General features: G+C 44.9%; 6 protein-coding genes across 16 annotated transcripts; 3 read left to right on the top strand and 3 right to left on the bottom strand.

Moving 5' to 3' along the window:
• Window positions 1-2,490: 2,490 nt before the first annotated feature.
• LOC129344960 (uncharacterized) lies at window positions 2,491-30,358 on the bottom strand. The gene is made up of 11 exons (XM_055001885.1): window positions 30,288-30,358; window positions 28,221-28,333; window positions 27,154-27,319; window positions 22,715-22,943; window positions 17,125-17,248; window positions 13,017-13,185; window positions 10,907-11,085; window positions 9,178-9,321; window positions 6,434-6,595; window positions 4,048-4,163; window positions 2,491-3,091 (listed from the first exon to the last, which is right to left on the bottom strand). The coding sequence occupies exons 2-11, from the start codon at window positions 28,317-28,319 to the stop codon at window positions 3,049-3,051; spliced, it is 1,431 nt and encodes a 476-aa protein (XP_054857860.1). The 5' UTR covers window positions 28,320-28,333; window positions 30,288-30,358; the 3' UTR covers window positions 2,491-3,048.
• A 9,928-nt stretch (window positions 30,359-40,286) lies between these two features.
• RNFT1 (ring finger protein, transmembrane 1) lies at window positions 40,287-57,297 on the top strand. 2 transcript variants are annotated; one of them, XM_055001851.1, is made up of 9 exons: window positions 40,287-40,409; window positions 42,879-43,303; window positions 45,492-45,568; window positions 47,931-48,031; window positions 49,869-50,022; window positions 51,261-51,419; window positions 53,287-53,352; window positions 55,246-55,347; window positions 56,589-57,297. In XM_055001851.1, the coding sequence occupies exons 1-9, from the start codon at window positions 40,384-40,386 to the stop codon at window positions 56,721-56,723; spliced, it is 1,245 nt and encodes a 414-aa protein (XP_054857826.1). In that variant the 5' UTR covers window positions 40,287-40,383; the 3' UTR covers window positions 56,724-57,297. The 2 variants fall into 2 exon arrangements, with proteins under 2 accessions (XP_054857826.1, XP_054857828.1); XM_055001853.1 differs by lacking the exon at window positions 56,589-57,297 and adding an exon at window positions 55,641-56,582.
• A 720-nt stretch (window positions 57,298-58,017) lies between these two features.
• RPS6KB1 (ribosomal protein S6 kinase B1) lies at window positions 58,018-92,407 on the bottom strand. 2 transcript variants are annotated; one of them, XM_055001109.1, is made up of 15 exons: window positions 92,179-92,407; window positions 86,372-86,421; window positions 84,667-84,787; window positions 84,064-84,132; window positions 82,467-82,614; window positions 82,134-82,191; window positions 79,838-79,938; window positions 71,304-71,394; window positions 70,641-70,731; window positions 69,437-69,544; window positions 68,386-68,448; window positions 67,053-67,130; window positions 65,968-66,075; window positions 64,649-64,761; window positions 58,018-63,308 (listed from the first exon to the last, which is right to left on the bottom strand). In XM_055001109.1, exons 1-15 carry the CDS (start codon window positions 92,248-92,250, stop codon window positions 63,071-63,073), a joined length of 1,509 nt encoding a protein of 502 aa, XP_054857084.1. In that variant the 5' UTR covers window positions 92,251-92,407; the 3' UTR covers window positions 58,018-63,070. The 2 variants fall into 2 exon arrangements, with proteins under 2 accessions (XP_054857084.1, XP_054857085.1); XM_055001110.1 differs by having other exon boundaries at window positions 84,667-84,784.
• A 372-nt stretch (window positions 92,408-92,779) lies between these two features.
• On the top strand, window positions 92,780-106,149 carry TUBD1 (tubulin delta 1). 2 transcript variants are annotated; one of them, XM_055002083.1, is made up of 9 exons: window positions 92,780-92,855; window positions 94,660-94,861; window positions 96,190-96,337; window positions 97,282-97,498; window positions 98,470-98,650; window positions 99,215-99,379; window positions 102,829-102,969; window positions 104,536-104,719; window positions 105,585-106,149. In XM_055002083.1, the coding sequence occupies exons 2-9, from the start codon at window positions 94,690-94,692 to the stop codon at window positions 105,685-105,687; spliced, it is 1,311 nt and encodes a 436-aa protein (XP_054858058.1). In that variant the 5' UTR covers window positions 92,780-92,855; window positions 94,660-94,689; the 3' UTR covers window positions 105,688-106,149. The 2 variants fall into 2 exon arrangements, with proteins under 2 accessions (XP_054858058.1, XP_054858057.1); XM_055002082.1 differs by having other exon boundaries at window positions 98,419-98,650.
• Window positions 106,150-133,041: 26,892 nt separating this feature from the next.
• On the bottom strand, window positions 133,042-276,945 carry VMP1 (vacuole membrane protein 1). Of its 4 annotated transcripts, XM_055001390.1 has the most exons (13): window positions 276,823-276,945; window positions 267,105-267,210; window positions 245,642-245,743; window positions 243,382-243,517; window positions 239,160-239,250; window positions 236,887-236,997; window positions 217,318-217,485; window positions 208,555-208,686; window positions 180,347-180,427; window positions 169,868-169,984; window positions 159,407-159,468; window positions 135,767-135,866; window positions 133,043-134,285 (listed from the first exon to the last, which is right to left on the bottom strand). In XM_055001390.1, the coding sequence occupies exons 3-13, from the start codon at window positions 245,715-245,717 to the stop codon at window positions 134,142-134,144; spliced, it is 1,218 nt and encodes a 405-aa protein (XP_054857365.1). In that variant the 5' UTR covers window positions 245,718-245,743; window positions 267,105-267,210; window positions 276,823-276,945; the 3' UTR covers window positions 133,043-134,141. The 4 variants fall into 4 exon arrangements, with proteins under 4 accessions (XP_054857367.1, XP_054857365.1, XP_054857366.1 ...); XM_055001391.1 differs by lacking the exons at window positions 267,105-267,210; window positions 276,823-276,945 and adding an exon at window positions 263,639-263,655; XM_055001389.1 differs by lacking the exon at window positions 267,105-267,210 and having other exon boundaries at window positions 133,044-134,285.
• Window positions 276,946-277,107: 162 nt separating this feature from the next.
• PTRH2 (peptidyl-tRNA hydrolase 2) lies at window positions 277,108-280,665 on the top strand. 5 transcript variants are annotated; one of them, XM_055001462.1, is made up of 2 exons: window positions 277,108-277,231; window positions 280,035-280,665. In XM_055001462.1, exon 2 carries the CDS (start codon window positions 280,049-280,051, stop codon window positions 280,565-280,567), a length of 519 nt encoding a protein of 172 aa, XP_054857437.1. In that variant the 5' UTR covers window positions 277,108-277,231; window positions 280,035-280,048; the 3' UTR covers window positions 280,568-280,665. The 5 variants fall into 5 exon arrangements, with proteins under 5 accessions (XP_054857437.1, XP_054857438.1, XP_054857435.1 ...); XM_055001463.1 differs by having other exon boundaries at window positions 277,108-277,236; XM_055001460.1 differs by lacking the exon at window positions 277,108-277,231 and adding an exon at window positions 277,302-277,382.
• The last annotated feature ends 4,562 nt before the right edge of the window (window positions 280,666-285,227 follow it).

Raw genomic sequence — 285,227 nt, 5'->3', positions numbered from 1 at the left:
ATCAAGGAAACTTGCACACATGGTATAAACACACCAAGCAACCTTATGCTGATCCATCAAAATTGCTATTGTCTACTCAGACAGGAAGTGGGTTTCCAAGTTTCAGGAAGTCTTCCACGTTACCTGCTATCTGGTCCTTGCAACTGAGGATTCTGGGGGTTGAATCTGGGACCTTCTGCATGCAAAGCAGATACTCTACCACTGAGCCATGGGCCCTCTCCTTTAAAGAGTTCCTCCCAGTTAAGATTTCAGACTCCTTCCGATAGCCTATCCGCTAACAGCAAGTCATGTTTTTCATGCTTCCAAGCTACATTGTGATCCCACAGGGATTTTTTTTTAACCTTTACAGTTTCCTCTTGATGCTTTGCAATATTAGCATCAACCCAGAAAAAAAAAGTTACGCTGCCTTCACATGAGCTGTGCCTTGGAGACAGATCCACAAACAGCCTGCTCATGCAAATAGCATTAATTAGTGGGTTTTCATAATTTAAGTTCCTCCATTCTCAGTGCATGGGGGGGAGCAGTAAGCAACAATCAGAGCTAAATTCTCATTTTAATTACTTTTGTTCATTAAAGTTATCTTGCAGCCTGCTATGAGGAAACAACACTGCAACACAGAAATATGTAGAAGCAACAGACCTAGGCACTTCCGTTTTTTTTAAGCCGTTTCTGCAGAGAGCACAGAAAAGGCACACATAATTTCCCAATATAAAATATTCATTATAGCTGAAGGATTTAGAATTGCTCTCCTTAATTTATAAGTCAAATGAGATACAGTTGCAAATGCAAACAGCCCTCTTCAGTGCAATGAGGAAGACATACAGTAAAATCCTAAGAAGAGTTACTCCAGTCTAAACCCATTGATTTCAATGGGCTTAGACTGGAGTAACTCTGCCTAGGATTTCACTGATAGTGGACAAAGACAATAGCATAGTTTACATGTCACAGCAGACTACGGTTAGCTGGTATGTGAACGAACTGGAATGATTCTCGAGATCACCTTGCTCCTTGTCCTCTTCCCTCATATACAGGCAGCCTCATCAGCATATGAAAGAAACGGCAAGGAACCTGGTTGTTCACCTTACTTCTCTTTTATCTTCATGGTAGTCTTAAGGACCATCTGACATTGCGTTAGGAATCATTGGTGATCCCCATATCACAGTTCATTAAATCACTGGTTTAATACTAACTAAATGTCAAATAATCCAAATGGCAAGAACAAGACAGCCTTGTTGACGAAGCACCCTTCCCTTTGAGAGTTAGTATGGTATAACGGAGAATTAACACAGGTTCAAATCCCTGTGCTGCCATGCAAGCTTGCTGAGTGACCTTCGGCCAGTCACAAGCACTCAGCCTAACCTACCTCACAGGGTCGTTGTCAGGATAAAGCAGAAGAGAGGAGGATATAAGCTGATCTGGGTCCCCACTAAGGAAAAAAGTGGAGTATAAATGTGGAGTACAAATAAATTAATATTCCCCTTCCACAAAACTGATCTTGCCTGAGGGAAAGGTTCTTCCTAACCTCAATGGCCACATGGCTCCACCATTGCTTCTAAACCATTAGTTTCTTGCAATTAAGTCACTTCTTGTACACATACATCTATTTTAAAAAACTCCTAGCAAACTGTATTTTAGGGTGTTTATATTGCACATTCAGGAAAGCTCCAAAAGGTGGTTGGAAGCACTCCCTAGTGAAACAGGCACACATTCCAACTGATCGTTAAGCAACACTTTAATGCATTATAGGATATTTGCAAATATATGTAAGAAGAAACATTGGAACAAACTTTTATAAAGTTGCGTGTGCTTTACGCTGATTAGATATTGAATGTGAGTGGCTTGAAAAGTATATTTTCTATTATTCCATAGTTTTGGGAGGCACTTTTAATGTCTGAGGAAGTGCAATATAAATTACCAAACAGTACATAAAGTAAAATAAATGACAAGGCCAAGAACATGGATTAGTATGCGCTCTCCATAGAAGCCAGGAGATGGCCTTAGGTAAGCCCCTCCTCTCAGCCCCAGCTCCCCAGCTGTATTGTGGAGATAATAACAACACTGATTTTATTCACAGCTCTGAGTTGGGCACTAATTTGTCTAGAAGAGCGGTATATAAGCACACTGTTGTTGTTATAAATGGCAACTTGAGATCTGCCTTCAGCGGGCTATTGGAGAGGTGGTGTTTAAATTTCCTTAATAAATAAACAAATACAGTCAATGGATGGTGCCATCTCACCTATAAGACTGAAGGGGGTAAGGAGCAGAACTCTTTCAAGAAATGCACCAACCCTTTATCAGGGTGGATAAACACGCCCTTGTTTCTTTCTGTACGGTGTCAAAATCAGCCCTTTGTTTTGTACATCTTTGTTGCTGCTGGTGGTTCATTTGCTTCTTCTAAGGCATTTTTATGCTGTTTCTCAATGACGTCCCACACAAAAATAATGTTAAGAATTGCATTTATTTAATGGGGGGAAATTTCAGCTTGAGGAAACAGAAAATAATTGAAAACAACTCTCTGGCTTGATTCACAAAGAAGAAAATTGGGAAGGGGGGAATCTTCAAGAGGTGGGGCTGTGAAATTTCATAGCATCCCTACACTTCATGTAACTATCTCCAAAAGAATTTAAGGGCAGTAAATCCTCTTCTGAGCTTTCATAGTGATTGCAAAACATTCTCCTTTCACTTGGCATTCCACCAATGATCTTGGTAGTTTGATAAACGAGATGTTTTACTGGGCTGTTTTAATTGATATACAAATCTGTCATTCAACTGAATTTTTTATTTATTGACCAAAATCCGATGGCCACCTTGACTGTAAGAAAGGTGGGATATAAATCAATTGAACAACTAAACATTAATATAATGGTGACAATAAGAAAGGAATCAAATATAAACTTTGTGCCAGTCAAAACCTTACAATGGTGTTGGATGGCTTTCTTTTTTCACTTGACGGTTGACCTTCAAGATAGCAATCTCTCTAGTTTTTCTTTTCCTCCGTATAGGTCAGCCACCAGCTACAGAAGGAGCTCTCACTTCTTTGAGCCAAGATTATATTCCTTGGGTGTCTTCTAGAATGCCATCAACTCTATCCCTAAAATTAGACAAAAGAGATATGACAGAGACCTTGTTGATGGTTTAGACAGTTGGTTAAAGTTTAAAATCAGATGGAATCACGTTTTTGATTTAAACTCTATTGTCACAATGGTGTAGATTCTTCATCTACTCCACATGGTTACAGAGCATCAACGGGGGAAGGAAATCAGGACTGCAAGTTGCTTGCTGTTTCTTCTTTTGCATCATTCCACATCCCTAAACTAAGCCCAGAATTCCTCTCCAGTCTGCATAAGGTACAGAAATCCAGGCTCCTTTGTGTCAGGCTATGGATGACAGGCTAGGGCAGATAGAGCCCTGTACCATTGCAGCAAGAATCCAGGCTCTTGGTTAAATGGTTTTATTCAGAAATCAAATCATTTCCACAGGTATGTGCATAGGATTACTCAGAAGCAAGGTTAGCAACTAAGCGGTGAGAAACAGGATGACAGGAATGGCAACACGTGGGAAAACCCTTTCTCTTAACTCACACATTTACTCATTCCCCCTCCCATCAGCAAAACAGGACTTTTGGCAGTGTATGGGAGTGAGCAGTGTACAAGGTCAAATGCACTGACAGCTTCTACAGTCTGTTAGGTAAGACACCTGCAACTTCAATAAGCTTGTGAAAGCAAACCATTTATGGCACTGGCAATATGACATCAAATTATAGCATGAAACATTGGTTCAGAACAACAGGTCAGCATCAAGCATGGCATGGATGAGGCACAGACATGACACTTTGGGTCCCTCCAAGCACTGCTCTTGTGATGTCCTCTTGCACACTCTGCCTTTCTTACAAGGGGGGATCAGCCCATGGCGGTTTTCTCAGTTACAGCTTGCTTCTGTGTCACCCCCACTTGGCAAGAGCTGGGCCCAGCACCTTCCAGCCTCAAACAACGTGCACTGGCTGTCAAAACTTGTTTGCTTAAAAATAAAATCATGCAAGGCCTCTACCTTTGACTCAGACTGTTAAACCCTGGAATGTCAGCGGGCAAGCCCCCTTGCTGCAGGTGAATCCAGGCCTTCTGAATATCAGCTGTGAGAAGACCAGAAGGATGCAACAGAAACACCTGGGAGGAGGAACAGGGAGAAGGATTTGAATACTTGGCACAATACGAATCTAATATTAAAGGTCTCATAAATTTGAAGAGTGCTTCATAGCTGGACAGTGAAAGCTTTTAATCTCACAAGAGTGCTGCTGGATCAGATCAGTGGTCCATTTAGTCCAGCGTCCTGTTTTACCCGGTGGCCAATCAGTTGCCCCAGGGAGCCATCAAACATGGTATAGAGACACTGATATTGCCTCTCAGCACTGAGATTCAGAGGTTTATGGCCTCCGAGTGCGGAAGGTCCCTTTAGTCACCATGGCTAGTAGCTACTGGCAGACCTTTACCTAAAAGGGCCCCTTAAAATAAGCATTTTGTGTCACTGCAACCTGGGTTCTTTTCCCAATGCTTTTCTCAGTGCTGCAAAGCTAAACTGTTATTTTCTTATTGATTTCTTTCATTTTGTTTACATATATAAAGTGTAATGATGACATTATTGTCGCCGTTATTTATATAGCCCGCATCAATGTACACGGCACTTTCAAGTAACACAAGGAGCCCGCAGCCAAAGAAATGGCTCATGAGTTCCAATCAATAAGTGAAACTCAGCCGCCTTCTCCTTCCCTCTGGCTCATCTTGGCCCTCATTGTCCCCTTGGGAAGGCCAACTTGGCTGAAGAAGCCATTACTGAGAGAATTCCTGTTCTTCACAATTCTTAAAAGGAACAGCTGTGACTCTAGAGCTACCAAACCTCTGCAACCCCCTTGCCCCCGCTCTCTGGTCACAGTTCCCACCCCTCTAAATGTCCCTCCCTTACCCGCTTTCTTCCAGCCTCAAACTCACTTTTCCCTTTGGCCCCTGCTTTACTCGTTTCCACATCCCCAGCTCCTATTTCTCCAGGTTCTGCTTGTCAGCCTTCTTCCTACTCTGGGCCACTTCCTTTAACAACGACATCTCTTGACACGGTCCTCCTTAGAGGTCTTGCTGGCTCCTCCCTCCTGCCCCATTGAAATGCTTGTAAACATTCTGCGTTATCACACCCACTTAGCCAATCAGTGCAAGATGCTTAAGTGTGGCAAGTTCAATCCTCCCTCTTTGCTTTAGGGCAGTAAAAAGGGGAAGGAAGGAAGAGCACACTGTCTGGCAAGGGACCATCCCACTCAGCAGTCAGGAGAGGGAGCCTGGGCAAAAGGTAGGTTTGCCAGGTCCCCCCTGCCAACTAGTGGGAGGGGTAGCAGAAACTCATCAGAGGGGTTTGTGTGGGTGCATAATCCTTATTGCCATGTGATGATGTTACTCAGGGCTTTTTTTCAGCTGGAATGCGGTGGAACAGAGTTCCGGAACCTCTTGAAAATGGTCACATGGCTGGTGGCCCCGCCCCCTGATCTCCGGACAGAGGGGAGTTGAGATTGCCCTCTGCGCCGCTTGGAGGTGCGGAGGGCAATCTAAACTCCCCTCTGTCTGGAGATCAGGGGGCGGGGCCACCAGCCATGTGACCATTTTCTCCTAGGGCAACCCATTGAGTTCCACCACCTCTTTTCCCAGAAAAAAAGCCCTGATGTTACTTATTGCACGATTCAGAAGTGACAGTGTAACACTAGGGCCAGTTCTTTTAACATTCAGCTGAAAACATAGTGTTTTTGGTGCAAAGTGCTATGTTTTGGGTCAAGTGATAAAGAATTGGCCCTGGTGTGGCACCATCCCTCCCGGGTTATGCTGAAAGTGATGTCATCGCATGGCAATGAGGACTGCATTTCCTCCCATTTCACCAGCCTGCCTCCTTCTGCTGATCAGCTGAGGACCAGCAGGAAGCAGCTTTAATTGCTGGGAATTTGCCTGCTATAAGTGGGCACCTGGCAAGCCTAGAGGAAGGGGATGGGGAAAACCAGAAGGGCTCACTGAAGACTGGGTTTGGGGTAAGATACCAAATCAGAGTGTTGCATTCCCAAATTAATTATATTTTATCATTCCTTGTAAGCTGATTTAGGGATTCTTCTGGACTGAAAGGTGTAGAAATCTAAATAAATAAATATACACACAACTTTAAAAGAGGAGAGAAAGTCTAGGTCTCTGGTCCGAGGAACTTACAGTCCTAACTTTCAACAGTGTGAAGAGACCTGGAAAGAAAACTAACAAGGAGAAACTATAAGTAAACATTTCAAAGGATGAAGCGCTGCTCCTGGCCATCTTTATTTGCAGCCTCCATATGGAAAGAAGCTGCTCTTATTTGCTTTAATAACAACAACAAACACAAAAACCACCCCTGAACGAAACTGCAACATGGTTCCATGCACCTCTCTAATTGCAGGATAGTCTTCAGCTGCCATGAATGAATCCTTTAACAACAGAAGGATTGAGGCACAAAAGCTCTGCATCGTATTTATGTTCCAGTCTTGCATGAAGAACTGATCCCAGACCAACATCACAGCAGGTAAGGTCAGCACACCAACAAACCCCTGTGTAAGAGAGGAAGCCACCAAGTTTACCCCAGTGTCTACAAAACAACTGATAGCCAAGTGCCGCCCCTTTTCTGAATTAAAATCGGTAACACAATTCGCTCTTACAACTCACAAAAAGGTTTGTCTTGGAGCCAAACTACACAAGACATTTGAACACAAGTCATAAGAACGTAAGAAGATAAGAGCAGCCTTGCTGGATCACACCATCACAACAGTAGGTCATCTGTTCCAGCATCCTGTCTTGCACAACAAACAGGGCAAAGAGGCAAAAGCCTTCTGGTGTTCAAAGATTAACGGCCTCTGAACGTGGAGACTCCATTTAGTCACACTAGCTAATAAGCACGGGCAGCACTCTCCTCCGTGAATTTGTCTAACCTCGTTTTAAAACTGTCTATGCTTGCAGTCATCACTACATCCTCCAGCAGCGAATTCCCCATTTTAATCACTCATTGAGTAAAGAAGTACTTCCTTTTGTATGTTCCGAATTTATTGCCCATCAACTTCATAAAGGTGGCCTAAAGTTTTAGTGTTTTGAGAGAGGGAGAAAATGTTCTCTTGGGTCAGGTTTCTCTTGACCTCTGCAGGCATACAGCAACTGCAGGGGAACTTAAGCCTTCTCTGCTAGGTCACTTAGCCACTGCCTAATGCACGGGCACAGCAAAATTGCCAGAACGGTAGGTCATACAGAGAAGCAACGGGCAGCCTCTTCCATAGATGGTATGTTGAGGAACTTTAAATGTTCAATTATTCTTTTGTGATGCAACAACAGATCTCTCACAGCACATAGCTTGGGAATTTGACGCCTGACACAGGTTGGACACTTGTCAGCTTCCCTCAAGTTTTGATGGGAAATGTAGGCATCCTGGTCTTGCAGCTGTAATGGAGAGCCAAGCTGTAAAACCAGGACGCCTACATTTCCCATCAAAACTTGAAGTAAACTGAGAAGTGTCCAACCTGTGTTAGGCGTCACTTGTAGCTTGGTTCTAATTTGTAATCCAGAGTAGGAACAGAAAGTGTGGATTTGGTAGAATGGCTGTAGCTACAACAGTGCCTCCTTGTGGCTCTACGCAGCTATAGCTGATTATTTCACAATTTAAACCATATCTCATGTTGTATTGTGCTTCCAGAAATCCCAGCTTTCCCTGCATGAGATCCTGGAGAGCTGCTGCCAGTCCTGAGCTTGATGAACTAACGTGCTGTGTCGGGATCCGGCAACTTTGGAAGCCTCTCCTGATCAACATAGCAATGCTTTCATTAGGAGAGCCATTCTGAGAATCTGGAATAAACTGAGATTAGCACAGAAGACACCGCTACGGATTTCAACACAGGAAGCGTTTTATAGAAGGGAGATGATTTCAAAACAGGGATGGTTGACTTATGGAGACTTATTAGAATTCTCACAAGGAGACTGCAAACTGAAGACAAGGGAGGATTTAATAGCTAAAGGTTATAAATGTCAATGGTTTTTCTATGCTCAACTTCTAGAAAAGTTCAAATTAGACAAAAACCTATGGGGCTTTGATTATGAAAAGACTGAGTATGAAAAAGAGCTTTGTTCCAATGATGAACGTGTTATTTCCAAAATGTATTAGCTGTTACTGGAATTTGAAACAGAAGAAGAATCTGTGAAAGATTGTATGGTAAAATGGGCTAAAAATTTTGGGTGTAACATACTGATGGATCAGTGGGAAAATACATGGGTAAAGGGGCTCAAATTCACTTTGACTTCCAGACTTAAAGAGAATTTTTATAAAATGATGTATCAGTAGTATATGTCTCTGGACAAATTTAGCAAAAATGAGTAAAGGTATGTCAAACAAATGTTGGAAATGTGAGAAACAAGAAGGAATATTTTATCATTTTTGGTTGACTTGCTATAAAGCTAAAAAAAATTGGTCTCAAATTCATATGATAATACAAAAAAATGTTGAAGACTACTATACAATTTAAGACAGAAGCCTTTTTGCTGGGATTAATGGACAAATAGTTGGAAAATCAGCTAGGCTTTTGTATGCGCAAAAATGGAAAAGTACAGAATTGCCTTCAATCAAGGACTGGATTATGAAAATGACAGAGTCAGCGGAGATGGCTAAACTTACAGCTTTGATCAGAGATAAAATATTGTCTATTTTTATGGCTAACTGGAAACCAATTGTCTTTCTGTGTGAAACAAGGAAAAATGATTTGATTTGTGGTTTTGATTTTTAAGAAGATAAATTTGGGAAAAAATAAATAGAAGGGGGGCAGTACTAGAAAAAGGAAGCTTGGGAGATATTAAAATTTAAAGTATGATGCTTGTTAAAATAAGATAGGTGTTGTAGAGAAAAATGGTAAATGAAACATGTATTATTGTTTTTGCTATTCCTAATTTCTGTCTTTCTTTTTCTTTTTTGTATGCTTTCATTATTTCTTTCTTTCATTTCTTTGCCCTTTTTATTGAGCATTTAACTCTATTAATAAAATAGAGTTAAAAGCCCAACTCTATTAATAAAATTAAAATTTCTACTTTCAGTCACAAAAGTGACCAGCCAACAAGTAGTATTTGTCGTTTTCGCCACTAAACCAGACCATCTTTTTACCTCACCCATCCACTTCCTAAGGAAAAAGACCGGGCTTGCCAGCAACTCCTTGGCTAAGCTTAAGGGTGGTTGATCTCGCTTCTCGGATGCCAAGATCTTCTGAGCACTGTCTTGTTCCTGAAGTATCAGATTCACTAAGAACTCCTACCAAAGAAAGGACGGACATCCTATTGTGAAATGACATACAGGTCTTAATCCAACCCAGTGGTTTCCCCACCAACACTTGATTTTGTGAAAGAAAAAACAGCAGAGCAATAGAGAGACAATAGTAAAAAATATTAAGCCTGTTTCAATTTGCTAGTTTACACAATGCATTTTGGGGCTCGGCAGGGCTTTTTTTCTGGGAAAAGGGGTGGTGGAACTCAGTGGGTTGCCCTCGGAGAAAATGGCCACATGGCTGGTGGCCCCGCCCCCTGATCTCCAGACAGAGGGGAGCTTAGATTGCTCTCAGCGGAGGGCAATCTCAACTCCCCTCTGTCTGGAGATCAGGGGGCGGGGCCACCAGCCATTTTCAAGATGATTGGCTGATGACTGAGAATGTGGGTGGAGCTGAGAAGTGTGACTTGAGTGAAATCTGATTGGACAGTAGCAGCGCTCTAGGGGTGGAGTGGGCTGCAGATTTTAGTTACTGAGTGGAGAAAACCAGAGGCATTCTGGTTTAGATAGGCAAGCTGTGTGCAGCCTGAGAGTGTCCATGTATTTCGGAGAGAAAGGCAACCTGTGTGGAAGCCTGAACTCTAAGTGTCATTCTGTCTGAAGCAGGTAAACTGTGTGTGCGCCTGACAGAGAACATCCGTGCAACTGAGCCTATGTAAGGAACTTTATGAACCAATAACTATCTCTGAAACCATCAGTCTTAAGTAGTAGTGTGAAACTAATACGCTTCTTGTAAAAATAAAAGTTTATTTTTTTTCTATCCCATTCCTTTCCTCAGGGCCTCATAGTCCCATGAAGGAGCCTGACGTCTGGGCATACTGTTAAAGGGAGAAATTTACATTAACTATTTTGGGATACAATTTCTGGTGGCAGCAATCTACCCAGAGGGTGTAAAAAGAGTGTTAAAGGCAAAATCTAACTACAGGAGAGAAAGGAGGTAATAACAGGGGTTTAGATCCCCCCCCTCAAAAAACTCAGAGAAACAAGCACAGACAGCACACCTCCATTGGCCCAGGCTCATCCATGCTGGGCAGGTGGCCGGAGGAAAGTGAGCGGGAACCATGCAAGCCACGGAGGGGCAGGCGGGGAAGGAGCTGCACAGCCCTCCCTACTGCTGCATGAAAAGGGCAGATGAAGGAGGTGGCAGTGGTGGTGACTGGCTGGCAGGGAGACAGACAGGCAGACCAGCTGGGGAGGAGTGGGAGCTGCCACCCCTGCCCTGTGAGCTGCAGAGGGGCAGGTAGGGGAGGAAGGAGGTGCCACTGCCCCCACCACCACCACTGTGTGAGCCATGGAGGCAGCAGTGATGCTGGCTGGCTGGTGGGCGAATGGGGGCACGCGAGGGGTGGGGGAGAATGGGATTCCCCACCCCCACCTGCTAGTGTCACAGGTTCCCCCCTTTATCAGAGGTAGCCATTACATCCAGGGGGTGGTGAGATCAAGCATTTGCCAGGGCTCCAAGACCAGGTAAGGTCCCGCCACCCATTTTCACTTTGTGAAGACTCCTGTGATGCCCAGCCAGCCACAAAGCCTACTCCTGGTAATGATTTCAGTTAGTTAAACAGACATTCACTTTAGGATCAATGGTGATATTCTTTCTGAAAGAACTTTGGAGGTGAGTGAAGAATGTGGCATCTTCTCTCTCCAGAAGGCTCATCACCGAGTCCGCCACCGCTTGGATTTTCGCCCAGCTCGGGAACAGGTTTTGGTGTAGGGAATGCAGGTACATGGCTAAGTCATAGAAGTGTTCGTCTAAAATAAAACAATCACATTTATATCATAGGAATGGACATCCGATAACAATGGAATAGGATTAGGGTTGCAGAAATTAAAAATTAAAACCTAGTAAAAATCTAGAACAAAACTGAAATAAGGCACAAGTATTAACATGGTATATTAACCAATGCAGACATTAAATGATAGGATATACATAAAGCAACAGACAGGGCAAACTATGTGCAGTAGTATAGTCCACAGTCTTTTTGTCTTTATTACATCACTCTTTCCAAATCATTCTGTTATAATAATGCTTTTTCGTTTGTAAAAATGTCCTACTGCTTGCATTCACTTACATGGTTTAATCTGCCCTGAGTTTCAGAGTCTCTCCACATGGGACACCTCAGCAGGTGTTCGTCAAGTGTAAGGAGACACAATGTTAGCTGGGAAGGGTAGTTTAAAAAGACAGAGTTGGCGGAGATCACTCCTCAGAGCAATTCATCTTCTCCCCAAAGGCTCTGTCAATTTCACCTCTCCAGTCTAAAACTGTGTGAGATCACAACCAGAGGGCAACGAGGAATGGAAATGGGCTGGAGCTGCCTTCCAGAGCTGGGCTTGGACCTGGAGAAGTTATCATGGGCTGAAGTTTCCCTTCTGGCATTTCACAGCCCCTCCACACAGCTCCAGTGTATAGCAAAGCCTTTGCCCTGCCGCCAGCTCTGTCTTTTTAAACTACCCTTCCCAGCTACCATTGCATCTCCCGACACGTGTTCTTCATGTGCCAGATGTCTCATGTAGAGAGACTCTAAGTGAGGAAAGTGAACTATGAATAATGTAAATTAGAATAAAATAAATATCATCATCAGTCACTCTAAGTACTCTGAGACATTATTCAGTCATGAAATTAGTTCAGCTCTGATGAACCAGCTAACATGGTCCCATTTTTTTGTTCTTGGGAGCCAATTTATCCTCCAAACACAAAAAGATAAAAAGACCAGAGGAGTATTTTGCCACACTAACCAACTCCTTTCAGTGGTACTCAGGCTCTATAGTAGTGTATAAGAGGGGTTATAGGTCAGTGATTTGAGAACATGCACACTGGGGCAAGCTCGTTTCCAGTTAAAGGGATCCCAAGTACCAGAGCTGGGCAAAACTCCTGCTAATGCTTCTAGAGCAGAGGTTCTTAACCCGAGGGCTCTATGGACAGATTTCAGGGGTTCATGAACTTGAATGGGAAAAAATTACATCTTTATTTTCACTAATTTAAATGAAATTATGTATCTTATTTTATGCTTTTAAAGACATTCTGAGAAGAGGTCCATGGCACAAAAAAGGTTAAGAACCCCTGCTCTAGAGAGTCGCTGGTGATCTGATTGGTCCATCAAGCCCAGCACATTCACAGTCCAACTCCATACAAGGCAGCTCCAGGGCTGTGGAATACATGGGGGCATTACATACAACCCTCCAAAAGAATCATGGGATACCTCTAACCAGGGCTTTTTTGGGGGGGGAAGGGGTGGTGGAACTCAAGACTGCACAATGACGTCACTTTGGGTCAGCTGGAACAAAGGGGGAGTTTTTTAAAGTTTAAATCGCCCTCGACAAAAATGGTCACGTGGCTGGTGGCCCCACCCCCTGATCTCCAGACAGAGGGGAGTTTAGATTGCCCTTTGTGCTGCTTGGTGGCACAGAGGGCAATCTCAACTCCCCTCTGCCTGGAGATCAGGGGGCGGGGCCACCAGCCATGTGACCATTTTTAAGAGGTGCCGGAACTCCGTTCCACTGCGTTCCCGCTGAAAAAATGCCCTGCCTCTAACTACTTACAAGTTATTTAGTTATTTAAATAGGTATATCAATAGTACATTCTGACCAATTCAAGTTAGAGTGCCTAAGGTTCTCTCCCAGGGGAGGAAGGAGAAAAGGAAGAGGAAAAAGTCAGCAGTTGTGTTTCGCTATAAATTACCTACCTGCTGGCATTATTTGCTGAAATGCCATTTGCAGAGGAAAGAGCCAGTAGATAAGATATGGCTCGTAGGTACCATTGAAAACATACAAGACATTTAAGGTTTTGCTTGACTCTAAAATCATCTGTTCATTCACAGAAAAAGGATTCATGCAGGGGACGTTTCTGTATTTCTGCCAGAAGAAAGGTGGGGAAACAATTATTTTTTGGTACATGTCAGTGAGAACAGGTCAGAAGTGACAGTGCAATCCTAAGCAGACTTACACCCTTCTGTCCAGCGTACCATGAAAATACTTTGCTGCTTAAATTAACGCAACAGCAAACATGGTTTACATTGGCAAAAGCATTCTGTATTTTAATACCACCTTCCAAATAGGCCCCCAAAAGTAAATAGTCCTCAAAATTGCATTACTTCTGCCCCTGCTGATGAGCCCCCATATGACTGAACCATTCGTGCATCTAATGAGGCAAGAACCACCTTGTTTAATGCTTCCACATCTGTCAGCTACAGAGGATTCTTCATTGCCGATGGTGACCAGCTTTTTACAAGCTAGACTTACGTTTTCAATACAAACGTCGTTAATACTTGCCTCTAGCTGCCATTCAAGCAAAAAACCCCTATAAGTCAAAAAGTAGACATGGCAGCCATGGGATGGTAGTGAGAGTGATGCTGACTAGGTGAGGGGGGATTAACACTTTTTGTCCCTGACTTCAACCAGCCCCTCACAGTTATTTACCCACCAGGTGTACCACACGCAGGCCCTGTATGCTCAGAGCAACTCCAGCAGACTGATAGAGGCCAGGAAAATGGTGCACAAGGAGTATTAACCCCCTTCCTTGCTCCATGTGGTGGATCCAATTGGACACCACTAACCCATGGCAGCTGTTTCCACTTCTAATAAGCATAAGAGAACCTGTTCACGTCATTGGATCTATTTTGTCTCTTTTCCCGTGAATATCATTAGTTTTAATAGGTTGATCAATTACAGCTGCACAAAATGAATATAAAATAAAGCAATAGTTCTGAAGCAAAGTTGCTTCTTCCATTTTTTTTTGTATGATATAAGCAGGTGTCACAGTGGACTCACTCCCAGGCAAGGTACTCCCTCCCATGTGAGAGACCGACAGTAGCATGCCTCTGCTCTTATGTACCATCTCAGTCACCAGAGAACAGAAGTTGATTTTTGCTGTATCGCCTCCTCTGTGGGCTACACTGTCTTCAACAATCAACTGTGCATTCTCTGTTGTTGCTCTGTTTATGTAATTCATTTCCAGTTGAAATATGCTGGTTGGAAAGCTTGGCACATTTAGATGAGCTGTTTTTTTTCCTTTTAAGCCTGCATTGATGTCTAATTTACTATTGCTAAAATAATGTTTTATTTTTAATTAAAAATTGTATTTATTAGAGCAAAAAAAAAGCCGGCAACAAAATCAAAAACATGACTGGCAAACCTATAAACCTGCTTCTCCTAAAAGGTTTCCAAATATGTAAAAATACATCCATACACAATTGCTGTCTATACGCAATACATTCAAATCTTGTTTATAAGGTCTTCAATCCAATTTGTTACAGGAAATGGGCTTTTGTCTTTCCTGTATTGTAGTATAAGTTTTTAGACACTGTAAAGGCATAGAGGATCCATTTCCATTGATCATCAATTAGGTTTCAAGAGACAGGCAAATACTTTAAAAGTATATTAACATCCTCAAAAATAAATGAGTATTCTAATACAAAATTAATATGAGTAGTGATGACTTCCTCCCAAAAGTGCCGAATGTCCAAAGCATATGCTTAAGAGATGTATCTTGTAAGTTACACCGCCAACAATTAAACACTGTACTTAATCCTTTAGTAAAAAAGTGCTGTGATGTTCAATAAACTCGAAACAATTTTTTGTTGTTGAATAAGAGCTAAGCTACAAGAGAGAATTACATGAGGACAAGCATGTGAGTTTTAAAGAGATCGGAAGGTTTTGTCAATTTCCCCTCTCTACAGAGCCAGGGAGATCCCAGCTCAAAGGGTTTGTTAATTTCCTCTTTGCCTCCCCAAGGCTCTGTCCATTTCACCTCCTCTTCTAGGAGGCAAAGAGGAAATAAACAAACCCTCTGAGCAGAGATCTCCCTGGCTCTGTAGAGAGGGGAAATTGATAAAGCCTTCCAATCTCTAAAAAACTCAGCTTCCCAGCTAACACTGCGACTCCCTTCACATGCTTGTCCTCATGTAATTTGTCTCTTGTAGCTTAACTCTAAGTCACAACTTAAGATTCATAGCAGCAACGATCCTGTCCACCTGCTGAGATTCTCTCTGGAGGACTTTCTCAGGTAGTGACCAGAGAGAGGGTTTTTTTCCCCTGAATGTGTGCCATCTATGGAAAGCAGAGATCAGTTCTTCCCCCTGTAATATCCTCCTCCCCATTCCAGCTACTTTTAGAAATGGTGGGGGGATGTATAATGCTTGCTGTCCCTCCCTCCCCATTGAAGCTGAAAGCAATCCAGTGGGGTCAGTTTTAATTGCCAAAATGCCTCCCCCCGCTATCCATACTGTACTCCCCATGTTGAGGGATTCATGAATCCCCCATTTGCAAAAACAGGCAAAATCTGCTCAATTTTCTTGCAATGGAAACTTTTTGTGTTTAACGTTTCTCTCCCCTTTCTTTCCTGTTGTCATCCACCCCTTGGCAACGTGGCTGCTGGGCTACTCTAGCCTGACTGTAAGCACCTTTTCAGTTTTGTGTATTTGCAGTTTGCTTTTTAAATATTTTATTACACGGTAAGCTGCTTGAGATCCAATGTCAGAAGGCCAGCACCGATTTTTTTTTTTAAAAAAAGCAGAGTTGAAAAGCCAATCACCAATCCTCAAATCATTAAAAGAAATAATAAAATGGTATGAGACACATATGGAATAAAAATTTTAGTTGATTTCTATGAAACATTATGTAGTTTTCATTGCTTTGTTCGTTGTATGTGCCATAACACTTTCACTGCATTGTTCTCCAGTTTTGCAATCTAACTTTGTTGCATTGTTTGTTGTATGTATTATCTCTTCTATTGTATGCATTGTACTGTTGTTAGTGTTTTGCTCGGTGATTTTGTAATACAATATTATTCCAGCGTTGGTTGCATGTCTTATATTGTTCCTATTGCCTTGTTCTTAATTTGCATAATCCATCTTACATCTAAATGAGAATGGTGGACTATAAAGGAAATAAGTAACTGGTAGTTTACATTAAAATTAACAATGAAAAAAACTGCTCCGTGATTAATCAAAAATGTGTAGGGGTTTTCCACATGGGTTGTTTGCCCCATTTTGGATACTACTAAGAAGCAGGTTTTTTTACCATGCTTCCCCATAGCATTGTTGTACTTCTGTGCCAGGATGGACTAGCTGCTGGGGCTTTAACTTGTGGGCCAATGGCTACCCCTCTGGGCCTGGCCAGCCCAGTGGCTAGAAGGGCAGCACTAGACAGTATCCAATGAAGGCAGTGCACCTACCCAGTTACATCTGGCACAGGACTGACTGGATAGGTGGCAAGGCAGTCCGGCTCTTTCTCACTCCCTCACTCCCTTCGGTGGGGGGGGGCGAGGTGGGGCTAGACCAGGACCTTTTTTCAGGGCTGTTTTTTGCTCCCAATCCACCCATTCCATACACTTCCTAGGTTTTTCCCATCTTTCCTGCAATCTTTCTGAAATCTTCTTTGTCATGACCTTTTTTTTTGGCTCCAAACAACTCCAAAACAACTGTGGTGCAGACGACACCCTCAACGAAAGCTTTAACATTCATCAAGTTGATCGGCTAAATGGCACAAAAAGCCTCAAATAAGGATACAAGTTCAACTGCTATGACTGAAATGGAATATGAAGCATTTTTTAGGAAACAAGAACTTAAAGGAAGGGACCAGAGTCAACACATGTATTTCCTGGGGCTCAAGAAGATGTGGCAAAGATCGCACAAAGCTCTTTTAAAATGCTGATTGCCAAGGCAGAAGAACCTGGTACAAAGACCAAAACAGAGTGGAAGTTAGCCATGTACCCATTCTGGGCTCTGCATAGCCCCCAGGCAAACAAAGCCTGTACTCTAACCCTTAGCTTTTATATAGAGTCTTACAACTCACCTCCACAACTGCATTTTCAATAAGACCTGAAACTGGTGACCGAGTGGCAGTCCGCAGCTTCAGTTCAGCAATCCTCCATGCTACTGTGTGCCCAAAGCTCACTTTGGCTTCTCTCTCAGTAGATCTGAGAAGATTAACAAACCATTTATGCCTTTAAAAGAAGATTCGTGAAGGAAAGGCCAGCTAATGACTCTTAGCCATGATTCAGAGGCAGAACACCTTCGAATAACCACTTGTTTGGAGGCAACAACCGAGAAAGGCTTTGGCCTCTGTGCTACGCCTTGCAGGCCTTCATCTGGGGGCATATGGTTGGCCAAGGACAAAGATGCACGACTAGGTGGACCATGGCTTGACCTAACAGGGGTCTGCTTTTGTGTTATCATCATAAAATATATTTTGAGGCACCTGAAAAGAATTATTCAGTCAAAATGGCTGAAAGCATCTGTGATAAATAAATCGTATGTTGGCCCCAGAAACCTAATTAAAGGATTCCATGTTTGGGTCGTTAGCAGAGTTTATCGTTTAGTAGTGGAAGCATGATTATAGGTGGTTGTGAGCTGGTTCTGCTGGCTGGTGTGTGTGCAGGAGAGAAAATAACAAAGCATACACTTGTTTATATTTAGAAAGGAAATAAGAGTTCTTTATTGTAGAAACTCCATACTCTGATCGGAAAGGAGGAGAGACAGATTCTATCTACCTATCTAGTGTAAGGATGAGCATGGATGCTAGGACAAATCCTGCATCCATGATTCCAAGATGGAGGGAGGGAGGAGAGATGGTGTCTGGAACAAAGCCAGGAAAAGAAAGGAGAGAAGGAGGATGTGGAGGAGGAAGTCCTAAGAATAGCAATCTGCACATCAAAGGGACAATTAGAGCAGTAAACATTAAACAGGTGCCCTGACCTCTCTCTCTTTCTAACTCTTTGGTTTGTCCTCCTCTGAAACCTGAGGAAAGGGACAGCACTTGTTTATTTATTTTTATTTACTTTAGATTTTTATTCTGCTCTCCCCGCAAAGCAGACCCAGGGCAGATTACACTGAGTAAAAGCATTCCATATAATTTACATCCTAAAAACAATTTAAAACAGCAGTATCAAAACAGCACAGTAGAAGTACAAAACAGTTTGTATACAAGATAGCAGCGATCAAATTCGCTAGTTGGAGGCAATCAGTCCGCCAACTGGAAAAACGAGATGGTGGACGACTCTAATAGGGAGGGCTCAGATCTTCACTTATTCTCTACCAGGCCAGGAGAGGCCTAGCCTAACCTCCACCATACGCCAGCCGGAACATCTCTGTTTTACACGCCCGGCAGAAAGATAGTAAGTCCTGCTGAGCCCTGGTCTCACTAGACAGAAAGTGAACAATCTGCAATGAAGGATTCCAACAACATTTTATGCACATTTTACAGATTTCAAAAGGAGAGCTAAGCATGGGTTCAAAAGTGCTCTGGGGTTGTGCCTCCAGATCTTACTGAGGCTAGTTTCAACCTTTAAAGCTCTATAACAGGATGAGAGCCAGTGCACTGAAGTAGTTGAAAGTGTCTAACATGTCACGTAAAATGCCTACTCTGCCATGAAACTCACTGGATGATCTTAAAGCAGTCATTCTCTCTCCCTCACCTAACTGTTGTTATCATAAAATGGAGGAGGGGAGAACTTTATTGTAGCATAAGCTTTCGAGAGACACATGCATCTGGAGAGCTGTGGCTCTCGAAAGCTTATGCTACAATAAAGATGGTTAGTCTTAAAGGTGCTACTAGACTCTTTACTGTTTTCCTGAGAACAGCATGGGACTTACCTCCAACAACTTGCTTAGGATTACTCCCCAAGTACCTGAAGGGCTGCTTCTACTCATATCAACCTGCTTTAGGTTCAAGAGCCCAGTGGCAGGCTGTGGAAGCCTGCCATAATAACCCTATGGCATTGTTTATGAAATTGTCCTTGATACTGACTGTATTGATCTCACACTGTGTAATCCGCCTTGAGTCTCAGCGAGAAATGCAGACTATAAATGACATAAATTAAATTCTCTTAGGTTCACTCACGGGAAGGCCTTTACAGCTCTAGCCCTCAAGTTGTGGAACCCTCCATCCTTGCACGAGGCGAGATTCGCCCTGATGCTACAAGCCTTTCATTTTTTTATTCCAGACAGCCTCTGAACGAATAATGGGTATTATTATTATCATTGTTTTCATGAGACCATTTTGAATGTATTTATTCAGAAAAATTGCTGCTTTTGTAGAGTCACTTGAGGTGACTCGTCGTGTCAAAAGAAATACAATTAAAACCATTTAAAAGATAACATTATCAACATTAAAACAAAACAAGCCATAAAAACAGCATAAAGCTGCCTAAAATATTACAGCTTGAAAACTTACTGTCTTGTATGATTTTTAAAAAAATTGTTAGCCACCTTGAAGGCCTTGTGGAGACAGGAAGATAGCACACAATTAATGAAATATGCAAACAATAGGGTTGCATTTGGGATATAATATACCGTTTCAGTTATCCCATCTCAAAAGGGATACCACAGAACTGGAAAAACAAGCAGAGATGCAGCTATCGCAAGGACCAAGGAGTTGGAGCTCGTTTCATAGAAGGCTGAAGATTTTGGGACTTTTGTTTAGACAGAAAAAGATGACTAAGGGGAACATGACAGAGGTATATAAAATGAGATTTAAAAAAACAGACACAACTTTTCTCCCTCTCCCAAAATATGGGGCTGGGGGGGAGGGGTTTCGCCCAATTACACTCATTAGCAGGACAGACAAAAAGAAAAGAGACAACATATAATAATCTTATAGAATCCATTGCCAGGAGATTTATGAAGGAAGCTAACTTGACGGCTTTACAATGGCTACGTTAATAAAAATTAGGTCTATTAACAGCCACAATGGCTAAGTGGAACTTCCATGTTTCCAGGCAGCATACCTTGGAACCAGTAACAAAAGAGGGAAGCCTTCATGCCGGCTTCTGGGCTTCTGAGAGAGGTGTCTGACTTGTGGCTGAGGCAACCCAGATTCTGGACTAGATGAGCTTTCGGACAGATCAAGCCAGGCTCCTCTGTGGTTCTTATTCCCAACACTAGATTGGTGCTAGTCTCAACTTCAGCACCAACAATTATCATCACATTCCTGCCTAAAGCACGAGGTTGGGGGGGGGGCAGCATTTTTAATACTATTTTTTAAAGGAGATGCACACTCTCAACACTAGAGAAGAGGAACACACAGCTCCTAAACAAACAAACAAACAAACAAACAAACAAACAAACAAACAAACAAACAAACAAACAAACAAACAAACAAACAAACAAACAAACAAACAAACAAACAAAAAATAGAGTTCCACAACTTGAGGGCTAGAGTTGTAAAGGCCTTCCTGTGAGTGAACCAAAAAGAAATAGCCTTTCTTTCTTTCTTTCTTTCTTTCTTTCTTTCTTTCTTTCTTTCTTTCTTTCTTTCTTTCTTTCTTTCTTTCTTTCTTTCTTTCTTTCTTTCTTTCTTTCTTTCTTTCTTTTTCTTTCTGCAAACACCCCTTAGCTCAATTGGCAAAGACAAGCATTCAGATCCCAAAAAACAGAAAGGTAACAAAATGGTGGCATAACAGGGCAGTGCCAGTAATGTGCCATTACATTATTTATCTACAGTTATTTCTGCCTTCTGACTTGCCTTTGGCCACCAGTGCCACTGCATAAGAAGCAGCCAGGTACTGCAGCAACAGCACAGAAGGACTCTGAAACCTTGCCCAGTATTTTCTCCTCTGACTGGGAGCTTCTCTCCAGAACCTCTGGCAGAGAAAAATCTTTCCTAATACTGGCTACCTTCTTTTAACGGGAGGTGTGGTCAGTCCTAGGGTGTCAGTCCCTGGCAATTAGATCCCCAAATCCCCCACAGCAAGCAGGCAGGTGCATTGGCTGAAGGATTTTATTAGAGATCCACACAGTTCAGGTGTTCACTCATAGGTAGCAGTTGACAGAAGTAACTAGGCAAACAATAGGACAACTGATATAGAGGGACGTTCTCCTGCCCCTTTGCATTTAGGCGCGGAAGCCTAAAAAGTTACATGGGAACAAAGAGCACTGAGAGATCTCTGTCTTTTGGTGCTACACCTCTGAAGATGCCAGCCACAGCTGCTGGCGAAACGTCAGGAACTACAATGCCAAGACCACGGCAATACAGCCCGGAAAACCCACAACAACCATCGTTCTCCGGCCGTGAAAGCCTTCGACAATACAAAGAGCAGTTTAGTCTGAGATAAGGTACACAATGGACTCTTCCCTCCTGTGAAACAGATACATGTTAGTACCCAGCTGCAAGCTCTCAGTCAAGGCCACACAAAAATGAAAGTGCATATTTCTTAGAGATAAGAGAGAGCTTGCCAGCTTCTTTGGCAATTAATATTAGCAGTTTGGACACCTCCAGGAGTCTTCTCAGAAGATGCATAAGATACAGTACTATAATACTGTATGGGACACCACTGGCAATTTTGCCAGTGGTGAAGAGTCTGGGCGTGCTCCTGGATGCCTCCCTATCGATGGAGGCCCAGGTCACGGCGGTTGCAGTCTGCATTTTTCCACCTTCGTCAGATCAGGCAACTTGCCCCCTACCTGACGCCCCAGGACCTGGCTACAGTGACCCATGCAACGGTCACCTCCAGGCTAGATTACTGTAACTCACTTTATGCTGGGCTACCCCTGGGCCTGATCCGGAAACTACAATTGGTCCAGAATGCGGCAGCGCGGGTCCTGACTGGTATATCTTACCGGTCACACTGCACTGGTTTCCGGTTGCACTGCACTGGCACTGGCTTCCAGTTGAATTTCGAATCAGGTTCAAGGTGTTGGTTCTTACCTTTAAAGCCCTGAGCGGGTTGGGACCAGCGTATTTTCGGGACCGCCTCTCCCTGTACGTTCCCCAGAGACTGCTTCGATCAGCGGATCAATGTTTACTGGTGGTCCCCGGCCCTAAGGAAGCCCGCCTCGCTTCAACCAGGGCCAGGGCCTTTTCAGTCCTGGCCCCAGCCTGGTGGAACGCTCTGTCAATGGACACCCGGGCCCAGTGGGACATATTATCGTTCCGCCGGGCCTGTAAGACAGAGCTGTCCCGCCAGGCGTTCGGTGGTTGAAGGGGGCGGTGCCATGTCGGCCTCCCACCTTTGGGGTGGGGGAGGGTTCTCCCCACCACTGCACTTGGTTAATTTATTTCATTATTGTTTTGTATATTGATTTTAGTATTGTTTTTTGTTTTTATCGATTTTAAACTGTTCACCGCCCAGAGCCCCTGGGATGGGCGGTATATAAATTGAAATATAAATAAATCAATAAAATATAACATGCAGTGTAAAATGCAGGAGACCACAATGGTAGAATCGTCTACATCACTCTTAGTATAAAAATCAGGATACAGTGATGGCATACACAATACAACAATGGCACGGATGCGTGGCATACATGACAGGTGTCGGGGACCAAAACCCCACAACACTATGCATGTAAAGCATGCATTCCATGTTGTGGCAAACCCTTCCTCCTCAACGGCAACCTCACAGGGAGAGGAGCGGTCAGGAACTTTCAGTCCTGTCAATACTTACGCTAGTGTCTCGGCCCTGTGACTTTTCGAGGCTGCCCTCAGGAGTTTACTGAGCCAAACAAATTGTCGAAGCCTCTTGGGAAGCAGTTTCCCGCTGAGCCTTTCACACACTGTTGATAAATTCTCTGATCCTTGTGAGATTATGGCACACAGCAAATCCCCCAATAAGTCACTCTCTGGGCAACTGAGAACAGCAGGATCTATTACAGGTCTGATACACAAGCGCGCATCTGTAAGGAAAGCAAACAAATATTTACAAAGTGACTTCTTAGAATAGGAAGTGAAAATGTTGTTAGTTTTTACCCCAACTTTTAAAAAAAGCCAGTGGCAACAACCCCCCAAAGAACAATGAATCTGTGAAACAGAACAATTAAATTTATATCAAACAAGAACAAAGGACTGATGGACCAGCATTAATTTTGGACTGGAGCCAAAACACTGAACACTGAAGTAAATAAAATTCATGCCAGTCAACTTTAAATATGTATTTGTTAAGGACAACTGAGTGTCATTTGACAGATTTTGACTTTACCCAAAGGTGCTCCTGCCGCCCTGATGAGGGCCGAAACAAGACTCCCCTCCCTTAGGGCGCGGGTACACCTTGCAGTTTTAAAATACTGGAAAAGGATCAAACTTTCCAGTTCTGACTCCTTAAGTTGCCAATCAGTAAATTACTTACTATCCAAAGACCCCCACATGCCCTGGCTTTCTATCCACCATTTGCCAAAGGTATACCATCCCGGATGACCTGTTAGGCCAAAAACCTCCCACTTAAGGAGTGGATCTATAAGTCAGTGATGGATCGGCTATCAATATTAAAATCCAAGGCAGCTCCTTGGTATAAACTAATCAAATTTGACCATTCAAGATCTCCCTGCCGTGCCAGTATTTCTCATTACCACTTCAGCATGTCTTTCACTTATCTGCGCTTTCAGATGATGCAGGCAGCTCTTTTGGCGGGGCGTTATTCTCACACCCCCATAGAACATCGCACCTGCATTTGTAGATTACCTACAGTGGAGAACCTTTCCCACTACCTACTCTATTGTCCATTATATAGTGTACCCAGAGCTAAACTTTTGGCCAGAATCCCATCAGTGACAAACACATACTCTGAAATGGAGAAGATTGTGTTTTTGTTATCTGACACTGATAATCATGTGTTCTATAGAGTCTCTCAGTTTGCACTCGCAGCCAAAAAGATAAGATCTAAGGGGGTACTGAAGGAGGCTGTTTCGTGACTCCTGGGATAGTTTGGCATACTGTATTGTTTTAATTAATTTTAGTAGCCTATACAAACTGTGATCATGGTTTTAATGGTTTATTAGTCGATGTTTGGTGAATTGTGACGGCCTATGGCTATAGACAATAAACTCTTTTGACTGATTGATTGATTTGACACTTTGAATTCACTTTTTAAAAGATTTATTTTATCATACTTCTGTCAAGTGCACAGCTTCAGCAATAACAGCTTTGAAAGTTGTCTAAAGGCTGTCAATCAGTTTAGTCAAAGGTTTACCAAACCTTGACAGCCGTCATTTTTCTCATGTTACGTATGACAGTATCTCCAGCAGTTTTTACATACTGAGATGTTGTGAGAGAAAACTGTTGGTCTCAATACCAAACTAGACTTTAATTTTTTTCCCTTTCCAAGTCAGTTCTCAGCTCCCCTGACCCATCTCTCATTCCCCCTCCATTGGCTGCTGGGAACTAAGCTCCCATGCACTTCAGGGGCCTGATATGGATTGGGACTGCAAGGGAGGGCTTCACTCCTCCCCACACACACTTATACCATTTTCCTGACCTGAAACAGCCTGAGGCAGGAGTTGTTAATGATAAAATATACATGAGCCAGGACCCAAAAGACTCTGTGAACTTTTGAGAGCTCTGGCGATGGATTTCCCAAACAATGATCTCCCCTATGTTATGTGGTTCACCAGTCTGGAAGTTTGTGGGGTGTATGAAAAATACGGTTGGAAATATGTTGAAAATCCCACTGGGCATATATGGACTGTCCGGCACGTCTGAAGTGGCTCTCAAGATCTCAGACAATACTTAATGTTTCCTTTCAAAGGATATTTTTCTGAAATGAAGTCTCTGGGACTTTCAGGAGAGTCTTACATTTCCGTAAATGGTTTCAAGCTACCTGTTCTCTATTTTCTTCCCTTCCTCACATTTTTGCACAATTTGCATTTACTTAAAAATCCTTAAAATGACGTAAGAAGCATTTGGCTTCTGATTCAAAATGTTTAAAACAGTCCAGAAGCATGCAGCCAAAAAACCCCTCACAATTAAAGCACTCGATACAAACAGGCAGAACTGCATTAATTTCAGAAAGTGATGCATATTCCATGGTAAATGAAAACCTAACTTACAAGGTGTTTGGCAGCACGAGCTAGTCTTGTCACTTGTGTACCCAACTGCTTTAAGCCTAAACGGATATATGATGGCAGGCCTTATCAGCTGGGGTGGGGAAGGAGAGACTCTGGGCCAAGCTACAAGTGACGCATTACACTTGCCTGGCAAGTGAACAGACTCACGTGTATTCCTCCCTGTTCACTTGCGCTCCACTTGCCCTCCACTTGATCTACGTGATCAAGTGGAGGGCAAGTGGAGCGCAAGTGAACAGGGAGGAATACACGTGAGTCTGTTCACTTGCCAGGCAAGTGTAATTTGTCACCTGTAGCTTGGCTCTCTATTAGCTCCCACTGCTGTGAAGGAAAGCACTCGAAGCGGAGGACTTTTTTCGTTCTTGTAATGGAGACACACGAACCCTTCAAAGAGGGGCTGGCATTTCTTTAGGGAAATACGGACCCCCAAAAGGGCAGCACCTGCACTGTAGGTTCATCAGTCATCTCTGATTAAAAGCTGATCCACAGAGTGCATTTTTCGGTATATCCTTCAGAGTTTACACCATGGAAGAGTGCTTGAGATGTGGGGAGGGCTGCACCATAGGAAACCTTGCCCAAAACTGAGAGCCGGCCTTTATGCTTTGCACAAGTACATCTCCATATTACTGTTTTATTTACTTAATTTATACCTCCCCTTTCTCCCCAATGAGGACACCTTCACTTTATCCTCACAACAACCCTTCGAGGTAAGTGATCTTTCTCAAATTAATTTGAACATGAGATAAACCATTGTCTTGACTACTCTGAAAAGGATCTCTGGAAATGGGACTACAACCTGATTCCCGTCGTAGTCACAGATGGACTAGGGTCTTCCTCATGTGATTCCTGGATTATTTCTTATATAACAGGACTTTGCAAATGTTTTTTTGAAACTTATGAAGGAACTCACTGGCATTAGCATTTTAAATGAAGCAAAATTTCCTGCTAGAGTATATACAGGCTTGAGATTCTCTGCTATTCAGCATTTACTATTTTCTACTGTAAATGAGGCTTGTGGAATTGTGACTTATGAAATTATTGTACAAGAAATATAAACATTTATTTAAATCAATTACATTTATTCTTTCTTGCACTTAACCAAAAATATATGCACTGATAGAAATATTTTTGACAATGCCTTGATCGTTTGTAGTTAGCTTTCATGGTGCTCTGTTAACTATAGTTCCGTGATATTCCCAGTATAATCAAGGCTGTATTAAAAATAAGGACTCTACCCTAACATAACACAAAATTCATGTCAGCAGTTTCAACCCAATTTCTCTGCCAAGAAACTCTGGCACACCTGCGGCAGAATTCATGCATGCTGCAGTGTGATGCTTCATAATAAGGCAGAACGCTCAAAGTACCAGCCAGGTCCCTGTTACCTCACACAAACTCAGAGCCAAGCTACAAGTGACGAATTACACTTGCCTGGCAAGTGAACAGATTCACGTGTATTCCTCCCTGTTCACTTGCCATTCACTTGCTCTCCACTTGATCAAGTGGACTGCAAGTGAATGGCAAGTGAACAGGGAGGAATACACGCGAGTCTGTTCACTTGCCAGGCAAGTGTAATTCGTCACTTGTAGCTTGGCTCTCAGAGTACTTCAGAATGTGCCCGATGCTTCTATGGAGCTGAGCAGCACAGGAGAAAGTTTAGTACCAGTGGAGGACTGTGTTTGGGGTAGGGTGTTCAACATGATTTTTCTTCCTGTGAAGAACTACTGATAAGTTTCTAAGGATAAACAATTTCAAAACCAATGCTCATAAACAAGAAAAGCCAAACCAAGAGGCCAGAAAATATTGTGCAAAATGAAGTAAATGTTCTCAGATTTATTGGGAGGGCAGCAATAAAGATGTGTTTAACACCGCCAACAAATCTAAGAGCAAACAACAGAACCCTAAGTTAGAGATGATGAAGGATCATCTCTAGGAAACGGACAAAGAGCAGCTTGAAACACACCCAAGATAATTTTTTGAATTAAGTATGCTAGCCAAAATATACAGGTCTGAGGCCAACATTTTAGTCTTCTGAATATGTTGCAAGTACCTTCTCCATTTAGATGAGAAGGTGGTCTTTTCCATAAGGCTAGACGGATGTCTACACTTTCGATGGATTTGGGCCTCTTGAAAACCATGGAAGGTGGTAGGTGGTTTCTTGCCAGAGACAGCTGGGACGCTTGGAAGTAAGTTTCACAATCTTGGTCACTTTTCTCCTATAAAGGCAGATGCTATGAATTAAATGGCAGGCTTAGGTTGGTGAGGGTGCTCAGAAGACTGTGTACTTATTAGATTCTTTTATCCTACTCCTTATGCCAGAAGCTGAGCGCAATACATCCGCCTTCCCCCGGCTCAATCTTCAATGGCTGCGGTTAACAAGGACAAAGAGCAGGAATAGCCCTTACTCCAACGGAACCCACGAGCACACCTTCTTCTCCTCCATAGAAGTGAATACTTCCTCTTACAGAAGTGAGCGGTTGTTACACACTACTTATAGGGAAGAATAAAGTGTAGTTCTGGCCATTACTTTAGATGGTTTAAAGGGGGATTAGACAAATTTATGGAGCAGAGGTCCAGTAATGGCCGTTAGCCATGATAACTAAAGGGAACATCCATGTTCAGAGGCAGTAATCCAGGTAATGCAAGCATGGTGGGGTAGGGGAGAGACAACAACAGGGGGAGGACTTGACTCCATGCCCTGTTTGTAGGTCTCCTTGAAGCATCTGGCAGGCCACTGTATGAAACAGGATGCTGGCTGATAAGAGCATGCTTGCTCTTAGGTAATGTTGAAAACGTGTCTGTCACCCCGTCACCGTGTAGCTCGTTCCCAAGAAGAACCCCACAACATACGAGTCTCTCATTTTGCTGGAAATCAAACAGTAAAATCCAGATCCAGAGGACTTAGCCATATTAGTCTGTAGTTGCAATCAGTAAGGAATCCAGTAGCACCTTTAAGACTAACCAACTTTAGTGTAGCATAAGCTTTCGAGAACCACAGCTCTCTTTGTCAGATATATCTGCTTATGCTACACTGAAGTTGGTTAGTCTTAAAGGTGCTACTGGACTCTTTACTATTAGTAAAATCCAAGTGATTGGCAAAATGAGAGACTGGAGTACCTTGCGCCGAATTTCACAGGTGGCCAACAGCAGTTCCATCTCTGATACAACAACATTGTAGATGTCATTAAGAAAACGAACCATTTCAGGAGCCAGCATGGGCACTTCAGCATCTATTGTACAGAAAGTGAAAGTTTGCTTTGTAACAAAAGTGCTCTTGTGCTGTAACAGATTATTTTATTTTATGTCATTTATAGTCCGCCTTTCTCAGAGAACATTTGTAAGTATTGCTTGCTAATGAACATTCCTAGAACCTGGAGAAGATGCCTTTCTTTTGGATAAATTTAGTTGCAGAGTAGAGAATTTGCACAGCAGATAAAGAATCACAGACACAGGCGTGTTCAGCTTCTAAAATAAATGTTTACTACATATAGGGAAAAATAATAAAGGGTACATCGGAGATAAAATAAAGAAGAGCTAACTTAGATCTTACATCCTTATCTCCTGGAGATAACAGTCTAACTAACTGGAGAGCAATGGTGTCCTGAGTAAAGGAAAGAATGGCAATTGCCCCCTCCCCAATAAACCTGGTCAGCCAATAATCAATCCTAGATCTGTTCATTAAGCATGCAACTCCCCTTTACCCTGGCGGGAAGAACAACTGGACATCTCACTGGTCTTATGCTAACTAGTTGTCTCTAACTAAACACAAACAGATGAACTCTTTCATGACTGAAGAGAATGACACTTGTAAAAATCCCAACACTTCCTAATGGCCAGTGGCTACTAGCCGCAAGAGTTCATGACACAACCCAACTGCATGAGTGAGGGTTAGAGAGAAACAGCTTGGCAATTCTGAATGCAGCCAACACAGGCTTAGGTAAGAAGGGTCCATATTTGTGGAGGTGGTCAAAGAGCACCTGTTTAGAAGGAGAGGGGGGGAGACTGCTTAAGAGAACAGCCCTATGTGGATCCATGCCTTCTTTCTCAACTTGTACTTTTGTAAATCCATGGGTTTCGTAAAAGAACAATCCCATAAACCACCTTTATTCTCTTCTTCCAAAGAAAACAGCCCTATTGCACATTCCCCCGAACTTCTACTGCTCAAGCAAGTGATGAGCAGAAGAACAAATTTACAATTTGTAAATTTACAATGCTGGTATCGAATCATAAATGCTCCCAATCTTCTTCCCGCACCTCTCCATAAATGCAAGTGGGGACTTGGTGTGTCAGGAATACAGAACTGATCGCCATTTAACTTTGGGAAAGTGATTTTCCCTGGTTTCTTTTCAAAGAGTGATATTATTAACATGAAGAAAAACAGATGTCTTTTTCACATGCAAACTAATCTGAGGCAGTGCACAGAAAGAAAAAAAATCAGGCTGTAATAGCTTAATTGGGAGGGGGTTCTAGCAGAACAATATTTTTTCCAAGTTTCCTACAATGCAGAGTCAATTTGGAATCAGCAGGACTTTTTCTAATTCAAACTGTAATTACCTCAAAGCTCATGCAGAGATTTCTCCCCTTCCATTTTTCATTCTATTTGCCCATTTGTTTTTAATTAAACCCACAATAAAATCATTATGAAAAAAAATCAACCACAGGAGGACAGCAAACATTACAGGTCAGGCTCAAAAATCCTCGCTCAGATAGAACATTCACTTGATGGCCCTATGCAAGTCACTATGAAAAAATAAACACACTATAACTCATTCTATGCCTTAGCAACAGAGATGAGAACATCTCGATTGACACAAGCATGAATGCGCAACTGCCTCAATCCAACTATGGGGCATGAGGGCAGAGAAGCCGGATCCCACACATACACCCCCCAGCAGGCGACAAACTGTACACACAGCTGTAGCTGGCACCGAAGCAAGTCTAGAAACCCAGTTTATAGAGAGGAAACAAATTCCAATGTGTGCAGGCACCTGCGTTTGGACGTCAGAGTAAACTGAGCAAAAGCTCTGCAAACTCGGAAGGCTTCGATCTCGGCAACACGTTACGGGAGGAAGTGTGTGAGCAAGCAAGTTGTGTTCATGCCCATGTGGACTGAGGTTGGGCTGTGCTGCGGGTGATGATTAAGACTGATAAAAACAATTTGTGCTTGCCTCAGAGGCAACTCACCAAGGCTGAGCTGACAGTGAATGTGTTCCGCTGCTTTAAAGCACCGATTCTGAAGCCAGGCCTTTGCGGCTTCTTCCAGTTTGCTTATCTCCCTTGTGTCCACACAAGACTAGTAGCAGAAAGTTATTTTTAGTTAGCATGTTTACACATACGAGTACTGTTCATGATAAAAAGGATTGTTAGCTTGAAACTCACTGCACATTATGTTGAGAATCTCAGTTTTGAGCTTTTTTCCTAGGAAGTACTTCGTTGTAAGTTATCTGAGTAATAATCTGCAGCTGTCTTGATAGATCATTTGCTTCTTCAGATGTTAATAGAAAAGTCTGGCTTTGCACTATACAAAGGAGCCCTGTAGTCACATACTCACTCCTCCCACTGCCCGCCCACCCCCTCCCGGAGAAAGCAAAGCAGTTAGCGATTCTAAATTAACTGCCTGTTTATCATCATCATCATCATTTATATCCTGCCCTCCCCGCAAGCGGGCTCAGGGCAGGTCACAACAGAAGATAAAATATACAAAGATAAAATCACAATCAATTAACACAGCTTTCTAATAAAACACCTGCTCACCGTATAAAAACCATATCACATCTGATGGAGTTGGAGGTGCGGCTTAACCATGCGTGGTCACTCATATATGGGGGGTAGATGGTCAATACCCCCTACAGACATAGAGACCGGGAGAGAGGCTCATTTGGTGGAAACCCTGATGGCCTCAACCATACGCCTGGTGGAACATCTCCGTCTTACAGGCCCGCCTAAGGGAGACAAGATCTTGGCGGGCCCGGGTGTCCTCAGACAGAGAATTCCACCAGGTTGGGGACAGGACTGAAAAGGTCCTGGCCCTGGCCCTGGTTGAGGCCAATCGAGCCTCCCTGGGGCCATGGACCACCAGTAGGTGCTTACCAGCTGATCTCAGCACCCTCTGGGGAGTATATGGGAAGACACGGTCCTTCAAGTATGCTGGTCCCAGTCCGTTTAGGGCTCTATAGGTTAATATCCTATGACCTAAGTACAGGACATCCGTCTTCAAGGGATTTAACTTCAGTCTGCTCTGCTTCACCCAACCAGACACGGCATCCAAAGCTTTAATCAGGGCTTCTGGAGCCGAGCCAGGCTGGCCATCCAACAACAGATACAAATGAGTGTCATAAGCATACTGGTGATAACCCAGTCCAAAACTCCGTGCCAGCTGGGTGAGGGGGCGCATATACAGATTGAACTACAATGGGGAGAGAATCACCCCCGCATACCAATGGTTGGTGTGCAGACACCCTCTCCCCTAGCACCACCCTCTGTCCCCGACCGTGGAGAAAAGAGACAAGCCACTTTAAGGCAGTCCCTCATATCCCCACATCAGCAAGGCGGTGGGTCAACAATTCATAGTCGACCGTGTTGAACACTGACAAAAGATCCAATAACACCAGCAGTGCCAACCCGTTTCGATCCAGATATCTACAGAGATCGTCTATGAGGGAGACCAACACAGTCCCATGGCCTGGGCGGAAGCCAGACTGGAATGGGTCCAGGACCGATGCAACTTCCAAGAAAGCCTGCAGCTGCTCCACCACTGCCCATTCAATCACCTTACCCAGAAACGGGAGGTTCGAGACTGGGCGGTAACTGGACGGGTTGGTGGGGTCCAAAGTTGTTTTTTTCAGGAGAGGCTTCACCACGGCTTCCTTTAACGCCCAGGAAAAACCCCCAGAACTCAAAGATAAGTTGATAATGGCCTCCAGTGAGGCCCTCAGCCCATCCACGCTGGCTTTCACCAGCTACGAAGGGCAAGGTTCCAAGGAGCATGCAGTGGGCCTCACCCGCTGCAGGATCCTGCCAACATCCTCCTGGGAGACCAGACTGAAGTGATCTAAGATCGGCCCAGAGGATGGCCAATGGGTTTCCAGTTCCCTTACTGTATCAACCATGGCAGGCAGGTTGCGGCGGAGAGACGAGACTTTATCTGCATAAAAGCTCCCAAAAGCCTCACAGCTAATAACCGAATTATCAATTTGACGGTCTCCGTCTGAGAGGGATACCAAGGACCTAACTACTTGAAACAATTTTGTCGGGCGTGAGCTTGCAGACGCTATGGAGGTGGCGTAGTAATCTTTCTTTGCAACCTTCACAGCCACCTCATAGGCTTTCATAAACACTCTATAAGATGATCTTGCTTCTTCGTCACAGCTTCACAGCCACCCTCGCTCAAGCCGTCTCAGCTCCCACTTCATCTGTCATAGCTCCTCCATATACCAAGGAACTAGTCTGGTGCGGGGGTGGAGAGGGCGACGGGGACCGATTTTGTCAACGGCTTCAGAGAGACGGCCATGCCAGTCCTCTACCAGCTGATCTAATGAACTGCCAGGGGACACTGGATCCCACAGAGCATTCTGGAACCCAATTGGATCCATTAGTCTCCATGGGCAAGCATAAAGTCGCTTGCCGCCTTTGCGGGGGGGGGGGGGGGAGAGCTGGTATTCCCAGATGAGCCTTCAGGACAGAGTGGTCTGACCACGGCACTGCTTTGATAGCATCAAGGTCCACATGAATTCCCATTCCAAAAATCAAATCCAGCGTGTGGCCCGCATTATGCGTGGGGGCTGAAACAACTTGGGAAAGTCCTAGTGCTGCCCTGGAAGACACTAGGTCCGCAGCTTGCGAGGAGGCGACATCATCGACATGGATGTTGAAGTCACCCAGGACCAACAGCCTAGGGTGCTCCAAGGCCCATCCCACCTCCACCTCCAATAAGCTTGGCAGGGTAGCTGCTGGTGTGCTAGGCGGTCGGTACACCACGCAGATAGCCAAACTTTCCTCAGCTTCCCATGTCAGTCCAACACAATCAATGCCAGTGATCTTTGGTGCGGGGAGTGGCTTGAAGAAGAAAGACTGTTGAATGAGAATAGCTCCCAACCCCCACCCCGACCATCCGTCCAGGACTGATGAAGGACTGAGAAACCTGGGGAGGGCAGCTTTTTCAAGGCGACTGTTTTGCCATCCCTCACCCAGGTCTCAGTCACACACACACCAGGTCCACATTTTCTGCTGCAAAGAGATCCTGCAGCATTTTGGTCTTGTTATTAATGGACCTGGCATTACACAACAGCAGTGCCGGAGGGAGGTGATTCATTTTCCTAGCCCCATAACTAGCATGCCTCGGGATGGGATGCAGGTTGAAAGTACATCAAGCTCTACCATGTCTCTGTGGCCTTCCATTCCTGGCCTGCATCCTACCGCCATACCTCCCCCTCCAGACCACTGAGATCCCCAACTCCCCTCCGGTCTCCTCCCTCGCAACCCCTTCACAACCTCCACCCCATATCACTGCCCACAACAATACAACACAACTGACCCAGCTGCCCTTAGTTAATCTCAATATAAAATTTCAATTCAGTCATGCTCATCTCCCTTGGGTCCACACAAAACTAGTGGCAGAAAGTTATTTTAATTAGTACGTTTACATGTATGAGTACTGTTCGTGATAAAAAGGATTGTTAGCTTGAAACTCACTGCACATCATATTGAGAATCTCAGTTTCTGAGCTTTTTTCCTAGGAAGCACCTCGTTGTAAATTATCGGAATAATAATCTGCAGCTGTCTTGATAGAGTTTAGCTGCGAGGGCAAATTATGGATCATGGTAAACTGAAAGTTGCTAATAGTATCATTCTAAGCAGTTACTCTTATAAGTCTATTGAAGCCAATGGGTTTAGAAGGGTGCTTAGAACTGCAGACTTGTAGGTATTTGATGAAAATAAAGGGGGAGGGATGGTGTATGCAAGCAAGCAAAAGGCCCCTTCTCACTGTCCTAGACCATGGCTTGGCAGTACCTCTGAACAAAGAAGACTCCTTTTGGTCACTTGTTCACGAAGCATTAGAATGAAGTTGGCAACTGCCTCAACCAGTCCCCCAAAAGCTTACAGCACTCACTGAAAGGGGGGAATGGGCTAGAGGTTACATAAGCACTCCATCTCCACACTGTCTGGCAGATCCTCCCTGCATACAGACTGTCTAATTGCAGGATTTTATGTTTTGCTTTGGCTGAAGGAACGTACAATCCTGGAAAGCAGTATTGTGTAGTGGTTAGTGTTGGGCTAGAATCTGGGAACCCCAGGTTCAAATCTCCACTCTGCCACGGAAGCTTGCTGGGTGACCTTGAGTCAGTCATACACTCTCAGCCTAATCTACCTTACAGGATGGTTGTGAGGATAAAATGGAGGAGCAGAGAACCACGTAAACTGCTGGGGATCCCCATTCGTGAGAAAAGTAAATAAAGAAATTCGGGGATAGGTCCTTGCCTCCAGACTACAACAAAGTGGTCAGAGCCTCCATGAGCGAGGGGAATAAAATGTATTATGGCTATGAGAACTCTATATGAGAACTCTATAAGCATGAAAGATCCAGCCCCACGAGTGCCTCGGCCGCTTCTCCTGCCCTGCCAGAGCCTATGGGAAAGCATCACTGGATTTCCACTTGTCAGCAATTAAATGAATAGGTACAAACAAAATACCAGGCCCAAGCAAGCCAGACTTCCTAACTACCATTAATTTCGATAGGATATCCAGAAACTTGCATCAGAGTTCTTAACAGAGGCTGGATCACCTGTGCTCAGAGCATACTCACTAGCAAACTGGAACCAACGGAACTGCCGAAATATCGTTTGACAAAACTCTGGCCAAGGAGATGGAAAACTATTTCTCTTTGCGCTGAATCCTTTAGCTGGTGCTTCACTTCAGCAGCCAGAGCAGCTTCCAGTCTATCTAAAACCTAAAGGAGTCGTAAATTACAATAAACATCACACACACAGGAATTGCTCACTTTCTACTTTCTTTTCCATTTGTCTAGAAAAAAACAGAGCAAAGGACAGGGGGAACGGTCCCATACTCCAAAGCAAAGGCACACTAAGCACACGCCAAAAGACCGCTGCTGCAATCCAAAGCTTTATTCATAAATGCCGAGGGTCAAATCAAAAGGATGGGGGAGTGCCCACTCTCTCCGGCTGCTCCCAGCAGGAGATTGCCAATGGGTTTGCCTGGCTAAATTGTCCCGTTTCGCAAGGCTCACAGCTTCATCAAAAGCCACAAATAAATTCTTGGTGTAAAGCGTATTCCTTTACTACAAAGTAACCTGCTGGACAAGAGTCAAGTTTCTTCTTAGTTTTAGTTCAACATCCTTTTGATTTGACCCTCGGCATTTATGAATAAAGCTTTGGATTGCAGCAGCGGTCTTTTGGCGTGTGCTTAGTGTGCCTTTGCTTTAGGAAAAAACAGAGCCAGACCAAAAGGCAGTACTTATTTTACCCTATTTCTATACCTCTTTTTCCTGGGGCTCAAAATGAGTTACAATAAAATCAAATTCAAAGGCTTCCATAAGGTGGCATATGAAATTAATAACATGCTTTAAACCAACTCAGAAAAAAACCCAGCTAAGCAATGATGGAACATGCAACTCAGCATGCCTCGGACATTGGGAGGTGCTGCATGTCTCTCTGTGTGTATGCATAACTCTCTTGATAGTAAAATAGATTGGTCCAGTAGCACCTTTAAGACTAACCAACTTTACTGTAGCATAAACTTTCGAGAACCACAGTTCTCTTCGTCAGATGCATAAGCATTCGAGAACTGTGGTTCTCGGAAGCTTATGCTACAGTAAAGTTGGTTAGTCTTAAAGGTGCTACTGGACTCTTTTCTATTTTGCTACTAGACCAACACGGCTCTCTGGATCTCTTGATAGTAAGCTGCTTCTCTTTGTCTAACATGAAAATACCTCCTGACTCCTCTTCTGTCTCTGTGTCTCTTAGGAGATTTTTCTTCTTGTTTTTCTGAGAGCTCTTACCATGAAGGCCTCCTCTGCTTACCCACTTGCAGCCTCGAGGCTGGAGAGTTGGTCGTGTTATATAAGAAAAATGACTCTTTAGACTAAGACTCTTTCTTTCTACTCCAAGGTATTGCCGTAAATGGAATATACCTCAATAAACTGTAAGTTCTACAATTTGATTTCCTGAAGATTAAATACTGCGTGTTCGGGAAAATGCTTCTAAGTTATTCTGCTACCAAACAACAGCCTTACACTGCCATCTGAATTTAATAAGAAAAAAGGCAGCCCTTCTCCTGCTGTGGTTCTTTTCTGCTCACTGGACAGGAATGGGGCAGTCACAGATCTCACCTCCTTTAAGAAAGGGAGAGAGAGCAAACTTAAGGTCTGTCTGGGCTCACACACAGAGGTAACTTCTTTGGGCATCAGCATTTAAGAGGTGCCAGGTAGCCTGGAAAATGCTTGAGAGGGAAAACTAACTGCCTTCCCTCACCCTGCCTTCGCCCTTGAGTCAACTGCTTGAAACAGGGGGCAGCTGCATCACCCCAGCCCATCCTTGCAGTTCCTTCTCTCCTTCCCATTTACCAGGGGTGGGGTGGGGGAGCTGCCAGTGATAAAATGCTGTAATATAAACTATGCTAGGCCAGCACAAACCCTGACTGTGATAGCTTCTCTGTGTGGAAGTGTTCCCAGGAACACAAGCAAGACACACCAGAAGAGCCCCTATCATGTCTTGGGTGACAGGAATGGCCCCTGCCTGAGGCTCTTCTCTGCCCTCCAGGGACACAGTCTGAGCACAGGTTGCATATGGCTCATGGGGTCAGATGCACTATGCTGTAAGGACTTTTTGCAAGCACGGCCTGTGAGAAGACTGGGAGGTTCCTGGAAACCACTTCTGCAGACAGTCCCAACTCATACCCAGTTCGACGGGGGAGATGGAGCAGCAAAGGCCAATTCCCAACAGCTGGACATTTAATGGAAATTGGCATTTGGTGGGCAGGAATAGGGTCAGGTATGGCAAGATGGAGCTTAACCAATGTTAACTTGACGATTAATATATTGTTATTTGCCATCAGTCCTTGAGATGGGATGTAAGCGGAAATCCTGACCCACTAAACTTTTGCAGTTCTTTGGATTAACAAGCAGAAGGATACAAGTGATCCGGCAGATGTTTTATATTCATGCTTCCAAAAACTTTTGACCAGGTCCATCACCAAAGACTTTCAGAATAAACTTAACAGTCATGGGATGACTGGATTCAAAACTGGTTAAACAGGATGAAGCAAGTAGAAGGAAACCTCATACACAAAAGAAGCAAGCAGCTGGGTCCCACAAGGATCAGTCAGTACTAGTTACTGGTGTTGTTAGTTTATAAATGGTCTGGAATTAGGGGTGAGCAAGTTTGGAGATGATACCAAAACCAGAGCAGGTTGTGACAAACTCCAAGTGGATCTCTTCAAATTTGGTGAGTAGGCAAAAACAGGGCAAGTGAAGTTTAGTGTATGTAACTAAAAGATGAAGCACGCTGGAATAAAAAATCCTGACTGTAAATATATGCTGATAAGGTCTGAACTGGCAGTACCCAAGAAGGAAAGAGATCTCAGGATTCTGGAGAAAGCCTCGCTAAAGTGTTCACTTGGTGCGCAGTAGTGATGGGGAATAAAGCAAACCCCATGCTTAGGAGCATTAGCGAAAGGAATGAAAATTAAACAGTCAATATCATAGAACCCTTGTATAATGCAGCCATATTTGGAATATTGGAATGTGGTTAAGTGGTTGGGCTGTGAATCAGCACTTTGCTGGTTTGAATCCCGTTACTACTATGAGCTCAGCAGGTGGCTTTGGGTAAGCCAATGCTCTCAGCCCCAGCTCCCAGATGTAATAATAACACTGACTTTGTTCACCTGTCTGAGCAGAGCACTAATCTGTCTAGAAGAGCTGTATATAAGTACATTGTTATTATATTGTGTACAGTTCTGGTCACTGAACCTCAAAAAAATTGCAGAGCTGGAAAAAGTGCAGAGCAGGGCTCTCAAAGATACTTAAGGGGTGAGCAAGTTTGGAGATGATACCAAAACCAGAGCAGATTGTGACAATCGGTTAGCCACTATGAGCAACAGGATGCTAGACTAGACAGAATGCGGGTCCGATCTAGTAGAGCATATCCAAGAGGTGTCTCTGAGATGTTCTGAACATTCCAAGATAACAGTATATATGCCTAACAACATTATTATTAGGATCCTGGAGAAGAGGTGGAGTAGAGGTTAGAGCAGGAGTAAGGCAACTCCTACTATGCATGCCCACAGCAGCATACCAGACCACTTTGCTTGGTACCCAAGGCCAGATCTCTGCCCAAGCAACCAAAACACTGGCAGCACTGCTGGGGACAGCAGGGTAGGAAAAGGCAACAGGCATAGTTTAATCCCACCATTGGCTCCCAGACAGCACAGCCACCAATTGAGTCCAAGGTGAATCCTCAAAATGTTGCAGTGCTACTGGGGCTTTGTTTGCTACAAGAGTGTCTGGCCACGTACAATCTCCCCCCACCCTTGTCTGTCAGCACACCACCATCAGGTAAGTAGTGATCTTTTGGGGTGGGGAGATTTTGTGTTGAAAAAGTTGCCTACATCTGAGTTAGAACATGGAATAGAAAAAGAGGAAATTTCATACTTTACAACTAGACCTTGCTTCATTACCTTATGCCATGGCTTTCCAGGTAATAACGTCTCCTGTAAGCAGGAATTTAACCAAGAAGCACCAAAAGCCTGATCGTTGTTATGGAATCCTGTTCGTGGGAATTCATTTTTTTCTCCAGCTTGTTTTTCCATTTTGTGCAATGTTTTTAAAAAGATGGAGACAGCAATCCCTTCTCAAGTTTCTCATGAAAACATCTTTGCTATGGGACACCTATAAGAAAAGATCCCACAGAGATGAAGGGACAGACCTTCAGGTTACTGCAAACCCAACCCCTGGCACTAAATGATACAACCACAAGCACTCTATCCTATTGAAGTATCCTATGGCAGAAATAGGTTTGACTTGAGGCCATCAATGCAATTTTATGGAAGAATCAGACCTGTGACAAATTTTTTAAAATGTAACAGAAATAGTAAACATTAACAAAATATTAATAATACAATAACACACTATTAGCTGTATTATGCTGTGACCTGGATAGCCCAGGTGAGCCTGATCTCATCAGATCTCAGAAGCTAAGCAGGGTCGGCCTTGGTTAGTAATTGGATAGGAGACCTCCAATGAAGACCACAGTTGCATAGGCAGGCAATGGCAAACCACCTGTTAGTTTCTTGCCATGAAAATCCCACCGGGGTTGCCATAAGTCAACTCTGACTTGAGGGCACTCTCCACCACCAACTGTATTATAGATCAAGATGAGTAGCTGTGTTAGTCTGTCCGTAGCAAAGACAGCAAGGGTCCAGTAGTGAGCTGTGACTCATGAAAGCTCCTACCCTACCACAAATTTTGTTAGTCTTATAGGTGCTACTGGAGTCTTGCTCTTTTCAGCTGTATTATAATAAAACAGATCCAGAGGAGTTAGCTGTGTTAGTCTGTAGTTGCAAAATAGTAAAGTGTCCAGTAGCACCTTTAAGATGAACCAACTTTATTGTAGCATAAGCTTTCAAGAACCACAGCTTTCTTCGTCAGATGCATTGTCAGACGAAGAGAGCTGTGGTTCTCGAAAGCTTATGCTACAATAAAGTTGGTTCGTCTTAAAGGTGCTACTGGACTTTTTACTATTATAATAAAATACCACACATGAAAACACGTTAACCCAATTTAAACTAAAACGTTAATCATTTAACTTATTCATATTAAAATAACATTTAACCCACACTATAAAAAAGACCATAAAGTAACAATCCCCAATAATTAAAATAAAACAATAGCACGTTACCAATCCCATTTAAAAACCTATGCCAACAAAGTTAAAGCAATAACGCTCCTGTAGTTAGCCAAAGAAAACGTTATATTAGACAAACGAACAAATGTAAGCAACAAAAATAAAATAAAAAAGTAAAGCGACGATACTAATTTAAAAAAAAGCAGAGTTCGGTGGAAGAGCCGCCCTTTCCCCTCAGAGCAGGCCCGAGGCGCCTCGCGTTGCCATGGCGCTCCAAGCCGCCTCGCCTCCGCCTCCCTCGGCCTCGCCACACCTCTTCCTCCCCGAGGCCGCCAGTTGGCGCTGGGCGGCCTGCTCGGCCTCTTTCGGAGCCTGTTTGTCTACCCGCTGCCGGGGATGGAAGTGCAGGGAAGCCGCGGCCGGCCATGAAACCGCGGCCGCGCTATGAGAGGTGGGTGGCGGGGGTCGGGGTGGCTGAGGGGAGCGGCTCGGCCGCTCGAAAAGGCCGCAACGAGGAGGCCCCGGCCAGGGCGCGTCAGGGGCGCCGGGCCCCGCCGTCCGCTTCCCTCCTCCTCCGGAGCGCTTCCATTTCTCACAGGGCTCGGCGTGGGGTAGGCCAGGGAGGGCGCGAAGGCACTCTGTGCCCGCTCAGAGGCACCGCTTGCCTGCTGTAGGGCCTTCCGCAGAGGTTGAGCCAAAGATGACGGCAGGACGAGGAGCGGCGGCGGCTGCCTTCGTTCTGCCTCCTTTCCACCAGGAGAAGAGGTGCCGGGGCCCAGGCTGCCCTGCCGCCACCCTCCTCCCGAGCACTAGCCGTGGCAGTCTCGGCTGCAGAAAGACCCCGGGGCTGTGGTCGCGGAGGGCTCCTTCGAGGATCCCGGGACTGACATTCAGCGCGAAGGCCCTCCTGGGGCTCCCGGCGGGTTGCCGAGGATGAACAGGGCAGGCCTCCATTCCTTTAAAGAGGATAAAGGTGTGATCCTCCGTACATGGTTATCAGAAGCTGAAGCCAGTAATAGGTCAAGATGGGTAGCCGTGTTAGTCTCTCTGTGGCAGTAGAAAAGAGCAAGAGGCCGGGGGCACCTAGAAGACTGACAACATTTGTGGTAGGGGATGAACTTTTGTGAGTCACAGCTCACTTCTTCAGATATCACCATAGCACCTGTAAGACTGACAAAATTTGTGGTAGGGGATGAGCTTTCATGAGACACAGCTCAGTTCTTTGGATATCACAGTAAGACTCACAAAATTTGTGTTGGGGTATGAACTTTTGTGAGAGACAGCTCGCTTCTTCAAATATCACAGTAGCACCTATAAGATTGACAGAATTTGTGGTAGGGGATGAACTTTCTTTCATGAGAGACAGCTCAGTTCTTTGGATATCACCGTAGCACCTGTAAGACTAACAACATTTGTGTTGGGGTATGAGCTTTCATGAGTCACCGCTCACTTCTTCAGATATCCCAGTAGCATCTTTAAGACTGACAAAATTTGTGGTAGGGGATGAGCTTTTGTGAATCACAGCATCTGAAGAAGTGAGCTGTGATTTACGAAAGCTCATTACCTTATCACAAATTTTGTTAGTCTTATAGGTGCTACTGGACTCTTGCTCTTTTCTACTGAAACTAGTAATGTGAGCTTGGGGGCAAATTAAGATTCTTCTCTCCTAGCAGTAGACAGCTGTATGCAAAATTGTTTAGTTACAATATTTATATTTTATAATCTCAGTTTTTTTTTAAAAAAAGGAGTTGACCCAGTATGATGTGGTAAATAGAAGGTCAGATTCTGTGAATCCCAGGCGTGAATCCCCATGCCACCGTGGATATTTACTTGCTGAATGACTTTAGACAAGTCGTGCGTACACTGTCTAACCTACCTCACAGGGCTGTTGTGAAGATAAAATGGAGGAGAGAACAATGTCCCCATTGGGAAAAAGGCAAGGTATAAATGAAGTAAAATAAACCAAACTTTTAAACAATCCAAGTCACACTGTTAAGATCTGACAATATTAACAGCAGCAATACGCAACTTTGTTTCTGGGTGATGTGGAAACTAAAAGGGGCTCTGTCCTTTTCCTTCTGCAGGCAGGTGAGGGATGGGGCCTCATAGGGAGAGACTGAGTGACAACTGATAGAAGGGTTTTTTTTCTTTCTCCTTATTGGCACTGATTGAACTTCTCTCCACTTTGCTAACTTGTGCTGGAGAGATTTCAGGTTTTCCCCATTGGGTGGGCAGGGAATAATGGCAGAATATCATTTGCCTCCTCCCTTAATGTCTGTTCCTTTAGGTGTGTCAGTACTCACCTCCCCCAAAAGAGTGCACCTGGGCCCAGAAACCCTTCTCCCCTTTAGCAGACACTGTTTGCCCAGGGATTTCTGTTAATAAAAGGGCCCCCATTTAAACTTGAATAAATTACAGGATATGAGCTTAGAGTCTGCGATGGGCAAGTGGAAACTTGTTCAATATTTGTTACAACACACACACACGCACACACACTATAGTGTTCAGAAATTGGCTGCACATCTTGTGCAAGTGGAAATTCAAGGGGGGATGCAGTAAGTTTGACAGTGCAAGAGACTAGCACCGTCTTCGTCTTGTGTTTCTGCTTGTGCAAAAGCTCTAGCACAAGTGGAAATTTTGCACTGGATCCAACCCACTACATGTTATTTAACTTGTTCAGTGTCCAGAATTTGGTTTCCAGATGGTTCAGAGATTATAACAGGAGGGTTTTGATGTAAGGAGCACCCTTATGCCTGTCTTCCGGAGAGGACCAGCAATTGCACATCCCCAGTATCTAAGAAGAGCTCGGGGATGTCAGGAAGCACACCAGCCTATGTTATGCTCACAGAATATTAGAGCAGAGACCTCACACCCTGACCACAGAGCTGTGCCTTTTAAAATTGTCTCCTTTTTCTTTTAGGAAGCATCACGCCAAAAGCCAGGCATTTGGAACATACCACAATCCGCCAACCACCATGCAAGCCCACTCTAATAATCGCCACAGTGCCCCAGGAAATAGCGATGCCCCCCAGGGTGCACACGCAGCAAGGTTGCCAGGAGAAGGATTATGCCAGCGGGGAGGGGATGTTCACATCCAGTTAAACACTGCTGTGGTGGAGGTTGGAGAAGATTCTGGATCCAGGCAGCATCCACATTCTGGACCCCATAGTCGCTCCCATGCTCACTCTCATGGTGACGTGAGGGGGCCTGAAGACGGCAACACGGATTCAGAGGAGCAAAGCACAAGTTCTCTCTCGGAGCTCAGATATCTCCTCCAGTGGCTACACAAGAGTCTCCCGTACATCTTGATCCTGTCTGTCAACCTCCTCTTACAACATGTCATTGGTACAGTGCAAGAAACCATGGCGCTTCAGAAAACAGCCCTCTTTTAGAATAAAGGTTGAAAGGGAAGCAACAGGTCAAACCTATTCAATTCTGTGGCCCAAGGCCAGGGAATAAGTGGTGGTGGGGAAGCAACTTCTAGGCTCTGTATAAATTATGCACATTGAGCATCATATATTTTGCATTTAAGACAAAACTGTTTGGGGGTTCCTTCATTTTGGGAGTTGGAAGGGTTGTGCAAACTAACTGCAGCACCATCTCCTAGCCACTGGGAATCTTACTGAGCCACCCTCAGGCTCCGGAGATTTCCGTAGGCATTGCTCACCTACTTCCAGATTTGCCTTTGCAATCATGAGGGCCAGAAATTTACTTTTTTTTTAAAAAAGCTGAAATTTTCCAGAAGTTTTAATTTTGATTCCAGTATCCCACATACTCTTGGAACTGTGTAAACACGTTTCCTGTCTTTGGTGGGAAGAACAAAATATTTCCCCTCTCCTTTTCAAACGTAGTTTGAAATTGAAGTTCAATAACATATCATTTCCCCCAGCTCTAAACCAACAAGTTTCTTCATCCTTATAATTCCTCTCTGAACGGTTTATATATTCTGCTGTCCAGGGCTTTTTTTCTGGGAAAAGAGGTGGTGGAACTCAGTGGGTTGCCCTCAGAGAAAATGGTCACATGGCTGGTGGCCCCGCCCCCTGATCTCCAGACAGAGGGGAGTTGAGATTGCCCTCCGCGCCACTGGAGCAGTGTGGAGGGCAATCTCAACTCCCCTGAGTCTGGAGATCAGGGGGCGGGGCCACCAGCCATGTGACCATTTTCAAGAGGTTCCGGAACTCCGTTCCCCCGCGTTTCCCCTGAAAAAAAGCCCTGCTGCTGTCCTTTTTGAGCTGTGATATCCAGAACTGAGTACAGAACAGAACCAGTGCTTCTGAGATTTTGAAAACTGGTGGCATTTGCAAAAATACCCCATTGTTTATTCTCAGTTACCTTCTCCTAAGTAAATCAAATTTATTTTCTTTTAACTATGTTTTCATTTAAATTTCTCCACTGAGGAAATGCTACCACATGTTTTACTTGACTTCTCCCTTTGTTGGTGTAATAAAGGACTGTTCATTTGCAGCAGGCAAAAGCCCTGCAGCCTGAAAAGCAAATTCACAGTAGGCATAATGAATTATTTTGCTCTGTACCTAAAAATGCTAAGAGATAAAACAATTCAAAAGTACAAATCAGCTTTACGAGTCTGCAGAAGTTATTGGCCCACAGGAATTACTAGTTTGGCTTTCACTGCATTAACAATAGTCATTGGGGATACTGAATGTGAAAGAGAGAGAAGGAAGCCAACTTCCTTCCTGTTTACAGTTTGTCCTGGTTGATCACCTGGAGGCAATTTTTATTCACAGGTTTTAAGGCAAGTGGGTATAAGCCTTGTGCAACTATATATAAGCTTGATTAATAAAATGGGGAAAGTAGCACTGCCACATTGTATGGATTAAAGACCAATGCAAAGGTGGTTTATTTTATCTGATAATTTCAGCATCCTCTGTTAGACACAAATTCTCCGGAACCTCAGCCAATATGGAAATCACTCGTTTAAGGCTTTGTCATCCATCCTGTCTTAATTGCACAATAGCACAACAGGAAAGAGAGATGTAATATTGGTGGGCTGTAGATGGGCAGGGCAAGAAAGACCAGATTCCCCAGGGAGGTAGCGCCATGTATGATGCAAGCAACATAGGACCAGTCAATGGAATTCTAAGGGGCAATCCTAAGCAGGTCTACTCAGAAGTAAGTCCAATTTGATTCAGGGGAGCTTACTCCCAAGGAATGTATGCTTAGGATTGCAGCCTTAGAATCCCTCAAATCTCAGCCTTCAGCAGATACTGCTTTCACATGTTTACCTCTTTCTCGAACAGTGAGGTCTAGAAACATGCACTTCATTATTTAAATGTAAATTGGAATTCTCATAGAATGCAGTCATGATCATGCAGCACACTAGTTTCGCACATTCATATACTGGCTTGTCATTTTTGTTTTGCCATCTGAATAATTACAATACACCTTACGAGTATTATTGCATGCAATGCACATTTAATTTTTATTTTGCCACATTTTTAAAGAATTCTGTTTGATGCATGTTTTTTCTTTCTTTTTCTCTTTTGCTTTGTAATCGACCCTTTTTTCCTAATAGGCATTTCTCTGGGAATTGGGATGCTAACAACTTTTATGTATGCAAACAAAAGCATTGTAAATCAGGTTTTCCTACGAGTAAGTATTGACCTCTCCCAAGAGGTGGTAATTTTTTTAAAGTTTTGATGAAATTGATAAATTCTTGAACAGAAAGGGAAGGCCCCAGTTTGAATGCACCCCCCCCCCCCATGGCAAATTTGAAATGCAGACTGGAGGCTCCCCAGATCAGCATTTTGCAAATGTCTGAAATTAAATGCAGGCAAACTCAAGTTATTTAAAACTCATATTTACCTAGAATTTGCATGCCAAGTTTTAGATTTTTCTCACAAAATTGCAGGGGCGGGGGAGAGACTTGTGCCAGCCACCTTGGAATGATTACAAAGAGTACATTTTACATTTTTGTACTAGTAACACCTTCGAGTTATGCTTCTGGCCAAAAAACTCTTGGTGTTCTGTCAGTTGAAAGCCAAACTGCACATGATGCGGGAGGTGCTTGGTGGTAATTATTCCCCTTACGCCATTTCTCCATTTGAAAATCCACTCTCTTGCGCCCTGGTTGCTTTAAGCCCCAGAAAGGAGAAAAGACGGGCACTATCTCCGCACTGTGCTTAATTAACATTACTACCCCTCTTAATTGCCTCTTCTCTGAACTGAATAGCTATGAACTCTGTAGTTCAGTGGTCGCTAACCTGTTCTTCAATGAGAACTATTGTTGAATAATGAAAAATATCCAGAATTCATCTCTCCCACCCACCATGGCAACTCACCAGAATTATTTGTTCTGTATAAACAGAATATGGACTAGGCGGAGCATCAGAAATCGAGCCATCAGCTAAATATCACAAAGAAAAATCTTAAGGGATAAGTTGGATCTTTCTGTGTTCTTTGCCTGGGCGTGCTGGAGAATGCACAAGCTACTCTGTGGCCGCCAGTACGCTGGTGATCCCTTTTCCTAGCTTTTTCTTGTAGGGAAGGTTTTCCAGCTCCCTTAATCAGTTTCCAGCTCCCCAGCACCCTTTTTGAGAAGTCATGGCTATCTTCAATATGGCTGAACCTTGTTAAGACTTTTTTCCCTGTTTGATTAAGACTTTTTAAGGCTTTTAGTTAAACAAGTAGCTGATTTCATCTTTTCCTTCCTGTCATTTATATGTTACTTACGACTTTATTTTGCTACTATTAAATTTTAATTTTATTGCCATTGTCTTGATTGCTTTAAGAGCCAGAACCTTATGAAAAGCATCTAAATTATGTACACAAATGCCCCATAAAATGGATATGGGAAGCTGGTTCCTTTAACCGGTGTGTTGTTTTTATCTTATTAATGGATTCCCCTGTTGTTGTTGTTTTGTGATCCTGTTGCTTTGTTAGCTGCCTTGAAGCTTAAGGAGATACGACAGGATATAAATATTTTAATTAATAAACATTACAGAGATTTGAGGACATTGGAATGGAAGAGATTGTTTTCCATACCAACGAGTGAAGCATAAATGTTAAGTTTCGTTTGTAATTTAGATCAAGATGGGATGAATGTTCTCTTTTCTTCAGATGGTTGTATTGGGGCCCGGAGTGGTCGGCTACATAATAACGTTGGGACTAAACAACAGAGTTAGTTTTATAGTTATAGACAGGTTCAGGGAAAATATTTACATAGCATTAAGCGTATTTACAGATCATTTACAAAATCTAGGACAGAGATGGGTTATTAAAGTATAGGACTTCTCTCTGTATTATAGTTTTCTAAGATAGTTGCATGGACCATCAGGTGCTTCAGAGGACAAGCTACCCACTAGGTTTTAAAAAAGACCGTAGTCAAACTGTTTGAGGGGAGGTAACATATTTATTCACCTGCCTTTCTCCCAAGCATTTTGGGCTTTAAGGTATGTAACAGTATTTAAAAAATGATAAAACGTTAGAACAACAGAAATAAAAATTAATTATGCCCCCCCCACCCCACCAGCAGGGTGTTTCCCCATTTGCCCAGGCTTTCACTACCCTCAAAGTTCTCCAGAATAACCTTATCTTATGGCCAGGAGGGAGAGAAGCACCCCTGACCTCTTCTGGAAGGCTGTTCAACATGCAGCGGACAGCCACTGAGAAAGCCCATAACGTGCCTTAGACAAAGGGGTTACCGACAAGAGGCCCTTGCTAGTAAAAACAAAGGTGCCCCAGGAGGATTGTGCAGGGAGAGGCAATCCCTTCATTGATTTTTGTAACTTTTTAAATTCAATCCAAATCTTACTCTTTTATAGCAGATAGCCAAATAATTTTTTTAAAAACTACTTCTGAGCATTGATAATTATGTGAAGTTTCCTGTAGCCTTTAGACTGCTGAGTTTTACGTGAATCGGTTTTGAAGAATCAGCAGCAGAGCAGTGATATTAGGGTCTCATCTTTGTAACTCAAATTGTCAACTAATGCATTTTAAATCTCTTACCTTTCAGGAAAGGTGTTCCAGGCTGCACTCTGCTTGGTTACTCTTGTTCCTAACAGGATCATCTGTCCTTCTGTATTATACCTTCTACAACCAATCACTTCATTACAGGTAATTAATTCATGATGGTTTATCTACAGTGTGAGTTGCTCATAATTATTTTCCTTGTATGTGTATCGTTTCAAAACAAAGAAAATGTTTTAGTTTTTGGATGGTTATAAAGAGAGAAAGACTCCACTAAACAGTGACGTGGGAGGGTTACAAATTTATGCCGTGTGTGGAAAAAGTGGGTCGGAGCCTACCAGTTTTACTGCTCAGTTCTCATCAGGCATAGCTTTTGTCTGTGTGTGCTCCCAGTGATCTCCAGCATATCCTTTCCAGTGGTCAAAAGGGGCCTCTCCTAATTCTTTCACCAGCAAAAAGGCTAGTACATTCCAATCAAATAAGCCGAGAGAACTTGTCCTCCCTCCCTGTCACAGTGATCAAACTCCAGTTCACCTGAATGAAGTTGGCAGGGGATTCAGGGCAGACAAAGAAAGTAAATTCATGGATGATAGATTTATTAACAGCTATGAGCTGCAGAGGGGGGAGGGAGGGAGGGTGGCATGGTATAGCCTGATCTCATCAGCTCTTGGAAGCTAAGCAGAGTTAGTACTTGTATAGGGGACCACCAAAGAAGACTCTGCAGATGAAGGCAGCAAAGCTTTTTTAAAGAGATTGCTCTGACTGCAAGAACCTTGTTTTGGTTTCCCTTGTCTCCCCCATGTATTACCAAGTCTTTGCAATAGTCTCTTATTTTATCCCTAGCAAACAGCATGTCAGCCATTTTCACTGGGCAGAATTGCACGTGAGAAAGAGCTGCAGGGCTGCTGCTCAAAATGGCAGCCCTGTGTTAAGTCTGCATTTCCCCCCTCCTATCCCTCCGATTTGTAGAGTTTGGTGTCCTGTCATCTTTACAACATATGTTCCCCTGCTCCAAGTCCACATCATTGGCAGGTGATGATGAGGAAATGCACATCATAATGATGTCATTATGTGGGCAGTTTCAACTAGTCATCACATAGGAGGGTACTCAACACAGGTCTGCCATTTTTGACAGCAACCCACCATTCTTCTCAAAACTTATTTCTTAAGAATTGAAGCCTTGAAGCTCATTTAGTGATTAGATCTTCATGTGCTAGCTGACAGGTATCTCTTTACCTGAGAGTTCTGTAAAAAGTATTCATGTCAACGGCAATCCTTGTAGAGAGCCCCTTTGGGAGGAGGGCTATGAGAACCGTGGCAAGCATCTAGCAATCCTGTTAGACATCATGAGAAATGAGTAAATATATGGAAAGCAAGATTCCATTGAGAGTCTTTATACACGAGACATCTTACATGAGGATGCTCAAGTGAAGAGAGATGCAGTGTTAGCCAGGAAATGTGGGAGACAGAGCAGAAGGCTTCCTCACTTTCACCTCTTTCTACAAAGAGCTGGGAGATTGTTCCTCAGAGGGTTTGTTTATTTCATCTCGGCCTCCCTGCTGGGAGGTGAAATTAACATAGCCTTCAGGGAGGGGAAAGGGGAAAGGGAAATTGACAAACCCTCCAAGGAGCCATCTCCCAGCTCTTTGTAGAGAGGTGAGACTCCTCCGTTTAGAGAGGTGTAAACCTATGTTTCCTGGCTAACATTATGTCTCTCTCCACTTGAGCATCCTCATGTAAGATATCTTATTTAGAGAGACTCTGAAGCAGAGGGCCTTACAGATCAGTGGGTTTTAGTGCATACTCAAATGTTGTTGTTGTTATACCAGAAGATCTTTTCTGCCCAGTATTCACCAATGGAGAGCAATAAACCAACTTTTGCTTATTTGTAGCTTGCTTAAAATGAAAATGTACGTTAAGTGAAATGGTTCTCTAATATTTAGCAAAGAAAACTGTCCCTTTAATTTGTTTTTCTTCTTTCAAGCTTGATTCTTTTAAGTCCAACTGTGGATTTCACAAACTTTTGGGAGGCGCTTTGGATCGTGGGGATCACAGACTTCAGCCTGAAGTTCCTCTTCATGAGCTTCAAATGCATCATTCTCTTGTTGCCTTTTTTAATAATGTCTTTTAAGGCCAAGGTAAGGCAGTGACTCTTTTAATGCCAACTGTAAGCATCCAGTTGCAGCGTTCCAACATGAGTGTTTGAAAGCGGGGATGCTAAAACACATCAGAGCTTGTGCACTGGGAAAGAGAAGACCTTAGCATTGACACTTCCTTGAACAGGGCCCAGCAGAGGTCATTTCGTAGAAAAAGAACTCATTAGCATAACTCATTAGCATAACCCATGAACATGTGCCACACCCCTTGCCATCACCAGAAGTGTGTCATTAGCATAACTGATTTGCATATGCCACACCCCCTGACATCACCTATCCTGGCTGTTTTGGACCCAATCCTGGCCATTCAGGGCCAAAATTGGGCCCAAAATGGCAAAAAGGGGCTGAAAATGGCTGAAAAGGGGCCCAAAATGGTCAGGATCGGGCTGTTGCTGAGTGGGAGAGTTAACCACCACCCGTCAGAGGCCCGATCCGGGCTGTTTCGGCCCCAATCCAGGCTGAAACGAGCCCAAAATGGCTGAGAGTCAGGTGGGCAGGGGCACCTGACGTGACCTCTTTGGGGAACTGCCAGAACTGCGTTCCTGCGCGTTCCCCCTTGAAATGAGTCCTGGGGACCAGACATGTAAAATTTCCAAAAAATTGGGGAAAAATTGAGTTTGGGGAAGATTGGGGAAAAATTGCTATACTTTCTTATCAATTCTAAACTTATTTTGCTGCTTGGACACTAAATATATTATTTATAACTTCTAAATACATCATTTATAACTTAGTTAACATTTTAAAATTGTAGTTTTTGTTATGTTTATGAAATTTTAGAAGTGCTTTAAGGCTGTTTAAGGTGCTTGTGTAACGGCTTGGCACTGTTAGTTTTCATCATCTAAGAGGTAGGAAAAAAATTAAAGCTGAAACTACAAGACAAATTTATTATTTGTAAAGAGACAGTAGGACTAGCAGCACATTTAGATATAAAGTTAAATATAACAGCATTGGAAACGTTGAACGTTTCAATAGTGTATTATTATCACACATTATTTTGTGGATAAAATTAGTCCTACTTAAACAATAAAAATCATTGCTACTTTCAGAGGCAGGAAGTCAATATGAAGGGATTGTAGTTTGGAGTCAATGAAGTCACAGCAGAGAACTCAGAATACACAAAGAGTAGATTGCTCGAGAAAGTGAGCTGGTTTTATGTAGTTGAGGAATTTCGCATCTGGAAAATTCAGCACATAACCGGGAGAATTTTTTTCCTTCTGTAGGGTTACTGGTATATGCTGTTGGAAGAGATCTGCCAGTTTTACCGTAGAATTGTCCCTATACCTGTCTGGTTCCGCTATTTTGTTGGCTTGAGGGAGCAGGAAAGCGCCTTCGGATGGAGTCTTGGGATCTTGCTGGCTCTGCTCTATCTTATCCTAAAGGTAAACTCTCGTCCTTTGTGCGAGAACTTGTGAAATTGTCTGCTGCTGAATTTCTGCACCAGCACACCGAACAGACCTCGTGGCATTTTCTTCCATATTATTTTAATTTTTCTGCCTACAAAACAATACTTTTGAAGTATTTTTGTAAACCGTCGTCTCATTCTAGGCATATGCTCAAGGTACAAAACCCATAATAATCCATAAAATCAGTGAAACACATGAAAACCAGATACATTTACAGGGATAACAGAGCCATGCACTGTCCTTAATCTAAGTCAAATTTTCTGAAAGCCTTTGGAAGGCTTGGAGGGACAGCACCCACCAGCGAGGTAAACAGTTCCATAAGCCAGGGGCAGTGGCTGAAAGGCCCTCTGGCAGGTTCCGGCTGGCCTGTCTTCGGCACCTACTGGTCCCTGCAGGACAGTGCCATTTGATTATTCCAACGCCTGTGCAAGTTGATAAGGGTAGACCTTCAGGTACTCAGGAGCCTACACAGTTTAGGGGTTCAAAGGTCAATAGCAGCACATCAGATGGAGGAAAATGCCACCACATCGCAGCCAACTTATGGGAACTCCTCTTGGAGTTTTCAAGGCAAGAGGTAAGCAAAGGTGGTGTCATTACCTGCCTCTGCACAGCAACCTTGGACTTGCTTGGTGGACTTTCGGTCAAGTACCAACCAGGGCCAGCCCCGCTTAGCTTTTGAGATCTGATAAGATCAGGTCAGCCTGGGCCATTGAGGGCAGTGGGGTGGAGAGTAGAGAAACAGGAAGCAGCGTAGCTAGCACTGGCTTTGCGTTACGTTTACTGCAAGCCTCAAGACCTTCAGTTCTGTGCTTTGGGCCAGTTGAAATTTCCAAACGGTCTTCAAGGAGCACATTACAGCAATGGATGTCACCAAGGTACATGTGATTAAGATGAGGCCTGTTTTCTCCAGCAATGGTCTGCAGGTAGTTGAACAGCCTTGTTGGTAAAAGGCAGCGTGGGCAGAACATGAATATAGGGGGAGCAGGCTGTACGCCACAATTCCCCAAGAAACATCATAAAATAATCAAAAAGTATCTTGATGACTCTGACAAGCAGAAACTTGGGAATATCCATTGTTATTGTTGGTAACACGGAGTCAGAGCTGAAGTGAGCAATTTTATTTACAAAGAGCCTAGCAGGGTGGCCATGGGTAAACATCAGGAGTTCCATCCAGATGTGACATGCCTCTTCTCATACTAAACAGTGTCACCAAATGAGACTATTCAGACACAGTGGCTGCAGAGAAGCATTTCTCCTTTGCTGCCATCCTTACGGCGGAGGAGGCTCTCAGATGGTCTCTCGTGTTCTCCTGGATTCAGCCCAAATGTTGCTCACCCTGGTACTTCAACTCTTGCAGCTCTGCAAAACAAGAGCCAAAACTTGAAGCAGCTTGGGAAAAACTGAGTCGCGTATTTATCAAACAGGCTTTGACTCTGGTTTGGATCCAACCAGCTTTTCCATTAGTGAAAAAGGGAAGAGGTGGTTTCCTTTCCTGGCACTGGCTGCTCAAGACCCTTTTCATTGAAGACGCCAGAGACCCAACCTGCAAAGCAGGCACTCCTCCACTGACCTGCATCTTTATCCCGGTGCCAGGCACTCTAGTCTAATGAAGGGATCTCTACAGGCTCTAGAGAGAGCTGAAGGACAAAGCGAAAACACAAACCCTTCAAATCAGCCCTAATGTGCCAGAAAATACCAATGTGAACCCAGTCATTGTAATCTTTAAAAATCAGTATAAATTGCCCCTTTAATTGGAAAGACGGCAAGATTCAAAAATATTTTTTCTAACAAAACCCTAAAATAAGTGTTATTGTCCCCCCCCCTTTTTTTTTTTACTTTTCAGCTTTTGAGCTTTTTTGCACACCTGAAACACTTCAGACGAGTTTTGAGGATGTTTTATTCTCAGCCGGTGAGTATGAGAAAACAGATTCTAGAACCCAAGGCAGAAGAAGGGGACAGTTGCCATCATCCATTTAGCATGAATTTGCAGCTTTAGAAAACAATCTTTTATTCAAAGCTGCATTTTCAGAGAGCAGTTGATGTAGGTATGGTTGTGGGATCCAAGAGGGAGAGTCTGCAGTGGCTCAACAAAGATTGCCATCTGAAGCCTGCCCCCACCCAGGTAGCACTCCTTCCCTCCTTAGCTTGCAAGAGTTTGGGAAGCCCTACAGGTCATGTGTAGGCGTGTGCAGGAGGGGGTTGATTTGGGTTTCCGGGTTTACCCAAAGCGGGGAAAAATTTCGGAAATAGCTTAATTCTGAAGCAGAATTAAGGTACTTTACTCTCTTCGGTATGCTCCGTAAATATTCGGAGCATACTGAAGCGAGGGGGGCAACTCCCCCACTCCTACCCTCTACCCCCCGGGGCAACCCTTCCACCCTCCACCCACTTACCTTACCTGGCGAGAGGGTCAGCTGTGTTGTGGGCCGCTGCTGCTGCCGCCGTGGCAGCGGCACAAGGCTGCGATGGCCTGGAGGCTCCAGGCCGTTGCAGCAGCCTCATGCTGCTGCTGCTGTGGCAATGGTGGCGGCACAAGGCTGCTGCGATGGCCTGGTCAGTCCAGGCCATCGCAGCCTCATGCTGCCGCCGCGCCACCACCTGAGCCTCCGGGGCGTTGGGGAAGGCTGGAGCTGCCTCCTCCAGCCCTTCTTTCCCCTCAAATGGCTGCTGCGATGCCGGCGCACCGCTGCCATTTGAGGGGCAGGAAGGGCTGGAGGAGGCAACTCCAGCCTTCCCCAACACCCCACAGGTTCAGGCGGTGGCGGTGGCTGCCACCAACAAGGTTAGGTGGGGGTGGGGGTGGGATGATGTTTAAAGGGCCCCACCGCTGCTTGCAAGCAGCGGCTGGGCCTTTTAAACTCAGCCCCAAAGCTTTCCGAAAGTTTCAGAAAGCTTTGATTCGGGATTTCCGAATCGATTCGGATATCCAGAATCTTTCTGGATCAGCTCCGCTTCGGGTATTTTTACCCAAAGTGAATACCGAAGCGCACAGCCCTAGTCATGTGTGGCTTGCTGTGTTGTGTTTAAAGACTTCTGGGGAACTAAGAAGAAAAGAATCTTAAATACTCCATTGTACCCCTTCCCACATCCAACACTGCAACCATGGGAATAGCGCCCAGTGACTGAGCTCTGAGCGACAACAACTAAGACCTCCTGTGATTAGCTGTGCCACATTTAGTTAATTCTGTATCCCAAGTACACGGAGACCTGGGTGGCGGTGCACACTACCAATGTGTGAGCACAAAGGGGAGAGCAACTTGCATCCTGAGACTTCCCAAATAAGAATTGGTCAGAAAGGAAAGGTAACAGTCAATATTCAGGCACACATGGGGCTTTAAGTCCTCCTGAGCAAAGGAATGGGTTGTCCAAAATGGGAAGTCTTCGCAAAAAGCAAGACTGATGTTTGGCTTCATAGTAGTGGGGAAATCAGCAAAGTGAGACAGGATCTGCTGCTGTTCAGCACTTTGAAGTAGCGCTGAGCAACCTGCACCCTCCATTGAAAAATGGCTCAGTCCTTTGAGAGCTAGTGTAGTGTACTGGTGAAGGTGGGAGAAGTTCAAATGTCAGGCTTGTTCTAGGCTAATATCATCCACCCCACAGGGCTGTTTGTAGCAATAATGCTGTTGCTATTGCTGCTGCCAGTTAATCTCTCACACCTCCACCTCTCCAAGTTCGCAGTGGCCAAAACAAAATGTGTCTAACCTAAGTTGTGCTAATACGGACTTCCGTTCATCTTTCTCCAGTTCCCACGAAGTATTTTTGATAGCATCCTCCTTAATGTCTCCCTTTTGCCATTTTGCAGAGCTATGGTGTGGCTGCCAGCAAGAGGCAGTGTGCTGACACGGATGACATTTGCTCTATCTGCCAAGCTGAGTTCCAGAAGCCCATTCTTCTCATCTGCCAGGTAATGCTCAGTAATCTTCTGCCAGTTCAGAAATGGACTCCAATATGGGGAACCATCCATAGGGCGTTGATGTTAAACAGTTGAAGTTGGCAAAGGAACGAATTATTTCAAGGGAGCAGGCTCATAAGCCCTGCAGATATTATTGCAGTTTTTCATCTCTAGCACTGGAGATGCTTTAAACATGCTGCACACTCAAGACTGTGGTTGTATTGGACAGACAGGAAGTTCGGGCTTACCATGACTAGTAGACAGAGGGAACTGTGATGAGGGTTACTCTCCCACTTTCTTCACAGGTTAGACTCGTGCAAATGTATTACTGTTTTAATTGTATTCGTATCCCACCTCATGGACATAAAGACTGCTTACCTAGAGCTCCCAGGTAGTCTCACATCCAGGCTCTGGCCAGTTCCTGGATCTGCAAGGCAAGTTGGGCAGTCACTGCAAGGATGATGTTTCCTTCTCATGGGCTGAGTCATGGTGAGGGGGGAGAACGCCACTTTCAGGAGTGTACTGTATCCTTTGGGAGTTATTAGGTCTGTAAATTTTGCTACCTGATGAAATTCTAACCTGCTACGCTTGCTGGTAGAGTGATTAAAGTGTTGGACTAGCAACGGGGGGATCCATTTTTGAATCTCTACTCCTCCTTGGGACAGATGCACAATCTAACCTACCTCACCGGGTGGTTGTGAGGATGAAGTGTAGGAGAAAACTGGGGAGAAAGGTAGGGTGTAAATGAAGCAAAATAAAAGATTTTTCACCAGAGTGAAAAGAAACATGGCTCACGTGCCTAGTCATTTCTTCCTCCTCTTCCCATTCCAGTTCTGACAATCAGCCTTTTTATCCTCTTCAGAATTTAACGTTGTTGTTTAAATATTCCAATTGTCAGGTATTAATTCCATCTTTAAGTCACATTGAGTAGTTTTAGAGCAAGGAGGGATATAATCTTCCCTGACAAATAACTTGTTTTCCTAACTGCACACCTTTCGCACTGCAGTCATGGAAAAGAGGTAGGCCTGTTTTTGGCTGGGCACTTTGGGCAGGTGGGGCAGCAGCCCCAGAATCTTCTGTAATTGAGTGAATCCTTTGGCAGGCAGGTCAGTGGGGAAAAGGAGGGCTGAAACGGAGTTTAGAGAATGGTGGCGCTTCACCAGTTTGATTAGAGGCACAGATTTAAACTAAGCAACATATATTCAGACCACATTTTCTATGCTCTAATGAAAAATTGGTTCTTTTTGTTGCAGCACATATTTTGTGAAGAATGCATAGCTCTGTGGTTCAACAGAGAGAAAAGCTGCCCCTTGTGTAGAACAATCATCTCGGATCACATTAACAAGTGGAAAGATGGAGCAACTTCTGTGCAATTACAGATCTATTAAAAGCACTCAGCTTCTTGCTTTATGGCTTCAACTTACTTGAATTCTGGGCTTGCGGTTTAAGGTGGAGTGAGTATTCGACGCTGTGCCCTCCAGAATGTTTCTCTGATCTGGTTTTATCATAGCTGTCTGACATTTTCTGGTCTTCAGCTAATCAATTTGCGTGCATCAAGTCTTCAGCAACACATGTTCTACTGCAACTGATTCAAGTCAGCATTTTATGCTCAAGAGCTGGCTGGCTTCTAGAGCAGCAACAGGATACCCTGATTATTGTCCTGAAGGTATTAAGAATCCCATTCATGTCCATTGTAATGGGATTCAGCAGCATTTTGCAGGATTCAAAGTTGCTTCCTACTCATGCACCTTCCCCCCTTTCTACTTTTACTGCCAAGTTACTTCAATTATGTAAACATGGGTATTTTCCCCTAAAGTCTATTTTAAAAGAACTATGCAATGCTATATTTTAACAAGGAGCAAAGTGAAAAACAGGGAAATATATCTAAGTTGTAATACTTTTTTAAAAAAAAAGTTGTAACAGACCTGAAGGTTGGCAAAAATAAATGTAGTTTTAAATTTATGGAACATTTCCTCTTACCTGTGTATTGTGTCCATTTTCCAACCACAGGAAACTTCAACGTACCTTTAGCATGACTGATAAATTTGCCGGTCAGCCGTGATAAACACACAAGGTGCTACTGCAAACTGTATATGCAGAACATTATGTTCAAGGCATGTGCCTTGGACACAAAAGCAAGCATATGGCATTTGCAAATACACAGTTTTGCAGCCTTAGTAGTGCTACTCCATGGTCTGCTTGTAACTGTCACATCTGCGAGCACCGGAGTTGCACCTCCAAATCTTCATGCTCGAGAGAACTATTTTAAGTGAGCTGCAGCAGGCACTGTACAGACCTGCCTGAAAATGAAGTCAGATGGTTGTTGCTCCATCTTGCCTACACCCTTCCCACTTGATGTTGCTGTTGCTAGGGGAGGAGGGGGGGTCAAGCAAAGGTCTTTCACAGCCCTTTTTACCTGCAGCCTATTTTAAGTGGAGGTGCCAACCCCTCTACTTCCTCTTTTCACTGCCACGTTAAAAACAAGCTTCCTTAGAAGTGCAGTACAACAAGCAGTGTACTAATGCCAAGGAAACAAGTTGCACCAAAAAAGCAGTAATTTTTAATACAGGTTTCGTTTAAGAGGTCCCAAAAGTTGCCCCCGAGCCCACAAAGACTCATATGGAAGGTCAGCTTGGGACGCACAAGCATAAAGGTAGGGAAAAAAAGTCACTCTCCATAAAATTTGTTCAAAGTTGCATTTAATTGCTATTTACATCCATTCGTTCTGAAATCAAGTATATTTCATTACAGTAAATAGTACAGAATGAAATGCAGAAAAGGGCAATTTGCCCTCAATACCATTCCCAATAAGGCAGCTGTAGAGCAATTCTTACAGATGGTTACAAAAACCAGCTCAAGTCTGGCAGAAGGAACACTTCCTTTTTAAAAAAAGGTACAGATGAGAACCTCCCATGCATTCACACCCCCTTTTCCAGCCCCCTCCCTTTTACCCTTCCCCAAACGATCAGACACTGATGCAGAAGTGTTATTTTCCAAAGATACTTGCACTGTTCACGATAAAGTATAGGCTTGAGATGAAACCCAAACCCGTGTTTTCCCTGCTTACCCCTGAATGTACACTAAAGAAGAAGGTGCGTATGCTGGTTTTAATACAAGTTCACAGATGATCACTCATGAGCACCACAAAAGCCCAACTTCCATTCTTTTCAATGGGGCTTCCAAAGGGAGGTTCCCCTTGAGTGAATGGATGCTTGGGATTGTCACCAAGGACAAGGTCATCATGACAGCTGGCTCAGATTCAGAGCAGTTTGCTCTCCCCGATGTCCGCAGCCAGAACATCAGACAGACCTCTGGGAAAAACAGAACCCACTCATATGTAAGCCCAAACAATGGTCCTAGCCATCCTTCCCAAACCCACCCCCTGTTGATGGTCTATAGTACCCACAGCACCTCACATGTGAAGGAAAGAATCGAGATCATGTTACGCCACTTTCCCATGATAAACATACCCAAAACAGCTCCCAAAAGATAAAAGCAAATATATAACCATAAACTCACAATAATGAGATGCACAAGTTTGCTTCAGGGTGCCAACAGGATTCCTGGCCAGGCGAGTATATGAAACCAGCCCACAGGCCACTACAAAATGCCACCCCCTCATCCCCACAAAGGTGACTCCACAGATCTTCAGCCACTGCTTCTGCTGTTCCTCCACTATATCTTTGCAACCTCCATTTCATGAAGACGTACGACTGTTAGGAGAGTGGAAGGTAGAATAGGTGGGAGGGGGATAGCCCCTCTGGCCTGGTTTAGCCCACCTGACACTATAGACACGAACTTGTTCACCACAAACTCTGTTAAAAATGGAGAGTTTGTGACAAGTAGTAATACCCCAATGAAGTCTAGTAGGTTGGGCCTGGTTCACACATGCAGGGAAATGAGATGGTAGAATGGACTGCACCTCTTCAGACTACAAGCGGTGGATCATATTTTTGGAATGCTCTTCTGCTCCCAGTTCCGCAACTGCTGGCAGGCAAGGGTAGAACCATTCACCCTACTGTGCACTGGGCTGCCGTTTCTTTCAGCGAGGGGTCATTCAAAGCTGGAATCCATTCCAAATCCAAAGCTGGAATCTATTCTATCACCTCATTTTGCATGTGAGGACCAGGCCTTCAGATGGCACATAAAGATAGCCTAGAGAGGAATTTGCCCAACATAGTTCAGTAAGATCAACGGCATCAGTTGTTCTACAGAGGGTGATTGAGCACCTCCCAACCCTACCCCGCGTCTATGTCAAAGGGTGGGAAAGATCCCAGCCCAGCTGATCTATGTACTTCCTCACTCCTCAAAGTGAACTGCAGAATTATGACTACTTTCAACATTATGGAACTGGCTATATAAAACAGGATTCAAGTTAATCAAGTTTTAATACTTAATATGTGGTTAGCTTTAGCAAGTATTACTCCCGGTTATTTTATTTAATATTACAGTACAAAAATCTATAAAAATCAAATTATAGCAAAAATCCCAAGATTATAATTTAAAAAGCACAGCTTGTACAAAATAAATCTTAAATCGCTATACCCCGCCCCCCCCCAGGAAAATTAAGACTTTTTTTTTTCAAAGAAAGCACTTCAGTTGTCCAGTATCTGTTGTATTCCATAGGCTAGCATTCTGATATAGCTGTGCAAGAGAGGACTCCACTCCTTTTGAAATTCGGTAGCTAGTACATATTGTCAACTAATAGTTATATACACAAAAATCATGGTTTTGAATATTTTTCTTTTATACAAATAAATACAGGATAACCCATATTGCATAGTGTGTGCTTGCCATCCCGAGTTGCATTTTCAAAAAAGGATTCACAGCTAAGAGGATGAAACTATAACATGAAACTAACATATATTGAAACGGTCAAACTGGATACAGCAGTGAATTCAAACTACCACACATGGCCACATTTTCTGCCAGCTATATTATATACAGCCAGTCCCTCTGGAAAAATTCTACTCAGCCAGGACAGAATAAGTACCGTTTCTCCACAACCACAAACTCGCGGAGTCTTCGGCAGCAGAGGGCCTTATCAGATTCAGGGATCTCACCGTTATGGAAGCACCAGCCGTCACGACTACACTGCTTCTATGAGGGTTAAGCTGAAGGCAACTGCCACTTCCGAGTGTATTAAAATGCCGAAGAGGGGAAAATATCTGTGCCATGTCTTCTGACGGCTAGAGTCAAAGCACCTTTCAGGCTACCCTGCTTTGAGGAACTGAGATTGAAAAGCCAGCAAGCCCCAAAACACTAGCGAGAGAGACACATTCAACCACACACTATCCAGCCATGACCCAGGTGTGGGCGAGATGCGGGCAGGAAATCTGTGTACCCCTTCCCCGAGAATGTCGTACGGGATGCAAATGCTCCTGCAATTCAGGTGATTCTTCCTCAGAGAGGAGGAGGAGTTGCAGCCATTAGGCTAGTGCGCATATAGACCCGACAAGGAGCTCTCTCACACACACACCATGAAAAAACTGCTACTACCTGTCTGAATCAGGCCTCAGGATCAATGTAAGCCTTCCTGAGAGATTTGGGATTGCCCCACTGCAAGATCGCTCACAATTCCAGTATCTCCCGTTATGTCAAAATCTGATCATTCCACTTCTGCCAGCAGCAGTAGCCTCTCAAGGTCGTGGAGGAGCCGCTCTAGTGAGCACAACGCCAATACAATTCCCCTCTCCCATATGATTCAGACATACGAGCATTACTGGGGTGGCGTGACTTCTGTGCCATGAGGGAAAGCAGTCCCTACACTGCAAAGGCCGCTTTATTTGGAGATAAAGCCCACTGAAACCACGGGGATTTGTCGCAATTCAGCCCCTTGGCGGTTGCTCTCGATGGGATTTTGCCGCAACCGCTTTTACCAAAACGCCAACTTAAGATTTCACTGCATGGAAGAACAAAAATAACATGTTCCTAGGTGATACAACAAAGTTTCGCATCTGTAGTATTTCACTGCATGCTACTTTGTGGCATGAAGCCTCTAACGACCATTTTTGTTTTTAAGAAGAGTTATGGCTTGGATCCTATGGCTCAGGAGGAAGAAAAACAAATTATCCCTACAATAGTAGAACGTGCACAGACAGAAGAACCTAGCAAGGAGGACGAAGCAGCACCAGGGAGTTTATGCAGCTGCACAATTACTCAAAGGCCCCCCCACACTCACGCTGCCCTAGCATAAAGCTCTGAAGACTCTTAACTCCTTTCACCAGCTACATCCACGGAAATTCTTTAAGGCAGGAAGTATTTTAAGATAAGGTAAAGATACCTTTATTTAATTCTTTGTACCTGTAAAGTCACGTGTACACATTGTTTTTTGTTTTCCAACAACAATCGCAGAAACATAAATAGTAAATCTTTTGACTGTTTCCTAAAATTAAAGTTGCAAAAAGTTCTCTGGAAGACATTCATTGAAGGCCATCTTAATACTTGTTTAGTTTTCAAATACAATCAGCAGATGGATAGCCCCACCGCAGAAAAACAGTTATTGTTAATTTATCATGGAGATGCACAATGGAGCAGAGACGTGGTAAATAAACCATCTCTCCAAGCGTTGCCACTTACTTATGAGACTACCATAATTGTTTCTTACTAAATCGATACACTGTGATGTTCATGCTCCTCCCCCTTTCCAATGTGTTTACATCTTTTCCCCCAATGGCTTAATAAATCTAAGTATGTTCTGGAATCTTGAGAAAATTATTAACCAGCATAACGTTGAGAGGTTTTACCAGCGAAGTTTCTGCTTAGGATGATGAATTTCATGACGGTACGATAAAAGCTCACAGCAATCAAAAGCTCCAAGGGACTCTTGATGTATGCACAGAGCTCTGTGTCAGCAGAGGGGGACTCCTGCTTATAAGGAATACCACATGAACACCAGAGGTATTAGACTGGAGCGCATGGCTTCCACGTCAGCTTAGGTTTTAGCATAGACAATGACCTGATCCCGTTTCTTGTAGCAAGGGGTAGGCAAGTTAACTCCCCCCCCCAAATCCCAACAACATAATTAACAGTGCTTTTTTTTAAAAAAAAAGCCACTTCATTGTTACAGTAGCAAAACAAATTTAAGTCTGTTTTGTGCATCGAACCAATAATTCTGCGTTTTCCAAGGTTGGGATATTTTCCATAATGAGCCAATGTGAAAAAAGGAAAAAAAATCTATTTGAAAAATATACTTTTATATAAAAAGATTCATTTAGATTGTTTTTTGCACGTGGAATACCAATGGTTGAATTTATCCTGGATCTTCAATTCCACACCACTGCAGGAAGCCCACATGCAAATCAATCCTCAGAGGCAAGTACCAGAGGCGGCGTTGTGTGTGCTTGCCCATAATAACTGGGCTACCCCTTTGACAGGACGATGCCACAGCAACGTCCTACCCTCAACACTGTCAGCTGCAAGCTATCACCCTTGAAAGACTGCAGATCTCTGAACTGCTGCACCTACAGCTTTACAATACCATTTTGCTCAAGGTCCTCTCTTTTTATGCACCACTGATTCAGAGAAGGAAAAAAGAAAAGAAGAAGATCCATGGGGTTTTGCTTCTCTTTCCCAGTCAACTCTGTGCCATGACTGGCTTCGACACTGCTACTCCGAGAAAGAAGCCACAAGAGCCCTCCTGTTTCACCCTGATGGGAGGGGTCTGCCGGTGAAGGTCTGTCATCTCATCTTCCACTGCCCAAGCAAGTTTGGAAATGATTTGCCATTGGTTTTGTCATAGATTCATGCGCAAGTGCTCTGGTCGTTTGGAAAGCATGGGGAAGGCTTGTTTTTTATATGGCCCGGTGTTGGTTTGCCGGATCGGAAGCGGAGCTGAAGCCTCTCCACATACTGTCACGTCCATTTGTTCAATCCCACCTGTCTCCATTGGATATTCCGCAGGTGTCTGAGGGTTTGCCACGCTGGTGGAAGTACCTCGTCCCCAGAAGTCACCGGGAGAGAATTTTACAGGGCTTCAAAGAAAAGAAATTTCTGTTATGGAGTTTTACGTAACATGCTAAGCTGCCTTGCTTTCAAACGCTAAACAGAAGTATCAAATGTGACTCCTGTTTGTCTTTTTTAGAGCTAGCTATAACCAAAAGCTGTTAACAGACGACCTCAAACACAAACAACGAGAACTGGGGTCAAACCCTTATTTAATCATCAAGTCATTCCTAGCCTTGGTTCCCCATTTTTTTTAAAACTGGAACCTATCTCACTGGGGAAATTATGATACTGCATGAGTTCATTCCTGAAAATAATTCCACATACAATTTACACAGAACTTTAGACTGTCCAAAGGCTGACGTGTATTCTTAAGAGTTGCTTACACACGGAGCAGAATGAGGGAGCTAAACAGACTGCACCCCTCCATTGTGGAAAGGGGGCGGGGAGACACAAATAAAGGAGTCTTCAAAATCTGCCTCATCATTAGATAAGGAGTCTGTCATCCTTATAACCTAACTGCCAAGGCAGATGAAAATGGCAGGCATTGGACAACATTAATTGACCAGAAGGCAGACTGATCTTGGGGCTCTGGAGCAGCAAGTAGGATTTACAAGGTTATGATTTGAAAAAATTCATTCTGTGAAACTCTGAATGACTAATGCTGAGGGCAAGGAAAGCTCAATATTCCTATTCTCTTTGGCAGGTACTCTTGTGTTGGAAAGTCAACAGAATCCGTGTTGGTCCTTGGCAGGTAGAACCCACAAGTTCTCCACAGCAAACACGCAGGTGTATTGGTTGAAGTAACTTTATTAGAGATCCATCAAGTTCAAGGTGCTCAGACAGCTGAATTGGCAGAAGTGACGTAAATGGGGCTGGTGATGTTAGTTATAGGGAAAGTTCCCACTATCAGCATAAGGACCGTTAAAGGTTTGGGGCGCGAAAGAGCCAGGGGGGTGGAAGCTAGGTTTAGGCTAGACAGAATAAAGAATGAAATCATCTCAGTTCCCAAGAAAGATACATTTTGAGCTGGCCGCAGCCAGCCTTCAAGGACACTTGCTCTTCATTCTGGTGCCTTCGCACCAGGAAAGAGAAAGTAAATACTTGTGAGATAACCTACTGTCTTCACATCAATAAGAAACTTCTCATGCCCTCAGAGGACTAGTACCTAACACAGAATACATTCATGGCAGATATGCAGACAGGCATATATGACAATCCCAAGAAGAAAGCATTGAGACATTCTAAGTAATGGTGGCATAAAAACACTAATTTCTTTTGGACAACTTATGTTTTGCAAAGGCAAGGAGCATCTACCAGAAATGAACAGCAGAACATCAGGGTGCATGGGTGGGGGGGGGGGGAATACCTGATCGGTGTCCGTGGGCTGCCAATAAATCTGCGAGGTGATCGGATTTTTGGTTCAAAGGAAAACTTTTCTTTTACGCTTTCAAGTACGGATGGAGCCACGTACGTAAAACCCTAGAAAAAAAGGAAAACTGTTGGAACGCCCACCAGAAAGAACCTGAAATGAAGAACCAACTCTCATTGCCCCCAGCCCCCCCCATATCAAACTACACACAGAGAAAGGGACAAATCCATCCCTCGTTACCAAGAGGAGCAAATGCACGCCCAACTGCCTAATACCTAGTTAGTATGGTTAGGTGAACTGAAGTCTGTCTATAACTGGTAGCAGCTCACCAAGGACATGGGCAGAAGGGCCTTTACGGCAGGAGATGCCACAGACTGAACCTGCAACCTGCTGCAATACAGAACACTTCCTCTACTGCTGAGATATGGGCCTTAAGAAAAACCCACCAGAAGACACTAGGCTGGATCCAGCTCCATTTTCTCTGCTCGTGAAAAAAGGAGGGATCACCTTTGACCACCCAGCACTGCTCTGCCGAGAATAACGGGAACTGTGCGTACAAACCCATGTGGAATCGGTGCTATATAGCAGGGAAGGAAACTGGGCAAGACTGAGTGAAAAAGCTGGATGGATCCAAGCCATTGGAACCCCTTAACTTCTTATTTGGCTGAACTAAAAGCAACGCCCCCCCCCCCCATCAATATTATAACCTTTGTTTTTCCGTAGACTGCCAGCAATCCTAGCACAACAGACTGACGGCATACCTTTGCAGGTGGAAAATCCCCACCTTCAATCCTGATCACCTCAAGTTAGTAGATTTCAGGCAAAAGGTACTTGGGAAAAATTTGTCTCTGTCCGAGATGCTGGCTGGATCAATGGCTTCATTCGATAGAAGGCAGCCCCGTACATAGTTATACAAATATATGCACACACAGACCAGACCGTAGGCACAGCTGATTACTACAGCTATGAGGTTTGGGCAGCTTATTCTTCTGGGAGGGCTGCCTCTCCACTTCTCTCCAAGTGGCCTTCCTAGAAAACTAGTTGCTGATCAGTTATGTAATGCCTAGGCAGCAACCTAACTAAAATTAGGGAGATTTAAAGCACAGAGAGTTGGAGCTTCTAGAAACTTACTTGATTAATGGTCTGCTTATTTCACATGGCCTCCAGGAAAAAAACAAGTTTTAGGAAACAGTCTCTCTCTCACACACACAGGGTAATTCACAAGCTTGTACCTAACAGGGCTATTCTGCAGGTACTGCAGCTGCGGATCCTGCCAACTCGCGGCATACCAGGACTAGTGTCCATGGCTCACTTACCAGGAAGACCTGGTTGGCACTTTCACTGAGAGTCGAGTCATCAGGGCTGTCGACGGGAGTCTGACGGGTGAACTTTGCGTCAAACTGGCTCACGTCCTCTTCGGATTGCTTTGCAAAGACAAAAACGGATTAAAAGTTTTTATACACTACAGATGATCAACACAGAACAGCTCTGATAGCAGGGCAGTGAGGACACCCAGACAGAGAGATGTTCAGCAGTGGGAATCCCTTTAGAGCAGTGCTAGAGTCCTGCTGCCATCAGGGAAAGCTCACGATGCCCAACTGCACCGAGAAATAAAGGCCAGGGAGGGGGGGAATCAGGTCAAAACAAAAGGAACCTAGTTAAATTAGTACCCTATGGACACAAGAGAGAGAGAGACTTTCAAAAGTATGTTTCCCCATCAAGTCAGAATACTTGATAACATCACCCAATACTGCCCTCAAACTGAGAAATAAAGCAGAGTAAGACCCTGTGCAGGGCAGTTCAAACTCGTAGAAAACACTCCAAATCCTCCACTCTTATTTACAGGCCGACTCATAGCTGAGCTCCCCAGCCGTCAGCAAAACTGCTCTAATATCACAGAAAACTTGTAAGTGGCCTGCTTTGCACTTTTATGATGAATTTCCTTTTTCTCTGTATCCAAGAGAGGCAAGCTTGCATAGAGACAGCTGAGCAGCACCTGTGCTTTTTTCAGGAATGGAACACTCAACCAGTCTGATGCAGTAGTGAGAGTCCCAGACTACAACCAGGGAAACCCAGGTTCAAATCTCCACTCTGGCATGAAGTTCACTGGGTAACCCTGGGCCAATGACACACACTCTCTCTCAACTTAGCCATCCTCACAGGGCCGTGGTAAGGATAAAACAGGGATATTGCATATTGCCCAGTGCTCCCGGATAAAAATAAAAGTAAACATGCACAAAATTACATTTAAAAATAATGGCATCTGAGCTGACACAAAAACCACAGGATGTGACAAAAAATCTGCCCACACTTGATCCAGGCAAGACACTGTTACACAACTGTTAAAATTATATGGCAAGTCTGTGATCTGAAACTGGAATGAAGGGGGAGTGGTACATACCAATAAGGGCTTAAATGGGGGCTCCACCTTCCGAGCCAGCAGCTCTTCCCAGTTAATGTGTCTGAAGAAAGGATGAGCCTAAGAAACATTATCGGAACAGTCAAGACCCCAGACCAGGTAAACAACTCTCTTACAGCTGAAACGTGTCAAGTTATATTTACTGAGCTGAGTGAAGAGGGTTTAGAATATAAAGCAACTGAAGAAATAAAAAAAGAAAATGCAAGATGTAATTTTTAATTCTGTTTAAGGCTGTGATTCTGGCACGCTTTAACTGGGAGCAAGACTGATGAAATCTACAGGACTTGATTCTAATTAAATGTGCTTAACACTTGGGGAGGGGTGTGTGGGCAAGCTACAAGCAGGTTTACACTGCCATCATCCTGTTTCCCTACCCTGAAAAACAGCTCTGTGAGAGGGCCAGGCAGCTCTCCATACAGACACAGTTAGGGATTCTGGCCAATGGTCAAGCTGCTAAAGGAACGAAGAGTCACAGCATGTCCTGGACAGAACTGCCATCGTCCCTACCCACACTGAAAAAGCAAGTTTGTACTTGTTGCTCTCCCCTATGGCACCTTTTATCTGCTTCAGCTGATACACCACCTAAGGCTATTCCTTGAAAGGCACAATTTGGCCATGCTCTGATCACATCCAGTTTAGATTACTGTAATGGGTTCACTTGGGGCACCCGCTGATGACTGCCCAGGCTCTTCAATTAGTTCAAAACGTGGTGGCCAGCTTGCTGTTGAGGCCTGGATAAGGGGGACCATCTCATCCCTTTGCTAAAAGAGCTGCACTGCTGCCTATCAGCTACAATTCAAAATGCTGGTGGTTACCTTTGAGGCCTTAAGCAGTTCCAGACCAGGGTGCCTGAAGGACCATCTCCTCTCATTCCCTGCAGCATGCCAAGTAAGGAGCTGCTCCTGGTTGCCCCTCACCCCAGAAGTGAGGTGGGTGCAACCACAGATGGGACCTTCCCAGGGTGCCACTTGTGGAATGCTCTCCTGCTTGACGCTTGCTTGGCACCTGCATTACTGACTTTTAAGCTGCCAGATCAAAATCGTTTGGCTCACCTGGGCTTTTAATGGAATCTTGCCTCATTTCCCTGTCTTCTTCCTACCTGCTCTTATGCTGACTTTACTGGTTGCTGTTTTAAAAATATCGATGTTTGGTTTTATTGCTGCCATTTTAGTTTGCTTAGTTTACTGAACTATTTTGTTATTTTTTTTAAAAAACCTGTATTTTAATTGTTTTTATTTTATGTTGTCAGCCAACTTAGGCAGATTCTGAAAAATGCTCACATCCAGTTCTAACGCTATTAGAAAGCAAAGTATACCTGAACTTCTCCAGCATCTCCAGGACCAGCTCCTAGGCGTGAGGCAGCATTTCTCTTTAGCAGCTTAGAAGAGAGAAAAGACAGTCCAGAGGAGTTAAAGACAGGAAGGTAAAAGGAGGAGACAGACTACGGGTTCCTCTAGGCCAATGCCATCTACTCTGATTGGCAACTGTTTTCTAGGGTGTCTGGCCAAAATATTCCCAGCCTGACCAAGAAGATTTGCCAGACTGTGCCAGGGACATTCTCCTCCTAGTCATGTGCTTTAACTCTGGCATTTGGGTGTGGGTTTTTTAAAAAAGCATTTTATTTTCACAAACGTGTAAGAAGTCTAGAACTGATGTTACAGTGCAGCTAAGTTTCCCATCAACTATGCTTAGACCAATTACTATGATATTCATTTGGCATTTTAGAAGCAAAAGAACAAGACAGATAAAGACATAAGCAGAGTCAGAGGAGGGGATGCTGTGTTGGTAGTTATATTTTTGTCTAGCTTTTTAAGCTTCAATCAAGGTTATCCTAATTCTCATTAAAAAAAAACTTGTACGAAGGAGCTAAATGTTTCGGATCAGGTCCACATGCTATAGTCTTCCTTCTCAGAATTAGCTCCCCATAAGGCCAGTTTCCACTGGTGGCTCTCAGCATTAACCAACTAAAACTACTGGAGGCATTGCGGTCCGCTACATTTTTTGAAGGACATAAGGAAGCATCACACAGCTCACTTGGGGCCCCTGGTCCAATTCAAAATAAGCATCCAGGCACAAACAACTGTATTTCTGTTCTAATAAAACTAGTAAAAAAAACCCTTACACAGTTCCAAGAGATTTCTTATTTTGTGCAAATTAGAGCATGAGACCTCTGGAAATGGTACCATGGCCGTTTCCCCACATCTTAAAAATAGTGCCCCACTCAGAACGCTGGCAGCTCTTTTGCGCAATTGCTGACATCACCGTTTCCAAAACGGAGGCAGGCAGTTATGATTCCATTTTCTGATACACGGGAAATGGCCCATGTATCAGAATTAATGAAAAGCAACCAATTCAAGGGTGGTTACCTTTTTAAGCAGATCTCTGGCTTCTTGTGTGAGGTAGGGAGGCAAGTTGAGTTTACACTTGAGAATTTTGTCAATTGTTTTCTTTCGGTTCTCCCCAGTGAACGGGGGCTAGAGAAAACCAGTGGAATGCAGGGGGAGGGGGGAGAAAGTTGTAAGAAAACTTGCATAATAAAAAAATCCAATTATTACATCAATACAGCTCAACATTTTAATGCGCACACAGAGACATCACAGCCTTATAAGTGCATTTTCTAGTTATTTATATAACGTACAACCTTGGAAGCAGGAGGAGGCATTTTTAGTTCAGTTCCTAGGCTTTGGGACACATGGACCTACTGCTACAGCTGCACATCATGGACAAGTGTTTAAATGGACTTTCAGCTGCAGAGCTCATACAGCTGCTGTGGACAACTCATTTCTCTGCCACACAATTAGGCTAGCCAATAAAATAGAACAGAAAACTCCGGAGTTGGTGACATTGAACATTTGTTTAATAACTGAAGAACAGAGGAGACAGATGCAGGACATTAATTTCTGGCAGCAGCCTACAATGTGTAGCTGCGTTTCCTCTGGAAGGGTAAGAACTGCAAACGAGTCTGCATTCACAATTATAGCTGAGTTGCAATTCCTCACTATGCAGCTGGACTTTTACAAGCTCCTAGGCATGAAACCTAAAGGCCTTCCCCACAAGACGAGATCATAGTGCTCAAGGTGCTTCTATCTCCCTTAAATCCATTCAATCTGGGCCATCACAGGAGATACAATGGAGGATTATATAACAGGAGGAGCTGTGGCTCAATGTTTATGGGCAGAAAGCCCTGAGTTGGATCTCTAGCATATAATGAGGTTATGTTAATGAGGTAATGTTAATGAGGTTGGGGAAGAGCTTTCTCTGCTTGAGACCTTGGGAGAAGAGGAACCAATACTGTATTAGATGGAATAGTGATCTGCTCCAGAGAAAGGCAGGCCCAGGTCTATCAACACCGTTCATTTGATGGCTTTCATGGCTCTGCTCAATGGGCCTTCTACATCCTCCAGGCTGCCAGCCCAAGTCTTGCCCGTTACTGGTGGTGGCCACGTATCCCCAGCAACTTTTATCATTGCCCCAAGACAGAGAGTCCCACACAGGCAAGCTGGTTTCTAAAACAACCCGCTCTAGTAGCATGAAATAAAAGTGCATGCAGTTTTTTAAGCGTGCACCTACTGCTCCAGTCAGCATGTCGTACATTAACGCCCCCAAGCTCCACCAGTCCACAGCACGATTGTGTCCACTCCTCATTAAAATTTCAGGGGCCCTGGAATGACAAACACAGAAAGGATGGAAGCATTCGGCACAGCTGGTAACATCTAACATTCGTTCATTCAATACGAAGTACGTTCATTCAATGAGAAAATACTACCAACTATCTAATACTACCAAAATACTACCAATACTATCAACAAGTAAGAGCAAATTTTTCACTAAGACGGGCTTGTGAATAGATACTGCCTGATTGCCCTGCAGTGAATAAGCATCTCCTCCACACAACAACACAAGAAACGCTTTTGCAAACTGACGGGCTACAAATGACTGTCAGGATAAGCTGCAGTCAGGCAGGCTAGGAATTAGCTCGTGAATTTATTCACAGAAGCTCCTCTGACGTAGTCTCTCTCCAACCACTATCAAATACAGGCAGACAACTGTTACCAAACCCTGTGCCTCAGGGATCCTCTCCGAAGTGTAAAACTGTAATTATTTGTGCAGTTTTCCCTAAAGACAGGCAAGGCTGAAACTCTGAATACCAAGCCATCAAGTTTCAAAAAGGTAAAGTTTAGCCATTACCCCCAGACCAGAGTAATACTTTTCTGTTTCATCATGCGGGCTCACATGTATTCTATTGTTCCACAGAATGTATGTGTGACGGTTCCATCATGAATGGACTCTTTACACAGTCCAAAATCAGTGAGTTTAACGTGACCTAAAAGCCAACAAAAAGAGGGAGGGGAGGGCAGAAGGACACAAACAGGTTATTCCAACAGCGCAGGAAGCTTCTGAGAGCCAAACACCACCAAACAAATACACTGGATATTTAGTGATTTCATTTCTAACCCTCTTTTCAACTCAAGTACTCCCAAAGCAGCTAATAATGTACAGCTAAATAAGAAGACCACTCTCCTAATACAACTGTACACTTAAAAAGGACATTCCTAAGAAGAATATAAGAGGTGCCAGGCTCAGTCACAGCCACCGTTCATCTAGTCCCGCACCCTGCTTCCAAGAGTGGCCATTCAGATGCCATAGGGAAGCCCAAAGAAGCGCTGGCTGCAACAGCCCTCACCTGCTGACAGCTTCCCAGCATACAATAATCAGGCGTCCTGCCTCTGAGCCTGGAGGCCACATCAGCTATAAAGGCTAATAGCCAACAGACTAATTCTCCAATGCCCTTTAAGCACATCTAACACCACAGCCATTACATTTCATCTCACAGCATGGCATTCCCCACATCTACTACTCGTTGTGTGAAATCGTACATCTTTCTGCTTGCCTTGAATTTACTGCCTGTTCCATAGAAGGATCCCAACTTCTAGAATAATGGGAAAAAACAGGGTTTCTCACCTGTAACTGTTGATCGTCGAGTCTCTTCTGTGCAGACACACATTGGGACTGCGCAGGCGCAGGCCAGCCGCGGAGAAGATTCTTTTAGCTTCTAGAAATGTGACGGGGACGTTCGGGCCCACCGCGCATGCGCGCCGGTGTTCCCGCCAATTTTGAAGTACAAGTACCCGAACGTCCCCGGCATTCCCTCAGTTCACCTGAGCCGCCGGAGAAACAATGGAGTAAACCAAGCACTCACAGCGGGGCAGGCGGGAGGGAATGTGTGTCTGCACAGAAGAGACTCGACGATCAACAGTTACAGGTGAGAAACCCTGTTTATCGTCGTCGTCCTTCTGTGCAGCCCCACATTGGGAGAATAGCTAGCATCTCACCAATGGGGGCGGGTGTGAGTGTCTATGTGAACAAAGAATGCAGAACAGCCGTGCCAACAGCGGATTCACGGCGTGCATTCACGTCTACAGAATAATGTTTAATGAAAGTGTCAGCGGTAGACCACGTTGCAGCTTGACAGACGTCCTGGAGTGGCACTCCTCGCAGGAAGGCAGCAGAGGCAGCTTGTGCTCGAGTAGAATGAGCAGTAACCGACAACGGGCACCGGACTCCAGCATGTTGGTAACAAAGTTTAATTGCAGACACAATCCAGCGAGAGATGGACTGGGCAGAAGCTGGCGAGCCCTTGCGAGGGCCAGAGTAACATAAAAACAAGGCAGGAGACTTCCTGAAACACTTGGTGCGATGTAAATAAAACAATAAAGCACGTTTCACATCCAATGTGTGTAAAGTACGTTCCTCTGGGGAAGAGGGTGTAGGAAAAAAGGAAGGAAGGACCACCTTTTGACGCAGGTGAAATTTTGAAACCACCTTGGGCAGGAACTGCATACTAGTGTGGAGCATGACCGTACCGGGGAAAAATTGCAGGAAGGGGGGGTCACACCTCAGAGCAGACAACTCCCCAACCCGCCTGGAGGAAGTCACTGCAACCAAAAAGGCCACCTTCTGTGTGAGCAGAGGCAAGGGACAGGTAGACAAGGGCTCAAAAGGGGAGAGCATCAGACGGGAGAGCACCAGGGTCAGGCTCCACTGAGGAATAGGATGGGCCCTAGGAGGAAAGGACTTTAGTAGGCCCTTCAGGAACTGTTTGGACAGCCAATGTGCAAACACAGTCCTCCCATCAATCTGCTCATGGAAGGCAGAGATAGCAGCCATGTGCACCTTAACACTGGAGAATGCCAGGCCCTGGGAGCACAGGTCCAGGAGGTACTCCAGAATGACAGGCAGCGGGCAAGTGAAAGGGGAAACCCCTTTGGGGGCTAACCACCTAGAGAAACGTGACCACTTCCTCTGGTAGGACAACCTGGTAGACGGTTTTCGGGCATTCAGAATCACATTAAGCACCCTAGTAGAGAGGCCTAGTCTGGGGCGCAGAGGAGCCAGGCAGTCAGATTTAGCACTGCCACATCGTGATGCCACACTCCGTCCCTGAGTAGCAGGTCTGGGGCGTGTGGCAGCGGGAGACACCGCCCCTGTGACAGGGAAAGTAAAAGGGGGAACCAATCCTGGCGAGGCCACCGAGGGGCAATCAGGATACAATGGGTTCGGAAGGCCCTGACCCTGGAGAGGACCTTGTGAAGGAGCGGGAAGGGCGGGAAGGCGTAAAAGAGCCCTGGAGACCAGGGTATCTGGAAGGCATCCCCCAGTGAACGATGGCCAATCCCGGCCCGGGAGCAAAACAGCGGGGCTTGTCTGTTGTGGGCTGTGGCAAAGAGGTCGACCAAAGGCGTGCCCCATGTGCGGAAAACCTTGTGGAGATAAACCGTGTTGAGGGACCACTCGTGCTGGGGCAAAAACACCCTGCTCAGCGTGTCTGCTGCCGTGTTGTTCTCCCCCGCAATATGAATGGCCCTGGGCAGGACGTTGTTGGCAATGGCCCAAGTCCAGAGTGTAGTCGCCTCCTTGCAGAGCTTGAGCGAGACCGTTCCTCCCTGCTTGTTGAGGTAATAGCAGGCTGTGGTATTGTCCGACAGGACCTGAACCCTCCTGTTCCGAATGACATCTGCAAAAGAAGCAAGGGAGTAACGGATCGCTCTAAGCTCTAACAGGTTAATGTGCATGCCCATTTCAAGGGAGGACCAAACACCTTGAGCAGACAGGTGTCCACAACGCCCTCCCCAGCCTAGATTGGAAGCGTCCGTGAAGACGGTGACCTCCGGCAGGAAGGGACCAAAAGGACAACCCTTGGACAAATTCTCAGGGACAGTCCACCACACCAATGTCCGCTGTATCACCCTCGGGACGGAAAACCCACGGTGTTGACTCATAGTGAGGGGGTTGAAAACCCGAACAAACCAATTTTGTAGAGGCCTCATGCGCAGGCGTGCAAAACACACCACCCCTGTGGAGGAGGCCATAAGGCCTAACAACGTTTGAATCAGGAGGGCAGTTTGGAACCGGTTATGCACGAAGTGGCGGGCCAGGGAGGACAGCCTGCTCAAGCGGTCCGGGGGTAGATAAGCCCGGCCCAGCAGAGAGTCAAAGTGGACCCCAATAAATCTAATGCTCGTACCAGGGGATAGGACCGACTTCCCCAAATTGACCACTAGCCCCAGACCGTCTAGGACGGACAAGGTGAGGGCGATAGAGGCCCGGAGGGAGTCAGAGGAGGGACCCACCAGGAGCCAATCATCCAAATAGGGATAAACAAAACAGCCACTAGACCGTAGATGTGCCACCACGGTGGCCATACATTTAGTGAACACCCTGGGCGCCGAGGCCAAGCCAAAGGGCAAGGCCGTGTACTCATAAACAGCGCCTCCACAGGTAAAACGGAGATATTTCCTGTGGCCCTCAAAGATGGAAATGTGGAAGTAGGCGTCTTTGAGATCCAAAATGGCCATCCAGACGCCTGACTCTAAGAGTTCCAACACCCGGGACAGGGTAAGCATCCTAAACTTCTCCACCTTCAAGTAGGTATTAAGGGCCCGAAGGTCCAAAATGGGACGAGACCCCCCATCTTTCTTATCCACAAGAAAGTATCTTGAGTAAAACCCCCAAGGGGAAGTAGAGACATTGACCACCCGGACAGCACCTTTGGCAACCAACTCCAAAACATTATTTTGTAATACAACATTACAACAAGAAGCACAACGGGGTGGGTGCGAAAGAGGGGGTGCAGTGGTAAACGACAACTTATAACCACGGGCCACAACAGAGAGGACCCAGGTATCCGTAGTAATGAGTTGCCAACGGGGCAAGAAAGGCCGTAGCCTGTCCAAGAACAGGACATTAACAGCGTCCTTGGAGACCAACTGGGAAGCGTCCTGGTCTAGTCAGAAGACCGTGGGCTTCTGCGCTGAAGTCGAGGGCTTGGGCGAAGGAGGCTGCTGTCGTCCCTTGGACCGGCCGGAGCGTCTCGAAGAGTGGCGCTGCTGGCCAGAGTAGGAACGGTGGCCATAGGATTGACCGGAGGGGAACCGTCCTTGGCGCTGGTGGAACTGCTGGTAGGGGGACTGATAGGACCGGAACCTGCCGTACCGATATCTCGGACCCGTCTGCGGAACCGAAGGCGCAACCCCGAGCGACTTGGCCGTCTGCTGGTTCTTCTTCATAAGAGAAAGGGACTCATCCGTTTTCTCTGAGAAGAGTTGAGGACCTTCAAACGGGAAATCCTCGACCTTGGCCTTCTTCTCGGGGGGCAGGCCCGTAGATCGAAGCCAGGCGTGCCGACGCAAGAGCACGGAGGATGCCATCGCACGTGCAGCAGAGTCGGCGGCGTCCTTGCCAGCTGTCATCTGTTGCTTTGACAACCGGAAAGCCTCAGCCTGGAGAGCCTTGACCAAGGCACGGCGATCGTCGGGAAGGTCAGAGAGGTAGGAGGATAGTCGCTTCCACAAGAAGAGATTGTAGGAGCCCATTATCACTTGGAAATTGGCGATACGGAACCCCAGGGAAGCCGAAGAATACACCTTCCGACCAATGCCATCTAGTTTTCTGCCCTCCCGATCCGACGGAGCCGAAGAGGAACCGCGTCGGAACCGAGCTTGACCCTCCTCGGCCACGATGGAAGAGGGTTTTGGATGGGTGAAGAGGTAAGGGCAATCCTCCTGCTTGAGCCGATAATATTTCTCGACCTTCTTGGCCGTAGGCGGAACGGAAGCAGGGGTCTGCCAGAGCGCGAGGGCATTGTCGACGAGATCCTCGACAGGGGGGAACGCCACCGAGGCAGGAGAGCCAGAGTACAGCGGCTCCAGCAGCTTGCTCTTGGGCTTTGAGGTGGAAGAGGCGACATCCAGCTCCAGTGCCGCGGCCATCCGGACCAGCTGCTCCGCAAACACTCTGTAGTCGTCATTAGGAGACGACGAACGGAGCTCCCCCACAGCATCATCAGGGGAAGGGTCGGAAGCTGCGTCCGAGGAGTACTCAGATGGAGACGCCAGGCCCTCTTCATCCTCGGAGTCGGAGAAAACCGCCAGGGCTTGCGTCGGAACCGAAGGGCGCTCCGTCGGAACCGAGGTACAAGGCTCGGGAGCCGAAAGATGGCGATGCGGCCGAGCAGCAGGCGGAGCAAGTGGCAGAGTCGACGGCGCCGGAACCGAGGTCAAGGGCGCCGATGGGCCAGGCAGGAAGGGGGCGGACTGCTGGATCCAAGCCACGAAATCTTGCCAGGAGGCCACGTTCCCAAAGCCCGGGACAGGCTGCCAAGGAGGTAGAGCAGCAGGCACTGGAACGGATCGGTGAAACGGAGCCGGAACCGACAAGACTGGCTGCGCCGGAACGGAGACCTCCGACGGGACCGGAGCAGATGGCAGGGAGCGTTCAAACTCCTGGAACGGTTCCGAAAAACCAGGGAACGATTCATAGTCGTCCGGAACCACCGGAGGAGGCGTACGAGGAGGCGAAGGGGTGTGCAGGAGACTCCTGACGTCCTCAGCAGGAGGGGCCGATCTGGGAGGCGAACCAGCCAACGGCGTCGGGGCCGGCGATAAAGCACGGCTCTTGGCTTTCGACTTGGCCTTTGCCTTTTTTGGCGGGGGCTCCGAAGAAGCCGCAGTGGCCAAAGGCTTCGAAGAAGGCTTCGACGAAGCGCGTTTCTTCGCCTTCCGACTGGACGGAACACTCACGGAACCGGAGGCAGTCGAGCCCTCCGGAACGGGCGGCCCCGTCGGATCCGAGGGGAGCGGTTCCGGCGACTTACGCGGAGCCGGCGAGGGAGCGACAGAGCTGGGCTTGCTCCCGGACGATCCAGACGGTTTGGGCGGCAGAAGGTTGGCGTCCCAAAGGAAGGCTCGGAGCCTGGCCTTGCGGTCGTTCCGCGCCTTCGGGGTGAAGGCCATGCAGAACTTACAGCGCTCCACGACGTGCCCCTCGCCCAAACAGATAAGGCACAGATCATGACCGTCTGAGTGGGTCATCTTAGTGCCACATTGCTGGCATTTTTTAAATAGAGAGGAATGGGACATGGTGGAGGCGTGTCCCAGAAAAGAAGCGATAGCTCACAAGCGACGAACAGTCCGAAGACACGAGCGACAGCTAAAGAACCTTTTCGAACGGCGGCGAAAAAGGAACTGAGGGAATGCCGGGGACGTTCGGGTACTTGTACTTCAAAATTGGCGGGAACACCGGCGCGCATGCGCGGTGGGCCCGAACGTCCCCGTCACATTTCTAGAAGCTAAAAGAATCTTCTCCGCGGCTGGCCTGCGCCTGCGCATTCCCAATGTGGGGCTGCACAGAAGGACGACGACGATAGGAAAAATCTCCGTCTCTAGATGATGAATAATTTTGTGGACCTCTATCATGTTATCCTTTGGTTGCCTTCTTCCTAAACTAAAAAGCCCCAGATGCTCTAGCTGTTCCTCACAGGGCAGGAGCTCCAACCTCATGATTGTTCAGGTTGCCCTTTTAATTTATTTAAAACATTTATTGGCCATCTTTCTACTTTGCAGGAACTTAAGGTCACTAACAATTAGAGATGGGCATGAAACGGGGGGAAAACGAACCCTGAGTTTCGTGGTTCATTGCGTTCCATGAAACACGAACCACGAACTTTCATGAAATTGTCCCGTTTCGCGAAACGATTGGCTAGGTTCATGATTTGTCAGATCCCGGGGCCCTACAACGGCCCCTTCATACCCAGAGATGCCAAACTCGCAGGGAGCCTTTAGCAGGCTCTCCTCCAGCCACCCTCCAAGTAGCTCTCTTCAGGCTGTCTTTGCTGACTTTTCTCTCCCATCCTCCTGCTTTCTGCTGCGGCTGGAAGAAAAGTCAAGTGGAGTGGATCTGCTCGGATTTTCCTCTCTTCAGGTTCTCTTTGCTGAATTTTCCTTCCCGTCCTCCCGCTGCTCTGACACACTCTCCCCCACTCACCTCCAAGTTCTCAAAGGAAAAGCCAAGCAGAGCGGATCCACTCAGGATCAGCTCCAGAGAGCTTGGAGGCGGGGTGGGTGGGAAGGCATGTCAGAGCAGCAGCAGAACAGGAGGTAGGGAAGGGCTCCTGAAGCTGGCAAGCAGCGAGCAGCAGCAGCAGAAGCTGCAGAGGCTGCTGCCGCAGCCACTACTCAACTATCCTGTTCTTAAAACTGGAGAAGGGAAACAGAGAGGGGAAGGAGTCTCTGACTAGAGTTCCCAAGTAAACTTGAGCAGATCCGCATTGCTCAGCTCTCAGATTGGTAGGGATAGCTGCCTATCAAGGTTATGCGGGCTAAGATTGGGGTTTCCACAGCAACAAAATGTCTGCAGACATTCCGGGCCTATACTGCCTGGGGAATCAATGGATCGGTGCCAGCCTGTCTGGCGTCATGAAGCATTCATGACTCGAACGAATCAGCCCAAAAAAGTCGTGGATTTCGTGAAAAACATGGTCCAACAAAACGTGTTTTTGCGATACACGAATTGGCCCGATTCATCACGAAATTTGATTAGTATTTCGATTGTTGCCCACGTCTCCTAACAATGTCCTTTCAATATCCCTTTTGAGATGTGGCAACCAGAACTGAACACAATCACACAAATGAGGCTGCACCAGAGACTTTTATAAGGGCAATGCTATACTGGCAGTTTTATTTTCTAAGCCTTTCCACAGGATCCTTGGCATGGAATCCGCCTCTCTCATCACTGCGCAGAGCTGACATTTCTAGCAAGCAACTTCAAGGTCTTTTCCCTTCCATCACAACTTCAAGATCTTTTCCCACCTCAAACCCCATCAGCATGTGTGTGGAAACACCCCCCACCCAGTGTGCATCAGTTTGAACTTACACAATTTCATTTCCCATTTTGTTGCCCACCTTTTTGAGTTCCTCATTATTCCCTTATGTTTCCCCTGTCCTGAACAATTTGCTGTCACCTACATGCTTTGCTAACAGCGGAGAGGAAAACTTTGGCAGCCCTACCGCCCACCTCCCATGCCAGGTCCCAAACACCTGAGTCTGACTGACAAGGAGAGGAAGCAGAAGTAGGCAAGTGGGCCTCACAAGGAGGGCATTCCCTAACACAAGGACCACGACAGGAAAGGCTCTGCTCTTAAAAGAGGACTGAATTCTACACGGTGCCTCAGATATTAAGGTGGGGAGAACTTACAGAGGTGATGACTTGAATTCAGGTAGTACAGGATTTTAAAGGTTAATATCTAGATCTGGAAATGAGCCTGGAAACTAACAAGTAACCAGTAAAACTGACAAATTTAAATTTATAATAAGTTATCCCCACTCCCCGTTTACACCTTGGGATTCTATGGCCACTCTGAACTTGTGAAAGCTGCTGGGCTTAACTGTTTAAAGGCATACAAACAACCAGCTTGTGGCTGTAGTTCTAACCTTGATGATTAAGCATGATGTTTTCTGGCTTTAAATCTCGATAGATGATCCCCTTCTGATGCAAGTGTCCCAAAGCCATTGAGATTTCAGCCAAGTAAAAGCTGCAAAGAAGAGATTTCTCAAAGTTAAATAATGCACAAAGCATGATGGTTCTGTGGCTCGATTCAGACATCCTGCCAAGCCATAGTGTGGGCGTCCTATCAGGCAAATCACAATTTACAGCTTCAAGCCTGACTCCATCTACCTGCTCAGCACTCCCATCTCTAGGTGCAGCAATATCCAAAGGTGGAGACAGTTGGGTTATCCCACTGAACCACGGTTAGCACAAACCAAAGTTCACAAATCCACTTCATATCATGCCTTCAGAGTCTGATTTGCCAGGTGATCAAAATCCAAGCATTGCCAATTCAGACACCACATGGAACCAGCTCAGCTTACCTGAGTGCGTGGTTCATAGTGTGCAAAGAAACAACTACTTCTGATCCTTTAGCTACAGAGGAAGAGCTGAAGCAGCTGGAGCTGCTAAGGCAGGGTCAACAAGTTGTAACCCACACTGTCCCCTTAAAATGGTGTCATGCAGAGTTTTGTTCCAGCATCTCACACATTGCAAAGCAGAAGGGGAAAATCCTTTTCAGCCTCCAAGTTGCACCATAGGGGGATGGCATGGGCTAAGGGGAGGCCCTGGGGAAGATCTTGTTAGCTAGACAGCTAGCAGCAGCTGAATAGCGGCTTGTTGAGTTTGTCCTCCTCTGCTCACAGGTATTTCAGGACTTGGCATGCTCAAGGGCACAACCCAAAGGAATCTTTGTCACTTGGCTCTTCGCCTGAGGGTTGCAGCATAGAGCTGAGCAAAACATTGGCTAGCAGAGAGAGGAAGAATGCCTTGGCTCTCCGTAGCCTTTGTTTGCTGTATTCTTTTCATTCCGTATTCGAGGCTGTTTTGAGTCCCCACTAGAGAGAAAAGGAGGATTTAAACAAACATGTTTTCATATTCCCTGCCAAAGGATATCTTGGGACAAAGCCTGACCATTCTCCGTAAGTGTACTACTTTGTCCAGAAAGGGTAAATCACATTCTGGTAAGACTTTTCCAGTATCTCCTTTTTTTAGGTTTCTACCTGGCCCTATTCCCAGGAACTCGGGTCATAGAATCATAGGGTTGGAAGGGACCTCTATGGTCATCTTGTCCAACCCCCTGCATAATGCAGGAAATTCACAACTACCCACACTCCCAGTGACCCCCCTGCTCCATGCCCAGAAGATGGCAAAACAACGTCAGGATCTCTGGCCAAACTACCCTGGGGGGAATTGCTACCTGGCCCCAAGGTGGTGATTGGCCTTACCCTGGGCATGTAAGAAGGGGATCATGAGAACTCAGCACTGATATAACGCTTCCTGCCCTCCCTCTCACGATCTGCCCAGGCTCACAGAATCAGCATTATGGTCAGATGGCCATCTAGCCTCTGCTAAAGGAGGAGAGCCCACCACCTCCCGAGGAAGCCTGTTCCACTGAGGGACCGCTCTCACTGTCAGGAAGTTCTTCCTAATGTTTAGCCAAAAACTCTTTTGATTTAATTTCAACCCATTGGTTCTGGTCTGACCTTCTAGAGCAGCAGAAAACAATTCCACGCCATCCTCTATATGACAGCCCTTCAAGTACTTGAAGATGGTTATTGTATCACCTCTCAAAGTAGCAGTAGTGCACAAAAGCTTCAAGGTATGCACCAAAGATGGTAGGAGAGACAGCAGAACCCACAAACACAATGTGTTATCAAAATGCAGATGATCTCTCTCCTGAAGAAAAACGGTTGGGGTCGAAAGTGCCGGACAAGTGGGCACTGGGCGTGTTTCAGCAAAAGCAGCGCGCCCTTTCCCTCAACCATGCCGTTTAAGACACTTTGAAACAGATGACACACTGTCAAAAGCAACTTATGCTACGGTTTGGGAGGATAGGAAGCTGGTATACAAAGAAGTCAAACCTTAAGAATCCTAGGTCACCAAGAACATCCAAAGCATCTCTCTGGATCCTAGACACAATTTTCCACAACACCTCAAATAACATGGGAGCCCGCTGCATCTGGTGTGTGTTGATCTTGGCTACACAAGTTGAAGCCACAAGGTCCCTGGCAGTCTTGAAACGGCTATCACAACATTAATTCCATTCACTCCCTCTCTTCCCATGGACAGAACATTCAGGACAAGCCACCATCCTCCACAGATTAGATCCCAGGGTCAGTCACGGAAGCTCTAGCACCGGGCCGCTATCGTGACTTTGAAGGTACAGCTCCTTTCTCTTACCAGGCCGTGTCTTCCATAAATATCCCCTCTCTCTCTAACTGCATGAACAGTTCGCCTCCTACAATGAAGGGAGCGAGAAAACAAATGGTTAGAAATATGCTGTTTGCTGGGTTGAGTTAGTTTCAGAAGGAAATGTCGCACGAAAAGCAAGCATGAATGACCACACTGAAGGAAGAATAAACGAGAGATTTAATTTAATGGGTGCATTCATTTCCCCTGAATGTTTTGGGAAGGGGGGGGCAGCCATGACAGGAATGAGTGGTTTAGAAACAGCCATCCACAAACATGCTAATTCTAGCTAGCTACAATTACGAAGAACAGTTGCATGCTTACCACTGAGATACTCAAGGATGAGGTAGAGTTTTCCACCAGTCTGAAAGGCATAAATCAAATCAACGATGAACGGATGCTTGACTTCCTCCAAGATGTTCCGCTCTGCTTTCGTGTGAGCTGTGTCTTTTGCATTCCGTACAATTATTGCCTGCAGAACACAGATTTCAGCAATAAGGAACCCTGAATCTAAACCACGCCCTTACCAAACTGTAAGAGCCTGCAAAGTAGTGTCTGTGATCTCCAAATCAAATCATCAGTAACTGTAGATAGTAGCACATGTTGCTAAAAGACAATGAAGCAAGAGGGACAACAGGAACTTGATTTCTGGGCCAAGGACTGTTGGAGCAGATTCTAGCCTAAGACTCAGAGGAGTTAGTCGTGTTAGTCTGTAGTAGCAAAATAATAAAGAGTCCAGTAGTACCTCTAAGACTAACCAACTTTATTGTGGCATAAGCTTTTGAGAGCCACAGCTCCCTTTGGCAGATGCATCTTCAGATTCGTCAGATTCTTTTTGTCAGATGCATTTAGCCTAAGACTGAATCTATTGCACACTTTTTTTCTTGGCCCAACTTTTAATAATAAGAGTTCACGTGTATACTGCTCTTCTGGACAGATGAGTGTACATCCACAGTGTTGTTATCCCCCCAATATGGCAGGGCTTGAGAGGAGTGGCTCAAGGCTACCTGGTGAGTTCACAGCAGTAGTGAGATTCAAACCAGCGAAGTGCTGCATTACAGTGAGCATGTTTGTAGCCCCCCCTTGCATTTTATCCTAGCAACCCTGTAAGGAAGGCTACACCAAGTGATAAATGTTTGGCCTGAAGTGACAACCAGCGCAGTTTAATGGTCAGAACACTGGGGAGATCTTGCCGTGAGGCTCACTGAGTGATTCTGAGCCAGTAATATACTCGCTTAGCCTAATATACTTCAGAGGACTGCTGTGAGAATAAAATAAGAGAACCACACGTGCTGCCATCAGTTTCTTGGAAGAAGGGTGGGATTACAATGTGGTAGAGGTCACCTAGTGAGCTTCAAGGCATAGCTAGGATTTAAAAGTTGTTTACCCAGTCCTAGCTGGCCACTCTAACCACTGCACCACACTTCTCCCATAGCTCCCTAGGTACCTATTGCCCCTCTAATTATTCTGCCATTTAGCTAGATTGCCCAGGCTTTCTCCTCTCCTTTAGACTAAGGGTTTTTAAAATCCTCTTCTCCATATTCCTTTTCCAATTCTCCTTTTCCTACTTTTCTTGACCAAGGGCATGATCCAGCATGAAGTGAACATGTGGTTCAATCTTTCAATTTGCTCAGCTGGATCACAGATGTATGAGTGCTAGCTGACCCTTAAAAATGCACATCAACGTTTCTGCAGAATTTGCTATGTTGCTGTACTGTGGTCAGCAATAAATAAGATAATTTACTAGCATAAACATCTACCTGTTGCTTCCCACCCATGAGACATGCCTGACACAGAACTAAGCAGAAGTTTTAAAATAATGAAGAACTTTGCAAGCCACTGAGAAATGTTCGATACAATTGTTGTTAAACGTAACGGAGGATAGAAGTTTGTCATAGATAAATGCTGAAAACCAACTCACCTTTTTAAGCACCTTCATAGCAAATATCTTACCAGTATTTGCTCCTGTTACTTTTCGAACTTGAAAAACCTGCCCAAAACAATTTTTAAAAGATCTGTTAAATGCAATTTTAAAAGGTAACGTAACAGTAGTGGCTGGCATTTTAAATTATTTGGCTACCAGGGAATGGCAAAAGTGAGGATTATGATTTCAAGTCATTTGTGAACTAAACCAGCAGCACTTATATCATGAACCTGGGTTCAATTCATGTCTCAAACGGCTACAGCATAGAATGCATGTTCTTTTGAAAGCTTAAATATCAACCCTGCAACTGGTGCAAATGACAGACAACTCTGCTATGCACACATCATCATAAACGCATCTAACAGCCAAGCAGCTCTGTCTTAAGAAAAGCAACAGCACCTAACGTGTCAACTTTGGGAAGAGCAGCACACTCTCCTGGCCAGACTTCACAACAGCATTCAGGAAACGTGCAAAGAAAAAGCAACTGTTGCAAGATGCTGAACAACAGTGCAGGCTGTAGCCACTGCGGGAAACTGAGGAATGCTCACAGTGGACAAAGTTGCCTCCAGCGTGACAAACAAACAAATCAAAGCATCGTACCTTTCCATAGCCACCTTTGCCAAGAACACGAAGCAGCTCAAAACACTCTGGCCGTATCTTTTCTGGACCTCTGTTCACACTAGTTTCTGAAATCTCAAATTTTTCACAATGCTCCATGCTGCTAAAAAAAAAAAACACCAAGGTCAATAGGGCAGTCTTTAAAATAATGCCAGATTAGCAACAGTCAGTCTTCCTGGAGGTGAAAGGTATAGAACGCAGACAAAAATGGAACATCAAGACATTAACAGGAAATAATATTATTTCTAGCAAAAGATGGGCCCAAGTCCTTCGAGTTCATTTCCTTCATCTGAAGACAATTTATATGTATTTGAAAAAAGCAGCTGTGACCCCCTAAATTTCACACAAAGAATGCTGAAAACAGCAACTTTGAACAAATAGGAAAAAGTAATTGAATACTGAAACATAACACAATACTCTTGCCTCTATCCAGACTTCCTTATACAATATACAAGAGAATACTATACACACGAACTGAGTACCATTTCCCTTCCGATAATACTGTTCATCTTTTGGGGAAAGACATGACAATGGGGAGCAAAACTGATGGGACAACATTGCCATACACAAACTGCATTCACACAACAATAAACCACGGGGGGGGAGGCAGCGAAAAAACGGATTTTAGCACACCCAGAGAACTGAGCACGATATGCCAATGGTTGTCCACTCATTGATTTCAACAGAATTTAATTCTCATCTATGTATTTCCCTGGGGCACTTCAAAGCACATATTACTTGATAGCTCCGAATCAGAATGATGATTACAAAATCTATTCCATCATATGAGAGGAGACACAAAGATATCAGTGTTGAGTTTGATCTGACTTGCACAGCCAATCAGGTAAATCACCGTTATTTAGATTATTTTAAACATTTGCGGTTTTATGCCCCCACACCCAGTTTATAAATCAATAAAATACACAAGCATTCTCACACAATTCCTAGGGACATTCACCCAAGAAATATTAATTACAACTTTGAAGTTCCAAGCCTGTCTAATATTTATTGGTTTTGACATCCAGTTTTATGAAACAATGAATCTTTTTTTTTCTGTGGAAAAGTAAAGCACAGGAAGATATTCTGGAAAACTTTCAATTCTGTGAAATTTTCCACCCCACATTTCTGAATGCCACCGTGGAGACTCCTCTCATTTTTTCTTTGCAAGATCAGCAAGAAAATTTAACCCATAGCCTTTAGATACTCGGCCCACTCTGTGCCTACAGTGAGTTACAATACCACGGACAAAGAGAAGCAGTCAGCCAGCAGCTCTTGGGGTCAGATGTGATTCCTGAAATTACTAACCCCTTACCCACCTCAAGTTGCCAATCCAGAAGCAGGAATGATGTACAATTGGTGGCCACAGAGCTAACAGTGGAGGTTAGTGTGCCTAACACCATTCAATAAAAGCTGCTGCTTATCAGGGCTGTTCTTGTTAGAACAGAATACAGGCAACAACAACAACAAAAAAAGCTGAAGCGCTGTCTTGAAAATATTTCAAAGTCATGCCCAAACTGCACAGTTCAGTAATGAGGCACATCCTTGAACTGTTATGGTTTTCTTAACAGCAAATTATTCTAAGTCGGGGTCAGCTCACAGGGGTCATGTAACTGCCATCTTGCCTCAGAAAGTAGTGTTTGTTTTTCTGACACCGTTACTTGGATTTATTTGTAGTTTAAGAACTTACAGGTCATATGGGCCGACTCCGCCGTGGTCCATGCTTTCACTTAAGTGACCCTAGAACAAAACAATGAATAAAAACTTACTACATCATTGTAAACAGGAACCATTTAAAAACGCTGCTAGTTTTTTGCTTGACACTGTAAGGCCAGCTGTCTACAGATCTTGCATAAATATGGACAGTGGTCATGACAGGGTAACTATCAGGCTTAATCAAAAAGAGTCCAGTAGCACCTTTAAGACTAACCAATTTTATTGTAGCATAAGCTTTCGAGAATCAAGTTCTCTTCGTCAGATGCATGATACAGAGACTGCATTAGGCTTAATTTTTCTGGAATGGCCAAAGAATTCTAGGCTAAACCCTCTAAACAGCAGCAGAGGAACTTGACTCTCTTTATCTTATTACAGTGTTAGCCAATCATGCAGCTGCAATGTTGTCATGTTAAAAGCATAGGCAGTGTGAGTGAAAATCTGTTTTATACACAGGCCTGGTACAGACCTGATTCTGCCTCCTCTCTCCCATGCAAGTCTCCCCTCCTGCTTTCCCTTTTCAGGGTTAACCATGGTGCCACATTATATTTCCATGAAGGTTAACACTAGCCCTGGAAAACTTCAGATACTGGCTTCAAATTCCAGCTTTAATACCAACCATTACTACTGTTAATCACTACAGAAATATTGCTAAAAACTTAGACGGCGGAACATGGCACTTGCTCCTCAGTCCCCCAAAACCTGAGCATTAAGTGATGAAACACCAACTTAGAAATTTACTCCATTACTGATCACACAGAGACTGGCCAACTCTGCCACTCCCAAGAGATTCCAAAAATGGAACAGCTCACAAAATGAAGGCGGGTACTCTAAATAGCAAAAGTGTTTGATTCCTCATATCATAGTCTCATCTTACCAATAGTACTGTCATTAAAACTGTTGCCAGACGTACAAAAAACCAAGTGCTGAAAAGAAATGGGCCTATGGGCCTCAACTGATGCCTATGTTAATGTAGAAGTTGAGAAGTTGGTGCCTCTTCCTACACTTTCCAAAATTTGCACCCTGTCTACTTCTAATAACTACATACCAATACTTAATCGCGTGCATGTAAACTACTGTCAAGCTGCATCCAACTTATAGTGACCCTTTAGGGTTTTCAAGGCAAGAGACGGACAGAGGTGAGTTTGCCATTGCCTGCTTCTGTGCAGCAACCCTAGGCTTCCTTGGCAAGCTCCCATCCAAATACTAAGCAGGGTCAACCCTGCTTAACTTCTGAGATCTGACAGATCAGGCTAGCCTGGGCCACACAGGTCAGGGTGATCACATATGTACTGACAAGAATGAACTAGGCAGGTATATGTCATAGCTACTGGTAAAACCATATTTTTAACAACAATATTAGCTATATAAGAAGTGTCAGGGGCTTTGCAACAATGGTAACTTCAACATACAAGGATTTTGATTTATGAAACCACAGCACTACTGAGACACCTAAAACCAATTCAGAGTTAGTGGTGGCACAATCAAGAGCAATTGTTTTAACTGTTTAATATCCTTTAACTCTCTATAGGACAAAGAGGTCAGTCTCTTCACAAAAGAATGGACATAAATCCGATATTTTTAAAAAATCACATCTGAAAACCAGTAGGGGAACATTTTAATCTCCAATGGCATTCCATTGCTGACTTAAGAGTAGCAGTTCTCAAGCAGAGAAAAGTCAAAGAAAATTACAAGAGATTGATGAAATGGAGTTTATTCACAAATTTGAAACAATGGATCTCCAAGGCTGAATCGGACATATGATTTTTCTTGCATTACAATGCTAATTTTCTGCACTCCACACCGCTGTTCTATCAAGCTAAATACAACATTATTATAGCTAGCTTCCTGACACTCTAATTTACAATAACCCTCCCACCCTCTGCCTGTATTCTAAAGACTCCTTCCTTTTTTCACTCCTCATATACTGATGAAGGGAACTTTGACTCTCAAAAGCTTGTACCTTGGAAATCTATCTGGCTTATAAGGTACTTATTGGACTCGGATCTGTTTTAACTCTGCATATAAAGCACTAATTCCTAACTCATAAACAGCCAAAACAGCTTTCCAGAAATCTTGAAAAATACTTATGAAAGGCATTGTTACATTTACAAAAAGTATTTGCCTTTTAAGAATGTTTACATTCAATTTAGATGCTAGCTGGCAAGGCTACGCTATACTATTAATATTTGTGGAATAGCTGCCCCAACACATGTTCCCAGGGGTCATTTCGTAGAAAAAGAACATAACTCATTAGCACAACATTAGCATATGCCTACGCCCCTTGCCATTGCCGGAAAAGTGTCATTAGCATAACTTATTTGCATATGCCACACCCCCTGACATCACCTATCCTGGCTGTTTTGGACCCAATCCTGGCCATTCAGGGCCAAAATTGGGCCCAAAATGGCAAAAAGGGGCCCAAAATGGTCAGGATCGGGCTGCTGCTGAGTGGGAGAGTGATCCACCACCTGTCAGAGGCCCGATCCGGGCTATTTCAGCCCCAATCCAGGCTGAAACAGGCCCAAAATGGCAGAGAGTCAGGTGGGCGGGACCACCTGACATGTGACCTCTTTAGGGAACTGCCGGAACTGCGTTCCAGCGCATTCCCCCTTGAAATGAGCCCTGCATGTTCCTAAACATGATAAATAAGAGAAGTCCCATTGTTCGAATGCCAAAAAACACCCCTTAAGAACAACCCTGGCCATCGCACACTGGGACAAGCAGAAAACAGTAAAAAGAAAACAAGACCATCCTGCAGCATCTAACAGATTCAAGCATTCTAAACGGGACACAGAGAGCTCTATCCAGACTGCGCTGCAGGAAGAGTATACATCTCACAATGTCTTATGCTCTCTAGCATCTCCATTGATCAGACACAAAGCAGCAGCTCTACTGCAGAAAGGGGCTCCTCCAACAGGAGATGGAACTACATCTATTTCCCAACATATGATCTCTGCATTTTTAATATAGCACAACATTGCTCACCCACTGTCAATATGAAAATGGTCAAAATACCGAAAACCACCAAAACTGCTCATCTATACCCCTGCGATTCTGGGGCACCTCAACAGCCTGGGAAGCAGGGTAGGGACAGGACAACTGTCTGGTTGCCTACAAGACATTTTTATAAGATGCAAGCAGACCTGTGGTTCTGCAAGCCTGAAGAATACTACCAGCTAGCAAAAACATGTGGTTTAGTTCCTAAGACATTAATCTTCAGTGGAGACCAGGAATGGGTACTTATAGCAAACAAAATTACAGCCTTGCTTGGCTACCTTTTTCCTGATATATTAAGTAAGCTTGAGACTAGAGTCCACTGTAAAATGATGAGGCTTATTTTCCAGTAAAGGTGTGGCTAAGCATGAAATGTTAAATGATTATTATTAGAACCACCTAATTTCCTAAGCAACCAATTCAACAGCTACAGCTGGTAGGAAGTCTTACTGATCCAATGTACCTTTCACTATAGCCCTGCACTCCCACAGGTGACGGGTCTTCTTGCTTCATTCTAGAAGCAGGCTCGCTTTAGACTTCTCCATCCCCAAGACAAGCTGCCTTAGTTGTTGGCTTTAGCTCTTTCCCCAACAACATACATTTGCTACAAGTTTATTCTTATACACCGGTTATGTATGCTGCATCTTAAAAAAGAAACTCAATGTAACTCTTAACAAGCAACTCTAGTAGACAATGCTGAAGCTCACGTATATGCACACAGACCCACACTACTGACATTAGTTACAAGTCCATGTTTAAAAGTTCATGAATGGCACTATGTTAATACAACATACAACATTCGATTTATATACCGCCCTTCAGGACAACTTAATGCCCACTCAGAGCAGTTTACAAAGTATGTCATTATTATCCCCACAACAAAACACCCTGTGAAGTGGGTGGGGCTGAGAGAGCTCTGAGAGAGCTGTGACTAGCCCAAGGTCACCCAGCTGGCTTCAAGTGCAGGAGTGGGGAATCAAACCCCGCTCTCCAGATTAGAGTCCCATGCTCTTAACCACTACACCAAACTGGCTTAATATAAATTAAGTATTTTCCTAATTTCATTTCTAGAAATTAGGAACAGTGTTTTATGCCTCTAGTGTACCTAGCCTGAGTCCCTTTTCCACTCCCTTCTTATATATAGGATTCCCTATTTCTGTTAACTGAAAAAGGGTGATGGGAAAAAAGAGAACTACCTATTTTTACAAATTTCTATTTTTGTACATATGGCTTACACAGGTGATATACAAATGTATGCACATAGAACAACGGGATGTTTCTACTGAGTAATATCTACTAAGGGAGTGCACTAACAAGCACACTGATGTCAACAATGATGCTATAGGGCGTTCTTCTGCTGGATGAAATAAAAAAACTACCAGTATTCTTGGGAGCTGTTCTAGCATAGTTGCCAAGAGGTTAGGCTGGGATCCAGGAGTTGGCCATTTCAAACCTTTGGCCACCCACAAAATTATGTAGTTTTAGGCAAGCCGTTGTCAGCCCCAGTCCCCTTCAGCACCGTGGAGGAGCCACCAACCTATATTACATGACTGTTCCAAGGACTGCTATAAGTGATGTCACTGAATACAGAATTACCATTCATTGCTTGTTTAACACTTCTACTTTGTTTAGACTTTCGCTTCATTTCAGATTTCTGCAATTCCAGAATTGCTTACTGGATGTCTTGTTCAATTGGTTACATTGGTCTACATTAAGTAATCCACCTTGAGTCTCAGTAAGAAAGACTACAAATAATGTAAATAAAAATAAATTAAATAAATACAGATACTAAGCAGCAGTCATGCAGCCGACTACATGCTGGAAGTCCACCAAAAAGTCCCTCCCCTACAACTGACCTTACATACAGAGGCTCCCTTCAGAAATCACGTCTAAGAAATTAGACATCCTGTTGAATGTCTTATCTATCCCAGAATCCCATTTGCAATACTAGCCAGTCAGCTGTTTTTTAAGGAAATCAGGAACAGAAGATGGGAACAGCAGCGCTCTGCAACTACAACCAAAAAAGCATCCTGCCAATGCACAGAAAAGTCCAATGCAGCTATTGCAGCGACTGGCCTCAAAAACGTGCCTGATCCCGGCCGTTTAAGTCCTCCTAAACCAACCCCATTCACACCTCGTGGCAGCGAATCCCACCAGCTTAACTCTCCCATGCAGACCTCTTCTCATACCCAAAACCATTATTATGAGCGACCACCACCACCACCCAAAAACCAAAACAATACAAACCACCCCAAAATCTGCTTGCTCACAAATCTGCAAACAAATCTGCTTGCTCATGCTCTGCCAGCCTTGACAGGCGATGTGAAGCAGTGCCAGAATGGAGTTATACAAACATCCACGAGAACCAACGGCTTCATCTGTACAGCCACAGTTTTTTTTGCACTGGCCCGGACTGGGAGCGGTCAAAGGGTTGCCAACTCCAGCCTAGGACATTCCAGGAGATTTGGGCAGTGCCGAGGGTGGACAGGGAGAGGGACTTCGCCTACAGTCCACCTGCCTTCTCAAGCTGCCGTTTTCACTGAGGAAAAGATTTCTGCAGCTGGGGGCCCAGTTGCAACTCCGGGAGACCCCCAGGCCGCGCTTGGAGGCTGACCCCTTTAGTAGTGACATCCTCGGAGAGGGACGGGAAAGGTCCCGGGAGGACAGAGCGGGCGGCTCTCCCCCCGCCCCCCGCCCCGCTGCTCCGAGGCGCCTGGAGAGTCTCGGCCCAGCTCGAGCGGCCTCTCCCCGCTTCCCCCTCAGGCTCCCAGCCCGCCCGGGCCTCACCCCTTCCTCCAGCTCCTCATCCGAGGCCGCCTCTTCGGGCTGGTCCAGGTCGATATCGAAGACGCCCGCCATGGCCTGGGCAACGCGGGGAGGAGCGGCAGCGGAGGCGCCGCCGCCGCCCTGCCTGCCGGCCCTACCACCGAGAGCGCCGAGCGGGTGCGGGCCGCCTCCTCATGGGCCCTCCGCGCTCACCGCAAGCGCCGCCATGACGGCCTGCCAGGCCCTCCCCTCAGCCGACACCTGCGCACACGCGCCCGGCGCCGGCGCCACTGCGCACGCGCCGAGTACGGCGGCGGCGACGGGGCGTAAGGAAGGGAAGAGCCGCTGCCCTCCTACGCCCTCCTGATCGCTAATGCGCACGCGCGACACGCGCCGCCGTCCGTCTCCCCTCCCTCTAACCTTTCAGCCGACATCGCCGGCTGAATTAAAACGTGCGTAAGCGTGTTTCCCCCCCCTCCCCCCGAACATGCACTAAACAAAACTCTTTCTCCCCTCCCGGCTGCTGAGGGCCGTCAGGCATGCGCACTGGCCCAACACCTCTACAAAAACTTTTCCCGCCTGAAATCGCGCAGTTCATAAAGGCTAAGGAAAATGAAAGAGTGCGCATGCGCCTGGAAGGGACGAGGCGGTTGAGGAGTTCCTGTGGAGGGGCAGTTAACTCTCTGAGGGAAATTGAGGTAGTGACCGAAATAGTCTCCCAAAGTGTATATCTAGACGCGTTTTCGTGTATTGGCTCATGGAACTATGACTAATATATGAAGAGGAGTTAGCTGTGTTCGTCTGTAGTTGCTAGGGTTGCCAACCTCCAGGTTGTGCCTGGAGATCTCCTGGAATTACAGCTGATCTCTAGGCCATAGAGATCTGTTCCCCTGGAGAAAATGGTTGCTTTGGAGGGAGGACTCTGGAATTATCTTATGCTGAGGTCCTTTCCTTCCCAAAGCCTACATTTTCCAGGCTTCATCCCTCAAATCTCCAGGAATTTCTCAACCTGGAGCTGGCAACCCTCGTAGCTGCAAAATAGTAAAGTGTCCAGTGGCACCTTTAAGACCAACCTACTTCATTGTAGCATAAGCTTTCAAGAACTATAGCTCTCTTCATCAGAGGCAATATGGTGGAACTATTACTAATATGCATTTGTGGATGTGGCAAACTTTTGTTTAATTGTGATTGCTAATTCTTACATAGTAGTGGCTTATAAGCTGTTAAACTTGAATAAACTTGACTTGATTAATATGCAATTAGTTTCAGGTGGGTAGCCATGTTGGCCTGTAGCAGAAAAGCAAGATTTAGATCCAGTAGCACCTCAGACCAACAAGATTTCTAGGGTGTGAGCTTTTGAGAGTCACAGGTACCTTCGTCTGGTGTCTAGTTGGTCTCTATGGTGCTACTGGACCTGAATCTTGCTCTAATATGTGTTTATTCACACCGTTAAGTCAGCAGTAGATGTCTCAGTAATTGTAAATGTTTATCTGTCTTAGCAAAATAAAACAAAAAATCTAGTGGCACCCTTAAGGAGAAACAACACATCCTTATTTGACAAAGAAAACTTATACTGAAAAAAAAGGTTGTCTTTAAAGTGCTACCAGTTTTTTGTTGTAGACACTTTGATAATACTGCATTAAATATTGGAGCCAGGTCTTTATTACTCTGGGTGAATTATTATTAAAACATGTTGATTAGGTTAAAATGATTGTACAGGGTCTTTGATGAAGTGTGTTGTTATTTGCTGCTTTAATATTGCATGCTATTAATACAGCACACAATACATGCATATTTTCCTGCCTGTGAATTGCTGTTCAAACAAACTAATTTAAAATATTTGCATAGTAATGTGTCTTTGTTACTTAGAGTATTAAGTCTATTTTTTCATAAAATACTAAATATGAGCACAGCATTAAATAAATTGTCTATTAGATGCTAATAGATAATTTGTGGAGGATCTGATGTTTTTATTTTTACAATCCTGTTTACACTGCATGGTTTAGTATCAGATTTGTATGCAAACCTTATAATATCTTCACAACAACCTTGTAAAATATGTTAGGGCTGAGTGACTGGCCTGAGTTCACATCACAAGCTTTGTCAGTGTGGGGATTTAAGTCCAGATCTCCCCAACTGTAGTCTAATATTCTATTGTTATTATCTTCATTTATAGTCTGCATTTTTCACTGAAACTACATCATGCTAGTTCTTGTTAATATTAACTGTTAATAATAATATCAATAGTACATGCATGCAGTTTCGTATTAATATGAATTGCTGTTATTTGAACATGTAAGTCTATTGATGCTAAAATAGTTGCATAGCATGTTTAATAATCTTTTTAGGCTAGCACTGCATGGATAAAAACTTTACAAAAGCTAGTTATCCAAAAGGTCCATGTAGGCAGGAAGGCAAGTACAAAACTGGAAATGAATAATTTGCCAGCTCATTTGAATTCAACGAGACTTGCACACTGGCAACCAAATTCTTCTTGTTTAGGAATGAAGCTAGAAAAAGATTAAGGCGAGCATGTCAGTAATCACAATACAGCTTGGACAGTGCGGTAACCAGGTTGGTCGTGAGGTGTTCCATGCAATCTCCAAAGATCTCCACAGCACACATGGACTGTGTTCCAGAAAGGAAAATGATGCTTACCAGGCCGCCTCCAAAGAACGTTTTTTCAGTCAGGAGGAAACTGGAGGTATGTAACAAGGGATGTTTTTCTTTCCTAGCCATACCTAAAAATTTAGTGGTCAGAAACATTACTGCCTTTGATGTATGGAGTTCTGCATTAAATCCATAAGACCAGACCAGTGGTCCATCAGGTCCAGCATCCTGAACTATTGACCTGCTTTATTGTGTGATTCATTTTACTGGCTTGTATTATCGTCTTGATTAATGTGTAGGTTTGGGGGCGTATTTTTGTTTGTTTGAGCAGGTCTAAAGAAATGGCATGAAAATTTCCTAAATGAATATGTAAACAATCGTGTTGCATACAACGGTCATCAAGTTGCCTTGGAGGGTTAATAAATAGGGCATAAAAGCAAAGATCTTGCTCATCTGTAGTCTCCTAGCACTGGTATTTAGAGGTTTGCTGGCTTTGAATATGGAAAATATCGGCTCTGAGCCCGTTCACAGGGAGAGCAGATTATAAATTTAATAAATCAATCAAGTTCTCCTTAGTCATATCAGCCAATGGCAATGTTAGGTGGTATTGTGTGGCAAAGTATATGTTCTTGTTGGCATGATAATTTTCTTTATTTTGAAAGTCTAGTAATGAGTCATAGCATGGCTTGAGGGAATTGTGGTACTTATCAGTCACACCACAGGTAATATCAAATAGGCGTTAGCAACTGCTTTCCACCTAGTAGTCACAATAGTCTAAATTGTGCTATCTAGGGCAGAGGGTAGGAAAAATCACATTTTCCTTGTGTTCAAAATACCGAACATCTTGTGCTGGAAAGAAGTGATGTCCCGTGCAACAGACTTGATTCCTTGCATGAAAACATCTGGGCTGAATGCAATAGATCAGTAAAAAAAAAAATCACACTTGTGCTGAAAAGGAATCATCTTGGAAGGGCGCGTCAAAGTGAGCACCCCCGTAATTCATATGTCAGAAACTGTCCTAAAATAGAATATCTGATTCCAGGATCATCTCATACACGGTACCATTTTACAAGGTTCCTCAGGAAGAGAAGCTGCTGCAGCCACCTGTTGGGGGAAAAATGGCCCCTGAATTTCCACAGCATGTAAAGCACAGCTTTTTTGCAAAAACATTGGTTCAAATGTGGGAATGCATATGCAGTTGCTCCTGTTGAATACATACAAATATAGGAGGATCCAATTTGGAATTCAGTGTTCAACACTTGACTGCAAAAATCCTTTGACTTTCAGCTGTCTTCACTATGATCTCAGGGAGCATGTTGAAAGCACACTGACAGATTTACCTTTCTCCTTAGTCACCTTTCTCATTTTTTTTTTTTTAAAAAACCAAGATACATACTTGGCTTTTGTTTTCTTCTACTTCAGTTCCAGCTGCTCGGGCAGTTCTTGTCGACATGGAACCCAAAGTGATTGGACAGACTTTATCAATGGCCTTGAAGTCTGGTAGCTGGAAATATGATGATCAATCACACTTTTGTCAGAAACAAGGTTCAGGAAACAACTGGGCAAACGGGTATGCATGATTGTTTCAGGTTAGCAGAGGAATTATTTCTCAGCCTTACACTCATCAGTTCAGGCACAAAGATTCTCCAGATGGTTTGCAGTTAAACAAAGAATCAGTGTAGACACCATGCTATAATATATATTGACCAAACCTATTATAGAACCCAAGCCATGGTTTGAGCTATCGTGCATACAGACAAATTGTATTTTGGAGATGCTTGTAGGCTTAACTTTTTAAGCAGGTTAGCACTCCAGCCTTTAGCTGCAGAGGCTTTTAGAGATGGTGCTATGGTCATAAACAAACAAACTCACCTTTACCAAAATCTCAGTAAACGTGCCTTTCTGAGATATCAAAGAAGTGTGAGCTAATTTAGCAAACATATAAGCCATTGCCCAAAGCTATAAGGAAAGGCTATCTTGAACACCATTAAAACCCCCATCATGTATCACAGCAGAATCAACATAGCCTCAAAATACTAACAAATGTGCCCTTAACTTTTTGACCCCCGCAGATTAAAACAAGCCCTTCCCAGTTGGTTAGCTGATAGTTTTATATTCCTTTTTGACGCTATTGAAAGAAAAATATATTTTTTCTTCAGTGTGAGATAACATACACTTTCATAAGCCAGTTACGACATTTGTCATTAGAAAGAATAAGGTAACTTTTAATTTTATATTTCTTATAATATTTTGTATCCTGCTTTTCCCCTCTCCTTAATATTTTCTTTATTTGGGAATATTCATTTTAAGACTACGAATTATGAGTGCAAAGCATAAGAGCCAAAGTCATTTTAAAACAAACTTCAAATCCTGTCAGTTATTTCACCCTGAAAGGCAGAATGATTGCTGCCTGTCTGTACTAGCTTATTCTCCAAGTAGATATTTTTGTTGTTGTTTGTTTCTGTTGTGCTGTAATTGAATAGTTGTCATTTTTCTCCCTCAATATGTACACAGTTACTGCGTTCATGGTCCCAAACACAAGGAAGTGATCATGGATCTGGTACAGAAGGAAGCCGAGAAGTGTGACCGACTGAGTGGATTTCTGACACTCCTGAGCATGGCTGGTGGGACGGGTTCAGGCCTGGGAGCCTTTGTGACCGAAAGCTTAAGGGACGCTTACCCAACTTTGTTTCTGCTGAATCATGTTATCTGGCCCTATGGATTAGGGGAGGTGAGTGGAGCAGCTCTGTGAAAACATTTAAGCTGTAAACTTTTTCCAGCAGGCTATCCCTGTTTATTCCTTTCTTCTTCTTCCTTGATGTTAGAGTGGATTCCTGAACCCTATTTAACAGTGGAAATTAAGGTCTAAAAACGTGAGAATGCTCTGTTTTGCAGAAGAGAATGAAAAGAACTTGCGTGTGTTTTTGCCTTGCTTCGCACATCCATCTCTAGATGGCTGCAGCACTAAGTGATGACAACTTTCTTAGCCTTTCTGGTGACATAATTGCAGAATCAGAGGCAGAACTCATTGGTGACAGTGCATACACTTTCTCAGTTAAAAGTTCTCACCTTCAGCCCCTGACACCTCCACACAAAAAAATCACTTTGGAAAGCCGCTGTCAGGCCAAGTACCTAGTACTAGACTCTAGTACTAGACTAAAGGGATTGATAGTTTAACACAATATAAGGCCAACATCATTTGCAAAAACCAAACCCAGTTGCATGTCCCCAGTATGACTTCAGAGATATTTTTTTCAAAAAAATGCCAGACAAACCACCTTTGAGTGTGCCGGAAGAAGGATAATTAAATGAAAAGGTTCAATATCACCTTAAGTAACTCTTTCAGTTGCGGCACAAAAATCTACACTGGTTACAGATAATTCAATATAAAGTGCTCATTCCAAGTCATGCTTTTGGTCAGTAATCACTGGCATCAGCTCTCCAAAGTCTCTGGCAGAAATCCTTCCCAATCAAGAAACCAAAGATCCTTTTCACTGGATGGGCAAGGGATTAATCCTGGGACCTTCTGCGTGCAGAATATGTACCCCACCCACTGAACCATGGCTTCTCCCCTCCAGGACATGTTATCCCTTGTGAAATATTGTAATGCATGAAAGCAGTTGCCTTAGAATCATCTTTGCACTTCTCTAGGTTATTGTTCAAAACTACAACTCAGTCCTGACCCTCTCACACCTGTACCAGACCTCAGATGCACTCCTTGTTCACGAGAATGATGCCATCCACAAGATCTGTGCGCAGCTCATGAACATCAAGCAGATATCTTTCCAGGATGTAAATCAAGTCATTGCACATCAGCTAGGAAGCATCTTCCAGCCAGCTTATTCCTCTGACGGTGCCTCTCAGTACAGCAGAAGTCCTCTAGGTAGGTATCTGGCATTAGGTCAGGAAAGCTTCCACTCTCCTGGCTTTCCACAAATGTTGCAAAACTGAATTATTCAAGGGGGCTTTTTTACTCGGATAGGAGGGCTGTACTTCAAAAAGTAGTCTCAGAGGACTGCATCAGGGATAGGAACTATAGACTTTATTACTACGTGCTACTGTGTGCTATCTGTTGCTTTGGGTGTGATCCTATCGAGTAGTTGTGTGTTGTTTAGTATTTAATGTATCAGTCTTAGAATTGCTTATGCTTTCAGCATTTCTTCAACTCAGTTTGCATTTGTAGACCATATTACATTATTTATTGAAATGTCCTGGAAACTGACCGTCCTAATTCACACTGCCTTGAGTCTCAATGAGAAAGGTGGACTATAAATAACGTACATAAAATAAATAAATAATCCACATGATATGTTATTTTTGTTCTCATGTGTGGACAATGATCTCTCACTTTGCCTTTGTCTTCCTCCCCCCACCCAACAGCAAAGGGAGAGGCAGTTGACATATAAAAACTTAAGATTTGTTTCAGTTTTTGTTTCCTCTTTCTCAGGAGACCTGATGGAAGCGCTTGTTCCTCATCCTGAGTTTAAAATGTTGGGTCTCCGAAACATTCCACAGATGTCTGAAAACTCTCTTGCCTTCAGCACCTTTGCGTGGCCTGGACTCCTGAAACATCTGAGACAGATGCTCATTGCTAATGCCAAAATGGAAGAAGGTAGAACTCTCAGCTCGCTAGAAAGCCACTTTGAGAGAGTGGAGGGTGGTGGGCCAGTGTCTTACTGCTGCTGCCCCTCCTGCCCCCAGCTGACTGTCTCAGGTCACAGAAGCACCTCCGCTTCCTTTGCTTATGGGCTGGCAACCATAGTGGGCCAGATTTACATCGGGGCTTATCTGTTGCTGACGCCTATTTAAATTGATTCACAGAGGCCTTCAGTATTATTGTCAGGTCACTGTGTAGTAAAAGAAACTAACTCTTGTGCTAAGAAAAGCTATATTTAGAAATGGTAAATTCATTATGCAGATTATGGAAATTTGCACATATTTAGCACAATTCTGAAAGCCAATGAGATGGGTGGGGTGAGGAGAGCAAGGAGCTGTTGAGAGTGCTTCGAGTCCCACACCTGACAATTAGAAGTCCTGCTCTTGGGCCCCAATGTGGCTTGAGGCATCAGCAGGTGCTAATGAAACGCTTTTTAAAAGCTCAGGTTACTGCTACTCTTGCAGTTTTTAAGCAGAAGCTTTAAAATAACATAAACGTAGGGCAGAGTTTCTCAGGATCTGGATTCATACCAGATCCAAAGGATAATGTCAGTTCCTGGCAGGTAGATCCCTCAGTCCCTCTCCAGTGAACACGCATGGGTTCCAACAGAAAAGGCTTTTTCAGGATTTTACAGTTCAGGTCTGAACTCCATCACGGAGCTTGGTAGAAGTGACAATTCAAAACAAAAGGTCAGTGTTACACTTGAGTTTTCCCGCATTCCAGAAACGGTTACGTTTTGGCGCGCAGGGTTGCACTGGTTCTGTGAGAACCCATTATAGTTATGGCTAAACGGTGAGTACACAATACTAGATTTGCAGCATCTGGGCAAAGTGACAAATGCAGGCACCTGGAGCCTCCAAGGTTGTCTCTAGCTCGGAGAGTAATAGTTCTGTGAGATAACAAGGGGCCCATCCTGTCTGGAGGAATAACAGTTATAATATGGAAAGAACATGGCTAAGGAGAGAATACAACGGGTTAGCATTAGACATTCAATACACTGTGGCATCAGGGATATAACAATCATGGCAGGGATATAACAGTCAGTCATGACAGATAATCTCAGCTTCTTGCTCAGAAGGCAGAAGACCTCCTGTGATAGGTGATTCCTTCCATTATTTTTGCTGACATTGAAAATGTTCTTAGTACTTTACCTTGCACATCCATGCACCTCATTACCAGCCCTGGAAAAAACCCTGCATGATTTTGGTTACATTTCAGGTCTTAAAATTAATAAAACCAAATCAGAAATTTACCCTATTCACCTAACTCCAATCATTAGGTCAGAGATGGCTTCTAATTTTACATATCAATGGACCCATAAGCAATGGACTTATTTAGGCATTAAGATACCAGTTGATTTACTGGATATAAAAGAAGCTAACTTTAAACCGTTACAAAAAAAGATAAAAGACAAAATTAAAGAGTGGGCGGAAATGAAGTTGTCGTGGGCAGAAAAGATTAATCTGGTAAAATCTATGATTCTCCCACAATTTTTATTTAATTTCCGCATGCTACCAATTAAACTTACAGATCAAGATTTCCAACATTGGCAAAAAATTATAAACAGTTTTATATGGGATGGCAAACGCCCTAGGATAAACTATTTAACCATGAAACGGTCTGCTAAGAAAGGTGGATTATCAGTCCCAGACTTAAAACAATACTACATAGCTGCCCAACTAGCAAACATCGTAATACTATTAAATACTGTAGAAGGTTCAGGTTGGCCACAAATTGAATCATCACACATCTACCCACACGACTTACAGGATGTGATATGGGCTGAACCTAAGAATAGACCACCTCAAATTCATACTAACCCCTTTCTAAGAACCACCTTAGACATATGGGACAAGTTAAGGCAACATCTTGCTCCAACCATCTCGCCATTATCATCTTTATAGATCAGAATTGGTTCCCACCTGGCATGGACTTAAATTCTTTTAAATTATGGAAAGTAATTAAACAAAACAGGATTATTGATATAACCAAACATGGGATTATCCTGAACAAGGCTCAAATAGAAAAGGATACAAATGCTACGATCCCATGGTTTCAATACCTCCAAATCAGACACCTACTAGAAAGTCAGCCACTTGTAACCTCATTAAAGCGTGAACTAACTGACTTTGAATATTTACTTAAATTAACACAATCTCATAGGAAAGGTTTAATAGCTAAAATATATGCTATTTTAAACTCAAGGAATGATCAGCTCACATTGAAATACCAAGCAAACTGGAGCAGAGACTGTAATACAATCTTATCTGATGCTCAGTGGTCTTCCATCTGGTCAGGAAACTGCTTGCAATCTAAAGCAGTGAGCATCAGAATGACATCCTTTAAAATAATGGCGAGGTGGTACCTGTCTCCCACTCTTCTCCACCACATTAATCATGAAACGAATCCACTATGCTGGAAACAGTGTGGACAAAATGGAGACTATATTCATCTATGGTGGTCTTGTCCTAAAATTCAGTTGTTCTGGGATCGAATCATACAAAAAATTAAAACAATAACAAACTATGCAATTCCCAAGTGCCCTGAAGTAATCCTGCTAGGACTCTGGGAGGATCAGACGGTCCCATCTACTAGGAAAAATCTGATATTTTTATTGATTGCTGCGGCAAAATTGCTTTTAGCCTCAACCTGGAGACAGGAAAAAACTCCAAGTGTATCACAATGGCTCAGAAAACTATGGGACATTTTCATAATGGAAAAAATAGCGGATCACCTTAAAGGCTTAGATAATCCACAATATCAATCGTGCTTTCTTGTACAATGGCTACCATTTTTAACCTATTGTCATAATACCAATCAGTTACCTAACGTAGATTTACATACACTTAGCTTCTTTGCTATAATGTGACTTCTTATACTCAGTGTATTGTTTTCAATGTTAATATTGGCTGTTTGTTAAAACATCAAGGTTTTCATCTCTTCCATGTATTGCCCATTATGCTGTTGTTTAATTTGGTTATTTGTAGTTTTGGAAAAAGTTATATAAAAATGCAAAATAAAAAGTTTTAAAAAAAAGAAAATGTTCTTAGTAATTGTGTAGATGGGTCATTGTGTAAACACTGATCAGGGTTTACCATATGTTTCATTGTTAAGACATCTTTAGTCTACTGTGTCTCCAAGGAACTCTAGAAAAGAAAATGTGAATGATCCCAGATGCCGACGTCCTCTTAATGATTTTGGGATCCTGAGCAGCAGTGAAAGATCTGGCTCACACACCCCTTTTAATCCCACCCAACCTACTGAACAAGAACAAAGGCAATGACTGCTCCCCAGAATGAACGTCATCCCCAGAATCACAAAGGCCACCCCTGGTGCTCCCCTGAGAAGCAGTCCACAGATGCTCTGCCGGCACTTGATGCTCTTGCTCCTGTTTGTGTTTACAGGTATCGATTGGCAGGTGCGACCACCACTGCCTGGGCTGCCTCCGTCCCAGAAACAGTCTCTGAACAGGACAGCTCATTTTAACACCTCCATTGCTAATCTGATTACCCTTCGAGGAAAAGATGTACAGACTGCAGATTTAGGTGAGAAATTATATTGTTGGGGAGGGGAATTGCAGCAGATATATCTGTCTTGGTAGATCACTGCCTTGTCAAGTTTGCCTACAACTGGTTTGAAAACTCTTGGCCAAACATTTCCAGCATCCCAAGCCAAGACATGGAGTTGGAACAGGCTGCCAAATCGATGTGTGCCAAAATGAGGCCACGTTTCCTGACCTTACGCCGGGCCTTGAACATTTTTCTTTGGCTTTACAAGCCTCCCCAGAAATGTAGGCACCAGACTTATTTTCCAGCTTTCAGGGTTTTATATTTTATCATTATATTTGATCCATATGTTCTAATTATTGGTACTGCAAAACCTAAATCTTAAACTCTTCACAGTTACTTGTTATTTTTTAAAGAAAACTCTTACAGAAGTGTTATAGCTTGTACATAAATTGGGCAACATTTGTTCTCATCACAACAAAAAGTTCACATCTATTGCTCACCTAAATAAAATTTGTACTTCTATTGAGAATCACTGCCCAAGAGGCACTTACAATAAATAACTGTTGAAAATACTGGGTGTCACGATGAAGGCACCGTGGCACCTCTGCACATGGAATTTATCAAGCCCTGCCTTGATAAAACAGCCAGAAGCCATTCTAGAGTTCTGCTACCACCTGGTGGTGAATTGTGCATTGAGGAGGTCTAGGCAGATGTGGAAGGGGATGGCCAAAGGAGCAGGGCTGAGAGGCATAAGCAAAAATATGGAAAGGCACAGGAATGTAAGCATTGCTTGGCTGAGTCATGCCAGAAATTTGGCTTAAAAACTGCAGGACCCATGAATCTCGTTTCTGTCTAGGGATGGAAGGGCAGTCGGGAATAGGCTAGCTGTCCATCACGGGATGAGAATTTGGCACATTGACTCCAACAGTATCTGGTCTCTGGGAAGCTCAGAAGTAGGCCACGAAGGTGATAGGCTCCCCCAGCATGCTTGGCATCCTTCTTTTAAACAATAGACTGCTTCCAATCTAGGGTGCTGCTTAGAGTGAGAGCCTATTGGAAGCTGTTTTTTTAAAAAAGAAAACACTCACTGAACCTTATCGCCCTGCCCTGGAGTGGGCTGTGGCTAATGGCATCTGCTTGGCATTCAGAAGGTCCCAGGTTGAATTCCATGGCATCTCCCGTTAAGGATCAGGTGAAAGACCTCTGCCCGGGACCTCAGAGAGCCACTGCCAGCCAGAGCAGACAATGCTGACTTGAATGGGCCAATGGTCTGATTTAGCATAAGGTAGCATCACATGAGCAGGTGAAAGCACAGCTTGAGACATATCCAGTACATCAATGTGGGATGAACTCCTCTTTTGCACCTGATACAGGAAACTGCTGCCCCTCCTTGCCTCTCTAGGCTCTGCAGAGAGCCCCACTGTGCTGTGGTGTCCTGGGGAGATTTGGATTGAAATCCCCACAGGAACTTCTTTGCCAGATTGTTGTGAGAACAAATTGGGGTGGGGTTGGAGGTTGAAAACACACATCAGGAGCTCCTTTGAGGAAAATGGGGTTGGGGGAGTGTTAACGAAAATTACAATGCAGTGCCTGATGTTTCAGGAGGTTTCAGAGACCCTGCTTTGTACACCTCATGGCTAAGTGTTCAAGATGCCCTGGCTGTCTGGAAGACTCCAAGAGCCTTTAACAAGTATGAGAAATCTGCGTCTTTGGTCAGCAACAGCCAGTTTTTACTGAAGCCCCTTGATGGTGTTGTGGCAAAGGCTTGGAAAATGTTTGCTTCCAAGTAAGTGAGGGGGGAAAGTGGGCAGAATTCTGTCTTGGACTTTGCGGCATGTGCCAGGGCTGTCCCACCACAGAAAGGTGTTGGCATTGGGGGAAATGCAGTGTGCAGGAACTAGAGCAAAGAGAAGTTGGGTCTGCCAGGAACGTGTCTTTTGCCTCTCTCCTCAGGGTCATTGGCCTCTTTATCCCTAGCTCAAGAGGGGAGTATTTAAAAAAAAACAATCCTAAACTGTTGCTGTTCCAGAAATCCTCCAGTAGGAGCAGTGCCAAAGCCCTACTGCCTGCCAACTAGGCAAGGGCAGTCTTCAAGGCTGGGGTATATGTAGCCCTTCCTTTGGAGCTAATTTGTAAAGTGACCGTGTCTGTGACCAAGAGGGGACGGAGTACATCCAAACAGGTATGCACCCCCACTCACCTGCCGCCTGACATGGTCCAGTCTAAGGGAAGAGTATGATTTGATTCTTAGGCTTGTATCAGTGAGCCTTCATCCTTTCTCTTCATCACAAATAGATTAAAAATTACCTTTGTACCTGCTGAGCCCTGGCCCTCAAAAAGGGGCTCAAACATCTTACAGGATCCTTTGGGAAAGTTTCACGCTTCAGCTTTGGCAAGCTTGTGAGGGAACGGAAAGGCCACATCTGTGGGACAGCCACTGACATCATCTCAGGCACCTAAAAGGGGTGAAAATGTTGAACTCTTGGCCCAAATCCCGCTAAAATTATTGCTGATTCCAACTGAATCCAGCGGGACAAGTTTGTCGTGACTGTTTAAAACCCGATTGCTTTCAATATGATTTAATCATAACTTCTTTTTAGTCCTTGTGTATATCTTTCTATTTTTTTACTGAATCCTCTTTTTCTATGCAGGGCTTATGTTCATCGGTACACCAAATTTGGGATAGAGGAGGAAGACTTTTTGGATTGTTTCACCACTCTGGAGCAGGTTATCGCCAGCTACAGCAGCCTTTGATCTCCAACACAGTCTTGGACCAGTATGGGACAAGCATGGGCTGTGTAGGTCAGATAGCCCAGAAGGGGAAAGGAAGGAGGAAGGGAGTTCAAAATCCACAGCAGAGCATTTGTGTGTGTCCAGAAGCACTGTGAAGCGAGGCTTCAATGGAAGAGTCTTCGCTTTTCTCCAACCAATGGTTCTCTGCCATGCTTGCACTCACACAAGTTCCAGGGCCCCAAGGCCGCCCTGTTCATTCTTACCCAGGAAGGAGATCCATCCATCCATTCTTCCTTTTGCAAGTAACATACATGCTCCAAAAGCTGGAGAGGATCTAGGAATCTGGATGGAAGGCAGAAGCAGCTGCCTTAAGGCACAAGTATATAAAGTGCATCGTTTGGGAACTGGAGCTGTCGCAAGCATCTCTTACGCAAGTCATGTTTTATCCATTTTGAGTATATAATAAATTTATTTTTTTAGTAACGCCTTCTGTATGTTTCAGCAGCCGCCTCCGTTGTATGTCAGTATGCGTCCACCTAGCTAGACGTGTATTTTCAGCCCACTCTTCCTTCAGATTACTCAGGGCCATGATGATGATGCCATTTTTATCCCAGAGCAGTGCTTTGAGGATGAGCTCAACTGACTGCACAAAGTTACTAGGGGAGCCTTGTAGCCTAGTACGAGCCTAACACACTTTCCGGAGGAAGCGACGGCATTTTTTTCTTTTAAAAAAGCCAATGGATATGACATACCTGGACATACCACGCTCCAGTGGCCGGCTGTGGTTCTGCATACATCCCTGAATGTTCCCATCTGATTGGCAGTAGGGACACTGCAGTAGTAGTGGCAGTCCTTGCATCTTGTGCGTCATCATCAATCACAGGTGGTTCCAAAGTCAAAAAGAGTCCGGTAGCACCTTTAAGACTGACCAACTTTACTGTAGCATAAGCTTTTGAGAATCCCAGTTCTCTTCGTCAGATGCATGGAGGGCAAGAAGAAACTGGTCAGATATATAGGGGGAGGGGGGAGTAGATGCAATCAGTAGCTTCTGATAATGGGATAACCATTCACAGTCTCTATTCAATCCCAGCCTGACTGAATCAAATTTACGTATGAATTCCAATTCAGCAGCTTCCTGTTGGATTCTGTTTTTGAAAGGCTTCTGTTGAAGGACGGTGACCTTTAAGTCCTTGATGGAATGTCCTGGTAGACAGCTGGTTCCCTAACTCTCAAGGATGCTGTCTTTCTCTGGGATACTTCCCACATGCCCAATTGTACCATAGAGTGTCCATGATCTGCAGTCTCTCACGTTTTAAACACAGAGACCTGGATGCTTCCAAACAGCAGTAGGAGGCCTGTGGACAGGTCATGTGCAGCCTTGCTGAGCTTATTGAACATTGGAGACTGGGCTTCTTTATGGCCACCAGATGGCACTATTGGCCAGCTCTGTGCAGACAGCTACTCACTCCTCCCAAACACTTACATGCTTGACAAATGTGTCTCTCTCACAAGACATCTTACATGAGGATGCTCAAGTGTTAGGGAGACACAATGTTAGCCAGGAAGTGTAATTTTAAAAGACCGAGCCGGTGGAGATTGCCCCTCAGAGGGTTTGTTTATCTTTGCCTCCCAAAAGGGGACAGAGCCTTTGGGGAGGTGAAGAGCATCCCCATGTAAGAGAGACTCTGTTGGGAGGGGAGCAAGTAATTTGCATAATGGTTGTCTTCATTGATTCTACCTTGATTTTGCACTTGGAGCCTTGTAACATGATGTAGCACCTTCAGTATATGCAGCATGCTCCAAAGTAATAACAGCAATACATAAATAGGTCCTTACAACCTAAGCTTCAGCCACAGAGTGTGGAGGTACTCCATCCCTCTAGTTAAGAAACTCAGCTGTAGAACTGGTATCTTCCTATGAAAGAGTTCTAAAAATGACCACTAAATACTAAATTCCCTGGAAAATGATTAAATACTAAATTCCCTGGAAAATGATTAACTGTACAACTCCCACTACATAGGAGGTTAACTGTTCACAAACAATGTCTCTGTTTCCCACCAGGGTTCCTGTTAGCCAAGGACCACCTTAACTTCATAGGACATTACCATGAGCCACAGCACCACTCTCTGCAAGAACTCTTATTACTATTGATATAATATGTTTTTGCTGGGTAGTTCCTATGCTGTTCAATATGTCAGTCTTAGAACGCTCGTGTTCTGTTCCAGCATTTCTTCAGGTCTGTATTAGATTTCTGCTAGTTTTAAATCTTTGTAAGTTTGCGTGTATATACCCTATTACATGATTATTGAAATGTCGTTGCAGTTGACCGTTATTTATTTAATTTGACTTCTACTCCGCTCTCCCCGCAAGCGGGCTCAGAGCAGATCACATTTTAAAATGTACAGTAAATACAATAAAATTTTGTAACAATATAAAAATAATACATAAAATGCACATTTTGCCCCACCGCCTCAGCCTAATAACCCGCAGGGCAGGGTGGCTAGTTACAGAACCTGAGGGGGGTGTATACTCCCCCCATGGTAGAAGGCCGATGCAATACCTTAGGTTGCCTGCTCACTTCAACCCCCATATGCCTGGTAGAACATCGCTGTCTTGCAGGCCTGGTGGAAAGACAGTAAATCCAGCTGGGCTGGGGTTGCTACAGAGAGAAAGTTCCAGCAGGTTGGGGCCAGCGACCACCAGCAGATGTTTATCTCCAGGGAACATATGGCGGGAGGCGGTCCCCCAGGTATGCAGGTCCCAGTGCACTAAGGGCTTTAAAGGTTAAAACAAAAACCTTGAACTTGATCCAGAATTCTACTGGGAGCCAGCGCAGCTGGTGCAAAACTGGTGTTACCTGGCCGGAACGGAGTCCCAGTCAAAATACGCGCTGCTGCATTCTGGACCAGTTGTAACTTCCAGATCAGACCCAATGGTAGCCCGGCATAGAGTGAGTTGCAGTAGTCCAGCCTGGAGGTGATCATTGCGTGGATCCCTGTAGCCAGGTCGTGGGCTGAGAGGTAAGGGCAAGTTACCTAATCTGACGAAGATAGAAGAACGCAGATTTAGCAGCTGCCATGACCTGGGCCTCCATTGACAAGGAGACATCCAGGACCACGCTCAAACTCCTCGCCACTGGCATAAGTGTCAGCGGCGCCCCATCAAGGGGTGGGAGCTGGATCTCAGAACCTGTCAGCCCACGTCCCAGGCAAAGGACCTCCGTCTTCATGGGATTCAGTTTCAGTCTGCTCTGTTTCAACCAGCCAGTCACAGCCTCCAAAGCCCTGGCCAGATTTTCTGGAGCAGAGTCCGACTGGCCGTCTATCAACAGATAAGACTTGGGTGTCATCAGCATACTGATGACAGCATACTGATGACAGCCCAGTCCAAAGCTCTGCACCAACTGGACGAGGGGATGCATGTAGATGTTAAATAACATTGGGGAGAGTACCGCCCCCCCCCAAGGGATGTCACACACTAAGGGGTGGCGAGGCAATAATTGCTTCCCCAGCGCAACCCTCTGCCCTTGCCCGTGGAGAAAAGAGACAAGCCACTGCAGGGCAGTCCCACGAATCCCCACGTCGACAAGGCGGTGAGTCAACAGATCGTAGTCAACTGTATCGAACACTGCCATGAGATCTAAGAACACTAGCAGCGCCAACCCGCCTCGATCCAGATGTTTGTGGAGGTCATCTGTGAGGGTGAGCAGTGCCATCTCTGTCCCATGGCCAGGGCGGAAGCCGGACTGGAATGGGTCCAGGACAGAGGAATCCTTCGGAAACATCTTCAGTATGTGCATGCTGACCGTACTGACTCACAGCGTGTCCTCTGCCCTCCGTGAGAAAGACAGACTATAATTAAGGTAAATTAAATAAATAGATCGTATCTGGTTGCCTCCCATACCAGTCAGTCACACTTGATAATAAGAATACATTCCTCTCTGAGAAGCTGGTTCAGTAAAGAGCACACACAAACTGATATCCCACAGCAAAGATTATTAAATTAACTGGCCTTTCTTTTGTTAAAGTCTTGATAGGATAATATCACCAATAATTACAGGCAGCCATCTTTCTCCCTCTTGCCCTCAAGTCAAGAAATGGTTCATCATTTAAAGGTGTCCACAGAAAACACTTAGAAAATTGATTGTGCCCCTCGAAAGCTCTAAATTCTTCATATATATTATCATGCTAGATTCGTATATATGCATGTACAGTTCACATGTGGGTGCATACAATTTTGCACAGAGCTGAGAATTGTATTCTGGGATAGTGGCAAACAGGTTTGTGATTCTTCACACTCACTTGATTGTGGCCATACTTAGCAATGCATGCAAATTTTTAAAACTGACTGAAATTTTAAATTTAACATGATTCACAAGGAAAATCTTTTTCAAAATGGTAATACTGGAATTTTCTCATGCTTTGCATTTGTGGCATATTTGCATGCCCTGCCCTTGAAGGTGAAATTTCCTAATTTGGAGAGGCCAGACTGGAGACTTGAGACATTGATCTGCAAATTACATGGATTCCACTGCAATTCCCAAACTAACTTGAGCAACCAGCAAACGTGAGTCAATGCGGTAGCTGAAGGCGTATCTGGGGAATGCCATGCAGGCATAAAAATGAGCCACGTCCTACTATCTATTTACAAATCACAAATTTGGAGGCAGATGTGGGGGACAACCAAAATCTTTTAAGAAATAGCCAGGTATTAAAAGCAGCTGCGATTCCAAGCACCTGACTTCTGAATTTGGGCAGCATTATAGTATTTAACAGAGCAGTTGCTTCATACAAGCCTACCTGAAAAAAATGTCTGCAAAAGTCCATACTGCATGCCCACCCCCCCTTCAAGGACACAGTGGTGGATGGATTACTCAGCACAGGGCCTTTTCTCCCCAAGAACCTCCCACTGCTAGCTTGTCTAGTTTTTGCTGCCAAGTGAAAAAAATTCTAATTCACACAAACTTCTTAATAGTCTCTGTTTCATATGATTACCAGTTTGTGCATTTTTTAAAATTAAGTAACACGAGCTTAATGTTGCTGCAGTTTTAGCTATCGGTGCTTATAACTGCAGTTCAAATGATGCTTCATTGATTGGAAGCTGCCTTTTGCTGAATTTATTATTTTTTAAAAAAATATAGCTCATATTTCCAGTAGACCTGATTGCACATATTCGTTGTAACACTTAACATCGTAATAGTAAGCAGAGTTCATCTCTTCTTTTAGCATGCCTTGCTATTTGAAGGGTAGAGGGAGTGGGCAATAGAAAGCAAGCAATGTTGTTGCTTTGTGTTTCCATAAGAATACGTCCACACTGGATTCATATTTTCACGCTCCTTCTTCCCTTACTCCCATGGAACTTGAATGCTATAATACACTTGCATACTGTTTAAAAAAACACAAAACAAAATAAGGACTGTGTTATCTTGTCAGTAAACACATAATAGAGAAGGAGATGAGCAGGGCGTTTTTTCAGCAGGAATGCGGTGGAACGGAGTTCTAGCACTTCTTGAAAATGGTCACATGGCCCATGGCCCCGCCTCGTGATCTCCAGACAGAGGGGAGTTTAGATCGCCCTCCGTGCCACTGGCGCGGAAGGCAATCTAAGCTTCCCTTTGTCTGGAGATCAGGGGGCGGGGCCACCGGCCATGTGACCATTTTCGCCGAGGGCAATTTAAACTTTTAAAAACTCCCCTCTTGTTCCAGCTGACCCAAAGTGATGTCATTGTGCGGTCCCAGAAAAAAAGCCCCTGGAGATGAGTATGAAGTACATAAGCCTTTTCTCTCTAATTTTAGTTGCAAACCTAACATTAGCGCATAAAGTGATGAGAGGAATACACGCTAGGGTTGCCAGGTCCAAGTTGGGACATTTCTGGAGATTTAGGGGGTGGAGCCTGGAGAGGGTGGGGTTTGAGTAAGGGAGGGGCCTCAGAATGGTATAATACCATCAAGTCCACCCTCCAAAGCCGCCTTTTTCTCCAGGGGAACTGATCTCTGATGCCTGGAGATCAATTGTAATTCTAGGAGATCTCCAGCCACCACCTGGAGCTTGGCAACTGTAATACACCACAACTGCTTTAAAACTTTTATCACTAGCCAGGCTAGAACACCACCAAAGAGAAGAAGGCACGTTCTCCTATCCTGTACATGGACTTGACAGTTTGGAGGTGGTTTTCTAAGGGTAATAAACCAGTTTATTCAAAATTACTTGGGGAAGGGGGCTTATTTTTCACCCGGCAGGGATAAACCAGCTTGGGGGTGGGTTTTTTCCTGCAAGAAAATAACAGGAGAGGTGTGATTAAACCTGTCTCCCTATACCATACTCTTTCTCCATAAACTAATCCTGGCATTGAAATTTACAAAAGAAAAAAAATTCTTTAAACACACAAAATATTGTAAGACATAATTGTTGAGCCCTGAGAAACTTGCAAGCAGGCAATTGGCTTCTCTTGCTGATTGTCTCTGGCACCTACAGGTAATGTAGATACAATAAATACAATTAATAAATGTCAATGAATAAATCACAATCAAAGTCCAAATCAGAAACCAGAAAATGTAAAAATGGCCGAAAAGTCCCAAGTTACTCATGTGCTCATATTTTTCTTGCAGGTGTACAAAAAAGCAATATTATGTCCGGAATCACAGGTAAGTAAGGACCAACTCGTACTTGTAGGAGGAGAAAGACAGCAGGGAGGAAATCCACAAGACGCTATGCCCAGAATCTCGAGCAAGAAAACACCAGCTCTCACAAGTAGTTTCTCAAATGCTGTTCTTTTTGTTTTCTTAGGTCGAGAAGGACTGCGGGAAGGAGGTCCCGACGTTTCTCCACCTAAAGAAAAGGGAAGACACCATATGAGGAATTACTAGTATGAGTTGGTCCTTACTCACCTGTTATTCCAGACGTAATACTGCTTTTTTGGATACCTGCAAAAAGAAAAAAAGAAAAAAAGAAAAACGTGAGCTCATGAGTAACTTGGGACTTTTTGGCCAGTCTTACATTTTCTGGTTTGTGATTTGGACTTTGTAATTTATTGATTGAAATTTATTAATTGTACTTATTGTATCTACATCACCTGTAAGCACCTTATTACTATTGCACTTCATTAGATATAAATATTTTTCTATACTCATTGTGTATTTTTCTCCTCTCAGCACTCCACTCTTTATTTTTGTTTTGCTTTTAGTCAAGGGGTGCTTCTCTTTTTGGTCTGCCTCTGACACCTGGCAGGCCAAGGTAGATCGCCTCTGCACAGGGTAGACCGCCTTCCAAGTTCAAATTCGCCGCCTGATGTCCTAAGTTCCAAATAAGCAAACTTTATTATGCGGTTTCACATCCTGTAACACGGTTGCTTCCTGTCCCTTTGCCACAAACCCCAAGCCCAAAAAAAAGTCTATAATGAAGCCAGACATTACTATGAAGTACACAAACCTTTTCCCTTTTATTTTAGTTGCAATTCTATCAAATTAGTGCATCACGAGTCTTCCTGGAGAAACTGGGAGGGGTTTGGGGTTTTTTTTGTAATCGGTTAACAGGTTTATTAATTTTATGACTTTTTGCCACGTCCTCACACACCCACTCAGCGTTCCTGGAACCTTATCAAGCTTTGCATCGTTATTTCCCTGATTCAGTTACTCTCATCCCAGAGGAGAGAAGAAAACACACACCCCCTGCAAAACAACACCACTCTTTTTTCTTTTAGAAAAATGCTGTAATAAAAGATGCATGTTGCTTTTTAATTTGCTGGCTTGGGTGGAACAGAAATTCTTGGTTTATAGAGTAACCCCGGAATCTCAGGTGTGCAATAGCTTATACAAATACATGCAAATATACATATTATAAATTTTTAAATTTAACGATCTGCCTCCCTTTAGAGAGCCCAGTCCAAATAGCTGTAGCAATACATGGCTGCAGCTCTCATAGATTTAACTGGGGAGATGTGGGTTCGAATGCCTGCTTTGCCCCAAAATTTACCATGATGACCTTGATCGAGTCACTGTTCCCAGCAGAGTCTACCTCACGGACTTCTTGTGAAGAGAAAGAATCCTTGGAGAAAAATTGGGATTAAAAAAGCTTTAGAATAGCTAAGTGCATTAAGAATAGCTGCAGAATTTGAAAATCTAAAGCTTTAATAAGCAGACAAAATATGACATCTAGAGCACACACTCTAACCTCAGGCAAAGAATATGATTTCTGTCCAGATTAAAGACTCTAAATCTGAACAAACATTCAATGCTGTAAGTCTGTCACTGTTAATACAAAAGGGCGGGGGGGGGGACTAATTGTGGACAAGGACTTCAGAGGGCTGGGTTCAAGTTTCTGCTCTGAACCATGAAGCTCACTGGAGACAGACTTGGGCCAGTTATTCTCAGCCCATCCTACCTCAGATGGTCGTTGTAAGGGGGGAAACTGGGATTACAACATCCGTGTAAGCCAAACTGAGCTCCTTGAAGGAAGGGTGAAATATATTTATGTGAAGAAATTTTTATAAATGTAATCTGCATACACATGCTAAATCCTCCATGGTCTTGTGGAAAGTATATTCCCTTTAACGAATCTTTAACATTCCTTGAATGCCTGCAGCGGAAGAAATACAGCCTCCAGGTTCTACTTTGTACAAGGGAAAAGTGAAATCAAAACAGGGATCTTTGAGTCAGGAAGGAGTCAGAATTGCTGTATGTGTAATGCTTCTCTTCTCCCACCCTAGATCACTTCAGGATCCCTCTCCCATGCTCGCTCTCTCTCTTGCACACACACGTTGCTGTGTTCATTGACTATTCTGATTTTCCATTGACTTTAAAGCGAGAAGGTGTGTGTTTTTTTAGTTAAAGATATACTAGAAGAACATAATTGTCCTACAATATGTTATCAGCAGTTCAAGATAAACCTCAGCAGCCGGGACACGCGAAGTGGCAGGCAGGGTGCTGCCTGGCACATAGTGTTCGTATGCAGGCATTTTCATAGCTCTGCCCTAAAGACACGATACTAGATGCTCACCCATTCAGCAATTTAACATCCACAGACCCTAGAGGACCCTGAAAAAAGTATGATGCCAGCAATTTTCAATATTTAAACAAGCCATTCTTCCCCTCAAGGAAAGAGAAAAAACAGAGACAGGGACAGAAATTCAAGACCGTCCCAAGTAAACAGGGACACTTGAGTATCAATATATCTAATTCTCAACATGGCCAAATTTGTCAATACTTAAATCCAGAGACTGGAGCCATAGACAGACAAGACAGATCTTTCTATACTCCAGGTTTGCAGAAATATCTGAAATCTTAAAAAAAAAATTAGAGGTTACAAACCCTCCAAATAATAGATGCAGCACTTCTTTTATGTGGCATCAGTGGCTGTTGGTAGGCAACCACACAATACTACCACCCTTCAAGCCTTGGTTTCTGTCAGTAAAAGGTGGGAGAATGGCAGGGCTTTTTCCAGGACTGTATTGGCCATCACTGGGTGACTTGCTACCATGCAACTTGCATGACTACCCCAGACTCAACTGCTGTCTACTTTTCAACAGCAGCCACCCCACAACAGCCAGTGTTGCATAGTGGTTAGGGTTTCAGACTAGGATCTGGGCAACCCATATGCGAATCCTGACTCTGCTGTGGAAACTCTCTTCATGATCTTGGGCCAGTCACGCCCTCTTGGCCTAAGTTAGTGAGCATAGTGGTTGTGAACAGGGGTCATTTCGTAGAAAAAGAGGTGCAGGAACTTATTAGCATAACTCATCAGCACAACTCATTTGCATATGCCACACCACTTGCAATCACCAGAAGTGTGTCATTAGCATAACTGATTTCCATATGCCCCACCCCCTGACATCACCTATCCTGGCTGTTTTGGACCCAATCCTGGCCATTCGGGGCCAAAATTGGGCCCCAAATGGCAAAAAGGGGCCGAAAATGGCCGAAAAGGGACCCAAAATTGTCAGGATTGGGCCGCTGCTGAGCAGGAGAGTGATCCACCACCCGTCAGAGACCCGAAACAAAGGGGAAACGAAATGCAGCATTTCTGCATGTCCATAATTCTAGTCTGGATCTTGGAAATGCTAAGATGGCTGAGTTAGAGACGTGTTACAGCACTGAATCACAATTAATGAGTCCAGGTCTTTTCCCACCACAAGAAAACATCCTGTGTTGCTAAGATATGATTGAAAGTTCTGTAAGCACCAATGTTTGTGTGGAGGAGGCTGATAGGGGCTTGATCCCCACATGTAACCTGCACAACGGTTCCAACCAACCATCCAAGCTCCTACCACAGTATATTGACTGTTATTCAGGCCACACTAAAATTCTGACACATTTCCTTTTTAGGGAATTTCAACCTAGGGCAAATCCACACTTACCGGCACAGCACTAAACAGGCGGAGTGAGAGCGTCTCATCGCACCACAAGAGCGGCATCATGGCGCGATGACGTCATAAAACATGCCAGAAAGATACTCTCACTCTGCCTGTTTAGCGCTGTGCCAGTAACTGTGGATTCAGCTCTATTTTCAAAAAGGCAGATCAAAAGTTGATCATCAGCTTGCGCAGAGGCTTAGTAAGGGCAGCAGGCCAGGTGAAGCAGCCTCACTGCAGTTCTGAGTTGGTCCTGTGCATGCATCCTTACCCACTACAGCTCCTCAAGCTGTATTGGGGGACCAGGGGCAGGAGATAGAAGATTGAGGACCTCCAGCACTGGAGAACAATACGCCGGCAGGTTTCCTGCAGAGGTGTTTCTGAACATGTACCATCTGGCTGAGCAATATAAACCCTTGGAACTGAAAGACAGGATCCTTGGAGGTTCCAAGCTGCAGTCAAAATTGCCCCGTGGCAATTCTCAAAGGGAGTGTAGGTGCATAGAATCAGGACCCTGCTTAGGGGATAGACACAGTCACGCAGAGATTTATTTGGCAGCGTGGTTTGAAGTCACAGCCCTGGACAGATTTTTGATTTGCTCTTACTTGCTCTTTCAGGGTAAAGTTACAGCTACTTAAAGTTCAATATGGCTGTGACTTCTTGGCACAACCACCAAAGGGTAAAACGGGAGCCAGAGGCAACCCTCACCTGTCCCACCCCATCCCACAGCCACCGTCTCGCTCTCTCTTCTTTGCTCTTCTTCCAAAGCACCTGCCCGCTGCACTCCCCAAACCCCACCCCAGGAGCAGCTGTTTACCCTTCTGGGAAAAGGTTACTAAGGTGTGCTGACTCATCGGTTGACTCATAATGCCATCAGGGAAGCGAGGAGAGGAAGGGCAGGGGAGACAGCAGCGCCTGGGCAAAAACCTGCCAGGGTGGGGGGTACATGCAGAAGTCTACATTATGAATGCAAGGAAATGCAATTATAAGCAGTACTGCAATGAAGAGGCCTCCGGGCATGTGCAGAGCACATGGAGGTCAGGGGTGTCCAAATTAATGTGCTCGCTCTCATCTGTTGTGGGTCTTTTTTGTTTTGCCGCATTTTGTTATCGATATTCCCAGTTTTCATTGGTTCAGGGGTTTTTTTCTGGGGAAAGGGGTGGTGGATGTCACTTTGGGTCAGCTGGAACAAAGGGGGAGTTTTTAAAACATGGCCGGTGGCCCTACCCCCTGATCTCCAGACAGAGCGGAGTTTAGATTGCCCTCCGCAGCGCTCAGCGGCATGGAGGGCAATCTCAACTCCCCTCTGCCTGGAGATCAGGGGGCGGGGCCACCGGCCATGTGACCATTTTCAAGAGGTGCCGGAACTCCGTTCCACCATGTTTCTGCTGAAAAAAAGCCCCGGTTATCGCATATTTCTGTAGCCTCTATGTTGAAGTGATAGAAGGGAAAAAACAGGAGTTAATTTTAACGGTAATAATTCTAAGGAGCTTCCTTAGTACAGTCAGGGGAACAACAGTGAAGTTTTGTCCCATGTCAAAAACTAGAATGTTCTCATTGAAACAGTGAGGCCACAAAATGTAGTAGTGTCCCCATTGTAATGAGTAATTCCTTCATGATAACAGTGTTGGGAAGGTAATTGATGGCTTCTCTCATAACTAAGCTACAAGTGACACCTGACACAGGTTGGACACTTGTCAGCTTCCCTCAAGTTTTGATGGGAAATGTAGGCGGTCTGGTTCTTGTAGCTTGCAGCTTGGCTCTCCATTTAATTGACGTTTACAGAGTGGCAGTCTATGGGAGGGAGAACATGCGGTCGGGAGGGAAGTGCAGGCGTTGGGCTCTCGCTGGGTGCCACCCCTTCCCCTCCGCTGGGTGTGTGTGGGGGGGGTTCTATAAACTTTATTTAAATGGAGAGCCAAGCTGTAAGACCAGGACGCCTACATTTCCCATCAAAACATGAGGTAAGCTGACAAGTGTCCAACCTGTGTTAGGCATCACTTGTAGCTTGGCTCTCAGTCCTTGAGAATGTCATCTCAGTTGGGAGGTGGGAATGACACCTAGAAAGGCTTGCGGATGAAATCTGACTTCACGAATAGAGGCGTTTAAAAAAGGTATTTGCCGTAGTACAATAACTCTGCACCTTTTACTTGTTTTAATTAAAAAAGCTGTCCAAAAATGCTTTAGTGGTGGGGCAGGGGAAATGGTGGCTAAAAATGCACTAACAACTCCCGTTGTGGAAATCCTGTTGCCCATGTAAATGCCTCTGCCTTGCAATGGCAATGATTGCAAAATGGAGAACCCTTGCCTGCCAGCTTTCATTCTGATATTTAAAAAACTGAATAAAGGTTGTTAATAGAACCATCTGCAAACCTTTGTTCACCCCTGGAATGTAACTGTTGTGTGCTGGGTGGCGTGTGGGATTTCCCAACTGATTATTTCCCCTCTGAATAGAGTTGCCAAATCAAGCTGGGAAATTCCTGGAGATGAGTGGACGCTGTGGGGTGGGGTTTGGGAAGGGAGTGCCTGCAGGAGGATATAATGCCATAGCATTATATCTAAAGCAGCCATTTTCTCCAGGGGAACTGATCTCTGTGGCCTGGAAATCGGCTGTAATTCCAGGAGATCTCCAGACCCCAGCTGGAGATTGGCAACCCCAATCCTCCATGATTCCTCTCCGACACCACCAATGTGTCACACTACTGATGCAAAACTGATAAAAAATTTCTGTCATTGGAGGGGATTATTAGGAAGGGAATTGAAAACAAATCAGCTAGTATCATAATGCCCCTGTATAAATCAATGGTACGGCCTCACTTGGAATACTGTGTACAATTCTGGTCACCACACCTCAAAAAAGATATTATAGCACTGGGAAAAGTGCAGAAAAGGGCATCTAGAATGATTAAAGGGATGGAACACTTCCCCTATGAAGAAAGGTTAAAGTGCTTGGGGCTCTTTAGCTTGGAGAAACGATGACATGATAGAGGTTTACAAGATTATGCATGGGACAGAGAAGGTAGAGAAAGAAGTATTTTTCTCCTTTTCTCACAATGCAAGAACTCGTGGGAATGAAATTGCTGAGCAGTTGGGTTAGAACGGATAAAAGAAAGTACTTCTTCACCCAAAGGGTGATTAACACATGGAATTCACTGCCACAGGAGGTGGTGGCAGCTTCAAGCATAGACAGCTTCAAGAGGGGATCGGATAAACATACGGAGCAGAGGTCCATCAGTGGCTATTAGCCGCAAGGTATAGATGGAACTCTCTGTCTAGGGCAGTGATGCTCTGTGTTCTTGGTGTTTGGGGGAGCGATCAGTGGGAGGGCTTCTAGTGTCCTTTGCCCACTGGCAGACCTCCTGAGGACACCTGGTTTTTTTGGCTACCGTGTGACACAGAGTGTTGGACTGGATGGGCCATTGGCCTGATCCAACATGGCTTCTCTTATGTTCTTATGAAGTACAGAACAGAGAATGACTTCCATGTCACGTATACCGCACACATGTAGAGAAGCGGGGGATGAAGTCCACTGCCTTGCCCCCAGCCAACCCCATGTAGTTATATCTACAGCAAACTCAACATGCACCCAAGTTGGCAGAGACAAAGCCTACACGCATGTTCAGGAAGGCAGCAACTGCAGGGCCTGGACTGCACGTGTGCTTTGTAAGTTCACGGCAGAGAATCGGGGATTGCCCTCTTCACAGCTCCTTATTTTAACCTTTGAGCCAGCCCAGAACTAGAAAAGCTGCGCTGGTGGCATGCGTGCCTGACGTGCAGTTACTCAAAGGACACAGGAACCCTTGTACATAAGAAAATAAGGCAATTCAACTTCCTCACAGGCCTCCCACAACCGATACTGAGGCTTATAAAAGGCCACAGGTTGCTACTATTTCAGCCGGCACCTGTTACTCAAAAGAAAACCGCCTCCTGCTTGAGATAACATTGTCCCTTGGTGCCTTTATTGCTCAGAACTTTGCATAAAAACCGGCTCTCTGTTTTCTCTCTTCCTGTTAGTCATTCCCCACCTTGAGCCCTTCTTGCGCAAAGGTCCTTTCCACACAGGAGTTGGGTTGCAAAGCCAAACTCAGGTGAGGAAGTGAGAAACTGAAGAAAGCCGGAGCTTACGCAAACACCGAGAGGGAAGAGGGGGGGAAAGACCGAGCGTGGAGACATGAGACATTTCAGCAGACAGGGGAAGTTCTGAGCAGGAAATATAAAAAGCCCTCTTTTGGGGGGACAGCAAGGGGGCTAGCTAAAGTAGGGCTGGTTGTAATGGAGGTCGGAGTTCAAATCTCACCACTGCCACGTGCACACTAGGGAGCCGTAGGCATGCCGCTAATGTTTTCAGCTTCAGCTCCACTCTGGCTTCTGTTTGGGACTAATAAACAGGGCTCATTTCGAGGGGGAACGCACAGGAACGCAGTTCCAGCAGTTCCCCAAAGAGATCACATGTCAGGTGGCCCCGCCCACCTGACTCTTGGCTATTTTGGGCCCATTTCTGCCTGGATTGGGGCTGAAACGGCCCGGATCGGGCCTCTGTTGGGTGGTAGATCACTCTCCCACTCAGCAGCAGCCTGATCCTGACCATTTTGGGCCCCTTTTTGCCATTTTCAGCCCCTTTTTGCCATTTTGGGCCCAATTTTGGCCCTGAATGGCCAGGATTGGGTCCAAAACAGCCTGGATAGGTGATGTCAGGGGGTGTGGCATACACAAATCAGTTATGCCAATGACACACTTCCGGTGATGCCAAGGGACGTGGCATATGCTAATGAGTTCTGCATGAGTTCTGCTAATGAGTTCCTCCAGCTCTTTTTATGACCCCTTCCTTCTTCAAAGCAGCCTTCCTTCTTCACAGCTGACAGCTTTAGCCAGTGGCATCCCAAAATTCTACCCACTTATCCCATACCACGGAGTCCCTGCCGTGTGCTGCTATCAGCCTGCTGTTTCTCCACCTGGCACCGGATTCTCTGCTGCACTTGGCAGCCACGCTCAGAGAGAAAAGGGTCTTTCCTAGGACCTGCAACCAAAGGTCCTTTTAAGCAGAGGCGCTGCAGATCAAGCCTTCCGTATGCCAAGTGCCCCTATGAATGGAGATAAAGGTTATGGGGAGGGGATCACCTGTCCAACCCCCATTGACAGGGACACAAGAGGGGAAGGTATGCAATATCTTACCCCACCCCAGGCATCTCCAAGGTTGTACAGGTGCTGGAAATGCAACATTTATTAGCAGGGGTCATTTGTGTAGAGAGACTTTGAAGTGTGTACAAGGAAGAGAGATTGTAAAAATGTCCTCAGAGTCTGAAGCCCAACCAATCTATTTCCTCCTCTCATCTGAAATGAGAGGTTATTACTCCACCACACCGCACCACTTACTAACATTGGGACTCTAGAAATGAAACCAAATATTGGATTACTGGGACCAAAAGAGGGAAAATGCTGTGTGTGTGTGTGTGAGTGAGTGTGTTGTGTGTGGAAGGAAGCCAGAGAACGTCAGTGTCTCAAGGGCACACAACCAGCCCTGAAGGCGGGCTCTTTTGTAAGGGAGCCGTGCTTCCAGTGTAAATGCTCTGCATAATGACGTTTGCAAAAAGATGACCTTTGGCTGAAGTCTCACATAATCCAAGGCCTGCCTGAGTCATCCGGAAACTGACAGTTGTGTGGGGCAAAGGACGCCGTTGGTGGAAAGCAAGTTAAAACACAACCTACTCTGCCTGCCCTCCAAGTCAATCGTACACATGTGTTTACCCAATTCAGCTTCTTTTTTGTTTTACTTTTTAACAAAGCAGTTCCGTCTTCTGTGCCTTCAGCAGCCCCACGTCTTCAAATATGCAGGCCCAACCCAATTACTCAGCCACAAAGAACCACTCTATCGGAAAAGAGAGGTGCAAATATCAAACCTTTCCATTACAACGAACGTTTCTCTACCTCAGATTCAACAGTCTCCCTCTCCTCCCCCTCCCTACAAGATCTTGGTGTAGAAAGAGTAAAGAGGGCAGGAAATACCAATGGATTCCCTCACAAAATACAATATAGGTGGAACAAAATAGGCAGAAGACGTAAGGCACTTCCTCGTGTGTTACCAACCCATGGAATTCATTGCCAGCGTCTGTCTAATATATGAACGCACAAATGTGAGATACAGAAAAATACGGCTCTCTGCACTTGATTCTTGTGAGAATAATACAGAGAAGACCATTTTCTCTTAAAATGGAGTAACAACTATGAAGTAGAAAAATAAGAGCAAGTGCGGTTTCTAAGACAGCATCTCATCAGTTTGAACAGTAAATCCAGGTCTTGCTTGCGTTTTGAATAATTTTAATGTTGTCTGGTATTTTAGAATTCTTTTAAATTTTACGGTTGTAATTTGTATATTTGTTTTGTTTTGTAAAGGCCTACGGTTATATACAATACATTTACCTACTCACCACTCTCAACTATGAAGAAGTAAAACCAGGCATTTGGTGGCGGGGAGGCATTTAAAGAAAAATAAGACATAATGGGACAAGGACAGATTTCAAGCATCCTGCTCCTTATGCCCCTATACAGCCTCTTCTTTCCTCCTCCCCTTCCCATCCTAAGGTCTTGTGTGAGATTATTCTCATAGATGGCTTGTTTCCTCAGCATTTTCCTCCGTCTACAACTCGAAGCTCGTAATACTAATAGGAATGCTGTCAGGACTAGGAAATGTAATGTGCATGAAGCACTCTGAACATTTTATAACTTTATATAAATGCTTTTATCGTAATGATATCTCTCACAGGCATTATACTGCCTGCCAACATTCTGTTACCACCACCTACCACAATTAAAATGTTCATTAACGTTCTGAGGCACCATACACTCCAGCCAGTGTTTTAAAGGGATAGATTTGTATTCTGTGACCAGTTGCTTCTTTTGTGGGCAGAACACTACACAAGGAATTGAGGGGTGGGTGTGAAGGGGTGTGTGTCAACCATAAAACCACATGTACTTTGCGCATAGAAAAACAAAGGCCTTCAGATTTTTGTGTTTATAGATGTTCAGCAAGCAAGAGCTGAACTACGGCAGACAGGCTGCAGTTGGCTTATTTTTGTCCACCCTCACATGGCTGGACAAGATGATCTGCTAAGAAAGAATTGCTCAGTTCACTTCAGAGGAGCAAATGGGCCTCCCTGGGGGCCAGTAACAGGCAGTGCCAGAACCAGACCCACCCAGCTGCCCACCCACCCCCACCCCCGGTAGAAAAGAGAGCAATGGCTATCAACACGGGATTACCTGTCTGGCCAGTCTCAAGGTGGCCCTCAACTAAAATCTATTGGCTGCAGCTAGCCTGTTACCATTGGGCCGGCTTTCTTCTATTATGAGGGCCAACACGAATCAGCCATCCCTTCTGGCTACTTGCATCTGCTACAAACCGATTCTTACCAAAGCCCTTGGAGTAAGCCGATCGAAAACCATGTCCAGGCCTTGGGTATTAACCCTCATAATCTGGAAGAAGAAGGGCCTTCAGCAGCTCTTTCCTCGATCTTAGGTTGTCTGATCAATCTGGACTACAGAAGTACTATGATAACAGCACGTAGAGTATGCCCACCGATAGACTTGGGTCTAACATTGCCGCAATCTCTTCCAGCTTATTTTGATTTCCTGACAGTTCCACGTTATCAACGATTATTTATGCTAGCCAGACTGAATGCCATTCCCCCAGGAGAGTTGCAGGGACGCTTAAATAAGGTTCCCTACTCTGAGCAACTCTGGCCAAATAGACACTCTTCAGCATTGTCTGTTTGGATGCCATATTCTAAACGTGGCAAAGGACGGCTGGATCAAGCCCTATATCCAGGACCCAGGAATTATAGAGGATAATTTACGGCTTCTTTTAGCAGGGGTGGATTTTAGTACTACTTTAGCAGTAGCCAAGTTTCTCTCCCAATCAGTTAAGGAAAAAACTTATTAAATTTTTAATACTATACAGATTATATATTAAAAACTTTTCCTTTTAATTCTAATTCTAGCGTGGCACTGCTCAGAGCCGAAGAGGCTGCATGAGCAGTATCATTAAAGTAAGCCATCATTTCCTTGTCAGGGATCAACAGAAGGAGGAGAGCATTTATGCCGAACAGCCCCTGCGTTCCATTTTGGAAGCCCCAGGTTCCCTTGGCATCGCCAGTTAAAAGGTGGCTGGTGGCAGGAAAGACCTTTCTCAGTCTGAGATCCCGGAGCGCTGCCGGGGGTTAGAGAACACAATCGGAAGCCTGGTAGACTAAAAGGCCTGACTTGCTGTGAGGTGGAGTCACATGCTTTAAGTGGGTTGAACGAGGCCCAAGAACGCCTGAAGGATCCCTCTGTAGGATTAGCGACATAATGGATCGCCTCTCAAATCAGACCATCAGTCCATTTGGCATAGCAAAGCCCAGCTCCAAAGAAACTTGGTCGGTCTCAAAAGAAGCTGTTGCCAGGGCCCAAGGGATGGATCCTGCAGGACCGTTTCGCTAGCATGACAGGGCCTTCCTCCAGTGCAAGGAGACTTCCTCCTTCTTGTATCAGAAGAAGTCTCCTCGCTTCAAAGGAAAGCACCACTGCTAACAGAACGGATTGATGGGCTCTCGCTCAGCATCTCCGAACTACAGACTGGTTAGGTGCTTTTCCAGCACTCTGCTTTGCTCTGCACAGAGGCTTAATGAGATGAACCGGATCCGGTTCAAGGTGTTAACCTTGGTGTTTAAAGCCCTTCAAGGACTGGGACCTGCATACCTGCGGGACTGCCTCTTCCATTAGGTCCGCTGCAGGGTGTTGCGCTCTGCAGACAAGCAACTCCTGGTGGTCCCCGGCCCAAAGGACATCCGTCTGGCCTCGACCAGAGCCAGGGCTTTTTCTGCCCTGGCCCCGGCCTGGTGGAACGCTCTCCCGCTGGAGATCTGGGCCTGTTACAGTTTCGCGGGGCCTGTAAAACGGAGATGTTCCACCAGGCCTTCGGCTGAGTGTCAGCAGGTGACCTTCTCTTCTATCTAAGAGCATCACTTCTTCTGGGGCTGCCCTTGGCCATCGGCTATGCCTATACGGACTCCCAATATTTGTTTAAATAGCCTGCTCCTGGACTATTTTAATGATTTTTTTAAAATGATTGATTTTATGTTTTTGTGATTTTAATGTATCTTTTAATGTTGTTAGCCGCACTGAGCCCATCTGTGGGGAGGGCGGGGTATAAATCGAATAAAATAAATACCAGGTGATTTTATTCACCTCCATGCCATGAAAAGCTTCAGCAGCCCATTTCCACACATTAAGCCTCTATGAAAGGGACAGAACATTTCCCCCCAGTCCTGCTGCCAGCCCTCCCTAATACACACCTGTACACTGCAGGGAGAAACTGGGGAGCCACGTACTGGGGTGCTTTGTCTGCCGTTACTGAACCCAGACTAAAATCCCAAGATTCTCCAAGACTCTTTGGAATACAGTCCGAAAACCACTGTCAGAACTGCTTGCTGCTAAAACGGGCTTCAAGGAGTCTTCAGTTAAATCTCACGCTTTGTAAATTCGGCAGCCTGGTCATTTATTTCTCAGTTCCACAAAGCAGGTTGGTTTTTTAAGATCTAGGCAACCAGTTCAACTGGTAATAAGATCCCGATTCATTTCAAATCACTTAAAACAATAGGGATTACAGACTTGTAAAGCCTGCGGTTTGCAAAATGATAAAGGGTGGGCCTGGACAGGTGGACAGCAGGCAGTTCCCGGGCAGGCAGGTGTTGGGGTCAAGGCATTCAGAGAGGCCTGGCCATTTAATCCAGTCACTCCAACGGCAGAAAAGCAAATGGATCAAGATTATTCCCAGGGCCACAGTCTCATGAACATTACCTTATTTATTTCAAAACTTCACTTGATATCCTGCACCTCGCCCAAGTCTAGAGCGGCTCTCAAAATTAATGTAAACACACAACCACCATTTTAAAAACCAAGCAACAAATAATTAACCATCAAAGCCAAGATAACTCAAAGCCCAGCAAACAGAAGTGACAGCTGGGAAATAGATCTAGAAAAACCTTTTAAGGGGCAGGGGGGAAAAGACGTACGACCCCTTTCTAAAGGTGGCCAGACAAAGCCATCTCCGGAATGGCGTTCTGGACGCAGTTGCTGAGACAGTCCTGTGCCTTGTCTAGAGAGACCTGGGCCGGCTCCAGCTCTCCAGCTGCTCTGAGCAAGGTATACCCATCACCTCCACCCGAGTCCTTGCTGTGTCATTGTGGCAATGCCACAGAGGCTTGGCTGTGGCTGGCAGCAGTGTGAATCCAGGGGGGGATGCCCGTCCTCTTCCACCGCACCAATGGCAGCAGCGCGTTCACACCTTCCTTGCTGCACCATCCCCCACCATTTGCTTGGGGGGCTTGGCCAGAAAACCGGCCCTGGGAAAGGCACTTGGGGAAGGCAGCAGCAACAGACAGGTAGCAATGATGAATTTATCAGCCCCCACAACCCCAGGGCATGAAAGGCAAAATTCAACAAGCAGCGTTATTCCATCATGTTTCTTTCTCTTGCCAGAAGAAAAGCTGTTTCTGTTGTGTTGTGTGACACAAAAAGGAGGGGCATCCCCAGTTGAGACTTGCGGGTGCATCCAGATTTGAGTTAAGCCAGCCACGAAGTGAATTAATCTGTGCGCGCCTCCAGAAATGCTATAGGAAGCAGGGTCTTGTCAGGGGGCTTCTTCACTAGAAAACATGGAAGTATCATAGAATCACAGAGTTGGAAGGGGCCATACAGAACTTCCAGTCCTACCCCTTGTCCAATGCAGGATGAGCCTAAAGCATCCCTGACAAATATTCATCCGATTCTACTTTCGAACTACTCTGACCGTGAAAAAGTTCTTCCTAATATCCAGCCGGATATTTGTGCATGTAATTTAAGCCCACTATTTCGGGTCCTACCCTCTGCTGCCAACTGGAACAGCTCCTTTCCCTCCTCCAAATGACAGCCTTTCAAATACTTAAAGAGAGCAATCATGTCCCCCCTCAACCTCCTCTTCTCCAAACTAAACATTCCCAAGGCCCTCAGCCTTTCCTCGTAGGGCTCAGTCTCCAGACCCCTGATCATCCTCGTCGCTCTCCTCTGCACCCTCTCGATTTTGTCCACATCCTTTTTGAAGTGAGGCCTCCAGAACTGCACACAATACTCCAGGTGTGGCCTGACCAAGGCAGTATAGAGAGGGGCTATACTGTACAAATCACAGGGCTTCTTGGGTGAAAGCTGTGAAAAATTTCAGCATTTGGAAACCATTTTATACTTGCACTGTATACATCCCTTAGAATTGTTGATTCAGGTAACCATCCTGAGTAACCCTTGCCAAACCAAACACAGGGTGGGGTGGGGGGTATTACATAGCGGTTTTTCCTTTCTGCTTGAAGGGCATGTTCCTATTTATGGAGATTGTCTCTTTTCTTCTGACTCGGGTGTGTTTGGTGGAGAGAGGGAGTCTTTCACCAGAACAGATCTTTGTTTATTCATTCACAGGAACGGATGATCACATCTTCTCTAGGAATTGTCCAGGGTAGCTTTTCCAACACAGATCAGGCTGTACCAACCCTGTAGCAGTGCAAGGAACTCTGGGGAAAATCACAGCTATGGGGGACTCCTGCACAGCTTTACTTCAAAAGTGTGAAATATATAGATACAGAGTTGGATTCTACCACTTTTTCAGTGGACACAAGGAAGGAGAAGTGGCACATTTTGACCCCTGAAAAGATTTATGCTGGGGGTCATGAAACCCACGAAGTCAAAAAGCTATGTGAGAAAGGGCTGCATAAGAAGGAAAAACAGGCAAGATTGCCTCTCCTCCACCAGCAGAATAGGTCCTGAGATGGACACGAACTGGTAAAATGGTGGCTCGTTGCGGTTTGTTGCGTTTTACGAACCATGAACTGTCATGAAATTGCCCAGTTTGCGAACTAGTTTGTTTGGTTCGTGAATACGTAACTTCCAGGGCAGCAGCAGGTCTGCAGAAAGCCCATTCCTTCCTCCCTCATTGCCTAGGAAACTGATTGATCGGCGCCAGGCTGTCTGCAGTGACAAACCGAAAAAAGAACCAAACGAACTGGCCTAAAAATTGTTGCGGTTTGTCAGGAATGCCCTCCGACAAACCACTGGTTTGTGAACCAAAAAATGGCTGAATGTGTGACAAAATTTGGTTCGTATTTCGGTTTGTGCCTACTTCTAGGCCCAACTAGTAACAATCAATGAGCAGAGATGTTTGACATTCCTTTGTGAATAACTTGTACAAAATAACCAATGTAGTTCAGTTCATAAACATGAAGTTGTCTTATATAGAGTTTGACCACTGCTGTGTCAGGATCAGTCCAGTCTACTCTGACTGGCCGCTGCTCTTGGGCATCTCAGATGCATGAAGCACCTTTCATGCCAGCACCTACCTCAGCGTTTAAAGAGGAGATGCTGGGGTTGAACCTGGGACTTCCTGTATGCAAAGTATACACACCATCTCCCCAAAGGATGTACTCCTCAAAGCCACAGGTGGTTGAAACATAAATGTATTTGTAGATGAGAGCAAAATTCCCTTGGCAAAGGGAAATTTTATGCCAGAGGTGGGATTACCAATGGCCTGTCCGCAGCTAGATTAGACAACTGTAACATGCTCTCCATGGGACTGCCTTTGAAAAATTGTCCAAAAGCTTCGACTAGGGCACACTTGGCAATTAGCAAAGACTCTCTCGCCAATATGGAAAGAGCAATGCTAGGGATGAGCAGATATGACCATTCTTAAACGCTGTCAACATTATCTCGTCTCGTTTTCCTGATTTTCACTGCTGTCGAAGTTTTTAAAAGCCATTTTTACACCATTCAATTTTATGTGACATTGAAATCATAACCTCTTGTGCTTATTTTGCATTTCTACTTCATAAAAATGTTTCCAGATAACTTTTAGGACAAGCCCAGTGGGAACTTCTGTTCTAGAGAAAGGATGGTTTTGCACAGGGAGGGAAATGGGAAGAAAATGGACAAATATGACCCTAACTTGATTTCACTGGAGATGAACAGATTATTTGTTTGCATGGCTTCTGTGGGCTGGCTGTGTGGGACTTCATGTACAGGGCTGCTCTCATTTTCCAAGTCACCCATTGGGGAATTAACTACCACCTCCCCCAGGATCATTCCACAACGAGTTGTCGATTGGTTTGAGATAGCTGTGATTTGCCCAATTATGATTTTAGTGGTTAACTTTTCTACAATGTGAAATGCAGAATCTCCAGTTTGTTGGGAGTCTTTTCCCTCGAAATGCCCAAGGATGTGTGAACATCCTGCACACAGTGAAGGAAATGCATACTTCACATGCCTGGGGCACTCTCTCGTCGTCTTAGTTCATATATCCTGAGAGCAGGGCTTTTTTTCAGCAGGAACGCAGTGGAACGGAGTTCCGGCACCTCTTGAAAATGGGCACATGGCTGGTGGCCCCGCCCCCTGATCTCCAGACAGAGGGGGGTTTAGATTGCCCTCTACGAGGGCCATCTCAACTCCCCTCTGTCTGGAGATCAGGGGGCGGGGCCACCAGCCATGTGACCGTTTTCTCCGAGGGCAACCCACTGAGTTCCCCCACCTCTTTTCCCAGAAACAAAGCCCTGCCTGAGAAGGAGCGCCGCCACTACTGAATCTCAGCAGGAATTAATCTCCACCAAAGTCCTCTTTGCTAAAAAGAGAGTTCTGGCTCACAGAGAAGCCAGATGGAAGAGAGTCCCACTGGTAACGGCATACTTCCAAGCAAATGTAAGGTGCTGGCCAGGAACAATAAAAGCCTTAAATAATCTGGTCACAACATACCCCCAGAGGTTGCGTCTACTGCTGTGACTTTTATGTTGGACCAAAGACATGCTCTCTGCCAATTCAGATTCACAAGGGCACGTACAGAGCCCTTTTCAATGGTTGCAATATCTGGTATTGTTTTTCTTCGGATACTTGCCAAAGCTTGGGCATGCGCAGCCTCTAGAAACGGTATGATTTTGTTCAGCAGTGGTGAGGAACAGAACAGGATAGCCAGTATTTTGCTACCCACCTCCAATGGAACAGGTGGATAGTAAACTATGGGATGGAACAGGTCCCATCTAGTCAATAAAGAATGCTTCAGGTAGCAGCACGAATGATCCAGTAGAAGAGGGGCACCCAAGAGCTTGGGGCAGAATTTAAATAGGCTTGAAATAAATCCAAGAGAAATATTTTGCCTCCAAAATGCAATTTATTTATTTTTTTAATCTGACCAACTGAGCAAGGCATTTATTTGCAATAAATAGTTTAGTTTGGAATCTTTCATATTTCTTTAACTTGATCATAGAGTAACACATTTCCCTCCCTCCCCCAGTGTTTAATGATTAAGGGGGTGAGGTGGGGGGGGGGGAGGAAGAGGCACAGAAACAGGAACCAAAGTGTTAAAAATAAAACAAAACCAGATACCTTAAAAAAGTTGAGAATCATATCCTCGGCCCGAAAGGATACATGAATCTAGAGAATCTAGACTAATGTACACACACGCATGCACGCACACACCAAAGAACATCCAAGTCTTTGTGGGAATTCTCTGTCAAGAGGACGAGGAGGGGAAAGAATGGATGTTTGTTCTCAAGTATTTACTACTGGCAATAAAACCAAAGCCATAATTTTGGAAAGGTTTAATTACTCTGCTTTTACGGCCAGGTGCTGATAATCTTATCCTATCATGCACTGCTTCACAAGCTGATGTTGTCCCAAGGTCTTAAACAAGACAATTCAGTAAGAGATACTTCTGGAAAGAAAAGAGGAGGACAAAATGGGCCTAAGTGATCTTCCTTGTGCTACTTCAACTTTATACCTTTGGTACGGGGGAAAAAGTTTTATATACGGTTTCAATAAACCTATGCTTGCTATAGGATCGAAATTGGGGTACGCTAAGGAGAAACCTAAGAACATCATTTGAGACGCTGGGAAAATACAGGCCACCACACAAAGAATGTCTCAAAACTTAATGACTGGGGCCAGAAGCACAGTTCACATCAGCGAGAGGAATGTTTCCCCAAGTTTAGGTCTGCTGAATTACGTGAATAATGACTGGGCGTGTGCACACACAAAAGGGAGGGTTCCAGAAAGAAGCTGCGGGTGGGAGTGGGTGTGCTCTGCCTCCTTCCTCACTAGTAGCTGTTCCCTGCAACCTCTTCCCCAGCCACCATTTTTTGTGGTTTTGGAACATGGCAGTATAGTTACTACTGCACACCTGGATTGCCAGATCAACGGCATGCTAGGAGCAGAGTCTCTTAAGAACGCTAGCAGCTGTAGGCTGGTCTTCCTCGTATTACAGGGCAGATGTTGCCCTGGTGGCAGTCCCCCAAAGGCCTCCCCCCAAAACAATGCCACAGTGAGCTGCTCACGTGCAGACAGCGAAGGGCTTCGTGTCATGAAGAAGACTAGCAAGGTGGAAGATGGGAATGTCAAAGTCTTGGGGGATGGACTACACATTTTCCCAGGGCTTTTTTTTCTCGTAAAAGAGGTGGTGGAACTCTGGACCACACAATGACATTACTTTGGGTCAGCTGGAACACGGGGGGAGTTTAAAAAAATTTAAATTGCCCTTGGTGAAAATGGCCACATGGCCGGTGGCCCCGCCCCCTGATCTCCAAACAGAGGGGAGTTTAGATTGTCACATGGCCATTTTCAAGAGGTGCCGGAACTCCGTTCCACTGTGTTCCAGCTGAAAAAAAGCCCTGCATTTTCCTGATTTTTGGGTTTGCAGTCTAGGCACACAGTTCTTTGGATCCTGCCCATTAAAGAGAAGGACAATAATTTCCTTTAAAAAAATCAATAGAAGCTTTGTGGCTGGTTTTATTGAACTGGAAATTTCCCCATACCTTTGAAATGCATAAGGGTAATTCTCTATAAAAAAAACCTTTGCGAAAACATGTTTGTGTAATCTCAGGGCACCCACCACGTAAATTCAGCACCACAATCATTGTGAAGAGCTACCAGCAGAAAGAGTCTCATGGATATTACCCAAACCTATTCCAAGGACTCCAACAGGTACCCTGGAGGAGAAAGGTTAGGCATTTGAGGCAGGATTTCTGTTTCAGTCCTTTCCGCCCCGAGAAAGCACACCTTAGGCGCCAGTGGTGGGAGCTTGACAACGAGTGCCTGGAGACGGACGAACAAAACAGTCAAGATGAAAGATACCAAAATGTCAGACAGCCTACCGACTGTTGTTGCCATGAGATCCAACAGTCAACATCAGTCTGATAAGCTATCCGACAGAAAGGTACAAGCCATGGGCGACGTCAGGACGGGAGGCAGGCAGGCAACATGAGCATGAGGGAACACAACACACAGGGACTACAAATTCACTTGACAAACCAGCCGACACAAACTGTACAAGAAAACCATTGAGGATTTCAACGTGTCAGTTCCCAGTCAATTTAGGCAATTGGCTGCTAACTCTTTTCTGTTAATTGTACGGTTCAACATGCTAGATGCCCAGATCAGTTCCGAATCAGAGCTGTGTCCTAGGCCTTCATCCGAAAGAGAGCCTTAAGAAGGTGCTAGCTCTGCAACCCCATGGAGGACACCTTAAGGCAAACAGCTCTTTCTAGGACAGCTTGATAAGCAATGTATTCTCAGGGCAGGGCCGGGGTACAAGTTTTGTACCAGAAAACCTCTTAGGAATTGCTATGGCTAAGAAGGAGAGGTTGTTCGTGCTTATTCTGTATCAAAAAGTGGTTGGAAACAGGCTAGTGTATTATTTAAGGTCACTGAAAAGAAGTGTAACACCAATGAAGGCACATCAAATAAAAGGGGCAAGTCTGCATTACAAACGGAAAGGGGGGTGCATGACCAAAAACTGGGTGGACAGTGCTGAAGAACATGCTGCCTGGGCAAGGAGCATTCCAGTGGCATTCTGGGAAACTATCGGAACTGTCTCCTACTTATAGAAAAGAAGCAGAGTTGGAAAGAAAGGGATTAATAAAAAAAAACACACAACCTAAATATATACTGCTTTATATCAAGGTAAGAAAAGGCATCTTAAAAATATATATTTAAATGCTGTTTATTCCTGTCACCTTTCCGGCACCAGAGAAAAACATCTTCTTGTGCATTCCCTAACAATGCTATGCAAGCATTATAAGAATTAAAACAATTAAAAAACACACACACATACACACACTACTAACTGTCAGTTAAAGAAATAAAATGAACTGAGCCATTTCGAGATCCATGCTTTCTGCCTCCTTCGGCCAAGCAAGACATTCCTGGGAAAAATTCAAGAATTCCTGAGAAGGATCATAGAAAGCCTTAACAGTGGGGCTAAACTTTGCAAAGAGACCACAGGCAAGATCAGAACACGAGAAGTGATAGAAGACGGAGGAGGAGGGAGAGGGGAGCTTTAAAAGACCAAGACAAAAAGGTCTGGAATGATCCAAGGTAGTTTTATAAATTTTATCATCTTAACTTCATTCTAAATATACAGTATTTTAAAAAAGACAGCAGTTTGACATCACCTGCCTCTCTGCTCACAACCATTATGAAGTTTAAAAATGTTCCGTTTCCACATTGCCTGCTGCCCGCCCCCCTCCCCTCCCCTCCCCCCCCCCGAACACAAATGAGACGGAGAATGCTGGGAACCGAGATCAGATTTGAAACTGTTCCCATGGAGGGACATGCACATCGGTGAGACAATCAAGCCAATCTAAGACTATTTTAATGTAAGACCTCGATGGATCTGGACACCAAGGAGGAAGGATGGAAATGCTGACCTTCAATGTTAACCTTTGTGGCATGGCATTTATTAAGGGAAAGCCCCACACTACTCAAAATCATTGACTTTGGAAGTACTTGGCGTGAAGAGCAACTAGATTAAAAGAAGAGCTTAAACATCCCCCCGTTAATGTTTTAACCCGGACAAAATTCAAACAAAAGCCGTGTACTTTACCTTAAACAGGCAAACATTGGTCAAGGAGAATGGTTTAATAACGGCAGAATTACGTTTTCTTTTTTTTAAAAAAAAATCATCCATAAGAGCAGCCAGAACGGCTCAGAAGTGCCCCCCCCTTTTCTCAATGCCAGTTTTTTTTTTTAGTACGAAGCTGGTCGTCCAATTTAATTTTGGGGCTCACCCTCCCCCCCCCCATCCCTTCGCATCCACAGCTCATTTGGTTTTCTCCTCAGAGTTCATCTGCTGCTGGAGTCGCTTGGCGTAACTCTGAGCCATGGAGTTAATGATCGACAAGATGAAATAGCACACCATCACAATGACCAATTTTTCAAACATCCATGAGAGCCAGTTTTCGCCCTGCAGATACACAAAACCCAACAGACAAGAGAGAGAGAGAGAAATGTAAGGTTAGTTAAAACACAGTCAGAATTGCACTCGGATTCCAACGAAGAAGTTTTAAATATTCCCACCACGCAGTATTTCAGTGGTGCTCTCCATGTAGTGTCAGGGAACCTTTCCTACTCTTATTTTTTGTCTGACTTCCGTGTCGCAAAAGGTCAGGGGGAAATTCTAGGTCAACCTGGTCTTCTCGCCCCACATGAAAACCAAGAGCACACGAGAGTACCCCCCCCTCCACACACACAACACACCCCCTCCGCTGGAGCAGCACTTGGTAGGGGAAGATTTCTGGCAGCAGGCAAGCTATGCCTGAGAGATGTCCCACAGTTACGGATGCTGGTGTGTGTGTGTGTGGGGGGGGGGGTCTTTGGAGTAGTTCATCAGGCTGGACAACCCAGCTGGTGCGAAGTTGATCCACACCCTTTCTTCTGGCTTTTGAAAACCCATGAGAAGGCAGCTTGGAAAAAGAGGCTTCAAACTCTTAACCGTATGTAAGAGGTTAAGAGTGAGTTGGTATCCTGCTTTCCTCTTGCTCTCTGGCAGAGATTCAAGGAGTTCAAGCTCAGGACGGGGGTGGAGGGAGACAACCCAATCGCTACTCAGCACACCATGCAATCATTGGCTGGCAACTGGGCTTCACCAAAGGCCAATCCCCTTTAGGGTTTTTTTTTTTGTTTGCTGCAAGTTCCGGTTGGCGCTCCTTGAGCAACCCGCAACTGACACAGCAAAAAAGCAGCTACTAGCAGCTTTTGCTATCAAGTGTTCGGGGAAAGAGCTGTTTGCAAGCCAAGTATCTCCATCTGGTCAAAAGAGGGCAGCAGTGAGCAAAGAATTCATTCACACTTTCACCTAGTTCCCTCTGCAGCCCCATTTCCTCTCCTTGTCTGTTTCTCGCCAGGGCCCACCCACCTTTCTCGGATGAATTAAGGTGGGACAATATAGCAGGAGGGAAACCTTGGGGCCAGCAGACAAACTCAACATGTAGTTGTATTGAATATTCTTAACATGCTCAGTTTATGGATAACAAACCTTGTAAGACTTGAACAGCTCTACCAAAATTATTCAAATAATCCAATTGGACGGTCCTGGATTTCAATCTTAGCCAGTTGTACCACTAACATTTTCTTGTAAGAGATCCCTTTCTTCCCTTAGCCGGTAGGAAATTATGTAAACTGGAAGGCTGGATGATCGACTGACAGATTAAAGTATTCCAAAATTTGGAATACTTCTCCCCTCAACAAAGTAATCTAGGCACTGAAATGTCAGCATTTTAATTCCAATTATCAGTAAGATAAATGATTTCCTTCCTATTCCCATGACAGGCTTCAAAATTTTGTTTGCAAGCATGCAGTTCATTGTAATCTGAATTGTTAAATCCATCCTAGAAAAAGAGGGTGGGGGGAGGACCCAGGACAAGGAAATAGGTGAAGATCTCTTACCTGAGGCGCTCCATCCGCCTTGTGGTGGAGCTTCATTCTCTGGGCTTCCAAATATTCTCGGAAGGGCTTCTGAAGAGAAGGACCTATGCTTGGGATGGCGCTGATGCCCGATTCCATCCCAAGATGGGAAATTTGGAAAAGGAAAAAGGGAGTGGGAAGAGGTGGGGGGGGGAAGCACATACATAGGGGAAAAAAAGATTTAAAAACTTACCGGCAAAATTTAAACCACAGCTAAAGAGAAAATTGCCCTCCATGTATTAGAGGCATGCGAAAGAATCAAAGGGGTGGGGGGGAGAGGAAAAAAAACCCCAGCACATGTATGGTTGGCTTTCCTGCCGGTGTGGAAAAACCAAAAATAGAGAGGGAGAAAACAGCCAAAAATGCAAAAGAGTTCTTTGGCAGCCAAGTTCCTGCTAAGAGGATAAGAGGCAGCAGAGGGAGAGAAGCTTTATATGCGGAGTGCGCTTCCTGAAAGGCAACACTCGGCGGAGCGAGGAAAGCAGTGCGCACACCCGGGCAGTGCCGGGAGTTCAGTGCAGTGACTTCTGAGAAGTCCTAACCATTTATCACCAAGGGTTCCTGTAAGAACTGGTTTGAACCGATTAGTAAGGAAATGACTTGGGCTTGTGTCATTCGCCCCAGTTTAAAAAAGAAACTGCCCGCCCCCCCCACCCCACCCCTGTGACTTGCCCCCATCAGCTCAAAGAGGGAGGTCCCTGACTCCATCCAGGTCCTTATTAGGACAATTCCTGCGTCATTCATGTCCAAAAAAGAATGCAGTAGCCAATTCCTGAGACACCTCCCGCCCCCCCCCCCCAAAAGAGAGTCAAGCAAAAGAAAAAAGAAAGTAGGAGATTAACAAAAGAGAAGGAACAAAGGAGGGGCTGAACGTTGCTTCTGAATCACTTCAGGCTTGATGGCTAATGACTGCACAAAGAAACTACAGTTCATAAACACACCTTGCCCCGGGAGGAACACGAAACACTGACAAAGCTTCCCCGATAGAGCCTCCTGGTTTCCCAAAGAGGAAGGGGAGAGAGAACCAACAGCCCTTTTTCAGTGCAAAGGAACTCTCCGACCCTAGCAAAGGGGGCTAAACACTGCAATTCTTTTAACCGGATACTGGGGGGCAGTGGGTGAGGAGGGGTCTCTATTACCAGCCGCTCTGCAGGCCAAACTAGGTTCACCACATGCATCTCCTCGTAGCATAAAGCCCAGAATAAGGGGAATCACCACACTGAAGCATCACCACAGAAAATGCATTTAAGAAACAAATCCCAGGAGATGTGCAGGAAAGGGGGGGGAAGAGAATCCACCCAAGGCCAGTTGTCCTGAAACTAGAAGGTGGTCTACCATGACAAATGACATACGGCTAGATTAACACACCGATCCTTCTCTGCATGGAAATTTCTACTTGCCTGAAATCAAAAGGGTCTTGGGTATACATGCCCCTTTAAGGTTAGGTTTTCAGGCCTCCAGTTTGGAGAGGGAATTGGGTTCAGATCAACACTCAGCCCAGCAGCTCACCTTGATCTGCTCACTATCTCTCAGTCTAGCCTACCTCACAGGGTTGTTGTGATGATAAAATTGGAGGGGGGGAGTATAGCTCAGGTCTGAGCTCCTTGGATTTTAAAAAAAACGTACTCAATGAATGCAAAGAGCCATTTTGAGTTTAAGGACCTTCAGATTTAAAAAAAATAAAATGCCAAAAGGAAAACCAAGCAGACAAATGAAGGGAAAATCTACAAATTTCTTTTTCTTAAAACTGAAAATGCCATAGTCCATGGACTATTTTCAAAACTGGATTCTGTTTTTTGGGGAGGCAGGGAAGAAGTTTTCCCAAACACACCACTAACGTATTCTAATCACTCTTTTGTAACAGATGCAATTTTAAAAACTGAATGCAGCTTCAGTCTGAGGGGACATTGAGCGGGCTGGGAGGGGTGTGATGTTTATCAGTTCAGCATTTCGTTTTACTTCTCTTTCCCCCACTACAAGAAGAACAGGCTTGTTATGAATTCCTATATTGTTTCCTGCTTCTACCTTAAAAGTAACACATGCTTTTTGGTAGCTTGGCACAAGATAGGCAGACCCTGAGACCAAAGGACACAAAAACCAAATATAAAAATGTTTTTTTTAAAAAAAATTAGGTGTTGAAAAGGGTGATAATGAGCATTCAATTGGACATCTGTTACGCAGGTGCAACTCCTTATTGTTCCTTGTAACTATGGGAGATGGCACTTTACCTCATAACTTTATTGTTTGATAATATTAAACATTACCTTTGTTTATAGAAAACGATTACTTATACAATAATACGTATCATAATATAAATATGATAACGTTTCACAATGGATTTCAGCTGTTTCTTCACAACATACATATATTCTACATTTTTAAAAAATCTGCTTTGAAGATGGGTACCCAATTTTAATAATGCCCATTCACAACCAGCCCTCAAACTGCTTTTAAACTCAGCTCTCCATAAAGTGAATTTTAAGAGAAATTGTTCTTCAAGAACTGATGAGGGACTCAGTTCAGACCAGGAGACAGTTTCAGAACTGGAAAAAACAGATTTTTGCAAGGAAAGGTACGCTTGCCTCTATTAAGATAAAGGGCTGTGTCAGTCAAACCAAGGCTTATCACCCCACAGCAATCCTCACGAATGACTCGCCCAGCAAAACGAGTCACCATTTTCAGAAAAATTGCACTTGGGTTAAGTTTTCAGATGACACAGAAGCCCTGACCGAGCAACAGCTACTGAAAGGTAACCCTTTGCTGTAAAAAAACCCCTCTAAGTTATAAATGCTTCAACAGTGAAAGTTGGGTGACTGGCAAGAATAACTCAGCTATTTTAATTGCAGAGGTTAGCTCCATTAATTCCTGAAAAAGGTACAGGTTTCAGGACTGGGAGACTTTCTGAGCTATTCAAAGCTTTGTTTTATTCTGTCTTTCTAAAATTATTTTTTCCCATAAGAGAAAACGGTGTTGAAGGACAACCTTGTAAATCTTCTGCACGGTACTATTTTTAATAAGTTATTTTGCTGTCTTTAGGAGCTGTTTATAAAATTATACAACCTAACAGCTTATTCAGGAAATGCAGATTGTAAGGGGGTTTTTAAAAGAGGAAAAAAATGTCCTTAACCTTTAAAAAAAAGAAGAACAAGCCATAGCTGCTGTTCACACAATGGGATTATCCAAGGAACTTCTGTGTGAAGTTAGTATGGATTATTAATTAATAGACTATATTTGGATACTTATATACTTATTCCCCATTTTCTACCAGTAATCCTTGAGAATGCCACAGAAGCTGCTGAAATGCTGTTTTGTTTTTCACTTCACAGAAGAACAAAAATTCATGGATGGATTAGTGGCAGGATTTTTTAATTTTTTTTTTAAAAAAAACTTCCATCAATAGCTGGGTTCTTTTCCAAGATGTATTTCACAAACTATCGGCCCAGGTAAAAGTACAGGTGTTGCCTTGACACAGCAGCCATTACAGATGCAATTTAAAGGAATTTGCCTTTTGCTTGGCGCAGCCGTGACCGAAGCAACACGAGTAGGTTACATCACAACCCTGTGTCTTCCAGGGCTGGTTAAGCCCTGCTTGGGCTGTCGAAGAGGACAGCTTTCTAGATGTAAAGCTACGGACAGGGCTTACAACAAAAACATGATCAGGCGGTGGACTGTTGCTTGCTTTCTACCAGGAGCTATTAGTTACCTATTTCAGAATTTTCTCCATTTCTAACAAACTATTTTTTCCTCTCTTCAAAGCAAAGAAAGAGAAGCAATTATACCTATTCATATTTATTATTATGACCTTAATTTAGGAGCTGCACCAAACTACATTAAAAACACCATCAATCTGGTAGAGGTGGAAATATTCAAAAGCCCACTAAGAATTTTTTTTTCTTCAACTCGTTAAAATATTTTAAAGAGTCTTAGAATTTTTTTTTGTTTGCTTTGCCTGAATAGGACTTCAAATCTTTACCTTGCATTAGGAGAAATTTGACAACACATTAATGATAAGTTGTGGAAGGTATTTTTATAGCCATTTAATTTTTTTTTAAAAAGAACAGATTATATGCAAAATATCCCCCATCATTGATAAATAGTAGAAATCATTTTTGTATTGAGAGAGGTGGCGACTGCGGTCTGTACTACTGTTCATAGTTTGTAGGGTTTGTTCCTGTAAGCAAGATCCTACTGGATAATTTTTTCATTGACATGTCGTGTTAATACTTAGGCTTTGCTTCAGTTCTGTTTGAGATTGCTGGTTGGTTCCAGATTTCTACAATCCAAATCTTATCATATGGTTTATTGGATATCCCGTCCTGTGGAACACATTGATTCATTCTATGGAATCTGCCTTGACTCCCAGTGAGAAAGGCAGACTATAATTAACACAAATAAATAAACAGACACACTGCACTGGAGGAAAATGTGTATAAACTAGAAGTAGCGTGATTAGTTTTACAGGCTTCATTTTATTGTCCTGAAAGCCAAGGACACTATTCAGCCAGCTGCATCTTTTTAAACCCAAGTAATTTCATGTAAGTATGTGTTCTCTTATTGAAATTTATGGCATTTAATGAAAAGTACTTAACTCTGAATTAATCATATCCCAGACATATGAACTGGGGCTTAATTCTTCCATTCCACTCCAAAAGCACAGCGCTTTGCCATGATATGACAATGTTCGAGACGTTCAAACTACTGAAACCCCTAGCATGTTTTTCCTCTACTTTAGAATTAGCTAATAACTTAAGAGTTTTACAAATAAACAAAATTTTTGGAACCACTCTGATTTTATTAATAAAAGATATGAAATCAATACATGTTACACTTGAATTTTTGTAACCCTTTCTCGCTATATTTAAGGGTTTACCACCACAGAACACCGGTAAAGAATCGAGCGAAGAATCCTACATATGGCAAATTTCTCTCGACTTACAATTGTGAAATGGTAAAAATACAACTACTGGGAATACATGTTCTTCAGACTCTGTCACAGAGCGTAGGAGACAACTGTCTGAACAGCTGATATTCAGAAAAATCACTTCCAAGCACTGTAGGTTGGGGCATTTATTTTTTAAAAGCAGTTTTGCCATTTTCCTCTGTCATAAAATGCTGTCTTTGTAACTCATGCACAATTAACACGTTTCATTTTCAGGTTTTGCACACAGTTTAAAATAGATTCGTAAACTGTTGGGCAGGACCTGCAGTTTTTAAAAGTTTATGATCTATAAACCTCCACCAAAGGATTGGTCAGCGTCACTTTATGGATCTCAACACTAGACACCAGTTGTGTTTATTCTCTCAGCCTTCCTCAAAAGGAGCTGGGGCAATGCACATTTCACCCTAATGAAAAGCCATTCAGTGAGCTTCACAGCGGAGTGGGGATTTGAACCCAGGCTCTCCCCTGTCTGCATCCAGCCGTACCTCCGCAATGACTCCAGGTTTCACACAAAATTTTGTAACTCCTCCTATCATCCTTCCAGGAACATTAAAGCACCATCTACATGGGCTGAGATGGTTTCTTCCTTCCCTCTCTTCTTGGAAGTTTGTATGATTCTCTTGCACATTCTAGTTCCCTTCTTTGCTGGTTAGTTGTTGAATACTTTGACACAAACACGAAGTAATTTCTTATGACAGTCCCCCCCGCCCCACCCCGCCCCGCCCATGCCCTCCAAATGCCAAGAAGAGAGACTGCAGAATGCTTCCCTAATAAGAATTTGGAAACAGTCACTGTCAGCTAGTGAGAGTTTGGGATACTGCCCTTAATTTTAACAGCCAAATGGGTCAATGGCCTCCCTTGCCCCTTCTCATCCTGAGCAATATACAGCAAGCAGTTCCAAATGGTTTACTCAACAGGCGCGGCTTAAATCCTGAATGAAGTCAACTTTGCTGGTTCTTTGTTTGGAAGTCCACACACTGCCTGCAATTTGCTATACGTTACAGAATGAATGCCTTTAACTTTTAGCAATTCTTGTCGCTTCCACTAGCATTAAGAGATATTTTCTTTAGGCCCTGTATCCTTCCAGGGCCAAAATCGAAACACAGCTTGTATAGTCCCACTTTCACACTTCTGGGGGCTGCAAATTTTTTAAAAGAAGCATGTTTCTAGCCCTCATGAACAAGGAAAACAGGAGGCTGTGCCAATGTCCATTAAAGATTCAATGCAAAAGGCGTTAGATGGGGCCGGTTGGTCTGTGCTAGCCTCTAGGAGTTAGCCCCAGCACCCTGCCCCTATACCTTTAATCAGGGCTTTTTTCAGCGGGAACATGGTGGAACTGAGTTCCGGAACCTCTTAAAAATGGTCGCATCGCTGGTGGCCCCGCCCCCTGATCTCCAGACAGAGGGGAGTTGAGATTGCCCTCCCGACCCCTTTGTCTAGAGATCAGGGGGCGGGGCCACTGGCCATTTGACCATTTTCGCCGAGGGCAATTTAAACTTAAAAAAACTCCCCCCTTGTTCCAGCTGACCCAAAGTGACGTCCTTGTGCGGTCTTGAGTTCCACCACTGAGTTCCACCACCTCTTTTCCCAGAAAAAAGCCCCGCCTTTAATACATTCCCCAAGTCCCATTCTCCTTGGCCCTAAAGGGCAGAGGCCCTACTTTAGATGGTTTTATTATACGCAATTACCCTTTAGCTCACAAACGTGGCCACGCTGTGGCGTTTGGGGCAGCAGCTTCAACTAATCCAATGCATGCATCTCCCACCCACCCAAGTACACAACAGCTGAAAGCCCGGAATGATTTCCTCCCAGTCTGGAGCAAAGCTCCAGGCATGTCTGCCCAAATCAGGCATCGCCACAAGCTTGGCAAACCTGAGGGACAAACTAGATACCACAGTAGAAAAACCTGTTCATTTAAAGGCAGATCTGCCATAGTCACATGTGAGGAGGAGACAGGAGTCTATTTTTAGAGCAAATGGAACGTCTCACTAAGGGGTCCGAAATGATTTCCCATTCTGTGGCTAGCCCCCCTTCAGTCTGGTCACCTCCTCTGAGCTCCAGCACAGTGAGCATGGCTGGTGCTCAGGCGAGGAGAATTTAAGGAGTGGAGCACGCATGGAAGATTCTGGTATTCTCCCCTGCACTCCCTTAAAGCTCTAAAAACCAATTTCTGTCTCCCCATTTTACATGTGACTGAGATATAACTCAAGATTTCAACAAGGGCACCTGCGAACGTTACATCTTGTTTGGGACCAAGCAGTTCTCTCACATCCTGATGTTTCAGAAGAGTAATTATCAGCTCTTGTGAATGAATGCAGAGGCGATGCTCCCAAATGCAAGAAGCTGGTATTTGGATACTGATCACGGGATTGGAAGGAGGCGGCTATTTCTGACATAAATGAGCTTGTTGACACCAGAGCAGAACACCAGCCAGTTGAGCCTAGAAATTATTTATTTCATTTATACCCCACTTTTCTCCCCAACGGAGACCCGAAGTGGCTTACGTCCTCCTCTCCTTCATTTTATCCTCACAACAATCCTGTGAGATAGGCTAAGCTGAGAGCGTGTGACTGGTCACCCAGCAAGCTTCCATGGCCGAGTGGGGATTCGAACTCGGATTTCCCAGATCCTAGCCCAACACTAACCACTGCAAGACTGGCAGCAACTCTTTGGAGACTCAGCTGGCGGGAATCCTTTCCACTCCTATCAAAATTATTCAGGTAGAGACACCAAAAGCTGACTATGGTTTACAGCAACGACGGAGGATAGGAAGTTCCCTCTCTTAACACTAGAACTATGGTCACTTGAAGAAGTGGATTTGGAGTCTATCCGTGATAACAGAAGTGTATGCAGCTTATAACTAATATGTATGTAATTCAGTGCCACAAATGTGGCACTGGGCACTAGAAGCAGCCTTGCTGGATCAGTCCCATGGTCCACCCAGCACAGCTTCCTGTTCCGCACAGGGGCCCTCTCCGATGCCCTGGCAGGCCTTACAAGCAGGGTGCGGCAACCTTAACCTCCCCCTGCTTCTGCTCCCTAACCACTGCTCTCCCTGCCTCTGGATATGGCTAATACCCACCGATGGGCTTTTCTTCCATGAAGTGGTCTAACCCCCTTCGACAGCCACCCAGATTAGCAGCCATCACTTCGTCATGTGGCAGTGAGTTCCACAAACTAATTAAGTGGCACATGAAATCGTACTTCCTTTTGTCCATCTTGAATTTGCCCCCATCAACTTCATTTAATGTTTCCCAAATTCAAGAAGGAGTTGGAGGCTTTATCCATTTGTTCCAGCCCATGAATAATTTTCAAAGCCTTATAAAGACTTTTTAAAGCCTTTAAAAGACCTGCCTTGAGTCATCTCTCCCTAGGGAGATTTGTCTGCCCCCTCTATCATTGTTTTCTGCCACCACGTGAACCTTTTTTCTGGTTCATCTGGCATTCCCTCATTGACCCTCCTTCCCATTAACATGTTTTGTCTAATTGTTTTAAATTTTATGTATTTTAAAAAGTTGTTTCATTGTTTTGACTGTGGGCTGCCTTGGGGACCCTAAGTTGGGTGGAAAGGTGGCATTAAAATGTTTTAAGTAAACAAAATAAAATCTTTTCTCTAATTCTGCCTGAGCTGGTCTATACATTATCTTAACTATGCTGCACTCAGCGAGACGAGATTATCTATACAGAGTTGCTAAAGTAGGTAGCTCCAGTATTCCATGCGCTTCCACGACAGTGGAGAACACAGGGCGCAAAACAGAAAGAGTAGCCACGGCCACCATGCTGTTCGTGTGAGTTTCTCATCAGCCCCGAGGCCTGCCAGTGTTCAAGACAGAGCGCTCAATTAGATGGACCTTGGATCCCACCCAGCGAGGCTTACTTATACCAGCTGGTCAATGCAAAGCACATGCTCTACCATCAAACCACACCCCGCCTCTCTGATACACATTTTTGTCATTTGCTTCCAGCTTAATTAGGCAAGTGATGAGGGCTGGGAACGTGATGATGACGACAGAAAACATGTCTTGCACAGCCTACACCTAAGGCTAGTAATTTTTGCCACCGTGGGGTTGGGGGGCTTTGTCACAACCCCCTCTGACCAGGCCAGTGACTGTGTCTTGGAGACGCAAAGGAAGAGTTTGAGGAGCCAGTGCTGGGGGACTGGGACGACCAGTGGGATCAGGAAGAACTTGATGCTGCAGGGGCACCTGGTGACCTTGCCCCAGCAGCGCCAGAGGCCACCCCGCCAAAGCCTGCAAGTAAGCCCTTGCCACAGCCTCTAGGATAACCACTAGGCCCCTGCCAGGCAGGACACGAACCTGGTCCCACAGCTCCCCAGGACCCTCACCCGCTCTACAGGAACAGCAGCAGTGGAAGACCCAGGCTGGGGTGGCACAAAGGAGGTGAAATGCCAGACTGGCTGAGCACAACCTCCCTGTCGACCCACAGCAGAGTGCTGAGTGTGGTGCTTCCTTGCAGGATCCTGTCCAGAGCTCAGCGCAGCCTCCAGAGCTTCAGCGCCTGCCAGCAAGTGCAGCTGAGCCTGGTTCACACCCAGCCTATTTAGGGTGAGGTCTGAGAAGGCTGCCCTACTCCAGAGGAGCTCAGATCTGGCCAGCCTGTAGAGTGCAGGGCAGATTTGACTTCATGACCTCTCCTTCCAAGCCTTGCTATCTATTTGGTAACTGATTTAAAGGCTTCATGCCTCTGAGGGACGACACATGCCTTACGTTCTGAAAAAGTGTCCTATCAACAAATCAATGACACAGGTTGCCTGGATAGATAGAAGAAAAATAGTCCAGCTGAAATGCTGAGGATGTTTGCAAATTGTGAACTCACGACATCCCAAAAGGCACATGTTTATGGGCAACTTCAGACTGAGTCACATTTTTCTGCATATATCCCTTTAAGCATCTTCGCAATAGGACAGAGGGGGGAAAGCTGGACAGATGAAAAGGGAAATCGCTGCAGGCTGGTAAACGCTTGGGTTATGCTACTGCAAGATGCCACTGAAGCGGGAGACTGACAAAAGGGAGCACAGGGTTCACACACACACACACGCACGCGCACGCGCACGCACACACGCACGCGCAGCACCCTTGTTTATTCTTCATCTTCTGTCTTCCATCTATGGATACTCAACAAATCCTAGGTGTTGCATTATTATAGCTGAACTCTTTCCCTCCATCCCTCCTCCTTTCCCAGGCAACATTTCAGCGCCCTGCTTTTAAGTGCTGAGTAACCTGGGCAAGAAGGAAAGAATCAGACACACAACTGCTGTTTTTAGTGGCAGCCCCACGTCGGCCACGACATCTGCTTCCAACCTGCCTCAGAGCAAGCCAATCCTAACACTAACATTGTGCTTAAACTTTCCAGAATATCTACATATGGGGCCAAAGTTATTTCAATGACTGGATCGTGCTGCTTTAATAACTCCCCACCAGACTCTATAAAAGAGTCCAGAATAAAAACAGCTGGCTGAAGCTGTATCTCTACAAAATCCTCCCATCATGGATTCTTCAGCTCAGTATTTGACATTTTCTTCTCGGTCTAACCAACCATATCATGCCACTGCAAGGATTATGGGGTGGTGGGGAAACGAACATAAGGTGCCACGTCCCAAAACCACATGACTGACAGCTCCGAGAGGCTGGTGAGATCGAGTGTGCCAGTAATCCCTGTGGCCAAAAGGCAAGCGGAACCCAGGTCCCCTCCACACTTGAGCGTACCCCACAAACATGGTGTCTTCACCACGAATAACCCTTTCTAACTTTCAATCTGGGATAGAGCTCTAGAGACATCTTACCATCTTCTTGGTCCACATATTGCGTGTGTGTGTGGTAGGGGTGCAGGGCTTTTTTTCAGGGGGAACGCGGTGGAATGGAGTTCCAGAACCTCTTGAAAATGGTCACATGGCCGGTGGCCCCGCCCCCTGATCTCCAGACAGAGGGGAGTTGAGATTGCCCTCCGCGAGGGCAATCTCAACTCCCCTCTGTCTGGAGATCAGGGGGCGGGGCCACCAGCCATGTGACCATTTTCTCCCAAGGCAACCCACTGAGTTCCACCACCTCTTTCCCCAGAAAGCCCTGGGGTGGGTGTGTGTGTGTGTGTGTGTGTGTGTGTGTGTGCATGAAACACAAGAGCAAACACACTGGCTCTGAGAATAGAGCCAGTGGGGTGCAGTAGAGTGATGGTCTAGGGTGATGGTCTAGGATCTGGGCTGCCCTGGTTCGATTCCCTGTTCTGCCATGAAAGCTTGCTGGGTGGCCTTGGGCCAGTCACATACTCTCAGCATAACCTACCTTACAGGGTGTTTGTAAGAGGGAAAAAATGGAGGGGAGGAAAAGGACGGAAGCTGCTTTGGGTCCCCTATTGGGGACAAAGGGGGATATAAATGAAGTAAAACAAACAAACATTTAACCATATTTTTAAAGAAGAAAAGCCACCCAAGCCCTCCGCTTTTGAGGAGAAAGTGCACGTGCATTACAGATGTGCAAAGGGGCAATTAACGAAGAGAACTGTAACAAAAGGGATCTGGGGCAGCAGCTCCTCCTTGGAGAGTCCTCTAGCCAGCAAGAGATGGGTCGGTTCCCGTCCCAAGCACAGTGATCCAAGCAGGTTAGACAGTCCACTCAAATGCATCCCACTCAAGCCTTGCCATACATGTTCCTTGTAGGAAAAGCGCGCCCCCCCCCCCTGCCCAACACTAAACTGGGCAGGAATTGTTACATTTAAAGGAACTACTGGCTCTCTTTCCACCTGGATTCTCTGAACCTTGAAACAATGCCCCCCTCCAGACAGTGATGTAAGCAGCTTTCACAGTCAGTATTTTTTCTTAATGAGCTGTCATTTCCTGTAATGATAAAAAAGATTCTCGCAGCATTTAAAACCGTCCATTTCCCATACCCCAGCAGACACAATCGCTGGGTGATTCAGAATGAATCCAGAGTTTCGGGGAGCTTCACTCAGTCATAATACATTACACTGCAGCAGAGACCTGGAACCACTCCAGAGGAAGGCCGGGTGATCAAGGATGCCAACCCCGGGGCGGGTGTGTGTGTGTGTCCTTTTTCAGAAAGTGGAGGGCAGTGACCCTGTCTCAAAGTTACCTTCCATTTCGGCATTTTAAAACACGTAAAAATCATATTGATCAGGCATGCATGGTTGCTTTAGCAGACATAATTTGGGGACTTTGATTGTGGGTGGCTTCAACTGAGTTTTGTAACGTAGGGCTTTTTCAGGGATTAATATGTCTAAATCAACTGCCCACAGCTTATCATGGTATTTCAATGCTGTCTTAAAGTCAGCTGTCTCCCCACAATGGCTATGGGTTTCAAAGCCCAAGCACATAAATTCTTCTCTTTTTTTGTCACACTTAAGTTTGAATTTATTCAAGAACATTTTATCTCATTCGTCTTCTAGGAAGCTTAGTGCAGTGTATAGATCAAGACGGGTTGCTGTCTTAGTCTCTTTGTACCAGTAGAAAAGAGCAAGAGCGCAGTAGCACCTATGAGCCTAACAAAATTTGTGGTGGGGTATGAGCTTTTGTGAGCCACACTTCACTTCTTCAGAAGAAGTATCTGAAGAAATGAGCTGGGGCTCACGAAAGCTCATACCCTACCACAAATTTTGTTAGCCTTATAGGTGCTATTGCACTCTTGCTCTTTTCTACTAGGGCAGTATATGTTGCTGTCCTCTGTTTTATTCGCACAACTACCCTGTGATGCTGATCGAGGGTGACTGGCCAAAAGTCACTTAGCAAACTTCCACGGCAGAGATGTAAGCCCGGGCCTCCCAGATCTTGGTCTAACCAACTTTATTGTAGCATAAGCTTTTGAGAGCCACAGCTCTCTTCATCAGATGCATCTGACAAAGAGAGCTGTGGCTCTCGAAAGCTTATGCTACAATAAAGTTGGTTACTCCTAAAAGTGCTACTGGACTCTTTATTATTTTGCTACGACAGAGTAACATGGGTAACTCCTCTGGATCTCGGTCTGACACTCTAAACACATCTGCTGTGTTCCTCCCTACTCTGATTCATTGACTGCCTGGTAGGACCGTTTGAGCAATGCTGACGTTGACCCAGCCATGATTCACTGAGCAGACAATGGTTTCATTAAAACATTACAAACTTCTGTTACGTGAACAAATCTTGCTAGTCTTTGGGCTTACACACTCCCTTTCCTGCTGTCTGCACAGCTCAGACACGCTGCAGACTTCCCAGCTCCTGAAAAACCACAGTTGGTTGTGATGTCCAAATTGGTAGGAACGATGAACTGTTCTTTGCCTAAAAACCAGGGTTCCAGATCACAGAAGCATCCTGCTTTAAGAACTGCGGCTTGTCAAGAACAAACCATTTGATTTAGACCCCATGAAAAACTGCTCTCCGGCAGGAATTTTTTTCTGGGAAAAGAGGTGGTGGAAGTCAGTGGGTTGCCAGCACAGGGGGCAACTCCTGGCGGGAGGTGGAACCCCTCGTAACATGTGCGCTTCCGGGACTGCGCAATGACGTCACTTTGGGTCAGCTGGAACAAGGGGGGAGTTTTTAAAAGTTTAAATCGCCCTTGGCAAAAATGGTCACATGGCCGGTGGCCCCGCCCCCTGATCTCCAGACAGAGGGGAGTTTAGATTGCCCTCTGCGCCAATCTCAACTCCCCTCTGTCTGGAGATCAGGGGGCGGGGCCCCCAGCCATGTGACCATTTTCAAGAGGTGCCGGAATTCCGTTCCACCGCTTTCCAGCTGAAAAAAAGCCCAGCTCTCCGGAAGTATTTGATATCCAAGCCAGGAAGGGGAGGGGGCATAAGCCAAAGAACTGCCAGGGCGCATTTTTGTAATGGACAGAGCCCGTATCAGTAGGCATTTTAGGGCTGGATTCTATGAATCCATTCTACTGACAAAGGAAAGTTTCTCTGGCAGAAGAGGTGCGTTCTGCCCGGGGAAGACTTTGCCATTGGCTCAGAGAATTCACAGGATCTGACTCACAGTTTCTTCATGGTCATTCTGGCACTAGGTAGAGTACTTATATTACTAAATTTGTAATTTTTTATAGGCTCATATGACCTTTCTAGGCAGCCTAAAAAGTACACACACAGACACAAACAAGTATCAGATACATTTCAGGTTGGACTTTTCATATACCAGCAATAGGCAGGGTGGCTTTCTTGATTCCCCTAATGTAAGCTAGCCAGTGTTCAAAGATTATACCTTTTAAAACGCATGCACCTTTCAAACATTCAATGGCTCTTCAACCTGCTATTATGGTTCTGCTGTGATTCATTTAAAAAGGTTTAGAGATGAACACTTCTAGAATTTCCTTCACATCTGTGCTTCCTTTTCAATTAAAAAAAAATAAAACTCTCTCCTTCTCTTTCTGCCAAAGTTGCCCTATTGTGTACAGGGCTGTATTAGGAACATACAACTCCAATGGTTTTTGATATAGTTGTGGGGCGGAAGGGTGGGGGGGATGGCGTAAATCCTTTCAGATTAAGAGAGAGAGCAGCTGCACCATTTCTGCCTTGGGGGACTCTACAGCCAATGCTAAATTTTGTATCATTTCAGTGTTTGTTTGTTTTTAAAATCCAGTTAACATGCTCTCAGTTCAAGTCTTTCTACTCCTTTATTTTAAAGGGAAAAGTCAAACCCTGATGGATTACATGTTAGCATGCATAGCCATTGCTGGTTATGGAAGCTCTCTGAAGAAGAATTCTGCGTAAGCTGAAAGCTTGTATCCACATCAATTGTTGCAGGGTTCATATCAAGGAGGGGGGAGTTGTTGGGAAGTGGCCTGAAAGCAGACTTGCTCTAAACAGGAGAATTTTCTCAAAGAAGGCCGTCAGCTTCTGCACCGGACTGGGAATGCAAATGTAACAGAAGATAAAAGACCTGTTCACACATTCATAATGCTTAAATAACCCATCCCTTAATGGCTTACTGCTGAACGTGGGATGGGACCCACTGAAAAATACTGTTTGGGGCAACAGCAATCAGTCTATGATATGATAATGAACTAAAATATATTTAAAATGAGGTCTCAGTTACACAGAATGAAGAACATAATTCAGGACAGTTGCACTCTTAAGCAACAGGTGTGAGAATAAGTTTCTAAAAAATTCTTCCCTGGATGCAAAAAACTAGCACATCGTGGGCGGGGGGAGAATTAACACTGTCCTCTCCGTGATGGTGAAATCTACTACAATGCAGGGAGCTTTTAATGTAGGGAAGTATTCAAAATTCATGGGGAGGGGGGCGACGACGACGACTTCATTTGCACACTTCACATGCATTCCCGTCTGTGAGCCATACAAGGAAGCCAATATTTTTATGCCCATATTGCAAATTGAGGAGGAGGCAGAGACTTCCCTCAGGCCATCGGTAGAAATCTTGTTCGTGTTTGAACTAGAACCTCCTCAAAACCACACCAGTTTCACATTTACTCTGCCCCACGGTGCTTGATGAATGCTACGGATCTTTCACAAACGCAAATCATTCAACATGAATGTGTGTGTGTGACAGAGAGTTGACAATGTATGCTCTGGCTGCCATGCAAGCGCGTGCATCCAAATTTAAATAAGGAGGCTATAATGGAAGAAAGCATGGAGCGCCACACAAATGATCAGGACAGGTAGCCATGTTGGTCTGTCTGCAGAAGTAGGAAAGAACAAGAGTCTAGTAGCACCTATAAGACTAACAAAATTTGTGGTAGGGTAGGAGCTTTCCTGAGTCACAGTCACTTCTTCAGGTACAGCTTGAATGTGAGTCCATCTGTCCTTAGATCTTGGTGAGTAGAGTGATTTCAGATGCCGGATGACAATAGCCAGAAGTGAGCAGCTGGTGAGTCATGAAATCTCATACCCCACCACAAATTTTGTTAGTCTTATAGGTGCTACTGGACTCTTGCTCTTTCCCACAAATCATTAGGTTTGCCATATGTCACCACAGCCGCACTTCCTTAGATTTTGGAGAGGCTACAAACACCTGTGGGTTTGCTTCGTCTAACAGACCACCAAACCAGTTCTACATACGGTTGGAGCCATCAAGCAGTAAAACCTCTGGACCTGCTACCAGATAGCGTATGGGTTTGATTGGATCCATGACACCAACACAAAAAGGCGCCCAGTATTTTCTTAACCTGTTTTAACATCCATTCAATATGGAGCAGTATTTAAGGTATAAAGCTTCCCCCCTCTGCGTAACATCACATAACACTCTATGAAAGTTTAGGACTGGCTTGTAATTCCCTGACGGAAATCTAAAACGATTGTAAAGGGGATATTCTCTCTGTCTCTTCCCCTCTTTTGATAACCAACCTCTAGATATGAATCGCAGGATGACACAGAGGGAAAAAAGGGGGAAGCTTGATTTGACAAGGGGTGCTGCCTGCCAAACTTTAGTACACATTCAGCTTTGAAAAATGGCTCGGGATTCCTCATCCCATATTGGGAAAATGCTTCTGAACCAAATACGATCCTCTTTAAAGGCCCAAACTTTGATTTTATACACAGTCGTGTCACTGGAAGTTTAAAGGAAAGAGATCACACACGCACACAAAAATTGACTTGCCACATATTAATTAAAATCTACTTGGATATTAAATTTGGCCTCAAACCCAGAACAAAAACATGTCATTCATCATAATTTTCTGACAGTATCAGCCTCGCTTGAGCGAATGGATGGTGCTGAAGGCAACAGAGAAGTTGCAACATGTATTTTCAGAGGCTGGTACTAAATATAATTTTATAAATAGTAAAGAAAACATGGCATATAAAGAATCCTTCAAACAAACAAAAAGTAAAACATTTTAAAAATACACCTAAGGGAGTGTGTGTTGCTTCTGCAGGTATAAGACTGATATGATCTCTCCTTAGAAAGTAAGAGAAAAATTGCTACGCAAGACCAGCCACTTTCACACATGATCCACATAAAGTCCGGTTGTGATGTTAACATTGAGGCCAGGACCCTTATAGACCTCTTCTGTTTTGCCTGGCATAACCCCCGTAACTCGTATAGGTCCTCCACCCTGATCTTTGTGGTGTGTGTCTGTTTTTGTGTGTTGCAAATTATTCTTTTAGAATACTATTTAAATATTGTTTTAGATTTAAACTTAAACTGTTTTAAAATGTTGTTTTAAATGTTTAAATGTTTGCTGCCTCAGGGTTCCTATTTTGGGTGGAAAGAAAGCATACAAATGTTTTAAATAAATAAATTAAACACATGTACAAGCGGTTTTCATTTTTTAAAAGTAAGGTTTCTTGCCATTTGTTTGCATAGTTTAAAAACCGTCAAACAGTTTCTCCCTCCCATACCTATCTATCAAGTGTCCCTGATTTTTATTTTTCCCATAAAGGCCCCCCCCCCAACAATTCTGCATCAGACATCCCTTTAGGATGTCTTGACCTTTAGGAGCAGCTTTGGGGGATTACAAAGGACCTCCTGCCAAACAAACAAAAAACTTTCAGTGAAGTTGCTGGTAAAAACTCTAGAGGCCTCTAGTAATGGAACCCACCCTTTGCTATACGTTTCTTCTTTGCAATTACTCAAAGAGGATTTTAAAGTTATTAAGTACCCAATTACTACTCAGCCCAATCTCAAGGAACAGGAGAAGTTAAAAATCTAAACCAACACACACGTGCGCGCGAACACTTCAGCCTTTCTATACACAGGGAACCCTTTCAATACCAGCTTGTGTGCCGTGGAACTTCAAGGATTCTAGAGGTGTGGGTTTTAGGGCCTGCACTCAGTTTGCCCCGTGCAAACAGCAGCCACGCCCCGGAACACGTTCCATGTGGCCCTATGGCTCAAGTTACCATTACAGGAGAAGATGAGCGGCAACGTCTTGTACAAAATCCCCAACACACACATACCTAAGACGCACCTAAATTGCTCACTGGAAAAACCATTGAAAAATACGGCTACATATTATATTTGTAAACAGCACCTGGTCCTGTGGACCCGGCAGCCCCAGTGGTCGGGCGGGGGGGGGGGGGAGAGGGCAGGGCACGAGGAGAGGCTGAAGAATTTTGCCCTTTTCAATTTATAAAAAGATGACCAAGGAAAGATATGAAAGAGGCGTATGTAAAATTATGCAAAAGCAGATACAAAACGTCTTTGTCCTCTCCCATGCAATGAAATTCATGGGCTGTAGATTCAGGACTAATTAAAGGAAGTCCTTCTGCACCAAACTCATAATTCTCTTCTAGAATTCCTGCTACAATAAGGACATTTGAAAAATTCATGGACAGCTAAGAGGGAGAGGGGGGAAAAAAAGAAAGCTTAATGGAACCTCCACGTGCAGAAGCAGTCTACCTCTGAACTTCTGTTGCTGGGAAGCAGTAGAATGAGAGCTGTCACCCAGCTGACTTGCTCAGAGCTTCTAGGAGATGTGTTGTTGTTCTGTTCCTGGCCCCCCCCCCCGCCACTTCTCCCCTGTTGTTTATATGCGTTGGATTTTTACATTGTCAGCCACTTTGTGGAGAAAAGCGGGCCGTAAATATTTACTTAAACAAAACAAACAAACAGGAAACTTGAAAAGATACAGATGGACTGCTGGCCTGATCCAGTATGGCTCTTATGTTCTTAATTTAATTATCTGTGTATACAGGCTGCCTTCAAATAACGTTTAAACTGAATAACTGCTTTAAATAATGCTTCCCCAGGTTGGTGGTAGTGGACGACAGAGGATACAATCCAATCAAAGTTGAACCCTTTCAAGCCTTACTGATTTTAGCAGCAAATGCTTTAAGCATCCCACCAAAATCAGTGAAAAGTGCTGGGATATTATTGCCCATACGGCCTTAAATTAAAGGAAATTCATCGGACTACCAAGATAACTTTCACAGACCGTGGAAAGGAGTTTTCCATTTTGTGTCTGATAATGAGTAAGAAATTCTGATTCTAGTAGCTGGATACACATGTTTTTCTATGCTACTCTGGAGAGAGATTGATGAGGTAATGCTAGAGACAGCATTTTAAGAAAGAAAATAAAGTCAGAAGATACCAGGGCATTCCAAAAAATCTTCCCGTCTCCCAAGAACATTTTTGAATCCTGACATCAACTGTCTAATAAAGTTCCAAAACCAATGGATGTTTTGCAAATACACTAAGAGGCACAGGGAGGGGAGGGGGGGGGGAAAGCTGATGAATAATTGCCGGGGAAATACGAGTAATTTTGGTCCAAGGCATTATGTTTTTCATAACGCAGCTCATTCTGCCGAAGTCAACTCCTTTCAAAAGCAGCAAACTGCCTCGGAGTGACTCGTATCAAAAAGAGTAATTAAAAGACGGGGATGAATTGACTTTTTTTTCTTTAAAGCAACAACAAAGATTCATTTTGAAGCTCCGGAAGTTATAAGAACCAGATTTGTTCCAACACCGAAGCATTCAAGAATGTTAGTTCAGTCATTCCGACTTTGTATATTGCTACCCATGTCAAGTTTACATACTTCAACAGTAATTATTTCCAGACATTCCAAGTCTGAAAATGTATCCTTGAGACAAAATTTTCCCCTCTAGAAATACCCAAAGTGTAAACCATGGATATTAGCTTGATTAATCTGTATCTTTAAAAAAAAAATCCACATTATTTAGGGTTAAGTGTGTAGGACAGTTTGTACCTTTTGCCTGTTAAAAAAAAGCCAGACTTTTCTACCATGGAAAGTCTTATACTACTGAAAGGCGAAGTCTGTAGAAAACTAGAAAAATCTTTAGTGTGCTTTGATCCCGTCCTTCCTCCCAGGAGCCCAGAGAGCCATCTGTGGTTCTCCTGCCTCCATTTTTATCACAACAGCCCTATAAGGTAGGTTAGGCTGGGAGCGTGTGACTGGTCCCAGGTCATCCACTAAGTTTCATGGCAAGTGGGGATTTAAACTTGGCTCTCCCTGATCCTCGTCCAACACCTTAACTGCTAAACCACACTAGCTCTCATAAACATGTATTTGCATAAATTAGCTTGGTTTGCATAATTTATACAGCTCTGGCTGGCCATGTGGAAGAGAAGCAGCACACCAACACGTGACCCTGAGACAAAGGAAATTCTAATCCACATGCATCCGTTACTGGCTCCTGAGCTTTCATGAGATGTTAGCCATAACATGTCCAAGCCGGCCTCGGCAACCAACTTGCTTTTCTGGTTTTAAAACATAGAAGCAGAGATGCTGCTTTGCCCAATACCACATTCTGAGATGTTCTGCCATATCTCTAAGCATCAAAAATAAAACACCAAACCCTTTTTGGAAAAAAACGGAAGGCGAAGAAAAGAGTGCCTCACAGGCATCTCAACGTGACAACGGCGTGACCACACAGTTGCTGCCCAGCAGCTCATGCCAGGTGACAGGGAGCAGATTGGTGCTTCTGTCTCTGGTCCCAACCAAGCCACTGTTTAAATACACCAAAAGACCCCAGGAAGCAGATGGCCCTTGCCCTGGGGATTGCTCACACCTCCTTAGACAGGGCCTTTGATTCCAACCGCACCCGTTGGATAATGCACTTTATCCATCGTTTAAGTTGGATCTTTTGTTCCGCACACAAAAAAATCCGTTCCAAAGGATCTATAAAGAGGATTGGAAGTGCATTATCCAACATGTGCGGAATCACCAATTATCTACAGTCAAGCCTCAAGAGGCACAGGCAGGTTTGGGCAGAGCTGGCCCAAGGCAGAAAACCCATACAACTCCCTCTCCCATCCCCAGGCACCAGGCTACAGACACCACTTAGGACAGCAGACAACTTGAGCCACAGGCCACGATCTACCATGAATTACTCCTACCCAAGCCGCAACGAAAAAGACAACTATGCAAGAACACGAGCGCTTTGCCACAGCAGAGATCTCCCTGCCTGCTCCTCTCCGGCAATTAACAGTACCTAAGAAGAAAGGCTAGTGGGTCTGATTTTTTTTTTAAAAGCAGCCCCTCCCCAGTTCCCCCTGTGTCATGAAAGTCAGACAACCAGAAACACCTATTTTGATGATTTCATGCCAGGAACTTCAGTTGACACCAAGTCGAGTTAACCTGATCGGTTAGTCTGACTTGGGGTTCACCTGGAGTTCCCCACTTATTTTTAATCGTATAGTATTTTACGTTGCAGGTGGCGTTACCCCCAGTCGTATCCTGTTAATTTGCAAGTGGACATTCCATTTACTGGTTTTGTGTGCCATTGTTTCTTTCAATGGGGGGTGGAGGGAGACATGAAGAGGACATGGGCCCAGATTATTATTATTATTATTACCACCAGCACCAGCACCACTATAGCAGCAGCATATTTATTACCTACAGCCTGGCTTTATTTCCTGCTCACAATAGTCAATAAATTCTTAGCTTTAAAAACAAGTCTGAATCACTTCCTAACGTTCATTTGGGAAAGGGAGGGGAAAATATTTCTCCTCCCCTCTAAAATGGGAACAGTTTATCCATGAAAAGTGAGGTAGGTCTAACGGAACAACACCCTTGAAGAGACCGGTCTGTTGTTTTGCTGAGGGTTGCTTTTTCGGCATTTTGTAATGTATTCCACATTCTAGAAGTGAGTCACTTCAGCATAGGGGACAATTTCAGCCCCATCCAGACATTATGTTCATCTAAGCATCAACTATTAATTTATTTGGTGAACTTCAACCAGTATCTCATGCTTGCAATCATTTTGGCTAGCCGTGCCACAGGACCACAGTAAGAATCCCATTCAATGGGACAAGAGCTGCCAAATTAAGGCTGCAACCTTGTGTAGGATGATGGTCATTAGCTTGGATAGCTTTAAAAGGGGACGAGACAGACCCACAACAACAACAACAACAACAAATTTATATACCGCCCTTCAGGACAACTTAACACCCAGTGAGAGCAGTTTACAAAGCATGTCATTATTATCCCCACAACAATCACCCTGTGAGGTGGGTGAGGCTGAGAGAGCTCTGAGAGAGTGGTGACTGACCCAAGGTCACCCAGCTGGCTTCAAGTGGAGGAGTGCGGAAGCAAACCCGGCTCTCCAGATTAGAGTCCTGTTGCTCTTAACCCCTCCACCAAACTGGGAGGAAGATGGGTCATCAGTGGTTATGATGGAACCTCAATGTTTAGAGGCAGTACACCTTTGAATTCCCAGCTGCTGGGGGCAGGGAGCAATGGAAGTAAGAGATAGCCTCTGAACCTCTGCTTGTACCTTCTGGTTGGCCACTATTGGATATCGGATGCTAGATAAGATGGAGCCTGGTTTGATCCAGCAGGGCTCTTTTGATGTTTTTAATGCATCTCACTTCAAAGTATATTAAGGAGAAAGTGACCGTTTACAGGAATCTGGAGCTGTTGCTGCCTGAGCAGAAAGGAGCCCTTATGCGGTAATCTGTAGTCCGGTCGTGGTAGAGAGCGCTATCAAGTCATAGCTGACTTAGTCTAGCAGCGAGCAATTTGTATGCTCTCTCTTTTTGACATGGGATGGTGTTTGCATTCATTCACATTTCTCCTGTTTTGTCTGTATTATTTATGCCAATAAAGGTTGCTGTGTGCATTCATTCATATTTATGAAGCACTGGGTTTGTGTGTGCATTCTTTCACCACAGTAACCTTTTGGCTCAAAGAATATTCCCAAATTAACTCTGGGTACAAGTTATAGTAGTATATTGTACCATCTACAGAGATTTGGCTAAAGCGTACTGTGGTCTCGATACATGCGAGGAAGCACTGGAGGGTCAAAAGCAAGATGGAAGCTCCAATATGACACAATCCAATATCACATGGAATGTAAGGAACAGCCTGCTCTGCGGTTTCGCAGGCTGCTACCCCATTTTATTCAAACCTGTTAGGGTAAGGCTGTGAAAGAATGACAGATGCAAGTGAGCTCCACGGCCTAAGCAAAGGCTTAAAACTCACTCCTCTCCAACCAGCCCAAGCCCAGGGTCAGACTAGGATCTGGGAGACCAAGGTTTAAACCACCACTCTGCTGTGGAAGCTCACAGGTGGTCTTGGGCCAGTGAGACAGCCTCACCTACCTCGCAGGGTGGTTGTGAGGATTAAATGGAGGAGGAGAAGAGAATGATGTGAGCCACTTTGGGTTCCCACTGGCAGAAAAGGGGGGGTATAAATGAGTCAAGGAAATAAAAACAAACCTTCTAACCACTCTGCCCACTGGCTCTTCCCGTCGCTCCCTCTGCCCCTAGGCCTTTAACAGCCCCCCCCACCCATGCTCACCCTGCTACGAATCCACTACTTTGCAAAACCTTATCTTCTGCTCTTTCTGCTCCTAGCCAAATACGCCTCTCCTTTTTAAAACACAGGTCAGTAAATACGCTACAACCTATGCAAGGGTGCAAAACACGGTGGGGCCCAGGACTCTGCTTCCTGAGTATCTTGGTTTCCTCTTATGGTCCTTTTGATCTCCCCCCAGCAAAACGGAGTTCTTATGACCAATCCCATGCCCCCCTCTCACACCGGAATCAAAGGCAATCTTTTCAAATGAGTAATACAGAACTTTAAAATTACTCGGAGCAAATTACGCGTTCAAATTAACATAACACAGATTTTTAGGGTTGTTTTTTTTTAACCCATACCAAGCCCCACCTTTCCCCTTTCTTGCCTATAAACTCTCTGGGGAAGAGCAACCAGTATAACCCCCTCCCCAATGCCCGGTACTGTAAATAATTGGCATTAAACAAATGTTTATAGCAATATTTCATGGCTTAACAGGGAGAAGCAGCTATAGAATTACTCACCCAATTAGAGACACCATCTGCTCCACTATATGTTTGCTGAACGTTATAATCACAAAAAGTTTCTGTAGGCAGGAAAACATCAGTCAGAGACACAGTGATCCAAAGGGGAAGCAGAGACAATACAGCATTGCAACCTGCACCCCTGTGCAATTAATCAGCCTCTTGGTGTGTGTGCGCTCTCATCACTACTTTAAAACTCAACCTCTTCTGTGGAATTTTAGGCAGCAAACGGGATCCCCTGGGGGTCTCCCCTCCCAGGCACTGACCGGACCCTGCTATGTGTTTTGATATTTTAAGTATATGAATTTTAAACAATGTATTTTATGGTTGTTGTGGGTTTTCCGGGCTGTATTGCCGTGGTCTTGGCATTGTAGTTCCTGACGTTTCGCCAGCAGCTGTGGCTGGTATCTTCAGAGGTGTAGCACCAAAAGACAGAGATCAAGACTGTGACACTGAGAGATCTCTATCTTTTGGTGCTACACCTCTGAAGATGCCAGCCACAGCTGCTGGCGAAACGTCAGGAACTACAATGCCAAGACCACGGCAATACAGCCCGGAAAACCCACAACAACCATCGTTCTCCAGCCGTGAAAGCCTTCGACAATACAATGTATTTTATCTTGTTATGCTTTGGTTTATTATGTATAGCTGGTCCAAGGACCGTTACAATAAATACCTACTTACCCTGCTAACTTCAGCAAGTTTGCTGCATCGTGCACCTTCAGCCTTCGCCTTGGGATTTGTGACTTCGCTTCCAATCTAGAGCTCAACTAGATGAACTAAAACACACACCTGCCGCTGAAAATGGATGCCCAAACCCTCTTCTCTACTTCTGTAAGATCTAGTAGAACAGCCAGTGATGTAGCAAAGGGGCTGGCAGATGCACAACACCGATGTTGGCAAGGGCCAAGTTCAACTAGACATTATGGAGGCATCGAGGGAAGCTAGACGCATGGATGCCATTTCCATCAGCAGCTGCGCCTGAAGCATAACACCATACATTGGCCTTTTATTGTACTCCAAATCAATGATGAAAAAAACTATTCAATTAAAAAAAACACTTCTGTACTTCATAATGGTTTAATTTTTTCTTTGGGGCGGGTTCCAAGAAGTTATGAAATCTCAAACTGTGGTAAGCAGAAGACTGACGATCACTCAAAAATATCAATCACTTTAAGAGAAACACAAAGGGGTGCCAGTTGGGAGATTGACTAATTTATGGCACACATGTGCCCTCAAGCTCTCTATGACATCTAATGAGCTGCCAAAGGTACCAACCTTGGCATTATTTCTTGAACACTTTAAGGACCCAAGCCTGCCCAGGATAGGGAAGTGAGGGGGTTTCCAGAGCACATCCCTGTACGAGAAGATTGTGCACGAAAGACTGGGAGGGTCATTGCACAAAACACATCACTGCATGCAGAGACCTAGTGTGACTGGGATTAAGACAGGGCCTCTTCACTGCCGTCCCGTTTTCTATGCACAGGGCACTAGAGAGCGGGCATTCAAATATGTGGTGAGAACTGTCTGGCATGGGACCAATCAGTCACGGTTTTGACAACTGGTGAGCTGTTCTTGGGTAATCAAGTTTTGATTTTTCTTTTTGCTTAAATATCCATTTCCTGCTTTTTAAAAGCAACGTAGCTCAAGGAACGGGAGAAAAACAAGTTCAAAAATGGAAAATAGTGTTTCAGTCACAGATATGACCACAAGATTAACTCCCATAAATCTAAAGTTGAGTAACTCGTGGCTTGGGCCACCTCCCAGTCTGCCCCCCCCCCCCCCCGCGGTATTCCATTACTTATTATGGGATGAATGGGTGCATGTACTGTAACTTGGTTGAAATCTCTGGAGGCAGGGAGGGCCACCCACTCCCTAGAGTGAGAGGGCGTGGCTCAAAGGCCCGATATGGACACAGAGGACAAACCAAGCAAGCCCATTTCTTGGCAGGTCCACACCCGGAATGTCCCCTTCAAGCATTTCAGAGAAGGGAGAACCCCACAAGATGCAGTTTCTCCCACCATGGCACCACTGTGATGAGAGATGCTTCATAAAAAATCCTGCTCTTCAAGGCAACTCTTGTGCGTGGAAAAGAACAGCCTACCCCATATTTAGGCTTTGCTCAGACGACTGCGCCATTTCAAATTTCCACAATTCCTAGTCCTATTACATTGCTGCTTATTAGATAGATCATCCTACTGATTTACATTCCTTAATGTGCTTTGAGTCTCAGTGAGAAAGGCAGACTGTAAATAATGTAAAATAAAAAATAAAGACCAGCTTCTGGGACCTTGCTCTGAGCTTTCAGAAACATAGGTGAGAAATGGTGCCGAGGTCTTTCCTGCCCTAACCGTGGGACTCCTTGCTTGAAGTCAAGACTGCTGAATGTTTGCTGATATTTCCCAAGTCTGATATATTATCTGCAAGTTTCTTTTGTTTTATTGTTGTTGGTTTTTGGATTAAATGCCCCTATGTTATTGAGAATTTACATGATGAATGGTCTTTTTATTGGTTTGTTTTATAATTTTATTAGAATTAGTTGGACTACTTTATTGTTTTAATGGGTTGCTGGAAGCTGCCTCAGGAACATGTATGCTAAATAAATACAGAAAAGCTCTTCTCAAGCAGGTGAGGGTGAAAGGGGAGGTATGCCACCATGGTACCAGGTTATGACTGGATGCTAGACAAGGGTGCGTCTTACCCTTATATCCCTCGGTTACACCTCTTTCTGTCTCCAGCAAAGGTTGCCTGTAAGGGCAGGTGTGTTATCACTATTTCTGACAGTAAACTGGCTGTATGAATGCTGAAAGCCCCGATCAGGCCATCCTCAAATAAGGATTCAAATATACTTGGTGGACTTGCCAGGTATGCAGAAAAAAATGACTTTCTAAATTGACTTGTCTCAATTGACCCACTAAAAGCCCGCCAGACCAGGACTGAGCATCCTCCAGAAGGGATAACATGTAGAAAGTGGTTGAGAGTTGGGTAAAGAAAAAAAGGGCGATGGGAAATCAGCCTCTTCAAATCCCTAACACCAAACCATGGTCATGCAAAAGATCCTTAGGCTTGCATGCTCTGTCCTTCCCCTACAGTTCCTACTAGTCGACAAACCGTAGTTTTCTTTTTTTCCCAAACTGGCAAAGATCATACCTGCAAACTTCAATTTGCATTTGGAGGGGAATGGCAAACCATATTTTCCTAATGAACAGGAAATATGGAAGGGGGAAAGGGGAGAAAGGCATACACAAGCAAGAAGTTTCCACACGTAACATCAAACCATGGCTTGGCATTTCAGCTGATATGACCTACGGAAGCACAAACGCCATTTAATGTTTAGTATGCTAATGGATTAAAAACCTTGTAATTTGTTAAAAAAAGATGTTCCTGATTAGTAAAGCAGCAGATTTCTTTATAACTCTTCAGAAAGAGTTATACTTAGAAACCCATAGATAGCAGGTGCCGTCTTAACAAATGGGTTCCTCCTCTCGTCTCATACAGAAAGGAATGCCTCGTTGAAGAAGGCAAAGAATAATTTCCTTTATCTGACTCATTACATTAAAATGCAGATGTGAGTAATTAAAACTCATATGCTTAATCAATAGAGATGCCTATTTGAAAGCAATAAAGTATATAAAACATATCTTACTTAAAATCAGCAGTAAATCAATTATATTACAGAAATTCCTCAGTAATTAAATTACTAGCTATTTTCTTCTGAAGGCCACTAGCAATCCAGTCAAATAAGCCTTCCTCGACGAGGTGGAGTTCTTCACACAATGCATAATGATCTTACGGAACTCACTGCCTCAGGATGTATAGATGGCTGCTAGTTTCAATAGCTTCAAAAAGGGACTAACAAAGGAGAATGAATGCCTCAACAACCGTGTCTAAATGAATCCCCCTCCCTACAGACTGTAGACCTCTGAATGTCAGCTTTTGGGAAACAGGACAGGCACTTTTGGCTTCACGTCCTCCTTGTGGGCTTCCAGGAACATCTGGTTGGCCAGTGTGGGAGATAGGATGCTGAACTAGAAAGCCCTTGAGGCATCAGACACTAGAGCAATTTTTTCCCAATCCTATTTTAAGGAACAAGAGACTGCACATTTAGCATCACTGTTTAATCAAGGATTGGCTCTTTCTCATTCAAAATGGCTCACTGAAGGGGGTGGGAGAGAAGAGGAAGACTGTGTAAACATTTTTTGTGGAGCATATTATAAGGCCAATTAAATGCATCCATAAAACGGACTACTGTGATGGGGCCAGTGGCTTCCTGTCTGGGATAGAGGGCAGGGGATTTCGCTGTAAATCATGTACAACCACTACAATTCTTAAGCCATTCGGTGACAGTTGGAAAGAAACACAGATGCACACACAATGTGCAAAAAAAAAAAAAGTCAGGATAATGCTTCATAATGTGCTTGAATAATGACAACTTGTAGGTCCAGTTTTTTTATGGTCGGGGGGAGAATAACACTTAAATTTATTAATTTTAGAATATTATGGGGAGGAGTGGGAAAGGGTTTTTTTTGTTGTTGCTTAATCCACATGTGGGTTTTGATTATAAATGACAGTCTAAATAAGAAAAGAGCTACAGAACAGGACGTCCTCCAAGGCTTATTTCCAGAGACCAGTGATTATCCTCAGAGAACCCTTCATCTTTCTAGCAAACCACTACACAAACACTGTGTGTTGCAGAGCATTCCAGAGGAACACCCTAGAGTCACGCTCATTCTTAGAGCCACGGAGATGTAACCGTTTTCCACAAACCAAGCCTGGGTTCCCCTGGCCTAACTTTGCCAGGCTTCCAGTCAGATGGCAACTGCTGTTCCAAAGCACTTCAAGGACCCAATTTTGATTATGGCCACAGTGTGGGGGGCTTCAGCCTTCCTCCTGGGTACCACTTTCAATGTTGGGAAAATGCAGCAAGGGGGGAAGCTGAAGCCCTCCCCTACGGTCCCTGCAGCGCTTCGGAACAACAGCTAACATCCAACCGGAAAAGTGTGAAAGTCAGCTTGTAGGGGAGCCCGGCCCTAACTCATGGGAAATATGTCACGTTTAGTTTGGCCCTTAGATAGCAACAGATATCTCATGTGAACTGAATACGTACTCTACAGTATGTCCTCGACAACCAGTAACATATGAGAATGAATGATGCAAAGCAGGGCTCATTTTGAGGGGGAACGCATAGGAACGCAGTTCTGGCAATTTCCCGAAGAGGTCACATGGCAGGTGGCCCTGCCCACCTGACTCTCGGACATTTTGGGTCCGTTTCAGTCTGGATTGGGGCCGAAACAGCCTGGATTGGGCCTCTGACGGGTGGTGGATCACTCTCCCGCTCATCAGTGGCCTGATCCTTACCATTTTGGGCCCCTTTTCAGCCATTTTCAGCCCTTTTTTGCCATTTTGGGCCCAATTTCGGCCCTGAATGGCCAGGATTGGGTCTAAAACAGCCAGAATAGGCTGGGGTGTGGCATATGCTAATGAGTTATGCTAATGAGTTATGCTGATGAGTTCCTCCAGCTCTTTTTCTATGAAATGACCCCTGATGCAAAGACAGACTTATCCAATGTAGAAGGTGGAAGGGTGTTGCTGACACGTGACGGCATAAGTCACATTGGAGGAGGAGCACGAGGATGAACCTGAGATGGTATGGCTGAAGTTGGGTCCACTGATGATGTTGCTCGGACAGATATGACAGCAAAGTTGGCATCTTGGTTTGCTGCAGGCCTTGATACCAGAGTCCATGTTAGTGTTAAGTAGTTTATCATTGTGGGTGAGTAGCTGTTTCAGGTTAGCAGGCCGTCCAAAATGGTGTCTGAGAATTAGCATGGGTCCAGGCAGCAGCCAGGATGAAAAGGCAGCCGACATGCGAATGAGCCAGAGGAGGAGCAGGAGGGGCGGCCAAAGCCAGCTGTGAGCTTTCCATGTGACCCCCCCCCCGCCCCATGATTAATATTGCTGATCAAGTGCGGTCAACACAGGGTGCTTGATAGAGAAAATATGTCAGTAAACTCCTTGGGTCAAGGATTTATCTGGAAATGGAGATAAGAGAAGGGGGAAAGAAGGAACAGGTGGGAGGTGGAGGGAATGATAACAGGCGAAGAATGCATCTTCATTCCAATCACATGAGCTTAAGTTTAGGGAAGGGAAATTGGGGGGGGGTGCTAGAAGGTTCGGGGGAGAGGTGCTGTTTTGAGGAAAGGTTTGAAGGAAGTGACATCACACAGCTGTTCTGGGAGGCAATTCCAGGCAGCAAAAGAGATACAGCAACAGAATTGCTTGAGGGAATAAGAGACCTTTGGACAGCTAAGCGTGGAGGAACTGAAACAGTGAAAACCACGTGCAGGGATGCACTGGAAGAGCAGAGAAATTGGGGAAAGGGATATCCCTGAGGACTTTGAAGGCAATAATTATTAACAACAACAACTTACTAAGGGGATTAGACAAAAATGCACATCATTTTTCACATATGTCAAGAACCTTCCCATCGTTAAAAGTAAAAGGAGCCATTTATAATAATTTGCGGAATTTAAGGCACTCTCCATTGTTGTATACTATGTCGCTTTTTTATTGCATTGCTCTTTAATTTCATAATCCAGATTTATTACATTGCTGACTGTATGCAATTCACAGCATTGTTCTCCAATCTTGTAATTCTGCTTCATCATCTGTATTCCAGTGTTTAGTGCACCGTTCTCTAATTTTGTTGTTTGTATGTATTACACTGTCCTTAGTGTGTTGTATTTAGCTGTAATCTGCCCTGAGTCTCAGAAAGGCAGACTAGAAATGAAACAAATACATAAACTACAGCCCCCCTCCCCGTACAAATCCTTGGTTATGCTGGATGTGGTTGTCTTTTATATTTTCTGTACTACTAACTAACGTTGGCAGTCTTCTAAAAACATTTTAAACTGTTTTAGAGTTTTGATGAGACCGGCTAGCCGGGGCCATCCGGGTCAGGGTATTTTAAATTGTACCAACTGCTTATGTATGCTCCACTTTGTCTGATATTTCTTCTCCTCTCCTTTTTCTTTTGCGACTTCTGGCAATTTTCATTTTTTCATTTGCTAATAAAACATTCAAAAAAGTTGAAAACGACAGTGCTAGGACACTATAAAGATTAACAGTTTTACTGTGGCACAGCCTTGCAGGGACTATAGCCACTCTTTGCCAGACAACGTGTATTTGGCAGAGTCCGCAAAAGCTTCTGCCACAGGAAATCTTTCGGGTCTTTAAAGTGCCGCAACGTGCTCTGCTGATCCCGGTGCAACAGGCTTAGCATGGCTTCCCCTCCGGGACTGACTAGTGTTTGCTTTGACGATTGTTTAAAAACGTGTGTTAAACTGTCTTGTGCTCACAGAGAAGAATATAATTTTTTTTCTCAAAGGAGTTGGGTTTATCTAATTATAGTGCATGCGGCAGCGTGTTCCATCTCCTGCCCTGCACCAGTGTTTTATAGTGGGTAAAAGCTATCATTAGAGTACTACAAAAATGAGTATACAAGTATGTTACCAAAAAAGGTACATTCATTATGACTATGGGGCATCTTTTCTGTTTGGAAAAACACAGCCACAGCCCAGGTACAATGTCGCCTTGGTTCATCATCAGTTTCCTGAACAGTGTTAATAGTTATTACTTGGCAGTCCCTCTTTAATACGAATGTATTTTTATTTGCATTTATTTACATTATTTATAGTCCCCCTTTCTTACCGAGACTCAAGACAGATTACAAAGGGGAAATGTAATTTCAATACATTTTATTGTAGCCCCCCGACCTTTCCGTTACAATGTAAAATGGAGGACAGAGACTATTTTCCTGACTATGGCTGTTATAAAAGTGGAGAGGAACTTAACAGGAATGTTACATTGATGGGTGTTTTATTTTTTTCCCTTGCAGTGATGGGTGCCTCTCAATGGAAGCAAACAGCTGAGAATTTGTCACAGTCATAAAGATGCGCTGCCTGTTCAAGATCTGCATGACTCTTTCCTCCCCAATTCACACGTGCACACTTTCACTTAGGCATTTATATTCTCTCTCCAAGGTCTGGTTCACACCAGCAGAAGAAGGCCACAACGCTGAGATGTTAAAATAGTGATTCGGTTTCGTTTTCTCAGCCATGCCGGACGCTCCTCTCGGCTGGTCCGGGAGGAAACGACCGGGCACCCTGACCGGGCGGCTGATCCGCAAGGATTAGCCCCCAGGACTCCCAGGGAGGGAGCCAGGGTCCGGGACGCGGCGGGAAGAACTCCCCGAAATCAATGCGGGGGGGGGGAATTGCCCGTTTGTCCCTATGGAGGCCGGCAGATGTGCGCGGCGCCTCGAGTGCCGCCGGGCAACGAGAAACGGCAAGTAAAAGAAACAGGCGGAAGCCTGTAAACAAGCGAATCCCTTCTGTTTTACAAGCGTTTGTGAAGGAGAGGTTGATCTGAAGAAGACTCGCTCTTCCCCTTCGTTGAGTTCCAGAATTTTGTTGGCGCCCCCCCCCCCCAAAATGGCAGCAAGGAAGCAAAGTCCCGCTCTCGGTAAGTCAATCTCGGCTACTTTGAAGGGGGAGTCGCTCGAAGAGTTGGTGCGCAGGGCGGTGGTGGAAGCCATAAAACCCTTTGTTGACAAGCTGAATGAAACTGATCAAAGGGTGGGCTTAATTGAAAGCGAGGTGAAAACCATTAAGGCAGCAGCGGGGGGGGGCAGAAAAGTCTGCTCTGGAAAGTGCGTCACTTGTGAAGGCTACAAAAAAGGAGCTGAAGTTGGTGGAGAACCAGCTGATCGGGCTACAGGTGGAACGAACGCAGACAATTTTGCGTCTCCAAAACGTGAAAGAGGAGGAAAATGAGGATTTGTGGGATTTGGTCTCGGAACTACTGGCGACACCCGCGAGGACGACTAAAGAAGAGGTTAAAAGCGCCATTTTGGAGGTCCGTCGGGCTTCTTCAAAATATGCAACAAAGCGACAGTTGCCTCGTGAGATCATTATTGACTTTTCATCTAAAAAGATTCGGGACACCATCCTATATAACTCATACAATGCGGATTTGGACTTTATGGGTTTGAAAGTCAAGATCTTGAAGGACGTTCCATTTCTAGTCCGGAAACGGCGTTTTAAATATAAAAAGTTTGCAGCTCTTCTGAGGGACCATGGAATAAAGTACAAATGGTTATTCCCGGAAGGAATATGGTTCAGATATAAAGATCAGGCCTATAAGATATTATCAGAAGATCAACTAAAGGATTTTGAGAATAAAAACCCAGAACTCTGCTGCACCGAGAACGAAGAAAAGGAGGAGCCGGAGGGGGGGGAGGAGGAGGAGGAGAGCACCGCAACAGCGGTTGCACAGAGAGAATTGCGTCCGGGACCTAGAAGGGGGAGGAAAGTTTAATCAGAATTTGAAATGTTTATTCTCTGTATGATTAACCACTCCATCATTATTCTATGGAGCTATTTTTGTATTATGACAGTATGAAGGGAAACATTGAAGTGTAGTGTTTAGTGTTTGTAGTTCATTCCCCCCCCCTTTTCTTTTTCCACCCCCATTTGTCCCTTCCCTCTCCCCTTTCCTTGTGATAGTCTGGTGTAGTGTTTTGTAGTTATGAAAATAAAAAAATTTATAAAAAAAAAAAAAAGAGATGTTAAAATAGTCTTGGCCATGTCGGACTGCAGGTGGACATCACATTTTTGAATGTTCCCCTGGGTTGTAAACTACCTGTAAACAGAAAACTAGCACAGCAGGCAAAGGAAGCAGGGAGGACCACTTTTCCTTGCTGTACTTATTTCTGCTTGCATGGACTCTTCTATGCATGGGAGGACTGAAAGCTTGGAGCCCACCACCTTGTAGTCTGAAGCAGTTGAGTTCAGCATCTGCTCTCTCCGGGCTCTGCCACCTTGTTCTCCTGCATGTGTTAACCAGCTGTTACCCACTAGAGATGCGGAAAACATGTCTTGGAATAGGGATTAGAGGGAGAAAAATTGAGCTGTTTGCCAAAAATTGTCAAATTTCTTGCTTTCCCCCCCTAAGTGTAGTTTCAAACTTGGAACAGGTTGGAAACGCGCCCCCTCCCCTCCACTTCTGTTGTGCTTGTTGTGGCCCGTTAGGAAAACGACCAGCTACCCAAAGGATGGGGTGGGACAAGAATTTCCCATTCCTAATGCCTTGTACGCTGTTGGGTAGCATTGGACCTGCTGCGCCCTAGGAAATGTTGTCGGTCTGACTGCCACTCTAACATCAGGAAACTTTGGGAGTTTATTTCCTGGGGTCCACTATTGTGCTTCCACGGATGAAAATTGCAGGTTTTTTCCACTGATGTTGCTGAGAAACTGCTACTGCCAGGTAAAAATGATTTACCTAGGAGGGGAATACGGGGTGGAGCTATGCGCACGGGTGGATTTATGACAGGCAAGTAAAATGCACGGACCGCGTAAGAGAAACGGACAGCGCTTGGGTCAAAGGAAGGAAGCGAATTACCTGGATGTGCATCTTGATTATTGCTTTTCCGATCAGGGTGGCACCGAAGAAAGTCCAGAAGGGTACCAGAAAGTGTCCGCATGTTATCCCCGCCAGATCAAAGAGAGGGTTTGGAATCTGGGAAGGTAAGGGGTGGGGGGAGAGATGAAATGCAGAATTCAATATTGTAGTAAAATCTTTGAAAAAATATACATGAAATGTCCTTCCTTATAATTCTGAAGTCTTATTGTCCAAGAACGGGGTATTTCAGCACATAATTTTTTTAAAAGAGAGGCTTCAGCTAGACAATGTCTCAGACGAACAACAGATCCTGCCCGATTCTCTCTTCTTATCCCCAGATTAGAAACAGCTAACAGACGTCTCCCATATGAAATGCAGAAAAACCACAGTCAGCCATTGTAAAGCAATATATCAAACATTCTCCCCCAACAAGTGTTTTGGCCCAATGACTCAGTCGCTCAGACTGTTCTCTTGTGAACTTTGTCTGAAACAGAAGAGGGGAAAATATATAAATCTGGTATTTATTGCTGTATTGGCATGCCTTTAAGAAGCCCAGACCTTTTTGTTAAAAATTGAAGCCTTTAACTGCTAGCTTCTTTGCCATTTCTCTCTCACGTTGTTATCCAAGGAGCTCGGAGTGGTATACATGGTTTTCCCCACCTGCTTTTTATCCTCACAATAATCTTGTGAGGCGGACTCACAGTTCTCTCATTTTTCCTGTGGATCTTTGCATCCTCTGCTCTCACTTCCCTCCAAATTTCTCCCATCACTCAAATTCATATCAGTGATAGGAAACTAGATAATCACAAGTACGTTTGCAGATGTTTGCAAGCATACCCAAAATTACGACTAACAACTAGAATGCTCTTTTACAAAATTCATGAATAGCTGTCAGGCTTTAGAAAAATTCTTCATGTATCTTTTCTCTTGAGTGCACAAACTTTGTTAATTTTGCCATCTTATACACCGATAGCCAAGTAGCCCTGATCTGCGGATACTTAAACCTGAGGATTGGGGCCACTCGGGAACAAATCAGATGTTTCGGCATCCATAGGGAATCCCCCAGGGGTTGCAGAAAAGCCTGAAACCCAAGAAAAAAAACCTGGGGTGGTTTAATCCCCCCCAAAACCACTTATCTGAGGTCTGTGCATATGCCATGATTGCAGCAGCAACGAGACATCAGAGACCCAAGCAAGGAAGCGGCAGGCTGCTCTGATGCTAGGCTTGGGGGCAGAGAGCTATCCCTGAGCCCAAGCATAGCGGCGGTGGCAGCCATCAGTTCAAGGCCCTGCAGCAGAGGCAGAGAGCCACTCCAAGGCCAGGCACTGTGGTGGTGAGCTGCTCGAAGGTTGAGCACAGCGGCAGCAGCAAGCCATCCAAAACCCAAGTGAAAAGGCAGCGAGCCAACACAAACCTGGGGGCAACGAGTTACCCAAGGTTTGGGCAACGAAGTGGTAAGTCACCTGAGGTCTCACTGACACGCCACTCCAAGGCTGGGCGTGGCAGTGGAGAGCCACACCAGGCCCAAACAAGGAGCGACAAAGGGGCGGGGCAGGGGAGGAGAAATCAGGAAGCATCTTGGGAGGGAGAAGTAAAAGGAAGAGGTACTTAGGAGGGTGTGTTGAATGGTCAGGTGCTTTGAAGGGGAGGAATCGCCCCCGCAATTTTCGTGGGCTCCCACTTGTTTGAACTATTTTCCAGATTTTAACCTGACAGTTCCTAATTTGACACCAGTTCTATGTTAACACCTTAACGGCAGTTAACAAATTAGTAACCAATTCATATTATGCTTTTGGTACTGTTTCAAGCCATCTGGCTTCATAAAGTAAAATGTACCCATATAATGAGGTTTTAAAAAAAATTGTTTTGGACAGCTACACTATACACAACAGAGATCAGTATGTGGCTGGTGCTGCTTCATAATTAGGAGAGAGCTGAATAATGTCAAATAAAGGATTTCTAGCTGAGTAGAAACCCCATCGGATCCAACTTCTCTCTTTGGTTTTAACAAGTTATTCAGTCCCTCCACCCCCTGCCCACAATGTTCTAAGTAGGATTCTCTTCCTGTTCACAGGGAAAGTTCCATCTAACAGAACAAGAAACGAGACACTGGGGTGGTGGGAGACCCAACATGGGGGCACACTGCAGGTCAGAACTTGATGAGATGCTAAAAATTTCATGGATCAGGCCTTTCAATTTTTTTTTCTTTCTGAATAGCAGATTGGTGGGAGATGCAGTTTGACATTTCCCCCCTCTGCCATTTACCCCAATCCAAAATGGTCCCTATTTACCTTATTGGGGCAGATTTAAAGGGACCCTGTTTGTTTTCTGTATCTTTGCCTCAATGGCGCAGCAAATGGCTTGTGGCCCAAGCGAAGGGTCCCCGCCCTAGCACTGTGGTCCCGAACCAAAGCTGAATTTGCCCCCCCCCCCCGTGGCTGCTGTTTAGAAATTTTAATTTAAAAAATTAAAGCAGTTTCAATATAATAACAGCAGCAGCAACTGTGTTTATATACTGCTCTTCTAAACAGCAGTGTTATTATTATCCCCACAGTACAGCTGGGGAGCTGGGGCTGAGAGGAGTGGCTTACTCAAGGCCACCTACTGAGCTCATGACAGTAGTGGGATTCGAACCAGTAGAGCGCTGATTCATAGCCGAACCACTTAACCACTGTGCTACAGTAGCTCTCTGTATGACACCTTCCTACCCCAACAGGATTCCCAAGGCAGCAAATATTAAAACACTAAATCACTATTTAAAACAATTTAAATTTCAATTTGCAACTGCATTTAAAATAGTACAAAAAGAATTCAATAAACACACGAACATACAACACAAAGGACGGGGAAGAGGACCATTTACCATTGAAAGTATGCCAAACAAAACAAAAAAGTCTTCACCTGCTGATGGAATCTCCCAGGAGTGGGAGCTTCAAAATTTTGGTGCCACGAGTAAGAAGGCCCTTTTTTGGGTTGCCAGTCTCCTGTGGGGGCAGGGGGTCCCCCATGCCCACCCTACACCCCCACCACTTACCTTGCCGGTGGGGGCGAAAATGCGAGGGAATGTGCCTCCCAGGGCGCACTCCCGGCGCAGCGCAACAGCGTCACTTCCAGGAGTTATGTCATTGCGCAGGCCGGGGAAGTACTCCTGTGCTTTGCACTGGGCTGCTTTGGGCCTCAATTGGGCCAATTCTTTAAGAACTGGTCTGGTGCAAAGTGCAGGAGCGCTCTCACAGCCTGCATGATGATATCCCCCCAGGAAGTGACATCATCGTGCCAAGCTGGGAGCAAAAGGTAAATGCCAGGCTCCCCACCCCTCCTGCTGGGAGGGTAAGGGACCGGGCAACCCTAGTTGCCACCCATCTAGCCTCATATAGTGGGGGCACCTGAAGCAGGGCCTCCGAATATGACAAGAGTGAACAGGTAGGTTCACATAGGAGGTGATCCTTAAGATATGCTGGTCCCAGGTCATACAGGGCTTTGAAGGTCAGTATTAGCACCTTAAATTGGGTCTGGAAGCAAGTTGGGAGCCAATCCAGATGGAAGAAGACTGGAGTGATATGGTTCCTATGAGCCACTCTAGTCAGCATTCTGTACCAACTGAATCGTCCACACAGTCTTCAAGGGCAACCCCAGATCGAGCAATTGCAGTATTCTAATCTAGATGTTATCAAGCAAGTACTACATTGGCTAGATCTTTCCTGCTGAGAAAGGGCCAAAGCTGGTGAAAAGTATTCTAGGCAACTACTATCATCTGTTTAACAAACAAGAGGCCCGGAGCCAGCAGTCCTGCATCACCCTTAAGCTATGAACCTGTTCCTTTAGGGGGAATGCAACCCCCAATTAGAACAGGCAATAATCTATTTCCTGGGTCAGACCTCCCATGTGCCAGTAGTACCTCCATCTTTTGGGGATTAAGTTTCAGCTTGTTAGCCCTCATTCACTCCAAAACTGTCTCTAGGCATCTGGAGAACGAAAAACTCCTTGGAAGCATTGAAGCATCTTTCCTTGTCTGACCCAGAGGAGCCTTTGGCTTATTGGGTTGCTACAGGAATTTAGCAAGCTGAGCTTAGAACTAGACATGGGTATGAACCATAAAAAAACCGAACCATGCAGTTCGTGGTTCGTGGTGTTTCCACGAACCAGGAACCACAAACTCCCACGAACTGGGGCAAGTTCACGAACCAGTTCGTGGTTCGTGGGGTTTAAATGCCCCTTTCCAGCTGCTTAGCAGCAGGGAAAGGTGCATTTGATTGTTTAAAGGGCCATTTCCTGCCGCTTGCAAGAGGCAGGGCCCTTTAAACTATCAGCTGGCAGGCTGGGGTTTGTGGGGTTGGGGCATTTAAAGGGGGCGTTTAAACTATCAGCTGGCAGGTGGCGAGGGGGGGATTCCCCCCCTTGCAGTTGATAGTTTAAAGGGACCTGCCACTTGCAAGCAGCAGGAAAAGTTTAAATGGCCATTTCCTTGGGGAAATGGTCATTTAACTGCCCCTTTCCCTGACGCTTTGCAGTGGCACGGAAAGGAGCACTGCCCTTTAATACGAACCAAATGAACCAGTAGACCAGTTTGTGGAAGTTCATGGAAACGAGCTTCCACGAACCACTGGTTCGTGAACCACGAACCGGGCTGGTTCATGGGTTTTTTGGGGTCGTATTCAGGTTTGTGCCCATCTCTACTTAGAACATTGATCGTGACTAGACCAGCTATCTGTATAAGAGCTATGAAATCTCTGCCAATCTTGGTGGAGATCAAAGAAAGGACAGCCCTGAGTTCATTAGAGGAAGGATGGGAGATGTGTGTAGTATTCAGCATATGTCCCTCCCAGATCAAATCCAAAGACTGGGTCATCCAGAGTCGCTACGGTGCCCACTCTCTTCTAGGAGAAAGGTTGGGAATAAACAATGTGCCCATTAAAACCACCTGCCACCTTAGGAGAGGAGGGGATTCTAGCAGACTACAAACTACCCTTCGATTCGATTAAATCAGCCTTTACTGGCATATAACAAAAGAACAGGATAGCACAGAGAAAAAAGAACAAAATATAAAACAACTGAATGATATAAACAGTTATTTCTAAAACTTCTCCTGGCGCAGCTTTATAGCAAGTGGTAAAAACTTTGCTACCTTCTCAGTTATATCGGAGGAGAAATCATTTAAAAGGCAGTAAACCTTGTGGGAATCAGAACCTGTCATATTAGCTAAAACAGAGCTTAAATATTTAAAACGAACATCAGCATTAAAAGGACAATAGAAAAGAACATGTGGAATCGACTCAAACTTCCCATCAAAATGCAGGAGGTTGTAAGCGAACGTTGCTAAGAAACCAATAAAAAGCAAGAACATTGTGCAGAGGGAGGAGACACTTCTAGAGGCTTTTAAAAATATCCAATCACTCCCTTGTTTATATGTATGCTTCATGAAACAGCACTGATGCAGTGGGAAAGGTCTGAGAAGATAGCAATGGAACCATCGCTACTGCAAGCAAAACGTAGAGGAGTTGCTACGCATATCGGCCAGAAAAGAGCACAGGCTGTTCTGTAGATTAAGCTTCAGATGTTGTAATGACCTGGGGCGGGGGAAGACAACAGATTGGGGGTTAGGTTGGAAACGGAGATTCCTCTTCCAAAATTCCACATCCTGGAAAGCAGAAGTTCTGCCTCCTTTGCAAGCTTAGGTATTATTTTCAGACAAAGCTTTGCCTCAGCCCAGCAGCTGTCAATGCAAGACCTCGGCTGACAGCATGGATGGTAAACGGGTGGCCCAAGAGCCAAGCTCATTCCTGGAGCGTCTTCCTGGTCCTTGGTATCCCTAACAAAACTTTAGGCAAAGGACTGGTAAAAATGAGACACCAAAGTAATGAACTGCCATGCACATTCCATATAAATGTTAACACATTACTTACTATTTCATGCTAGTTCCAGAAAGGAAAGGATGGCTGTTGATGAGCCCTTTGGGGTAGGGTGGTGGAATCTACCTAGCAGTGTGTTGATGCTCCTCCTCCCTCAAACTGAGGACCTTATAATACCTGACTGCATGTGAAACATCTCCCACAGAGTGACACCAACTTTGCGTATGAAGCTGCGCATTAGAAGAATATCATGTCCTTCAGCAGTACAAAGGCTGACCACCCTTTCATGGCCTTGGTTCAGCACGACTGGAGATGTACAGCTTTCAAATACTTGGGAGGAAAATAAAGTTAGGAAGGTAGCAACTGTTCATCTAATTCACTGGTTGCAACAAAAGTTTTAGGTCTCTCTTTACACTAGAGAGGGGCACAAACCAGAAAAAAAATTAACCATGCGGTTCATGGTTCGTCACGTTTCACGAATCATGAACCACAAACTTTCACGAACCTGCCCTGGTTCACAAATCGGTTTGTTTTGGTTTGTGAAAATGTCACTTCCAGGCCAGCAAATCACCACTTCCAGGTCAGCAGAAGGTCTGCAGGAAGTCCATCCCCTGTTGCCTAGGAAACTGATTGATCGGCACCAGGCTGTCTGCAGTGATGAACTGAAAAACAAATCAAATGAACCAGCCTAAAGTTCGTGGCAGTTTGTCAGAAATGGGACCTGACGAACCGCTGGTTCACAAACCACAAACCGGCCTGGTTTGTCACACATTTTGGTTTGTATTTCAGTTCATGCCCATCTCTACTTTACATGCAACTAGGCAGCTCCTATTTTTATACGTTCCTGGGGAAAATATAATTTCCACCCCATGGTTGAGCTTCCTCGAGCTTTCACATAACACAAAGTGACACTTAACCTGCCCTTTGAAGGTCTTGTTGCTGGCTGATTCTTATGAAAAATTAAGAGATATACTGTGTGTGTGTGGTGCCCTCAAGTCAGAGTAGACTTATGGCGACCCCTGGTGGGGTTTTCATGGCAAGGAACTATCAGAGGTGGTTTACCATTGCCTGCCTCTGCAACCCTGGTCTTCGTTGGAGGTCTCCCATCCAATTACTAACCAAGGCCGACCCAACCCTGCTTAGCTTCTGAGATCTGACGAGATCAGGCTCACCTGGGCTACTCAGCCTGACAGACAATGCTCACATTGTTCAAACATACATAAATTTATCGCAATCCCTACATCAGGTAAGCTACTATAATCATCTTCCCGTATTACAGACAGAGGGTGCTAATCATCAGCCACCCCAGAGAGTTAGTGGTAGGGCCGAGATTTGAACCAGGAACCTCCATGATCCAAAATAATTCCTTGGGTCTCAGTGACAAAAGGTGGACAATAAACACACAGAAAAGAATCTAGCACAGAGATGTGTTCATCTGGATCAAGTCCCAAGTTGCCGCACAGACTAGTTAGTCTCTTTTGTGTTATGAAAACAAGGAAGGAGGGCCAATTCTGTCAAGGTTAAGTTTTGCTTTTAATGTGCCTTGAATATATCAACTTAACAAAAAGCAGTCTCTGGCATACATCCTTTGTAAACTCCCAGCAATGTAGTTTTAGTGCCTCTTGTCAGCACCCTTCTGCACAAACTATGTGCTTCAGAAAAAGGAACATGGGTTCTGTTTTAATTCCCTATTTAAGGAATCTGCTCCTGAGGCAGCAAGATGTAAGTGGTTTGATGTCACATTCAGAAAAAAAAAACCCTGCACCAAAAGGAAGCACCGACAAAGCAAGTTTATTTAAACGGGCATAAGCACCAAGGTAGGGGAGGGTTGGCCAAGAGCTGTTTACAGATCCTCTTGCCCCTGGATTTCCAGTTATCCGTCGGCTCAAGTCGGATTATTCAGAGATGCCTCATGAGAGAGTGACTGTGAGGAGGTGAGTCAGATCCAGGCACCGCGTGCCAACAAAAGGCTTACTTAAATTGAGCAACTGAGAAGAGCTAGACAAAGCAAAGCCACACTGTGAACACACAAGTTTTTTTAAAAGCAGAAGGGAGCAGAGACAGGCTGGGCCAGCCAGAGGCCCGAGAGAAAAAGATGTCGAGAAGCCCCCTCAGAAGCTTTCTGCATATCACACAAACAAATGCATCACTGGCTGATGTCATGCAAGTCGAAAAGGTCAAAAGAAAGGAATTAGGGTCCGGCCGTTTCATAAGAATTTAAGAGGAGGGGAGGGTGCCTGGCCGCTCTGCCCTGCTGAGGGTCACACTTTGGAATCAGAATGCAAGAAGAGCCCTGCTGGATTGGACCAGTGGCCATCAAGCCTAGCGGCCATCAAGTCCAACATCCTGTTTCACACTGACCAGCCCTTGCAGGGGAGGGCCAATAAATGGGGCACAGAGACCAAAGCCTTCCCCCTGAAGATGCCGCCTAGAAAGCACTGGCTCTCGGGCTTCGGAGAGGCCTTGGAGAGCTGCACTAATCTGGATGATCCAATGGTCTGAGTCAGTAGAAGGTGGTATCGTGTGCTCAAATGACAGAGGGCGATTCCCTGAACACAGGTGTAGCCAGTTTGGTATAGCGGTTAAGAGCACAGGACTCTAATCTGGAGAGCCAGGTTTGATTCCCCACTCCTTCACCTGAAGCCAGCTGGGTGACCTTGGGCTAGTCACAGCTCTCTCAGAGCTCTCTCAGCCCCACCCACCTCACAGGGTGTTTTGTTGTGGGGATAATAATGACACACTTTGTAAACCGCTGTGAGTGGGCATTAAGTTGTCCTGAAGGGCGGTATATAAATCAAATGTTATTATTAAATCGAATGTTATTAGCAGGTTTTCCATGGTTAGAGCGTCCTGCTAGGGAATCCAGGTTAGAATTCTTGTTCTGCCAGGAAGTTCATTGAGTAACACTGGGTCAGCCACCCTCTCAGTCCTGGTAGGGGTCCTGGGAAGACGATGGGAAGTCAAGAGAACCGTATTTGTTGACTGTGAGCACTCTGTGGGAAGGGCAGGTTTAAAAATGTAAAAGCCTGCTCCCCAAGAATCAGGAACCAGATCTGCAGATCATGGGGTCGCTCTAGGGATTAATCCAGACATGACCTAATAGCATATGTCTGCCATCGCCAGAGTCTCTTGACTGGCTTAGGATGGGGCTAGTTCTCAGGGTGGCTTCAAAAGCATATCCCAAATGCTTGATTCTTCATCACTCGATGAGTCGTAGCAGAATGTATGAACCGACTCAACTTGAAAAGTATTCTAACCTGAGGTCACATAAACAAGCATTACCTTTTACATCTCCCCTCTGATGAGTAACACGATGGTGCCATGTGCAAAAGTTAACCTTCGAAAGCTCGAAGGGCTTGATGTTTCCAGCGACTGCTACCTTTCCTTGGCACTGGATGAGGCCACCAATGTGCCAAGAGTACCACGATTGAGGGGCATCTCCCCCCAGCCACAGCAGCCTCCTTGTTTCTTTGGGGATCCAGTGCCCTGCTCCCCACCCCACCCACCCCCACCTCTGCACTGGAGCATGCAGGGCTGGCTCCAAAGGGTAGGAGTCAGGTATCCGCAGGACCTCAAGACTGGCCCAGAGCCTGCCACTCCCGCACTGTGTGGGGTCGAAGGTTTCGGTTTGGGGTCTCAGGCTTCCATTGAGGTGCCTTGTTATGAGCATTCTGCACCCCCCCCCCCGAATCCAATGTGGCTTTAGACTCTGGGATAAGGGCCCAAGAATGCCCTTTTCATAAATGTATCCATTAATTCCACTGACGTTTCGTCCGGTGTCCCTTGTCTTCCGACATTAGCTTGGAATACTGCTTGACACAAGAGTCACCTTAGAAAGCAAAGTGGCTGCAGTGTAGTTGTCCAACTTCAGTTGGTGCGTCAGCTGCACACGTTCCTGGTTCGGTCAGCTCTAGCCACAGTGATTCATGCCTTAGTTATATCTCAACTGGACCACTGCAACATACTCGAGATTACTCTTGAAGAGTGTTGGGAAGCTGCAGCTAGTTGTGGCGAGACAGCTGGTCAGGGTCAGCTACTGGGAACACATGACCCTGATATTACAGCAATTACACTGGCTACCAATCCTCTCCTGAGCCCAGTTCAAGGTGCTGGTTCTATCCTACGTGGCTTGGGACCAGAGTATCTGAAAGACCATCTTCTACCCTACATTCCTGCCCAGGAATTAAGATCACAGGGAGAGGCCCTCCTGACTGCCCCATTAAGCAAAGAAGCGGGTCGGTGGGTACACGAGACAGGGCCTTTTCGGTGGCAGCCTCATTACGGAACCAGCTCCCCAGGGAAGTGCCCCACGGATCTCTCACTCTTTATCTTTAGGAGGCAGCTAAAGACTGTTTTATTCAGGATGGCATTTATTTAGCCACTTTTTAACATACGTGTAGTTTCCCCACTGTGTTTTCATTGTAATTTTATGTTTTTGTTCTCTATTGTAAGCCGCCTTGCATGCCTCCAGGTGGAAAGACAGCTAATAAAAGTCTTAAATAAATTTGTATTTGTGGTTGTCTGGTTGTCGCTTTTATCCTGGAAGCTGCTTTGGGTATTTTTACAGCTAGTAAACAGAAGTTGGTGGATTAATTGATTCTAAGATACGGTAGCGTTGGAGAAAACTTACTGAAGCGCATGCCAGGATACCAAAAAACCCAACTTTCTGCACGAGGTTCTGGACGGCCAGCTTTGCACGGGAGGCGAAGTCCTGCAAACAAGGAAAACAGCTAGTTCAGTAACAAAGAAGGAAACCAGCTGGGCGTTGCTGACCACCCTCTCTTTCCCCTCTCTGCATTATGCCAGCAAGTTTAATTAGAAAGAGAAAAAAAACATACACAGAGGATTGACACACTGGTGAACCAGACATCCGGCATGCTGAATCAAGTTGAAATGGTGAACATTCACAGATGCTTGTCTGCGTCTGACCTGTTCCAAGTGTCGTGACACAGGTATCGCTCATCACCAAAGGAAAATATCCCTCCCAGCGTTTCACCCCTCCACACCCTGGCACATAAAAGCTAATTACTTGCAATTAGCCACAGGCAAAATGTTTGAACATATTTTTGTAAGGAAAGTGTTATGAGCTACATTTTCCACGAAGACCTCCCCTCCACATACACTTCCATGATCGTGATCAATGTTAGTTGTTGTAGATTTTCTGGGCTGTGTGGCCATGGCCTTGGGAACTACAATGCCAAGACCACGGCCACACAGCCCAGAAAATCTACAACAACTAACGTTCTCTGGCCGTGAAAGCCTTCGACAATATATAGTGATGAATGTTGTTCCAATGTTTCTTTAAAAAACTCAATAGCTCCTGCATGCCACAGCTATTCAGAAAGGGTCTGTTGCTCAGCTGTATACATCACATGGTTTGCATGTACAAGATATCAAGCTTCAATATCCAGCATCTCTGGGTATGACTAGATCAGGGCTTTTTTTCAGCAGGAACGTGGTGGAACGGAGTTCCGGCATCTCTTGAAAATGGTCCCATGGCCGGTGGCCCCGTCCCCTGATCCCCAGACAGAGGAGAGTTTAGATCGCCCTCCATGCAGCAGCGCAGAGGGCAATCTCAACTCCCCTCTGTCTGGAGATCAGGGGGCGGAACCACCGGCCATGGGACCATTTTCACAGAGGGTGATTTAAACTTTAAAAAAACTCCCCCCTTATTCCAGCTGACCCAAAGTGATGTCATTGTGCAGTCCTGAGTTCCATCACTGAGTTCCACCACCTCTTTTCCCAGAAAAAAAGCCCTGGACGAGATCGTTTTGCAGGTTTTCTGCATTCAATGTGCAAACTACTCAATGGGACCAACAAGGGTCACTCTTTTCCAGCACCCCATCTCTTACTGGGGACAACCTGATACCTCTGGGAAGCCACAAGCAGGGCATAAGGTCAACAGCCCCCCCCTCCCCAGCATCTGGAAGTCATACTATTTTTTTTAAAAAAAAGAAACAAGAGATGGTGGAAGGAGAACACACACATACAAAGTCCCAAGTAAATCCACATTACAAACTGGGATTCACTAAGAGCTTGCTCAGCCTGAAAAAGTTTGAGATCACTGAACAGACCAGAGATCCTGATGCTGCTACTACGCAGCTCATATAAAACTCTGCTGCTCCAGAGAAAAACTCAAAAAATTTCATACATTTCACCAGGAAAGCAGAGCATAGAGAATTCTGATCAGAAATCCTAAAGTGCGACCCAGGATGGGCCCCGTTTCTTAATTAAAAGTGTTATGCATGCCTGAATATGAATTTTAAATTGCATAGCTTAATTTGGTTTCCTTTGAAGGGAAAAACCACCAGAAAATGTATATGCTACCTCTCCAGACACATACTTCTGACAGTACAATAAAATGGTACAATTTTGAATTTTGTTTTACTTTTGCAATATTAGGCACAAATTATTTTTAGGTAAGTCAGCTGGCATTTGTTAGTGAAAAAGCCAAACTCAGTTCTCAAAATTCCTGAACATCCAGCAGAAATCATCCACATTGGAAAGAGCAAGAGTCCAGTAGCACCTATAAGACTAACAACATTTATAGTAGTGTATGAGCTTTCGTGAGTCACAGCTCACAGCTCTGAAGAAGTGAGCTGTGTCTCACGAAAGTGCATATCCTACCACAAAGTTTTTTGGTCTTATACTATCTGAAGAAGTGAGCTGTCTCTCACGAAAGCTCACACCTTACCACAAATTTTGTTATTCTTATAGGTGATACTGGACTCCTGCTCTTTTCTACTGCTACAGAGAGATGACTACCCATCTTCATCTACATCCACATTGTTTTTTATTCCTCTCTGACTGTGAGAGCTAGAAACTTTTTTTCTTTTGCAAGATTAAAAACAAAAGATTTTTCTGTCTTCTCTGGGGCAAAGTAACGATCTATGGTGGTAAACACTACTATATTCTGAGTTCTGCAACAAGGTCAAAATCAGATCACTGGGCAGTTATTTACACTGCCTCTCTCGTGTGTCAGAACAAATCAAGTTCCATAAAATTTAATAAATAATTCATAGATTTATAACCCTAATCCTCTTCACAAAGGCTGGTAACAATTTATAACACACAGTATTATTGCAAAGAACGTTACAATAAAAGCTTTTATGACAAAAATATTGCTCGCACAATACAGAATAAATCCATAACATACACACACAAAGAAATTCAGTATGAAAAGGAACCATTAATCCCTAACAGAATTTTTTTACATCACCTCTGGAAGAGACTCAGATTAATATATTACATATTTACATCCCACCAAAGTGGGGCCCTTGAGGAAGCAAATGTACTAGAACTAGACACGAGCAATTAAATTTATATTATAATACACTCAAACAGTAATTATTTATATTTATATATGTCTAAACAGTAATCCCAGTCCCTACCAACAAAACAAAAAAGAGAGTTTTGCTAAGAAGAGCAATTTGCTTTGCCCTGATGGAATCAGCTTTAATTTCTGGAAGGTGGGGAAAGAGCCGGTCTGATGATGGGCTTCCTGGGAGGGGGGGATTTCCAAAGGGTGTGTGTGTGGGGGTCACTGCTGGGAAAGCCCTGCACCTCGTCTCTGCCAATGTGACCTCAAGTCAAAAAGGGATTCACAACAGGGCTTCTTCTGAAGCTATCACAAGGAGGCTGATCAACCTGTCCCACTTTGCCCGTAAATGAAATGGGAGCCATAGTTGCTGGTTCAGCATTGATGCAGTAGGCTACCTTTGGCTCAGGTGGCCAGTTTTTGAAAGTCTCTATCTAGACAGTCTTGGAAAGGTAGCCCCAAGAAGAACATGCTACATCCATCTAGCCTGGAGCCAGTTTAGTGTAGTGGTTAAGAGCGCGGGACTCTAATCTGGAGAGCCGGGTTTGATTCCCCACTCCTCCACTTGAAGCCAGCTGGGTGACCTTGGGCTAGTCACGGCTCTCTGGAGCTCTCTCAGCCCCACCCACCTCACAGGGTGTTTTGTTGTGGGGATAATAATGACACTTTGTAAACCGCTCTGAGTGGGCATTAAGTTGTCCGGAAGGGCGGTATATAAATCGAATGTTGTTATTGTTGTTTACCAGTCCAGGCACGATACCTCAGCCTTTGGACCACCACTGCCCCAAGAATCCAGAAGCAATACCATATTCCAACAGTAACTCCAAGATACATATCTGGCCCTTCAAGGGGAGCATGAACCTCAAATGGAAGAGTGTTCCAGTGCTGAGAAGCAAACACTTTGGAGTTCTAATGATGTGCCTTGATAGTATATATGGAAAGCAATTCTTCATTGAGCTTGGAGATTTACGGAGCCCACAACCATGTTGTTCATGGATAACTGGGACAAGGAACCAGAATCGGATTGTGGGAATTCTGTTGGTCCAACAGATGCACTAGTACAATAGCCTTAAAACCTTAGTAGACCCAGGATGCAACCTGCAATGTGGGCCTTGTTTTATATTTCTCCAGCTATTATTTTTTAAAATATTTAATTTGTGTATCATTTTTAGGTAGCTAGCCTGATGTACACGCCCCCCCCACACCTTCCTTTGTCTCCATCTTCCTCCTTCCCTCTTCAACAAAAGGCTAGACTGCTACGTGAACAACCTGTCAATGGTCAGGTTGTGATCCAATCATGTGTCGTTGTGACTCATCAGGGAGTTTTAGGGGATATACATTTAAAAGTCTGAAAGTTGCCTTGACGCAATTGCTATTGGTGTTTGGGAACCTTTCTATCAACTAAGTGAAGGAAATGAAATCCAAGTTATTCTTAACCCTCTCCCCCCAAATAAATTCTCAATAAAATCTGCGTCACTATAACAAAAAAAGTTTAACCATCCAATCTGCTATTGCTGAAATTCCCAAACAGGGATACGTTAAAGTACGGACTCCTGTCATTTTAGCAAATGATGCTATAGAAGTCGTAAGATTCAAATATCTTACAAATTTCTTTCCATACACCAACTGTGTGTGTATATATCCATATGCATATATTTTAGAAACTTTATGAATTCTTAATTCTAATATAATTACATACCAGACAGAAATACAACAGCAGATGCAGAATATGTATTTCTATGCCTTGTGAAATGACAGCTTACTGTTAAATCAAATAGACTTTTTAAAAATGTAATCAAGCTTTGAGAAAAGACTGGCCAAGTTGAGTGGCAAACTTTGTTTAAAACTGATTAACAGTACAAAAATGAGACAAGGGACTCAACAAAACTTAGGGGTGTACACCAGAGTTACATTTTTGACAAAACTGCTTTTCAAGACTACCAATACAAACACCAATGATTTAAAATAAATTAGAATGGCCACATTTACTCTATAACTATAAGTCCCAAAGCTATTTTCAAATTGTAAAGTTGATTTTAAAAAATTAATCCACCTCTTTCTTCTTGTAGTAAAAAATAAAAATACTATCTCATAGGTTATGGAGGCTATGGAAACAGTTGTGTAAATAATTAATTTAAACTCGGCATTTAAAATATTTTGAAAAACATTTTATTTTTGGTGGCCCACTTCTATGATTTTGTGGCACAGTATTTTTTCCTTCTTTTGGAAGTATTGCTCATAGCAACAGACAAATTTCAGAAGATTCTTACTGACTTAGGGCACATAGCTCAACTCTATAGAATAAATGGCCAAGTTTCTCCAATCTTTTTTCCTGAAATGCACAACTGTTTGACAGAAATAAAATTTAGATAAGATTTTTATTCCCATGTAAGTATTTTTATACTAATTTCAACAAGCTGAAAAAAGGGGAAGGTAGTCCCCTGAGTCACTCTGTCTTTAGATTTCTTGACAGTAAGTTATCTGATGAATTTTTTCCCCTTTAGAGAAAATCTCCTAGGTAGTGTCCATTTAACATCTATTTTTGCACCAAATGTAGAATTTTAAAGTGTTAAAAAGTAGATCTTATTCTCAAATCGGAGAAAAAACAGTGTAAAATAAATGCCTTACTCTCTGAATGAAACAAAAAGCAGAAATAGATACTTCTCTTAAAAAGGAAGGACTCTTGGATGGAAGTTAAATAATCTTAACTCAAAATTACTGATTTTGATTATTCAAATGGGAGCTGCCAAATATTACAAATCAATCAAAAATGAGCTAAGCTTGATAACCAAATACAAGTCCATATATGTCAACTTTGCTGATATTCTCCCAGTTTTAAAATATTCAGACTTCAAATAACATTTTTAAAAGCCCAATTACATTTGCAAAACAAATTAAGGTTAAGATTTCAGTTTTATCATCTGAATACCACTCTTCTTAAAATACTTCAAATAGTTTTGAGAATTAATAGTCTATAACACATTATTTTTAAAATATTTTTTCTTAGCTTCCAATTGGAACAAATTCCTAGAACAAGTAGAATTTAGGTTGATGCAGCAAAATCATTCTGATTTCTCGAGATGCTAATAGGTAATACTACTACTATTTACAGAAAATATATTGACCATTTTATATACAAGTGGAACGCTTATTTTTATATTATACCCTTTATAATAATTGTTTTAATTGCCAGATTTGGTTAGCTAAAGCAAACAATAAAATTTTGTTTTTAAAAACTCATAAATGGTGAAAATGAACTGAACATGTAGAAAGTTGCATGTTAATTAATTGTGTTAACCACATTATTGAAAAAAAATGACTGTAGCAAATGGATGAATTCAGTTCAGACAAACTTTGAGTAAGAAATATTGTGCGACTGGTCTTTAGCTAAACGTTTTGAGATGTGGGTGGATACATATATTGTATATATTAATAGCATGTGCTTCCAACTGCCTGTTTTACCAGGTAGAGCCCCTTTCTGCTGTTACCGGCCCGGTTAAATCATTACCTTTTAACCTGTTAAATCACTTTGGGGGAGATTCTGTTGAAGCTTTTAAGTAGCAGCAAGCACACAGGTACAATACCTTCTGTCCTACTAAAAACCTCCTTATCTAGACAGTAAGAAGGCTGCTATTCCTAGCACAACTTGATTAGAAAGATTTAAAATGATTTTCAATATCAAAGAAAGGATCTTGTTAAAGGACCTCCACATTCAGAGAGCTCTGAGGTCCAGTCGCTGGGGTGGCCACAACTGGGAGAAATGCTGGCCTCGGCGTCCTACTGGTGGGATCCCTGGTGTGAGAATACAGGAGTGTTTGTTATATGTACACTAGGCGTTCCTGTTATTGCGTGAAACAAACTGGTGGAAATGTACTAAATAGAGCTAGTAGACACATGCTTCCTGCCAAAGCCTGAGACATTAAGCATTGATCTGAAAGGTATTTTTTGTCATCCTGCAGATACAACCAGGAATTATTTAAAATAATTATATCCATGTCTTTCCCCAGAGCATCCTGGGACCCAATTTATTGAATTAACAGAAGAAGCAAAGATCTGAAAAAGGGGTGAGCGGGCTTCCTTTAGTTGTCGAACAAATGTCAACTAAGCATCCAGTGATAGATCCTATTTACAAAAGAAACATAATTTGTACATATAATTTGCCCTTTAAACAAATCATCCCAGGTTTAGAAAAGAGCAAGAGTCCAGTAGCACCTATAAGACTAGCAGAATTTATGGTAGGGTGTGAGCTTTCGTGAGTCACAGCTCACTTCTTCAGATTCATTCATTCTAGCTATATCTGAAGAAGTGAGCTGTGGCTCACATCTTACCACAAATTTTGTTAGTCTTACAGGTGCTATTGGACTCTTGCTCTTTTCTACTGCTACAGACAGACTAACACAAGCTACCAATCTGCATCCTAGGTTTGGAGGTCCAGAAATAGGAGTATTTAAAAAGTGTCCCCACCTCCATCAAACCTAAAACTGGCACAAGCAGAAAGGGGGATACGGACCAGTAGTAAGGGGGCAGCGGGGGGAGCAGACGGAAACCCTGCGTGCCCAGCAGCTGTGAAAGCCCACAGCCACATGCACAACTGGTGCTTCCGAATGCGGGGTATCATCACACATGTTATATACAGTGAGGATAATCTGTATGTAGACTGCCACCTTGCTGGATTGGGGCCCATTCATTTTTATTATTATTTAAAGGAGGAGAATTGACGAAGAAAAACGTTCTCCTTCTGCACAGGGATTTCATAAGAGGTTTTCCTTCATTGTCTGTATTGCAATAGTAGATTTTATCATTCAATTTTCAGTTCCTATTTTGTCAAAACTATTTCACAAGGCACATGCGTCATTGTAACATTTGAAAATTAATACATCTACAAAGACTCATTGGTTGGGTTGTAAAAAGTCCACTTACAGAGTACAGTTAAAAGCAAGTTTAAAGGATATTAAAACTAAACAGGTATGAGGTGCAGACTGATTTTCTTTTTGGCTTTCATACATTTTAATAACCTAGAATTCAATATTCTTCCTTGGCAAAAAAAAGACTTGCATAGCTAACAATACAATAAAAAAACTGGAAAACCCCATTACTACACTTAAAAGTCATAAAAAGATGGATGATATGGAAAAGGAACAAGGCTGTCCCCCAATAACCCCTTTTTTCCATTTTGTAAAAAGCATTTGCCTCTAGATAGCTTGATCTTACAACAATTCTTGGAACACTGCTTTTGAGAAGTTCTCCTATGCAAATTGGTTCAAGGCAGAAGTGATGGATTCACAGACCAAAGTAAAGAAAGAAAAAAGAAATTTTATCTTTCAGAAATCCCGATTTAGAAAAGGAACTGAAACTGAGTTTAAAAAAACCAACGAAATTGCCCTCACAGTTTTTTTTCTGTGAATAAAATCCAAGCTCCAATTCTTAGCGAACTTTTGCACTTTGAATACAGCTTTCTTTTTTTAGTTTTACAAATAGTACTTTACAAAATATTCATATATTTTAGGAGCAATATATATGCATTATAAATTCTAAGAAATAGTTAAATAATTATTAGATGTTAAGGTCAAATGTATGGGGACTCTTGCTTTCAATCAGCATTTTTCTCAGGTTCTTAAAATACATATTAGTCAAAAATAGCAGAAAGAAGTGCTAATATGCTTTGTTTGAACAAAGACAAAAAAGCAAATAAACAGAATTATAGTAGCAAAAACCTACTGACTGTATTTTGAGTCCCTAATTTTTTCCACTAGAGTTTCACTCACCCCCCCCCCAATTTTACACAACAATCATGTTATCTCTGATTTTATTTTATTAATGTGCTTTAAAAAACCAAATCCCTGACACCCCTCTCAAAGAAACCTCTCTCTCAAAGAAAGTTTCACTTCGCAGATGTTATAAATGGTTAATTTCACAGCTATTATTCCTTTTTTAAAAATACAGAGAGGTTAAAAAAAATAAAGCTTTCACTCTGGGAAATATATTTTTCAAGTTCTCTAAAGGCTTTCACAAGTAACCTGACAGTTTTAAAGAGAAATATATTAAAATGTTAAAGCTACTTACAGATAAAACATATTTTCCCTCAAATTAAAGAATTTAGATTTTCTTCTCCTTTCTTCCTGGCTACTGTGATTCATTTTCTCTATTGTAACTATACTTTTTTTTGCACAGTGTTACTATCAAAAGGATGACTGTTTTAGGCTTAGGAAAATGTTTCCTGCCACCAATGCTGTGCCGTACAGGCCGGGAATAGTTAAATGATTAGTTATTACTTCACTGGATTAATCATCGGATCACAAAAACTGCTGGGAAGACGAATCTTCCAAAAATGAAAAGGGATGTTGGAATAAGTTCTGATTCACAGGTTCAGAGTTGCAAGCCAGTTGAACCTCCGTTCCTAAGGGAGTCTAGAAAGAAAGAAAAAGTTTAACAAGACCAAAGTTTAAATAGTTATAGCATAAAAACAAAAAAGGAACAGGGAAAGTTATGTTTGAAACCTCCTCAGCAAAAAAAAAATGTAGTTTCTGGAAGTATTTTCTTATGAAGGGAGCAAGAAAGTCCAGAAAAGGGGGAGGTGAGTGAGTTTGTTTATTGGGGAAGGATTCTGCTGGCGCAAGTGGTGGCCGTACTGGAAAGTGCCATCAAGTGGGCGCCTACTTATGGCGACCTCTACTGGGGTTTTCAGGGCAAGATGTCGGTTTGCCATTGACGGCCTCTCCATAATAATCCTAGGTGGGTGAAAATGTGTTTGGAAGGAGACACTAATCTGGGCACTGGATTTGTCATTTTTTTCTTTTATATTAATTGATTTGATCTTTTATGTTAAAATAAAAGATGTCACGCGTGATAGCTGTGTCAGTCTGTGACAGCAAACAGAGTATTTAAATGCAAACTGGAAAGTGGAATGCCAGTTGCTAAGAGAAAATATTCTTCCACTCTACCCAGGTGTGGCTTTAAAATGCGTTTCAAGGAACCTACCCTCTCCATCCTGCCTGGGCTCAGTTCTAACAGAAAGGCACCCTCCTCTACCGGCCATCACTCAGGCCCCGATCCAAAGGACAGCCCCCAGGCATCCCTCCACTTCGTTCTTGAATAGCATTTCAATTGTATTTTTAAACTGGTATTTGTACTGGATTTCAAATTTGGTCAGCTTCTTTGGGGACCACTGTTTGGCTGAAAAATGCAAAACTGTATGAGGGACGCCTCAAGAAAAACATTGCAATGGCAAAAATACCCCTTTGCTGACCACGTGCCCCCCCTTTACTAATTTCCCCTGGCAATACAGAGCTTCCAGAAAATTGGGGTGGGCTCACACAGCAAAGCAACAGAGACCTAAGCCAGCAGCCCACATGGCATGATGGGCCGTCTAGAACATTGTGGGGGAGTTCTTTAGACCAGCCAACGTACCCAGTGTTTTTCCTGAAACGAGGAAGTGTAAAAGCCACTGGTGATCTTTGACTAGGGTCTTAAAGTGGAGATCGTCCCCCTAGAACTTGAGGCACTTTAGCCAGAGAGGGCAAGGATTGAACCGGAGACATTCTACTTGCCAAACATGCGCTCTGCAAACATCCAAATTTGGTTTCCGGCTGCAATTTTTTTTTACTTGCAACCTATAAGCGCCCTGGTTACTACCTGCCCGGGTTGCGAAATATGGCTGCCATTTAAGGCAAGTCCATTTGAGTGAGCAGCAACCGGGAGGAAATTAACACAGCGGCTTGTTATACATGTCATCTATATTTTAAAAAATGTATTCTGCCCAACTTTATAAACAACTTAAAAAAAAACACAACACTGCTTATTACAAAAAAGAAGGCTGCTCCAGGTATGAGCTTGCACAAAAGCATCTATCTATATTACGATGTATCTGTGCTTGGCTCCGAGATAGGGCAACGCTGAGCATATAGCCTTAGTTTGTGGCAGCTCATATTATGAGTTACAAATTTACAATATTTTATCTTTGGGGTGAGTGGCAACTGTGACTTTACAAGAAGGGAATTCAACAGGGCATCTTTCAGCCCCATTGTCTGCCCAGCATAGGGCTGCCAACTGATGCTTAGGAAATCCCTGGAGATTTGGGGGGGTGAGGCTTGGAGAGGGTGGGGTTTAGAGGGGGAAGGGGCCTCAGCAGGGTATAATGCCATAGACTCCACCCTCCAAAGCAGCCATTTTCTCCAGGGGGACTGATATCTGTTGGCTGGAGATCAGCTGTAATGCTGGGAGATCTCCAGCCCCCATCTGTAGGCTGGCAACCCTAGCTCATGCATGCAGCACCCTGCCTTTGAACAGGGAGGGAATGCTCGTCTGTGTTAAATGAAAAGGGGGGTGATGGCCCCCTGCTAGAATGGACTGCAACCTAAGCATAAGGCAGCATATGGAACACACATAGGAACCCATTGATCTTACGCAGAAAGTTAAGAGTGAACACGTTCAACTGAATTGTCAATAGCATCAATCCAGAGCGGGGCCCCGTACATTGTCAAAATTAAGTGGATTAATTGTTCACCTTTATAGAAATTTTATCCAATACCATCAAACCCTTTTTTAACACTTCATTACGTTTTTTATAAGTGAACTGAACTCCACCCCACAACTGCAATGAACTAATCTGTGTTTGCAAATAGCATAACTATGGAACATGCTGATGATTCAGGTACCTTGTCACTTGCTCAAAAAAAGTAACTTGACCCACATTTGACCACATATGACTAGTCAACACACCAACTGTTTTCTGACTAGTCAAATGTGTGCGAGAGAAGAACAGGTTTCACTACAACAGATACAAGGATCCTTTGCTCCGAGAGAGGAAGAAATATGAGCAGGTATTGATATTTCAGCTGATGGGGCTGTCCATCACAGCAAAGGAGACAAAAGGGAATAAGTAAGGAGGAATTAAAGCCACTACGCCGCAAGGAGGGAGTGAAGGAGAGGCATAAATTTGGAGCACAGCAGTGATTTCCAAACTCTCCATAGTTTGTCATTTCATGTGAAGGTCATTTTGAATGTATGTTTAGACCAGCAAGCTACGGTTCGTTGGCATGCTGGATATGAGCCCAAAGATCCTCCCCCCGCTCCCCCAGTTTGTTCATAGCGGTAAGAACAATTTTCCATAATAGCTGCACCACGCCTATGCCTTGGAGGTACTAAGTCAACCTTAAAGATCCCGACTTTGATAATATGGTACCTATTTTGCCCCACAAGGCATACAAAGCTGGTGGTGTGTGCCGAATTTAAACCATAGCCTCCAATTTCCTACTTGGCCGGCAGAATTGTGCTTTTTGGCCACAGCGCTCAGGCCTTAACAGTCTTGCTCTTATACGTGGAAGCTGGCAGTCCCCAAGTTCAAGCTGCAGGAGATCCTGAAAGATAATAAATCTTCAGCATCTGAAAGTTACAAATGAGCACTTTTCTAGATCTTGATGTCATTAGCATTTTCTATGGCGGTCTCAAATCTGCAAACGTTCCTATAATCTTGGTCGCTCAGCTCTGGCCTAGAATTAACCACTTCAGGCTGGAAAGGGAGAGGGGTGCAGAAAGATGGAACGCCCCTCTCCATGCACGCACGCATGCACACACACAAAATCCCAAACACATAAGCACCGTGCCAGACAGAACTTTTCACCTTGACACCTAGTATTTAACATGACAAGATTTAAAGTAGAAGCATCTCATCACATGAACCCCTCTTGCAGTCTAAAGCAACTGAGAGCCAAACTACAAGTGACGCCTGACACAGGTTGGACACTTGTCAGCTTCCCTCAAGTTTTGATGGGAAATGTAGGCGTCCTGGTCTTGCAGCTGTAATGGAAAGCCAAGCTGTAAAACCAGGATGCCTACATTTCCCATCAAAACTTGAGGGAAGCGGACAAGTGTCCAACCTGTGTAAGGCGTCACTTGTAGCTTGGCTCTGAGCCAATAGAGGTTCAGTACCTCATTTGTACTTTGTGAGGAAGGTTGGAAACTAAAAGACCTGCAGGAAATCTATGTTTGGAGAAAAAGTGGCAGCAAGAGGTGCTACATGCGTTCTAGAAGACTGAGATGCAGTTCAGCCTTCCTGCAAACCACAAACTGGATCCAGCTGTGGGAAGAGACGCTGCACCCGTTTGTAGTATAGACTCCTGCTCCCTTCCTTTAAAGCAAAGGAAATCCTGGTTTAAACCTGATCAAACTGTTAACTGCATGCACGGTAGCCACAGTTAATAAGTATAGTTTTCTAGTTTGCTTCAAACCCTGGTTGAGATGCCAACTCCAGTGAGCACAAATCACAGACTGGCAATACAATGCAAAGCTAGATTTAAAGCAAGCAAGAGGAGGACGCTGGTAGGAAATTGCACAGGAGAAGGGAGGGGCGTTTCCATACTGACTTGGTAAACCACGATCTGCAGACAGTTATGGTTAGGTCTGCACTAGCCCCTTGGCATGTTTGACAGAGGAACTTGAACAGATTTATTTATTCACATTATTTACAGTCCGTCTTTCTCAAAGCAGATTAAAATAAAAACGGAAGACTCTTCCTTGAATGTTTGTAGGTCAAAAATACAGGGCTGTTTATAAGAAGCCAACAATTAACATCAAAACATGGACCAAGGAAGATACATTGATGTTACAAAAGTAACGAAAACAGTTCGGAAATGTTTCCACCACTCAGTTAGGAAACTACGGCTGCAAAGAAGCCCCACTGAAGGAGAGGAGAGCTTGATCGACTAAGGCCAGCAAGTGATATTGGCACGCAAAAATGGGATTTTGCTCACTGCTATAAAGAGGAACCCCCCCTCCCACCCCCCAGGAGGCTGGTGCTTCACTCCGTTTGCAGCTTGGGATGAGTCAAGTTAATTGATAGTGACAAATTTCACAGAAAAAAAAAAGACAATCAAAGGAAACGTGGGGGGGTAAAGGAAGAGGAAAGCGTTTTATCATTCCAGACTCTTTATCAAGCTCATCTGCTGCTGTGGCCACCTTATCTCCTAATTCCCAGATCACTCCTGGTTCAGGTCATGTGACTCGCTCCGTTCGAGGGCTTGTCTCCAAAGAGCTACTTTCAAGAGTGTGAGGACTCCCCACTGGGTTTCTGGACTTCAGTTTTCTCAGGCAACACCAAAATCTCTCTCACAAACTGTGTGGCAAACTCCTCTGGCAATGCCCCCCCCCCGGGGTTTCAAAAACGGACTCCTCTGAGATTGCCCTGTGGGAGGATAGGAGGATGTTGCCTATGTTGATTCCAAGGGGGTGGGTGGAACCAACTGCACGACTGTACAGACCTTTGCATTTTATAGTTGCCAAACTCCCAGGCGAGTGAACGGGTTGGATCCAGCAATCCTCTTGCGCCACGATCATCGATCTTCCCCACTTTCCTCCAGCCCTCTCTTCTAAACCTGGGAAAGATGACGCCCGAGGTCGTGGGGATCAACTTTCCCGGGGTTAGACAAGCCTGCTGGGGGAAAGCGAGGAACATCCGCAACCATCGGCACCTTCCTGTGACGGATGCTGGAGCCAGCCCAATGTAACCCAGCTACGACGGAGCTGGCGACAGCTGGCGCAGCAAGGAGGCTAAGAGGCCAAACTATGAATCAGGTCATTGTTGATTCAAATTGGGCCTCTGCCCCAGAGTCACGAAGAACCCTCAGCTAGCCACTTTTCTCTCACCCTTGCCCCCCCCCCAATCACCAACATAAGGGTAACACTGATCCATCTCACATTTCTGAACTGCTGCAATGATCACATATTTCAAAGTTCTCCAAATACTTAAAAACACTACATGTATGCTAAATATTAACACTGTAAGGAGCAATCTGAGAAATCCCAGATTCAACTCTCGCCTTGCTAGATGGTCTTAGGTAAACCTGCTCCCACCCCACCACCCACAAATCTCCCTCAAGCTAAATTGAGAGTGGGCTTCAGGCTTGCTTGCTCCTTCCCATCTCACAGCGGAAAATGTGAATGACAGAACGGAGACATTCAGCCACTGTTTGAACAAGGGATCTCTCCCGATCCTGGGAGTGTAAAACCCTCTTTAAAGACAGGATTTAACTCTCCCAGGGTGAAGTCATCCAAATATTCCTTGTGCCAGTTCCTGGTTGCTCTTAGTGGGTGGGGGAAGGGATTGAGAGACTAAATATCAGAATACGCTCGAAAAGCTGCGTGTTCTAGCTCTTAAAAGACATGCAACATGGGACACTCGAGTGAAGAAAATCTTTTCAAATCGTTCTAACAAGAAGTAACCCAATACTGCTTGGTAGTTATCTTTTCCCCGCCTCACTTCCTACTGGTCAACAGGTGCATGAGAGTTAAACAGAACACGCAACGCCCGGCGGGGAACTTTGTGTTCTTTCTGATAGTTGGAGAAATCTAATGGGAGGAGGAGGTGGGGTGGGGTGGGGAGAGAAACTTTACACATTCATTACTCAGCACTTTCGCAGCCGTATTAACCCATCACTTGCCCCTTCGCTCGGAAGAGCATGAATCAGTTGGTATGCCCAGAATGTGACTCTTCCCACCTGCCCACTCCACACAAAAAGCCACAGAAAATAGTTCCTTGCACATCCTAAAATGGCCTTTAAAGCAGGACAATGAAGGGGTGAGCATGGATTCTGTGTTTTAAAAAAAACCGGTGGGAAATTTTGTACTTAAAGAGAAAAACCATGATTAGGGAGTGGCGAGGATGTTTAAAGGAACTGTTTGATGCCAGAGCTAAGAGATCCAGAGGAGTTTGCTGTGTTAGTCCGTAGTAGCAAAATCAAAAAGAGTCCAGTAGCACCTTTAAGACTAACCAACTTTACTGTAGCATAAGCTTTCGAGAATCACAGTTCTCTTCGTCAGATGCGTAAGCTTTCGAGAACCACAGTTCTCTTCGTCAGATGCGTAAGCTTCTGAGAACCACAGTTCTCTTCGTCAGATGCGTAAGCTTCCGAGAACCACAGTTCTCTTCGTCAGATGCGTAAGCTTCCGAGAACCACAGTTCTTGAATGCTTACGCATCTGACGAAGAGAACTGTGATTCTCGAAAGCTTATGCTACAGTAAAGTTGGTTAGTCTTAAAGGTGCTACTGGACTCTTTTCGACAGAGCTAAGAGACTGATCTGTGAACCAGAAAGGAGTGCTCAAGAGCCACCATGGGCCCCCTTCTCCACGGAGACCCCCTTCACATGTGTGGACTCCCAGTGACATTCAGAAGGACACCTAAAACACTTGATTATAATATGTACACTACCACTATCTGCCCAGAAACGTCAAGATCAGGCTCCCAGGGAATCTCTGGAAACATCTCCTTGGCCCACCTCACATCCCTCCTCAGCAACTGCACCAACATTAAACAAGCTATTCTGATCCCCTTCGAAGCATCTGCGAAGCTGAGACAACCTTTGGCTGGTGTAAGGATTGACAGAACAGAGACACAAGACACGTGAAGGCTAAAATTTGATTAAAATGCTAAGTATCAAGGAGGATTGCCCAACCACTTCCCTGGAAATCCAGCCAGTCCATCTTACAGTATCTCATCTGTTTTCTAAGAAACATTTTCTAGGTTTTCCAGTGAAGTCACCAGGTTTTACATTCTTGTCCATATGCTGTTCTTTGGGAGACAGTTGCAGCTACAAACATTCATCATAACCTCCTTGAGGGGGAAAAATTAAACCTGGGAGTTGCAGCCTGGGGTGTTCCAAGTATTTCTGGAGAACTCTTATTCAGCCCTTCAGCTTATCTCCTCAACCCCTTCCAGTTGTTCATTCCTCAGGACTTAAAACTTCCAGAATGTTCTAGCCTCAGGGAGGCCTTAGGCCTTAGCATAGCAAAGCAGCCTGTCTCTTGGGGCGGGGGGGGGACTCCAACCATGTGCTTCTAAACTATAAAATTCAAGGCGGCTTACATTAAAGCACACTTTTTTTAAAAAAAAACCCTAAGATTTAGAAAATAATTAGCTAAATTCTTTTAAAACATCTAACAATTCTCAGGCACCATGCTATCCTAAAACACACTAGGGTTGCCAGCCTCCAGGTAGTGGCTGGAGATCTCCTGGAATTACAACTTGTCTCCAGGCCACAGAGACCAGTTCACCTGGAGGAAATGGCTACTTTTGGGGGTGGACTGTATGGAATTATGCCATGCCAAGGTCCTTCCTCTCCCCAAACCCCACTTTCTCCAGGTTTCACCCCCCAGATCTCCAGGAATTTCCCAACTTGAGAGCTGGCAACCCTAAAACACACCTTATAAAGTACACTGGTGTCAATGGCATTAAGAGGGCGCCGCTTTGCTTAGGATACCACTGTAAACCCCTGTTTAAAATAAAAAGGACGGATTTCTAGAAGGTGCCAGAGTTCGCCACTCCATTGGAAGGGAGCTTTAGAAGTGGGGAGCTACCACCAAAAATGTCCTCATTCAGAGCTTCAGCCCAAGGGTGAAAGGGTTAAGACAGAACCTCCCATGCACGAGCACAATGTGTGCCTCAAGGTTCTGGAATGTGCGACATGCAGACGGATCTCCCGGTGGCCACCCATTGAGGCAACGGAGGCCAGATGCAGAGAACAATTAATAAAGGAGGGAAATGGACTGAGGAGCCAGCGGGAAAGGGACGAGGGGGAAACTCCCAACGATAGACAACAGTTGGCATTTGGAGTTGGAGCTGAGGCATGGCCTTTGGGGGGGGGGGCGGGGAAGGGGTGATAGAAGAGAAAGGAACAGCACATCAACATTTCTTCTGGGTCAAACGTGGTAGCCTCCCCTCATTTTCCAGCTCCTCCTTTTGAGAAATGAGCTCCGTTGTAAACTATTTTAAGCGTGCCTGCTGCTGGTTGAAGAAGTAGTCACAGCAACAAAATGATCCTCTCGGACAACCAGAAAACCTTTTTGGGGGGGGTGCGGTGGGGGGGTTCGGAAGTCAACGGGAGCTGATTTTTATACTAACCAAGAAACAGAAGCTTCACGGTGGAAACAATTATGTTCAGCGACAGAAATGCCCAGCATAAATTCTGAGCCCAGGATCCAGAGAACCATGTTGCATGTGCTGGACAAAGCTTAGGCATCGCGGAGCCCTCCTCTCCCCAAGCCCACTCAAGAGCGGCTTGAAATAGAGAGGGAGCTGGTTTGTTCCACTCAGAACATTAAAGGTTTTCTGATGCGGCTGCCTCGTAGGGAGCGCAAGGCACATGCAGTTATGCTTCCATATTCAGAGCATGCAAAGGCTTTGGCTTCTATCTGTGCCCCGTTTGTTGGGCTCCACAAGGAAGGCGGTTGGCCACTGTGCGATGCAGGCTGCTTCAACAGCCAGTTATTTAGAAGTGGTTGCCAATAAAAAGCACCACCCTTCTGACAGGCGGCGATGTTTTTCTTTTTCATTTTAAAAACGGTTTGTATCTTCAAATATGTCTTTTCTTCGTTAAAAACCCCTCAATTTGGTTTATTTTAACTCATATGCCATTGCGTAACTTGCAAGCCTTCGAGGAAGGCAGGCAGGCGGAAGTAACTGCACTGGGTGGCGCAGAATTACCCAACTAATAAATAAATGAAATATTTCATCTTCTATACAAAGCTGGGAAAATGTATGCAAAGCAAGCAGATAATTTATTCAATTGGAAGAAAGAGCTCAGAGCATCATACAACAAGATTCTCTTTGCCTCTATTTTATCCAGACAATAACTCCATGACAGAGGTGAGGGTGAGAGAGGCTGACACAAGTGAACTTTGTGGCCAAGCAGCAATTTGAACCTATTCCATATTTTTTTTTTAAAAAAAAATTGGTTTCTGCCTTGTGTATCATCTAAACAAGTGTACACTTTTTTAACAGGCAGAAACATAATTCTGCTTTGGTCATCCAAACAATTAATTTTGACCCACGCTTCTTGCCAGGCACCGTTAAGCCTTCATGCCTGTTCACCTACTGTACTGAAAAGTGAAGGCGGTTAGGCGGGGCAGTTGTCCTTTGTACTCTCTGCTAAAGGAAACAAACAAACAAACAAAAAACCAGAAGAGAAACTCCTAGTTGGAAGGTGGAAAATAAGCAAGTTCCCACAAACGCTCTAAGAAATGCTTAGAGAGAAAGACACAGAGAGAGAGATTTCTCCTTAATGGCCTTGATCTCTTAACTCGTTACAGATAACCAACCCAGGTCCCTCGCAGGGGCAGGAAGTTGTGCCACGGAACTCCGATGCAAAACATTAACCCCAAAAGCTTACAAGCTTCAGTTGACTACAAATAAAATAAAAAATGCCCCTCTCTGGAATCCACGTTGACAAATTCTTTAACAAGCCCTGTGGTTACAGGGAAGCTGGTTTCGCTCTGACTCATTCCTGTTCAAACAGTTTACTGGAAATGGAGGGGAGGGGGAATTTTCAGGGAAATCATGTGATGGCCAGACAAACCACAACCAGCAAAGGTTCAGAGAAGTCAAAAAAGGCACACACAGAGAAAAAAAAAATCAACCCAGGTCTTCACTATGACGGACACTCCATTATTCTCCCAGCCAGACCCTGCCCGTTTGTGCACGTACTCCCTCTCTCTTACTGAGTTTTCAGCCCCTCAACGCCTTTTTCATGCTTGTATATCTTTAAAGGAAGACAAGACTTCATCAAGAGAGTAAACAAGACAGCAAGCCACTGATAGTAACACAGGCAACTTCCTAATATTTTTTTTGGCTGGGGGACCAAACAGCACGGGAGCAGAGAAAGAATACTTCGTGCGTAACTCGCAAGCTCTTTGGCGAATGGGCCGCTTGGCGGCAGTTTCTCACGCTATGGTTTGCTGCCGCGACGAGACTCTCGGTCACTTTTGCCAGCATGCCGTTACGGAAGCACCTCATATGCATACATGATTAACACGCAGGGCCGCCTGGCTCTAAGCACTGTGGCACAGAGACCAAACGCCAGCATCTTTCACTTCAGAGATCTCTGCAACAGCCAGATTTTTTTTAAAAAGCTATTTTCCTCAAAGGTGGTACATAATTGGTTTTAAAAGGTGCCCTCCTAGAGAGGCTTGGTTTGAGGGAGTTTCCCTTGACCAGAGAAAATAAGATTAAAATTGCCCTGCTTGTGCCATCAATGTCACTTGCTGCTGCCCATTCTCAAGAATCCTAGCAGTTTCAATTCCTAACCCTCAGGGTTGTTTCACATGTTACCCAACAGCAAACCCAAAAATATCATTGTGCATGCTCAAATAGGGGTGCTGTGGCCAGGCTAGGGACTTGATGGACATTCCTGTGTCTTACATGTATTCAAACATGATGTTTCATTACCTCCTGTTTTTATGGCTCCAGGCATAAAGCAGCCTGAAACCTGGTTTTTCTTTGTCAGCAACTCCACCATACACAGGCACGAGGAGTTCTTGATACTATGACCTAAACATTTGCTTAAAATCTGGGTTTTTTGGTAACATCAGGTCTGATGGAGAATCCTGGGGAACTCAAAAGTTTTCACAGTGGCTGATTCCGCACACGTTGGATAATGCACTCTCAACGCACTTTAGCAATCATTTAGAAGTGGATTTTTTTGTTTCACACACGAAAAATTCAGTTCCAAATGATCTCTAAAGAGGATTGGAGGTGCATTATCCAATGTGTGCGGAATCAGCCAGTGTTCTGTGTCGTTGGGTCGGTCACATATAGTGGTCTTGGCTTTTTGGATTTCAAAAACCTGCCTGTCATTTCTCCCAGTTTTCGCTGCCTGCCATAAAATATGCATAAGACAGCCTACAGGGTTCTAAAGCTGTAGAAAAAGCTCATCACAATGGGAAGGTGTTTCTGCAAAATACTCAGTATCCCAAAGGCTTGAACAGGAACTTCTGCAGGCAATAAGACTGGATGACGGCAACCAGTATAAGCCATCTTTCCTCATCACTGTCCCACAATGCCTTGTCCATATCCCACTTCCTTCCTCTTCACATTGTAGCCCATCTTTTAAAAACTATATGTGGAGGACTGCAATGACTTTAGAGGGAAGTATATTTGGATGACTTATTCTGACTGCAAAGTTGGTCTTATAAATGCAGACTTTTGGAGAAGCAAACCATGAAAGCTAATTTGATGACCTCTTCAGTCTTTATTCCCTGATCACCTTTTCTGCCTCCTTTTGTGCAACATTTCTGACTTCTTCATTTCTTATATTATTTACTTGTATATAGTGCTGCCAAAAAACTGGAGAAAAAGGAACCTGTCATTTTAATAGGGGCTTCAAGTGTGGAGACAGACAGGTGAACCTGATCATGGCATGAAGGCAACCACCACCTGGTATCAGAAGCAAACGGATCCCATTATCAGAAGCCACTGATTGCATCTACTCCCCCTCCCCTCTCCACCTATATATCTGACCAGTTTCTTCTTACCCTCCAAGCATCTGATGAAGAGAGTTGTGATTCTCGAAAGCTTATGCTACAGTAAAGTTGGTTAGTCTTAAAGGTGCTACTGGACTCTTTTCTATTTTGCTACTACAGACTAACATGGCTAACTCCTCTGGATCTATCACCTGGTAAATAACATCCTATTTAATGGACTTTTTTTTTCCTCCAGGACATTTTTTCCCCTCCAGGCTGTTGGCAACTCTAATTATACCCCACTCTTCTCTCCTGTGGGGACCCAAAGAAGCTTACAACGTCCCCCCCTTCTCCATTTTATCCTCACGACCTTGTGAAGTAGGTTAGGCTGTGTGTGTGACGGGCCCAAGGTCACCCAGCGAGTTCCATGGCAGAGAAGGGATTTGAACCCGGGTCTCCCAAGTGCTAGCCCAGCATTCCAACTGCTATGCTATGCTAGCTCTTACACCGTAAGTCTGCGGGTGGGACATGTCTCTCTTTTCACCTTATGTATAACACATGACTTTGAATCAGTAATAATAGTGATCCATGTAGCCTACACTAGAGATGGGCACAAACCAGGAAAATGGCGGTTCATTGTGGTTCATGGTTCGTTGCGTTTCACGAACCACGAACCGGTATGAAATTGCCCAGTTCATGAACCAGTTCATTTGGTTCGTGAATTTCCGGGGCAGCAGAAGGTCTGCAGAAAGCCCCCCTCCTGGTGCCTAGAAAAGACAGGGTTAACATACCTGTAACTTATGTTCATCGAGTTCTTCTGTGCCGACACACATGGGTACTGCGCACGCGCAGGCCAGCCGCCGGAAGATTTTTTATCGCTTTCCCAGCTCCGAAGGGGCCGTTTGCCGCGCGCCTCAGCGACCGTTTCCCGCCCAAACGGTCACATGCTCCTCCAGCGGCCAACGGCCCCTTCCCTCAGTTCTCCCTTGCCGCCGCTCATCCAATACACAGAGCCATAACCCCGTTAAAGACTAGAGCCACAGCCCAGCCATAGTACAGCAATCTGCGTTGGAGTTCACAGCGGGGTAGGAGGGAGGGTTGTGTGTCGGCACAGAAGAACTCGATGAACATAAGTTACAGGTATGTTAACCCTGTCTTCATCTTCGTTCTTCTGTGCCTCCACACATGGGAGAGTACCAAGCTTCACACAATAAGGAAGGTGGGGTGAAATCCAACTCAATTTTATTATACAACAAGAAGGAAACAAGACAACATATATACACATACACATATGTGGCAAAAGAAAACATACCAACCCCACAACATCCAGCAAGTATAAATATATATTTATATATAATATACACCATATACAGCGCCTCCACCTCCCCATTGGAGCATATTAACCAGCATACTCCTAGGGAAACAAGGAATGGAGGACGGCCCTAGCAACAGCTACATCCTCATTGGCATTTACATCCACAGCGTAATGCCGTACAAAGGTATCGGCGGACGACCAAGTTGCAGCCCTGCAAATATTAGCTAAAGGTATACCCCTGAGCAGTGCCGAAGATGCCGCCTGGGACCGTGTGGAGTGAGCCCTGACACCCAAAGGACAGTCCACCTTAGCCGTGGCGTAGGCCTTCACAATGGCTGTCACAATCCAACGTGACACCGTCTGTGCAGACGCCCTGCGGCCCTTGTCCTTCGCCCCGAAACACACAAAAAGGTAGGGACTGTTCCGGAACACCCTTGTCCTTTCCAAATAAAAAGCCAAAGCCCTCCGCAGATCCAAACTGTGGAGGGCCTTTTCCCCCTTAGTAGAAGCTTCAGGGAAAAATACAGGCAGAGAAATCTCTTGTGAAAGGTGGAAGGTTGACACCACCTTGGGCAGGAACGAAAGACACGGTCGCAAGACCACCTTATTCGCATGAAAGCGAAGGAACGGGGGGTCTGCCCTAAGAGCAGCCAGTTCGCTGACCCGTCTGGCAGAAGTGATCGCCACGAGGAATGCCACCTTGTAGGAGAGCAAGTCCAGAGGGCACGTAGCCAAAGGCTCAAAAGGGGGCAACATCAACCTAGCCAGGACCAGGGAGAGAGACCACTGGGGCACAGGGGGTGACACAGGCGGGTAAAGATTGAGCATCCCCTTCAAAAACTGGCGGGACTTCTGGTGAGAGAAAACCGTGCAGCCATCCACCCGATCATGGAACGCAGAGATGGCCGCAAGGTGCACCTTCAGAGATGCTACACTAAGGCCCTGGTCCTTCAGCTCGCAAAGATAATCCAAGACCATCCCCAAGGGGCTATCCAGAGGCGCCACCTTCCTAGAGGCGGCCCAAGCCTCAAACCTACTCCACTTCGCCTTGTAGGCACGCCGTGTGGAGGGCTTCCTAGCGTTCAGTAGGACCTTCTCGACTGGCTCAGAGAAGCCTAGGGACGGGGCCGAATCCGCCAAGCGGTCAGGTGTAGTGTCCTGGGCTCGTGGTGGAAGAGCTCCCCGTGTAGGAGGAGATCCCTCCGGGGCGGAAGGGCCACGTAAGTTCGGCCGGACATCTCCAGCAGCTTCGGGAACCAGAGCTGCCGTGGCCAGAACGGAGCCACTAAGATGCAGTCCGTGTTGTCCCTCTCCACCTTGCACAGCACTCTGGGTATGAGAGGGAAGGGCGGAAACATGTAATGTAGTCCCCGGGCCCAAGTAAATTGGAAGGCATCCCCAATAGAAAGGGGGTCGCTTCCTGCCCGAGAACAAAAGACCTCGGCCTTGGTGTTCGCTGATGTCGCAAACACGTCTATGCTCGGGCGACCCCATTTCCGAAAGATCGGCCCAACGTACTTTGCGTTGAGCCCCCACTCGTGATTCAGCATGTGTACCCTGCTGAGAGTGTCCGCCTGCACATTGTCCGACCCAGCTACATGAATGGCGCGAAGCGTCACCCCATTCCTGATCGCCCATTCCCAAATGAGCGTGGCCTCCCTGCAGAGGATCATGGACACCGTGCCGCCCTGTTGGTTCAGGTAATACATAGCGGTAGTGTTGTCCGTCTGCACCAGCACCTGATGGTTCTGCAAGATTGCTGTGAACGACATAAGTGCAAAACGAACAGCCCTCAGTTCAAGCACATTAATATGGAGACCCTTTTCTCTCTCAGACCACACATCCTGAACACATAGCTCCCCACAGAAAGCCCCCCACCCCTGCAGAGAGGCGTCCGTGGTTACGGAGAACTCGGGATGATGGAAACCAAATGGGGTCCCTTTAAACAAATTAATATCTGACAACCACCAGTCAAGAGAGGATATAACGGCTCTGGGAACAGAGAATTTAGCAGTCGGAGGATGCTGTAAAGCATTGTATCTCCTCACAAACCAATTCTGAAGCGGGCGCATCCGCAGCCGCGCAAAAGGGACCACCGGGGTGGCAGCAGCCATATGCCCTAGCAAGCATTGAATCATGCGCACTGGCTGATAACGATTCCGTTTAAACAGGGTTACCAGTCTCTTCAAGGAACGTGCCCGCTCCGGAGGCAATAAAGCCTTGGCCTCCAATGAGTTGAACACTGCCCCAATATAAGGCACAACACGGCTAGGTGTCAGCTTAGATTTTTCAAAATTAACCAGGAGGCCCAAGCGTTCGCAAGTGTCTAGCACCAATGCCACATCTTGCAGCAGCTTAACCTCCGAGTCCGCTGTTATAAGCCAATCATCGAGATAGGGGTAGATGGTACAGCCCCGCTCTCGAAGAAAGGAAACCACAGGAGCCACGCACTTAGTAAACACACGTGGGGCTGTGGAAAGGCCGAAGGGGAGAACCTTGTAACGGAATACCCGCTGCTTGTAAACGAAGCACAGAAATCTCCTGTGCTCCTCCAAGATCCCCACGTGGAAATACGCGTCCTTTAAATCCAGGACAGCGAACCAATCCCCCTTCTTCAACAGGGCAATTACAGCAGGCAGTGTGATCATCCTAAACTTGGTGACCCTTAGAAAGGCATTTAGGCCCCTAAGATCCAAAATGGGACGTAGACCCCCATCCTTCTTAGGGACCAGGAAGAACCGGGAAAAGAAACCCTTCTCAGACTCCACAAATGGCACCTCTTCCACAGCACCCTTAGCCAAGAGGGACCTAATTTCATCCTCCAGCTCAATCAAGGTATTATTCACCGCTCTCAGCGGTGAAGTACACATCGGCAGTTCAGTGAATTCCAGCCCGTACCCCTTATCAACAATCGTTAAGACCCATGAGTCAGATGTTATTGACTCCCATTCAGACAAGAAAGGACTGAGTCTGTCCGAAAAGTTCAGGGCTGCCGCAGGGCCGGGTCTTCAGAACTGCCTTCCAGCCCCTTGCGGATCTTTTTGCTGGGGTGGAGGTTGAGACGAGCGGGGCTTGAATGGCCTACGCCTCCTGCCCTGGTGTTGCGCTGGGGTATACTGGCGCTGCGAGGTAGGGTACTGCTGATAGTACGGACGGGGTTGATATCTGCTGCGGTACTGGTAGGGGTTATACCTCGACGAGTACCGAGGCTTGAACGTGGACCTGTCCGTCGGAGTGACCCCCAGGGAGCGTGCCGTCTGCCGGTCCTCCTTCTTCTTTTTAAGCGCCTCGTCGGTGGTGGTAGAGAAGAGGGAGTCACCCTCAAAGGGCAGACGTTCAATCTTGGCCTTCACCTCCTGCGGGAGGGCAGTCGACCGCAACCACGAGTGCCTCCTCAGAAGCACCGCTGACGCCATACCCCGAGCAGCCGTGTCAGCCGCATGACTCCCAGCATTCATCTGTTGTTTCGATAATCGTACTGCCTCCGTCTGCAGCAACGAAACCACCGCCTTCTTGTCAGCAGGGAGGTCAGTGACATAGTTCGCCAGCTTTTCCCATAAGTAGAGCTGGTAGCCCGCCATAATCGTTTGATAGTTGGCTATCCGGAGGGCTAAAGCAGCGACTGAGTACTGACGTCTACCCAGCGCGTCCATCTTCTTTCCCTCCTTATCCGGTGGGACGGAGGAGGACCCCGACCTCTTGTGCTGAATCTCCTCGGCTATCAGGGATGACGGTGGAGGGTGCTTGATGAGAGACTGCCACGTCCCCTGTTTGATCTTATACATCTGTTCGATGCGTTTGGACGTGGCAGGCAGGTCAGATGGTGACTTCCAGACCTTGTCGATGATCTCCTCCAAGCCCTCCAACATAGGAAAACCTACTGTAGCCGGGTTCTCCCCATAGATTCTGCACAGCAACTTGTCCTTCGTCTTCGGGACCACGGAAGATACATCAATCTCCAAGGCTTTGGACATGCGGGCCATTTGGTCTGCATAAATCCGCAGGTCCTCGAAGGGAGAGCTGGTGGTTGGGCCGACATTGTCATCCGGAGATGGCTCAGAGAACGACTCAGAGCGGTAGCCGGACCCCGCATCCTCGTCATCCTCATCAGACGCAAGAGCTGACACTTCGTCTCCTGGGAAGGGTGGGGGCAACCACTCACGACGGCTAGACGACGACGGCCCCGGATCCGATGACCTGAAGCCAGGTGGAGCCCCTTTCCACTGGCACCGACAGGCCTCTGGTAGACCTGTAGCCTGTTGGTGACGCGCAGCCACGGACCGCTCGGATCCGACTCGCTCGGATCCGACACTCCCCTCCGACCAATACCGCTGGCTACGGGCAGACTGTGCAGGCGAAGGATCCCTGGTCGTCTCTCGAATCCGACGACGCGGAGCCGGGCTCGATTCCGGTGTTGGCGAACGCCGCCCACTCGACAGGACCACATAGGCCCCCGGATCCGGCACCTCTTCCTCAAGGAGGGGACGGTCAGGGGAGTCTAGGTGAGGTGATGGCGTAGGTGGAGACACCAGGACCACCTCCTCTGCAGGCCGGCGCCGAGGGGACCGAGAGCGATGTTTGGTCTTCTTAGCCTTCTTCTTCGGAACCGATTCGGAGGAAGCTTTCGGAACCGATGTCCTCTTGGTCGACGCCTTCCGTGCAGCCTCCGGTCCCGGGACTGCCGCAGGCCCTTCGATCGACGCCGGGGCTGACCGTATCGGATCCGACTCGCCCGGTTCCGGTCTCGGAGTCGACCTCCCCGGTTCCGACCTCACCGACGCCGACTTGTGCGGGGACTTCGCAGACCTCGCCACCGAGCTTGCCCTCGACGCCGGCTTGTCCGCCGGGCGGGATGTAGCCACCGATTTTGAAGAGGTTACAGAGCCCGCTCGAGACCGGCCTCCGGCATGGGTGGGGGTTCGGCCAGCCTTCTCCGCGGCCCCGGGTTTCTCCGCCTCGGAGGGCCCAGGGGCGTCCAAGACCCGCTGCCACAGTGAAGCCTTGAGGCGGGCGGACCGCTCCTGCCTGGCTTTATGCGTAAAGCCCTGGCAGATCTTGCAAGTGGGGACTACATGTTCCTCCCCCAGGCAAAGCAGGCAAAGGCTATGCCCATCCGTTTGAGCCATTTTAGCACGGCACCGGGCACAGTGCTTAAACAGGGCCGTAGAAGCCATTCCGAGGGGCAAAAACACACGCGAAGTCAAAAACAGTCCGGGTCAAATACTTCACCAAGATCAGTCCGTCCAAATCAGTAAGCAGAAGAGAAGTCAAATCCAGATCCAAGTCAGTCACGAGAAAGCAATCCAAAGGCACAAAGAAGCACGGAGCTACAAGCGAACGTTCTCCTCAAGCGGCGGCAAGAAGAGAACTGAGGGAAGGGGCCGTTGGCCGCTGGAGGAGCATGTGACCGTTTGGGCGGGAAACGGTCGCTGAGGCGCGCGGCAAACGGCCCCTTCGGAGCTGGGAAAGCGATAAAAAATCTTCCAGCGGCTGGCCTGCGCGTGCGCAGTACCCATGTGTGGAGGCACAGAAGAACGAAGATGAACTGATTGTTTGGTGCCAGGCTGTCTGCAGTGACGAACTGAAAAATGAACCAAATGAACCGGCCTAAAAATTGTCGCAGTTCGTCAGAAATGCCTGCTGATGAACCGCCTGTTTGCAAACTGAAAAACAGCCCGGTTCATGACGAACTTTGGTTCGTATTTCAATTCGTGCTCACCTCTAGTCTACACCCAATTCAGCCTCTGGCATCTCCAACTGAAAGCATTTGGAAAAGACCGCGCTCTCTCTTGTACCCTGGGATGCCAGTGCCAGCCAGAACAGACAGCAGTGGGCTGTATGGACCAGTGGTTTGATTCAGTACAGGGCAGTCTCTTCCACTTTCTCTCTTCAGCTACATCCTAAACCCACTTAAGCTGCTCTCCAGGCGCAGTAAGAGCTGAAGACAGCCCTCGGTGACTGTAAGAACCCCCACTTACTTGTGCAGCCTCCGCATGTTCTAGCATTTCCTCAAATTCCTGGTACTCCTCGTCGTCAGGCTCTGCTCCAGAGAGGCGGGCTGCTCTGGCCATGAAGTATGGGGGCAGCTCCCCAATAGCCGTACCAGCACCCTGGAAGCAGAAACAAGGGGAAAAAATCAGCACTTTCTGGCCGCTTACGAATTTTGCAAATTCGTATGCATTCGTGAAAAAGGTCATCTCCTCTCATCAGTGGGATGGATTTGGACAGGATCAGTTTATGCTTAGAGCGCCAGTGTGGAGTTATGGTTGGAGTGTTGGACTAGGATCTGGGAGGCCCAGGCTCGAATTCATACTCTACTACGGAAGTCCGCTGGGTGACCTTAAGTCACACACACTTAGCCTAACCTACCTTGCAGGGTTGTTGAGAAGTGGAGGAGAAGGGAATGATGTGAGCTGCTTTGGGTCCTCATTGGGGAGAAAGGCGAGACATAAGGCAAATAAAATAAAAAATATGCTTCATGTATATGTGTATTGTGTAGAATTATGGCCTCTGAATGAGAACCTATTTAGAAGCTATTGGAAAGCTGAGAAGAAATTAGGGCCTGATTTATAGACTGAGACTGGAACAAGGACCAATGAGAATGGTCCAGCCAACGCTGAGCACTTTTAAGCTCCACTGATTTCAGGGAGGACGCTTCAAACGGGCTTCAGCTGTCCCCTGACTAGGTTTTGATCCTGTTCGTCCACCAGAGAATTCAAGGAGGCCTAAATGGTTCTTCTCCCATCCCTCTCTTGGCTCTCCAAAAAAATCCAGAGAGATGACTTCGACAGAAGGAATTTACTAGACCAAGGTGAGATTCATCACTGAGCTGGGATTTGAACTCTGACCTCTCCAGTCATAGTCTGACTCCAGAGGGTCACTTCCACTGAAATCAAGGAGATTTAAAACGAATTGATTTTGGCAAAAAATGTTGAACTTAGGATGGAGGATTACAATGTTAACTGCCTCGTTGCTTGGAAATGGTATACTTAAAAAAAGGTCACATTTCATATCTTGTCCTTCCTCCATGGAACTCAGTTTGGCCCAAGATGGGGCTCATCTCATTTCATTCTAACAAGCCCATGAGGGTCAGTTAGGATGAAAGACGGAGACCTGCAAAACGCCACCTCATAAGCTTTGTAGCCTAGTTCACTGTGTGGTAAGCAACAGGTGTATATGCAGGTCTTCCTGTTCCAAGCCTGTCTTGCCGCCATGCCACCTGGGAAAAGACAGGAAGGGTGAGTAAGTGTAGGGTGCTGGTATACTAAATATACTCAGAGCATTACCAGCTGCCACTAGATGCAGAGCGAAAAAACAGTACCCTCTCTTTAGTGCCCTGTGCCCCACTCATAGATGCCCCCTGTGGAGGGGGGGGGGTCAACCCTGTCCTGCAAAGATACTCTGGCTTGCTGTCCTGCAGGTACAAAGCTGCTGTGGGGCCCCTGCTGCTCAGTCTCCAATCAAAATCCAAGCCCTTAGGTTTGAGCAAGATGAAGAAGTCTCAGCTTCCCTGCAGCTCCAACAAGAAGTAATCAGCAACAGTGGGAGGAAGGACAAGAATAATTTCGTAATTGCAGCAGAGCTGAATGGCATTCTTGCTGCAAGGGAAAAGCAATGTCTGTTTGCTCAGAACAAAAGCCCCCATGTGGTTAAAGACACACCTTTTAGCCATTCCACACAGACAGAACTGCACCGGCCATCTGGCTAATCAAAGGTTAACAGAAGAGGGAGCTTGGATCAGATTCAAGAGGCAGCTAAAAATGCAGGAAAAGGACAGGGGACAGCAATCAGCCACCTGGCTGGAGGTGGGCTACAGCTTGGCCACAGGCAGATGTCTTTGCTTGCAGCCACTGCTGAGCAACCAACAATTTTATAGCGCACCCTCCACCCCTTTCAAGCAACTCGCTCTATAGCAGCTCGGTTTTCTTTGTTCGCTTCCCCAAAGGCAGCTGCTGGTGAGAACTGCAGCCGCTCTATGTACCCTAGCAAGACCATCAGGTTGGTTTTAAAACTTCGTATTTTAAAAACGCAGCCAATTATTAAAGCCTGTGTTCCACTGAGAAAACACACGCAAGGCTCACCACACCAGCGTGTTTCTTTTCCCATTGTTATCCGGATGAGAATAACTTACATGAGGGCGATCTGCTTTTCACGAAGGTGCAAAAATGCTGGCCCTCCCAGTATTCAAACTGGTCTCTTTGGGTCATGCGGAAAAATCACAGAATCACAGAGTTGGATCTCCAGGGTTATCTAGTCCAATCCCTTGCACAGTGTAGGAAATTCACAACTCCCTCCCTCCACCCCACATCCTAGTAAGCCTGCCGCATGCCCTGGCAAGTCTGGTTTAGAAATCAGATACATGGATGGCTGGTTCAAAGGATCCTGTAGAGGTGAGTTCTGTGGGAGCGAATGGGCACATCTCTCATCATAAAGCATACGAAAGGTAACCTATGACACAGTCAGAACATACTTACACCTCTGCAAGCACATTTTACTTGCACAATTTTTCCCATTCAAAAAAAAAAAAAAACCAACGGGGGAGGAATGGCGCAAATAGGGAGCAGGTATATACACGGAAGGGTTGTGTCACATTGCTGTATACCCTTTGGGCATTTGGGAGCTCTCAATGACAAAGCTCTAAGGCTCTTACTCTTGCAACAGACCCCTACAGAACCACTGAAGTGGGCAACTTACAGCTCCCCAATTTGCAAAATAATAGAGAGAGAACAGAGGGACAAAGGCAGGGCTACCCACTCGGCCAGCTTTCACAAATAAAGCCACAGACTGCACCACAAGCAGAGCAGGTGTACCGCCAAAAGGTCTGCTTGGAGGAAGTGGTTCCAAATGACTCAAAGTGAGCAAGCCAGGCTGCACGCAGTTGGGGAGCGACAAAACTTGAAAGTCAATTTTGTTGAAAAAAAAATTTAAGTCTCCCGCCAGTTTTACAAATTTCTTTCTGACTTCAAAGCGGTCACACGCTGAGCGCAAGCAGGAATCTAGCCAGAGCTTGTGCTGACTGATTTCATGGGCAATCCTAGTTAACTGCAGATACACCGTGACACTAACCATGTAAAGAAAACCAACGCTGCACTTCCCTACCCAACTTAATTCCTCTCTCAGAGCTTCAAGGCTCTTTGCGGACTGGGGCCGACACACTGGCGGTCCACCACAGCATGCATGCAAAATATTATAAATCTTCCTGATGCTGCCGCCGCACAATACAAAATGTCGCTATTTTAAATGGTGTTTTAATATTTAATATTAATATAGAGGTAATGCTTTAAATTGTTTTTAAACGTTAGCCGCCCTGAGCCCGCTCGCGGAGAGGGCGGGATATAAATATGAAATAATAAAATAATAATAAAATTAATCTGCGTGACTGTCTCTCGCCCTGTATTCCCCGAAGGCTGCTCCGATCAGGAGACAAACAGCTACTGGTGATCCCCGGCCCCGGGAGATTCACGCCTTGCCTCAACCAGGGCCAGGGCTTTTTTGATCCTGGCACCTACCTGGTGGAACGCTGTCTGCGGAGGCCCCGTCTCAGCAAGATCTCTTATCATTTCACTGGGCCTGTAAGAGTCAGATGTTCCACCAGGCTTACGGTGGTTGAGGCAGACAAATCGCCCAACCTGCCTGTCCTGGGAGGGGAGTTACGCCCCAACCTATATCTATTAAATCCGAGCCGTCCTGCCCCATGTACCTTGAGGGTGTTCTGAGATGTGGGGTGCAATGGGAACACCTTAGATGTTTCAGCGCAGTATTTTAGTGCAGTTTTATACCAATGTGTTATCCTATTTTTTTATTATATATATTTATATGTTGTGAATATGCTCTGAGCCTGCTTTCAAGGAGAGCGGACTATAAATAAATAAATAAAGATTTGGGCATTGCCAAAAGCTGCAGCTCTGTGCCAGTATTTGCCCCCATCTTTGCCTAACATTACCTGTTCTAGCAAGGTGCTATCACTTCAAGCATCCCACCCCCTGCCCGACTTGACTAGCTATTGCCGCTGGGGAAATGGCATTGTTAATGAGAGTACGGAGGAAAGAGAGTGACATCAAGAGTCCACTTCTGGTTCCATCCTCTGAGAGTACTGTTCAAAAAACTCCCAGTACTGGATTTCTTAACCATACAATAAACAAGATTTTTGTATTTTAAAATTTTTTAAAGGTGCTACAGTGCTACAAGTACATCAAGAAACAATCATACGTCCTAATCAATAACAATCAATAGGTACAATTAATACATATAAATACAAATATATAAGCTGAAATGGCTGATGGAATCACTGATGGAATGGTCTCTGGGTGTTTCTCAAGGACAATAGTCTCTCTTAGGTCCACAACTGATGCATAACCCTTCCTTGAAAAAGATGAGGTAGATGATGCCAAAATAAAGTGCAAGGTGCAGGAGAGATCTTCACATAACCGTTCTAGGCATGCTGTTATCCTTCTTCAAACAGACGTCCACGCCCTACAGATTATTGGCCACATCTGCTTTGCACGTGTGCTTTTTCGAGGGCAAACAATCTGTAAACTCACACTTCTCTAACCTGTTCCCATCTCACCCCGTCGGCTTGTTTGCTTGCTTGCAGCGACCAAACGCTTCAGTGCGACCGAAGAGACTGTTGTCCTTGAGAAACACCCAGAGGCTATTCCATCAGCCATTTGGGGTTATATATTTGTCTTTATATGTATTAATTGTACCTATTGATTGTTATTGATTAGGACGTATGATTGTTTCTTGATGCACTTGTAGCACTGTAAAAAATTTAAAATATACAAAAATCTTGTTTATTGTATGGTTAAGAAATCCAGTACCGGAAGTTTTTTGAACAGTAGTACTGAGAGTTATTCCTGGGTTTCACCCTTTGGTAGAGTCCATCCTCTGAGAGAACAAAAGACAGAACTGAGATGGACAAACTTGTACAAAGCTCTAATCTTCCAGTTTGTTTGTTGCAGAGGATTCAAAGTATGAGCCTGAAAGCATTTTTTAAAGCCTATACAAATAATTTGAAACAAGTTGAAGTCTTGAGATGATGATACAAAAGCAAAAGGGAAAAAAAACGTGCTGCTCCATAATAAAAACAGCACTTTGTTTTGGCTTCATGTTGCTAACCCAAAGGAAAAACAAAAAGATGCCCTGCGTGGACTGGAAGTGAACTTTCCCTGAATTAGCTAGATCACATGCAGAGGATTGCCAAACAGTCCCGACAAGCAAAGAGAACACATGACCCCATGAAACCGATCCCCCTGATGTGGCCTTTCTTCAATGTTCGGAAAGCACCCCCCCCTTCCTTCAAAAAATTAAAATTGGAGGAATATTCTGCTTTTAACCCCCTCCCCAAGGGAAAAAAAAGGTTCTCTGTAAGTCATGGATTTATCAGCTGCCCTCAGAAGGAAGCAGGTCTCTGTAAGAGGCTGTGAACGAACCAATCATACTGGAGAATATTGTATTGCGAATTTATTGTATGTGGCCATAGGCCTTCACAATCTAAAATCATTCATTAAAAACAGAACAAAAAATACAAGAATACAGATATAGCTACATAGATATAAATAAAATTACTATAAAATGCCTTTTGCCTAAAATGTAAACATTAAAACCAAACAGTTTCTAATCTATGTCAGGCGTTTACTCTCCTAGCTGCCACATTTGCCCTTATTTTCCTAGCAGCCAGGGCATAGAGGGCCATCCTATTCGAAATAAAAGGGTCTGTATTTGAAAAAATAAAATTTAATTTATCAAAGTCAGCCAGAAGATGGAGAGTAGATAAAATATTCACGAGAAATTTTCCCCTTGGTTCCTGGTATAAGGGACAGTTTAAAACATAGTGTGGTAAGTCCTCAATTGAGGTTCCACAGATACATATCCGCTGATCGATGGGGTTTTTTGGAATCGCCTGAATAGCATCTCAGTTGCCATAGACTGGAAGCGTAATGACGTAAATGCTACCCTAAGCTTATAGACTATGATATCAGTCAGATAACATGCTCTAATGTGGTCTTTTTTGATGGTTTTATACCATGGGGCAAATTTTGTTTTACTGATTAAAAAATTGTCAATACTGGAGAATAGGAAACCAGGAAAAGTTACTCACCCCCACCGCAGCATAGCTTGCCCAGAAAGTGGAAATACTTGCTCTTTGATGTTCCAAAGAGCAAGACTGGGGGCTAAGTTACAGGAGAAGAGATTTCAGTTGAACATTAGGAGGAACGTCTGCACACTAATGAGCAGTTTGACATTGGAACGAATTTCTGGGGCAGGAGAGGTGCTCTTTCTGGAGACTCCCAGCAAGCAAAAGGCTGGAGGGCCATCTGTTGGAGATGCTCTAGCTTAGGACTGTCTCCACTGAGCGGGAGGAGGGTCCCTTTCCAACAAAAGCTCAGTTCAGATGTTAAACTAACCATGGCTGAACAGAGGACACTCTACTGTGGTTTGTTTGGGTCCATCAAACCAGGATCTGGTTTGGGGCATTAACTACAATTAGTCTCAGATTAGTCTTATTCTCTAATAACACCCTTCCAGGCTACAGAGAAAAGGCAATGAAACCAGCATTTGAGTGATGGTGAGCCAAACCTTGGTTGCATACACTAACCACGGTTTCATGTTATGTTTGAACTCAGCCTACAATTCTATTGGTACCATCAGAGGAGGTCAAAAATGGAGTTGGGTGTTGCTTTGTTCCTCATCCCCTCCACTGGCTTCTTGCACTAACCAGTCTAGTTAGAAACCCAAACCATGGTTAAGACCACAAAACAAATTAGGCAAGCTGGAGGCATGGCCAGAGGCATTTCCAGCAGGGGAGGAAATTACTGGGAAACAGCTGAGTGCAATCTGGACCGAGTGTTTCTCCTCTGCTTGTAGGTACTTAAACCTATACATGGCCAGAGGGGCAAACCCTGAGGCCCAAGCTGAAGGGCAAGAGCCAAAGAGGTCTTAGCTGGTGGTTCATGATCTGGGGCCTGAGACATTCAGCCAAATGAATCAGGATCCATACAGGATGTGTCCCTTTCTTTGTGTTATTCGGTGGTGCTGGGAGATTTCAGTAAGCCACTTTGGTTCTTTTTGGGGAAGATCAGTGGCACAGAAATGCACTTATGAACAAAAACGGTTTGGAGCCATTTCCCCAGTTAGCTTTCTCCCTTTCTCCAGGTGCAATACTCCCAATGGCTTGGCAAATCACAGCCATGACTACAGAGCTACATCTCAGGCTTCTTCAATCATGGTTTGCTGTGATGTCTCAACTGAGCTGGTAATATCAGAACACAGGGGAGCTTTTGCTCCATACTGGAGATGGAGGGGGAGAAAAATCAAGGCGAGGATGTCATTTTGGCAGCAGCCCGAGACCCGTGATGCGCAGTTCTGTCTGTCGCTTCAGAGAGAAAAAAACCTGTTGAGAGCAGTACTGCGCTGCAAGCAAAGCTGCACTGCAGAATCTCCAGAAGTTGACAAGGCAGAAAGGGACGCCGTAGCAGCTTTTTCCCAGCAGCTTCTCCAGAAGCAAGCTGGAATTAGGACAACATGGAGAGATGCAGCTGCCAGCACCGCCGAGTTTACAGGAAATTAGCACACTCACGTAAACAAGTCCAAGAAAACATGTCCTGACATCAGATAACGGTAGCAAGCGGAAGAGGTTCCCCACGGGGAATAGCCACACATTGATCTTCAGTGTCAAAAATAGCAGTCGTTTAAGGAGTGCTGCAAATGTTTTGTCTCCTCCGAATGCTATGTCCATTCTGGAAACTGACTACTAGTCCTGGCCTTGGTTAAGCAAAGGTGACAGCAGCTGTTTACTAAAAATGCACGAAGTTAATCCTCAAACATAACTGCTAGCAGATGAAACTGTGCAGATGTAAGAAGTACATAAACCACTGATTAAGGAAATCCTAGCAAAGCTATTATATTTGTATTCACTGGAATAACAATTACTTCATTGATTAAAGGAAAAAAGCACTCCCCTTTTAAGAGGTCTGCATTGTCACCACAGCCCATAAGAGGCATTCCATCCCTTGCAAGAACAAAGGGGGAATGTCCCTCTAAAGGCAGTATCGGGAGGAACGTTCTCTACTGTCAGGGCCGGATCTAGGGTTGCTGGCGCCTGGGACAACCCTAGTCTGATCTCGTGCACAGCGTGCACGTGCTCCCGCCGCGGCATGATGACGTCATTTTGGTGATGTCATCATGCAGGGCGGCGGAAGCAGCATGCGGGGCTGGGAAGCCACCTGCACCATGCGCCTGCCCCGCAGGACAGGGGGCGGCCGGCTGCCCCCTGTCCTGCGGGGCAGGCGAATGGCGTGGGCGGCCGCGCTGCCCTTTGCCTGCCCTGCAGGACAGGGGGTGCGCGGCAAGCTGGCCGCCCTCTCTCCTGCGGGGCAGGCGAAAGGCAGCGTGGGGGGCTGCGAGGCTGCCCGCACTGTTGCCCGCGTGCTCTGGCAGCTGGCAGCTGCTCCCGGCGCCCCCTCCCTGGCAGCGCTGGGGGCAGACTACCCCCCTGCCCCCCCTCGATCCGGCCCTGTCTACTGTAGGAGAGCAAATTTGGAATGCCTCTTCTAAGACAACACTTGCCAACTTCAGTTTCGATACGTCTTTCCTCGGGAAAAAAATTAACTTTAAAAACTCCATCTTTTTATTCATCCCATTTAAATAAACGAATTGACCAAACAAAAAGGCATTCAAGCATTTCACGCGCACGCACGCACGCTTACTTCATCATGAAAACAACTGGAAACATTCCTTACCCACATGCAGGCCTCCAGCCTGACTTTGGAGATGATGGTCCATAACGAAATTGATCCTTCAACGCCCTCCACATCAGGGCAGATTATTTGGTCAGGGTAGGGTGGCTCAGGGAAGTCCACAGAGTTACATTCATATGCAGCAAGAGTCACTGAAGCAATGTGTGGACCCTGCAGGAGGGGGGCAGAAGCGGGGAGAAAACAAAACTCCAGGTATAGCAGCAAACAAGGTTATCGAGTCATGACGGGTGGGATCCAAAGGCCCGTATGGTCAGTTCTGCAAACACAAACAGGTCTTTGGTCTTCCTCCAACAATAAATCCACGGGGGGGGGGAGGGCTTCCAAAAGCTGATTCTATTATAGCCTCATCATGGATTGGATTCAGACTTAACTGGGAATGTCCACTAATTCCCTGCTCCTACTGCAGAAACCCCCTTCACGTTGTTTCTTAAGATCCCCTAGCCGCCAGCAGCAGCATTTTGTGAAGATCAGTAAGCTGCAGGGTGTGTGTGTGTGTGTGAGAGAGAGAGAGAGAGAGAGAGAGAGAGACCAAAATTCTGTTCCATGGATGGCAACTGTAGCGTAGCATCATTCATAACCAGCAGGACGCTGGGGTGGTCTTGTGCCAACTGTGAAAGTGGCATCAACAGAGAAGGTTAAGGGCTTCTGCACTGGGGACTCCCCCAAAAAAGCAGAAATACATGACTGAACGAATCAGCCCAAAGGAGGAAAAAATGAGTGAGCTCTGGGAGACACAGGATGCTGAGATCAGTTACAGGAAGGGGTATACTAGTCTGCCTAATCCCTTGGAGTTGAGAATTTAGAGAATCCTGGGATGGGGGAGATTATGGGATTGGGGCAGGTCTTAGATTGCTTCCACTTCTCACCATCACTTATGGGACCCAGCTTGTAGGAGGTCTGACACATCAAAACTTAGGCATAGTCTTTTAGGCACCTCTAAAGTAGATCGTTTCCATCCCAAAGTATGACTGTTTAAAGAACCCATCCTTTCTACAGCACATCCTTTCGGCAGGAAAAAAAACACTTCCAGGTGACCACACAGATTCTCTTTTGGAAGAGAATTAGGTGGCTTATCTCCCTCAGGCTTTCAAACCATCAAGATGTTGCACAAAATCACTGATACTGGTTATGTGCAGAAAGTTGATCTAGGCCAAATTATTTTGTGGGTTAACATTCTGTGCCGGCCCTATTTATAAAGCAAGTTAAAGACTTCTTACTTTTCAATTTTGGGGCTTCTGAGAGTTTTGACCCAGGAATTCAGCTTGGCGGTATCAGCGTTCTACCTGGCAACCCTGAGAAGATTACGATAAAAATCAGGGCTGGCTATCAGGCCAACACCCTCTGCTCAAGATCCAGGCACCTTGGCACCGAGACACCAGGGTATGGTCAGAACGCATGATGTAGCCGCCATGCTGAAGGGAAGCAGGTCTGGATTTGGCCAGCACCTGGATGTGAGACCTTCCGCAGGGCCTGTGTGCGCTGCCCGAGTTTTGTGAAGGATGCAAGTGTTTATGGAATATAAGTGTAATAAATATTATAATGATAACCACCCAATAGGAGTTGCCTGGAATATTTGACGCTTTAAGAAATCCATGTTCTTTGCACAATCCTTACGGGTGTTACTGTAAGGAATAACCATACCGCTTAACGTTTATGTAATGTTCAAAGCCCTCCACATGATCACAACTCTGTAAGGCAGGCCAATATTACTACCTTCATATAGCATATGGGGAAAACAGAAGCTGAGAAAGGGATGCTCGCCTAGGGCTATCCAGCAACAATTTGAACTGGTGACCTCTCAAATCACAGCTCACTCTCTTAGCTATTAAGCTACATCAGCTATCTGCAACAGAATGAACATGAAGAACTTGAATGCTTGAAAGCGCTACACAAATTGAAATATTCTTTCTGTCATGACACAAGCAACCCGGACATAGCATCAACTTTGCTTCCTGAAGAGTTAACAGCATATTGTTAAGCATATTATATATCTCTGGCCAGCATATTCTAAATCTCTGGCCAGTTTCTTCATACCCTCCATGCATCTGACTAAGAGAGCTGTGGTTCTTGAAAGCTTATGCTACAAATAAGCTGGTTAGTCTTAAAGGTGTTACTGTACTATTTTGCAACTACAGACTAACACGACTAACTCCTGTGGATCTGGCAGCGTATTATTGTTGATTTAATTTTAAAAAAATTCCCTAGCAAGGAATCCAGAGACACTGCCTTGACCTGGATAGCCCAGGCGAGCTAAGCTAAGCAGGGTTGGCCTTGGTTAGTACTTGGATGGGAGACCTCCAACGAAGGTTAGGGTTGCAGAGGCAGGCAATGGCAAACCACCTCGGTTAGTCTCTTGCCATGAAAACCCCACCCGGGGTCACCATAAGTCAGCCATAACTTGATGGCACTCTCCACCACATCCAAGGACACTACAGGAACCGATATAGAAAGGGTTTGGCGCACATATGCGAGCTCTGTGTTCATGTCACCTCTCCCCTGTCCCCCGCCCCCCCATCCCTATTCATGGCTTACAACTCAATCCAAACCACAGCTTGGCACTGCTTCTCCCGTTGAAGCCAGGACCGCAAATCACTATTTGAAACACCAACAAAGGAACAGGAAGGTGTTATTGCAACAAGTTTAATTAAACTTGAAAAAATTCGCCACCAGTGGATATATTGACTGCCACAAGCACTGATGGCTTCAAAAGGGGATCATTAGAAGAATTCACGGAGGAGAAGGTCCAGCAATGGCTACCAGCCATGATGATGAAAGAAAGCCTTCCCACCCAGAGGCAGTTAACCTCCGATGCTAGGAAGCAGCATTAAACTGAGGTGGCGGCTTCCCCAGTGCAGCTGTCAGCCCTCCAGGGTAACTGGTTGGCCGCTACATGAAACAGGATGCTGGACCACATGGACTACTGGTCTGATCCTGCAGGGCACCTCATACCACTGTGTGCCACTTCCACCATGACTTCAAACCATCGCTTGCCGTTTCCTAGCATGACTCAAAGAGCTACATGCAGGGATGCCTGAAGGACCAGATACACCCAATAGCATGACCCGATTTTACACTTTCAACAGAAGGGCCCCAAGCAATATGACTGACTGTTTCTGAAATCCTCTTCCATTTTGACCCAGGCTGGGGAGGGCAGGGGCTGCTAAAGAACTCCAAATGCAACCACTGTCTGCACATTTCTTTCTGGATCCTGGCCACAGCACAGAAGGAAAACTTTCTGGTTTCTTCCATTAATTATAGGGTGGGATTCTGTCATCTCTGGAGGCGTCAACAAGGGGTGCTCCCCCCACCCCACCCCACCCCTGAGCAACTCACAGGGTATGCAGGCAGCTGGGGGGTCCTGGTAAGTTGCCAAAGCTACCTCATTTCACAGGATGAAAAGAATGGAAGACAAAAGACAAGGGGTGGAAAGAAACTGATGACTCATGCCCCTCCCCTCCCACATATGACAGCTTTACATCCTTTTATTTGATTGAATCCACCACTAATTATTACCAATGAGGTTGCTGTAACTTTTTCACTGGGGTCACCAGACAGCCCAGCAGTGGGTCAGAACCACAAATCTGGTCGTCATGTCTAGGCCATTCAGTGAAGAGGTGCGGCGCATATGGGAACAGCCTGTCCCACCAACTGGTGGCAGCTAATGGCTCAATCAGCATCTGATAAAGTAGGTGAGAGTGAGCAAGCTGGTGTGGCATAGCAACTGGAGCACTGAATTAGAACACTATGCGATCAAATCCTCACTCAACTGGGTGTCTGTGGGTCACTCCCAGCCTAATCTACCTAACAGAGGTGTTGCGAAGACCGAACAGGAAAACTGCATGCACCACTTTGAGGTCCCTGGAGGAAGGAGAGTGAGAAACTGGCTCTAAGTAATCAACCATAGTTGTTTTTAGTAAAATAAAAAAATTAGCCAGCTAAGAGACGCAACTGGGTTTTCTTGTTATAACCCATCAAGATCCACAAGTATGAATGGTAATAACACACAACTAAGGAGAGCAAACGGCTCACACTCAGTCCCCAGGTCTGGCACCAAAATGACATGTTGCCTATGGGAGCGAAAGCAGGGATGCAACTAGGTGGGGCAGCTGCTTCATGGAGCAAGCCTTTGGGGCTGCTGGCTGCTACTCTGAATAGATACAATCAGTCTGATACCAGAAGTGACTGGCAAACTGCACAGGACTTGGAACTTGCGTAAAGAAGTTAAACAGCACCTGCAAACTGGGAGGGGGGGGGGCAGAGCAGCCTATTGTCCTATGCCAAAAATATTACTTGAATAGTATTACTTTAAACACACACAGAGAGCAATCCCAGCCAAACCAACACCCAGATAACTGATCATACAGTGTTGATATGGAATAGAAAACAGGAGAGGGGGCTTATTTTGGATTCTGCAAATGAAATTATTTACCTCTCTGGAACTCTCTGTCTGAGGACACCCGGGCCCATTGGGATGTTCTATCATTTCGGCGGGTCTGTAAGACGGAGATGTTCCACCAGGCGCATGGTTGAGGCCAGCATGAGATCCTCGCTGAGCCTCCCACCAGCCTCCCACTAAGTGTGGGGTTATACAGTGTCCACCGGCCGGCTGCCCAATATATGGGTACAGCACGGGGCTATGTAGTGCCCATTCGTTTGCTGACCCACGTATGGGTTGCAGCACATTATCTGTCCGCTTCCCTCCTCCTGTATGCTGATGGGCAGGAATCTGGAACTGACCCCATCTTGGGACAGTTAGTATCTGTTGTTGATTTTATGATGAACTGTTGTTTTATGAATTGTTTTAATATTTGTATTATATTTTTATAACTGCTGTACCTCACCCTGAGCCCGCTTGTGGGAAGGGCAAGTTAGAAATGTAATAAATAATAATAATAATATGGTTGTTGTGGGTTTTCCGGGCTGTATTGCCGTGGTCTTGGCATTGTAGTTCCTGACGTTTCGCCAGCAGCTGTGGCTGGCATCTTCAGAGGTGTAGCACCAAAAGACAGAGATCTCTCAGTGTCACAGTGTGGAAAAGATGTAGGTCATTTGTATCTACTCAGGAGGGGTGGGGTTGAGCTGAGTCATCCTGTAAGAGTTTCCCCGGGTGTGGAATGCTAATGGCGGGAGGCTTCACTGTATCCTGAGGAGGTTCTTTTGCATATGGATTGGTACTTGATGTGCTAATCTTCTCTGCAGGGCTATTGTCGGGGATAGAATGTTTTGTTAGCCTGGTGTTTTTCAAAACTGGAAACCATGCTCTGTTCATTCTTAAGGTTTCTTCTTTCCTGTTGAAGTTTTGCTTATGCTTGTGAATTTCAATGGCTTCCCTGTGCAGTCTGACAAAGTAGTTGGAAGTGTTGTCCAGTATTTTGGTGTCCTGGAATAAGATACTGTGCCCTGTTTGCGTTAGGCTATGTTCAGCCACTGCTGATTTTTCAGGTTGTCCAAGTCTGCAGTGTCTTTCATGTTCTTTTATTCTTGTCTGGATGCTACGCTTTGTGGTCCCGATGTAAACTTGTCCACAGCTGCAGGGTATACAGTATACTCCTGCAGAGGTGAGGGGGTCTCTACTGTCTTTTGCTGATCGTAGCATCTGTTGTATTTTTTGGGTGGGTCTGAATACTGCTTGAAGGTTATGCTTTTTCATAAGCTTTCCCATCTGATCAGTAATTCCTTTGATGTATGTACAATGGCAAGACCACGGCAATACAGCCCGGAAAACCCACAACAACCATCGTTCTCCGGCCGTGAAAGCCTTCGACAATACATCAATAATAATAATATCTAAGAACATAAGAGTGCTGCTATTTTTAATATTTTTGTATAATGCTTTTAAATGTTTTATTGTTATAAATGTTTTAATGCTGTTATCCGCCCTGAGCCTGCTTGCGGGGAGGGCGGAATATAAATACGACAAATAAAAATAAATAAATAAGTTGAGCCTGCTGGGTTAGACCAGGGGGCTGTCTAGTCCAGCACCCGGTTTCATAGAGCAGCCAACCATCTGCCCTGGAGAGCCAAACAAGGCATAGAGGATAAGGCCTTCCTCAATGCTGACACCTAGCACTGGTATTCCAAGGTTTGCTGCCTCTGCATATGGGGGCTCCACTGATGGACCTCTCTCCATTTAAAAGGGAAACAGCCAGATCTCAGTAACGCCACATGTTTTTGGACAGAAGATTCATCCCCTTGTGCCATGCTCTGCTTTTTAAAAGGCCTCTCAGGACCAAAAATTGAGCTGCTGTAAGGGGTATGGAGGACAGCTACCCCAGCAGTACCCAAACCACGAGGAAGCAGTACATTAATTGCACGGATCTTCGGTGTGTAGAAGAAAGGCTTCGTGGAGGATGTGGGTTTTCAGCGTCCAGGGGAGGGGGGGCTGAATGGGTGAGAGAGGCAGCAGCAGCCTTGGGGAAAAGGCGTTCCAGGCATGATGGGCGTAACGGGAGAACAGCACTCAGGCCGGCACGCTGTAGCAGCCAAACTAGTAAATGAACAAATACACAACTTGCATTATAAATATACATATCTCCTACACATTTCTCCACCAGCCATACCCTATCACGATAAAAAAAAGTAAGCCGTTACGTTAAGAGGCTTTGGGTCTGAAAAGACCTTAAGTTTTGCCTCCCAGTTTTAGTCTACTTTGTGCATAGAACTGGCCCAAAGAGGTATGGGTCATATTTGGATTGTTCTTTTCCCTATGGAACTGCCCTGCAATACTCCTCCAAACGCTTCTGCAAAGGATGTTGGCAAAAGAAATTCACAGCAAGGGAGAGGGTTGATATTTGGGGTGGGTGGTGGATGGAATGAGAGCAGCTGGAAACATCTGTCAAACCACCTGAAGATTAAACCGATTTTATTACCTCTCTTCCACTGAAATGCAAACAATTCCCTAAGGGGAAGAAGAAGAAGAAGAAAGGACTAGAATCCTGGAGCCCACAGAAACCACACTGCAGCCAGAACGAAAACTAAGATGTCAATGGCTCATTTACAATGACGACCAAGCAAGGAGTGTTCAGACTCAGAGAAGCAAGGAATCTGTTCTTTGAGCCCCTCTCACTAACAGGCCGGAGTTGGCTGGGCCATGCATTAGGGTTTGGCACAAACCGAGAGATTTCTTTCTTCTGCTTCTTGGCTAGCTAAACACAGCCCCACATATGGACCTGCTGCAATGAAGGGCCGAGGCACTGCCATGACAATTCTCCCAGTCTTGGTTACCAACAGTTCCCCTTTGGTACCCCAAGTGATGAGCACTGGAAACATCAGCAACGGCCACAATTAGACTAAGGCCGTTTCCACACGTCCTAAAAAGAGCGCCCCACTCACCGAATGCTGGTGGCTTTTTTGCGGGATTTCTGATGTCTCCGTTTCCAAAACGGATGTAGGTAGATTTTGTGGCGCTGCAAAAACAAAAGCAAAACCGGCCGCGTCCGCTTTGGAAATGGAGATGTCAGAAATCCTGCAAAAAAGCTGCCAGCGTTTGGTGAGCAGGGCGCTCTTTTTAAGACGTGTGGAAACAGCCTAATTCAAAGAAAGACAGCCATCATGGCTAGCAGCCATTAATGAATCTAAGTCGAAATTTCATGTTCAGAGACAATATACTTCTGAATCGGAGCTACCAGGGAAGGGGGCTACAGAAGGAAACTTTGGCCTCTATGCCACTGCGTGTGGGCCTTCTGGGGGCATCTGGCCAGCCACTGTGTGTGGGAAAAGAGGTTGGACTAGACGAACCCACCCATCTTGGTCTGATCCGGCAGGGCTAATTTTATGTAAGAATGGCAACGGCCGACAGCCCACCCACCCAAAAGACAGCTGGGACATTGTTACTTTCCGCAAGTATTTAGAAAAGAGTGTCAAGTGTATCCAGGGCACCTTCCTTGCTTGAGTTAAGTGACAAGATACAGAAATCATTGCTGAGAGCTAGTTTGATGGAGTGGTTAAAATACTGGCCTAGGCAGGAAACACCAAATCTCCACTCATCCCAGACCACGGGTTTGTACAGACCTCTAGCAAATTTTGCTCTGAGAAAAGTGGAATTTTGCAACTATGCAAATCAATCAAAATGGCATATATTTATGAAAATAATTGCTTTGCAGAATAACGGTAACGATCCTCTATCTTGCGGCCCACGCAGAACTTGGGATGCACTAGTAGGTTGCCTTTGTACATGGAGGTTCCATGTAGCTGCCGCGGCTAATCAGCCAGAAATCCTTGCCATAGCTGGCCCAGGGAGGGGCAGAAAGCTACAGCCAATGCTGCAGTCCTGGCAAATCTGCTGAGCCACCCCCCACCCCTATTCACTCTAGTATTATCTACGCACTTTTCAACCTTAACAAGGAGAAACTTGCTTGGTAAAAGAAAAACGAAAGCTGATATTCAGGATCCCGCTCAGCACTCCCATCCGATTTCCTACGTGCTCGGGGCAGACACACAGATCAAGGTGCCGGAGGTGAGCAAGAACCTAGTCATCAATCGGCCCGTCATCCCAGCAGGTTGGCATCTGCCCTAATTTAAAGAGCAGGCACCAACAAGGAGTGCACGGGGGGGGGGGGGGGAACCGATCAGGAATGTCATCACAAAACCCTTTGATGACTTGGGCGCAAAACATTTGCTTGCCACACATTTGATGGAGGACCATCAGGAGCCTGTGGTTAGACTGGAATGTGACTCGTTAGGAATCCGAGGGCAAAATATAAATCTAGGCAAGAGGAAGGCTGCTCACCAGAGAGAAACCTAACGAAGCCTCTTGCCACTGTAACATTCCCCTTCCCCCTATTTTTGGGGAACACACGTCTAATTTTTCAGGGACTTTGTGAGCGCTTCTCTTCCGAGTGTTGAAAATAAACAAGTTTTAAATTTACAGGTTCTGGCCCCTGAGTTATTTCTGTTCAATTATAGCTTTGATGAGACAAAGGCACGCTTATTTCACAAATGTGCAGGGCAAAGCTCGTACCTCTGTGCCTAAATTTAGAGACTGCATACCTCGAAGGGACATGACCAAGTTAACAAGAGGATTCTGCCAGAAATGCTGACAAATAGAAAGGAAATAAAACGCACAAGATTTTAATTGCTACCCAACAAATACTGCCAATACTCACTCTCTCTCACACACACACACTTTTACGATGTAAGCTTTAAGCCAATTTTAACCAGAATATTAATCCACTTGAGGATTAATTCATCAATTAGTAGGGCTCATTTGGAAGAAAGCTGTTGCGAACGCTAAGGGCACTGATTTGCCATGAAGGTAATTTTGCTTCCAATGTTGTTACTGTGACACAGAACTGGGAAAAAAGGAACAAATAAAAGAGGGACTTTCCTTTGAATACTGATAGGTAAATTTCTGCTTATCATTTATCTTACTGTTACTTCAGTATCTCAAAAAAAAACCTCCACTCATATTAAAGTATTGATAACATCTCAGTAAATGTTATCAGTCAACTAAAATTTTTAAGTCTGTTGAAAGATCTTGCATCAAATAGTTTCACCTGCAGCATTTGCGAGGGTCAAAACACTATTTTTTGGCAGCTTGGTGCCACGGGAATGCCAGAAGTTGTTTTTACATATTATTTAAGATTAGTCAAATGGATTAAAAGCATTTTAAGTATAGCAGGAGGGCAGGAGGTGACCAGGTCCTTCCCCTATCGTAGCTGATAGCCAGTTGATAGCCACCCCGCCCTGCCCAGCTTCCACCTGCCAGTGACGGGGCAGAAACCAGCCCTATCCCACCCCATCAAGCTGAGAGTCTGTGCTCTCCAGGGCCAGAGGAAGACAGGAAGGAAGCCGCCAGCTCTCCCTCAGCCAGGCCTGGATAAAGCTCTGGTGAATCTCTAACTTTTGTCATTTGTTTGGAGTTTTGAACTGAAAGGCAATTATTTTAGCAACAAAAAAAAGAGAGATAAAAACAAATGGCCGCACACACTCCAAAAAGGGGGGTGGGTGGGATGGTGATGTAACTGGTACTAGCCAGACAGTGGCCAACAGACAGCATCTCTGCTTGCTATTAATGCTCAGTGATGTGGGATTTTTAGCTTCGGGTAGAAGACTTGGGGGCGGGAGAGAAATGTGTCACTCCATGCCCTAAGAGAAAGAAGGGCTATTTTCTCATGGGAAATTGGCCTCCTCGCCTCACCACAACTGGCGACTCATCCCCTTGCATTTATCACCCCACTCGCCGCCCCTTCTCAAAAGTGAAGTGAGCCTCCGATGACACCATCTTCTTATATTTAGGCAGGGAGTGAACACAAAGCCAACCGTTCAGATGAAATCTGGGCTTCTCAGATTGTCACTATCCACTCCTTACTTCTCAGCACACACTAACTTGGAAGCGAGCCCAAAGGAAATAACTTAGCTTCCAAGTAAGTACGCTTAGAAGCGGCGGAACAACCAGTCCCAACCGCCCCAAAGTTTCACAACAAATGCAATGACTGAGCCCCCAAGAAGTGTGCAATTACTCCGACATGCCCAAGGGTCCTCTGGCCTTCTGTTCCTGGCACAGCAGTTCCCACATGTCATAAGGAGAACTATTTTAGAAACCGAAGGGAGCTACAAAAGCAGTTTGGGGTATTATATTGCAAGAGGGGGGTCAGTACTGTTAAGAGTTCTACTTTGAGCACATTTGAAGGTCCAGAGTAAACTCTCGAAACAGCTGACTTCAGCCAGCACATTTCAAGGTAACTTAACGTTTTATTACCGTGATTGGGGCACACACTGTAAGGGCCTGTAGTTGGCCATATTAGGGGCCCTAACTTTTCTTATAGGGGGAGCAATTTCTGCAGCCCCCGCTATGCCATTTCTGAAGATCCGGTCCCCCGTCCTTCCCAGTCAAGCTTTCTGAGGACTCAATTGAGCTTCAGAGCACACGCTTTGTCTGCAGGAAGTGTGCAGCTTGCTCTCTGGTAGCTCCAGTTAAAAGGTTCTGAGGTTGTCAGGGGTGGGGTGGGTGAGTTGTCTTGGAGAGCTGCTTTCAGAAGAGGCAGCCCTGGGCTAGAGAGAAGGACAGCTCAATTCTGTACACAGCTGCTTCCACAAATAATTCAATTCATTAAAAATAGATATATTCAAACCCTGTATTTCTTCCAGCCTAGAACCCCAGGCCATTTATGAAGAATTCCCAGAAGGATTCCCACCCAGACCCAACGTGCCAGGGTACCAGTGTATGCTCTCCATCACACACACACCTGGGTCAGCCTGATTTCATATCCCAGAGAGGAAAGCAACTTGGATACAGAATCATTAAAAAGGTGGGGGCGGGGATCATGATATGGAACCCTGCAAGGACAAGCCCAAGTGGAGTTACACAGCTGGTGGTTCACAGATGGAAAGACAGCCTAGTTTGGGGCAATCCTGGTCAACTTGGAGAGAGGGAAGTGTGGAATCAGCTCATTCCTCACTAGATTCTGTAACATGGAGTAATTCCTGTTTCTCAAAGAGCTGCAGCTCAGATTACAAGCTGAAATCCCCAGAGGATTTGGGGCTGTATGCGGAGGAGAAATGAGACGAAAAGGTCTTGTTCGGATGGTGCAGCGATCTAGATCAGCAGTTCCATTCCTTAGCAGATTTGCCAAGAGTTCCTTGACAAGGAGGTGCGTGGCGCAGAAAATAGAGAAAGGAGTCTCCTCGGAAGAACTGTTCATTTCTATATCGCTCTTCTGGACAGGTTCGCATTCGCCAAGAGTGGGGAACAAAGCCAGCGTTACTACACAGCTGGGGAGCTGAGGCTGAAAGGAGTGGCTTACCCAAGGCCAGCTGGTGAATTCATGGTAGGAGGACCAGCACTTGAATGTGGAAGAGCACCTGATGAAGTTGACAGCGACAGAGTCAACTTTGGGGCATGGCACAGCAGAGGCCATGAGCTTAGATGGATTTAAAGGGGGATTAGACTAACTCAGCCATTGTTGCTAATAGCCACTGAAAGGGCTGATTCTATTACAAGACAGCTTCAAAACATAAAGCAATCCATTAAAAATAAATGCATTTACATTCTGCCTTTCTTCCATCGTGGGACCCGGGGCCTGACCGGTATCTCCATGTCCAGAGACAACGCAGTTCTGAATGGTGGCTACTAGGGGAAGGAAGCTTTGGGCCTCTGTCCATTTGTGGCCTTCTGGAAGCATCTGGCTGGCCACTGTTGGTAGGAGAAAGGATGCAGGATTACATGAACCCACCTTGGTCTGTTCCAACAGGGCTGATTTAATGTAAAACTGGCAATAGTAGATAGTCCACAGAGAACTAAGACATCCAGATCACCATCACCTTCCATATGTATTCAGCAAAGAATGTCAAGTGCATTATTCTAGGCAGGGCTTTTTTTCTGGGAAAAGAGGTGGTGGAACCCAGTGGGTTGCCCTCGGAGAAAACGGTCACATGGCCGGTGGCCCCGCCCCCTGATCTCCAGACAGAGGGGAGTTTAGATTGCCCGCCACAGCGGGCAATCTAAACTCCCCTCTGTCTGGAGATCAGGGGGAGGGGCCACCGGCCATGTGACCATTTTCAAGAGGTTCCGGAACTCCGTTCCCCCGCGTTCCCCCTGAAAAAAAGCCCTGATTCTAGGGTACATGTATCTTGCTTGAGCAGAGTAACAGGAAGACCCAGCCAGGATGCAGAATTCATCACCGACAGCCAGAATGAGGGAGTAATCAGAAGATTGGCAGAAGTCTGGCAAGACTGAGGCCCGAATCCCCAATCGCCATGAAAAACAAACTGGGTGATGTGGGGCCAGATGCCCTGCTTCAGGCTAACTACCTCAACGAAGGGGAGGTTCTCGTATCTCCTTGACAAGAGGCAGCTAGAACTGTAATAAAAACAACCACCCTGATCAGTGTTAATTTTACATTAAGTTTCTTTCCCTTATGAACCCCAAGACAGATGTGCACATTACAAATGCACAGGAATGGCCTTGGGCTATCTTAGATGTTGCCTCAGCATTCTCTTTGTCTGTTTTGCTCACAATTGTGAGATTCTCTCTGCCTCTCCCTGTCTTCTGCTGTCATCCCCACTGCCAAAATTAGGCTAAGTTGCCGGGGCAGGGCCCGCTGACTTTGCTTATGGTACTCTTTGAAGCAACCTCCATTTCGAACACTCTTAATCCCAAGCTAGCAACATGCATGGTGCATAACAACCCTCCTCTTATGGCTCCTCTTATGGCTAGAAGAAACAGAGCTATTTATTATACAGCTGGCAAATTTTGCCATCTGGGCAAAATACATTACCATTAAAAAAAAAAGCGCAAACAAACTCAGATTTGCTGGGTGTAGAATGTGGCTTAATTTGATTCTGAGTTTTAATTTCTCTGGTAGGTATTCATGTGAGCTCAAGCCCAGTATTAATGCTGCCAGCCACCGCCTCCGGGAACAGAACCCCCGCGGGCACTAGGTCACTGTCACAGACTGGACGGAAGTGATTTTCGAGCATGCTGTGCCAGTTTGAAACATTCCAGGAAATTTGCTGTTCATTGTGAATAGCATAAAGACCAGCAAGAGGAAGTGGCTGGAATTCATGGAGGAAACCCACGAGACAGATGGAAGTTACAAAACAATTCTCCTACAAACACCCCGGGCCCCCCTCCAAAAATGATCAGCCTGAAGACTGATCTTTTCTGTTGCTAGCCCAAAGGCATCCTTTCTCTAGCTCTCTTGCCAACAGCTTGACCTCGGCTAAAAACTCTGGCCATGACAACTTCAGAGCTTAATGCAAACCAATTTTGCATCATGGATGTATGCTTGGAAGAACAGGCTGTAGGAGGAAGTTATGCACACAAATTTCACCAAAAAGCTGGTTTATTTTAAAAGGATGTGGCCCTAACTACCTGAGAGGGTAGAAAGCAGCGGAACTTCCTACATGCGAAGACAGAACAGTAACAGAATGATTAAAATGCACACATTTTGCACACAGAAGGTCACAGGCTCTGTCCCCAGCATCTCCAGTTAAAGGGCTCTGGGGCAGCAGGGAGAGGAAAGACCCCTCCTAGCTATGAAGAGCCCCTCCCAGTCAAAGGACACCCTATTGGAACAAGGGTCTGACTTGGTACAAAACAGCTACGGACAGTATCGCCAACTCCCAGAATGAAAATAAAAGCCAGTCTTGCATACACTTGCAAAAATGTGTCCCTGTGACAGTGTCAACGATTCCATGCTCAAACTCTTAAGGGAAGAAGGCCATTAAGGTGGAAGTTTTGTTGGTAGGATTGGGAGAGAGCAGCCTTAGATCTCCCACATCAAGGATGTTAAATACCAGGGCTTCCTCTGTATGCTGTATGCTCTGTATGTCCCTGCAACCTGATCACCATACGGAGGACTAGAAACTCTGGCTAAAATTCATTCCAAGTGAACAACCCCCACTGATTCCTGTGGAAGAGGAAAGCAATAGAATATAAAGATCCTGAACTGGACTGGGCTTCCACCTCTTTTTAAAAATTATTACTTCTAAAAATTCTTCTAGATAAACCAGATTTTATGTTGAAAGCAGGGTTCTAGCCCTTAATGGCTGAAAGGGTATTTAAAGTGTTCCAGATGCCATCCACGCCAGAGGCTTTAATTCATGACATAATGCAGGGATTTCCAACAAGCATCCCCTTTTCATTCTGGATTTCAAAGCTGGATTTTTGTCTGTTTCATATTTTCAGATGTTTTGCACAGATTTCAAGGGGATGTTGACCGCTTTAGATTGCCGGAATAAGGATTTTAACAGCTTCTTTTGTGAGGACAAGTGTGGTGTAGTGTCTAGAGTGACAGAATAAAATCTGAGAGACCAAGTTCGAATCCCCGCTCTGCCATGGGAGTTCACTTGGTGACCTTGGGCCGGCTACATACTCTTAGCCTAACCTACCTCGCAGAGTTGTTGTGAGAAAAAAATGGAGGAGAAGAATGATGCAAGCCATTCTGGATTCCCTTTGGGGAGAAAGCAGGGATATAAATGAAGTAAAATAATGCTTGTAATGGTTTTGACAAAAGTAGCAACCTAGCGAACATGGCATTCCTGACCCCGCTGGCCTATCTGCCCTTCCTTCGCTGCCTTTGTTTCTCCTGTACTTTTTCCAAAGAATAAGAAAAGTGTTATCATTTCTCCAAAAGAGGAAAGGGCCGGCACAAGATAACTAAAAACATCAAAGCAGATGTTCAGGCATCCACAAAAGTACTTGCCAGAGGCAGGAACCCTGATTCTGGAGAGGGGAGAAGCACTCTCTCGTATCACATGGGAGGGGGCTGCCAACTTCAAAGCAAGAGCTATACAAGGCACACCCCTCCCACAAGTCCTCTGGCACATGCAGAGGTCCTGGGAGTCAGAGGCAACTATGAAATAGGGTTGCTAACGAGCCAAGGTAAAACTGCACAGACCCCTGTGCAGGAGTTCTGTTTTTTAATTACACCCCAGTTCTCAACCAAGAGGTCTGAGGAAGCTTCTAGATATAATCAATAACCCAATTCATTTAGGTAAATAGTAAATACAAGACTGCAGCGAGCCAAACAAGTTTATTATTAAAAGCAGCAGATGGAATCTAGTCTAATTTACAACCCAACTAGACTTGGTATTTGAGTTTGGAGGGTGTCCTCTCCCCAGAAATGCCATTCTAGTACCAGCCCAGAATGAATGTGCTAAAGGTGCGGATTCCTAGAAAGGGGGAGAGGCACCCCCCCCCACACACACACAGTGGAGCACTTTGCCCTTGTTCATTAGCAAAACCACACACACTTATGGGGGGGGGGAAGTAGTTCTGTACATGCTTAGAGGCACTCGCTCCAGGAAGTCAAAGCTGCGTATTATTCTGGCCTATTTTTATTCCAGACTAAGAAGCTCAAGAGCAATTCTGTTCCCACAAAACCCCACTTGGGGAGAGTCTTCCCACACAGCCCGCCTCCCCTATTTTTTTAATGGCGGCCACACCTTTTTAATTCCCTCAGCTTCATTGCTGCAGCAACACCCCAGACAGCACAAGGCAGCTTTGTGGTAAAATAAACTGGGAATAAGCACAGAACTCTTGCCCGTTTCTGCTGCACAACAAAAATGGGTAGATGGGTGAAGAAAAGCAGCGGAGCCAAAGCTTTGCTTAGCCTGTCAATCTGACCTGAAGCCATTGCAGCGTGACTGGATGCATGCAAACCGCTGTGGCGTGAACCAGGGCAGCATGCTAGTGTGTGCATATGCGCCAAGGAGATGAATGGGGCGGGGGGGGGGGGTGGCACCACTCCAGAAGTGTCCAGTGACAGACCTGGACCACCAGAGAAGACCAAGTTGCTGCTGAAGACTGCTCTCTGGCTACGCCCGCTAAGGGCTCGATGCACAATGCAACTCAACTGGGCTACATTTTGCTAAATTGCACAGCAGGATGGGTGACACACTGCAAGAGACCGGAGAGCCTTCGGCAGGTCCCTATGCTCAATGCAAATTACTCCACTGGCCTCTCGGGAAGCTGCAAGAGAAGGGCAGAAGGCAAACAAAACCAGAAGATAAGGCATGCTTGCCACTGTGTTGATGTCACAGTTCTGTGCTTTCCTGAACATCATGCCAATTTTACAGCAACGCTTCTGGCATTTCGGATCTCGGAGCCACTGAAGGTATCTCCTGCCCTACAGACAAGGCTTACAGTATTTACTCAAATGCAAAACTAGATTCCCCACCCCCCCCAGGTATGCCTGGGGTGTTGTCTTAACTTTGCATATATTAGTTACATCCAATATCAAAACTGTTTTTGAAGGGGTGGGGGTCTTCTTACATTCAGGGTCATCTACCTTTTGTGCAAATACATTAATTGGTGGCATAGCTCCCACTGACTCAGTCTGATTTTCATTGCCAGGGGCTTATCCGTCGAAGTGCTCCTGGGCAGGTGCAGAGAGCATTCCTGAGCAGAAATTCCCACGACTAGGGGGAGGGAAGCACCCTTTTTTCCCCCGTCCCTTGAAGTGTGACCAGCCACTTGCTATCAGACAGCATATTTCTAATACACGAAAACACAAAGCTGCCTTTCTCCACGGTCAGAACATTTGTTGGCCTGTCCAGTTCTGACAGAAAGCTGCCCTCCCAAGGTCTCACACTGTGGACCTGAGGTCTGACAGGGATCGAACTGGGGGCCTTACACATGTGAGGCAGGTGCTCTGCCACTCAGCCACAGCCTCTCTCCTAAATATAGATCTGGTCGCCTGATATTTCACCTCAGTTTGCCAGAAATAAAGCAAAACCAAAAGTGTAAGCACAGGGGCCTTTCCACTGCTTCATACAACTGTCCGGGACAATGGCACCATCTAGTGTTTGTTATAAGTACCAGATGGGTTTTTTTTTGGAAAGTTATGTAGTCCAACCTCAGTTTAAATAACTTTAAATTAGCACCATCCCTTGAGTTCACAGCGACACTGAGTGGAGAATGAGCAGTATATATTTTGAAGAATTACGATCAGTGGAAGCAGCTGACAAGAAGTTTGTACTATACTGAAACAACATCTGTAAGTAAGAAGTGTCAGTGTGGTGTGGTGAAGAGTGTGGGATTAGGAGCTGGGCTCTCCCTGCCACTGAAGCTTGCTGAGTGATCTTGGGCCAGCGACACCCTCTTAGCCAAACCTACCTCACAGGGTTGTTTTGAGGATAAAATGGAGAAAAGTGGGGTATGAATCAAGTAAATAATCAATGCTTCTTTAAAAAGGCATGGCATCTGGAATGGTTTCATAATTTATTTAATAGAATTTTCAGAATATAGCTCTTTTAAAAATGTCCTTTTAATTGGATGGAGACCCTTAGCTGAAATTTGACTAAGGTATTGAACAGTTATGTTACAGGATCTTTCTGTCTTTACTCTTTACTCTACGCTTCTGACCGATGAGTCTTAAGTAGTGTTCATCAAACATAACTGAAAATATGAGAAAGGAAGAATTCAGGCCAGAGAGGGTTAATATGTAAACTACAAAAAGGCTGATTTCTTACAAGTTGCCTGAATGCTAATGGCCTGAACTAAAAATCTGGCTAAAATGAGTAAATTTTCTACTCTTGAGTCTGAGGATATTATCATTCAGAAATGGATTGAAATGACTTTATGTTCCATTACAGCCAAATGAGATGGAAGCCCCCTCCCTCGCCCTTTTTGGTCTTTTCCTTGTGTTTTCTTTTATCTTCTTGTTGCTATTTGTTGTTGTATAAAAATATAAAAATAATAAAAATTATTTTTAAAAAGGCATGACATTCAATTCCAGTCTGGCAAGCAGCTTGAGATATATCCCCCGTCTCTTGAAAAGGACAAGAAACCGAATCTACGAATGGTACTAAAATGAAGCAAATTTTGTGAAGATCTGGAATAGTAAAATAAAATTAAAAAAAATAAAAATAAATTTTTGACGCAGCAATGGCTGCCTACAACACAGTTTTATTCAGCACCCTCTAGAATGTAATCTCTGCCAGGAAAAGATAGTACTCAAAAGCTAAGTATCCACATTTTAACATTTCATCTCTCTCAGGCTGCAGCCCTGAGTCAACTGAGGTTTTGTATTCCGTGTATTAGCTGGACATCCGCCCATCCAGCAACTACCGGTCAGTATCTGGCTCCTCCATTCCCTACCCTTGGATAGGAAGCGGAGCAGCAATCCTAGAGAGGTGGGAGTTAAGGAACATAGCCTGGAAACGGATGCCCACGCCCACAGTGCCAGCCAGCACTTGGCAGAACAGGATGGAAGGAAGGGTAAAGAAGAACAGCCGCAATAACGTATTGAGAACTGGGGTGTTGGGGACGTGCTGCAGTCTTATGTTTTGTAAAAAATCTTACAAATACAGAAAAAAACATTAAAATGCTTAAGGAGGCAGGGGTATCTTTTATCTGAAGATTTCAAATTTGTTATAAGCCTATTCATCACAAGACAGCATTACTGAGCTACGTATGTTTATGTGCTGGAGGGAATGGAAGCAACCCTGATATTTATTAGTTAAAATATTTATATCCCACCTTTCCTTGGGGCTGAAGGTGGCTTTCCCCATTTAACTGACTTTCAGTTGCTCTCTACATACTTGTCTTTCTTGGGGCACGCTCAGTACTGAGACTATTTTTGACAGGGGAATCACCCCAGAAGGATCTCCACTTTGCCTGGAAGAAGTCCAGTTTTGCAGTTTTTGATATCCACCCAGCAACCAGCCAGTTCACCAGTTAGACCAAGCATGAGCTCTGAAACGGATGTAACTCTCAAATATTGAGCACTTGCGTCTAAACTTTGGTTTTGCATGCTCCCCTCATGCACTCACATCAAGCTGCAATTCCCTCCCTTACTTTCTGTACACAGCCAAACTACAGTTTGCATCTAAACCATCTAAGGTTTGCCTCGGAAAGGGGGGAGAGCAAAGCCCGAAGATTGAACCTGTGATGTCAAAGCATGACTGACTCACTGTGAATACTAGAGAACTTGAGCAAAATAAAAAGAAACAGTGCAACTTAATCCACACAGTTTATTCAGGACACAGAATTTTGCTTTACTTAGTGCAAAATTCGAGTTCCTTTTGCTCTTTAAAAATAGAATTTTGTACAATGTACTCAAAGCCCTGGTGTTACTAAGGCACAACACACACACTTTTGCTTACCAAATAGAGCAGAAAGGTATGAAGACCTGTTCCAAGTCCAACCGAGGACAGAATGCCTAAGCCTACCCAGTAGGCACACCATAAGAGCTTTTTCTCCGTATACTGCACATACTGTGAAGGAGAAAAAAGAAAGGAAAATGAAGTTTGCATAAGAGAGCAGAAAAGTCAACATCAATGCAAGCAAAGTGGGATTCTACAGTTGTGAGACAGTAAAGAGTCCAGTAGCACCTTTAAGACTAACCAACTTTATTGTAGCACAAGCTTTCGAGAACCACAGCTCTCTTCGTCAGCTTTTGAGAACCACAGCTCTCTTCGTCAGATGCATCGTCAGCTTTTGAGAACCACAGCTCTCTTCGTCAGATGCATCGCCAGCTTTCGAGAACCACAGCTCTCTTCATCAGATGCATTGTCAGCTTTCAAGAACCACAGCTCTCTTCGTCAGATGCATCGTCAGCTTTCGAGAACTACAGCTCTCTTCGTCAGATGCAAGTGCCCCCAATGCCCAGGTCAGCGACTTACTTTCCTGGATGGCCAGCTTGTGAATGCAGCAAGGTCCTAACAGTCAGGGGCCCCCATCCCCACCCACCAATCAGGCCTGCGGACAACACCCTCTCTGCACCCCTTTTTACTTCTGGCTTGACAAACAGAGAAGGGGAGGCAATGGCCCTCAGTGGGCCCCGGAAGTTGCAATGGTAAATTTCAGTAAATGGCTGCTTGCATACTGATTGATTGATCGATTACATTTATAGCCCGCCCTCCCCGCAAGCGGGCTCAGGGCGGGTTACAGCAACAGATAGATTACAGAGTTAAACAGATAAAACAGTAAAACAATACAATCAAATCTTATATGGCAGCATACATTTCAATATCCCAGATGGGGTGCCATTCCCCTTCCCTGCACACCATGCACAGGGGGGAAAGAGGGCAGAGGTGCGGGTTGGTAAACTCTAACTCCCCGGCACGTAGGGGCAGATGGACCACATAACACCCCCCCCCCCCACTACTGGAAGGTAGACAGGACCAAACACTGGTAGGTCAACCCCTGGCTACAAGCATTGCTTCCCTAACTATTGGTATGATGCCTAATGTGGAGCATGGAGACTATGAAGAGCCTACGGTAACTCCCCAAGACTTATGTTTCATACTGTAGTGTTACAAGCAGAGAAGCCAATTTCTGGTGTAAGTTCCTGGAATTCACACCAAAAAAATGCAGGAAGTAGGCCTAGATCCACTTCTAATCCCTTGAGCAGAGCCCGTTCTCCAGTCCTCTCCACACACGTTTGCTGGATGCCTCCGCTGTTAAGAACCCCCCTGTGGGTACAATACTATTCTACAACACTGGTAGGTGCTAGTGCTTAACACTAACCAACAGGTAGCCCGCAAAAGAGGGTAGTTAAGTCATCCCTGCTTTAAAGCATCTTTCCAAACCATTATTGTCAACCGTTTCTGTAATCAAAGCATTGACAATTATACCTCCTCCTGCTTTTCCTTGATAACTGGGTGGAATTTTTCATACGGTAGTTTTCAGCACCAAGTTCACCCTACTACCTCCCTATCAGGAACTGGGATGCGCTGCAGCACCATAGAATCTGGAAAGCGGCCCTTAGCGTGTGAGCTCTTTGGGAAGGACTTAGCTCTGGTGAAACGTGGGATACTGCAGACTAAAAACCACAGATTCACGTTAAAGCGATTCCCTTTGTATCTAGAGTACTTAATGACTAAGAGGCTCGGCCAAAGTCCCTGACTCGAACGCCACAAACACACTCACTGACCTGGGACAAACCACTTGCCCCCAGCCTCCGTTCTGGGAACAATGATGGTCCACCATACAGGGTTGCTCTCAGCAGTCCACACATTTTGCACAGACTGTATAGTCAGCAAAAATTGTGCTTTACCCCTGGAGGAGGGGAGTGAGAGTCTAGAAACAGAGATGATACTAGAAGAGGCCTGAATACTTCTGACTCTGTATGACTGTAGACCCAAACACTCCCTTCTCCTTCATCCCCAGCTATGATTTCGAGAAGGTGGGATGAGTTTGTCCTTGTTGCAAAAAGGCCTGAAGAACAGTGAGGCAAAAGGGTGAGGTAAGAGAGATTTCCTGATAGCCTCCTAAACCTAGAGAAGAGCAGAGAACTGTTACCGGAAGAAACGTGTTCAGTTATGGGTGAACACATTTGTGCACCTTCTAACTGGTGTCAAGATCGCCACAAGATGGACGGAAGGCACTTTGGGCATTTAGAAGGCCTTAGATCTGCCCTAGGCATCAGGATTACCTGTTGATGTGCTCCTTCAATATAATACGCAGACATAAGAACCACAAGTAGCAACAAAAGAGACGCCACGATACTTCGACGGTGCCACAACCTGGAGGAGGGAAAGAAGAATTGTTTTGAAATGTGCAGGGCTGGAAAAAGACCATGCAATCGCCATCAGCTCCCGAAGTCCATCTTAATGCTTGATCATACCAGTACTTCCCCCTCCCACCACTTCTTCACCTGTGTTGACCCAAACCCGGGTATCGTAAGTGGCAGAGAACAGAAGAGCAACTCTGAAGGATTAGGCTAAACTCAGTAGTTTCCACACAACCCCACTGCTCCTACGAAGCTCACAGGCTGGGCGTGAAGGGGACTGTGGCCTTTATTAAGTTTGCCCCCAGCACCCGTAACTAGGGAGTATACGGCCTCTGTACAAGGAGGGGGTGTTTGGCCTGACAAACTCTAAGTTAATCATGCATTTAGATCAAGATGGGTAGCTGTGTTAGGCTGTCTGTAGCAGTAGAAAAGAGCAAGAGTCCAGTAGCACCTATAAGACTCACAACATTTGTGGTAGGGGATGAGTTTTCCTGAGTCTCACATGTCTACCACAAATTTTGTTAGTCTTCTAGGTGTTACGGGACTCTTGCTCTTAATTACGCATTATGTGAAGAAGGGGCTTCTTTTATCTTGCGCTGCCAATCCTTTTCAAATTCTAGTATTATATGAGAGGGAGATAAACGCTTGTTTGTCTACCTCTGTACTGTTCAGAGTTTTAATCATCCATATCATGTCTCTCACCTTGACCTCCAGGGCCCAGACTAGCTTGATCTCGCCAGATCTTGGAAGCTGTGCAGGGTCAGCCATGCTTAGTACTGGATGGGAGGCCACCAAGCAAGTCCAGGGTAGCTACGTAGAAGCAGGCAGTGACAAACTGCCTCTGAATGTCTCTTGCCTTGAAAACCCTATGGGGTCACCGTAAGTCGGCTGCGACTTTAGGGCAAAAAAAAAAAATATCCTGCCTCCCCTGCATTGTCACAGCCCTCTTGGTGCCACCCTAACGCCATCTTGAACCAGGCAATGTAAACGCATCAAGCAGCAAAACCATAGCATGGTCAGACAGTACCTGTACTGCGCAACATAAAATTTACTAGCTTGTGTTTTGACCATGCTCCATCTAAGTTGTACCAACAAAATTTAATACTCCTCCCTCCCCCCAAAAAACCCAAATAAGCATGGCCTTTTGGAATGGGCTTATGTATGAGCTTTGAGACTATTCACAGAAGAAGCATGCAGCTCCATCTCAATATAATGCCTTAAAAGGCACCTGTTCCTAACTTTTCCTTACCTGCTCTGGAAAGTTTAAGCTAAAATAAATAGAGGCAATCCCATAGGGTTGTCCAAAAAAGAAACACTGCTGGCCAATGTCTTTGGCAAGTGTGGCACAAGCCGTATCATGACTAAAGCCTTGTTCTCCACGCAGGAACTAAATTTGTGCCTAGGATGTGCCACCTTAGATCCCATGCCATAAGGAATAAAAATAAAATCATTGCACATAGAAAACTGGCATAGGAGGGAGAAGTCTAGAACAGGGCTCTGTTCCTTGACATGCTAAGTTTTCCGTATAAAAGTGTATTCTCAAGGAGAACGAACTCTGAAGTGGTAAAGCCAAGACACAGGCTTACCACCTCACTGAAAATCATACCCAAATCCTTATACCATCTGACCAAGAAGTATTACATCACTGTTTGCCCAGACAGCTTGTGGCATGCAATTGGCTCAGTAATGAATTAAAGGAAACGGTTTCCCATACAATGCAGAATTCACCTATGGAACTCACCGCCACCAGATGCTGCAAGGGTTACCAGCACTGACAGTTGTTTGAAAGGGTTGTGCAAGTACAGGGAGGAATATTTCTAGGCCTCCTTCCCAGCCACCCTGCCCAGGTGGCTAACAATTCAAAGTTAAAAGCACAAACTAGTTATGATAAACCATTTAAAATGTCATAAAAATCCTATTTACTAATTTTGACAGCCGAAAGCACAAGGCACCTCCAGAGACATCTTGATAGTTAGGGTGGTGGAGGTGAGCAGGTGAAGACGACGACTAGAGTCAGATATTGCTCATGAAATACTGGCCACGTTAAATGGATCAAGTTTAAGTAAATGGTAGCAGCATATATAAATAAACTTTTAAGTCCCCTTTCTCCAATAGCCCTGGGAAGTAGCTGGATGAAGGGAAGTAAATTAAGGGAACAGGCTGCCTGTCTGGTGGAGCCTCTGGAAGAGGGGACCCTGTGAGGATTTGGGTCAGGGCTCTCTGCCTGCTAAATAGGAGAGGCATTATCAGAAGAGATTCCACTGGACCAGAACCACAACACGATGAGTTTAAAGTTTGCAGGTGTTCCTTTATTAACCAGATCTGCCTGCTAGCTGAATCCTAACCCATTCTGCCCAAAATTGCACATAACTGTTTGGATTAAGATATTATCAGTTATTGAAGGAGACAGCCAGGTAAGAAACAAAATCCTCTTGGCTGATACGAACACAAGTTTCACATAATCCTGAACTTTGCCCTGAGAGGGAAAACAGTTCAGTTTTTAAAGCCGTGTTAACAAACATCTGACCTCCTACCCAGCCTTAGCAGCAGCAGTCCCTCCACCCCACCCCATTCAAAGCCCTTAAGGAATGTTTTAGAGACCCAATTATTTAGATACCTGATTTGTTTCCATGCATCATGGAATTTCACACCACTGAGAAAGAAAATTCCAGTGAGCATTAGATCAGTGATCCGCAACACAGTGCCTGAGAGTGCTGATGTGCCCATTGGCGCCCGCCCACCCTGACTAGGAGAAGCTCCTTCTACTTCACCCTGCTGCCAATCAACTGGGCAACAGGTTCAGCATTATGCCCACCACTCTCGCAATTCCAAAGGTGCCCACAGGATCAACAAATTTGGGGACTCGTGGTTTTGATGAATGGGTTTAGACACACGCACTGAAAGCCATCAAGATACTCAGTACACCAGCAAAACCAACAATAATAAATTTATGAAAATTATTAATTTTTTTTTTAAAGGAAAGACTGATGGATGGAGCCTTCCTGTGGGAGCCAGGCATCTGAGGCACGACTGGCTGGGATACTCTCAAGGCCCTTTCCAGTGAACTGGAAGCAACTGTACTCGCCTCCCAGAGAGAGGTGAAGAAATCCCTGTTCCAGGTGGCCTTTGAACAAAGTTCACATCAATGGTGAGAACTAGCGCTCCCCTTGCTTCGTCTGATTGCTTTTTAAAGAAATTGATTGCTGTTTTATGACATTTTATATGATTTCTCATACTGCATTCCTAATGTGAACTTTGGAACTACAAAGCAGGTGTAGGAATATTCAAATTAAATTAAACAAAGACTCTTACTGACAGAGTCTCTCTACACAAGAGGCCTCGGCACGTGTTCGTCAAGTGTAGGGAGACACAATGTTAGCCGAGAAGCATAGTTTAAAAAGACAGAGCAGGCAAAGATTGCTCTTCAGAGGGTTTGTTAATTTCATCTTCACCTCCCCTGAGGCTCTGTCACTTTCACCTCTCCAGTCTAAAACTGGGTGGGATCGCAACCAGAGGGCAGTGAGGAATGGAAATGGGCTGGAGCTGCCTTCTAGAGCCAGGCTTGGACCTGGAGAGGTTATAATGGGCTGAAGTTTCCCTTCTGGCATTTCACAGCCCCTTCACACAGCTCCAGTGTATAGCAATGCCTTTGCCCTGCCGCCGGCTCTGTCATTTTAAACTACCCTCCTTGGCTACCACTGCATCTCCTGACACGTGTTCTTCACATGTCAGACGTCTCATGTAGAGAGACTCAAAGACAGCTAGTTGGCAAAGGACAAACTCAGGACTGAAGCGATTTAAAAAATGGGCAGTGCTCATTTGGGATGTTGGGTGTACACAACCCTCCCAAGAAGAAAGGGAACAGGACACACAAAACTGAAGGCCTCTAAAGGAGAAGAGGGGGAGAGAAAAGCAGCCTAAGCAAACGGGCACCCGAAACTGCAGAACACTGCAGAGGTACCACAGCCAAACAGACTACAAAAAAGCATGTAACTTCTTAGATAAACATTAAAAGGGGGCACTGTGGAGGGAGGCTATGGGCGGCAGGGGCAAACTTTGGCTCTTCACTGCAGCCACCCTCATGTCCTTTGGAAGCCCCTCCCCACCGACTCAAGTAGGAAAAACTAAGAGGAGGTATCTTTACTTTATGGTCCATTCTTTCAAGTTTATTAGCATTTCCAGGAAAAAATACTGCACGGTAATGAGAGGCTTCCTCCAGAGTACAATACTCTGCCGTTCTTCTCGTTCTTTTTGCTTCTGTTCATTTGATGAAAAGGGCTCTGCAAATGGAGAGGAGGAAAAAGGGGAGAAATATTATGGGAAACAACAACAGTATCCCCTACCCCCAGAAAAGCGAAGACTTCTTTGTTTGGTTTGTGTTCTCATTGAATTGTTTTATACAGGGCTTTTTTTCTGGGAAAAGAGGTGGTGGAACTCAGTGGGTTGCCCTGGTAGAAAATGGTCACATGGCTGGTGGCCCCGCCCCCGATTTCCAGACAGAGGGGAGTTTAGATCTAACTCCCCTCTGTCTGAATCTAAACTCCCCTCTGTCTGGAGATCAGGGGGCGGGGCCACCAGCCATGTGACCATTTTCAAGAGGTGCCGGAACTCCACTCCACCACATTCCAGCTGAAAAAAAGCCCTGGTTTTATATATTATTTTTAATGTTTTAATGTTCAAATCTTTTTAATGTTTTTATATGTGCTGCCTTGGGGACCCTGTTTGTGTAGTAAGACGGCATAAAAGTGTTTTAAATAAACAGCCCCCTCCCTCTGGGTAGCATTGCCGTCATCTGCTCTTGGGAGATTGCTGGATGCCTCTGAAGTCTGTTACTTCAGCAGCAACAGCTTTGCTCATCCAAGCAAAGCCTTCTGAAGGTGCCTGCAAACAGATAAAAATTGGTACTGCGGGAAATAAACCAACACCCTTAGCCAATTGTAGATTTCCCCACTACACTACTCGTCTGAGAAATAACTCAAGGCATTTAAACTTGGTGATCACAAAAGTAAAAAGGTTTATTTAGCAATAAGCCTTGAGGCAGTCAATTTGTTAACTGAATGTATACAGGAAAGCATCAGCACCTGTATTTTATACCTTTCAATCAATACGGAAAAATTGTATATAGTTTATAAGATCTCATACAGATCTGTAAACAAACTGCCAGTTCTTACAAACAATCAAGTCGAGGTACGTGATCTTCTGAATGGTGTAGACTGGCAAGTCATAGCCAGGAATTAAAAGGAACACAGTAAGAATAACCTTCTTGGATGGCACCGTTAATTTCAAAACATAATTGGGAAAGGATACCTAGGGCGGAGCTAAATATCTCCGGATATAACCTTCAGTGTATAGTGGAAGCAAACTCGCTGTGCCCCTTTTCCCCCATGGCCTCAAAGTTTTAATGTTATAAAAACAATTGCAGGAATGGAAATGCAAAACGGAGTGTAAGAAGGATTTTCTCAAAGGCTTTGGGCAGCTCGGATCAATAAGTTTTGAATGGGAAATCGGGGGCTACCCCAAAATTCCCTAACCATTAGCAACTGCCAATTCATGGGCATTCTCTTCGAGGGCTCCCACATTGTGGAACGATCTGCCCAAGGCTATTAGAAAAGCCTCTGGTGCTTCTATTATTACACAAAATGTGCAAAACGTAGTTGTTCAAGAAGGCACTCTTGTAGAGCTGGGAGCTGTGATGTAATGGGTCATCTCAGGGGGTGACTTCCATTAGGGAGCAAGTGTCCCCCCTCCCAGTTCTTCAATCCCAGCCCCACTGCATCATGTTGTTTTACTAGGAATCTATTAGATTCAAACACTGCCATGATTCAAATGTTATATTTTTCTAATCGGCTTATTGATTGGCAAAACAGTTCTACTGTACATGTGTTCTGCTTTGAGTCCCAGTGAGACAGGCGGATTGTAAATGAAAATAAATTACTAGCCCTGGGGAGTCACTGTTCACACAACCTTTGCTTAGCTGGTCACTCATTCTAAATGAGGTTTACGGTGCAATGGCAGGATTCTACCATTGTGCAAGCTGAAGGTGCATGTGGCAATGGATATCTCTTCTCATTGGCCTCTGCACTGCAGCCTTCTGTGACCACCCCAATAGGATACAAGTGGAGATAATGGGAGCCCCCGGGGCTAAATGCCACAGGGCACAGAAGGCTGCAATGAGAAGGAAGAACTGGGGCAAAACTTTTGGGTGGGGGGCAGGTACCATCAGGAACAGCAGACACTCAACTGCTGATAACCCAAGAGTGCCAGATGCGTGTGGCTTTTTGGATACAAGCCCTGGACACTGCCTCTAAGTGTGCAGAGCCTAGCATGCTTTCGCAGTAAAGACACAGCATCTACATGCACTGCAAGCACCCTGTCAAAAAGGAAAGGCCTCTGCATCGACTTACCTGTAAAGTTCCCATTGTGCTGTTCTTTGCTCATTCTTACGCGCCTCTGGTCACAATCTGTTCCATTTTCTGCCATTTCATAGATCAGTCACCTTGGGGGACCTAACACCAAAACACACAGAGAGGCACAAAAAGCAATTAGGCAGAACAGCAAAAAACAAACAAACATCTGTACAAGCTGGTTCAGGTCTACTATCCCGTGGCGTTAATTCCACCAGGTCTAAGCACGTTCAAACAGGCAACCTGTTGCTCATAGTAGCCACCAGAGGGAGCCTTTCCACTCAGGCACAACTCTCAAGAATCCCTGGTTTAATTTATATGGGAGGCAAAAGGGACAAGATTAGAGCCAGGGTTGCTAACCCTGAATTGGAAAACTCTTGGAAATTCTGGGGGTGGAGCTTGCGGACTCCAACTCTCCAAAGCTGCCATTTTCTTCAGGCGAACTGATAGGGTTGCCAGTTCCAGGATGGAAAATACCTGGAGATTTTGAGGGTGAAGCCTGGAGAGTGCAGGGTTTGGGGAGGGAAAGGACCTCAGCATGGCATAATGCCACAGAGTCCACCCTCCAAAGCAGCCCTTTTCTCCAGGGGAACTGATCTCTGTGGCCTGGAGATCCGTTGTAATTCCAGGAGATTTCCAGACACCACCTGGAGGCTGGCATCCCTAGGAACTGATCCCTTCACTTGGAGATTAACTATAATCCAGGGGATCTCCAGGCTCCACCATGAGGTTGGCAGTCCTAGTTATATCCGTCATGGAAGCAGATATATGAAAATATTATTGTAAAATATTAATAAGGAAAACAAAGCTTAAGTTCATTAATCCTCCTACACACACACACACACACATGTTTATGCCATCTAAAGGTTACAAGTGGAACCTTGTTTTATTTGTGTATTAGAAATGTTTTGAATTTCTCTCTCTCAAAAAAAATATGTTTCGAAGCCTGAAGAAGGGCTATAAAGCATCCACCAAGACTTGTTAAAGGTGCTTCTCAGACTCAACAGGACAGAATATATTACCACTGTTAACGATTGCTGCCTGGTTAACATTAACATCATCATCATCATCAATTTATATACTACCCTTCTGGACAACTTAATGCACACTCAGAGTAGTTTATAAACTATGCCATTATTATCCCCACAACAACAAATGTCCTGTGAGGTGGGTGGGGCTGAGAGAGCTCCTAGAGGCTATGACAGTCCCAAGGTCACCCAGCTGGCTTCAAGCGGAGGAGCGGGGAATCAAACCCAGTTCTCCAGATTACAGTCCTGCCGCTCCTAACCACTACACCAAACTGGTTCCCCCAAGATTACATTGGTTTAAGGTAAGTTTACTTTGCTGAGAAAAGTCCTGCCCCCTGAAAGGGAGGTATAGAGACACCCTTTATAAAGGCAGAGCCACGTCCAGACTTCCCAGAAGGGAGGCAAAGGTTACTTGGTGCCAACTAGAGGTTGGAAGGCCCAGGGTGGGGGTGCCAGACTTTTTCCTACAGGCATTTTTCAATTGGAAAAACTGGAAAATTTTGGAGAAAAATTCCTGTGAACTATTTTCTTTTTTGGAATGAGTGAAATGCTTCTTAGGACTATGGGTGGAGTCAATTATCCTTCAAGAAGCCTTCCTCCAGCCTAAGTAGCTCTTCCTCTAATGGAAGCCTTCCTACAATGTTCGTGGCTCTTCCGACTTTGCTCAGTAAAGCGGTAGGATAAGGGTAGGATCCACCCCAATGGTTTACTCAAAATGTATAGTATGAACATTTATATAAACAATCTACAACATTGGATTTTAGACTTACAACACATATTCTTAAAGATATGTGTTTAAATGTGGATAAATTTGGCGACGATACACCACATATTTGCCCTGACCTGGGCAGCCCTGGCAAACCTGAGCTTGTCAGATCTCGAAAACCAAGGAAGGTCAACCCTGGTCAGTACTTGGATGGGAGACTTCCAAAGAAGACCAGGATTGCTATGAAGACGGTAACGGCAAACCACCTCTGTTAGTCTCTTGTGCTGACAACCCCAGCAGCGGTCGTCCGAAGTCAGCTATAACTTGACAACACTTTTGGGCACCAAATACTGTGTGTTTAATGATAATACATTTAAAACTTCACTGTTTTTTTTTTTTTTTTTTTTTTTTAGTTTCAAAAAAATTTTATTGAAAGTGTAACAAGTAACAAGATCAACAGTAAATGCGTAGAAAAAAGATGACATCATACGTAACAATGTTCGGATACAACAATACATAAACATCAAAACACTAACAGTTGGCAATATTCAAGTGTGCAAATATTATACATAATCAACAGGAGTCTAATACAGTGTTAAGCAAGCTAATTATAACAGCATCGGGAGAATCATGTACAGGCACATCCATTATGTCGCAGAGTAAATCCATATTTCAAATTTCGGGGTTTATAATCGCGTAGTGAGGTAGCTTAGAGATCAGCCATTCATTCTGAGATAAAAATTCCAGGAAAGGGTACCATTGTGCGTAAAATTGTGTAGGTTTGGAGGGGTTATGCAATGCTCGAATTCTGTCTGTGATCTTTTCCATCATAAGGTGGTCCCACACCACTCTATACCATATGTCAAGAGTGGGAGGGAATCGCGATTTCCACCTGAGTGCAATTGCAGCCTTTGCAGCTGCTAGGAGAGTTCTGACCAATGCCTTCCGCAGATGGGGAATATCTAGGTCTCCCCAAAGATCCAAGAAGACAAGTCCCGGGCTTGGGGGTATCACATAAGTCGTGATACGGGAAATTTCCTGGAGAACCGCCTTCCAGAAAGCAGCAACACTTTTACACTCCCACCAGCAGTGTAGGAACGTACCCTGCTCCCCGCATTTTTTCCAGCAGAGTGGAGACCTGCTGGGATATATTTTCGCCAGCTTTTGGGGAGTAAGGTACCACCTGTGGATAATCTTATAGGTTTGGAGGCGCACATTGGTGACAGGGGAGTTAAGCAATGCAGAGTGCCAAACATGCTCTCTATCTTCTCGTGTGAGTTCTATCCCACAGTCCTGTTGCCATTTATTGAGCAGCGCTTCAGTGTTTAGGGGTTTGGTATCAAGCAGGGTGAGATATAGTCTTGACAGGAGACCTTTACGGTTAAATGAGTGGGAGTCCAGAAGTGTTTCAAATTTAGTTGGTGGTTTAGTCATTACGCTTTTTATATTCAATTCGTGCAGAAGATATCGCAGTTGCAGGTAGAAAAACCAGGGGACTTCCCTGCCCAGGTTGTTGTTCAAGTCTACTCTGCTTATGATACCATCCTTGGTGGCTATGTCCAACAACCTCAAGTCCCGCAGGTCATCCCAGGAGCGCAGTGCGGTTATATTATGCTGGCGAGGCATGCCCTTATGTGATGTGAGCACTGAAAAGCGGGATATGGCCGGGAGAAGGGAATGTTTATGTCTGTCCCAAAGCTTCAGCAGTGCAGCAAGGAACATATTTTGATATATGGAGGGAGGACGCAAACTTGGGGTAGACCAGAAAGTCTCTCGCAACGTTTTTGGCTGGGAAAAGGTGCCCACTATGTTTATCCAATCAGAGTGTCCAGAGGGGAGTAATATCTGGAGGATGTCTGTCAATCTGGCTGCATCAGAATAGAGCCCTATATTTGGGTAGTTAAAGCCCCCTGCTGTTTTAGGGGCGCACAAAACTTTGAAGGCAATCCTAGGGCGCTTATTCTGCCACAAGAATCGATTTAATGCCGTCTGCCATTGGCTCAGAATTTTGCTAGGGATTTCAATTGGAATTGTTCTATACAAAAATGTCAATTTTGGGAGGACGAAGGATTTTATCAAATGGTATCTTTCATACCATGCCAGGTTTTGCTTGTTCCATTTGAGCAGGAGGTGTTTGATTTCTTTCATCTTTTGGACGTGGTTTACCTGGAGTAGCTGGGCTGGGTTGGGAGGGATATTTATGCCCAGATATCGGAGGTGTGATTTGGCCCACTGGTATTTAAATTGCCGTTTTATGTCGTTACACGTCTCCTCTGGGAGATTCACTGATAGGATGGTGGATTTGGCTTGGTTTATCCTCAACCCCGATATACACCCAAAGTGAGCAAGAACAATTGCCAGAGCCTTTAGGGAAACAAGTGGGCACGTAAGAAACAGCAAGATGTCATCAGCGAATAAGCATATTTTGTAAGTACGTTTGTCTATTTCAATGCCTCGAATCCCTTCATTGGTTCTTATCTCCTCTGCTAAGGGCTCTATCGCGAGGGCGAAAAGGATGGGGGAAAGGGGACACCCTTGGCGCGTGCCTCGGTGTAGAGTGAAGGGATCGGACGCTAAGTCATTAAGTTTGATTCTTGCCTTGGGGCCTGCGTATATCGCTTTAATTGTTTGTAGGAAGTTGGGGCCGAACTTCATGTGGGAAAGGAGCATCTGCAGGTACGGGACCTCCAGGGTGTCAAAAGCTTTTTCGACATCCAAGGAGAGGAGTGTGGTTTGTAATTTGCTGTGTCTACTGAATGTTAAAATGTTCAGCGCCTTATAAATGTTGTCGGAGATGTCCCTATTGGGGATAAAGCCTATCTGATCTGTACAAATATAATTTCCAATGAAAGAATTGAAGCGTCGTGCATATATTGAGGTAAAGATTTTATAATCGACATTCAGCAAAGAAATCGGTCTATACGAACCGGGGTTAGAGGGGTCTTTGCCTTCCTTGGGGATCATGGCGATGACTGCCTCAGCCCAGGTTCCAGGTAAGGTCCCCAATTTATGCACCTCATTACAGGCCGATAACAGGGGCGGGATTAATACCAAAGCAAACTTTTTATAGAATTCGGCCGGATAGCCATCCGGCCCAGATGCCTTATTGCTCTTTAAATTCTTAATGGATTCCAGCAGTTCTGCGGCGGTGATTGGGGTATCCATTAATTGGCTATGTTCCGCTGCCAGTTTTTTAATGTTCTTATGGGTTGACAGATAGTTCCTAATTGACATTTTATCTGGCCTGGAGGAAGTATATAAATTTGTGTAAAATTTTGTAAATACATCCAATATTTCGGGAGATTTAGTGAACGTTTGTCCCTTGTCGTTTTTTATGAGTCTGACGTGCCTATTTATTCTCTTCTCCTTGACCTTCCAGGACAGATAACGTAGGGTCCTAGGAGAGTGGTTCCAGTACTTTTGCTTTAAATATAAGATGTTCTTTTGAATTTGGGACGTTTCAAGTGACTCCAGAGCTTTGCGCTCATGGAGCAGCTGTTTATAGGTTTTTTTGCTGCCTCTATCCTTGTGTAAGCGTTCCAATTGGTGGATTTTATCCATTATGAGTTGTTTTTGGAGTTTTTTCTTCTTATTTAGAGAGGCAGAGAGAGCGATCAGTTGTCCCCTTAGTACCGCCTTAAGAGCGTCCCACACCGTTTGGGAGGATGTCGTGCCTGTTTGGTTATCTTTGAGATATTGGGTGATATCTCGTTCAATTTGTAGGACATTGTTCTCATTAAGTATGAGGTTTTTCTGGAACGTCCAATGCCTCTCCCTTTCGTAGGGCCTATCTAGGGATAATTTGCACGTTACCCAAGCATGATCCGAATAGCTTATGTCTCCTATGCTGGAGAGTAGTACTCTGTCTCTCAAATCTGGGGACACCAGGATATAGTCGATCCTGGTGTATACGTCATGGCGTGGGGAGTAGTATGTGTAATCTTTGGCCAGTTTGTTCATCTCCCTCCATATGTCCACTAAGTGGAACCGAGTAAATAGCGTGAGCATCTGTGTGTCACGATTAGGGTTCTTAGGCCTTCTTGGCACTCGAGGTGCATTGTTGCGGGGAAATGAGGATTTATCTAGGTCATAGTGTGCTACATAATTGAAGTCCCCTCCCACAATTACTGATCCCTCCTGGAATGCCTCTAATTTTCGGAGGATTTCTTCCGTGAACTCCAGTTGCTGCGTGTTGGGCGCATAGACAGATGCCAGTGTAAGCAATTGTCCATTGAAGTGCCCCTTTATGAATAAAAACCTGCCTCTAGGGTCCCGTAGGGTGGCTTTGTGTTCAAATTGGACCCTGTTTGCTAGTAAGATTGCCACCCCGCGGGATTTGGAGGAGCCTTTTGCGTGGAATTGCAATTTTATCCATGGGGCCTTAAGCTCCGCCTCATAGGATGCATGGAGGTGTGTTTCTTGGATCAGGGCTACATCTACATTTAGTTTCGCCAGGCTGGTCAGAACTCTCCTTCTCTTCACCAGGTTGTTTAAACCCCTCACATTTTGCGAGACAATATGGACATGTGGTTGTGAGGCCATTATAGAATGGGTAAAAGTAGAGTATCAGAATTGGTCTTTGAAGTGAAATGTACTGGTATTGCAGAACCAAAAGTGCAAGTATAGAGACCGCTAGCAGGCGTGTAAGGGCTCTTGCCTCAGTAGTTTATAATAGATATGAATGAGATGGCTGAAATGATCTAAGCACCAAAGAAAGGGTCAATACGTAAATGCAATAAGATTCAGGTAAATAAATCACTGTCTGGTGTTAATTAATTAAGCAATCAAATTTCATCACTTTGAAGGCAATCATGCAACAAATTCATTGGAAAGGAACGAGAAATCGTATCACAAAACACAAATGCAATGAAATGTATAGCAAGCGTAAGTTAATCTACTATGTTGGTAATTTTCAATAAATAATTAATCGACTTCCGCCCTTACCCTTTCAAAATATGATGGGAAGCAAGCAGACTGTCAGTGGACAAAACTGACAGTTGTGATAAGCTTGTAGTCTGCTATGCTACCTCCCCTCTCCGATTATGGATGGATCAAACAGCAATTAATTCCAGGTATATGATAATCAAGTTACAATCAAGTAAGTACCAATTAATTAAAATTTCTTATTATTACCGTATGTAGGAGTAGACCAAATTAATAGATGTACCTCTTAACCTTAAATCACTAAGTTGCTTGTGGTTTGCTATGTTACCTTCTCTCTCTGATTATGGATGGATCAAACTGCAATTAATTCCAAGTGTACAATTTGCTAATCAATCAAGAATCAATTAATTAAGATGTCTGTTTGTTACCTTATGGAGGAGTAGATTGAATTGATGGATGCACCTCCTAGCACTAAATTACTAATTTGCCTAACTACCTTAACAAAGTTATATACAATAAGCACGCAGCACTTTAATGTTGTTTTTGGTAAAAGCTTGAAAGTGTAGATATATTCAATTAACTCACTATTTATACTCCTTTAAACCAACTGTCCCCAGACTTGTAATAAATGATTAATTAATTCTTGCCCTTACCTCTGCCCAATGCAGTAAGGAGCAAGCAGATAGTCAGTGGGTAAAACTGCAAGTTGTGACTGGTGTATAGATTGCTTCGCTACCTCCCCCCCTTTACTAACGTCGGATCAAGCTGCAAGGAGTTCCGAGTATCTGATATGCCAATCAAGAAGGTAGTAATTAATTAAGATTTCTCTTTATTACTTTATGTAGAAGTGGATCAACCCAAGGGGCGCACCTTTTAATATTAAATCACTAACTTGCCTTAACTACCGTACTAAACTATATACAACGAGCACTCAGCGTCTTGTTACTTATTTTCCAGGAAGAACTTGAAGAGTGTATTTATATAATTATCACAAGATCTAATATTTCTCTAAAGCAACCGTCTCCAATAGAGAAATAGAAACTAAGGTGCTACACAGTCCTCAGCAGCCTCGCGAGAAATCTCTGCAACGAGGTTGCTGTAAATAAACAGAACGGAGGACTGTTTGTGTAAGGGGCTAATAAAGAAGCAATCCCTTCAATCCCACCCCAACCACCCCTACCCACGAGTAAATTAAGTAAGATTGGGACGTTCCAACACAACATATTCTGGTCATAAGTCCTACCAGTCAGAGCTTCAAGTGTCCCGGACCGGTATTTTATTATTCTTCTGAGGAGACATGGGCAGCGGTCGTTTTCTTTTCTGAGAGCTGGCCTCCGTCTCCATGGCGACCTCTATGCCTAGCTCACGTAGAAACCGGAGGCCTTCCTCGGGAGTAGAGATCGGGTGCTGTATGCCCTTCAACGAGACTCTCAATGCAGAATACCGGGTCCAGCTGTATTCTATTTGGGCATTTCTGAGTTCCTCAGTTATCTGTCGGAGTTGTCGTCGTCGCTCCAAAATCTCGGCCGGTAGGTCTGTATAGACGCTGATTCGCGCTCCATTGTAGGAGAGGAATTTTCGCGCCCTCGCCACCTCAAGCGTTTTTTTCCTCAGCCTCCAGTCGGCAAAGACGGCCACCACATCTCTAGGTCCCCGCCTCTTATCTGGATTTCTGGGGCCCACTCGATAAGCTTTGAATATAGTCAATGCATGGGTTTCCTCCAGCTTTAGCTCCGTCATCAGCCAGCCCGCCAAAAAAACGGCCAGGTCTGCATCCACGGCCACATTTTCCTCTATCCCCCTAAACTTCAAATTAGCACCCCGCAGCTGAATCTCCATGTCCAGGATCTTATAGTGGACACGATCTTGTTCTGATTGTAGGGAGTGGACGTCCTCCCTTAAAGCCGCAGTCTGGGTAAGAGCCTGATCCGATTTAGCGACCACAGAGTCCATCACTATCTTAAGGTCAGTTAATTGTTGTGATAGTGGTTCCATTAGATGGGAGATTTTGTTAGAAAAGCTCGATTCGATGTCTAGCAGTAGGGCTTTTAGTGCTGGGTCATAGGAAACCGTCTGAGTTTTTCGCGCCTCAGCATTCATCATCGCGGCCGCCATGTTTGCACTCGTTCCCTCTATCTCCCCCTCCGTACCTTCTGCTTGCGAAGCTGGGAAATAGCTCTGCAAATTTTTCGCCGCCTTAGAGTTGGGCTTCTTTGCAGTAAGATCTTGCTTACCCTTCATACTAAGTTGTGTAGAACGTTTTTGATGTGCTTATCGGGGTTTAGGGGTGGAATTGAACCGGAGCTCTGGCTTTAGGCGTCCATTCCTCTCGGTGCCGACGCCACGCCCCCCAAAACTTCACTGTTTTCAACAGTATAAAGGTTAATAGGTTTTCAATATCTGAAGATGCTGTTAGCCCTACATATGAGAGTGAGTCTACTTTCTTTTGTTTACTACATAATTGGTTTTTAATATCAATGTTTATTTTTCCTAACTATCAGGTGGCAAAAATTAAGAAACATGTGCTAAGGCAGAATAGGGTACAGAAATCTGTAACTTTTGACTGTTGAGTATACTGTCTTGAGTATATTTGCAATTTTTCTTATAGAAAACTAAAACATTTACACTTTTAAATTCTGTGTGTTATGAGTCGTCAAGTCGGTTCTAATCTATGGCAACCCTATGAATAAAAGACCACCAAAATGTACCAGCAAAACTCTCTTCCAGCACCACATTTCAAATGAATCCATTTTTTTCCTGCCAGTTTTCTTCATTGTCCAACTTTCACATCCTTAGTAACGGGGAATACCATAGTTTGGATCAGGGCTTTTTTTCTGGGAAAAGAGATGGTGGAACTCAGGACCGCACAATGACGTCACTTTGGGTCAGCTGGAACAAGGGGAAAGTTTTTTAAAGTTTAAATCACCCTTGGTGAAAATGGTCACATGGCCAGTGGCCCCGCCCCCTGACCTAGAGGCAATCGCAACTCCCCTCTGTCTGGAGATCAGGGGGCGTGGCCACTGGCCATGTGACCATTTTCAAGAGGTGCCAGAACTTTGTTCCACCACGTTCCCGTTGAAAAAAAGCCTTGGTTTGGATTATCTTGATCGTGGTCCCCAGAGAGACATCTTTAAGGATCTTTTCTAGTCCCTCACAGCTGCTCTTCCAAGTCTCAATCTTCTTCTGATTTCTTGGTTGCTGTCTCCCATTGGGTTGATGATTGAGCCAAGGAATAGATAATCTTGAACAATTTCAATTTCCTCATTGTCAACTTTAAAACTGTGTAATTCCTCAGTAGTCATCTTGATATTCAGATGTAATCCTGCTTTGGCGCTTTCTCCTTTAACCTTCATCAGTAAGTCGATTCAAGTCTCCACTATTTTTTGCCAGTAATGTCATCTGCATGTCTCAAATTATTAATGTTTCTTCCACCAATTTTCACTCCACCTTCTTCTAGATCTAGTCCAGCTTTCCTTATGACATGCTCTGCAGAGAGTTTGAACGGGTAGGGAGATAATATGCATCCTTGCCAATTGGAAACCATTCTGTCCTAACAGTAGCCTCTTGTCCAGAGTACAGGTTGCGCATCGGAACAACCAGATGCTGTAGCACCCCCATTTCTTTTAGCACTATTCATAGCTTTTCATGATCCACATAATCAAAAGCTTTGCTGTAATCCATAAAACACAGGGTGATTTGCAATATGCTCTCTAGTGCCTCTTCCTTTTCTGAATCCTGCTTCAACACCTGGCATTTCTCATTTAACATTCGGTAAGAGTCTTTGCTGTAGAATTTTGAGCGTCACACTTTGTTCGCATGGGAAATTAACATGATTGTCTGATAGCTTCTGCACTCTTTGGCATCCCCTTTTCTTGGAATTGGAATGTAGACTGAGCGTTTCCAATATGTTGGCTATTGTTTTGTTTTCCATATTTGTTGAAAGATTCTTGTTAAGATTTTGATGGATTCTTGTTAAGATTTTCTGTAGCTTGAAATAGCTCTATTGGTATTCCATCTACGTCAGGTGCTTTGTTTCTCCCAATTGCTTTGAGTGCAGCTTTTACTTCACTTTCTAAGATTTCTGGTTCTTCATCAAAAGATTCTTTTTCAAAGGTATCTGCCGTCTTTCCATCTCTTCTGTACAGTTCTTCGGGGTATTTTCACATCTTTCCTTTATTTTGTCCTGACCAGATACTGTATTTTCATGTTACTCTTTCAGCATCCAGAACGGTTGCTTGAATTTTCCTTTGATTTCCCAGATCTTGTGGAACAGATCTCTTGTTCCAACTTTGTTTTTGTCTTTTATTTCTTTGCACTCGTTATTATAATAGATTTATTTGTCTCTGCATGCAAGTCACTGAAAAGCTGCATTTAAAATTTTGACTCTATTTCTGGCACTTTTTGCTTCCTGTCTCTTTAGCAATTTTAAGAGTTTCCTCAGTCATTCATTTAGGTTTCTCCTCTCTTTCGGCTAGAGGAATAGTTTTTGCACATTCTTCCTTGATAATAGATCCAGAGGAGTTAGCCGTGTTAGTCTGTAGTAGCAAAATCAAAAAGAGTCCAGTAGCACCTTTAAGACTAACCAATTTTATTGTAGCATAAGCTTTCGAGAATCACGTTCTCTTCATCAGATGCATGGAGGGCAGAAGGAAACTGGCCAAATATAGAGGAGGAGAGGGGGGGAGGAGGAGAGGGGGATGTAAACAACTCCTTTGATATGGAGATGCAGACAGCTCCTTTTGGTGTGGGGATCAGTTTGCTTGTGTAAAGATTCAAAGGAGTTTGCTGCGTTAGTCTGTAGTAGCAAAATCAAAAAGAGTCCAGCAGCACAAGTCCTCAATAACCACAGTCCTCCCCGCCAGATGCATCTGACGGTTCTCTTTGTCAGATGCATCTGGCAGGGAGGACTGTGGGTATCAAGGGCTTGTGCTGCAGTGCTGCTGAACTCTTTTTGATTTTGCTACTACAAACTAACAGGGCAAACTCCTTTGAATCTTTACACAAGCAAACTGATCCCCACACCAAAAGGAGCTGTCTGCATCTCCATATCAAAGGAGTTGTTTACATCCCCCCTCTCCTCCTCCCCCCCTCTATATTTGACCAGTTTCTGTTGGCCCTCCATGCATCTGATGAAGAGAACGTGATTCTCGAAAGCTTATGCTACAATAAAATTGGTTAGTCTTAAAGGTGCTACTGGACTCTTTTTGATTTTGATTTTCCTTGATAATATCTCTGGTTTCAGCCCATAGTTCTTCAGGCTCATGATCAATTAAACTTAGCACTGCAAAATTGTTCTTTACATGGTCTTTAACTTCTTTAGCTTTTTTCTAATTTTTGATATTAGCAACTCATGATCTGTATCACAATCAGCTCCTGGTCTGGTTTTAGCGGAGAGAATAGAGCTTCTCCATCTTCTGCTTCCAATTATGTAATCTATTTGGTTCCCGTATTGGTCACCCAGTGATTTCCACGTATACAATCGTCTTTTTGGTTGCCTGAAGCATGTGTTAGCAATGAACAAAATTCTATGAGCCGCTCTTCTCCTTCATTTCGTGATCTTAGTCCAAATTTTCCAACTATGTTTGACTCTGCTTTGTCTCCTACTTTTGCATTCCAGTCACCTATGATTATAAGCATATCTTGTTTAGGTTTATGATCAATTTCTTCTTGGATACTTGCGTAAAAGTTTTCGATTTCTTCCTCCTCAGCATCTGCAGCTGGGGCATTGTCATGGCCCAGTCTGAGAGTGAGGTCTCCTCTGGAGGAGAGGAGCCTCGTGTAGCCAGCCAGGACTCCTCAGGAGAAGAGGAGCCCTGTGTAGCCAGCCCTAGCCCTGATTCAGCAGAAGCCAGCAATCAGGAGCAACAGCTGCTGGCTGATCAGAGCTTGCAGCCAGCAGCTGAGGCACCAGCACCCTCTAGCTCCAATACCACAGGGGAAGCTCAGCCAGGGACTTCTACAGGTGCAGCGCAGCCAAGAGCCTCCACCCCCCCCCCCCAGGTTCACCCACGCCCAAGGAACGCCGCAGGCAGCGCCAGAGACTGGAACTGCAGGAGAGACGGCGCAGTGCTCGCCTCTTGAGCCAACGCCAGCTGCTGGAGAGTGATGATGAGTAGTGTCAGGATGGAGCCCTGATGAGTAGTGTCAGGATGGAGCCCCAGCAGCTGGCTAAAAACCACGCCTGGCTATAAGAGCCAGTCTGGAGGAACTGCCGGGCGTGGAAGCAACATGTCTATTGCCTGCAACCACTCCGTGTTCTGTGAACCTTGCCCGTGCCTGTGCCTGCTTTTGGACCTGACACTACCGGTAAATGACCTTGGATTGTACCTGACCTTGCTCTTGGACTCTGGACTCACTCCTGCCGTTATCTCGTGCTCTGACCACTGGTTTGACCTGGCTTTTGCTCTTGGAACTCCCCTCAGACTCTGCCATTAAGGTTTGGACTTGAACCACCCTGCTTGGGCTGGCCCAGCCCGTGACAGGCATAAACGTGAATGATGGTTATGTTAACAGGTCTTCCATGAAGTCTGATTGATATTAATCGGTCAGACTTGACGTTATAGCTCTTGACTGCTTCTGTTATGTCTTGTCTCACCATAAGAGCAACACCTTTTCTTTTGAGTTTGTCATTTCTTTTCTGACCAAAAATGTCCTGAGTTGGTCCACATTAGTTCACTCACACCCAGGACTGCAACGTTTAAATGTTCCATTTCTTGTTTTATGATTTCTAGCTTACTTGGATTCATACTTCTCATATTTCATGTTCCTATTATGTGTGTCACACAGCTTTGGATATTCCCTTTTCGTTTTTGCCAAATGGTACAGTTTTAGACGCTAAGTTATAAATCATGCTTTTCTGATATTAAATCAGCAAAATAAGTTCAGGATTATTTGGAAAGTAAGAATTGCATGTATCTCAACTTTTACAAAAATTTCAATCCTCACCAAAGTTTTCTTTTCCGTTCATGGCCTCCAAATGTCTCAAAATTTTGCAGCCACACCCCACAACTAACACCCGGTTTCTAGCGTAGACATAATGACTAGCTCAAGGTTATTAAACCTATTTCAAGCCCTTACAGCTTCACATCCTGGTTTCTAGGCAATACTTAACTAATGTATTCACAGATAGCGCTTATCCGTAATTAAAGAAAATGAGCCATGGTTAAGTGTGCTTTCAGAGCCACCAGGTTTCAGTTTCTCTCCCCTTTAAGCAATTATTGCAGATGCACAAAAACGCATGAACTGATGGGTTGCCAAAATCCCCAATTACTCATTCCTTGTACATTTTAAACCAAGAATAAGTATGACTTCAACAAAAATATCCAGGTGATGTTTATCGCATTTAACAACAACAACATTCAATTTATATACTGCCCTTTAGGACAACTTAACACCCACTCAGAGAGGTTTACAAAGTGTGTTATTATTTATCCTCATGACAATCAACCTGTGAGGTGGGTGGGGCTGAGAGAGCTCTGAGAGCTGTGACTAGCCCAAGGTCACCCATCTGGCTTCAAGTGGAGGAGTGGGGAATCAAACCCGGCTCTCCAGATTAGAGTCCGGCCGCTCTTAACCACCACATCAAACTGGCTGTAGAGGGTTCCCAGTTCAACTACCACCATCTACACATAACAGAGCTTAAGCTGCAGGTGTTGTGAAAGGCACAGCTCTACCTGAGACCACTGCCAGTCAACAAAGAAAAGACTGAGCTAGATTGCTTGATTCACTATCAGCCAGCTTCGTGCAACGGATTCCAAGCCCATTTTCTCACCTCCTGCAAGCAGATCGCCACCCGCAAATGCAAGACAAATTACATAAAGTTTTCGTGTTTATCTTCTCCTTTGTTTCATATACTAGTGTCCGGGAGTGTTTACATTAGCCTTAAAGAGATCTCTGAGAACAAGGAGTTCTTTGTAACCCGCTCTTCCACTTCAACAGTGCCCCATTCAGCCCCAGGCTCATCTCACAACATTTCTCCTAGATTATACAATATTTGCTCATCAAAACTTGGCTTTGGCCAGAGGAGAACCAGAAAGGGGTTGGCCAACTTGACAGAGAAGGCACACATGAAACAGCAACAGCCTGTCTGATTTTTTAAAGGAACTGAAACACAAAAAACAAACCCAATACAAACAAAATAAAAAGGGAAGTCTCTATTTGTCACAAGAAGTGATATGATCTCTGTTGTTTGTTCTTTTAAAATTATATTCCACATTTTGGTTTGTTAAAAAAAATACCCAAGGAAGCCAATCAGAATAATGTCAACATAAAAACAGCTGAACGAAGAAACAGCTTTTTAAAAATAAAAACAACCTAGGCAATAAGTCAGGAGAAGAGGCATTCAGTCTTGAGTTCAAGGAGAGAGGCAGACTACGCTTAAATAAGCAGGAAAATGGGAGCAAGGAGCAAATTTAGCTAAGGAGCCCAAATGCTTCCCCAGAAACTACTACTCTGTTCGAATGGCAGTATTGTGTAGTGGTTAGAGTGTCAGGCTACAATCTGCGAGGATCGGGTTTGAATCCCCACTCTGCCAAGCAAGCTTGCTAAGTGCTTTAGTGCGCACATGCGCGCGTATTGGATTGGCACTGAAAGAGGACTGGGCACTCTGGCTCTTGAGCTCCTTTTTTTGCTTGTCTCATCTCAGGGAGGTGCAAATGACTGAATGGGAGAAGCTACTAAATCTTTAAATTAATGGATATTGGTGGGAGGATGCTAGAATAACCAGTATGTGAAAGGAATGCTAGGAAAAAGAGTTTTATGGGGCTAAAGAGCTTCTGGGAGTCGCTATACGGAAAGAGAGGAAAATAGCGGCCAGTAATCCAAGTGCAAGAATTAATGCCAGTACACTAAAACAATTGTGCAAGATGCTCCTGTGTGGATTCACAACAGCCAGCCTTTGAGCAGCTGAAACTTTATGCATTCTTAATCCACATGTCAATTATCACTAATATTACATTGCATGTTTGCAGTTGTGCAAGTGAGCTTCCTTCAGTGACAATTGTTGACCTCTTGCTTTGAATTCTGAAGTAGCTTGGCTTTAATTATGAAAGGCTGTTGACTCCTGACACAGGATATAGCCTCTACTCCCTCCCTCTCTTTCATTCTTTCTTCCATTCTATCATCCCGTATCAGCTTTTCTTCAAAAATGCTGAGGACTTATATGGAGAGCAGTGGCCTCAGTGGAGTGGCCTACCTTAAATCAAACAGAACCACCAGTTGGAAACCACTATTCTTCTAGAAAGAATTGGCCATTTGACCTGCCAAATATATATTTAGTTGATTAACCAAACATTTTAGAAACATTAACTTTATTTCAAACAAAAAAAAGGATTCTAGCAATCAACCGGCTGGATACTTAATTAACAAATCTATGTTTCAAGCTAACACCTTCTTGGGAAATAATGAAAGCAACCTTAACAATGTTTAAGAACGATTATACCTTTAGACTATGCGCATTCAGGTTTCTACAGATATGAACACTGCACAGTTCTTCTCTTTTAGCCTGGAACACCAGGGTCAACCAACAGCCAAAAAACTTTTACCAACAACAGAATTAGAATAAAAATAAAGCAAAGTACCAGCTCCTATTTTTTTAAAATGGCTGTGTAGGGCTGCCTGCAATTACAGTAGATGGCTAGGTGGGAGAAGCTTTGCTCTGCAGTTCGGTTTGCTTTGCTCTTGTCTACCGGGGGGTCCAGGGGCAAACCACCTTCACGCTTGCTAACAAGTAACACCATCATGAAATACAAAAGGCAAGCTGCTACCCACAGAATGACATTCTTGGCTTAAGGGATTATTTGACTAGGATCAGACAGTAAGTGGACCACTGACAATATCTGAGCAGTTAACTGACCACCGTACCAACCCTAGTTGTAAGGCACATGTTGGAGCTACACAGTTCAACCACAAGCCTGCGTAGCTCCAACACTGCCTCTAGAAGACTTTCAACACACACACACACAAAGACACAGACACACACCGCTATGCATTGCAAGGGAACATCAATAACAACATCCTGGCAGTCTTTGAGGGAATCTTGTCCACTCCTCCTGACTTCCCAATCGAGGAACCTCGGCTAAGTTTGCCACCTGAAACACACCAGTAACTTAACCCAGGACTGACTAGGCAACTGAACTGTTTGTTCACTGAAGTCACCTTTAAACAAGTCTCCCATGCTAATAAAAGGATACATGGAAAATTCCTGTGATTTAAACAGTGCGCCCTCTCTTCCTGCCCCCTACCAAAACAAGCCCAGTGACACATTTCAAATGTTCGGAAGGCAGGGGCGCACTGCAATTTCTAGGCATCAAAGTTAAATTTTTAGGAGCTTGGCTGGGAATTTTCCTCTCCTTCCCCAAACAAATTAAATAAGCAGACATAAATCACTATGCATGGGTTTACCAGCTTTAAGGAAACAAGAACAACTGATCAAGTTTCCCAAGTAAGTGTTCATATACCTCTTTGCTGCTTTGATCTCCCAGGTTTTAAACTTCTCAAGACAGTCCACTGCCTAATCCGTGCAGATATTCAGTATTCTATCAGATCCACAGAGATGCAGAATCTCTTGCCCAGGGTGTGATACAGAACATTCAGTTTTTCAAGGTTACAAAAAGAGGTTTCTTAATAAGTGATTAGGTGGCAAGAGAGGGAATAAAAAAAAAGAGTAACTTGAGATATTTTTAGCTCCGTGAACACCCAAAAGGAAAAATTCAATTAGGAAGAAAAATAGAACAGGAATTAGGACATCTCATCAAGGCACTCCACTTTGACAGAGAACACTCCAAGCCAGTTACTTCAGTAGCAAAGGACACACAAGTCCAAAAGTGGGGTAGCCACTTTGAAACTTTTTGGTGGGAAGTAACATTGCTAGTGCTTTGGGCTTGATTACCAGACATTCAAGGGATTGTGCTAGAGAAGAACATGCACACGTTACAGTCTTTGCACATTTGGTCTAACCTGGGAGTCTGAAATAAAAAGAGGAGACCAACTTCCACAACACAAGTACTCTTGTTCTGGAAGCATAATGCAAAAGCCACAAGCAAAAGGAGTGTTAAAAAGGCACTGTAAAACACACAAACCATCGCGTTTTGCACAGGGAAGCCATTGAAATTCATAAGCATAAGCACAATTTCAACAGGAAAGAAGAGACTTTCAGAATGAATAGAGCATGGTTTCCAGTCCTGAAAACACCAGGCTAACAAAATACTCTACATCCTACAATAGCCCTGCAGAGAAGATTAGCAGATCAAGTACCAATCCATATGCAAAAGAACCTCCTCAGGATACAGTGAAGCCTCCCGCCATTAGCATTCCACACCCTGGGACACTCTTACAGGATGACTCAGCCCAAACCCACCTTCCTGAGTAGATATAAATTACCTGCCAACATCTTCTCCACACTGTGACACTGAGAGATCTCTGTCTTTTGGTGCTACGCCTCTGAAGATGACAGTCACAGCTGCTGGCGAAAAGACCACGGCTATACAGCCTGGAAAATCCACAACAACCATTGTTCTCCGGCCGTGAAAGCCTTCGACAATATACCATTGCTTTATACCTTCTATCTTTTTTACACTCTTCTTGGATGTGGTTTTTGTATTATAACTCCAGTATGTCAGTACCTCTGTTCTCTGCTGACCTGGGAGTCTGCCGAGCATAGCAGCTCTTGCAACATGGTGGGAGAAAACTTTGGATACACCAGCCTCTCTCCTTCACTTTCTGCAGAAAAGATATTTCCAGGAACGATATTCTTGGCACACACACCCCGTCCTCCCACCCCGAGCATGCATGCTTTCTTTCTCTCTCTCTCCTGTCTTCCATGTAAAGTGAAAGGAACTGAGCAATGTTTGCGAAGGAACACAAAGCATCAAGGATGGACCCTGTGAACTGAGTCAAGAATCTTGTCTCGATTAAGGAAGGCTTCTATCTTCTGAAAATTTATCCATTAGTTCCTTCTCCCCCTCAATGGCTGTTTTTATTTATACAGTCAATACCTATCCTGACATATTCTACATCTCACCAAAATCTATATGACCTGACAGTACCCAGAAAAATACTACACCATATTCTTATCATATACACTTCAGAATTTCTTCTCACATTTTCCTCTGGCTTAATTTTATTCCAATATACCATAGACAGCTATCAAATGTTAAGAATATCTTCCTGCATATTACCTCTGCCCATCCCACAGTTTAATTACGGTTCTTTTATTCATCAATAGGGTAAACCAGGCGTGACAAATTCAAATACTCATTTGTATGTTTTTTTCAGTACTACACCAGCATCAATCTAGATGCTACTAGTGAATTCTTCACTAATTCCTTTGTTTCTGGCTTCCACTGTCTGAAAATAGGCCCTACTAAGGGATGTTTTGGATCATTTGGTAGTTTCGTCCTTAACACGTCTCTTAGTATCTTAAAGACCTCTTGCCAATATGCTTTTGCAACAGGACATCAGGACCACTAAGTGTAAGAGAGAACCATCTACATGTTTACAGCTCCAGCATCCTTGAAAGATTTCCCATTTTTACAATCCTGTCCAGTGTTAGATACCATCTTCACATTATCTTTAACATATTCTCTTATGTTTATGTTCAAATGGCATTTCTTGATTTCCTCATGCAGAGAGAGCCATTCTTCCTCAGCAATATTAGTCTATAATATTTTCCCCCATCTGTAAATTAATGGACTCTGATCAGTATGCATGCATATAGAGTGGACAATTATTTAAATTGTTTTTCTGGTTTGTGGATTATAATCTCAAAGCTACTGCCTAAAGCGGAGATACTGAAATTCGGAGAGGTATGCCGTGCCTGCTGTCTCTATACGTCAACATTCTACCATCTTTACTGTAAGCTACTAGCCTTATTGACTGTAAACCACTAGATTGATCCAGGAACTGGATACAACTCGGTCAAAAAGCTGCCTAAATTCTTTTGCTGACAAGACAGGCATCTGCCCTGAGCCTGCTTGCGGGGAGGGCGGAATACAAATATGATACAGTAAAATAAAAAAATAAAAAATAAATAAATACTGAATTTTTTATGTCTAGGGGCAGGATGCATGTTTCTCCCTATCTCCATTTTATTCTCACAATAAAGGTAGGTTAGGTCAAGGGAAAGCGACTGCCCCAGCTTTATGGCAGAGTGGGATCTTGAACCTGGCTCTCCCTGACACAAGGATACCCTAACCCAGTGGTGCTCGCACTGTGGATTGCTGAGAGCCACATTTGAAAATCTCATCAACCACACAGCTACATGACTATTGTATGCCCTGTGCATCACCTCAAACATGCATGAACAATAATATATCCTTTTATAATATATCCTTTTATATATCCTAATATATACCAGAGTGCCTCTGAACATCTAGGGTGGTCTTTCCCCAATACTGGGAGCTTTGTTGCACATGCAAATGTTCAACAGCGGTCTATCCCATTCCGCCACCTCGTTCACCCTCATGTGTTAATCCAGGCACAAACACAGAACCTCTGTACTAACCTGATACTGTTGTCAGGGGCAAGTTCTATTGCATTTTAAAAATTAAACAGTTTTATCTTGGGCCCTTATGATGAAATTGTGATGGTAAAGATGAAATTATTCCCCTTTCTAAAGAAACTGCTCACTTTCCTGAAACACGGGGTGGATTCCATGGGGGAACTGTGCTCAGAAGAGCCACGTGGCATTTCAAAGAGCCACTTGTGGATCCCAAGCCACTAAGGACCACTGCTCTAACCATTACACAAAACTGGTCCATGAAGCTCAGGGTGAAAGTTTTGTCAGAAATTACTGCGCTTTCAGAGACTGATTAGAGAAATGAACTCCAGCGATGCCAGCTTTTTCAAGGATATATTACCCACTCAAATCAGCCAAGATATTATGAAAATAAATATGAGTTTAGGATAGCTAGTTTTCCTGTAGATATGATGAAAGCTCACTGCCAGAGCCTATGTATGTTTACTCAGAGGCAAGCCCCAGTAAATTCAATGGGGCTTACTCCCATATAAGTGCAAGCCCTGTAGCCCATCTAGGATGACAACATTCTACTGGAGAATAAAATGTCATGACAAAACCTGAACAGCCAAACATCACTCACTGCATTACAAGAGTGTTTGAATTTTTCCCCTCTAAAAAAAAAGAGTGGAGGATGATAATGTACTAGCCACAATCCAAACAGCTACTTTAAGTAGAACACACATGCTTTTTGCATTTGAATAAACCCCCAGCACAAAGAGTATCACATACCACATTTAAAACTGCCCTGACACAGATGGAGGGAAGGCCCCAAGAACAAGCGCTTGTGTTAGCAGGTTAGAGAGGGGTCAATCCTTTACAGTTTGCAGGGCTGCCTTTGGGAGGGAGGGAGGGACAGGCCCATATGGAAACCCAAGTTCCGCTCTCCTGAGGAAGAGGGTGCAATTCTCTTCCAAGGACTTGGGTATACCTTGGTGGGTGCATATGATGGGCCAACAGGGGGGAAGACATGCCCACCCTTCCACTGTCAACAAGATATTCTTTGGTACCTTTAAATGCAACAGCCGTCAGAACCATCTATAGTACTAGGCACGTTTGAAACTATTGCTTTTATTCAAGCAATAATTACAAACACATCCCATATAGTATGGTTTTCTCTGCAAAGGGAAGCTAACATTTTATATTACTGAAGTGTTAAGAGAATGCTTGGGTCTGATAAGAAATCATTGCTTACGTTTCAGTTTTCTTCCCAGACCCTGCCAAACCCTAAATATTACATCACGAAGTATACCCACTCTACTTCTGGGATTTTTAGTGACAGAGAAACCGAGAAAAATTAAGCAAAGTGAGGGGGTTGCCTGGGGTACACACCTGTAAGACTCTGAGCCTGGAGCAATACTTGAACTCAGGATCCAAAGGCTGCCCACTTGGTTGTCTGGCACAGGTGCCACTAACCAGCCCCGACCAAAGGAGTGACCTAGAGTGAATCGCAAACACCCTGTTACTCACAAGTCAGAGTAACTTAACAGAACTGCTCCTGATCCTAGGTATATTCTCATTTCACAAGCCATTGCCTCTCTTTTCACCCTGCCCTCCAACTGCTAGGTTCCTCTGTATTTTTGTATGTATGCATAAATTATCAACAACGTAAAACCAACCTGCATATAAGCTAATTCCCTTGCATTGTTCCATGTTTGTCATTAATTACCTAAACATTATCAAGAGAGCTATTTTCTTTGTAAATATCCTCTTTCTGGTCATCCAGGTGTAATTTCCACTCAGCGCAGGTGACAAGTTCTTTTCAGCAGGGCTCGACAAGCCAAAAGCCATTATGGGCTTCCCTCTCTCTCCCTTCCAAGGAATTTCACAATAATGCGGACCCAGAGCAGCAGAGCTACAATTACTCTTGCTCAGGAGCCATTGCAAATAAAGCTGGTGCCAGCTCTCTCCAAAGAACGCAAGCTTTAAGTGCCCTAAAAACCTAGCCAAATAACTCTTGGAAATTTTGCTGGGCAAGTTGTACGTCCTTAAGCGACCTTCTGGGACAACAGGTGGGTGGTCTCACCCTAAGATCAAATGCCAAAGAGGTTTAGCTGTCCATGCAGCACGCATCTAATTAATCTTGTCCTCCCACCCCACGAGCCTCGGTCAGGACTCCCAACTGCCAGCAATTTCCCAGTAGTGTAAAGATAGTATTACTTTATGGCACGAAATTGAAGACACACAAGCAATCCCTAGCACATTGCCAAAGCAGCCCGGGCTCTTCTTTCGCCAATGCTGACATCAACACCCTCCCCACACACTCCGTTCCTTTCTTTGCTGGTGTTGCAACTGAACTGGAACAGCCAGCAACATGAGGGTGGGTGTCACACCATCAGTTGCGCAACAGGCCACATTCTCTCCTCAACGCCACCTATCAATTTGGGCCAAGCAAACTGTCCTACTTTTTGCAAGGATGAACTTGGCAGCTCTGTGGGTGGGGCTGGGGACACGCAATCCAGCTCTATGCCCAGAGAAGACAAATGAGGTCAGGAAGAGAAAGTCAACTTGTGGGTTTATTTATACAATCATGTTTGTGCCACTTTGGCGGAAGTGTGACTCTGGGAACACAAGGCTGGACAACACAGACCTCGGGGGCCATGATCCAGCAGAACTCTTAAGTTCTTAGAGCTGCCTGTCCCCCAGAGTTAGAAATCAGATTCCCTAATCTCTCATGCCATACTGTTAAGAACATCCTGTGGATCAGACCAAACAGCCACTGAATCCAGAATTCTGTTTTCCAGAAGGGCCAGCCAGAGGCTTCCAAAAAAATCGCTAAGTTTGCTTGTAGTTTTCCTGTTCTTCGCTGTAGTTTCCCTGTTCTTCGCTCCTAGCCCCACTGTACTGTTTTGTCTAATAGAGATCTTGGTTGAATGGTTTTGCATATTTTCTAATTTGCCTTGAGCCTCAGTGAGAAAAGTGTGCTATGAGCGAAGAGGAGGATGATAATATTGGCCCTTCCTACCAACTAACACGTAATGGTATACTGCCTCTGAAACTGGAGTTTCCATTTTACCACCAAGGATAATATCCCTTGGTAGATCTTTCCTCCATCAATATGGCCAGTCTCCTTTTCAAGTGACATATGGCAATCACCACCTCCACACATTTTGACAAAGAATGCCATCTGGACCCTCTAGCCTAGTATGAGCTACTCCATCTAGAAGTGCCTCTCCATAGTCTCAGAAAGCTCTTCACCAGTTCTCATAACCAAGATCTTCAAGAGGTCGGGGCTCCGAGGTTTGGGACTTTCTATACTCATGGTATGCGCTCTACCACCAAGCTTTGCTGATTCCCCTCTCCACACAGTGCCTCATACAAATGAGCAGATGGCTTCCTGTGACTCGGTAGGGAAGGTCGGCTGCTGGCCTCCCCCTCTCAGACCGAGCTTCACCCCTCCCAATTTGCCACAACCCATCCCCCATATTGGGAAATGCCACTCTAGATCTGGCCACTGTGGAAAAAAATAGAATAGTAATTCGAAGGGAAAGTCAGGCTGACCCAGAAAAGATGTCCTTGCATGACAAAGTGAGGTTCTCCAGAACAGTGAGCAAGAAAAGTGACCATGTGTCTCGTCAGTTGCTGTCCTGGGAGCCAAAACAAAACTACTTGTTCTTTGCACAAATAGATCTTCCCCGTCTTGCAAAGTGGGATTAAAGAGCAAAGGCGACAAGATCCTGAAAGCACCCAACCATAGTTTAAGAGACTGTAATAAATACCTTTTGGAAGATCCTCCAAAGGATCTTCTTATTATTTCTTAATTTCATTTTGCAGTTTCCAGTTAGATCTAAAGCCTCATCCAGCATGGCCCTACATATCAAGAAAGAGTGCCGCAAGAAATCCTGTATTGTTGATCCAGCCATGCCTTCCAGCTAACATCTGCTAGAGATGGTACTTCTAATTCATCTCTGGGCTGGACATCACTGGACCCTTCAAACACTGGTGCAGAGATGAAGTGAAAACAGTGGCAGCCTGCTCAGAGTATTGCACAGTTGAGTCTCTGTATGAGTCACTGCTCAGGTCTTTCTCCATCCAAACACAAGGCACACCCAGAACATAAGGGTGTTTGCCTTCTGAGAGTGGGTTACTCGTGCTCATTCCAAAAGTAAACTTTTCCAGTATTGATTTGGGAAAAAGAGTGTGCCTAAGTGAGCAGAATTCCAGGGTAGAAGGAAAAGAGACACCACTTTGAATACTTATAGCTATTTCCTCTCTTCACCACTAACCACCTGGTCCCCAAGAAGGGTTATATTTGGCTCATGAATGGAGCCTCCCAAGGCAGAGCTACCAGCCCTGAATCAGTTTGGTTTTCACTCCCTCAATGTCCAGCAATTCTACCTCCGCCCCCCGCCCACAAAACCCCCGCTGTGATGAAAGTGCTTGCGAATAAATGTGGAGCCTCGGAGTAAGCCACAGAGAAGCAAGCCTCTGGGCAGACTCTGACATAATAAACACAAAGCTCAGAACATGCCTCTCAACTCATTCATACTTAACACTGCTACTATCACTGAAATGCAACGTTTTTCTCTTACACAACTTAAGAGAGCTTTTGACACCATATCCAAGAGCAAGGGAAAAAATCGGGGCCTATCTTAATTGATAAAAGATTACACCGGCTAATAAAAAAATCTCTATTCTTCTTGTGTGGCTCAAATCCGCTGTGGAAAAAAGGGAGAACTCACAAAGTGCTTTCGCCTTGAGAGAGGAGTGAAGCAAGGCTGCCTCTTAGCACCCCTTCTGCTCAATCTGTGTCTGAATGCAACTGCACTCTTTTCAGCAGAATTTCACCCTCCGTATTTATCTTCAAAGGGGCAAACTTTACTCCTCTATGTGGATGATGCCATCCTTATGTCCTACACTCAGGTTGGATTGAGAAGACTCCTAAATGTGAAGAACTATTAAAGGTTCAAAAATTAAAAGTTATGGTCTTCTTTAAAGCCAAGAGAATTACCCCCTCGGTCTGGAGAATTGGCCGTATTCAATTAGATCAAGGCTTTAAACTTCCATACCTGGGTGTGGTTTTGGATCCTCATCTCAACTGGCAATCCCACTTTAAATTTGCAATAAATAAAATCAAAACTTCTGTGTCAGCGACCAAGCACTTCTTCTTCTCTAAGGGAGGCAAATATATCCCAGAGGGTTTGCATGTTTTCACCCATGAAAATCATTCCACAGCTCCTTTATGGGACTTCAATATGGATCCTCCGAGTAAATGAGAACCAAGATGACCCACTTTGCCATTTCCGGCGATGTATTATAGGAACCCCAAAATGTATACCCGGGATAGCTTTAAGATTAGAATTGGGCCAGGGCTCTATCGAAGCCAAAGCGTGGCTGCATGCATTTAAACACAGGATAAAGGTCTTTTTCTCCACTAAGAATGATGGTCTGCTCTATGAGCTAAATCAAGATCAATTCTAGTCCCGCTGGATGAAAGAAATAGACAAGAAAGTCTAGTCTCAGCCTAGCAAAGGATGCTATACGCAGACCTGAGAAAAGCGAATCTTTTCTAGCTATCAAGAAACACATAAAAGACCTAGATTAGCTCAGTAATACAAGCTCAGAGAGTATGCTCCGCTAAGTTCTTTGACATCCTTCCACTTCAGGGTGCATAAAAATCAATGATTTTTTTTAAAAAATCAAAAAAATCAGATTTTTTTGATTTAAATCGGATTTTTTTGATCTAAATAGGATTTTTTAAATTTAAATTAGATTTTTTAAAATAAAATGCTTTTTTGAGGAAAATATATTACCATCCAAAGGTTATTCCATCATGAAATAAAGATTAGTTTTTAATTATGTAGAATAAGGCTGTATATGTTTAATTTTTTTGGTAAATAAATTCCATTAATCCATTCACAATGTCATGCTCTTCCAGAGGTTTTTGTAAGATTATTGGGCAGTTTCTCTGCCTACGAGACATTATCACAGATGCTTGGTTTTGCAGTTCTCAAAACTGAATTTGTGTCAGCTCAGCAGAGATCACATGCCTCTTCTTCACAGCAAAAATGCTGTAACATGAACAGAGTTGAGAAAAAGACCTTAATCCTATTGTTCTACAGCAAATAACATATGCTGTAATGTTATTGTTTCAGTTGAATAAATAAAACAATTTAAATTGGTATTATTAAGGTAATGATTATTTTTCTCCTTCCAATAAAGTACAACAGAAAAGTTGTCCAAATATGAATGATTAAACTAAACTGGGGATAATTCATCTCACAATAAATTAACTATAATGTGTTTCTAATAGTATTAAAATCAATATTTTATACAACTGTAAAACTAATATGAAAAGTTGTTATTCTAAAAATCTTCATCTACTTGCATATTAAAGTTATACCAGCAAGAATTAGTCTTTATGTAGAAAACTATGATTTAAATCAAGCCTTACTGACTAGTGATTTAAATCGTGATTTAAATCATGATTAAAATCAGTTTGATTTAAATCAAATCCACCCTGTTCCACTTCCAACCATTCCAACCTACATTAAACACCTAATAGCTCCTCGTTATTGTAGAGCATTCATGCTCGAATGTATGAATGCTGCCCCCTCAGCAGTCCTCTATGGGAGATATTGCAATTTACATTTTGCCAATGTTTTGAAAAAGGTTGAGTTCTTGTCCCATATGATACTGGAATGCCCTCATCATACCTCTTACTGTGAATTATGGATCGCCCCCATTTTAACTAAATTACTTTCCACTGTACTAAAACATAATATTGTCCCCTATCTGTTGGTGAATAGAGACCCAAGGACTTCGCTGGCTGTGGCCAAGTATCTCTCCACCGTATTTTCCTTAAAAAAATAAAGACTGCTTATTCGCTGCTCAGGATCATTGGATCAATGGAGCTTGAAAGAAAGGAAAAATCTTCCTCTTACAAGGTAATTATTCTAAAATGGATCTTGCACTGTATATCTCTTACACACAAACATGCACGCTTCAGTAGCCTGCTATTAAGCAAACAGGCAGCATGCTGAAAAAACAATCAGGGGCCAAACTGCATAGTCCTGCAGGGAGATCATAACGACCTACAACAATATTAAGAGAGGTCACACAGACACTTCTAAAGGAAAAGAATTGGGGCATCACTGTGTCTGCTAGCAAACTGACCCAGGAAGGTCCTTCTGCTGCCAGAAGATGCCTGCCTCTCTATTTTGCCTCCCTTAGCTAGTCCCACATCCATTAGTATCTCCCAAAATGAAAAGATTGCCTCTTGGAGCAAAGCGTAGCTCAAAACCAGCCTTATCGTGAGCACCAGCTAGTTTTACGGAGGGTCTCACAGTTCTTAAGCATCAGTCCCAAAAGGAGTGCAATGGGGTTCCCAACAGACAAGATAGGAGCCGATCATGGGGAAATACCAGGTATGCAGAAAAATACAGCTTCGTGCATTAACCAAAAGTGGGAGGGGAGACTAAAATGGCCTGACAAACACTGAACATGCTTCTGGATGCAGGCTGTAGGCAGTTAAAGGGAAGGGGGGCATGAATTAGCCTGTTCAAGCTTCTGAATACTTATAGTATACAAAAGAGAAGCTCCTTGTGGGTGACTGGTTTGTGGAGCCCCGTGGTGCAAAATGGTAAGCTGCAGTACTGCAGCCCAAGGTCTGCTCACGACCTGAGCTCGATCCTGGCGGAAGCTGGGTTCAGGTAGCCAGTTTAAGGTTGACTCAGCCTTCCATCCTTCCGAGGTCGGTAAAATGAGTACCCAGTTTCCTGGGGGTAAAGTGTAGATGACTGGGGAAGGCAATGGCAAACACCCTGTAACAGAAGTCTGCCAAGAAAACATCGTGATGCGACGTCCCCCTATGGGTCAGTAATGACTTGGTGCTTGCACGGGGGACTACCTTTACCTAGTAAACAGACTCAAATACTAACAGTCTTGAACAGGACTTATCTGTGGTCAAGATAAGTAAGATATGTGGAACAGGATGGCATCCAGCCATCCCCAAACTAAGATAATATTTAACATTTATATATCATCTTTCAAGCACCCCAAACAATGCATATGTTAACTCAGCAATCCACTCAACAGCCTTCCAAGACAGACTAGGATTCTTATTTGAAAAATGTTGGCGGGGGGGGGGGGGGGGCTGACACAGATCAGAAGCCTGAGTTCATGGATAAGCTAAGAGATGAACCAGCTCACAGCTTATACTCTTCATTACTATGCTACACTGACTCCAAGAACTGCAGAAGGATAAGGGCAGAGAGAGAAACAGAAAAGAATCGTGTCAATGGTAAAGCAAACACCTCAAGAATTCAAGGGAACTTTGTCCTAGATGAAAATATGCATCGGAAGAGCCCTGCTGGTCTTTTGCATTGATAAGAGAGAGACTTTGTACTGCCTCCAAGCAATTATTTTTAAAACTATACTCTTCCATAGGCTGTAGCTCTCAAACACAAGATGAAACCAGCGAATGAAGCAACTGGGTTCAAAGAAGAGCTCCACAAAAACAGACACATAATTTCACATTTCTAAAAGATGTTTAGAGATGCTATTGGAGTTTATATTCAGTTTCTCAAATTACTATAACACAATACGGGAAGTCCCCACAGCACTATTACAGGAATTGTGCAATGCAAAGATCCCACCTGCAGACAAATCTATGGTCTCCAGAAGAAATATTGGTATTTCAGAACACACTAATTTACCACCGGGTGAAATCCAAACATTAAAACATAGCTCAGTATCGTTGTCAACAGTATTAATCAAACCTCCACCAGCCACAAATTCACCAGGCAGGTTTAGGCAAGTTGTTACAACTCAGCCTAGGTCCTTAATCTATAACATGGGAAGAATGATACTGTTTTCCCTGTGACCCCTGTGACAAAGCAGATTGAGTGATGTGGCAGGACTGAGGAGAGCAAAGTTCAAACTGTTGGGTGATTGCGGGGGGGGGGGGAGGGTCAGCCACGATTTTGCAGCCTAACTTACTTTGTTGCAAAGATAGAGGGGCGAGAACTCTAACCACTGAGCTCCTTGGAGGAAGGGTGATAGAAAAACCAAATAAATATTAATACTGCCCCTTTGGTAACACATTTCTAAAGGGTCACACAGCTCAGTGGCAGAGCATCTGCTTTGCAGGCAAAAGGTCCCTGGTTCAGTCACTGCCATCTCCAGTTTAAAGGATTAGGTAGCAGGTGCCATGAAAATCCTCAGTCTGAGACCCTGGAGAGCTGCTGCCTGTCAGCATAGACAATACTGAGCTTGATAAATCAATGGACTTACTCAGTATAAGGCAATTAATTGCCTGTGTTCATGCATTTATTTATTTTTTATTCTAACCTCCTTTAAAGGCCTTCAGGACAGCATACGTGGCGTTCATGTCAAAACAATCCTGGGAGATAGCTTATGCCAAGAAAATGAGAGAGAGTACCTGGAATTTAAGATCACCCAGCAAACTTCTTAGCTGTCTGGAAATTTGAACTTGAGCCCTCCAGGCCCTAATCTGACATCCGAAACATTATGCCAAACTTGCCCACAGCTCAAGTGTGCTACATGCAGGCAATGTCTTTTAAAACTACATTATCTATAGGGTGCAATGAAGCTGAGCTACCAAGAGACAAAGTGTTTGGGTCTTGGGCACCTGACTCTGCAGTGACCTAGCAAGCACAACCCCCGAAATAGTACTGCAACCCTTTTGAACGCATTTTACTGACAAGTTCAACCAAATAGGACGTAATTCTTAGAAAGCGGGCTTAGAATTATAGTCTTGGTATAAACTATTTTGAATTTGTACACTAGAGGGAGCAAGCGCAGGGAGAAAAGAGAAAGAATCTCACTCAGGTGTGAAGGAGAAAGGGCAGAGGAGGAAAGACGCAGGTTACATCAAACTGACCTTTAGAACAGGGGGGAGCTGGTATAGGGACGAACTGTAAGAAAATGCAGCTCAACATCACTGAACACTCCTAGGCCTCCAGTCTGGAGAAGCTGCAATGCTGTTTTGCAACAAAATATCAAAACCCTCATTTCCCTCTTCCACCAGACTAACTCTAGTGATTCCCAAAGGGAAATTGGCATTCTCATATTCTTGGGCAATGGGAGCGCACTGCTGGGAGGTAAATCCAGGGACAATCTGAACTTTCCATTCAATTTGGTAGAAAGCAGGGGGAAAACCAGGGAGAAGGAGATCAGCATCTCCACCACATACTCAGCAGCTTTAGAATTGCAAGGAAATGACCCTCTTTACTAAGGCTGGGATCATTTTCAGGGGCACGGAGGAAATTCGGGCAGACACATGTTCTCTACCACTACAACGCAACCACTGGCAGCTATTCACTCGGGCACAGGGTGTCTCACGATACCCAAGATTAAAGTGACCCTAAAACACAGACTAGGCTGGCTTCCTTCTACGGCGCATCGGGCTCAGATTCCCAAGCCGACGGGACGAGGCTTCTGTCCCTCACCGCCGAGAGCCCAGGAGCGCCCATAAGACTAGCAAAACCTGCGCTCGGGTCTGAGCTTTGGCGAGCCACAGCTCCCTTCTTCAGCCAGCCGTCGGGCAGGCGGTTTTCAGCGACGCCCACGACCACCTGGGCAAATCCTCCCTTCCCCACAGCCGGGGCTCAGGGCAGCGGAGTCAGATCATCCCCCCGACATCTGGATGAGGAACCCCTTGCTGGGTAGCCTCCGCAGACACAGATGCGTTTGCTGGCAGGCGGCCGTTTGCCCGCGTCTGCGGTGCCCACAGAGCCGCCGGCTCCGAGACTGCGAGCTCCTCGGGGCAGCGGCCCTGCGCGTCTCCCTCGCCCCCCTGTCAGGCTCCAGCCGGCGTCCCCACACCGACGCTATTCCCGGCAAGGCGACGCACGCGGGGCGCCAGAGCAGGCGGGGGCCCCCAGAGGGAAAAGGAGCCCCCGTCGAGCCGGGAGGCGGACCGGGACGCAGAGCCGGCTCGGCCCCTCCGGCCCCTGCCAGGGGCTCCTGGGGAGGCCCCTCCCCGAATCCCCTGAGGGGGACCCGAGGGGCTGCCTCCGCACTCGCCCTGAGGGGGCAGCCGCCACCCGCGCCGCCGTTCCCCTCCGCCCGCCGTTCCCCTCCTCACTTGCGCCTCCTTCCCGCCGTCCTCCGCCTCCCTCCGGCGGCCGCGGCTGCTGTGCGCGGCGTCTCCGTCCGGCTTCTGGGGCGCCGCTGCCTCCTTCCCCGCCTGCCGCTCTCGCCGCCTGGGCTCGGGCCAACCCGGAAGTGGAAGGCGGGCTCCGAGCCCGGCTCCGCCCATTGCCGGAAGCGGCTTTTCTCACCCGAGCGCATTGCCACTCCTCTACCTCACTTCCGTGGCCGCTCCAGCTTTTTTTCCCCCCTCCCGTCAACGCGATTATCCCTCCGAGCCCCTCCGGATTGGCCGTGACGTCACGGGTTCGGGACACGCGCTGTAAGCCGCGAGCGTGAATCGACGCCACGTCACTGATTGGACAGGGCGTGTGTGACGTCACGAAAAGGCGTCTTGGCGAGAGGTGAGGTGAGGTAACGCGGCCGGGAGGATTGCGCGCTGATTGGTTGGGAGCGTTTGTGACGCGGCCGGCCGGAACTTGTCGTGGCTGCAGATGGGAGGCGGTGAGAAGAGGCGGGCTGGGGTTCCGGCCTCGAGTGAGGCGTGCGAATGAGGTGGGAGACCCGGAGGGACGCGGGGGGAGGGAGAAGTGGCGGGGCAGGAAAGGCGCCCGGATCGAATCCCGCCTCAGCCACGAGGGAGCCTCGCCGGTGTGAGGGGACGGTTGCTGTGAGGGAGAGGCGCTGTGGGGGTGGAGGAGGCCCAGCAAGAGGAGACGCGATCCCGACAAGGTGGGCCTTCAAAGCCCTTTAGAGCAGGGGTTTAAAAAGCGAAATCCAGCCATCTGTACCCATTCTGGAATGGCTGGAATGTTGGGTAAGGGGCTGGAGAGACGCAGGTTCAGAGCCCCCCCCTTTTGCCTTGAGGCTTGTCAGGTACCTTGAAGTTGAGGTCCCGGAGATGCAGAACAGACCAAAGGAAAGGCCTCTTTCCTTTTGTCCTTAGGATGTGGTCATGGCCAAAGCCACAGATGCCTTCAAAACAGGCTTAGACAGCTACACGGAGGACAGGTGTGACAGTGGCCACTAGCCATGTGACCAAAAGGAACCTCCACATTCTGAGGCAGTCAACCTCTGAATACGAGTGCCAGCGGCAACATCAGGGGGCGGTTTCAGCCTCTGTGCCCTGCTGTTGGCTCTGCCGGAGTAACTGGTTGGCCGCTCTCTCAAACAGAATCAAAAAGAGTCCAGTAGCACCTTTAAGACTAACCAACTTTATTGTAGCATAAGCTTTCCAGAATCAAGTTCTCTTCGTCAGATGCATGGTGTTTCTGTACCATGCATCTGACAAAGAGAACTTAATTCTCGAAAGCTTGTGCTACAATAAAAATGGTTAGTCTTAAAGGTGCTACTGGACTCTTTTTGATTTTGCTAACACGGCTAACTCCTCTGCATCTCTCAAACAGGATACTGGATTAGATGGTCTGATTCAGCATGGCTGGTCTTGTGTTTGTATGATCTCCGCTAGTCACTGTCAGCATAATCTGTCTTTCAGGGTTTAAATGAAGGAGCAGAGAATCATGTGCTCTGTATTGAACTCACTGGAGGTATAAGAAATAATATCAGAGTAAAATGTTCTTTTAAATTAAATCAAGGGGGACATACCATTGTGTCATGCTGCCCCTAAAATAAGAAAGAGGGAACGGAGATCTGCAGCGAAGTGGAATTTTGCTGTTCAGGACCCCCTCTCACCATATATGCCATGGAGGGTGCTTCAATCAGCTGGTAAAAATCTGCTGGTGGTCCCTGGCCCCAGGGAGGCTCACCTGGTCTTGACCAGAGCTAGGGCCTTCTCCATCCTGGCCCTGACCTGGTGGAACTCTGTCTGTGGAAACCCGGGCCCAACAAGACATATAATCTCTTTGTTGGGCCTGCAAGACAGAGTTGTTCCACCAGGCATATGGTTGAGGCTAGGGTATAGGTGTGCCTTCCCGCCAGCCTCCTGTCCGGGGTGGTGGCGGTGTGACTCCCCCCACCCCGAGATTCCATCAGTGAGATCGTGCTGTTCTCTCCACCTCCATCTGTCATCTAAAGTTTTATTATTGTACAAACTGTATCTTATGTATGTTTTTAACGTAATTTATAAATGTTATTACCAGGGCTTTTTTTCAGGGGGAACGCGGGGGAACGGAGTTCCGGAACCTCTTGAAAATGGTCACATGGGCTGGTGGCCCCGCCCCCTGATCTCCAGACAGAGGGGAGTTTAGATTGCCCTATGTGCCGCCAAGCGGCGCATAGGGCAATCTAAACTCCCCTCTGTCTGGAGATCAGGGGGCGGGGCCACCGGCCATGTGACCATTTTCTCCGAGGGCAACCCACTGAGTTCCACCACCTCTTTTCCCAGAAAAAAAGCCCTGGTTATTACTCTGCTCTGATCCCATTTGCAGAGAGAGTGGACTTAAATCCAATAAATCAAATCAATTTCTCTAAATATTCCTCAGACAACTCCAGAATTAGTTGTGGAGTGGATTTATTAAAATATGTCTAGGTGATGCAAAAGTGGATTATTGTATGGAAACAGGACTTGCTTGGGCAGAGATTCAGTTTTTACATAAAACAGTCAGAGACTTCTGTACATATTGAATGGACAAATTAACAAAAGTGACTATAATGAACATTTCCAGAAAGAAGTCATCTCAGTACATTAGTAAAAAGAATTTGGCTGGTGTTGTTTTTAAAGCCTTATCTATTTAAACTTTTAAAAACAAGTTTTTAATAAGGCAGCCAGCATTCAAAAATTCTTGTTAGACTGTCTAAAAATATGCCTGTTGGCTATTTAAATGGGAAAGGTGCACCAATAATGTGCTTCTGGCAGCTTTATTTCTTTGTTTTGTTTGGTAAAATATCTATATCCTGTTTTTTCACTACTAGGAAATACTTTGAAAACAGCTAACATTAAAAAATCTTAATGTAGGCCATGTTTACAAACTGGGCCTATTAATCGTGTTTGCGTTTCTCCTTTTTTCAAAGAAGCATACGTGTTAAGGTGTACCCAAGAGCCTCGCAGCAAGCCTGTGAGGTAGGCTAGGTACAAAGAGGATATCATGTTAAACTTCCTGGCTCACTGAAGAACTCAAACCCAAGACTCCACTCTCTTGAGTCCATCTCTGTCCAATACAGCCCTGGGCCTCACTGTGACAGTCTGAAATTGTCCTTTTGCAATCCTGAAAGTTCCAATAACTCTCTGCACATTTGTTTTTTTCTTAGTCTCTAGAAGCGCTATGGATTACCTTTCTAAGCCTGGGCTCTTCAGCATAATTGCCGGAGTGGCCTGTGGGGTGTGCCTCGGCTGGGGCATTCGCGGACGGCTCTTCCGCCCATCCAAAGCCAGAATGACTGCGGTTGCCAATGAACTGGGCAACGAGGCCAGCATTATGGGTGAAGGTGGGGAATTCAAGATGGTGATTGTCGTTCGGAACGATCTGAAGATGGGCAAGGGCAAAGTGGCCGCCCAGTGCTCCCATGCTGCCGTTTCATCCTACAAGCAAGTTCAGCGCCGAAACCCTGAACTCCTTAAACAGTGGGAATATTGCGGCCAGCCAAAGGTAGTCCTGAAGGCTCCCGATGAGGAAACTCTTCTGCAGCTCCTGACAGAGGCCAAATTACTGGGCCTGACGGTCAGCTTAATCCAGGACGCAGGGCGCACTCAGATCGCCCCAGGATGCCGGACTGTCCTAGGCATCGGACCGGGACCAGCTGAAATGGTGGATAAAGTTTCTGGGCACTTAAAACTTTTTTAAAAGGAAAGGAAACAAATCCTAGAGCAGTGATAGGGAACATAATCCCGATTGATTTTCCATTGTTCTTTTTTTGGAAATGTATAAAGTACATACATCTACCTACACTCCTTGTGTCATAAATCAGTTTATAAACTGCTTTGGAATGCAGATGGTTTCAATAAAATTATACACACAAGATGGGGAAGGATCTGGGCTGGAGCTGAGGGTGGGCCTGATGGGGGGTGCTTGGCAGTGGCTGCTTTCCCTCCCTCGTCCATGGCAACTGGTGAGACGGGGATTTCCTCTGGAGTGTGATCTAAACAAGAGGGAAGGAGGGCTGCCGAGCTGCTGCCCCTTCCCCAGAGGACCAACTTCGGTTTGCTCATGCATCTGGTTGCCTGCAGCGAACACCTAAACAGGAGTTGAAAGAGGCACAGGGTCTTATCATAATGGCTTCATTGGTCATAAAGTTGCCTCTGGGTCACCCAAGTGCTGTTGGCCCCAGCAGAGCATTTGACCCACACTAGCATGTGACCCCTTTCCAACATGCCAGTAGCTGTTTGAGTTAATGGCCTGGGAACGGGCCCAGTGTAGCCCCACTCAGGAGAAAACAGCTTTGTCCTGGCGAATTGCTGGGGAATTGGAGATAAAAGTAGTGAGCAGTATTCTATCACTCTCAGGTGTTTCCAGCCTTCAGAAGGATCCTTGCAGCCACCCAAGCCCAGAGTGAGGAAGGACAAACAGAAATCTCAAGCACAGGTCCACTGAGAGGAGGGGACAGTTTCACCCCATTTTTGCTCAAGCCTGCCAACTTTTGCCACTGTTACTATGCATGGATCCTGAAAGTTCAGGAATGATCTCTAGCTTTGGAAATAACGGCAGCAAACAGACAAGAATATGGAGAAACTCTGTGCCTTATACACCAAGCGTAGGATACTGCCCCGTATTTCCAAATGCTCCATCCATCCACACATTTTTCTGGGTTCTCCTAGCTTTCCACAAACAACGCAAAACTGAGTGATTCAAAAAGGCTTTTGTATTGTAGGGAGGGGCTCTCAGATGCTTCACTAATGAGTTAAGGACCACAGACTTCACCCCCATGTTGCCTTACCTACTACCTGTCGTCTTAAAGATGTGCTCCTATGAGCTGCTTGTGCTTCGTGTGGTCTGATGTCAGCCCTAGAATTGCTTCTGTTCTGTTGCAACATTTCTTCAACTCTGTATTGGATTCTTACTAATGCTACGTCTTTGTAAACTTGTATTTCTTTACCCTCTGGCATTGTTTATGGAAATGTCCATGAAACGGACCATACCAATCTCACACTGTGTAATCTGCCTTAAGTCTCAGTGAGAAAGGCGGACTATAAATGACGTCAATAAAATAAATATTAATAGAACTGGAAGCGAGGCACACTGTCCACAGACTCTGCTTGTATGTTCTTGATTACTTCTCAGCACAACAAAGCAGCTAGGTGCGAGAGCATTAATGTGTGCCTTCTGCCAAAGGCTTTGTTTGCTCATCATAGCTCAAAGGGTCTGCACTTTCTCAGATCCCCTGGTGTCCACTGGCTGCAGCCCGAGCTGGCTCGAAGAACATCCATGTGCTTGATACTACTTCCCCACGAATTGGCAAAGACAGCTTAGCACTATGGAACAGACAGCTCTCCTTCATTAGGAACAGGGTAATGGACGTCAAGCTTGATTCTCAGATGGCACATTTCAGCCTTTCGTATTTAACTTGCATGCTGGCCCAGTTGCAGTACATACACTTCCTTGCAAGGAATCTCCACCGGTGACATCACTTGTCACGAAGCTGAATGCGTGCATGAGGTTCTTATGCACTGACACAGCATCACAGTTTAGAGCATAAGCTGCGAGCAGGGACTTTCCTTAAATCTCAGCCATAAAAGCACACAGTAAGCTTAAGCCACCCCACCCCCCAGCCCGTGTCTCTGCTATCGGCATAACAGTGCTTTAAAAATGAATGTGATCACACTTGCGTGATGTGCTTTGAAACCCTGTGTTATATAAACTCTAAGGAGCATCAAGTATATTGGATTTACAGTTGAAGAGATCATTATATGAGAAAGCCAGAAATACGTTATTTGCCTTCAGCAAGACAGAGATGATGGCACTTGTTAACAGTTCTGTGAAGGAACCGAGAGGATTCTTCGGAACAAGGCTACATCCTGCTAGAAAGGACAATATTCCGCCACAATAATATTCTACCGGGGCTATTTAGAAAAACATCAGACTTCTGAGTAAACTTAAAAATCATGAAAAAAGCAGACAGGCCCTCTTATGGATTAAAAAGTGGTTAAATGACAGGAAGAAATATACGTCTCTTGCAACAGAAAAGTGCTTTCCTATATGGAACAGTATTGGAGCTGGTGCTATTTTTTTAAAAAAATGATCTGGAGTTGGGAGTAAGTAATGTGAGAACCAATATGATGTAGTGCTCGAAGTGCCAGATGGAGATCTGGGAGATCCAGGTTCAATTCCCTGCTCTGCCAAGGGAGCTTGCTGGTGACTGGGCCAGTCGCACACACTCAGCCTATCCTACCTCACAGGGTTGTTAAAAGGATAAATTTATTTATTTAATTGCATTTATAATCCGCTCTCCCCACAAGCGGGCTCAGGGCGGAGCAAAACTGGCATCTTCAGAGGTGCAAAAGAACCTCCTCAGGATACAGTGAAGCCTCCCTCCATTAGCATTCCACACCCTGGGAAACTCTTACAGGATGACTCAGCCCAAACCCACCTTCCTGAGCAGATATAAATTACCTGCCAACATCTTCTCCACACTGAGACACTGAGAGATCTCTGTCTTTTGGTGCTACACCTCTGAAGATGCCAGCCACAGCTGCTGGCAAAACGTCAGGAACTACAATGCCAAGACCACGGCTATACAGCCCAGAATATCCACAACAACCATGTATTATCTTTGTTCCTATCTCCCAATCAAGAAAAAGTCAAGCCAGAATAAAGACTACGGAGCAGAGCAGAGGATTTCCCTGTAGCGTTTATGCTGTGCTGGAGGAACACAGCGGGTATGCCGAAACTCTGAAATGTAATTTGTCAGGTGCTCCCGGAGGAATCAGAAGCAGGCCAACTTGGACAAAAAAAACACAAGGGCAGTTACATTAGCAACTGCTTCCACTGAAACATTTATGCAAGACAGCAACTGATGCAACAGTGTGTAAGACAAGTGGCGTGTTGTGTTGCTTGCTTTGCAGCCTCTGAGCTGGGCCTTTTTAAAGACAACAGCATGGAAGGTGAGCCTGCACTGCCCTCTGGTGGCCATTTTTAAACAACAGTTTAAAGGGTTTTTTAAATATTAGGTGGTGCCATGTCAGGCTATTTGAGGCTGATTCCGCACACGTTGGATAATGCATTTTCAATGCACTTTATCAATCGTTTGAGGTGGATTTTTTGTTCCGCACACAAAAAAATCCATTCCAAATGATCTATAAAGAGGATTGGAAGTGCATTATCCAACGTGTGCAGAATCACTCATAGCTGCAGTAATATTACAGCACAAGTTTTTGTGAGCTAGAGCCCACTTCAGCAGAATTCTTAGTAAGTTATAAGTACTTAAACTGAACAGTAGGGTTAAAGGCCCTGAAATGCAAGAGGTATCATCTACTTTTAGGTAAAAGAATACAGGGCCATAGTTGTTGGACTCAAAGGAATTTTGAAATGTGTGGAAAACTGTTTCACCTAGGAGTTTTCCTTTTGACAGTGTAATTTAATGTTGATTTACTTAGGTTTAAACTGAAACAATGCTTTTCTCAGCCATTAGAGATGTTAAAGTGGTGAGCATAAAATTATGGTAATTTATCTTCCACTACAGCTTTCTTAAACTGTTCTTAAGCTTATCTTGTAAGCCTGCAAACATTATGTGCCAGATGTGTACATACATATTCAAAATAAATCCTGAGTATGTGTACATCTGAATCTGTCAACAAATATGGAAAACAACGGCCCACAGACTGGAAACGCTCAGTCTTACATACCAATTCCAAAAAAGGAGGAGGCCAAAGAGTGCAGCAACTATCGGATCATTGTGTTAATTTCCCACGCAAGCAAAGTGATGCTCAAAATTCTACAGCAAAGACTTACCATACATGGAACGAGAAATGCCAGATGTTCAAAAAGGAAGAGGCACTAGAGATCACATTGCAAATTTATGATGGTTAATGGAAAATACCATGGAATTCCAGTAGAAAATCAGCCTGTGTTTTATAGATTACAGCTTTTGACTGTGTGGATCATGAAAAGCTATGGATAGTGTTAAAAGCCATAACATCTGATTGTTCTGATGCGCAACCTGTACTCTGGACAAGAGACTACTGTTAGGGCAGAATATGAGGAAACAGAATGGTTTCCAATTGGCAAAGGTGTCAGACAAGGATGCATATTATTTCCCTTCCTGTTCAACCTCTATGCAGAACATATAAGGAAAGTTGGATTAGATCTAGAAGAAGGTGGAGTGAACATTGGTGGAACGTTAATAATTTGAGATATACAGATGACACATTACTGGCATAAGAATGAAGATTTGAATCAACTACTGAAGGTTAAAGGAGAAAGCGCCAAAGCAGGTTTACAGCCGAACATCAGTCAAGAACACAAAAGTAATGACTACTGAGGAATTACAGTTTTAAAGCTGACAATGAGG

This window comes from Eublepharis macularius, chromosome 17 (assembly GCF_028583425.1).
Source record: "Eublepharis macularius isolate TG4126 chromosome 17, MPM_Emac_v1.0, whole genome shotgun sequence".
Classification (NCBI taxonomy): domain Eukaryota; kingdom Metazoa; phylum Chordata; class Lepidosauria; order Squamata; family Eublepharidae; genus Eublepharis; species Eublepharis macularius.
This window is presented reverse-complemented; position numbering and strand designations above follow the sequence as displayed.

What these genes read in the sequence shown, in the direction of transcription:
- VMP1 (XM_055001390.1), bottom strand. Translation starts at nt 245,717, where the DNA reads ATGGCAGAAAATGGAACAGATTGTGACCAGAGGCGCGTAAGAATGAGC. An exon ending in AACATGCGGAGGCTGCACAA is followed by an intron (nt 180,428 to 208,554) that starts GTAAGTGGGGGT and finishes CCTTGTTTGCAG; the next exon opens with GACTTCGCCTCCCGTGCAAA. An exon ending in TAATCAAGATGCACATCCAG is followed by an intron (nt 159,469 to 169,867) that starts GTAATTCGCTTC and finishes TCCTGCCTACAG; the next exon opens with AAACTTTTTGTGATTATAAC.
- RNFT1 (XM_055001851.1), top strand. Translation starts at nt 40,384, where the DNA reads ATGAAACCGCGGCCGCGCTATGAGAG. An exon ending in CCGCGGCCGCGCTATGAGAG is followed by an intron (nt 40,410 to 42,878) that starts GTGGGTGGCGGG and finishes TTTTTCTTTTAG; the next exon opens with GAAGCATCACGCCAAAAGCC. An exon ending in GGATGTTTTATTCTCAGCCG is followed by an intron (nt 53,353 to 55,245) that starts GTGAGTATGAGA and finishes GCCATTTTGCAG; the next exon opens with AGCTATGGTGTGGCTGCCAG.
- RPS6KB1 (XM_055001109.1), bottom strand. Translation starts at nt 92,250, where the DNA reads ATGGCGGGCGTCTTCGATATCGACCTGGACCAGCCCGAAGAGGCGGCC. An exon ending in GGAGTCGGCCCATATGACCT is followed by an intron (nt 84,788 to 86,371) that starts GTAAGTTCTTAA and finishes TTTTTTTTTTAG; the next exon opens with CAGCATGGAGCATTGTGAAA. An exon ending in CCCCATTTAAGCCCTTATTG is followed by an intron (nt 66,076 to 67,052) that starts GTATGTACCACT and finishes GTCTTTGCAAAG; the next exon opens with CAATCCGAAGAGGACGTGAG.
- TUBD1 (XM_055002082.1), top strand. Translation starts at nt 94,690, where the DNA reads ATGTCAGTAATCACAATACAGCTTGGACAGTGCGGTAACCAGGTTGGT. An exon ending in GGCCCTATGGATTAGGGGAG is followed by an intron (nt 97,499 to 98,418) that starts GTGAGTGGAGCA and finishes GCACTTCTCTAG; the next exon opens with GTTATTGTTCAAAACTACAA. An exon ending in TGGAAAATGTTTGCTTCCAA is followed by an intron (nt 104,720 to 105,584) that starts GTAAGTGAGGGG and finishes TTTTCTATGCAG; the next exon opens with GGCTTATGTTCATCGGTACA.
- LOC129344960 (XM_055001885.1), bottom strand. Translation starts at nt 28,319, where the DNA reads ATGCTGGCTCCTGAAATGGTTCGTTTTCTTAATGACATCTACAATGTT. An exon ending in TTCTCATCTAAATGGAGAAG is followed by an intron (nt 22,944 to 27,153) that starts GTACTTGCAACA and finishes CTTTCCTTACAG; the next exon opens with ATGCGCGCTTGTGTATCAGA. An exon ending in CACAGGGCCGAGACACTAGC is followed by an intron (nt 17,249 to 22,714) that starts GTAAGTATTGAC and finishes TAATCTTCTCAG; the next exon opens with ATCTACTGAGAGAGAAGCCA.